The sequence below is a fragment of the Giraffa tippelskirchi genome, chromosome 1 (genome assembly GCF_054371585.1).
Source record: "Giraffa tippelskirchi isolate mGirTip1 chromosome 1, T2T-mGirTip1v1.2.pri, whole genome shotgun sequence".
Lineage (NCBI taxonomy): Eukaryota > Metazoa > Chordata > Mammalia > Artiodactyla > Giraffidae > Giraffa > Giraffa tippelskirchi.
In genome coordinates, this window is record NC_137275.1 from 40,104,275 (window position 1) to 40,392,632 (window position 288,358).

The following is a 288,358-nucleotide window of genomic DNA, read 5'->3' on the forward strand; positions in this document are numbered from 1 at the left end:
TGGGATTTTCCAGGCAAGAGTACTTGGAGTGGGGTGCCATTGCCTTCTCCGGTATGGATGTGAGAACTGGACTATAAAGAAAGCTGAGACTCTTGAGAGTCCCTTGAACAGCAAAGAGATCAAACCAGTCCATCCTAAATGAAATCAACCCTGAATATTCAATGGCAGGACTGATGTTGAAACTGAAGCTCCAATACCCTGGCCATCTAATGCAAAGAGTCGATTCATTAAAAAAAAAAACCTGATGCTGGAAAGATTGAAGGCAGGAGGAGAAACAGATAACAGAGGATGAGATGCTTGGATGGCATCACCAACTCAATGGACATGAGTTTGAGAAAGCTCTGGGAGATGGTCAAGGACAGGGAAGCCTGATGTGCTGCAGTCCATGGGGTTGTAAAGAATCAGACACAACGGAGCAAATGAGCAACACAAGATAGTTTAGACAGCGAGATATAAAAGTATGTTAACTTTAATCTATCCTAAAGGGTGATCAACTTGCACTAATTTAGAATGCAGATTCCAAGCATAATTAGCTAGATTTTTATTTCAAAGGACTAACTCCAAGTCAATTGATGATAGCATTCCAACTATCTTTGGAATAGTTAGAAATCAACGCTGGAATATTTATTAACTAGCATGAGCAAATAATAAAATTGGATTTTAAAGTTAAATTATTGGCTGTTAATAAATATAATGGATATTAGAGATGGGTTTTCATTAGTGAATTTGTAGTTTTTAAGATGCAGGAATTTCAGTAAAAGTACTTTAGAGATGTCCCTGCCTTTGAATAAATAAGTCATAAAAATCAAGGAAGCAGAGAAATATTGTGCTTAGAAATTCTACTCTCAGCTTGATTCATAAATGGCCCTATGTATACCTACTTTAGAGAATTTTTGCTTCCCAACTCCCAACAGTAATGAGAGCTGAATCTTTCCAACAGATGATTATCACAGCTGAAGCATCAAAAATAAAACTGGGGCTTTAATGAAGCCATAATGCACTTTGTCTGAGGACTTGGTGTCTTCTTATACTTATGTCATTATTATATTCTAGACTTGTTTTTGTATGAACTTGTTGTGAAGTGAACCCTCAAACATCATCTGCCTCTAACTATTGGAGGCTACTTATTGTTGTTCGGTTACTAAGTCATGTCTGACTCTTTGCAACCCCATGGACTGAAGCACACCAGACTTCACTGTCCTTCAATACCTCGTGCAGTTTTTTTCAGATTCATGTCCACTGAGTCAGTGATGCTATCTAACAATCTCACCCACTACTGCTCTCTTCTCTTTTTGCCTTCCATATTTCCCAGCATCAGGGTCTTTTTCAGTGAATCTACTCTTCCCATCAGGTAGCCAAAGGATTGGAGCTTCAGTTCAGCATCAATTCATCATTCAATATCCAATGAATATTAAGGACAGATTTCCTTTAGGATTGACTGGTTTGATCTCCTTGTGGTCCAAGGGACTCTCAAGAGTCTTCTCCAACACCACAGTTTGAAAGCATCAATTCTTCAGTACTCAGCTTTCTTTATGGTCCAACTCTCACATCCACACATGACTACTTGAAAAACCATATCTTTGACTAGACGGACCTTTGTCTGCAAAGTAATGTGTCTGCTTTTTAATATGTTGTGTTTGTCATAATTTTTCTTCTAAGGAGCAAGTATCTTTTAATTTCATGGCTGCAGTCATCATCCACAGTGATTTTGGAGACCAAGAAACCAATGTTTACCAAAAAGAATCTAATCGTTGCACATGACAAATTGGTTTAGTTCAGTTTGCAACATCATTCTTCTTGGCACAGTGATAGTGAAAATGTAATCTAAATTAGGGTGGTAAGATGGAACTATGGGAGTTTTGAAGAAATGATTTAAAAAGTGCTGCTTTTCAAAGACACTAGAAATACACTAGAAGTGCCAAGTTGATTGAACAGAATCTTGAAGTTGCTTAGGACCATATTGGCAATTGCATGGAAATAGACTACATTAAAATGAATCCAAAGCTAAGAAAAACAAGATTTAGAGGCAGACAGGTTCTTGATGTTTGAACATCTGGATCCAGAAATCAGTTCAATTCAGTCACTCAGTCATGTCTGACTCTTTGCGACCCCATGGACCGCAGCATGCCAGGCCTCCCTTTCCATCACCAACTCCTGGAGTTTACCCAACCTCATGTCCAATGAGGTTGGTGATACCATCCAACCATCTCATCCTCTGTAGTCCCCTTCTCCTCCTGCCTACAATCATTCCCAGCATCAGGGTCTTTTCAAATGTGTCAGCTCTTTGCATCAGGTGGCCAAAGTATTGGAGTTTCAGTTTCAACATCAGTCCTTCCAATGAACACCCAGGACTGATCTCCTTTAGGATGGACTGGTTGGATCTCCTTGCAGTCCAAAGGACTCTCAAGAGCCTTCTCCCACACCACAGTTCAAAAGCATCAATTCTTTGGTGCTCAGCTTTCTTTATAGTCCAACTCTCACATCCATACATGACTACTGGATAAACCATAGCCTTGACTAGATGGACCTTTGTTGACAAAGTAATGTCTCTACTTTTTAATATGCTGTCTAAATATCAGAATTTAACTCTAACCGCAAAATTTTCAATTATACGAACGTCAAAATCATCCTCAACAATTAGGATTACATTTTTATCATTGCAAGTAGTACAGATGTTTATAAAACAAAAGGTATATATATATATATATATATATATTTGAGAGTAATAGATTATTAAAAAGGATATCTAGTGTTTGGGTTTTTTTTTCACACATATTGGCTGTTTTCTTTTCTCAGTTGTCTCTGGGTTGAATGAAGCTCAAGAAGTTTTGTTCAAAGTTTATGTTAGATGTAGGCTCCCAGCATATCCTCAGCAACACTAACATGGATTGATTGATCAGTGTAAGTGATAGGTAACAGATAAATGAAGCTTTTGAATTGTGGTGCCGGAGAAGACTCTTGAGAGTCCCTTGGACAGCAAGGAGATCACAAAAGTCAATCCCAAAGGAAATCAACTCTGAATACTCTTTGGAAAGACTGATGCTGAAGCTGTAGCTCTGATCCTTTGGCTACGTGATGCAAAGAGCCGTCTCCTTGGAAAAGAACCTGATGCTGGGAAAGCCTGAATGCAGGAGGAGAAGGCGGGTAGACAGTGGATGAGATGGTTGGATGGCATCACCGACACACTGGACATGAGTTTGAGCAAACTTCAGGAGACAGTGAAGGAGAGGGAAGCCTGGTGTGCTGCAGTCCATGGGTCCCAAAGAGTCTGACACAACTTAGCTACTGAACAACAACAGATATATAACAAGAGCTTTACTTATTCACAGAATCTATTTGAAATAACTTGATCAATAAAGTTTCTTTATTTTACTTGTTTGATATCTGGACTATCTTTTCTGACTTGGTAATTTGTTTCGACTAACATTGTCCATGTACTAGTAGGACAGTGAAGGAAGATAGTTTAAGATAACAGCAGAAGAGTGTTAAAAGTGTTAGAATACTATAGCTAAGCTGAAATGGGAAGAAAGTTACTGAAGAGATAGCTGTTAGAATGAAGATAGATACAGGAACCAATGGACTGCTTTTGTAATGTCAAAGAACGATTGTCTCAGTCACTGCTGACTGAGAGGGTAGGAAGTACAGGAGTCTACCAGAGTAAATACAGAACAAACTTTTTTGTGGGGAGGGGCTATTTTATTTATTTATTTATTTTTGGCCAAGCTGTGTGGCATGCCGGAAATCAGTTTGGCCAAGCTGTGTGGCATGCTGGAAATCAGTTCCCCATCTAAGGGTCAAATCCATGCCCCTTGCATTGGGAGCTCAGAGTCTTGACCACTGCATTGCCAGGGAAGTCCTCTGGACAACTTTTATGTGTAGCTTCTGTTATCACTCTGAAGTCTGACTGATAACAATACATTCATGATTTTTTTCTACCATCACAATAAAAAAATAAAAAATAATTCACTTATTTAGATTTTCCAGACTTCCAACAAGATTTGTATTATTCTGTATTATAATTCTAAAATGCAACCTATACCTTTCATATAAAATTGAGATAAATCTAGCCACACTGACATTTCATACATACTTTATTCCCTTCTATGACTTTATTTTGTTGTGGAAAAGAAAAAAAAAAACTGTAAAAAGATATAATCATGAAGAAAGTCGCAAATCATAATCAAAAAGATCATTGAACTTTTCAATACCCAGTTAACTCTAAGAATAGCTAGAAGGACAAGGGCCTTAAATCAAGTGTTTCATTCAAACTCCATTCATGTGGCCTCCTTTTGTATAACTGATATATCTATTAAGAATAAGAAAATTAGCAGGCTGTACCTGAATTTTTATTCTATATACAAAAGGTGTATAATGTATCTGATGAGCCTTATCTTTGATAAATAATAAAGGTGTGCTTTCCTCTCCAAAGGCTAGTCATTAGGTCATTTATTTCATTGTTTGATAAGAATCCTTAAGAAGTCAGTAAACAAAACGTTAGGAACATTAGGGTGTGGATAAATTAGTCAACTCAAATAAAAATTTATTAATTTGTTTGCTTCTAATGAATAGTAGGATCAGTTTATAGCCTATCAATATCCTTTACCTACTGACAACTATCTACAAAGAGACTGAGAGCGTCAATGACTCTGAGTGGATTGCCATCAGTAGGTGCAATTTATTCATTCCCTAAACAGTTTATCATGCCTCTAGATTTAAGCTAAGTATATGGAAAACTGATACATGGACATTGGATTAATACTAGACTTTTGAATATACTTTAACGTGATTCCATTAGAATATGTTTGGACTTAATTCCAAAACATTCTGAAAATTCGTTGATGTGTACATTATTCAGTCTGTTACATATGATACATACTTAATTATGAGAACCCTCAAAAGAAATCCATATCTGATTTTAGGATTTATTGTAGTTGTACCTTTCCTAAGATATTGACTAGCTCCTAAATTTGTGCAGAGAGTGAATTATGTGACTTACTAGATATCCTTCTTTATATTGTCTAGAAGAACCAGATTTGCCACCTAGAGCTATCAAGAGCCTAGATATTTATGAAATATTTTTCATAACCTTATTTGGTTAAGTTTATTTGCTTTTAAATTGTTTGACACAATTACTTCTCATTTATATTTTAGCTTTTTATATCTGTTCAGATCCAATGGATACTTCATTTTTGTTTTGAAAGGAGATACTCAAATAATTGATCAAGCAATTAATTATAAAAGTATTCACATAAACATCATTCCCATCATTCTTCGTTAATTGTTTCTATCAATACCTCATACTCTTTGACCAAACTTAAATCAGATTAGCTAGAAATTCCAAGTGATTTATACAAATTTGCATTGTCCAATTTTTGCTATTTTAAATACTGGGAATCCTGGATTTCTCTTTAGCAGCAGTTGTTTCATTTTTGTAGTAATTTTCTGTTCAAGACAATTAGGAGTGATGGGGCTTTATTAGCTAATTAGAAAGGCCTGAGGAACACTGTTCCACCAGTTTAATTAAATCCCTTTAAAAATACACAATATAAACTATAGTTGGCTATTAATGATCAATACATCTTGTCTATTGGTTCTAGTTTTTCCCTTAAATCTTTTCTTTTAAACTTTTGTTCTTCTAGCTATTTCCTCAAAACAAAGTGAAACAGCTGCTAAGGTAGAGTAACTCAAACATCCAAAAAACATTCAATACCTCATATTTCCTATTGTTTATATTGTTATTAGGACATTCATTTTGGAAGATTTTTTTTTATTCTTACCATTTTTCCAAGTAAAATTTTACCCTAAAATAATGAGTAATTCAGGAAATGGGGCAATCTTTTATTTCCTTCTTTTAAAAGAATGGATAAATTAGTTAATTATATTGATTACAATCCTAAAGGAAATCAGTCCTGAATATTCATCGGAAGGACTGGTGCTGAAGCTGAAACCCCAATACTTTCGCCACCTGATGGGAAGAACTGACTCATTGGAAAAGACTCTGATGCTGGGAAAGACTGACAGCAGGAGGAGGAGTTGACAGAGGATAAGATGGTTGGATGGCATCACCTACTTGATGGACATGACTTTGAGCAAGCTCCAGGAGTTGGTGATGGGCAGGGAAGCCTGGTGTGCTGCAGTCCATGGGGTCACAAAGAGTTGGACACGACTGAGCGACTGAACTCAACTGATATTGATTACAAAGTATTTTTCTGATTCATAATTATTTGGTCAATTAAATACAAACCTTTCCTATGCTTTGGCTATTAATTTAAATTTAACTTAGACTTTTTCATTTGTATTTATCATTTTGTATTGGTTTCTTTTTCTTTTACTTGTGTTTCTCCTATACACACAAGGTGCCTTTTATGTGAGTTGTGAGCTAGCGGCTAAGCGGTAAAGAATTCACCTGCCAGTGCAGGAGACATGGGTTTGATCCATCCATCATTTCAGGAAGATCCCCTGGAGAATGAAATGGTAACTCTCTCCAGTATTCTTGCCTGGGCAATGCAATGGACAGAAGAGCCTGGTGGGCTACAGTCCTTAGGGATCACAAAGAGTCAGACATGACTTAGCAGTTGAGCCCTCCTCTTATGTACCCACCCTCACATTTTGGTTTGTCTTTGATTCTTGCCTGGAGAATCTTGCCTGGACAGAGGAGCCTGGTGGGATATAGCCCATAGGGTCACAAAGCATCGGACACAACTGAAGTAACTGAGCACATGCAGAAATAAACATAACACCCTTGAACCAAAAAGAGAGTTGTGAACAAAAGAGAATGGCCATGTTCCTGTTTATAAAACTATAATGAGCTTGAAGGTAAGTGAAAGAGGATTTAGAGAGGAGTAAATAGAGAAAAAAGGATAGGCATCCCCACTATGGAATCCTTTGATAGAGGGCAAAATCATTTAACAACCAGATAGTACTAAATAATCACTCCAGTTGTCCTGTGTCTTATAGTACTGATGAGGAGTGTCAAAGACAGGTAATTGCTCACTAAATAGCCATTGTACATATTTTCCCACAATATAATCTTAAATACATATTACTACACTACCAATGTGTACAACTGAAAACTCCATTCCTTAGCCTGGCTTTCAGGTGGAAGTGGCCATGTGATTAAGCACTGGCCAGTAAGCTATTAGAAAAAGGTTTAAAAATGACTTCCAGCAAAATCCCTTTGAAAGGCAGAGATTGGGAAATATCTCTTACATTTTCCCTTTCTTTTGCCTAAAGGTAGATGTGATGGCTAGAGATTTAGCAGCTTTTTTGTGACCAAGTAATACATTTGTTCTCTGCCACATTCTGTTCTAGAACAGTGGCTAATATGGGATTCAGAAATATTTGTCAAATGAATGAATCAATCAGAAAGTCAATACATGAAGCAGAAAGATATCTCTTCCTCAGCAGCTGCCTTGTTTTCACCTCTTACTGAGATTTCTTCTGTTAGACTTGAAGACTGACATTTTTAAGACCAAGTTTTTTAATTGTTGTCTACATTTATTAGCTACATGCCCTTTAGCAAGTCATTTACTCTTCATAAACTTTGATTTTATCAAATGTAAGCTGAGATAATATCTACTCACATGGTTGTTATAAGAACCAAAGATAGCTTATTAAATCCTTGTTTCCTGCATACTATAGGTTCTAAGTAACTTGCCCACAAATGTCATCATTTATATTTCTCTAATGGTCATGTATGGATGTGAGAGTTGGATGGTGAAGAAAGCTGAGTGCCACAGAATTGATGCTTTTGAACTGTGGTGTTGGAGAATACTCTTGAGAGTCCCTTGGACTGCAAGGAGATCCAATCAATCCATCCTAAAGGAGATCAATCCTGGGTGTTCATAGGAAGGACTGTTGTTGAAGCTGAAACTCCAATACTTTGGCCACCTCATGCGAAGAGTTGACTCATTGGAAAAGACCCTAATGCTGGGTAGGATTGGGGGCAGGAGGAGAAGGGGACGACAGAGGATGAGATGGTTGGATGTCATCACCGACTCAATGGACATGGGTTTGGGTAGACTCCGGGAGTTGGTGATGGACAGAGAGGCCTGGCGTGCTGCAATTCATGGGGTCGCAAAGAGTCGGACACGACTGAGCGACTGAACTGAACTGAATAAATTCTCTAGTGAATGTAATTCATTTATTTATAATTTATTTATAATTATATAAATATAATGAGGGATGACTAAACTTTTATTGAATTCATACTGAACAACATTTTATGTTAGACACACAGAATATCCTAACTACCTACCCTGTTCATTTAAGCTACTTATTTCAACATTATTTTATAAACACTCATTTCAAAATGTCATTACATAGTTTTTCAAAATACAGCATAAAAAATATAAAATAAAAAATCTTCATTCTTTACTCTTACATTGTTTTCTATTGACAAGATAGAAATTCTTACTAGATTACTAAAACATAGTTTCATGTTAAGGATGGGACATTCAAGGAGATTTTCTATAATAGAGAAGAAAAGCAAAATATACATAAATATGAATTCCATCAGAGAGAGAATAAAAACACATGAGGAATCCAAGGGAGGGAGAGATTTCTTTGGCTGAGCACACCAGAAAAGTTTTCAGAAAAGTGGCATAACAGTAGCCAGATTCTGACAGATGGAATAAGATGGGGAAAAGGGCGTAGTAACTGATAAAACGGCATGAGAAAAGACATAGAAACAGAAAACTTGTTCAAATAGCAATCAATGAGTTGGTTTGGCTGGAAGGTAAGAAATGCAAAAAGAATTTTTAGAATATAAAGCTTGAAAGATACCAAGATGCAAGCTTAGTTGGGTGAATAATAATTGACCATTTCTGAAAAGAAAGGCACGTACAACTATGTTCACAATCTTCACTTAGTAGGAAGATGAGTTTCTGGAAATGAGAGGGAACACTGAATCATGACTATTACAAGGCATTATGATGCTATCTCTGTGGTGATGCAATCTTAGTGTCTTTCATTGACACATGTTCATCCTTTTCTTCAATCACCTGAATTCATGACAGACTCCAACTACTTATTTGATATCTGGTCAAGCAGCCCAGGATGCAGAGATATTTCTGATGCCTTTTGTAATGTTTCTAGAAATCCCTGCTCTCTTTACTTCTTATCTACTTCTGGACAAATGTGCCTCCAACCATGATTAAAGGGCTATTTAACATCCCACTTGATATACTTATTTTGATTCTTTTTAACAGCCTAATCCTATCATTTAAACATTTTATGGCAGATATTATGGGTCAAACAGTTCACCAGGCCATGTCAGATTTAATAACAGATACTACAGAATGCATGCAACAGGCAGCTGAGACAGCATTAGTGGAGGCAAACAAACAAAAACAAACATAAAAGAAAACCTGATTTCAAGATACTACTTTTTTTTATCTATCTATCTATCTATATATATATATATATATACTTTTTTTCCTTTCCAAACATTTTTTTGTGAAATCTTGCCTTATCCAAGAAAATTTGGATTTGATTGTGACTTTTAATTATTCTTAAAGGGGAAAAAAGGAAAGAAAAGAAAGGCATGACATAAGCTTGTGGCCACACAGCTCCTTCAATTCTCTTTTGGTAATGCATCTGACAACTAGAATAATGCATGTGGAAATACTATTCCAACACTCAAGTCTGCTTCTTTGTCAACTTCAATAGCAAGGTTCACTGAATGGTCTCATTGTCTACAAGCAACTCCGAGCTCCTTTCAACTCGACAGTCAGGCTGGGAGAATCAGTAGACATTTGGCTTTTTATCACAGGATAGATTCATGGACTGACATACAAATTAAACTGGGTAGAGTTGGAGGAATGGCGTGACTTGAACAAATCTCATCAGTTAATGACACTCCAGCCTTCAGTTGATCCACAGTTTCTGAAATGTCAAAGACTGAGAAATCCTTTTTGAATATCTCCTTTATTGGTAGCATCAGGTAGTCTCAAACATGATGCAAATTACTCCTGGGATGTGGCTTGGAGAAGTCTGCCCCCTGCTATCCATACACTTTGTGGGACTAGTTGATCAAACCACCAGACTCTGTACATAGGAGACAGTCAATTCTTCAGGGAAGATTTGAAAAGTAAAAATTAGAAACAATTATGGATAAAAATGCAGTGGAATTTTAAATCTGCCTCAGATACAAGCAGCAACATCGAAGGATAATCTTCCACACGCCTGAGTCAGTTGTGAGGATCCAAAGTCTGAGAGATTCAGATTATTTGTAACTAAAAGATTGGTTGATAGATTGGTGAATACTGAAGATTAGCAAAGCTCTAATTAAAAGTGTTTTGTTGGTGTGATGAGCAGTGCTTTTCTTCATGAAACAGACATAGAATAGTCTGAAATATTTTCTCTGCCTCTGCCTTTTTTTTTTTCCCCCTACTTTATCACCCTCTTTTCTCCTTGGGTGCTACTATAAATGCATAATCTCTCTTGTGCTAATATATTGCCCTCCTACCAGGACTTTTTCTGTGAAAAACCTCTTTTAAATTACCGAGGTTAGATTTCTAAGTTCTCAATTAGCAAACATATTAAATGTTGTTAGTTGAATCTGTAGCTAAATCTACCTTCTCTGTTTTCTAATATCAACAAATAACTGAATTTACCTACATACACACTTCCCTGGTGGCTCAGACAGTAAAAGCATCTGCCTACAATGCGGGAGACCTGGGTTCGATCCCTGGGTTGGGAAGATCTTCTGGAGGAGGAAACGGCAACCCACTCCAGTATTCTTGCCTGGAAAATCCCATGGACGGAGGAGCCTGGTAGGCTACAGTCCGTGGGGTCGCAAACAGTCAGACACGACTGACTGACTTCACTTCTAACTTCTTCTTCTACCTACTTACCTATGGGCTTTTTCTTTGTTTGTTTGGTGGCATTACTTTCACCAGAAATATAGACAAGGGATGTTTGTCTTCAAGGAAAGCAGTATCTCTTTCTGGAAGTATTTGATTCCTTTTTTTTTTTTTTTTGGTCTTAATTTTAATGGTTGATGGAAAAGATATTCTAAATAGCAAAATAAACAGAAGAATGTAGTCATTAGCTACAAAAATGTTGATGTCATCCAAACATGGGTTTAAACCCTGGTTTCACCGTGTACTACTTGTAGAATTTTGGGTGAGTTACTTATCTTCCTTGGGTCTTAGCTTCCTCATCTGTGACTTCCCTGATGGCTCAGCAGGTAAAGGATTCACTTGCAATGCAGGAGACACAGGAGACATGGGTTTGATCTCTGGGTAGGGAAGATCCCCTGGAGGAGGGAAATGGCAGCTCACTCCAGTATTCTTGCCTGAAAAATCCTATAGACAGAAAAACCTGGCAGGCTACAGCTCATGGGGTCACAAAGAGTCAGACACAACTGAGCAACTAAGCACAAGACATGACATCCCTCATCTCCAAAAAGGTATTATCTGCATTATAGAATTGTAAGGAGAAATTGAAAAAATAGTATATTTAATGGTTTTCATGCCATGACATATACACAGTAGGTACTCAACAACAGATAGAACACACTAAATAAATTATTGCCAGTCCTCTTTCTGTCTAGAGAGTTATAAAAACATTAGATGCTCACAATCAAATTCTGACACTGTAGACTTTTCAAATCAACAGAAACCATCCCCATTCAATCAATTGTTCATGACAAAGTTTCTCCTGCATTGAGTCACACAAAGAAAGTCCCAAGACATGCTCGTGTCCCAAAAGCTCAGACTTTGACCTGATAGATCCAAAGAGAATCTAATGATACTGAGTTTCTAAAACTGGTGAATGTGGAGTTGAACAGAACAGCAGCTTAAATGTTTGGCAAGAAAGTACCATGACAAACACTGCCTTCCCATACACTGACCCCTTTCACTTTAAATATGACCTCTATTTTATGAATTAGGCATGCTGAAGATGAGGGAAGAAATGTGAAAAGCCATCTAAAGAAGACAGTACTAGACAATAAAGACAACCTATTTTTTTTGTTACTTTCAATTGAATGCTGCCAAATGAAAGTTATGAGATTCCATTAATGAATTTTGGAAACCTATGCCTGCAGTACAGTAGAGGAAGACACTGGTATGTTCTAGTGCTGTTCTTCTTTGATTTGATACTAAAATCAATGATTCCTCCCTTTTAGATCCTACAGAGGTTTCCTTTTTCCAATATCCCACCTCAATTACTTTATCCAGTGTATGTTTTTTTTTTTTCCTTCTGGTTACATTGAGATAGAAATGACATATAGCACAAGTTTAAGGTGTACAGCACAATTATTTGACTTTGTCAATAAATGATGATCACAATAAGTTTAGTAAACATCCATCATCTCATATAGATACAGAATTAAACAAACACACACACATACACACACACACACACACACACACACACACACATATATATATATATGCCACATCATCTTTAACCATTCATCTATTGATGGACACTTGGGTTGCTTTCATATCTTGTCTATTGCAAATAATGCTGAAATAAACATAGGGGTACATATATATTTTCAAATTAGTGTTTTTTTTCCTTTGGATTTAAGTTGCTGGATCATATGACAGTTCTATTTTTAGTTTTTTGAGGAATCTTCATCCTGTTTTCCATGGTGGCTGCACCAATTTACATTCCCACCAATAGTGTATACACAGTGGTTCCTTTTCTCCATATCCTCACTAATACTTGTGATTTATTGTATTTCAGATAATAGTCATTCTAACAGATGTGAGGTGATATCTTATTGTGGTTTTTATTTGCATTTCCCTTATGATTAATGATCTTGACTATTAGTGATGTCACATACCTTTTCACATGTCTGTTGGCCATCTGTTGGCAGCTGTTTTTCAATTTACATATTTGTATCTTTTACTAACAAAACTTAGCACACAAATGGCACTAGCTCTTTACAGTTTATGACAGTGTCATCACACACAAAGTTGTTTCTAACTTTCAGAATAGCCTATTGAGGAAGGCTTACTTTTCTCCCTTTTACCTCTGAAATACTGGTTGAAAACACTTGGACAGTAGTTATAGTAGTAGTAGTAGTTGTTGTTGTATATTAATCTGGAACTTCTGACTCCAAAAACCAAAATCATATGCTCTCTTCCTATGATAAATCACAATACCGAGGTTAACATCCTACTTAATGTTCTCTCAGAAACTTTACAAAAGACTATGTCTCCTAAAACATTTCTATACTAATGCTTTTCAGTGGAACCTAAACTCTCCACATCACTAATTTCCTTGCATAAAACCATAGAAGGACCTATGGATGTAAAAGTACCAGAAAAAGTTGTAAGATATCAACATAGTTTCAGATCATCTTCAGTTATTAGCAACCAAGTTTGACTGAATTTGGCATAAGTTTGGCAGATTATCAATGTGAAAAAGAAAGTTTTCAGGAAAAAATGTTGCAGGTCGAGCTCCTTGAGGAAAGGATAATGAATGACGAAGTCCCTGAATGATGAGATGCTAGTGTCAAGTAGCAGGAATGGGATTTGTACCAGAATGACGGTGAGGCTTGCTTGGATGTCACTCCTGACCCCATGTTTTGAGTCAGACTCCATGATCTTCCCAGATACACTAAGATAATTTCATAAATTCCCTTCCTATTTAAGCCAATTGTAACAGACACTACTAGATGCTTACTGAACATTCAATTATTCTCTTTCCTTAATAGAAAAATATAGTAGGGTTTTTTGAGTGGCAAGGTGTCAGTTTAAGAAGAAACAGCCCACATGTCCCACCCTTTCTCACATCCACAGGTTGCCAATGAGGTTCAAGCAGAAGTCTCCTAGAGACTTCTGGTACTGTCCTTCCTCCTCATCCCATACTTAGTCTTCCTGTCTAAAAATTGGATGGAAATATGTAAACTGGGTAAATTCTTTGAAACTATGAGAAAATCAAGAGACTTAAACTACAGGCTGTGTACAAGGGGGCAGAAAGCCAGTAGGAGACTGAAATATTGATGTTTTAAAGCTACTGTATCATCTCTATATCACTTAAGTTTTTATTTAAGAAAAATAACTTTTATTTGGTTAAACCACTATAGTCAAACTTTTGATCACTGCATGAGATTTGTTGTTGCTGTTGTCCAGTCACTAAGTCATGTCTGGCTCTTTGTGAACACACAGACTGCAGCATGCCAGGCTACCCTGTCCTTCACTATCTCCCAGAGTTTGCTCAAACTCATGCCCTTTGAGTGGGTGATGCCATCCAACCATCTTATCTTTTGTCTTACCCTTCTCCTCCTGCCTTCATTCTTTCCCAACATCAGGTTCTTTTCCAAGGAGTCGACTCTTCACATCAGGTGGCCAAGGATTGGAGCTTCAGCTTCAGCATCAGTCCTTCCAATGAAAAGTCAGAGTTGGTTTCCTTTAGGACTGACTGGTTTTATCTCCTTGATGTCCAAGGGACTCTCAAGAATCTTTTCCAGCATCACAGTTCAAAAGCATCAATTCTTCAGTGCACAGCCTTCTTTATGGTTCAACTCTCACATCCATACATGACTACTAGAAAAACCATACAAACCTTTGTCAGTACAGTGATGTCTTTGCTTAATATGCTGTCTAGGTTTGTCATAGCTTTCATTCAGATGTCACATGCATGCTTAGCTGTGTCCGACTCTTTGCAACCCCATTGACTGTATCCCACCAGGCTCTTCTGTCCATGGAATTTTCTCCAAGAATACTGGAGTGGGTTGCCATTTCCTACTCCAGAGCATCTTCCCATCCGAGAAACTGAACCTATGCCTCCTGCTCCAAGGAGCAAACAACTTTTAATTTCATGGCTGTAGTCATCCTCTGCAGAGATTTTGGAGCCCAAGAAAATAAAATCAGCCATTGCTTTCACTGTTTTCCCTTCTATTTGCCATAAAGTGATGGGACCTTATGCCATGATCTTAGTTTTTAATGTTGAGTTTCTAGCCAGCACTATCTAAAAAGTTGTTTTTTTTTTTCCTAAATAGGAAATCTTTATAATCCATATATAAAGATTTAAAATATAAATGTATAGGAGTTATTGATTCAAATCTGTGTTCCGCCACTCTTTGACCTAGGATAAATAATTTTAATTGTCAGGATCTTAGCAGCCAAAAAAGTATAGTAGTTGACTTCAGCAAAATTTAATTGAAGCTTTTCCACTTAAAGTTCTAGAATTCCCTGAAATGTCCAAATATACTTGAAAAACAAGTATTCCTTTACTACTAACTACTCTGTAAATTGAATCAATTACAGCTGAGTGAAAAGACAGAAAATATTTTACAGAGATTACCAAGGATTTGACCTTGTATAAAATGGATGTATTTGGGATGAGAACTCATACACTCAACATCTGGAGACCAAGGGGAATGTATATCTGATTACAGATAATATACAAAAATATTACTTTTAAATGTGTTTAAGATAAAAAATTAGGACAGAGTTCTGAAAGATAATAAGAGTTGTGACAGGTTTACCATACAAAGGAAAGAAACAGGACTTCAGAAAAATTTCTTTCATGTGAAACTGAAGTCACTAGGTACCACCCTGTCACATTGCAGTAGAGGATACTAATTCCTACTTCAAATATCTCTCATTGGGGAAATGTTTACTGAAAATGCATTACATGCAAATCACTGTGGAAAATATAATCCCATGTAGAGAGAAATAGCATCGCATTAAGGAAGCTTTCAGCTGACCAAAACCAGATAAGGAATCATCATAAATAATCATAAATTAGCATAAAATGGTGTAAGAGGCATAAAAGCAGAGTAACCATGCATTTGCTTTCCCTAGGACAATCCTAGATCAATTCAGTTGCCCTGGCCTAATTATTGACATTGTTCCATTTCATACTCAAAAGCACCACACAATGGTTACACAGGTTTGAAATTAAAATGTTATGTATTTATCAACCTGAAGTGTTGACTTTTATCTTCATTGATTTTTGTAATAATGTAAACAATTTAAGTCTCCAAATTTACCCTTATGCTCGTTAATTTATTAATACCACTAACTTGCTTCCTTTTCATTCCACCTAATCATGAGCAACACAAGGAATCTAAACAAAATCTGAAACAGCAGTATATTCAAAGATAATGACATAAATGGTCTGTTATAGCACCTTTAGAAAATATGCTGAACAAGACTAAATTAAAAAATTGAAGAGTAAATTCAAAGGACAAAATGGAACTGTAGGGCATACATGAGAATTATTAATAGATTGTATATTAAGAGCCTTCTTTTTGCCTAAGGAAAGATGCTGTTAATGCAGTTTCTGATGGTAAAAGATAAAACTTTGCTCCCATTTATAAGTGCCACTTACCGAATGATATTGTAACACTCTATTTTACATTATTAGTTGTGGTAATAGTTCTTTCCAGCCAAAGATGATGTCCAGAAGACTTTAACCAGAGATGCTGATGAAGATATAGCTGTATTAAAGGTATATATGATGGTACTGAAAGAGTAGCACACAGTGGGAGGTAAGCAACTGATCTGTGGGTCTGGGACTTATGCTTCTACACAGGAAACTGTGCTTAGGTCATCTTTGGACTTTCATTATTGGTTTTAGCATTCTCCTTTTCTGCTTCTGTTAAAGAAAGAATGAAAGCGTTTTTCATTTCCTTGGCACCCACTAGAGAAATAATCTTCTTCTCAAATAATAATGGGAAGTGTTGTAACTAGAAGCACAGAGATTTTATTTCTTCCCAGTAATTTGACTTAGTATAAATCCACAATAGTAAAACCATTTATCTATAGTTTCTCAAGCCATAATTATAAACAAACTTTAAAATGCAGTTTTGGTTAATAATGCAGCACTGTAAATTGAGCAGGATTAATCCCTTCCATTATTCTGCACGACAAAATAAAGGCGGAGGGACAAGACAACAAAGAAAAGCGATTTCCCAGTTTTCCACTGAAGTAAGCCATCTTGCTTTAATCACTGTTACCCAAGGTGAACTAAAGAGACTTAAAAATCACTTATTAGTGCTGAAAAGAAAAAGAAGAAAGGTTTCCAGGTTTAGAAAAAACTTATTAAAAGATAACCAAAAATGTGTAATTCTACGGTTTAATGAAAGATTAAATGGGAGCAGAAATTTGACTGAAAGTAAAGGTTGGTTAAAAACAAACCATAAACAAAACTCTTCTTCATCTATTCCAGAGGTTCTTGACTCTAGATACTTGGAGAAGATTTCAAATTTCCAAAGGTAGCATCTAAAAGTGGCAGAGTGAGAATGTGTATCCTTATCTTAATGATGAGATTCATCCTCTTCTTTGCCAACCCTTCCATTTTAGGACTATTTCAATTTTCACATGGTTAGATGGCTAACTTAATCAATGTCTTAATATCACTGTTCATTGAGCTATGGAATCCTTTATTATAAGGAAGGATTTTTAGGACATCATATTAGGATTCTCTGTCTCTTGGAAGTTCTTCATCTTTGGAATCTCGACCTTCCAATTACCACTTTCTGGCTATATCCTTCTCTTCTTTTACATCCTCTATGGCTATCACCAAATGCACTAATTATTCAATAACATTTAATTACCCTTTCTCTTTATACTAGTCTGTCCTATTCTTTAAAATCCCTGTCTATGTTTTATCTGCTCTCTTCATTCTATCTAGAACCACTGGTTAATGGTTTCAGACAAATCATAATTCTTTGTTATTGCTATTCAGTCACTCAATCATGTCCCACTCTTTGCGACCCCATGGACACCAGCATGCCAGGCTTCCCTGTCCTTTACCATGCCCCAAAGCTTGCTCAAACTCATGTCCATTGAATTGGCGATGCTATCCAACCATCTCATCCTCTGTCATCCCCTTCTCCTCCTACCTTCAATTTTTCCCAGCATCAGGGTCTTTTCTAATGAGTTGGCCCTTTGTATCAGGTGGCCAAAGTATTGGAGCTTCAACTTCAGCATCAGTCCTTCTGATGAATGTTCAAGATTGATTTAGGATTGACTGGTTTGATCTCCTTGCAGTCCAAGGGACTCTCAAGAATCTTCTTCAACATCACAGTTCAAAATCATCAATTCTTTGGTGTTCAGCCTTTTGTATGGTCCAACTCTCACATTCATACATGATTACTGCAAAATCCATACTTTTGATTAGACAGAACTTTGTCAGCAAAGTAATGTCTGCTTTTTACTACGTTGTCTAGGTTTGTCAAAGCTTTTCTTCCAAGAAGCAAGTGCCTTTTAGTTTCATGGTTGCAGTCACCATCTGTAGTAATTTTGGAGCCCAAGAAAATAAAGTCTGTCACTATTTCCATTGTTTCCCTATCTATTTTCTGTGAAGTGGTGGGACCAGGTGTCATGATCTTTGTTTTCTGAATGTTGCATTTTAAGCCAGCTTTTTCACTCCTGTTTCAGCTTCATCAAGAGATTATTTAGTTCCTCTTCACTTTCTGCCATAAGGGTGGTGTTATTTGCAATATCTGAGATGATTGATATTTCTCCTGGCAATTTTTATTCAAGCTTGTGCTCATCCAGCCCAGCATTTCACATGATGTATTTTACATATAAGTTAAATAAGTGGGGTGACAATATATAGCCTTGACGTACTCCTTTCCCAATTTTGAATCAGTCTATTGTTCCACGTCCAATTCTAACTGTTGCTTCTTGACCTGCATACAGATTTCTCAGGAGGAAGGTCAGGTGGTCTGGTATTCTCATCTCTTGAAGAATTTCCCACAGTTTGTTGTGATCCACACAGTCAAAGGCTTTGACATAGTCATTAAAGAAGTAGATGCTTTTCTGGAATTTTCTTGCTATTTCTATGATCCAACCAATGTTGGCAATTTGATTTCTGGTTCCTCGGCCTTTTAAAATCCAGCTTGAGCATCTGGGAGTTCTCAGTTTACATACTCTTGAAGCCTGGCTTAGAGAATTTTGAGCATTACTGAGCTAACATGTAAAATGAGTGCAATTGTGCAGTAGTTTGAACATTCTTTGACATTGCCCTTCTTTGGGACTGGAATGAAAACTGTCTTTTTCCAGTCCTGTGGTCAATGCTGAGATTTCCATATTTTCAGCCATATTGAATGCAGCAGTTTCACAGCATCATCTTACAGGATTTGAAACAGGTCAGTTGGAATTTCATCACCTCCACTCTCTTTGCTCATAGTGATGCTTTCTAAGGCCCACTTGACTTTGCATTCCAAGATTTCTGGCTCTAAGTGAGTGATCACACCATCATGGTTATCTGGGCCATTAAGTTCTTTTTTTTATAGTTCTTCTGTGTGTTGTTGCCACCTCTTCTTAATGTCTTCTGCTTCTGTTAGGTCCATACCATTTCTGTCCTTTATTGTGCCCGTATTTGCTTGAAATGTTCCCTTGCTATCTCTAATTTTCTTGATGAGATCTCTAATCTTCCCCATTCTATTGTTTTCCTCTATTTCTTTGCACTGACCACTTAGAAAGGCTTTCATCTCTCTCCTTGCTATTCTTTGGAACTCTGCATTCAAATGGGTATATATTTCCTTTTCTCCTCTGCCTTTCACTTCTCTTCTCAGCTATTTGTAGGGCCTCCTCAGACACCCATTTTGCCTTTATGTATTTCTTTTTCTTGGGGATGGTTTTGATCACTGCCTCCTATACAGTTTCATGAACCTCCTTCCATAGTTCTGCAGGCACTCTATCAGAGCTAATCCCTTGAATCTATTCTTACCTAGCATAATTTGGTTGAAAGTGTAAGGCGAGTGCAGAGAAAAAGAGAGTGAGCTGGACAGTCAGACAAGAAAAGGAAATTTATTAGGGGGAAAAGAGAAGGTGACTGGCTCTTAAGGAGAACTAGCACTCTCCCTTTCTGACAGAGTCCTTCTTATATCCCACCAATGAAAAATTCTCTGAAGGGATGGTCACGTAGCCAGAGGTCTGGAATCTGGTGGTCTCGCAGCTTTAAGACGATAGACGCCAGTGAGATAACAGGATGCCATTTGGGCAATTTGGTCAGTCTCACAGATCACTGTGATTTATTCTTTGTTTTCGAGGTCAACATAACGAGCCATCTTATCAATGAGACCCCATGTGGGTCCTATCAGAAAGGACACTGATTATAAAATAAGACATATACAGGTTAAAATCCTGTTTCTGATTTTGGAGCTTGTGACCTCCTCTGATGCATTATTTGTCTACTTTAGATTCTTCTTCTGTAAAAGGGAAATAATATATACTTCTGAGCATTTTGTGATGATTAAAGGAGACAAAGTGTATAAAATTGACTAATACATATAGAGGCTAACTAAAGATTAATTCCCCCCTTCTTTTCTTTGCTTTCTTTGTCCTTATGAAGAATTCATACCACTTGTTCCTATCACAAGACCTCACCAACTAAAAGCTATGCTTCTGCAAATATGTTATTAAACTTGTTGTGATAAAAACATATTTGGCCTCAGCCAAACAGTTCCAGTAAAGCTTGAAATTCCCTTTACTGCTTTCTAGGCTGCTCCCTTTAGTGTCCCTTCTTTTAGTTATTCTAAGTCCTTATTATATTTTTACAACCCTATCTCAGTCTGCTACTCTCAGTCCCAGCCTCATACATTATCTTGCCTCATACTCCTCTGAGAGTCTAATAGGCTATGAAACAAACTCTATCAATTTCCCTCGTACCAGAATTCAAACTCATCTATCTACTATCTACCAACCTACTATCTCTCTCCACACCTTTTTTTTTTTTTTTATTCTTTCCACTATGCCTCAAAATAGGAGTCCTACCTCACCTCCAAGACAGACAGCTCTATCTATGTTAATAACCTCATTCCTTACTGGGACCCTGCTTGACTGATGTTACTCCCTTTCTGTTGGACTTTGCACTTTTCTTCTAAGCATAGGGAACATGTTTATTCTTTTCCATTTAAAGATACTTTTTCAGTTGTATATTCCACAGTATAATCCTTGCTCTATGATTCACCTTACTGTCCAACTCCTTAAAAGAACAGATGACATTCATTTTCTTCACTTTCTCACTTACCATTCCCATCTTACTCCAGAGATCACTTCTGCTTTTATTATTTAATAAAATTATTTTATTATTATAGCTCAATAATATTTAAATTCAAAAGCTGGTGGGCATTTTAAATTTACTATTTTGCTTGATCTCTCAGAGATATTTGACACCGTTATCTGATTAAGAATTTTTTCTCCCCTCTTTAGCTCAGAATATCATTCTCTTCTTAACTCTATTACCAACTCTCTCTTTTTCCTTCATTTTACCCTACCTCTTTACTCACTCTTAAAATATTTTGTTTCCTAATTTCTATCTTTGACTTTCTCTTATTCTATACATTTTCCTCTCAAGGTCAAATATATCCTCACACATTCAATGGCCAAACAAAACTTGAGAATACTCATACTTGCATTTTTCTCTTTCCTAATTCCTGAGCTACCAGGTAAAAATGTAATTGGTACTAGACATCTACAAGTAGATATTCTCTTATAAATTAAAGTATCTCCATTAATCCACTGATCCAGTATAATTACTGCCATAACTCTCTTCAAGTAGGTAGGTATGTAAATATCCATGGTAGAGTTTGAATCCAAGAAGCTAGACAACGATGGTCCTATCTTGATAGTCTAGAGGAAAAACGTGGTGAGCCTAGGGCCAAATGAATATCATAAGTCAAAGCAAAGAAAATAAAATAGAATAAAATAAAACCCTTGTGGCAAATATACCTAGAAAGTTCCTGGGTGATAACTGATAATAGTATGAAAATGTTCGTGGCTTGTGTTTGATACTAAACTGTTCACAGGTAAAACATGTTGACCTAAAAGTAGACTCTTAACAGTGGTCCATGATTCCTCTCTTCCTAATATCTTTATATAAAACCAATCCAATTACCAAATCCATTTATCCCTACAACCTAACCATATCTCAGACCAGTTCTCCTCTCTCTATCCCATTATCACTGCTTCAGTTCAGGCCACCATCATTTGTTAGATTCACTATGGCAACAGTCAGCTAATCAGTCTCTCTTGGTCTTTTGCTACTAATCTGTCTCAAGTCTAATAAATCCACCACTCTACCTTCAGAGTAATAATACAAACCTGGTCAAGTCCCTCCACTGCTGAAAAGTCCTCTGCTGAAAAGTTAAAGCCTACATACCTTAGCCTGCCAAATAATATTCACAAACTACCTCCTGTCTATTTTTCTAGGCTTAGTTCCAATTGTTTTTGTCAAGTGTTCCTTTTGTCTAATTGTGACATTCATTCACACCTCTGTATTCCCAGTTGCTCCTAACTATTATGTCCTAAAATCCTGCTTTAATCCAGTGAAATGGCAGTAATTCTTTAAATTTTAACTGAAATGTAATGTCATTGTCATGGTTATATGCAATGTGTTACAAGTGACATGAATTAATATTGCCATAATTAATTATCATATCCCTAAGATTCTATGATCTACTTGAAGTCATTTACATTTGCATGCCCCATATTTAGCACTCAGATGTTCAATCATGTCCAGCTCTTTGTGACTCCATGGACTATAGCCCTCCAGACTCCTCTGTCCATGGAATTCTCCCAGCAAGAATACTAGAGAGGGGTTCCCATTTCCTCCTCCAGGGGATCTTTCTGACCCAGATCAAACTGAGTCTCTTACATCTCCCACATTGGCAGGCAGATTCTTTACCACTGCGCCACCTGGGAAGCCTTATTTAGATGTGTATGTGTATGTGTGTGCTCATCCATGTCCGACTTTCTGCTACCCATGGACTGTAGCCTGCCAGGCTCCTCTGTCCATGGAATTTTACGGGCAAGAATACTGGAGTGGGTTGCCATTTCCTTCTCCAAGGGATCTTCCTGACCCAGGGATCAAACCCACATCTCTTCCATCTCCAGTACTGGCAGTCAGATTCTTCACCACTGTGCCACCTCAGAAGTCCCCATACGGATGTGTGCCTAATACCAAAAATGCTCAAAAAATGTTGGTAGATGGGCTGTTTGAATGGATGGCTGGGTTGATGGATGGATGAATGGATAGCGGACAGATGAGTGACAGGTTATTGTAAAAATTACCATGTCCCATATAAATTCTAAGCTGTTTTGAGTATATTCTACTACGGGAAAAATATTCTTAGTAGTTTTGAAAGAACATACACAATTAATCAAACAGAGAGAAAAGGACAGCCAGCCCCAAAGGAAAAGCCTTTCAGATACCAGATGACAAGATCAATGATTGCTTCTTACAGTTGCTATTTAAAAAAAATTAAATGATATTTAAAAATTACTACTTCTCCCAGTAATTACAGCTTTGGAATTGATTTAATACAGACTCAGGGATAAATTAGTATCTGGCATTTAATCAGTAATTATGAAAGGAGTGAAACTCTGATCAGTGATCACCCCTACTCTTCTTTGTCCTCAATCATTATTGATGCCTTTCCTCTGCCAGCCTCAGCACCACTTACTGCTCAAGGAAGTTCATGCGTGCTGTGTTCAGGCTCAGAAGTTATCATCTGGCACAATCTAGAAGTGACAGGGAAGCTCTCATCCTACTTTACTGGTTCATTCTATGTCACTAGTCAGGTTTCAGTTTCTTGCCCAACCCTCCCCCAGCCCTGTATCCAGGTTTGCTCAGTGAGGCCCTGAGACCTCACCTGTCTTTGACCAACTTTCTTTCACTTGGGCCTCATGGATGGATCTCTCAAATTAAATCACTCTTGCCTTCTTCAATGGCTCCAATACTACTTGCCACCTGAATCGTCTCACTGTTTTATTACAATGTTTCCTTAAAACAAGTTTGTGTTTGCATCTTGTCTTTGGACATTCTATGTTTGAAGCTGGATACTCCACTAAACTGCCAGTTCTAGAATCTAGATTGTTTTAAATTCCCTGTTGACCTTAAATCAGTTTACAGTGTTTTGTTTTGTTTCGTTTTGAATATTATTTATCTATTTAGCTGCACCAGGTCTTAGTTGCAGCAGGCAAGACCTTCAATCTTCACTGAGGCATGTGGGTTCTTTAGTTGTGGCATGAGGGATCTAGTTCCCTGACCAGGCATTGTACCCAGGCACCCTGAATTGGAAGCACAGAATTTTAGCCACTGGACCACCAGTGGAGTTTCTACAGTGTTTCTTGAGGAAGGGACAGTGGGTGTATTGTCTCCATGGGACATCTGACAATATCCAGAGATATTTTTTGGTGGTCATATTGGGGGATGCTACCAGCATCTAGCGGGACCAAAGACGCTGTTAAACATCCTATAATGCATAGGACAGCCTCCAGCCCAACCATCCTCCAAAGAATTATCCAGCCCACAGTGCCAATAGTGCTGAGATTGAGAAATTTTGCATCTACAATTTCCTCTTCCTTGTACACCATGGGTGTTTAAAGTGCCAGTATGCCACATGGATGTACTGACCTCAGTTATAAAACCAAGACAGAAAGCATAAAAGTTTGCCAGATTTCGATTCTATAATCTAGTCACTTGTACTCCTTTTTGCCCAAGTTTCCCATCTTGATGAAATAACAGCTGACCATTCCTCTTCTGCAGAGGGCCCTGGTGGTTTAATAAATCCATTTTAATGAGGAACTTTGCCATCCTCAGGTGAAAAATGCTTTCACAGGTTTTATTTTCATCACAAGAAAGAGCAAGGATTGCTTTGCAGATTGGCACATGAAGTTCATTCCTGCAATGCACTTCCATCCCATAGCTCCAAAAAGTACAAAATTTGCTCATAAAAAATAGATACAGGCTGACAATTTCAGCATTTTTTTTTTACCTCTTTCAGTAGAAGTGGAGTCACTGAAGAATCAGCTGTCAGGTGGCCACATCTCTAAATTATCCAGTGCATCAGCTACCACTGTTATTAAATTCTTTGCTTGGTTTATAGAATCCCCTAATGCATAAAGCATGCAGTAGATGGAGATTACATTGATCTCACAAAAAGAGGGATTAAAAAGTCTTTAATGTACCCACCAAAAGTATCAGTCTGGTAAATGTGGCAAATGTAAACCTATAAGGAAATCGGAAAGGAAAAGATTAAGGACTTTGGTGTCCTTTGGGTTCAGAAAAAGACAGCTTCCCCCATCTGAAATGATTTAAAGGTTTTTCTGTCCCTGGGAAGCTGCCTATATATGGTAGTCTTGATGGATTTAGTTAACTTTCTCTTCCAAACGAACCTATGAGTAAATGAGGTTTTAAGAAGCTAAATTTATTTTTTTATCATTTTTTATTTTAACTAGAACAACATTACTAATTTCCCTTTTATACATTACTTAAATTTTAAAATATGTTCTAACATGATTGAAATCATGGTGAATTTTAGTTTTATATTAATTGCCTTAATTATCATTTTAGCAAGTTAAAGTATTCATTTCATTCATCTGTTTATTCATTCATTGTTCCTTTCAAGTATACATTTATGTATGCATTTTCTAAGCTAGAATTACATTGAATTAGCTTCCCAGGTGGTGCTAGTAGTAAAGAACCTGCCTGCCAATGCAAGAGACTTAAGAAACATGGGTTCGATCCCTGGATCGGGAAGATACCTTGGAGAAGGGCATGGCAACCCACTCCAGTATTCTTGCCTGGAGAATCCCATGGAGAGAGGAGCCTGATGAACTACAGTCCATGGGGTTGCAAAGAGTCAGACACAATTTAGTGACTAAAACACATACAGACATCATCATCATCATCATCATCATCATCTTGGAAAAGCTGATATGGAAGCTGAAACTCCAATACTGTGGCCATCTGAGGCAAAGAGCTGACTCACTAAAAAGACCCTGATGCCAGGAAAGGCAAAAGGAAAATAAGGTGCCAAAGGATGTGATGGTAAGATGGCATTACTGACTCAATGGACATAAATTTGAACAAATTCTAGGAGACAGTGAAGGACAAGGAAGTCTGTCATGATAAAGTCCATAAGGTTACAAGGAGTCAGACACTACTTAGAGACTGAACAACAAGAACAACCATCTCCATTAATACCAACCATCTACATTAATACCACTGTGCCCAAACCACTAATTCTCTTTCTTGGACTGCTTTGAGAATCCTTTATTTTCAGTTTAGAGAATGAGTCTGCATGTTGGAAAATAAGAGTGACTTAGGTAAAACAGAAAATGATTTTTCTTATATGAAGCTAGAAGTTATAATGTTGTAGTCCAGGTCTTATTCAACAGTCCTCAGTCCTGACCCATACTGTCTCTCAGACATCCTTGATTACAGAGTCCACCTTCCAGATCTCCTTAAAGTTGCAATTTGGTCCCTGTATCTCCACCATTTACCTCCATGTCCTGGGGAAGAAGAAGCGGCAGAAGGAAAAGCAGTTGTTGGCAGAGTTAGCTCCATGTATAAAGCTCTTTCTCAAAGTCCCACCAAAAGATTTTGGCTGATCTCTTATTGGTCATGGCAATTACACAACCATTCACATTGCCAGCATGTCCATGCCCAGTCACCCAGTCGTGTCCAACTCTCTATAACCCCATGGACTGTAGCCTGCCAGGCTCCTCAGTCCATGGGATTTCTCAGGCAAGAATACTAGAATGGGTTGCCCTTTCCTTCTCCAGGGTATCTTCTTGACTCAGGGATAGAACCTGTGACTTCTGCATTGGCAGGTGAATTCTTTACCATTGTGCCACCTGGGGAGGTTGAGAAATAGAACTTTTACCCATATGTATGGCAACCTGAAGAAAATTGGGGTTATGCCAGTAGAGAAAAACAGGGAAGGGATATTGTGTAGGCAATTAACTGTCTCTTCTATATCTTTGTTTCACGCTTGTTCTAAAGTCCCTTTTCCAGAAAGAGTCAGAGAAGACTTTTTACAACATAAAGTCAAGTCATTTCCTGATTTAAACATGACATGTAGAATAAAAATCTAAGTTCTTTTCCATGGCCTTACCTGCCACAATATAATTTCACATCATTTCCTACTATTTTCCCTCTTTTTTCCTGCTACAACTACACTATCTACTCTTCAAGCAGCTCTAGATCATTTCAGCCCCCGATCCTGTATATAGATCCTCTACCCAGTACCTTCTTCCACAGGAGCTTTTATGCCTTGATCCTTATTATGACTGAGTAACCATGCTTAGTGAAATTGTCAGTTATCACTCAGCAGAGAGATGAATTCTGAGTTTGTACTTCTTAGACACAGATCTTGGTTCCTACATAAGTTACCTGTGTGGATTAGGCAGTTACTCATCTCTTCTTTGTCTCCTGTTCCTCATCAGTAAAATGGGTTTATTTTCACACAGAGTGGTTACTAGAATTCAGTGAGCTAATAGGTTTAAATTGTAAAGAACATTGTCTAGCAAATTACAGTTGTTTGATAAATATTGGCAATTTTTATAAATGCTACTTCCCCATTTTCCAAGTTTTGAACCAGTCCTTGGAACAATGACTGGTTCAAAATTGGGAAAGGTGTATGTCAAGGCTATATATTGTCATCTGCTTATTTAATTTATATGCAGAGTACATCATGTGAAATGCTGGGCTGGATGAAGCACAAGCTGGAATCAAGATTTCTGGGAGAAATACCAATAACCTCAGATATGCAGACAACTACACCCTTCTGGCAGAAAGCAAAGAGGAACTAAAGAGCCCCTTGATGAATGTGAAAGAGGAGAGTGAAAAAGCTGGCTTAAAACTCAACATTCAAAAAACGAAGACAATGGCATTTGGTTCCATCACTTCATGGCAAATAGATGGGGAAACAATGGAAACAGTGAGAGACTTTATTTTCTTAGACTCCAAACTCACTGCAGATGGTGACTGCAGTCATGAAATTAAAAGACACTTTTTCCCTGGAAGAAAATCTATGATAAACCTAGACAGCATATTAAAAAGCAGAGACAATACTTTGCCGACAAAGGTCTAAATAGTCAAAGCTATAGTCTTTCCAATAGTCATATATGGATGTGAGAGTTGAACCACTAAGAAGGCTGAGTGCTGAAGAATTGATGCCTTTGAACTGTGGTGTTGGAAAAGACTCTTGAGAGTCCCTTGGACTGCAAGGAGATCAAACCAGTCAATCGTAAAGGAAATCAGTCCTGAATATTCATTGGAGGGACTGATGCTGAAGCTGAAGCTCCAATCCTTTGGTCACCTGTTGCAAAGGGTTGACTCATTAGAAAAGACCTTGATACTAGGAAAGATTGAAGGCAAGAAGAGAAGGGGAAGACAGAGGATGAGATGGTTGGATGGCATCACCAACTCAAGGGACATGAGTTTGAGCAAGCTCCAGAAGATGGTAAAGGACAGGGAAGCCTGGAATGCTGGAGTCCATAGGGTTGCAAGGAGTTGCATATGACTCAGCGACTGAACCACAACAACTGATATGATAAGTTAGCAGAGGAAATCAGAGAACTGCATGATCCACAGATGGATTACAGATATTGAAAATTATTTTCTTGAGTTTTCTAAGTAGGAGTGGAATTAGTATGAAAGTGAAAGTGAAGTTGCTCACTTGTGTCCAGGCTCCTCCATCCATGGGATTCTCCAGGCAATAATTATGAGTATATGCCTAAAATTATATTATATATAAGACATTATTTTATATTTGAATCTTTAAATGGTTAGCCAATAATATATTATAAGTCACTTCACCTTCTTGGCCCTGTTATTGTTGCTTAGTTGCTCAGTCATGTCTGACTCTTTTGCAACCCCATGGACTGTGGCTCACCAGGCTCCTCTGTCCATGGGATTCCCCAGGCAAGAATACTGGAGTGGGTTGCCATTTCCTTCTCCAAGGGATCTTCCTGACTCAGGGATCAAACCCGTGTCTCCTGCATTACAGGCATTTTCTTTACTGCTGAGTCACCCAGGAAGCCCTTTTGGCCCTTAGTTTACTGTTTTGTTTTGTTTTTTTAATTAAGGAGAGGAAATGGATAGCCTTTGATATATTTTTGGACACTAAACATCTATGATTTTATGAAACATCTATGAACTTTTTTTTCTAACTCAAATTGTTTTATCTTCCTAAAGACAAGTTCTGAAATCTATTAAACATCATAATTAATGAACTGAATGAAAAAAATATTTATTGAGTGTCTATGTGTCAGATACCATAATTTCTAACATGAATGCAAAGTCCAACCAGACAAGGGCTCTACAAAATCCCAGGGAGTATTTCAGAAAGCTTAGTTTTGCAGGTTACCTTTGTAATACATCATGACATCAACAAACTACAGGAATACTATCAAGCAGCAATTTGGGTAAAAGTAATTATTTTTGTATCATATATCAAAATTAATGGCCAAGCTAACCGAATGATTCCTAACATACTTGAAATGTTATAATGGGAGGAAATGTTAAATTTTGAAAGTTTATTGCAAAAATGCATATTCATAAATTGATTCAGAATTTTTTCACATTTCCTTCAATTTAAGAAATAAAATTGTCATTTGTTCTCAAGACGAAGACTTAAAACATATAATACAGCCCAGTGTTGCCTTGTTTTCAAAGGGTGAAAAGTGACATTACAACCACACAAAAGCTGTAAAAAATCATCCTGATTTCATGGACATTTAACACATGCGCCTGCCGTTCTGTTGAACTGGCAGGTGGCTAACAATTTTTTACCACCGTGAACCTTTTAACTTAATGCCTGCTTGTGGTTTCATGTCATTTTCTGTCCTGAGGAGAAGAATGTGCCTGCTGTTTAATCTGCCTAACTATCCTGCCTGATGAGTTTGTCATTTTAGCTACAGTTTCATGAAACAGTCTAGATTTTTCCCTGTTTCCAAAACTGTCTCTTCTTAAGGCCATAATGTGATTCCACAGTGCAATTCAAATGAGAAGATTAGCATGAATATCAGCAGGTCCTTAGAGAGAAGGAAGTCACACCTTCACATGGTCACCACTTTCCAAGGGTGACCTTTCCTTTAGCTTTGCTAGTCCAGAAACCTAATTTTATCATGTCATCAAGAACTGATCTGGCTATGGGGAATCCAGTGAATATGTAAGTAACCAAACAGAGAAGAGAGTGATGATTCATGAATAGAGTTCTGGGGTTTCATAAACCTCTCTACACTGGTGCTGTGCTGTGCTCAGTCACTCAGTTGTGTCTGACTCTGCAACACCATGGACTATAGCCCACCAGGCTCCTCTGCCCATGGGATTCTCCAGGCAAGACTACTGGGGTGGGTTGCCATGCTCTCCTCCAGGGGATATTCCCATCCCAGGGATTGAACCCAGGTCTCCTACATTGCAGGCAAATTCTTTACCATCTGAGCCACCAGGAAAACTCATGAATACTGGAGTTGGTAGCCTATCCCTTCTCCAGGGGATCTTCCTGACCCAGGAATGGAACCAGGGTCTCCTACATTGCAGGCAGATTCTTTACCAGCTGAGCTACCAGGGAAGCTACACTGATGTCTCCATCCATAACACACATTATCAGAATCAATATCTAGAAGGCAGAATTCATTATTTAAGTGTAACTTGATGGGGGTTGAACCAGTATAAAGTTGGACATTTTTGAAAGGGGTTTTATCTGTTAGAAAAATTCGAGGAAATAACACCTTTTCTAACAGTGGAATATACTTCTCTTGGAAAAAAAATATATTCATATTTATTAAGGTTTACTCTGTGTTAGTTATAATTTTATGCATGTATATAATTTTACTTATTTGCACAACAGCATTTGCATCCAAAGTTGGTGAGGTTGTTATTTTCACTTACTAGGAACACATTTGAAGTCCAGAGAACCTCTCACTGCTTTAGAGAGTGGAATCAGGATGCATATTCAGGTTGTTTGACATCAAGGCCCAACCTAGAAACTTCCTATTCCCTGCTCTACTCTTAACCTCTCCACTTCAATTGCAATGCCTCTCCTGAATGCAGGATGCCAAGTAAAAGCCGACCAAGAACTTTTGTTTTTATCTTTCCTTTCCTAAACTCAATATAAACCTCACTCTCCTCTGGTTGACAGTTTTATTCCCTTAGACACACATACAAACTACAAGTTTCTTTATCTTCATTCTTATCCTGAGGCTTCTTTGTTCATCTTGATTGGACTTGGGTATTTCCAACCCTCTATAAACACTTTCATAAAGTGAAATGATATTACTGGGATATAACTAGTCCTTGGTGAATGCTTGTTGCCTTCTAGTGCTCATTATTTTCATTCAAGTAAACTGGATTTTTTTTAAAGAAAGCTCAACTTGGTGGTATAAAAACAAAGAGCAGTTTATTTTTCTTTAATCACCACCTTCCAAAATGTTCTGTTGGATTTCTGTCCCCATTGGGAAGCAGATTCTTTCATGACCATCTTAGGAAATTTCCAGACATCGGACATTGGAATGTATAGTTAGCCCAACTCAGTTTAAAAATTTCACATTAGATAATCTATTTAAAGCTTTCCTCGTCCCCATTGTTGGATACAATTATGGCTTTAGGAATATTAATTGGAAAGGAGTCATGTCTACTTTTTTAGTCTTTCCTTTCTTTTCCACTTCTAGGAAGTAGCTACTCTAATAGTGACATAAGAAGAATGTGAAATAGTGAACATCAGCGTACTTAACTGGCACAGCTAAAATTCTCTCTGTAGTGGTTATTGCTGCTTTTCTGACCAACAGGGATAGATGGTCTCTGCTTGTTAAGTGTGCCTCTCCCATGAGGCGCTCCTGCCTCGGAGTATACCAACCCTCCACAGGTTTTTCTACTTCACAGTTCCTGGGTATGGTAGTTCAAACTCACCCTCTTCACCACAATCCTCCCAGCTTCCTTCTGTAGTTGTTTGCTTTATTTAAAGACATCTTTCTCAGCCATCAGCTCTCCTGGGCTGGTTCTCCAAGGGTGGCTAAAAATCAGTTATTTTTCCCACTGTACACCAGACACAGAGGAAATTCACACATCCATAGCATACCAGTGAGCATGCAGATCGCTATACACCCACCTCAGTCTGCCCTGCTGCCCTCTCTAGTTCTTTTCCTCTGCTCAGAAAGACAGAAGGACAGTCAGATATCCACTGCCTAAGTGTATATTCCGCATCATGGACCCCATGGGAAGTGAACTGTGGCTGGTAAGAAGCTGTATATTCAACTGAGGGAGAGAACACCAGTCTCTTTCATTGTAGGGCAAATAGATGAGTGATTTTCTTAGAGTGGCCCCATTGTTTGAATTGATGGCAGAATGCTTAACTTTCTTTCTCATGGTGGAAACGCTTCTCACCAGCAGAGTTCACTCCAACGAGGCCGATGATGCTGACAATACTCCCTTTGTCTTTTCTCTATTCTTCTTAAACATATTGGGCAGAAAGTAAGGTTGAGGTTGTCAGTGATAAAGACTGATTCCAATGGCACTTAGTAAGGGCTGGCAAGAAAAACATAGCACCAACTTTTGTTAGCTATGTTTAGAATGGAACGTGTTTAGTGACTTTTTCTTTGGCTTTGGCCTAACATGAATTGTTAAGGACTAGGAAACAGAAAAAAATCCTATCTTTTTCTTACTACACATTAATTTTTTAATATATTAGTCAAAAAAAAAAAAAAAAAAACCACTACTGAATGCCTTCCATATGACAGCCATTGCAGCGAATGCTGATATAGAAGATGGATAAAATATAATTACTTCTCTCACAGTTACAGTCAGGTGCACACGTTCACTCCCTGTCTTTGGTCACAATACTCACAGCTGCCCACTAACTTTAACTTGAACCCTTTCTCACTGTAATGATAGTATTTATTGTGTGATGGGAGCACCTACAGGGGTGAAAATGGTTCTTCATGGGAGGTGAGAAGTCAGGGAAGGCTTCACAGCTGAAAAAATTTTCCTACTTTCTCTTAAAGAACAAGTAGGAATTAGCCAGCTAAAAAGACAAAAATGGGCATTCAAGAAAGAAGAAATAGCTTGTGCAAAAGCATGAAGACATAAAAGAAACAGAAAATTGTAAGTAATCAAGCATGGCTTGAACAGAGTCCATCATAATAGCAGAAGGATAAGCAAGGCTATCTTATTTAATGACTTTTATTGCATTTTTTAATCTCTATACTATTGATTCCTAAACTTTGTCATAAGAATTTCACAGAGTTCTTGCTCAAATGCAAATCCCTATCAGAGATTTCACACCCCACTAGAAATTCCTAATGAGTATGTGTGAGGTATGGCCCAGTATTCTGCACTTTTAAAGACATAGCAGGGGAGTCTGAACATGTAACTTATGTAGCTCACTATCATAGACTCCGGAAAGTTTTTAAAAGGTTTTTAGAAGGGGAGTAATGTGCTTAGATTTGTGTTTTAGGCACACACCTCTGAATGCCCTATGGCTGAATGGCTAGAATAAGGCAAGACCAGAGGTAGGAGACAAATCAGATGGCTATTACAGTGGTCCAAGTAAGACATGATGGTGAACAAAACTATTAGATTATAGGATGGACCAATCAAGCAAATGCTTGAGGTACCAACATCAAAATGTGCTAAAATAATCACTGGATAAAACTGAAAATATGATACAAGTTAAATAGGAAATATATATTAATAAAACCATTCATAAAATGGCAAAATACATATTGATCATGCTTCTTCTGAATTAGAGAGAAGCAATTTTCAATGGCTCCTATCTCTGTACAGTGTTTGTTTTTAGGTCAGATGTTCAAGTTGGAAGGGTACAACTATAGGTCAAACCACCAGCCCTGGAACCTTGAGTCAGAAATTGCAGTCAACAGAAATTATAGGTTGCAAAGTACAAATTGAAAGATTTATTTTATTATCTAAATTAAGCCCTTTGACTCACCTTCCAAAGAAATTGTGTATATAAGGAAATTACCAAAGAACATGGAAGAGAAACCAAAACCTACAGTATTTGGTCTTTATTTCATTATGAGCAAGTTTTTGTTGCCCTGCTTTTCTGTAGGTTTTGGTTTTAAGGCCTCTAAGGCCAGGTAACTCGCTTTGTAGAGAGCTTTAGAGGGTGAACATTCTAGGACAGCAACTAGCCACTAGTAAAATAGAAGAACTCCTCTTTGGTTTACCTGTGGAATAGAAAAACACTGCATAACCAGTTATACACAAGGGTCATGGGAGCACAACTAACGACAAGGAAGTTAAGGGTCTTAGAGATGGTCTCAGGAATCCAGAGATGGATCAGGAGTTGCTGCTGCTGCTGCTGCTAAGTCGCTTCAGTCGTGTCCAACTCCGTGCGACCCCATAGACGGCAGCCCACCAGGCTCCACCATCCCTAGGATTCTCCAGGCAAGAATACTGGAGTGGGTTGACATTTCATTCTCCAGTGCATGAAAGGGAAAAGTGAAAGTGAAGTCGCTCAGTCGTGTCCAACTCTTAGCGACCCCATGGACTGAAGCCTGCCAGGCTCCTCCGTCCATGGGATTTCCCAGGCAAGAGTACTGGAGTGGGGTGCCATTGCCTTCTCTGGGATCAAAAGTGGAGCCTGTCTATTCCATAATGGCTTAGTGTCTTTCCACTCCAGTTTCTCTGCTCATGCAAGACATGGGCCAGGAAGGAAAAGAGATAAGAATGCCCACTCATGATGGAAATGTGGAGGTATAAGGACTTGGTCACTTGATTGAGTGCTCCCCTCTTTTTCCAGGATTCTTTATAGGCAAATTTAAACAGAGTTGATGAGGCCTAGGGCGATATCTCAGACTAAGAAGTTCAGAGAGTTGGTGGAATATGAAAAGAAAAGATAAGGGTAGGGTTTCAGGTGAGTGATAATGCCTTTGTCTGCTTAACACCTAAAATTTCTACAAGGTTCACTTAAAACCACAGATAGTTGTTTATCTTCAAGGGGAATTCTGCTTGCCTGTGACTGGCTCTCTGAAGAAGGATAACAGAAGAGGCCCAAGGCTGGGAGGAGAGAGGACAGAGGATCTTATGGGAGATCTTATGATCTGCTGAGGAACCTACCCAACCCTACTGGACTTCCAAAACCTGGCAGTTACTTTCTAGGACAAGAAGTCATATCTGATCTTCTTGGACAGCTCTGAGAAAAAAAACAATCTACATGAAAAAACTTGATGACTATATAACAACTTACTGAAAGAGAATGTATTTGAGATAATATTCTAAGATATAATCTATGGACACTTTGTATATTCTAAGTCACTTCAGTTGTGTCCAACTCTTCGCGACCCTATGGACTGTAGCCCACCAGGCTCTTTTGTCCATAAGATTCTCCAGGCAAGAATACTGAATGGGTTGTCATGCCCTCCTCAAGGGGATCTTCCTGACCCAGGGACTGAACACACATCTCCTGTAGCTCCTGCATTACAGGTGGATTCTTTACCACTGAGCCTCCGGGGAAGCCTCACAGACACTTTGCTCCTACATTTTTTCCTATTCATTTTATTGAAACTCAGTTTATAGCAGTATCTGAGAACTTAATATACTCTATCCCTCTTTTGTCACTATGACATGACCCTGGGATGGCAGGAACTCATGGAAGGCCCCCAGTTTTTTGTCAGTCAAGCACTATACAAGGATTCAAAAGCAAAAATTAAATGAAAGACTTGAAAACATTAAATCTCACATTTGAGACTCTTAATCAAGATTCACTCATCCTGGCATGTAATTTTCTTATTTTGAAATGCAAAAAGATTTATATCTTTAGTTAATAGAAAATTTATTATTCTTATCTAGTCAAGTAAATCTTAAACAAAAGATTATCAGTTCAAAGTTGGCTGTCCAGGTGGCTACACACTCCAGCCTCAGGCCTACATCTGAACTTGGGAAAGCAAAGAAAAATTTAAGAGATTCTTAGAAGAAAAATCAACTTCTGTCCTTTGATTTAATGTTTCCTTTTAATGGTTATTATGTGATTTTCCCTCCTCCATATCTTATATTACAATGAATTATGTATATGAAGTTCCTTGAAGACAGAAAATATGACATTATCATGTATACACTCCTTCATAGTGCAGTTCATATAGTAGGCACAAAAGAAATATTTGCTGAATGATTGGATGAGATGAAATTTAAAAGTGCCATATAAATACAAGATATTGTTTTGTTCTAAGCTAAAAATTGCAAACATACCACATCTGAGAAGTAATCTGCCTCCTTTGATTGAACAATGAAACAACACAAAGGGCTTAGACATGTAATTTCAGATTTCTATTGTATCTGTGACCTTGGTTATAACTTTGGGTAACTGGCTTAACCACAGTTTCCATCTATTTCCATATCCTTCAGTTCCTCTATTCATAGAATATCAGCGACAAAGATAATTCTTACTGACCTCATAAAATGGTGGTAAGAAATAAACAATCAAAGTTATGGTTAAGTACTTTATGACTGAAACATAAGTGCCTTTCTAAACGTTTGTGGAGACAGCTAAGCTGACCTTTCAACAGACAATTAATTATTCAGATTCCACTGTCATTCTAGAGCAGTCCAGATAGTAATAATATTCCTTTGACATTGATATAAGCACAGTACATGTGATTGCACAAATGAAATAATTTCATATAATATTTATCATATTCCAATTATGAAAAAGCTCTACAAAACAACCCCAAAGATAACATTAATATAGTAAAACTGTAATCTATTCTCAATAGGTTAATTGGAATGTGAACAGTGGTAGAAAATATCAGTTTTCAAGCTAGATTTCTGGTAGCTACTGTACTTGGCTATTCACAACAAGGTTTAAAGATGTAGTTGAAAAATGACAATTTAGATAAACATCTAACCTAGTTCCTAAATTCAAAGCTTCATTTCCAGGCAGAGGGCCATCCAGAATACACGTAGGAACATGCTTCTGGGAGATAGTTTAATTTAGAAGTATAATTAAGATTGTTTCATTCAGGATCTTAATTGTATTACTCCTTTTTGCCTCCATCCCAAACACTCAATATAAGAAATAAGAGAGAGAAGTAGTAATCCCTTTCATGCTTTTCATAAAATGAAAAATATTGTGATTATCTAAAAAACCAGCAGGAAATTCTTCCAGAGCTTAATGATGGTAACATTAGCCTTGCTCTGCTGAAAGGATGATCAAGGGTGGAATGAAAGACAACATAGCCTTACATTAGTCAGGTTATAAAAGGGATCCCATCAAGAGATGAAATCTCTAAAGTGTAAAATTGAAATGTTATAACTTGCGGAGGATTCTGTGTCATTTTTTCCTGCAAAAGTATTAAAATGTCACAACATCATAGGAAAGGAGAGTTTATTATTACTAAGATGTAATAATGTTTTGTGGGTATAGGTACATGTTATATATATATATATATATATATATATATATATATATATATAAAGTTGTATATAGATATATATACTCATGTAAGTGCTTTAAACCACTATTTTTTCTGTTGAACTAAAAACACTGAGAATGCCTGGAAATCACAGTTATCTGTAATTTGTGAGTCTGAATTCACATGAGACAAATTCACCACATTTGTGAGCCACTTGGCACTATTTTCTGATTCTTTCGAGGGCTGAAGTGAACTTGATTCTCCTTGAATTGCAAGAAAATTCAATCAGATCAGCCCAGCACTTTTATTTACTGAAGCAAGAAATTAAGATTCTTACCAACTCTAGTAATTCACAAAAGCAGTAGTAAAGGCCTCCCGTAGAATGTTTCAGTTGATCGAGAGGATATACAGAATTGAAGGAGAGGCTATACGAAATTCCTACCATACAACAAAAACAGCAGAATAGAAGACTCCTAATATTGCTTCAGACTATCTGCCATCTCTAAGGCCCACGCTGTTTAGACAAAGCAAAATAAATCTAGCTTAAGGAGCATGCATCAAACAATATGAGCAGAGCACTGTGATTGGTGCTAAAAGGGAAACAAATGACATATATGTGTGTGTATGTGCATTTGTATAGGAAGTTCAAAACTCTAAAACAAAAAGTTTAAAACCTAAAAGTTTGTAGATTTGCTTCATATTCAAAAATCAAAAATCTCCTTAGGAAATGAATGTACATCTCTAAATTAGTCCAGCACTTCAAGAGAAGGAATTACCTGGTAGGAAGTATCTCCTCACCACTGGAATAGTATTTGGGAACATTCTTACGATATGAAAAATATGCTACATCCTTCCAAAGTAGGACTATATCAGTCCATAACTCAGCAAGATACTGCCACCAAAAGCCCATGGGAGCTGAGCTGAGGCCCATATGGAGAACTTAAAATCTATGACTTTCAACTCATGCTTTCTTTGAAAAGGATGGCAGCAGGAGATAGATACAACAGTACTTTTGAAATTCTGAGCAAATATATTGATGACTAACTTAAAAGAATCTGCAACAAAACTACACTATGTTTGTAATAAAACCAAAGCAGAAATCCAAACCAATTTCCCTTAGATTTTGCAGAAATGAGCCTCCTGTGTACAGGTAATAAGGAGGCATTTCAGGTAAGCTTTGACTGTTTAGGAGAACAACGATATGTTAAGAAGTGAATTAGAAAGAAAAAGATTCCCAAAGATAGAGACATGTCAAAGGGCAAGTCTTAGAAATGAGAAAGATACTGAATTCAGTGAGTTCTACTTTGCACTAAACCACACATATCTGAAGGAACTTGAATTCCATGCTAAAGAGTTTGAATTTATTCTGCAATTAGTAGAAGACTGGAAGATTTTTGAAATGAGGAAATGTCATTATCAACCAACCTGTGATTTAGAAAGAAAATGTTAGTTATAGAATGGCTGGTGAAATTGATGGCAAAAAATTAAAAGTAAGAAGTAAAGTGCAGGCCTAAAGGAATAAAAGTATGAAGGGAAAAGATGAGGAAAGATACAAAAGGTATTTCTGAGGTAAAATCACGATTTAGAGACTAATCAGATAAAGGAGAAAGAGAAAAAGATATTGCATCCTAGGCACCTGGAAGATTGATGTCACTACTAATAAAAATAATGACAATAAAAAAGAGTAAATTATACCATCAGGGATGAGAATGAAAGTGGGTAGAGAAAATTAACCTCATTTCAAATGTATAATGTTTAAGGGGAACCCAGGTATATGCAAGCAAAGGTATTCGTTAGGCTCTTACCAATTCATTGTCAACAAGGAGAATGCTTAGGACTGAAGATGATTTGAGAGCTACCTGAATGTGATGATCACTGAAGCAGTAAATTCCAACGGAAGAGAAAGATGTAGCCAGAGTATGTGAGGGGAGAATGGTTTATACAACCCACTTAACTCATAAAATGGTCAATATATCATATGACTCAGCATTTGAAATCTAAGGATAATGTGAATAAAAGGAAGATATTACTGATGCTAGAAGGAAGGTGGCTAACCATGTTATTTTCAAATGCCTTCCTAAATAATGCAAAGTATTTCCTGTATAATTAAAGCTTTGAGGAAGCAAAGTATGTGGGTCTCAAGGAAATGCTTCCAGAAAACAAAGGGGTAGAAGGCCAACATGAAGCTATTTTCAAAATGGGATGCAAAAGGCCTTACAAATATATATCTCTCAAGAAAATGTATTTCATAAACATTTTATTTTTATAAACACTGCCATCTAAGAATTTAACAGCTCAATAGAGCATTAAAGGAATTGTTTTAAAGTAGAATATATAGCATGTTTGTATTAAAAGTACAGAAATCATTGGAGTCTTTGTGGGAATTTTTGTCATAAAATCAGATACAATCAAAGAAACTGACTAATAATATGCAAATGAAGAGTAACCTAACCTAAATACAAGTTTCCTTCAGGAAACCTTGACTTATATGGTCTTATTCAAAACCTTTATAAAGAAGTACAAAATAAAAAGTATCTAATAAAGTTGCTTTTAAACACAGGATTTCTTCATTATTTATCTTAACAATCTTCCTTTAACAACAATAATATAGCTGCTAATATCTCTTAAGAAACTGAAATTCCTAATCTGCAACAAAAGAGATTAATCTTATATATAAATGTATATCTTGTCTTCAGTCCTTTTCCTCTAAAATGATTTTATATCTTACAATGAGTATAGAAGAAAAGATGCTAAATTCTAAGTGTCGATACCTGACAGACCATAGCCTCTGACCCTTTCTATTTCTCTTGCCTACCAACCTCCCAAGACATTTAGCAGGCTGCAAAAGAAGACTTTCTCTTTGGCTCCTTGGTCTTTTCTGCTGCATTATCATGCAAAGGCATGCTTTGTTCCTGAGATGTTTTATAGGATTGGGAAAATCAGGAAAGGGAGACCTCTAGGAAAGAGGAGGCCAGTATTCAAACACCTGTTCAGAAGCCAAAAAACACTGTTTTGCCTCCACTCCAGTTGGATGGTATATGTCTTATAAAGGTAGTTAAATACATTAAATATCAACCCCAAGAGAAACTAGAACAAGGTTTCTCAAACTCTGAAGGACCAGTTTTTTCTCCAATTTATCACACGCATGCTAAGTCACTTCAGTCGCATCCAACTCTTTATGACACTATTGACTGTAGCCTGCCAGATTCCTCTGTCCATGGGATTTTTTCCCAGGCTAGAATACTGGAGTGGGCTGACATTCCCTCCTCCAGGGGATCTTCCCAACCCAGGAATTGAACCAGGTCTCCAATTTATCATAGGCCGATATAATAGATGGGGAAACAATGGAAACAGTGACTGATTTTATTTTCTTGGGCTCCAAAATCACGGCAGACGGTAATTGCAGTCACGAAATTAAAAGACACTTGCTCCTTGGAAGAAAAACTATGACAAATCTAGATGGCATATTAAAAACTAAAGACATTACTTGGCTGACAAAAGTCTATATAGTCAAAACTATGGTTCTTCCAGTAGTGTATGTGTAGATGTGAGAGTTGAACCATAAAGAAGGCTGAGTGCTGAAGAATTAATGTTTTTGAACTGCAGTGTTGGAGAAGACTCTTAAAGAGTACCTTGGACTGCAAGATCAAACCAGTCAATCGTAAAGGAAAGCAATTCTGAATATTCATTGGAAGGGCTGATGCTGAAGCTGAAGCTCTAATACTTTGGCCACCTGATTGAAGAGCTAACTTACTAGAAAAGACCCTGATGGTAGGAAAGATTGAAGGCAGGAGGAGAAGGGGACTACAAAGGATGAGATGGTTGGATGGCATCACCCTCTCAAAGGACATGAGTTTGAGCAAGCTCCAGGAGTTGGTGAAGGACGGGAAAGCCAGGCATGCTGCAGTCTACGGGATTGCAAAGAGTCAGACATGACTGAGCGATTGAACAACAACAATAAATATAATACAATAAAAATATTTATTTATTGTATTTTTAAAAACAAGAAAAATAAAGTAGTATAAAATGAAATTAAGAAGTACAAAAATCAAGCCCATGTTTTGTTACTGGATGCATCACACAAAACAACTCTATCAAAGTGCTTCCTCTGAGATTCAGTGCTTTTCTCATTGTTGCAACATAATTATTTAGAATCAGCATGAATCTGTACACTGCTCTGAGAATTGCTCTGCATAGGAAGTTACTATATTGAAGAAGGAAGAAAAAAAAAACATAGATCCAAGTAAGTGACAGGAGGGGTGAAAGAGTCAAGAGTATGTCAGCCTCAATGTGGGGATGTGTGTTTGGTGAGAAAGGAAAAATAAGGCTTGGAGAGAAGTTTCAAGGGCATCTACTATGGAAAACAATTTTAAGAACTATTGCTTTGTTTAAAAATTAGGATTGGCATTCTTTGAGAAATATTGAGTAAAGAATGGATATTCTTTTAATAGTTTTGGTTGCTGATCTCTTTATTGAATTTAATACTAGAAGAAACATATGCAAATGCAGTTTGGTTTAGTAGAGGAAAGACTCAGCTCTATTTAATCAAAGAAGAAGAATGCTTCTCCTGAATTTGGGATAAGGGAGGGTTTTCCAGAAGGAGAACCCTATGCTCTGAGACTTGAAAGATAAATAAATGTCACTGAAGAGAAAATGGTGGGGAGAAATGGGTTCTATGCTAAATAAATGAATTAATTTTAAATAAATAAATGAACGAATGGATGAATGCTTGGTCATCAACTAGAAAGTAAGAAAGAACACTTTGTAGTCAAGAGAGTTTAATGTGGCTAAAAGATAACAAAGAAAGTAAACGATAGCACTATTTTTAAAAGCAACCAATTAACTACATACTGGGTATGTTTTTAGTTTCAAATATTCTGAAATATAGGCTGACAATTTTCCACCCAGGATCTTGCTCTAGTTTTAGTGTCTTAAAATGTATTTATTTTTAATTTTTTATGTTTGTTTCTTCTTTTTCCAGTGCACATTTCTCTTCTGTAATTTTATTAACATTAACTAAAAATTTTAAAGTAAATGAGAAAGGCAATACTGCTAACTATCTGCTAAAAATGGTTCATGCCTTCTTGAGCCCACAGCTAGGCAACATATAGCAGCCTCCCTTGCAGTGAGTGGGCTTCTCTTCTGGCTTGGATAGAAAAGAACCTGCCTGCAATTCAGGAAATCCAGGTTCGATCTCTGGGTCAAGAAGATCCCCTGGAAAAGGGAATGGTGACCCACTTCAGTATTCTTACCTGGAGAATTTCATGGACAGAGGTGCCAGCCAAGCTAGGGTCCATGGGGTCACAACGAGTGGGACACGACTGAGCGACTAACACTTTCACATTCACTATCAGTGAGTAAATTCTATTCATGGAATGTCATGGAAATGGTATATGCCACTTCCAGATCCCATCCATAAATTCTTGCCTCACAGGCTCCTTCATGGTCTCTCTACTTTCTGTACCTTTCTCTTGAAAGTCAAGTACGGAATACCACAGAGCCTCCATCAGGATGCAAATAAATAACTAGAAGGAGGAGAGCTCACCTGCACACCTTACTATCTACTCAAAACTGTTGAGCAAGAAACACAATTACAGAGTTAGTGGCTATTTGGTCTTGTCCAAAACATCCACAGGACATTTGGTTCATGCCAAAAGATCCTTAAAATGTGGTCCTATCCAAAATATCTATAAGCATACTTGGTCCACACCAATGGTTTTGGAAAGGGGCAAGTATAAACCAAATGTCTTATGGACCTTTTGAACAGGACCAGATGTCCTGCAAGGACTTACAGGGTTAGGTCTCAAGAAATGTTGAGATGTATTTGTTACTAGTGTGTTAGTCGCTCAGTCGTGTCCAACTCTTTGTGACCTCATGGACTAGGGTTACATCAGGCTCCTCTGCCCATGGAATTCTCCAGTCAAGAATACTGGAGTGGGTTGCCATTCCCTTCTCCAGGGTATCTTATAGAGCTTCACCTATATTACCCTAATTCACCAGCAATATATTCTGGTTAAGGCCATCTCTGTGAGAGTCAGCTTCCAATTTGGAGAAGAAGGAACATAATCATATCTACCTCACAGAAGGATTATGAGAATTAAATGACATAACAAGAAAATTAAGAGATTATTTCTCTCAAAAAGGGAGAGAGATTATTTCTCTCAAAAAGTCATAGTAAGGACTTTACTCATATTTTAGCTGCCCTCATTTAACTATAGATTTTTCTAATATTTATATAAAATTTTCACAGCTTTTGTATCTTTTTTTATATCATGTGGTCAATTATAACTTACTATCTTCAATATGCCTGTCTATAGCATTTTCCCTGTAACAAATATCCTGGATTTTATCTACTTAAAGCTAAAAACTCAAAAAAGTAAAATTTAATGGAATTGCTTAGAAAATTACAGTATCATATTGACTGTGGATCAAGATCTAAAGTTTTGTTTCACATGAGTGAAACATATGAGCTTGTAAAGTTGGATGTTTGGATATTTCTTTTATCTATTTGGAAATGTATCTCTTAAAACGTGATCTGTGTAAAAATTCTCTTAGTTGCAAACAATAGAAATACAACTCAGTTTTTTTTTTAACTCAAATTTGATTAGGTCAAAGAGAATTTATTGACTCACACTATAGAGAATATTAGAAATACTCTGAGCTTAAATAAAGATTGCAAAAATACTGCCAGGCTTCCTGTCTTTCCTCCCTTCTTCCCTTCGTTTCTCCCTTATTTCCTTCCTTTCTTTTATTTTCTTCTTTTCTCTCTCTTTCACCCATCATTTTTCTCCACTTCTCAGTTTTGATTGCTTGTTTGCTTTCACATTCAAATAGACTTTCTCCACATTTGTAAAAGTAATCACCACCAGCTTAACTGCTGCTGCTGCTGTGTCACTTCAGTCGTGTCCGACTCTGTGCGACCCCATAGACGGAAGCCCACAAGACTGCCCCATCTCTGGGATTCTCCAGGCAAGAACACTGGAGTGGGTCGCCATTTCCTTCTCCAATGCATGAAAGTGAAAAGTTAAAGTGAAGCCGCTCAGTCATGTCCAACTCTTAGCGACCCCATGGACTGCAACCTACCAGGCTCCCTCGTCCATGGGATTTTCCAGGCAAGAGTACTGGAGGGGGGTGCCACTGCCTTCTCTGACCAGCTTAACTAACAGCACTTAAAAAAGAGTGCTCTTATGCTGCAAAAGTTTTGAGGTGGGAACATCTTGGCCTGGTTTGGTTGTATACCTACCCTTGAACTAACCTCCATGTTACTCTGATAGTCAGCTCTGTGCCTCCTGCTTTTCCCTGAACTCGTAGGGTGAGTCAGTCTCCCTTGAGCTACATAGTTTAAAAATGGAGGAATCATGGCTTCACAAAGTTATTGTGGTTATTGTGTCCACTACATTTCAAACCTTAACTATGATACATGCAAACTTCTCACACATTTTAAAGTTCTACTTTCAATATAACTCTACTATTGCAACTTCAATTAAAAGTAAAAACACTACACATACACAGATAAATAACCCAAGGTTTTCTCTAACTATCGCCTCTAGCTCTAAGACTAACACTTGTGAGTGATGTCTATTTCACAAAGACACATTTACAGGAAGCCATTCACAGTATGGCAATTTTAGGGACCTAAAATAAAGACCTTGAAAGACATTTTATCTAAAACAGGTAGCAGTTTGATAACGACTCCAACTATGTATATAAAATATGTCAACACTGCAGCCTTGGGAGAAGAATCTCCATTGCAAATCTTTCTCTATTCAGCACATACCACATTTTAGGGCCTGGAAAACTCAGCAGTGGCCACAGGACTGGAAAAGGTCAGTTTTCGTTACAATCCCAAAGAAAGGCAATGCCAAAGAATGCTCAAACTACCGCACAATTGCATTCATCTCACATGCTAGTAAAGTAATGCTCAAAATTCTCCAAGCCAGGCTTCAGCAATACGTGAACCGTGAACTTCCAGATGTTCAAGCTGGTTTTAGAAAAGGCAGAGGAACCAGAGATCAAATTGCCAATATCTGCTGGATCATCGAAAAAGCTAGAGAGTTCCAGAAAAACATCTATTTCTGCTTTATTGACTATGTCAAAGCCTTTGACTGTGTGGATCACAATAAACTGTGGAAAATTCTGAAAGAGATGGGAATACCAGACCATCTGATTTGCCTCTTGAGAAACCTGTATGCAGGTCAGGAAGCAACAGTTAGAACTGGACATGGAATAACAGACTGGTTCCAAATAGGAAAAGGAGTACGTCAAGGCTGTATATTGTCATCCTGCTTATTTAACTTATATGCAGAGTACATCATAAGAAACGCTGGGCTGGAAGAAACACAAGCTGGAATCAAGATTGCTGGAAGAAATATCAATAACCTCAGATATGCAGATGACACCACCTTTATGGCAGAAAGCGAAGAAGAACTAAAGAGCCTCTTGATGAAAGTGAAAGAGGGGAGTGAAAAAGTTGGCTTAAAGCTCAACTTTCAGAAAACTAAGATCATGGCATCTGGTCCCATCACTTCATGGGAAATAGATGGGGAAACAGTGGAAACAGTGTCAGACTTTATTTTTTTGGGCTCCAAAATCACTGCAGATTGTGATTGCAGCCATGAAATTAAAAGACACTTACTCCTTGGAAGGAAGGTTATGGCCAACCTAGATAGCATATTGAAAAGCAGAGACATTACTTTGCCAACAAAAGTCCATCTAGTCAAGGCTATGGTTTTCCCAGTGGTCATGTACGGATGTGAGAGCTGGACAGTGAAGAAAACTGAGCATCGCAGAATTGATGCTTTTGAACTGTGGTGTTGGAGAAGACTCTTGAGAGTCCCTTGGACTGCAAGGAGATCCAATCAATCCATCCTAAAAGAAATCAATCCTGGGTGTTCATTGGAAGGACTGATGTTGAAGCTGAAACTCCAATACTTTGGCCACCTCATGCAAAGAGTTGACTCATTGGAAAAGTCCCTGATGCTGGGTAGGATTGGGGGCAGGAGGAAAAGGGGACGACAGAGGATGAGATGGTTGGATGACATCACCAACTCGATGGACATGGGTTTGGGTAGACTCCGGGAGTTTGGTGATGGACAGAGAGGCCTGGCGTGCTGCAATTCATGGGGTTGCAAAGAGTCAGACACGACTGAGTGACTAAACTGAACTGAACTGAACTGAACTTTTAAACTACAAGCCCATTTCCTGTTTCTACCATTGGTCCTGTTTCCTATGTTTGTAAACATTATTAAACCTAAAGTTTAGGGTACTACTGGCTAGAGGGGTTGCTGAACTCAGTGGGCAATCTAAACAAGTCACCTGAGCATCTCTTTCCATCATTCTATTTTTCCCATGTTGTCTTATTTATGGGCTAAATTATTTCTATGAGATGGGCAAGATGGTCCCTGGGAACTCTAGGATTAAATTTGGGGAGAAGTAATATTCATAATTCCAGGAAATAAAGGGCTATTATTTTATAAAATTTCTAACAAAATCCTCTACATGGGAATCTTAGCAACTTTGCTTGAGTCGTGTGCTCCTGAGTCGTGTGCTCAGATCTCTGATCTGCTATGACTGCACAGAACTTGCATGGGATATTTTCATACCAAGACCTAGGAGATGACATCAATCCCACATTATACACATAGACTAACAGCAAAGTGGAGACTTTTCCCTAAAGAGATGCTTGATAGAAAAGTGTATATCCAAGGCATCTGGAGTCTATATACCAATATGTAACATTGCCAGAGAGGAGACTTACTAATAAGTGAGGTTCTTGGTGCTACATGTAATAAGCTCTGATTTCTTTCAATGGTCTTTTGCACACAAAGCATCAATGGAAAGTACCATAAATTGACTTTGGTCAATTTTTCTCAAATTTCACCAATTTTTCTCTGTTCTCCCCTACATTATGCAATTTTATTCCACAGTCATACACCAAATATCTGTCCTTTGCTTTTGAATAAATACAAATATTCCCTTTAATTAGTGGTAGTCTAGTAGAAGAGAAGATAATATAAAATGGCTAACTCTGCTATATGACAGAAATGAATAAATACTACAGTAGAATTTAACTGGATTGATTTACTGGATTAGGATTGTAACACTCTTTTTCAAATTACACGTCCCATGTCTGTGAATGAGTTTTTACTCCCAGGAATATAATAATGTTCTTCAGTAGTAATGGAAGATTTCTGTTTACCCATATTTTACTGGCCTCTTAAAATAGATGTTATGTATCAATATGCTAATCTCAAGCCAACTGCACAATTTAGATATGCTATAAATATTATTTTTAGATGAGCTACCTGGAGTTGCACCTCACCACTCACATTGATGTATATTATTCAGATATATCAAAAATGGTTTCTTATGTAATGGAGTCAAAATATGTAAGCCTTCCTAGGAGATAAGGACTAGGAAATGTGACTTCTAAAAGTATATAGCATCTTATAAATTTAAAGATACTAATATAGTGCTGACACTGATTCATACATAGGAGTCATGGCAATTAACAGTTATAGGAGTTTAAATTTCACAAGGAATACAAATTTATCACTTGAGTAAATTATTGGAATATTTTCCTTTATAAATATTTTTTGACATAAACTGGACTTTCCAAGATTGTCATTTTGACATAAATTCTCTCAGATTACATTTGGGATAACTAAGCAGATGAGATTTATGTTTTTTGTAGGGAAAAGCAGATGTTGATTTCTTTACCTCATTGTTAATGATATGGGTTATAAGGCAAGGCACAAGTAACTCAAATGATGAAACAAGGTGTTAGGTTTTATGGTATTCTAATACAGATACTGTAACTTACAGATTCGGTTTCAGAACTGCAATTTACCAGCAAAAACTGTATATCTAAGAAACAAGTTTAACTTGATAATGTTTCAGCCATGCATGGTTGCCTATATAACTAAAAATTATCAATATATACTCAGAAAGGAGCTCTAAGACGGGGACCATCCTTCAGGATAAACGGAGCCAGTTTCATTTCCTACTTATTTGTATGAGAATGAGCCTACAATTTTCCAAACATTTAACACAAACATGTTGCCATATAACTTAAGAAATGGAGAATTAAGAAACAGAAGTGTCAGAACAGATTTCTTGACTTATGTTTCCTTATAGTCTCTGAATTGAGAACCCTTTAACAAGATGATTGGATGGAGAAATCAGAAATATAATATGATGATGCATTATCATTTTTATTATCATTATATAATTGCATTGCAAAAGGATACCCAGTAGAAGCTACAACCATCAATTAGCAAAATAGCATTTGGCTTTCAACATTTCTCCCTCAGATGTCACATAGAAACAGGGATAACAGAGGAGATGGAAGGAAAGAAAAAGAGGCAGCATGGTAGAAAGGGTATTTGGAAATTTTATATTTAAAAAAAACTAAGTTGAAACTTTTATTCATAGCTTGCATATCTCCAGTGTTGCTGTTGTTGTTGTTTAGTTGCTAAATCGTGTCCAACTCTTTTGCGATCCTCTGGACTGTAGCCCATTAGGCTCTTCTGTCCACGGGATTTCCCAAGCAAGAACAGTGAAGGTGGGTTGTCATTTCCTTCTCCAGAGGATCTTCCAGACCCAGGGATCAAACCCATGTCTCATGCATTGGCAGGAAGATCCTTTACCATTGAGCCATCAGAGAAGCCCATATTTCCAATAATTAACATTTAAAAATAAATAAAAGCTGATGTTAGGATTTAAGAACAAAGAAGGACCTATAATTCTTTAATTTCCTGGACTTTAATTGAGGGGGGAAATAATACTTTTCTCCTCAACACACTTCAATAATAACATGAAAATGCATGTTGTTGTATTTACATACATAATTTCCGAGCTCTTGGAGAAGATAGGTAAATGGGAAGCTCCATCATTAATACCTTCTACAGTAGGGTATAGAGATTGTAAACAACATTTGGTTGGAAAACTGTTGATAATCAAAAGTTAATCTCCATGATGCCATCTCAATAAGACTAGCAGAGGGACAGACCCATTTAAGTCAGTTGAAAGTGAAAATGAAAGTAGCTCAGTCATGTCCACTCTGCAATTCTCCAGGCCAGAATACTGGAGTGCATAGCCTTTCCCTTCTCCAGGGGATCTTCCCAACCCAGGGATTGAACCCAGGTCTCCCACATTGCAGTCAGATTCTTTACCAGTTGAGCCACCAGGGAAGCCCATACATTCAAACATAGCCCATATTTAAGTCAGTTAAATATAGCTATGTCTGTCCTTTGCTTCAAGGTTAGGATTATGAGGATGAAATTAGACTACAGAGTCTGCAATAATGTTTAAAGTATGCAGGATTTCCAACCTAAAACTCTTTCCCTCACTGACTGCAGAATTCCACTTACCATGTAATGTAACATGGTCACAGGTTCTGGACTTCTGATTTGACATCGTTACAGAGCCATTTTATTCTGCTACTACAATCCCCTTTTAAAGTATTAATTCTCAAATAAAGAAATAATACTTTCAATCAATCTATCTAAACTGAACACAGCAAAGAATGCTTCACACACAGATTCTATAATTTGAATTTTTGTATCTAGTCTACAAAGTATATTTATTGACTAAAAATTTACTGTGCTTTTATCAGTCAAAGTACTTTACTACTAACAATTAGACTCTTTGATTACCAGGAGGTAGCCACTGTTATTAAAATGAGTTGATGCCAAGAAGAAACAATATATTTGCCTTCATCTACTTATCTTTATTTCAAGTTGCTCAGATTAGACTTTTTGGAACACACTGGATTTTCTGGATTCACGCTAAAATGTTCTTGAATACATCTAAATTTTATTAATGTATTCAATTATGAATTTGAATCACAAAATATCCTGATGATAAAGAAATGAGGCATTTTTACTCCTATGTATCTTTTATTAGCAAAATCATCCTAATTGCTCTCCAGCAGACTTCCTCTCAGGTCCCATTGGACAGGTTTAATTTTCAGCCTCTGTTGTGGCAGATCAGTTCTATCAACAAAGAGGAAGAAAGGAAGTGGTTGTTGGGCAACAGCTAGCACCACAGTAGCGGCATTTTAGCTTAATAACAAAGTCTGTAATTTTTACTGGCTAAACAAATAGTTGCGCTCTACTTTTGATGTTTGGTTGCTGATAGATTTTTAAGCCCCATCTCTCTGCTGTACATGTGGATAAGCTGATAGAAAATAATCCCAGGCACTCCCACATTTGGCACCATGGGACCCTCACTCTGGCTCCATTCCATAACTGCCATTAAAACTTCAAACTAGTCTCCCTCCCGTTTCCCTTTCCTGCTTTCTCAAGCCATTTTTTAACCACCTTGGGAGTCTGTTTTGCTCAGCCCAGAATATCTCCTTTAAGTGAATCATAAATCTTTTTTATACCCTCTTGGTGTGTACGTAGCAGTATCAGTCTTGACATCCAAACCAAATCTTGATGAGGGTTCCTCCTTTTTCTGAGGGAATGACTTAAACAAATTCTTAACTTTTATAAAATGTTTTTTAAACGTATCAACTCTTTTGATTTTTACAATAATTCTTTCAGGTGGTTTTAATTATATACGTGGTTGCAGATCTGCAGACTGGGATTCTAGGAAATGAGTGACTTCCTCAAAGACAGATGGTAAATGAAAAAGCCATGTCTCAAAAACTCTACCAGCATTATTACTTCTGTGCTATAGTACCTGTGATACATTTTCCAAATATGGTTTGGTAAAACATCATTATATCAAGAGTAACTTAAAATTAATGTTAGAGTACATGAAACTTGCTAAAATTTCTGCACTACCAAAACAGCCACAGAAACAAAAAACACTTATAAGTAAAATAGTTATGTGATAAAGATTATAAATATTGGCATTTAAGTTTTTTAAAATGCACTGTTTCAAGACCACTGGAAGTTTCCATGACATATAATCAAAAGTTAATCTGTATAGGTTAGGACTGTATATATGTATGTCATGTCTAATTATGTATGTGTGTATTTGTGTGCATTTTATGCAAGTTTTGAGACCTTGCTATGAGTGCTCAATACTTTACATATTCCATCCTATTTGATGCTCACATAGGACATTGATATTTTTCCTGTTTCCCAAATGAAAAACCAGAGGCTTAGAAAATTCTTATAATTTGTTCAAGATTATAGACCTGGAATGTAGGAAACTTGGGATTTGAAAATAGACTACCAGAATCCAAATTAAAAAGTCTGTAATCTTAATAAGCATGTCACACTATCTTCCAGCAATTATTCTTCTAGAAATGATAGTGTTTTGGGAGACTATTAATCAGCATATTTGAAACATTTTAAAAATGTATTTATTGTTAAAAATTCAATATCTAAACATATCACTAATGCAGACTCACCAATAACTTTAAGGTAATGGTTACCAAATATTATTTTCCATAGCCTAGGAAATAGCCAGAGTTTTCAAACCATATTACATCTTTAGAAATTATTTAAAATATGAAAATATATTCATAATTAACTTTATATGTCCATTATTCATTTTATCCTTGCATTTCTACAGTTTTTTTTACCGTTCTAAAGTGCTTTCACATTCTTATTACTACTCATAAGCAACCCATCAAGGTAAGAAGAGAGAGCATTATTATTTCTATTTTATAGCCAGAGCTACCACAGAGAAAGTTTATATATAATGTTTCAGAGTCTGATGTAATGTTTTTGATTTGAGAATGAACAAAGGTGTTAAAAATACAATAGTTTCTCAAAAAACTTTTATTTTTTAAAAAAGCCATTTAATATATCATTGTGTGCTCAACTGTAAGAGATTATTTAAAAAGATTCTTCTAGTTGAAAAATTTTTGGAGTTCTAAAAATTTCTTAAAACCTTATCCATATTAAACATGTAGTATATTCAGGGGGCTATGGAACTTGGAAAGTATCAAATGAGCAACAAGAGACAAAAGAAGGCTTTTAAATATTATTTTAATTTACTTTAATCACTTTTAATGTTACTTTTTCAATAAGATGACACATTTAAAATTAAGATCCTAAAGAATAAACTTTATTTGCTCATTTGCTCATTCATTCAACAACTTACTGAGCACTGACCTAGATGGCTTCAATGTTCTCCTCAACTAGCCTCGACACAAGCGTCTTATTGTCTCTACACCCTTGAATTCCCTTTACTTAGAAAATGTACTTTAGAAAACTTTCAATTATAGATTTATCTAACCCTTTGATTTGTAATTTGCTTAAAAACTCTTTCTAATTTTACAACCCAAGAATACTTTTCTCAAGGACCTTATAAGCCATCCTTTTGACATGTAATCATCAAACAACATAGAATCCCTATTTCTCAGGTTCTGTGGGAAGGTAGAAGCCTAACATATTCCAAGCTGTAAAACTACCCTCTGTCATGAAGACAGAAAAAAGTTTACCTACAATATTTCCACCCAGTTTTCCAACCTTAAAAACTCGCCCACCTGAGTTGACCTCAGACTGAGTTTTGGCCTCTCTCCTCTATTGCAGTTGCTTCAAATAAAGTCTTGCTTGCCCATCTGGGTGCAATTTTTGCTTTGGCATCATTAATTATTTGTTAAGCAATTTGAGGATAACCATAGATGAGTAGCATGGTTACCACACTCTCAAGGAGTTTGGATCAGAGTCAGGAGCAGAGGAAGTAGGAGCATGCAGATAAAGAGGTCATTACAATCTGTCACAAGAGTATTATGAAATTGGTACACAGGATGATAAATAATTTTAAAAACAAGCAAACAAGGTAGTTAAACACATAAGTCAAGCAATACTTTTCAGAATAAAATTTGAGATAAATCTTAAAGATAAGGGACTAGTAAATTTTAACGTTACCATAACAAGCAAGGGCTTGTTACTAGTAAGAGTTACAAATTAAACTAGCACAATTCTGGCTGCCCTAAGAACAATTGTATTAATAATCACCATATATTTATCCTGCCCTGACCATATTATTTGTGCAATACTTTTGAAAGTTACCATGCAAGGCTCAGAGGAGCTCACACTCTGTATTAATCCTCAAAATGTAACTAACAGTTTGAACTTGACAAGATAGCAAAGTAGTGTAATCTGTCATTGGCTCCACTTTCCCCTATCACTACACACTTCTGGGCATCCAAGATACAATAAAGCCCCAGAGTCATCCTGGCCTCCAGCTACTCAAAACATACAGTGTATTAATCTGTCTGGCTGTCTTTCTGTGCTTTCTCCTGCTAATTAAGTATAATGTCCATAATATATATGTGATTGTCTCAGAGACCAATCACTACCCACCCATTTTACCAGTAACAAATTTTGTCAATAAATTGATTCTAATGAAGTAAAAGTTGATAAATTCAAGTCCTTACTACTGGCAATGTTAAAAGGTAAACTAAGTTATATTAAATTTTTTAAGACTTTTTTTGTTGAGCAAGAATCAATTCCAAGCAGGTAGTACCAAACTTAGAGCAGCACTCCACTGATAGAAAATAGGAGGGACACTTTTACAGAGTAAAGGAAGAAGTAAACCAAGGAAATTATTTGATTGGCTATCTCTTAAGCTTTTGCTTTATTTGGAAAAGTTTAACTGGTTGTGATTGGTTGTCCTTATGCTTTGATCTCTTAACTGTGAGGCATTTACAGGTTTAGGTTTTGTTATTGTTATAAAGGCCACTAAGGGTATTAGAGTCACCTCATCTAATGGCCTTCTTATTTAACTAATAACAGCATTTATTAGGAAGTGTGTGATGAAGGAACCTTATAAATCATCTAGGTCAACCACCTTCTGAAACTTGAAACAGGCTCAGGAGACTGATATACCATAATCAAAATCCTGCCTCCTCCACTCATTTTTGGGGGACTTGGGCAAGTGTCTTTCCCCTTCCGGCTTTCACTTCTCTGAGCTGCCAAATGAAAAACTATCTGCTCCTTCCTATATAGTTTTGTAAAATTAGTTGTCACTGACCAATAATGAGAGTTCCACAGATGTCATAAGTAACTTCTTTCTATTCAATCATTCCATAAGTATTCGTTTGTGGCTAATGTGTGCCACACATTGTTTTGGGAACAGGTGGCAAAACAATGAACAATATTAAATACATTCTCCCAGCTGGTCATTAAGCTTCTGTTTGAAGACCTCTAATGAAAGAAAACCTACTAACTCCTGAAGCAGCTCATTCAGGCAATTGCAACCATGAGAAATACTGTCTTAAATTAAGTAAGAAATAAGCTGCTTTACAATTTCTATCCTTTAACACTATTTTCACAGGACCAGAGCTCCTACTGAGTAGGATGGGTTGACTTTTCAACACAGAAGCTTTTAAATATAGAAAGTAGTCTGAAAAAAGCCTGACTCCTTAAGGACCTGCAAAGCTCTCTGTCTCTGGACTGGTCATTTTCTCCAAATTGACCCTTTGTTCATTTTACTGTGTCTCTTTGAAAGAATCATGTGCAGAATTAGCCATGGCACTTCCTTTTTTGAGACAGCGTGCCTATTTGTAATAAAGTCCAAGCTCAAAGTAGGTTTACCAACAGCAACACGACAATAACAATTCCTATTGAGCTTCGGGTCATCTGAAAGCTCACAGGTCTAAGTCTCATATTCTCTCATTTTATACTTGTGAAGTTCTGTGTTTTCTTTAAAAAAAACTTCAGAATGGTCTATATTCTATCTTTTTATATTTAATTTATCACAGCAACACATTGGTGTCAATTTGCCTCTAGTTTTCCTAACCATGCAATATTTTACTGTCCCTCACAATTTTGTGTCATTTGCAACTTTGAACATGTCCCATGTCTCTCCATATAGGCCCCTGCTATAAAATGTAGGCCACTGTCTACATTTGAAGAGGCAAACTCATTGTTTCTGCATTAAAATTCTCCCTCCAGTTTAGTATCAAGCTATTCATCATGACTATTAGGATACCATCAATCCTTTATATATCTGTCTGATAATGCTATTTTCTCTAGACCCATATTCCTATGGTGAAAATTCAAGTTATAATTTCCAATATCCTCTTCCAGCATTTATCTTATTCTTTATAATTCTTTTTTTTTTTTTTTTTGGCTGCACATGAAGCTTATGGGATCTTAGTTCCCCTGTCAGGAACCAGGGATCAACTTGGCTATGAAAGCACTGAGTTCTAACCACTGAACTGCCAGAGAATTCCAAGTCTTCAAAATTCTTAAAAGCTACTCTCTAATATTCCTTCTACAAGTTCTTTCATAGAATAGAATCTAATCCTAGAATTAAAGAAATATAAAAACTTACTTTTAGAAGCCAGTCATTCCTTTACCATCTCTTCATCCTTTGAGGGTGTTTTCTCCTCTTTATTCCTTTCTAGACATTTGCCTTGAGGGGGAGGACAACAATTTGAGCAGTTATACTCTTCATATCTTTCTCAGGTAGACTTATACCTCTAAACCCAAGGAGTGGGCTCCATTCCTTCTTCCCCTCTTGCCTTCCTCTCTCCCTCCCTCTCTTCTTCCCCTCCAGCCTCTGCCTGGGCTTACTTCTCCTTTTACCACCTCCACCCCCCTCACTGTTACCTGCTTTTCTTTCTCTGGAAATAATTCTAAAATTAACTTTTGTTATCAAGAAGCAATATAAAATTTAAAGAGCATAAATTTTTGGTGGAACAAATAATTCTCTATAATTTGGGCATGTGCTTAATCTCTTTAAACCTACTCCATAAGTTTTCATGAGCAATAATTGAACAGATGTAAAAGAGCATCCTTAAAGCATAATATGCGTTAAATAAGTGCCAACGTAGCATGAGTTTAAAGTTACACTCTACAATGTAGATGGCTAAAATATGTAATTTGTGCTTTTTACTGGAAAGAGATCCAATCTTGACTACAGATTCACTATTCTCACTCAATAGTGGGTAAAATGGTAGCAGTGTGACAAGACCTTCAACTTGGCACTAAAGCCATTTTAGTCTAACTCAGTTTTAAAACAGTGGTTTGTGGATGTTTGTTGTTGTTTGGGCAATACACAGTAAACTAAAAAATCTAAATATCCTATCCATGCAGATTTTCCTGCTTCTTCAAGAAAACGGCTCTCTTTATTTCCATAGTGCTCTTGGGCAAAATTCCCATCACAGTCACTCTTCGTCTGACCCCATATACAAATCACAGCACTTTCTCCTTCACCTCTTTATCTGGTGGAAACTTTGCTTTCATCATATCTTAAATCTTAATAAGACTTAAAATAAAACCCTATGATTTGACTCCCTCAGACAGACTTTTGAAATGTAAAAGGGAATATTTGGAACACATTGTCTTTAGTCAAATTAGAAAAGAATCATACCATCCTCAAGTTGAAAGAAGTGAAAGGAATTTTTTCATTTTTAATAATAACAGTGATAAGAAAACATAAAGTCATTCAGCACAACTTCTACAAATCAAAATCTGAAAATAATAATACAATCTGAATTTTTAATTGCAATTATTTAAAAGTTAAGTTCACTAGGATAAAATAATTTGTTGTTAAAAGAGTTATCTACCTTGGTTTCATGAAAATGAAAATTTTTATTACAGTTTCCAGGCATGCTTGCTCCAATATTTGTTTTATATTAAAAAATAAACTTGATTCCTGGGACAGTGTGGATCAAGTCATTTTTAATATCTTTAATGAGGAACTTCTTCCTTTGCTGACAAAGTTATTATAGAACAAGGGCTTTAAAAATATTTTAAAAGATGTCCAGCAAACTTGCATCCAAATATATAGCAAGACTATAAAGAAAATTGTACTAGGTTTTATAAAGTTTAAGAATTTTAGTTCTTTAAGAATAGAGGTCTCATCTATAGCACATTTCTTACTATGGTCATCAGTCAATTTCATTGGTAAATATATAATGCTACTTTAAACATACAAAATCTAATTCTTTCAACAGAGTAAGCCTTCCATAAGAGAGAAATTGCATATGACATGAAAAATTGATTTTCAGATTATATCACAGATGTGCTGATTGTGAGGCTGATATACAAAATGAGTCTTCTTTATACTTTTTCTACAGTGTTTTGAATTGGAGAAAATGGTGTCAGTAATGGTAGTGAATAATTTATTTGGCATTATTAATAGTTTAATAAATATCAACAATTTGTTTTCTTCAAAGAATTTCATAATCTCTTCAGTAACTTCAGAAACTCTTATACACTGATTTTTGTTCATGCATCATTTGCCTATAAAATTAATTTCACTTGAAATATTGTTAGTGCAAACCAATCAAATGTTTAAAGCAAATTTTTAAAGCATATCTGCTTTTCTTTACAGAATCTAGATCTTTATAAATACATCAACAATTTCTAAAACCATTAGAAGAGTATCCTCTAATGAGTATTCTGTGGCACAAAGGCATCAAGTCAACTTTCTCATTGTTGTTTTGATAATGGCTGCAAACTTATGCAGACAAATATATATTTTTAGGATACTTTAATATATGTTCACCCTAAAAAGTGTTTTAAATGTGTCAGAATCAATATAGATTTTCACCTTACCAAATTTAGACAATGCACAGAACAAGAAGTGTAAAATATATTTAAATATTTTGTGTGTCTCCTATATGTTCTCTTTTCCAAGTGTATGTGCAGTGTTATTGTATCTCTTACACCTCAATTTTTTATGTCTAGATTTAGTTTGTTCTTTTTTTCCTTTAAGAACTCTTTCCAAAATATGTATGATTGTTCTTTGACTATGTCTTTTGCTAGATTAAAAAATCAAACAAAACAAAAAAACCTCAAAACATTCATTTTGATATACTTTCTGCAATAGCAAATATCCCATGATAGATCATAGAGTTTCTTGGATTATCCTCTGAGCACTAGCTCTTGCCTTGGCAAAATTTAATATAATTCACTCAACAAAATCTTGCCAATATTTTCGTATGTTCATTTTTAATCTCTGTTTAGAAAGCTTCAATAGTTTATCAAATTTCAATTTTGAACACAACTCTATTCACACTTTCATTTTTTGTCAAGAGTATTTGATAAATGTTGTCTATATTGTCCCCCTTCTCATTTTTCAGTTGAACATTTTACACCCCTACCTAATTTGGAAGATAGAAAAAAAAAAATAGAATCCTTTGGTTTTTAATGAAGTAATAAGTATCGAGTATAATTTTAGCAGTTTGGAAGAACTCAATGCTTCTGAGCTCTGTTCTGTCATTTGGTATTCTTCAAATATTCCATTGTTTAATATTCAAATTACATCATCAAGTGTCCAGATCTCCAGAAAACATATTTTGTTTAATGAATCTTCATATACATTTTATCCCAGTTTTTCTTGAAATTTATCAATTCTGGTTGACATGGAGGTAGAAGCTAAATTCATATGCTTATTCATTAATGACATATTAGTACTATACTATACTAAGACTGATAGCTCTGAAGTCTTCTCCTTTTTATAGCATTACATATATTTTCTCTAAAAATGTATCTAAATAATGCAAAACACTTTCTTTTATTTATGTCTCTGATGGCTTTCCATTTTGTTTTCTAAAACCTACCTTTTTATCCTGATATGTGGGAGAAATAATAGCAAAAAAACTTAGAAATTATTTTTAAATGTGTAACAGTTTGAAATAATATGAACATGATAAACCCATAAAATTTTAACAGCAGATAATTTTTACACTGAAAAAATTTTCATGACAGTACATTTGCTCAAAAATAATTGGCCAATTAGCTGATAATTTATAAGTACTTATCATTTGTATGTATGCAATGTTTATTTTGTGATTTAAGTATATTAGTCGGGGTTCTCCAAAGAAATGGAAGCAAAGAATATACACAAAAAGACTTATTATAACATATTGGTTCATGTAATGATGGAGTCTGAGGAGTCCTGTGATGTGCAGTCTCCAAGCTGGAGACCCAGGAAGGTCAATGACATACTTAGTAGGCCTGAGAGCTGGAGAGCCAATGGTGTAGATTTCAGTCCAAGTCTGAAGGCCTGAGAACAAGAAATGCCAAGAGCAGGATACAATCAATGCCCAAGCTCAGCAGTCAGGTAGAGAATGAGAGAAAGGAAGAGAGAGCCAGAGAGAGAAAGATACCTTTCCTCTATCTTCCTGTTCTCTTCAGGCCCTCAACCCACTGGATGAAGCCTAGGTTTTTTCCCCTCACTCAGTCCACTGATCCAAATGCTTAACCTCTTCTGGAAACACCCACACAGACACACCCAGAAGTAATGTTTAAATATATATCTGACATCCCATGATCCAGTCAAACTGACACATAAAATTAACTATCACAATAAGTGATAATTATTTATTACAGAGTGGTTCATGTAATAATGAAGATACTTGTACATTTATATTGTGAATTCAGCTATATCATCTTCTACAAATATATGGCAGATGATATAAAGGAAAATACTATGTATCAGCTTAACTTAACCGCTTACAATGCAGAATCTTTTTTCTTTTAATTTCAAAAAATAAAAAATAAGATCGCCACGTAGAAACAAAGTTAATTTTAAATTCTGCTGGATCAACAAGCTCTTTTATTAATCAAACTCATTCCTCTTTCATAAATCAAAAGAGAATGATATGTTAATACACAAATTCTTCAAAAATTAAACACTTTTCTTCCATCTTTGGGAAAGTTACTGTAAAATAATGAACAGTTGACTGCCAGAGATGTTATTAGAAGTGCCTGTTTAAATCAGCACAACTAGAGTTTGCCTATCTCTTTACTTTTCACAGATTGAATGCCTGTATCTACTGCTGCTTTTCTGTCCAGATTATTGCCCATATATTTACAATTCTCCTCAAATGATTGCCCAGAAGCTCTTGATATATCCATACACTATAGGGGCCACAGTGTAAACCTGTTAACTGCTAATTGTTTACCCTATCAGGATACACATAAGACCCCTCACCAAGTGAAACTCTCACAGTTGTTGCCCATAGTGCTTTCTTTTCTGTTGTCATCTCTGATGACAACTTGGCTTAGGATAAACAATTGGATTCATCCTCACTTTAACTAAGGTGCACCTTCTGTAGCTTTGTGATGAATGTCTATTTCCTAAGGTATGGAAAAATCCACTAGATCTCTCATAAATCTTTTGTTCCTTCCTAAAAATGCTTCTTTAGAGGCATGAGATCCACCCAACAAGCTATATTAATTCTGATTATGGCAGTTGGCTATTCAATTCAGACCCTAATACTACATAAGTTTTCTCTCCACAAACTTCTCAGGTATCAGTCTGTGAATCCCTAATGGGTCCTTAAAATACAGGTTTAATTCAATCTTTGCATTTTACCCTGTAGAAACAGATCTCAATGGAATTCAATAAATGTATCCAATTTACAAAGGCATTTAGTAGTTAAACTGTTCTAGAGTATTTAATGTGGCCTCACACTTCTTGTTATGGTGAAATTATGAACTTGTAACTCATAATTATCAGCATTATCGATATTTGTAAAGAAGTCCATTTTGTTTGAACCAGACTACTACATATCTGAATAATGAGTTAATTTACAACTTATCCAATTCTCCCCAGAATCCCAAAATGTCTTCTCTAAAATTCTAGACCTTCACCTCAATATTATTCCTAATGGTCTGTTACATTTTTAAAAGTAAGCCAGTGGCCTTAACACATTACTACTGGGTCATCCAAGCTCCCTTCCTAGAAATAGGTTTGACTATATAAAATCTTCTGGATAAAAAATAAAATATTCTTATTTTAAAAATGCTAGCAGCATAAAAAATTATGTCATAAATGAAAGAAATATAGTATTTAATGCAAGATAATGAATTAAGACAATTTTACCATGTGGCATAAATTCTACTGCTGAGTTCTAATTTCCTATTTTGCTTTCACATTATGTTCTGAGTAAGATGCATCAGATTGCATTTTTCAAAATCCTCCATTGTAATAAAATATATTAAAAAGCCCCAATACTTTCAGGCTTGTTAGCACATTTTTGAAGATAACACTAGATGTACAGCCCCAAGTGGGAATATTAAAACAACATACATATCAAGCTATTGGACTTGGGAGGAAAATAAGTTTGTGGTACGTTTTTATTTGTCCTGATTTACAGTTAGAACATAACTTTCAGTCATGCATTATTAACTGGAGACAGGAGAGGAAAAGGGTTTTATTGTCCCAAGATTAATTAATGGTCCTTCTTCAGTAAACATTTGCCTCCGAGGCAGAGTTAGCTAAAATAATTTCCTCTCCTATTTGGGGGAGCTTGCTACTCAATACCTGAAAACTCGACTTCATAGAATTCTAATACCCTAAGGAAAAGGAAAAAATACCCACGAAAAAGCTGAAACTACCACAGAACACAAGGCAGAATTTAACTCAAAGGAGCAGTCTGTTTGCTGTTCTTTGGTCTGATGGAAAAGCCTCTCACAGTTCAGGCTCCTTTTGAATCTTAAAAGTGCAGATAGACACTTCCTCACTCTGTCCCCAAATAACTAGTTACATGGGGCAGACTTGTCTATGACTTCTTCTTCAAAAGCATTTGCCTGAATTTTGGTAGTAAGAGACAGTAATTTTGGTAGACAGAGACTCATAAATTAACATACATGTATTAAGGACACACTCTATGTCAGGCACTGTTTAAGTGCTGGGGGAAAATAGGAATAGAAGTGAACAAAATGCTAATCCTGGTGAGCTTACCTTATCTCAGCATCTCCTCACAACCTTGAGAAAAGAAAGAAATAACAGGTCCCTGCCTGTGTTATAGAATAAGAAGAGCATCTGGAAGATCGTTTTTATTAGAAATACTTCCTGGATCCAGGTTGCACCTTATTAGTAGAGATCAGTCACTTGAGTTAATCCTTTCTCTTTTAAATATATTCAATATTTTATTAAATTAAGGGGATTCTCTGGTGGCTGAGATGGTAGAGAATCTATCTACAATGCAGGAGACCCAGGTTCAATCCCTGGGTCGGGAAGATCTCCTGGAGAAGGGAATGCCAACCCAACCTAGGATTCTTGCCTGGAGAATTCCATGGATAGAGGAGCCTAGTGGGCTCTGAATGACATATTAAGTCACAAAAGCTTTCCAGCGAATCTACCTGGCAGATGCCTTTCCTTGAGTTTGAAGAGTAGTGATATTTAGAGGACAAAAGAGTGCTTAAGGACACAAAAAGCTACACAGATAGAGGACAAAAGAAAGAAGCATTCCCCACTTCAAAATTTCACTTCAGGCATCGACACATGTCATGATAAGTATGCATTTAGATGTACAAAACGTTATGGAAAAACCTTATCAAAAGTTACACTTTCACCCAAGTATATTTAGATGATGAGCTCATTTTCCAACCATTACACTACAGAGCTTCCTTGGCTTAGGGTGGGGTTATGTCCAAATAAGCCCATTATAAGTTGAAAACATCATTGTCAAAAATGCATTTAATACACCTAACCTACTGAACATCATAGTTGAGCATAGCCTACTGTGAACGTGCTCGGAACACTTACATTAGCTCTACATTAGCCTATAATTGGGCAAAATCACCTAACACAAAGCCTATCCTCTAATAAAGTGCTGAATGCCTCATCTAATTTATGGAATACAGTACTGATAGTTTGACACAGAATGGTTGTGTGAGTACAGAATGCTTTAAGCATGCCAGTTGTTTACCCTCATGATCCTATAGCTGACTGGGAGCTGAAGTTTGCTGTCATGGCCCACTTCATGAGAGAATGTCACACTGTACATGCCCTGCTCCCAGAAAAGAGAAAATTTCAAAATTCTTAGTACGGTTTCTACTGAACTGTATCACTTTCACACTACTGTAAAGTAGTAAATCAAACTATCACAAGTAGGGGACCGTTCTACGTCAAATAAAATATTGACTCTCTAACTTCATGTGATGCAGGTCAATTCTATATGTCCCTGATACCACCTACTGTATGATCGATCAACCTCACATTACCCTTTCTCAACATTTGAAACAAATACTCTTGAATCTTAGTTCAAGGAAATGTTTCTCCCCTCCCCCATCCCTGCCTTGGAATTGCTGGAATTGTTAAATCCAGTAGGTAAAGAGATTATACATGTAAATAATGGGATGTGATATGGGAGATTTCAAATCTGGGGCTTCCCAGGTGGGTGCTAGTAGAAAAGATACCATCTGCTAATGCAGGAGATGACTCAAAAGACAGGGGTACGAGGGTTCCATCCCTGGGTTGGGAAGATCCCCCAAAGCAGGAAATGGCAACCCACTCTAGTATTCTTGCCTGGAGAATTTCATGGACACAGCAGCCTGGTGGGCTACAGTCCCTGTGGTCACAAAGAGTAGGACACGACTGAGTGACTGAGCACCATTCAGTTTGTTTTTTCCCTCCTGTTTCTGTCAGAGGAAATGGTATGAAAAAACTGTATTGTCTCCCATCAGCAGTCAGAGCCCTAGGCTAGGACTTTTATTCAAATTTAAAGAGCCCACAAAGCTATTCAAAGCTGTTCTCAGAAACTGAATTTTCATATAAAAATTTCAAAATGGTATTTATATAAGGTGAGCTTGTATTCTTAATTATTAAATCTCTTATCTCCCTAATGGGAAAATATAATAACCATTATTTCTTTGAATTTGCAGAATTTTACATACTTATGTATTTATCATCTCTCCCATTCATTATGATAAAAATTAGTGAATACTGTAAATACTGAAAATTAATCATTTCTATCTGAACTGGTTAAACAATATCTGAACTTCTGTTAGCTATATATGTATAGAGATTAATAGAAATTTTAGCCTCTAAGGCTTAAATCTTATTTACACCATGGCCTTCATTTTACAGAAGAGAAAACTGAAAGCTACAAAGGTTATGGAAATCCGCTGCTAACACAGAAAAGCAACTCAAGTGTACTGTCTCTTGAAGATGGGTCAGCATTGTCAGCCCTATAGAGATAGCTACTAAGCACAATGCTTTTAAATTAAAGAGTTGGATTGCATTTTAACTTCAGATCTAAATGGAATGAGTGGGTTTTGAATTAGTTCTAAAGATAGATATCAAGTAAAAATAAACAAGGGTCAAAATCTATTTTTTGACATACTGGTTAAAATTTCCACTGAGTATAGTTAATTACACTTATCATGTAGGGGCAGTAGCCCAACCAAGCCATTACTAAGGGAAGTAAATAGTTTATTTGTTAAGTAAAGGAAGCAAATATTTTTATTCTGTTTTGAAAATGGGTTTGCTGCTGCTGCTGCTGCTAAGTCGCTTCAGTCGTGTCCGACTCTGTGCGACCCCACAGACGGCAGCCCACCAGGCTCCGCCGTCCCTGGGATTCTCCAGGCAAGAATAGTGGAGTGGGCTGCCATTTCCTTCTCCAATGCATGAAAGGGAAAAGTGAAAGTGAAGTCGCTCAGTCGTGTCCGATGCTTCGCGACCCCATGGACTGCAGCCTACCAGGCTCCTCCGTCCATAGGATTTTCCAGCCAAGAGTACTGGAGTGGGGTGCCATTGCCTTCTCCGAAAATGGGTTTACTTCTGTTCAATTAGTTATCCTGAAGGAGGGTGAAAACTAATTCAGGGCTTGTTTATCTATTCAGAGGGATACATTCTCATTCTGCCTGCACTGCAGAAATTTGAAGAAACTCGGGTCCAAGTCATTAGTGCTGAAACTTTAAATCTGTTCATCGACTCCTTACAGGATTAACTTTCTAAGTATGCTTAAGTTCTGAGGCATTTGTTTGCCATGGAAGTAAGACTCCTTAAGCCTAATCAGGAGCTGTTGCTGCAGTTTATTTATAGTTCAGAAGGTCAAACTGATTCATTTAATTGGAAAACACTGCTTCCTAGCCTATGTGCCTATTGATGTACTGTACATTTGAAGCGATTACTTACCAGGGTGAGATTCTAATATGACCTTTGTTAATAAGGTGCATTCTCCATAATGGGCTGTTTGCAGTTTCTAAGAGCAGTTTACATGATGTGCTTGGTAATCAGTTATACAGTGCAACTCTCATGGTAGAGAAAAGATCCACTTTAATTGGAATAGTGCAGAAGATTCAAATCTGAGAAAATTTTCGTAAGCTGAGATTGATTTCTTACAGAGTTCCACATATGCTTTTAAAATGGAAAAGGCATGCTTCTACAGCTAGCCTGACATCATGCACTTTCCATTTCGAAAGTTGCAATAAAGGATATGAAAACAACATGAGGGAAAGAGTACATGGTGACAGAATGGAAAATCATTTGCCCATTTAGACAAATACTGCTCATAGCATAACCATCCCTCATTCACTCTGCAGCACAGAACATGTGTGTGTGTGCATGCACACGCACACACACACACACAATAGTTGTACTTTACGAGTTTGTTCTTAGAATTTCTATTTAAAAGAGAACTACCATCAAATAATCTGACTAAATCGATTTTAAAGAATACCATTTGTGGATTTTTTCATGGGGAATAGAAGACAAGAGTGTCCATTTTAAGGAAAAACAACCAAGTACACTCTTCCAAGTGAGTAGTATATTACAGAGTTCCTTGGAATTGAAGCCAGGCAGCCTGAAATCTGTGTTGAATTTACCACCTATCTGCTGTGTGACTTTGGTCAAGTTAATTAACCTCTTTTAGGTTCTGTTCATTTATCTATGAAATGAGAAACAAATGGGTCTCTCATAGGTGTATGAGTATTAAATAAACTAGTACACCGCCTTCTCTGCTAGAGCATGTTTCTCAGAGAACTCAAATCAAAATACTCATATAATAGCTTTATTATGTTTATTTTCTAATAAAACTAGTTTAAAAAGAAAGAGTTAAGGACAAGGGAAATTTGGACCAGAAAAAATGCTATTTTTACAGCAATAGTTAAAATATAAAAATGCTTTTATGACCACAAAAGCTGTAAACACTAAACATCAGATCTGAAAGCTAAACATCCCTATATCACCCAAATGTAAACGTTTCTTTCATTTGCTCAAGAGCAATAGCTGCTCTTTTCTCACTACCAGAGTGCTTCTTTAGTTCAGTTCAGTCGCTCAGTCATGTCTGACTCTTTGCGACCCCATGGACTGCAGCATGACAGGCTTCCCTGTACATCGTCAACTCCCAGAGCCTACTCAAACTCAAGTCCATTGCATCGGTGATGCCATCCAGTCATCTCATCCTCTGTCATCCCCTTCTCCTCCCGCCTTCAATCATTACCAGCATCAGAGTCTTTTCCAGTGAGTCAGTTCTTTGCATCAGGTAGCCAAAGTACTGGAGTTTCAGCTTCAGCAACAGTACTTCCAATGAATATTCAAGACTGATTTCCTTTAAGATTGACTGGTTGGATCTCCTTGCAGTCCAAGGGACTCTCAAGAGTCTTCTCCAAAACCACAATTCAAAGGCATCAATTCTTTGGCACTCAGCTTTCTTTATAGTCCAACACTCACATCCATACATGACTACTGGAAAAACCATAGCCTTGACTAGATGAACCTTTGTTGCTAAAGTAATGCCTCTGCTTTTTAATATGCTCTCTAGGTTGATCATAACCCCCAGTCATATTCCAATAAACACAAAGTCATTAAAATAAAATATCTCTGCTGCAAAACACTACCATATTTTTTCATAATCCAGTTACTAATAAAAGTGGCCTGTTTAGTGCACATGTTCCCACATTTGCATGATTACAAGAATCACTTGGTAAGATTCTTAAGAATTTAGATTTCAGAACCCTAAGAGACTTCCTGCATCAGCTCCTCTTTTATGGGGCTAAAGAATCTGCATTTCAATATGTATTTCTTTGTTTAACCCAAAAGAAAAGCCTCCAGCAACAATAATACTTAAGAAGCAAATCTGAATCATGTTGACATTGCCTATGAATTTTAAGCTTTATCTTGAGAACTGGGGTTTCCCAGGTGGTGCAGTAGTAAAGAATCTGCCTGCCAATTCAGAAGACGTGAAAGACATGGGTTCAAATCCCTGGTTTGGGAAGATCCCCTGGAGAAGGAAATGGCAGCCCACTCCAGTATTCTGGAAAATTCCATGCCTAGAAAATTCCATGGACAGAGAAGTCTGGTGAGCTACAGTGCATGGAGTTGCACAGAGTTGGACAGGATTGAGCCACAGAATAATCACACAAATCCTGAAAATTAATGATGGCATAAGAGTTGGAAAAGATTTTAGAATTTTAGAATTTTTAAAACAAAACTGTAAGAGGAAATATCAGTTACTTGGGCATAACTAATAATTCATCTTAGTAATGGTGTGGCAAAAATATACAATGAAATAGGTGGAAGTCTCACAAGTCCTCTGTGCTATTACCTGTAGATACAGAGCTTGATGTGATTTCTAGGCTCTTTTTATTTTCCAGGATTTCACACTCATCTCACAAAACTTTTTTTTTAAGATGTTGTATTTGTCACTTTATTTGATAGACTAACAGATGATTCATGTCTCATGTTTCCTCACCCTCTGTGCTAAGTGTATATTGCTTCTACCTCTATTTTTTTTTATCATGTATAATACTGAAACATTTCTTCTTGTGGAAAACTAAATTATAAGCCAACTTTGGTAAAAATTGTTTGGCTTTGTTTTTTTCACAGAATCTGTAAAGCAAGACGCCTTTACATTTTTCTTAAATTGAACATTCACATGTTTTCAGAATGGAGCAAACAGATTTCAAGATTTGAGAGCAGAGCCACACTGACATATATTAATAGTTGGCCAAGTACCAGAAGGCTTCTGTATGAGTGACGGCATCAGCCACTGCACATACACTGGAGCTGGCTCTATTCCTCTGGTAGCACAGTAAGAGAAAGGATGGATATGTCTTGGTGTCCAAATAGAGATGGAGAGTTTTGGTAATCAACCTTCTGTGATATTTCTGTAACTTCCTTGTGAAAGATCTCTACAATTAACATATTAGGATGAGACACTGAAGTTATGAAAGTGGATATAATAATGTGGTAGGATTGCAGAAAGAAGACAGTCTTTAAACTCAGGGTACCTGATTAAGTTTCATCCATGTTACTTATAAAATGGTGACCATAAGTAGTAACATGCTTTCTCTGGATCTTTGTGTTCTTAGCTTTAAATCGAAAACCATAGCAGAGTTAACCATACTGGGTGCGAGGAATGTGCAAGATAAAGTATGTGAGAAAAAATCAATAAGTAGCCCTAGTTTCCAGTAAAAAAAGGCCCAGAAATAAACACTTGTGTATATGATCAATTAATTTACCACAAAGGAGTCAAGAATATACAATGGAGAAAAGACAGTTTCTTCAGTAAGAGGTGGTGGGAAAATTGGACAGGTAGAAAGTTCACAGGCAAAAGAATGAAACTGGACTGTTCACCTACACCACACACAAAAATTAATTCAAACTGGATTAATAATTTGAATGTAAGATCTGATACCATAAAACTCTTAAAAGAAAATATAGGCAGGAAGCTCCTGAACATAGGTCTTAGCAGTATTTTTTTTTTAATCTGACAGTATATGCAAAAGAAACAAAAGCAAAAATAAAATGTGGAACCATATCACGCTTAAAAGCTTCTGCACAGCAAAGGAAACTGTCAATAAAATGAAAAGGCAACTTACTGAATGGGAGAAAATATTTGTAAATTATATATCTAAAAATGGGATAATATTCAAAATATATTTAAAAACTCATAGAATTCAATAGTAAGAAAACAAACAACCTGGTTAAAAATGGACAGAATATCTGAACAGACATATTCCTAAAAAAGATATATATTTCGTTAGCAGGTACATGAAAAGATGCTCAACATCACTCATCATCAGAGAAATGCAAATAAAAACCAGAATGGGGTATCACCTCCCACCTGTAAGAATGTCTATTATAAAGAAGAATTTGTTGGTGTAGATATAGAGAAAAGGGAACCCAGAAACACTGTTGGTGGGAATATAAATTAATACAGCCACTCTGGAAAATTGTACAATAAGTCCCCTGCCTATGAACCTTCAAGTTTCAAACTTTCAAAGATGCGAATGTGCATTCCATCAATGTCAAGCACGAGTGAAATTGCAGCTTGCCCTCCTTCTATTGCTGATGATCCTTCAGCTCTACAATCTCCCACCTCCTCTCCCTCCTCCAGTCAGTAACTCTTCTTACCTGCTCATTCGATGCCAGCCTCTGTAAGCCAGCTGTTGTACTGTACTACCGTACATTTTTTTTTATTTGATCTTAATTTCATCAAAGCAGCTTTAAATTCTTTCTCTACTCACAAAGACTTACTATAAAAGGTTTCATTCTTCTTATATAAAGACCTGGCAATTCATATAATGGTCCGCTGTTGATTTGGAAGCAAAGACAGCTTTACCCTATAGACTGTTCATCAGATAGTATATGTTTTAACAGAAAGGAAGTGCATTACTTTTCTTATTGGAATTATTTTTCCTGTTTGAGGGGTTTTGTCCACTTTTTTTCAGACTCTGAATTTCTTCTAAATCTACACTGAACCAATCACATGTTTGGGTACATTTCTTCTGAGGTCCATTCTCTGATGAGAAAGTTCAGTTCCAACTGGAGAAAGTTACTTGAGTCCAAGACTTTTCAGCCAAACATTACACCTGTTGCCTAGAAAAACAAACCAAATACCCAAGAACCCATCTTTGGTCAAAGGAAAAAAGTTATTTATGCTTTTACAAAAAAGAGAGTTATAAGAAAGTGAAACACCATAAACTCAGATGGAGCTGCATAAAGCACTTTCACTTCTTTTCCCTAGGAGAAAGGAGCAATATGGAAACTTTCCTCTTTTTTCTCTCCTCTCCTCTATGTTCATAGCTGAGGCAGGTCATTATGTAAGGTCCATCACATCCTCTAAACAGAAAATCCACTTAAGCCACTTTTCTTCCAGCCTTAGCAGCATGTAAAACCAAGTCTTAAGTGCTATATAAGACTCACTCCACAAAAAAGAATGAAGAAATTTGTAATACAGTAGGTCTCTCATGCTACACAGTTGAAGAGGGTTCCATCACTGGAGTCAAAACTGCTGTTTCCTTTTACCAATAGTTCACTAAGCCCAAGCATGCATTCATAGGTTAGCATCTGCACAATGTGGTCATTCCTTAGATGAATGAAAAAACATGATAACCCTATATGCGAGACAGAATAAGAGACACAGATGCATGGAACAATTTTATGGACTCTGAGGGAGAAGGTGAGGGTGAGACGTTCTGGGAGAATAGCATTGAAACATGTATATTATCATATGTGAAACAGAATACCATTCCATGTTCGATGCATGAGACAAGGGCTCAGGGCCGGGGCAATGGAATGATCCAGAAGGATGGGATGGGGAGGGAGGTGGGTGGGGGGTCCAGGAGGGGGAACACATGTAAACCCATGGCTGATTCATGTCAATGTATGGCAAAAACTATTGCAGTGTTGTGAAGTGATTGGCCCCCAACTAAAATAAATAAATTTATAAAAAAAAAAAAAAAAAAAAGAAAAAACATTTAAAAATACCAAATATCCAAAGATTTCTGAGAATGAAGTCAACCACAGCTTTCTTCTTCAGGAGAAAAATTCCTCTTATCATCACAAACTGTGGACTTACCTATGTAAAAATAGGTATTTATATGTTTGTGATGGTTTATTCACATATGAAAGTAACATTGTGATATCTTGTCTTTTTGCTTCTTTATCACATCAAAGGTTTTATTGCAAAATGAGACCTTTGTTCTTATCTAGTAAATCCATGTCAAATGATGAGCCAGGATTTAGATACATATGTAACTTTTAAAGCATCTCTTTCACTTCAAATTAGAACGTATATCTGGAATTTACTGCTGCAAGTCTCAACTGTGCTTATCATGATAGTGGTTAAAACTGGAAGATGTTAAAAAAAAAAACCCAAAACCCTGATGTCATACCGATATCTGCTATTTATATTTAGTCTTCTTCTTTGGAAAAAAAGATAAAGAATTCACAAATATCACTATCAAAGCGTCTGTTTCAAATCAGACATAAGCCTTCAGCTTTTGAAATAATTTCTTTGTGATTAAGCAAATAGCAGTTGAAGATACATGTCAGTTGTTCTTTCTTCCAAGGAAAGTTGGCAGGATGACTGCACCCCAGGAGCTTCTCTGTGTTGAATCTGAGTGGTGGAAAAAAAAGAAAAGCAGCCTTTTCCAATCCAAATCATGGAAGTAAAGTGTCCAGAAGAGATATCCACATTTCAAGAATAGGTAAGGTGACCAGATAGAAGAAGTAGGACTACCCCACTCCAAGAGACAACATAGAAATACTTGCCAAATCCCAAGTTCAGCATTTTGTTTTCTTTTAGAGATGAATATAAAAGCACCTAAATGGCAAGGAAACTGTTCTTCCTTGAAAAACGGGCCAGTAGAAGCACTTCAGCCCCCGGGGGCCGGCCTGTCCCCTGGCCCAAAGGCCAGATAGCCTCAACGTGCCTCGCTCTGCCATCTTTGCTCCTTGTACTACTGTACTTTTCAAGGTATTGTATTGTAAGATTAAAAATGTCTTCTTTATGTTTTGTGTTCATTTTTTGATGTATTATTTGTGTGAAAAGTATTATAAACCTATTACAGTAAAGTATTATATAGGAGAATGTGTTAGTTGAGTTCCTAGGCTAATTTTGTTGTATGTATGAACAAAGTGGACTTATGAATGCATTCTCAGAATGAAACTCATTTGTATGTAAGGAACTTACTGTATGGCATTTCCTCAAAAAATTAGAAATGGAACCTCTATATTACCCAGCAATTCCACTTCTAGGTATTTATCCAAAGAAAATGAAAATGCTAACTTGAAAAGATATATCTACCCCCATGCTCACTGCAGCATTATTTGCAATAGCCAAGAGAAGGAAACAACTAATGTCCATGGAGATGGATTAATAGATTAATGGATAAAGAAAATGCGTATGTGTGTGTGTGTGTGTGTGTGTGTGTGTGTGTGTGTGTGTATAAAATTTGGATAAATCTTAAGGACAAAAAAAGATATTCACGACCCAGATAATCACGATGGTGTGATCACTCACCTAGAGTCAGACATCCTGGAATGTGAAGTCAAGTGGGCGTTAGAAAGCATCACTATGAACAAAGCTAGTGGAAGTGATGGAATTCCAGTTGAGCTATTTCAAATCCTGAAAGTTGATGCTGTGAAACTGCTGCACTCGGTATGCCAGCAAATTTGGAAAACTCAGCAGTGGCCACAGGACTGGAAAAGGTCAGTTTTCGTTACAATCCCAAAGAAAGGCAATGCCAAAGAATGCTCAAACTACCGCACAATTGCATTCATCTCACATGCTAGTAAAGTAATGCTCAAAATTCACCAAGGCAGGCTTCAGCAATATGTGAACCGTGAACTTCCAGATGTTCAAGCTGGTTTTAGAAAAGGCAGAGAAACCAGAGATCAAACTGCCAATATCCGCTGGATTATCAAAAAAGACAGAGAGTTCCAGAAAAACATCTATTTCTGCTTTATTGACTATACCAAAGCCTTTGACTGTGTGGATCACAATAAACTGTGGAAAAGTCTTCAAGAGATGGGAATACCAGACCATCTGACCTGTCTCTTGAGAAACCTGTATGCAGGTCAGGAAGCAACAGTTAGAACTGGACATGGAACAACAGACTGGTTCCGAATAGGAAAAGGAATACGTCAAGGCTGTATATTGTCATCCTGCTTATTTAACTTATATGCAGAGTACATCATGAGAAATGCTGGGCTGGAAGAAACACAAGCTGGAATCAAGATAGCTGGGAGAAATATCAATAACCTCAGATATGCAGATGACACCACCCTTATGGCAGAAAGTGAAGAAGAACTAAAGAGCCTCTTGATGAAAGTGAAAGAGGAGAGTGAAAAAGTTGGCTTAAAGCTCAACTTTCAGAAAACTAAGATCATGGCATCTGGTCCCATCACTTCATGGGAAATAGATGGGGAAACAATGGAAACAGTGTCAGACTTTATTTTTTGGGGCTCCAAAATCACTGCTGATGGTGATTGCAGCCACGAAATTAAAAGACGCTTACTCCTTGGAAGGAAGGTTATGGCCAACCTAGATAGCATATTGAAAAGCAGAGACATTACTTTGCCAACAAAAGTCCGTCTAGTCAAGGCTATGGTTTTTCCAGTGGTCATGTATGGATGTGAGAGTTGGACGGTGAAGAAAGCTGAGCGCCGCAAATTGATGCTTTTGAACTGTGGTGTTGGAGAAAACTCTTGAGAGTCGCTTGGACTGCAAGAAGATCCAATCAATCCATCCTAAAAGAGATCAGTCCTGGGTGTTCATTGGAAGGACTGATGTTGAAGCTGAAACTCCAATACTTTGGCCACCTCATGCGAAGAGCTGACTCATTGGAAAAGACCCTAATGCTGGGTAGGATTGGGGGCGGGAGGAGAAGGGGACGACAGAGGATGAGATGGTTGGATGGCATCAGTGACTCGATGGACATGGGTTTGGGTAGACTCTGGGAGTTGGTGTTGGACAGGGAAGCCTGGCGTGCTGCAATTCATGGGGTCGCAAAGAGTCAGACATGACTGAGCAACTGAATTGAACTGAACTAAGGGCATTATGCTCAGTGAAATAAATCAGACAGAGAAAGATGAATACTAGATAATCTCTCTTAATATATGAAATCTAAAAGCAAAACATCACAAAACAAAAGTCTTCTCATAGATTCAGAGAACAGATTGGTAGTCTCAAGAAAAAAGGGGCAGGGGTGGGAGAAATCAGTGAACTGCTTTTGTAGCTTTTTGTTTTTGTTTAGAGAAATTAAAAATTTTAAAAATGAGAGTAATAAAAGACAAAATAAAATTATTTGAAATCTTTGACTATCTGTATAATATACTGCCCTCCAAATTATATTCATTCTATAGTTCTTTCTGGGAACACACATTTTTGTTTGTCAACTTATTCAAGATAAATATTTTTAATGATTTGGCACCTCTATGCAACTAATTTTTCAGGTTATATTTTTTGTCATAGAAATTGTTAAGAGTTTTTGCTAATAGACATTTTCTGCTGCTTCTTACTTGGTAGTTTTTTGAGGTTGCATAGTGACCAGCACTAAGAGATAATCATAATTGATTCAAGCCAGTCATGATAACCCTGTCCTCTTTTTATAGATACTAATTCTTCCAGCTTCTTATTCACAACAAGAAATGACCCGATCCTTGTTTTGGCTGATTAAATAAAAGTCATTATTCAGTGGTGTGGCTTCCCAGGTGGTGCAGTGGTAAAGCAATCACCTGCCAGTGCAGGAGACACAAGAGACACGGGTTTAATCCCTGGGTCTGGAAGATCCCCTGGAAAAGGAAGTGGCAACCTACTCCATTCTCACCTGGATAATCGCATGGACAGAGGATCCTGGCAGGTTACAGTATGCAGGGTCACAAAGAGTCAGATACGACTGAGCTCATAAGCACATGCTGTGGTGCAGGAAAATGCTGGTCCCTTCCTACAAATAACAGATTGAAATAACAGATACATAAGGAGAGTTTATTCAAATCACCCCTGCTCCTGCTTCCTACCTTGATAATGTTGTGAGAATATGATGCTTGGAGGTGAGAAGCCACCTTGTGACCATGAAAAGAAAGCCCAAGTGAAACGAAAACTAACACCAACAACAAACAGCCTATTTTTGCTTTCATACATGGTAAGAAATGGATATCCTGCATTTAATCTACTATTAACAGAGTCAAAATTGACCCTATACATTTATTCTGGATCTAAGAAAATATAGATAAAAATCTGTATATTATAGGAATCCTAGAGGAGCTATTGGAGTAGGCAATGGCAGCCCACTCCAGTGTTCTTGCCTGGAGAATCCCAGGGATGGCAGAGCCTGGTGGGCTGCCCTCTATGGGGTCGCACAGAGTTGGACACGACTGAAGTGCCTTAGCAGCAGAGGAGCTATGAATGTGTGTCTGGACTATTTATCTTTTCTTTCTGCCAGGTATTACGACCATCTCAATTCCCATTACCACATATGTCTAAATTTGCACTGTATTCTATGTACTGTTATCATTTTTGATTGATGGTTCAGTTGTTTTCCATGAAAGTAGAGTCCTGCCTAATATAACAAGACCTTTGGCCAACATTAGCAGTTCCCTTTCGCCAATGACAATTTCCAGTTTCATTTTGTTTTGAACTTTTCAGACTTTATTGATTTATATTGATTTATATTCTTCAAATCCAAGTCTCATTTTTAAAGTAAACTTTTTGGATAGGTAAATTGAGATTTTATCCAACAATATCTTCATTCATCCACATTAATAAGATTCATTATACACGAAAAACTGATGTTTGTGTATACTCATACACACATTTTGAAAACAGATTTAATGAATTATAGCGATCATTATTCCAACACTGGCAATGTTACTCATCAGGTCTTTGACCATTGAGGTCTCATGGTACTTGTTCTTTCTGAAAGTATGTATCTATGTCTACTTCCACAGTTGCCCCATTCTGCTGCACATGAGGAACAGCTGTAAAACTGCTCTAAAAATTACCCTGCTATAAGAAATTGTCAATTAAAACATAATAAAGAAAGAATAAAGAAACTTCAACTTGTTAAAAAGAAGTGGATGAGAGACTTTGGAGGTTATTTATATGTAACAATTTCAATAGACATGTCAGACCCAAAACCCAGTATCTAATTTGTCTTAAATTACAAAGCTTAATGCCTTGACAGCAAAATTAATCTTTAAACCAAGCATTCAACAACACAGGAATTGTGATGTGATTGTGCATATGCTTGTTTAAACAGAATAATTATTTCCCTTATTCTAAATGTCAATTCTTCTCCATTTGTACCATTTTAATCAAAACTCCTGTCAAATAAGATAGTGCTACATAAATATATACTATATATGGAAATATACTGTCCACATAATTGCAAGATATTTTTAAAGACTATTTGCAGTTTCACCTAAAGGAACCTAATATCTTTAAGGTTGGGACTTCTCTAAACCAATTGTGGAGGAAGTGCATTCTGACATGCAGCAGTGTGGGAAATTTTCCCAGAAAGAAAGCAGCAGTAAAATAATTAGTGATATAAAATACAGGGCACATTTTTGGATTGTACAGTTAAGCTAAAGCATCAGGGCCACGGACTGGAGTAACAAAAGACAAACTGCAAAGAGAGATAGATCCCAAACCATGTAAGGTCTTGAATGACATTAGAAATTCAGCACTGATAGCCAATATGGATGCTGTTGAAGTTTTTTTTTGTTTTTAAGCTTCATCTGTTTCTTATGCTTGACATAAGAAATAAATCAGCTTACCTATATCATTCTCTTGGATACCTCATGCATTTGAGAATCTGTTTGCATCCAGTGGTCAGTCTCCAAATACTGGCCCACTATACATCATGTTTTAAGTCGCTTCCTCACTACCAAGACTTTTACAAGTGGGTTCTTCAGGAGATGGTATAAGAAAAGGACTTTTCTTAACCCACTTCACTTCAACTAAAAAATTCTGCTTTCTGATGTGTATGTTTCAGTTTCATTGTTTGCAACAGTGCATTCCAAAGTGCAGGGAGGTAATTAATCTTAGGAAGGAGTAAGGGCTTCATCATCCCCATCATGTGCAGGGTCAAGAAATAAGATAAAATGATTACTGGTAACTTCTTATCTGCCAGAGAAAGATATAATTTTTGTACCATCATAAAAATATTACCATACACAAGTCATACCAGTAAATGCATACTGATCAATGCATAAAGAATGAGTGATCTTATTATTTTGTAACACCCCTTCATAGATGAGACCTAATAAAAGCTACTGAGGATATATACTCACAGCAATATTGCCATACAATTTCAGTTTTTCTCTTGTAATCTATTTTATGTCATTTTGTTGTATGCTGCAAGACTAAGTTTTGGCATTATATATGAAAGATTAGGACGACGACTGAACATAATTTGTAAATCTAGGTCTTTCACCTAGAATAACATGTGTGAGAAGTAGACACTCAAATTTATAATTTATGGGATTTATTAATCTATATTACAAAATTGATCCTTCAAAAAAACATTAGCAGTGGCAAAATTCAGTGGTGCCTATCACTGGATTCATATATGATGCTAATAACTGTTTTCTATGTTAATACAAAGTGTTTCAAAGTACCTATTCTGTCCTCAAAATCATTCAAGTTCTTAGCAATCCATTAACTTAATGGAAGAAGGTATGATGAATCATAAGGGGTCTAGTTTCATTTGCAGAAAATCTGCCTATCTATGGCTACCAATATGCTTCTGTAACAGTTTATACAGAAAATATACTCCAGCCATGCCATTTCTTGGTTTCTTGGTTCCCAAAGGAAATTAATGTAAATTTTCAGACATACTTAAAGCAGAGTTTAAAGCAATGATATTTCTAATAAATGTGATTTCCAAACTTATTAGGTAAATAAAAGATGTGCTTTATAATCCTTTAAAATAAGTCAGCAAGAATATACCTATTTATGTAGACCTAACCACAATAGGCTATTATAGTTATTAGAGTAATGATTCTATATAAAAAATATAGGTTTTAATTTTATCCTAGACAGTAAAGATGAGGATGTATACAATAGGTAAAGAAAGGAGAAAAACAGACCAGAACAAGACAAAAATTGCAAACTACCTGCTGCAGCTATAACATAATAGGGATCCTGGAAATTAAAATTTGCAAGGTTTCATAATAATACTGACAAAAGGATTTGTTTGTATGTGTCAATAATGCTGAGGAAATGTTCCTTAAGATACACTTTTCAAAGAAATACAAAGCAGTTCATCTTGTAGAAATACACAACATGTGTTTGGAAACAGCTGGAAAAGATCGTGAAAACAAAAAATAATGGAATTCTTATGGTTTCAAGATGGTGTCAGTGTGTGAAAATAAAATATGCACATGTATTTTGTGTCCCAAAATACACTTTCTCGAAGTTAATTTTGAAAAGAGTAAGCCAAAGTCAAGAGAGCAGTTAATGAGAAACCTTGACATTTTTCATAATCAAAAAATTAATAAAAATATATTATTTTCATAAGCACTGTTGAGAATATAAACTACTGAATTACTCACTACCTTTGTTTGTAAAATAAAGGTGTTATTAGAAGGGTTATGTACATACCAGTTACCATAAAAACACAATGAATAAAGAGCATTCAGCTTATGAGGTTAAGGTCCCTTTTACACAAATACCCTATCTCATCATAATGAAATAGAATTTGGGCTATTTTATTTGCTGAAAGAAAAAAGCTCTCCTGTAGTATCCTATTTTCGTTACTTCTGCTTTATTATTTTTTATTTCCTACAGTTTTTATTTTTACTACAGTTTTTCCTACAAGTTCTTTAATGGAAAATTTTATTTACTTACTACATTTTTAATATAAAATTCAATTTGTTAGAAACATTAATAGGAAATGACATATACATACCTAAATTTTTTATATACATACCAACAATATGCTAATTAACTCACTATCTGTTCTCTACCTAAATTTAGTCTGTAATTCCACTGTTTGGTAGTCAAAAAGTCTTAAGATCTTTTGAGTTTGTTTTCTTGTTTGAGTCTTGCTTATGAAAAAGAACTGTTATACTAACAAATTCTTTTCAGACAAAAATACAGAACTCATTTCTTCTACCATACTGTTAAAAATCCAAGTTTAGATTCAGGATCAAGGATATGAGTCCTATATATCAAAACAGTGGCAGTTGTTTGAATGCCTAATATCTAAAGAAAGAATCTAGAGGATAGATAATAAAGAAGAAAGACAGGGATGAAACCATGTTAAGATTTAATCACCCATTTTAAATGCTGTGGATAAAAAGCTGGGTGGAGACAAGAGATGGAAAACGAGAACATTCAATCTGGTAACAAAACTTTTCTTTACTCCTCTTTCAGATTTCGAGGAAGTTTGCTTTTCTCTTTTAGAAGATGATTATTTCATACCTTAATTTATCTCCATAAATTTCCCCAAACCCATGAGTTCAGTGCACTGATTGTCTCATACTAAGAGAAATCATTAGGCAAGAACATCATTTTCTTCCAACTACAAATCTACACAATAATTTGCATCTACCACCATATTTTGGGCTTCCCTCATAGCTCAGTTGGTAAAGAATCTGCCTGCAATGCAGGAGACACGGCTTCAATCCCTGTCGGGAAGATACCCTGGAGAAGGAAATGGCAACCCGCTCCAGTATTCTTGCCTGGAGAATCCCATGGGCAGAGTAGCCTGGCAGGCTACAGTCCGCAGGGTCGCAAGAGTCTGACAGGATTTAGCAACTAAACCACCACCACCGCTGCCGCCATATTTTTCTTTCCTCCTATTGCAACTGACCTAATCTTTATTGGAGAGAGTCCAATTTTTGTACAAGTGTTTTGGACTCTGTCCCTCATCAGCTTTTGAAGGAACACTGTTTATTTATTCAGTCAAAATATCTTTACTGAGCCTTATTCTTTGTTACACACCATGGAAGATCCTGGAAATAAAATAGTGGCCACAGAGAGACATAATCTCTCTACTCATACAGCTTCCAGTATGCTGGGAGACCAAGACATTAATCAAATAATCACAGAAACAAACATCAACTTATAAATGTGCTGTTATAAAATAACCAAATAATGCAATAAAAGTTCTTCAGAGAAATCAGGGGAGAAGATCCTGAAGAAGTAGGATTTTGGTTGACATATGGATAATCTGTACATATTAACTGGACCAAGAGAGAAGAGAAGTAAGGTCTAGAAAGGAAAACAGAAAAATTATTCTAAGGTGCTGAAAATGACCAGTGTTACTAGAGCAAACATAATAAGAGGGAAAACAAAATAAATTAGTTTAAGAAGTAAGAAGATACCCGATAACACAGAATTTTGTGAGACATGTTTAGGAAATTTGTATATATCCTAAAGTAAATGAGAAATTATTGGAGGGTTTTAAATAGGAGATGGCAACCCACTCCAGTACTCTTGCCTGGAAAATCCCATGGACAGAGGAGCCTGGTAGGCTACAGTCCATGGGATTGCAGAGTTGGACATGACTGAGAGACTTCACTTTCACTATCACTTTTAAACAGGTAGGTGGCAAAATCACTCCATCAGCAATGTGAGTTCATAATCCAGGGAGAATAATAGATTATGTGGAGATCATTAACAAATAACTTCTGCAGTATTCTAGACAAAACATTCCTTTCATGAATCACAGCCTTGTCATGGTGAAGGAGCTTGCATAACTCAATGAAGCTATGAGCTATGCTATGCAGAGCCTCCCAAGACGGATGAGTCAGAGTGAAGAGTTCTGACAAAATGTGGCCTGATGTTGTAAAGAATAATATTGCATAGGAACCTGGAATGTTAGGCCCATGAATCAACTGGACATGGTCAAGCAGGAGATGGCAAAAGTGAACATCAACACCTTAGGAATCAGTGAACTAAAATGGATGGAAATGGGTGAATTTAATTCAGAAGACCATTATATCTACTACTGAAGAGGAAAAGTTAAAATTTTACATAACATTCTGCTTCTTCTACCTCTGTAACTCAGCTTGCTCCTTGCAAAGTCTGGATCATGTAGGTCAGATGGTCTCAGAAACAGTCTTATGGACTCTGAGGGAGAAGGTGAGGGTGGGACGTTCTGGGACAATAGCAATGAAACATGTATATTATCATATGTGAAACAGAACACCATTCCATGTTCGATGCATGAGACAAATGCTCAGGGCTGGGGCAATGGGATGACACAGAGGGATGGGATGGGGAGGGAGGTGGGAGGGGGGTCCAGGAAGGGGAACACATGTAAACCCATGGCTGATTCATGTCAATGTATGGCAAAAACTACTACAATATTGTAAAGTAATTATTCCCCAACTAAAATAAATAAATTTATTTAAAAAAAAAAGAAAGTGGAGACTCACAATATTAGGAACTGGAGCTTATCTCACTCACCCTTGTCCTGCTCTTTGCAATCACCCAGCCCCTGCAAACCTGCTTAATCATGCCTGTCCATGTATAAAAACTCTGTAACCCCTTTGCTCAGGGCTCAGAGGTTGGAGCATTAATATCTCTGGGCCCACTGGTGTAATAAACCTGAGTTCTCCAACTTTCCAAGTGTGGTGCTTGTTTTCATGAAAACTGGTTTCTGCAACACTACTGTGTGCAAGAATCCCTTAGAAGGAATGGAGTAGCCCTCATAGTCAACAAAAGTGTCAGAAATGCAGTACTTGGGTGCAATCTCAAAAATGACAGAATGATCTTGATTTGTTTCCAAGGCAAACCATTCCATATCACAGTAATTCAAATCTATATCCCAAGCACTAAGCCCAAAGAAGCTGAAGTTGACTGGTTCCATGAGGACCTGCAAGACCTAGAACCAACACCAAAAAAAATAAAAACCTGTCCTTTTCATCATAGGGGATTGAAATACAAAAGTAGGAAGTTAAGAGATACTTGGAGTAACAGGCAAGTTTGTCCTTGGAGTACAAAATGAAACAGGGGAAAGACTAACAAAGTTTTGTCAAGAGAACACTCTGGTCATAGCAAATAGCCTTTTGCAACAACACAAGTGATGTCTCTACAAGCGGTCAATACCAAAATCGGATTGATAATATTCTTTGCAGCCAAAGATGGAAAAGCTCTATATAATCAGCAAAAACAAAACCTGGAGCTGACTGTGGTTCAGATAATGAAGAAGGCTGAGCACTGGAGAACTAATACTTTTGAACTGTGGTGCTGGATAAGGCTCTTGAGAGTCCCTTGGACTATAAAGAGATCAAATCAGTCAATCCTAAAGGAAATCAACTCTAAATATTCATTGGAAGGACTGATGCTGAAGCTGAAGCTCCAATACTTTGGCCACCTAATCAAAGAGTCGACTCATTGGAAAAGACACTGATGCTGGGAAAGATTAAAGATGAAAGGAGAAGAGGGTAACCAAGGATGAGATGGTTAGATAGCATCACCCACTCAATGGACATAAATTTGAGCAAATTCTGGGAAATAGTGGAGGACAGAGAAGCCTGGTGTGCTGCAGTCTGTGGGGTCACAAAGAGTTGGACACAACTTAATGAATGAACAACAACAATAGGCAAAACATTGTAAGAGTTTGATACAGGTTTGGGGGAAAGATTAAGAATTTTGTTCATTTATCTCATCACTCTGTTTATATATTGTTCTAATTTGACTCCAAACGATATTCAGGGTTGATTTCCTTTAGTATTGACTGATTTGATCTCCTTGCAGTCCAAGGGACTCTCAAGACATCTAGGTACATCTCATAAAAAGCATTCCATAAATAGGTGACATTCATTCTAGCAAAGATCATTTGGTTTATTTGACAGTTTGTCATCAGTTTGTATACAAGGTGATCAGACCCAAACTCTTGCCTTCTCCCCTTCTCCAACTCAGAAGTGTACTGACTGCCTCCCAAGCCACTTGCCACAGTTAGTGAATCGATCACATCATGTTGTTTAACCATTTTATGTCTCAATATTAAGGGAGTTGGGGATAGGCATGGCTTCACTTAAATATTACCCTATAAAGTGAATTTTAAAAATCATACTTCTGATTATTTTTATACATTTTTCTTTTCCATCATCTAAAGATAAAATAGAAACTCCAGAATGTAATGTTAATGGCCCTCTAGAACCTGTTGATAACCATTCTGTGGTGTGTGTAGCTGCTCAGTTGTGTCCGATGTTTGTGACCCCAAGAACTATAGCCTACCAGGCTCCTCTGTCCATGGAAATTCTCCTGGCAAGAATACTGGAGTGGGTCTGCCATGCCCTCCTCCAAACCACTCTATACAGCCTCAATTTCTGCTTCTTTCAAGCACATTATGATTTTGCTATTCTGAACTCCTACTCCAAGCCCAGCAAGTCCTTTCATGTAGTTCCTCTTGTTTTCTGTCTTGTCCTGACACACAGTAGGCCCTCAGTAATGGCTGACCACCTTGAGTTTGGCTGCTTATCTATAAAAGGTGAGCTTCCCTCGTGGCTCAAATGGTAAAGAATCTGCCAGCAATGCAGGAAACCCAGGTTCAATCCTTGGGCTGGGAAGATCCCCTGGAGAAGGGAATGGCTACCCACTCTAGTATTCTTGCCTGGAGAATTCCACCAATAGAGCTTGGTGGGCTACAGTCCATGGGGTCACAAAGAGTCTGACACGACTGAGCGACTAACACTTTAACTACAATAAGGCAAGAACTATATTCACATTTAGTAAACCAGAGAAATAAAACTATATCTTAAAGAGTTACAGGGAACAAGAATACACTGTAAACAAGCCTGAAATATTATCAAATTTACCTTGCTACTAACTGGAAGAAAAGTGAATTAAGCTGATCACTTTAATTGAAAATGAAACCAGACCAAACCTAATTATATTGTGTTACAACACAGACCCTCTACACAATGAAAGCATTTGTCCTACTGTTGCAGACCTTGTAAACACAGCCAGTACACTGGTAATGCCTCATTTCCCTCAGGCTTTTCCAAATACGGCACAATTTATCGATGCATACAGTGAGGTCAGGTAATGAATTTTCAAGGTCATTTTGCAAATAGGAGTAAACAGTTGCTTTGGAGTCCTCCTAGATGTCGCTGCATAATGGGTTGCTTCTACTGAATTCATTAATTTTCTTACTATGCTGTAAACCAACTAATTTTTCTGCCTACCCTTATTATAATCTACATTTACATAACCCATATTCAGTGTTCAAAACACTCTTAAGGATATTGCCTCACTAATCCACAAAACAACTTTTTGAAGAAAATAGAGCTGTCACATTTCCCTGTTTATCCTTGAGGATGAAGAGGTGTGGATAAGTTTGCTTCAGTTCTATAAAATGAATCAAGGACCCAAGTTCCTGAAATAGAGTTTGCTATTCCTTTACTGGGGTCTAGAATTTTACATAAACACTTACAAAATATTTTCCCTTTCCCTTACCATGGGAGCTGCTAGCTTAAAAGACAAAAATAAAAGAATAACCACATTGTATGCACAATATGTAAACCCATCAGAATGACATTGTGAAGACAAGTGTTGCCTTTGATATCCAATCTTTCCCGGCAAGTTTGCAGAGAGAGATTGTAGCAGATCCTAAGGGTCTGCATTCTAGTGCAGAGTCCAAAATTTATTTGAGGAACATTAACAAGTCTTTGCAGAGTTTAGAAAATAAATTACATAATTACAATTTGGTGGTGATGTGAAGGCATGGCTGAAAGAATGGAAGAAACTGAAAATCAAAGAGTTCAGAGACAATGTTACTAAAATGGCCTCAGTGAGAAACAAGAGAAGGCTCAGTGATATATAATAACGTTAAAAGCATAGTCTGAGACACAGTTCATAGGGAAGGCTAGCTATCATCTTCCTCATCTTGGTGCGGTCTCCATTGCCTTCCTCCAAAACCAAAGGAAAATATTATTATGGACAAGTTACTGTGTGATCTCACTTCTTTTTCCAATTTTCTTCAGAAAATATTTCATAATAACCAAAATCAGACAGAATAAAATTTGGGTAAGATATTCCCCATAATACTTCAGAAAATCTTCATAAAGCAAAACATAATTTTAAAACTTTTTACAGGAAGAAATGTTAAAACAACCATAGACATAGACCTCTCAAAAGTGTTTGCACTGTATACCCATCATTCTCAGGTTTTATAGTTGAGATATCCTCCCTTCTTTTTTCCTTCAAGCCTGTTTCAAGTTTCAAAATATTATAACTATAAATAACCCAAATACTTGTTTACAACCCTAAGCAATCCTCGACTTTAAAACACTGATATTAATTAGAAGTGACCATTATTAGCAACGGAACGCTCTGAATGTACATTAAAATTCCAGAATCAATACCCAAGAGCTAAAAATAAATCTTTATATAATAGTGACTGTAAAACATTGATGTTATTCAAAGTATTGACTATGCTGTGTAAAGTGCATTCTTGTTTGATTTTATATCAACCACATCCAGAAAATTACACAGATTAAGAATGCCATTCTTAGCCTCAAAGAGAATAGACTTGGCCTAAATGTAAGCTCTGGCTTACCTTGCCTCATCAAAAAGATTGGAGCTTAAAGGTTTTGCTCAATTAGCAGCCTTTTTGTCTATTTAAAATACAGTATCTAGAATCTGAGCTTCAGGTTACCAAATAACCACGTATTAAAATACTGTCAGCACAAAAATGTTAAAGATTCCGGTTTCACTTACAAAGTTCCTAGAAATTAACTGTCTTCTGATGATTGTGACTATATTTGAGTTTGGTTCATTAACATTTCTTTGAAAAGTCAACAAAAATCATTCAGTTCAGTTTAGTTCAGTCATTCAGTCATGTCTGATTCTTTGCGATCCCATGGACTGCAGCATGCCAGGCCTCCCTGTCCATCACCAGCTCCTGGAGTTTACCCAAACTCAGACCCATTGAATTGGTGATGCCATCCAACCATCTCATCTTCTGTCATCCCCTTCTCCTCCTGCCCTCAATCTTTCCCAGGATTAGGGTCTTCTCAAATGAGTCAGCTCTTTGCTTCAGGTGGCCAAAGTATTGGAGTTTCAGCTTCAACATCGTCCTTCCAAGGAACACCCAGGACTGATCTCCTTTAGGATGGACTGGTTGGATCTCCTCGCAGTCCAAGGGACTCTCAAGAGTCTTCTCTGAAACCACAGTTCAAAAGCATCAGTCTTTCAGCGCTCAGCTTTCTTTATAGTCCAATGCTCACATCCATACATGGCTACTGGAAAAACCATAGCCTTGACTAGACGGACCTGTGTTGGAAAAGTAATGTCTCTGCTTTTTAATATGCTGTCTAGGTTGGTCATAACCTTCCTTCCAAGGAGTAAGCGTCTTTTAATTTCATGGCTGCAATCACCATCTGCAGTGATTTTGGAGCCCAAAAAAATAAAGTCTAACACTGTTTCCACTGTTTCCCCATCTATTTCCCATGAAGTGATGGGACCGGATGCCATGATCTTAGTTTTCTGAACGTTGAGCTTTAAGCCAACTTTTTCACTCTCCTCTTTCACTTTCATCAAGAGGCTCTTTAGTTCTTCTTCATTTTCTGTCATAAGGGTGGTGTCATCTGCATATCTGAGGTTATTGATATTTCTCCCAGCTATCTTGATTCCAGCTTGTGTTTCTTCCAGCCCAGCGTTTCTCATGATGTACTCTGCATATAAGTTAAATAAGCAGGGTGACGATATACAGCCTTGATGTACTCCTTTTCCTATTTGGAACCGGTCTGTTGTTCCATGTCCAGTTCTAACTGTTGCTTCCTGACCTGCATACAGGTTTCTCAAGAGGCAGGTCAGGTGGTCTGGTATTCCCATCTCCTTCAGAATTTTCCATAGTTTATTGTGATCCACACATTCAAAGGCTTTGGCATAGTCAATAAAGCAGAAATAGATGTTTTTCTGGAACTCTCTTGCTTTTTCGATGATCCAGCGGATGTTGGCAATTTGATCTCTGATTCCTCAGCCTTTTCTAAATCCAACTTGAAACATCTGGAAGTTCATGGTTCATGTATTATTGAAGACTGGCTTGGAGAATTTTGAGCATTACTTTGCTAGTGTGTGAGATGAGTGCCATTGTGTGGTAGTTTGAGCATTCTTTGGCATTGCCCTTCTTAGGGACTGGAATGAAAACTGACCTTTTCCAGTCCTGTTGCCACTGCTGAGTTTTCCAAATTTGCTAGCATATTGAGTGCAGCACTTTCACAGTATCATCTTTTAGGATTTGAAAGAGCTCAACTGGAATTCCATCACCTCCACTAGCTTTGTTCATAGTGATGCTTCCTAACGCCCACTTGACTTCACATTCCAGGATGTCTGGCTCTAGGTGAGTGATCACACCATCATGATTGTCTGGGTCATGAAGATCTGTTTTGTATAGTTCTTCTGTGTATTCTTGCCACCTCTTCTTAGTAAATTCTGCTTCTGTTAGGCCCATACCATTTCTGCCCTTTATTGAGCCCATCTTTGCATGAAATGTTCACTTGGTATCTCTAATTTTCTTGAAGAGATCTCTAGTCTTTCCCATTCTATTGCTTTTCTCTATTTCTTTGCACTGATATTTGTTTTTTGGGGCATTGACAAAAATCTAAATGTTAAATAATTAAAAATGCTACATGAAACTTTCAGCATCTTTATTTATCATAGGTTTTAATTACAATTCAAGAAACATTGTAAGATTGATGAAAAGGGGTAAATGGCTGAATGGTGCATTAAATGTCATTGAGTTTATCCCATCTGGGGGTTTTAAGGTAATTAATCTTACATGGTTAACATCCACAGAGGAGTTGGATTGGTGACTTTAGAGCTAGATGGGTAATAGAAGATGCAAAGATTTGGGAATCCAAAGGATAATTTGTTATGAAAATAACAATTTATCAAAAGTATTTGATTTGTTCCTAAAGCAACAAAGCCCAGTGGAATTCTTTGTTATAGATGATTTCTTTTTTTCTCCTCTTTTCATTCTTTGAATTTCTGGTGTTAGCCCATAATTAAATGTGCCTAAAATAATCATAAAGGAAAACACGACAGCATAACACAATAAGAAATGCCTGTGAGAGCAATTCAAGAAATAACAGAGTTGATAATTTCTGTCCTAGGAACAGGAGTGGTAGGAATATGCTCTGTACTACACATAGAGTCATCATAAGCCACCAGAGTATACCAATCTCTCCCTCTGCTTATTGCTCTCCTAATTACTAGGTAATCTCCTAATTATGAGGTAATCTAATTACCTAGTTACTTCTTAATTTATTGATGCCTTTGGCACTTACTCTATGATTTCCACTTCTTTTACCCACACTTATAGTACTTTTTTTTCCAACAATATAGATACATCCCTGCCCTCTCAATTTCTTAATATCCATGCCATCATCCCTGGTACTCACTTCCTTTGAAAAAACCATACTCTTGCCACCACCACCAACTTCACCATTTCTGAAATCTCTATTCCAAGATTTTCTTCCTGCTTATTAACTGTATAAGTCTGACTACACACACACACACACACACACACAAAACTAGCCTTATTAGACTCTGCAACCCATTGATTCCATCAATTTTTTTTACCAATAAGAAGAATTTTAAATGTCAGAAGTTGACAGAGTAATAAAGTTCAGGCTAATGGACTCATAAGTTATAAATTCTGGAAAATAAGAAGTTAAATGACAAAAGAGTAGAGAAGGAGGGAGAATATTAAAAAATACATGCTTCTTAATTGCCTTCGAGGGAACAGCAATCCCTAACTGGTACTTCTGAAAACATCTGAACAACATCAAAGAAAGTCTGATCATATAAACCTCATTTTAAATAGAGAAAATTACTTTCAAACACAATCTTGGAAGATGTAAAGGGAAAATATAGTGCAGATATGATTTTATGAATAAAAAATAAAATAAGAATTAATGAAATATGCAGAGCTTACTTCAAGTTCAGTGTCATACTAAGATACAGGGGCAGTTTAGCTATCAATATTATCCTACTACAATCTGTTCTGATTAGAGGAAGAATAATTTTTGCAATCATGGCCACTTGTATCTACTTTTTAAATTATCACCCAACTGTAAGATTCACAATCCTCTGAATCTCTGTCAGACAAAATTAACAGCTCTTTTGTTCAATCCACATTGTTAAATAGTTTGAAACTATTCTCATCATTTGGGGTGGAACAGCAGTTAATTGTGCTAATGGGAAGCAAGAAGTGATGAATAATATAAGAAGTCATTGGTCATCCTAAGTGCTAATTCCAAGGGATGTAAATCTAGGTTCATTACAAATATTTTAGACAGATTAAGGCACTTTGATTAGCATTTAGTGGTATCAAGTCACAGAATGCAATGCCTGGGAACCTCTGTATTCAAATTATGAAGCTGTGCCATGAGACAAGCATTAAATCTAATGAAGCGCTATCTAATGAGGCTCTAGTTTGGATAGTCTTATACTTTATAGTTGACTGACTTGGCTCTGGGATTCCTTGCCATAGTGACTGGGTCACATTAACGGCAGCTAACATCAATGACGGGACAAAAGCTATTATTATCACTCTTCAAGAGAAAATGTTATTGAACTTGAAGAGAAATCAGTGTACTGAAGAACTAATATCAAGTTGAAGGGAATTTAAACCACCTTTTTAATAAAATCAGTTGGTCTCTATTTTTAGAGTTTTGCCTTTTGTGCAAATTAAAAGCTGAAATTCATTTGGCAGATCAAGAATTATTAAAAAAGCAAATGTAGGCACGTTAATGATTTTCTAGCCTCTATCACAGAGAATTTAGACTAAGCACACATAGAAATGTTTCTGTCTTGACCCTAGAATATAGATTAGTTAATAAAAATTTCTGCACATTAGTAACCTAAGGGCTGGTCAATAGTTCATTGAGAATCTCCAAGTCATAATCTTGAAAGTGTAGTCATGTTGCAATAGAACAATTCCCTAGGGCTTTCTGACCTATAAATACATGTTGTTCAATTGAATTTAAGCAGATCCAGCACTGCATCTGTAGGAAGTGGCAAAAGCATTAGAAATACATTACATATTTTGTCCTCTATGAATTCATGCCACCAAAAAGAAAAGGATAAAATAAAAATAGGTAACAGATTTAGACAGAAAAATTTTGATATTTATTTTGAACAATAAAACCATATACTTTTTAAAGAAACAAAATACTGTTCCTTTACTGCATCTACTTCAACATTTACCAAATGTGGATTCATTTTAAATTTCTTCTTTCTACTTGTAAGAAATTCAAGAATCTTAAACAAGTGTGGTAGAAAGCTTCTAACATGGCTTCATTTTAAATTTCTTCTTTCTGTATGTAAGAAATTCAAGAGTCTTAATCGAGTGTGATAGAAAGCTTCTAACATGGCCTCTTAGGATCCCCACCTCCTTGTATTCACAGATTTGTGTAACCCTTTCCTGTTGAATATAAGCAAGACTTAGTAATTCTCCTCCTTATTTTTAAAATTAATTAGTTATTTATTTGACCATGTCAAGTCTCAGTTGTGTCATGAGGGATCATCCATTGAGGTACACAGACTCTCTTGTTATGTCACACAGGCTTAGTTGCCCCTTGGCATCTGGGATCTTAGTTCTCAGACCAAGAATGGGACCTACATTGCAAGGTAAATTCTTAACCACTGGACCACCAGGGAGGTCCAAGTAATTCTCTTCTAATGAATAAGATATAGCAAACTGATGCGATGTCACTTCCAAGGAGAGGTTATAAAATGATAGTGGCTTCCATTTTGCATTCTTCTCTTATTTTCTTGTTTATTTGCTTTGATGGAGGTTACCTGTCGTATTATAAGCTCACCTATAGGGAGATCCATGTAGCAAGGGCCTTTGAAAGTCCTCCAGCCAACAGCAAGCAGGATTAGAGGCCCTCGGCCAAATGATCCTATATGAGGAACTAAATCCTGCCAACTACCACATGAAGGAGCTTAAAAATAGATTCTATCTCAGCCAGTCATTCAGATGAGAGCACAGCTCTGGTCAACAACTGAATTATGGGTCTCTGAACCAGAAGTACTCAGCTAAGCTGTACTCAGATTCCTAATGCACAGAAACTATGAAATAATAATTTGTTGTTTTGGGCCTTTAAATTTGGAGTAATTTGCTATATGACAACAAATGACTGACAGAACAAACAAACAAAAATATACTTGAAAGAGATTGTCATTTGTCCCAAGATTTAAAATTTGATTTCAGCTGCATGTTAAAGTAAATTAAAATGTTTAAAATAAAATGGGATATGTTTTCCAAATTCCTTGAAAATAACATTAGAAAATGAGTACCCATTAAAAACTCATCTTCAGTTAAACAGAATAATTCATAAAGGATTTATAACAATATAAGAAATCATATCCTTATAGCATTAAATGATATCTCTCACATCTTTAATCAGATTTGATAGGATTTCTTGAAGCTCAAGGATGTCTCTGAAAAGCAAGCAAAGATGCTTTCAAATTTCTTTGAAATATTACTTTGATTTTAATTTGTAAATGTGTTGAACTTACTATTTTTATTACTGTGATATAGTGCTCTGTAATACTTTTGCAAATACATTGTTATCATTTATGTAGCCCAACAAAGGTCCGTCTAGTCAAAGCTATGGTTTTTCCAGTAGCCATATATGGATGTGACAGTTGGACCATAAAGAAAGCTGAGCACTGAAGAATTGATGCTTTTGAACTGTTGTGTTGGAGAAGACTCTTGAGAGTCCCTTGGACTGCAAGGACATCCAATCAGTCCATCCTAAAGGAGATCAGTCCTGAGTGTTCAGTGGAAGGACTAATGCTGAAGCTGAAACTCCAATACTTTGGCCACCTGATGTGAAGAACTGACTCATTGGAAAAGACCCTGATGCTGAGAAAGATTGAAGGCAGGAGGAGAAGGGGACGGCAGAGGATGAGATGGTTAGATGGCATCACCGACTCAACAGACATGAGTTTGGGTAAACTCTGGGAGTTGGTGATGGACAGGGAGGCCTGGCGTGCTGCAGTCCATGGTGTCACAAAGAGTCAGACATGACTGAATGACTGAACTGAACTGAACTGAGCCATCTATTTCATAAACATGAAAATTATGTCAAATATATATTTAAGCTCTTTATAACAGATTTTTTAGAGGTTAAAAAGTAATGATTCTGAGATTAATGCCTTACTTTACAGTTCACATCTATTACCCAGTGCTAGAACTTTGACATTTACAAACAAAGATTCAGTAGATTGTAATTATAATATTTTAACATGTTATTTTTTGAAATTACATACTATATATTTTTATGTAAAAATCTAATTCATATCAACATTTCTGGAAACCTTAAAACTATAAACCATTTAAATTTACAGAATCATATTAAAACCGGCAATTTCTTGAAAGCAAAAAGAAAAATGTTTCCATCAAATAATGATGAGGCACAAAGATATTTTATAACTTTTTCCCTAATGATGAAGAACTGATAATAAAGAACACCAAAAAGAATATAGGTAACAGAAGATGACATGTTTTAGAAACAAAAATCCGAGAATCAAAAAACATTTTTAGAAAATCTTTAGATAAAATTTGTCCTAACAGTCTTTCATATTTCAAGTATTTCAAAGTATATTACCATTGCTATATGCAGGAAATGTAATTGGTAAGAGTTGTGCCCCATATCTGCATAGTAGAAGATATATTTCACATCTTCTTTATTTCCATTTGAAAGTGTACAGTTTGTGAGCAACTGAGAGATAGACTGATTTAAGGTGATCATCTAGAGCCTTTACATGGTTGACAGGATCTGTCTCTCCTTCACATGAGTGAATCCAACTGCTATGTGACATTTCATAATGGAGTGAAATGATTCAACTCATTCAAGGGATAAACTGAGTTACCCAAAGTAAAATTAAAAGGTCCAGTAACTGGACTACATCCTATGTTGATATCTCTTATGACTTATAAGATAAAAGAATATATAATAATGCTATGCGTGTATGACAAATGGGTCACAGTGCTAAATAGTAATAAAATCACTAGTTCTTTAAAAATATTTCTCAGAATGATATAGGTGTCCATCTCCTTTATTAGCACATTTTGATTTAGTCTTCCAAAGGCAAACTATCATGGTTTCTAACAAAAACATCTTTTTCATCTGCTGCCAAAAGTAGAGTACTAAGTTAGAAAGACGTCTTCAAGTTCAGATGAAAAGTGAAACTGAAGTCGCTCAGCCATGTCCGACTCTTTTCCACCCCATGGTGTGTAGCCTACCAGGCTCCTCCATCCATGGGATTTTCAGGTAGGAATACTGGAGTGGGTTGCCATTTCCTTCTCCAGGTGATCTTCCTGACCCAGGTATTGAACCCAGGTCTCCCGCATTGCGGGCAGACTCTTGACTGTCTGAGCCACCAGGGAATTGCTAAATTTAGATAAGTAAACACTGAAAATTATAAGAAAAAATAATGTAGCTTATATAAATCCTAATAGATTATATCAGCCAGTCTCAAAGTGTGATTCTGGAGTTCCCAGAGCACCCCAAGACAACTTTAGAGAATTTATAAGGTTAATAGTTCTAAAGGTAAATATAAAAATGCATATTTCTTATTTTTAGTCACTCTAAAGTATAGTGGATTGTTTATGTAAACAAATAGTAACAATATACTGAGTATTTTAAGAATGTATACAACTAAAATGTATGAATAAAATGTGTTTTTGGTTTCCTATTATGCACATAATTTTTAAGAAATAAATATTATTTTAAAAACCTTAAAAAAATCTCACAAAAAGTGACAGGAAGGAATAGAGAGCAAATGGTTGTAAGGTGCTTAGACTACATGTGAAGCTGTATTATCATTTGAAGATAGATTACAATTGGTTACATTTCTATTGTACACTTTAGAGCAACCACTAAAAATGAAAACACAACTTTTTAAAAGAAGTACAAATAAAAAAAATATAGTAGACCTAAACTGGAATCATAAGGAATACTTAAATAATCCAACAGCAAGCAAGAAAAAAATTAAGATGAGAGGAACAAATAACAAACAAAACAAATAGCAACTAGAAAAAAGAATGTAGACTTTAATCCAACTATATCAATATTTACATTAAATATAAATAATCGGAACATGTCAATTAAAGACAGACTGGATAAAAAGTAGGACAAGTATCTGTGATCTATTAAGAATCTCATTTTAAATAGAAAGCAATAAATACATTAAAAGGATGAAAAGAAATATATCATGAAAACAGTAATCAAAAGAAAACCTAGGTGGTTATATTAACATCAAAGTAAACTTCAAGAAGGATGGCATCACTGAGTCAACGGACATGAACTTGGGCGAACTCTGGGAGATGGTGAGAGACAGGGAGGCCAGGCGTGCTGCAGTCCATAGGTTTAGAAAGAGTCGGATACAACTTAGCGATTGAACAACAACAAATTTCAAAAAAAAAGAGTATTATTGGAAATAAAAGGAGACATTTTATAACGGTAAGTGGTAATACACCAAACAGCCATAATAATCCTAAATGTATATGTATAAAACAATAGAAATTCAAAATACATAAAACAAAAACTAACAGAACTAAAAATAGAAATGGACAAGTCTACAATTACGGTTGGAAATTTTAACACGTCTTTCTCAGTAATAGATAAAACAAATAGAAAAGCAATATAACATAGAGGGCCAGGCTAACATTATCAAGCTATTTTTCTAACTGATACTGATTGACATGTATAGAATAATTCACATAACAACAATAGAATATATAATCTTTTCAGGTTCACATGGAATATTCACAAAGATAAACTGTAATCTGTACTATAAATCAATCTACGTTAAAAAATAAGTCAGTATATTTTTCCATGTAACAGACTAAAGAAGAAAATCATATAAAAATGACTTAAAGCAAAAGTTTAACTAAATTCAACTTACAAGCAGGATAACAATTCTCAGAAAAATCAGGATTGGAAAAGAATTTTCTTAACTGTGAAAAGGCATCTACAAAAAGATCCTACAGTAACATTGTACATGGTAAGAGAATGAAAGCTCTCTCTTTAAGTTCAGGAATAAAGCCAGAAAGTTCACTCTCACTACTCCTATTGAACAAAGACTGGAGGCCTTAGCCAGTACAAGACAATAAAACTTTTAAAAGATATGTCAGGTTAGGGGGGATGGAGGTGGATAAAATTGTGTCTGTTTGCAAGATAATTATCCATGTAGAAAAAACTTTAGATGTAAGAAGGAACTGTGAGTAAAAACATATACATAAAATGGAAATAAATCTAAAAATAGTTATTTATAAAAAAAATAGTAATCAAATGTAATATGTAATTCCGGTTATTTAGCCACATTATCCTCTGCGTTCACGTCACTCTTAGTGAAGTCTTTTAATGAAAATTCTATCACATTCTTTTTAGTTGAGTGTAAAACTTCTTGATGGCATGAATTGCATGCTTTTCATCTCTTATCCCTAATGCTTAGTACACTGCATGATAAAAGATATAATAAATTCTATGACACAGAAAATGAGAAATTAGTAGAATGGACAATTAGCTGGATTCAAAGGTTGTAAACAACCCTAAAGTGTGAGGCTGAAAAATAGAGATAAAACACTAAAAGAATAATAATTGTAAAGCCTAATGAGAGTTTATAAGAGTTAAAAGTAATATTAGGATTTTCACTCCACTTTGTGGTAAGAGGAAACAATTGATTAACTTTTGTTGCTGTTGTTCAGTTGCTAAGTCGTGTGCAACTCTTTGTGACCCCATGGACTACAGCATTGCAGGCTCCTCTGTCCTCCTCTGTCTCCCGGAGTTTGAGACTTTGAAATTATATATTTATGGTAAAATTTCAAGAGTAGTAATAAAGATTATGATAAGAGGGTACATAAATTTTAATCTAGTTGAGGGAAACATAAAAGAATAAAAATAATCTATCCTATAAGAAGAGGGAAGAAAACAAACATAGATAAATGATATACATAGAGAGCATGAAACAATATGGTAAAAATTTATAGATAGGTAAAATTCACCAGTTAAAATGCAAAGATTTCCAGATAGAATATTCGTGTGTTGCAGGCATGCATGCTAAGGCACGTCAGTCGTGTCTGACTCTTTGTGAACCTATGGACTTTTACCTGCCAGGCTCCTCTGTCCATGGGATTCTCCAGGCAAGAATACTGGAATGGGTTTCCACACTCTCCTCCAGGGGATCATCCCAACCCAGGTCTCTTACATTGCAAGAATATTCTTTACCAACTGGGCCACCAAGGAAATATTTATACCTAGCTATGGCTTTCAAGAGACAAGTGAAAAGTAAGAAACTAAAACAGTTGAAACCAAAAGACTAGAAAAAGCAAGCTAACTGAACAACCAAGAGATATGTCAATATTTTGAGAGAGCAGTTTGCTACTACAAACATTTTAACAAATGTAGTTGTTGATAGAAACAAACCTTTAAAAAAAAATTTGATTTCAACTTTACAAAGCAACATTTTTTGAAATCATTATACATGCTCAATTTAACAGAAAAAATAATCTTTATCCTTTTGAGCATAGAGCTTTACACAGATTGAACTTTATGCTAAGAAGTAGAATAAAGATTTGACTTACATTTTGTAATCACAACTATGTAAAAATATTTGCCTATTTAACAAGATGAAAATTTCCCCACCATTTGGCTTTTGAAAACACCTGTGTTAACAGATTCCCTTTCTAGCAAGGCTCTTTTTCAGTTGTGACTGACACCTGTGTTTACTTCTGCTCCATTTTCTGTTTAAGGCTAAACTGAAACATTTGTTTTAGCCTCCCCACCCCACACTGGTCATCTTGCCAAAATAAATTATTTTCAAAGTGTATCTTTGGGTAATTAAACAGGTTACAATTCTTTATGGAATTATGGGATATGCTATAATCAAATTCAGTGTGATGTCAACTACAAATAATTATTTTGTTGATTTATACAAGTGATTGATTTTTATCAATAATTTTTCATATTCTTGCCTGGGGAACCCCATGGACAGAGGAACAATTTAATAAATCCTTCAATAAAGTCATGCTTAGCTCACAATTTAAAAATTCATGGGCCATGTATGCAGATCATACAGTTGAACCAAAATTACTTCAAAATATTTACATAAAAGACAAAAGGAAGAGAGATCCAAACACAGCTGTATTTTATTACACTCTTTGAAATTATTTGCTTTATCAGGAAAACATTCTAACTTACCCTTATTTTCATAAGTCTAGTAAGACACAATTCTACATAGCTATCAGTCACCAAGGGCCTAGTCTATGATACCGATATGTAGGCCAAACTGATTCTTATTTAAAGTCAGAGTCTGAGCCTAAGAAAGCCATGTTCTATACATCATGTTTAAAAGTGTGAGCATGAACATGGTCAAGAGAGGAATCGCACTGGCTGAAATCTATTTCCATTATGCAAAATATTCTGTGTGAAGATATTATTTTATAGTTTTACAAATAGAGTATAAGACCACTAGTAAAAATAAGCATTTATTAGTTATAGGGGAAATAGAAGCAAACTTCCCTTACCACTGTCATCTGTAAAAGTCAAGGACTTTAAATTTGGTGGGAATGTTTATAAATCCAAAAAATTAGAATCAAAGAGAAACAAGCAGCAAAGTCTTTTGAATAAGACAGTAATTATTTACATAATTATTTGAGTATTGACCATGGCCTATGCCAGGTCCTTCATGAGCATTTTTGAAATCTTCACTACAAACTAGTGAGGTGGGAATTGTTATCCTCGTGCTGCTGATGAAGATTGTGCCTCCAAAAGTTTAAGTATCTTACCAAAAATTCACCTGGTTTATAGAGCCAAAATTCAAGCATGCCAGATGTTAAAACCAGTATTAGCTCCTCTAAACTACACTCTCTCTACACCTACCACTACTATGGATGACGATGGTAACAACCACCACCACCACAATAATAACCAATCTTCAAAGGCCACTTGTTATTAACTACTGTCCTGAATTTTTAAATGTACAATTCCAGTAATTCCTAACAATTTTATTGGCCCCTAAAAAATGCCAAACAGATCACTTCAGTTCAAAACAGTTCAAAGACTCTAATTCCTAGAGTAGTCATCTCCAAACATTTTGGTTGCACAACCATCCCATCTTCAAACAACTTTTAAGCATGCTCCCAACATGGTAAATTTGTTTACATATAAGTCAGACATATATATAATGAAGCATACTTTAAAATAAAAATTAAAGGGTGATAAGATGTTATACAGCAGTTCTAATATAGTACAAATTATGATGGAATATATTAAGCAACCACCTGCGTTCCCACACATGTGAGTATTAGCAACTCAGTCGTGTCCAGCTCTTTGTGACCCCATTCTCTGGGCAAGAATATTGGAGCGGGTTGCCATTTCCTTCTCCAATTCCCACACATAAGAGACTTCTATTTTAGATGATCAAATCCAAACTCCTCCACGTGGGAGGTACTCTGTACATTCCACTTGAACTGAATTATTGTAGTTTACCAAGTACATTCAGCAGCTTCACACATAAGTTTACTGCTCACATATGTTGTTGTACCCAGAATGGCTTTCCTGCACATGACAAAAGTCCACTCATCTTTCAGCCCCTTACAGTATTACTACATTTACACTTATTTATGTGTCTGCCTCCTCCTACTTCACTGAGAGCTCTCTGGTGGGGTGAATTGAAAACAGGTCTATTTGGGTCTCTAATATCCAGTGCAGTGCTTAGCATGTCATAAGCAATCACTTGGGAATGAATGAGTGAATAAAATCCATTTATTCTTTCACTGTGTGAACTCTGATTTTTTGATCATGCTATATGTTCTTGAAAAAGTAGTAGACCAGGAAAAAATTAAAATGGAATCTAAAATTACCTCTCCCTCCATGGGCTGGGAATATATAAATACAGCTGATTTGTGCAGAACAGAAATAGAATCACAGGATCAAAAAATTTTACTCCTAAAAGGGGCTTCATCCAATTTAGAGCTGAGGTCAAAAACAGGTCAAGGAAGATAATGGAGTTAGACAGACCAAGAACAGAGAAACCACTACACTGAACAAGAGAAGCAACTGAAAAGTATTTCGAGGCAGGTGTGTGTGTGTGTGTGTGTGTGTGTGTGTGTGTGTGTGTGTGTGTGTGTGTGTGTGAGAGAGAGAGAGAGAGAGAATGGTTTTCTTAAACCAAAAACAGAAAACTTAATTATGTCACCCACGAAAATCATCAAAGCTATTCACTACTACTTAGTATTATTGGATAGTATTTGCATATTCTGTTTTTTCCTCTTGTATATCTGAAAGAGTATAAATGATTTTCCTCTATCATTCATTACACTTTCCCCATTGTTATTTTTAACACAGTCTTCTCAGTATCACTGCAGTTGCTTGGAATGTTAAATGGGATATGCAAATAAAGGTCATGTGATTTATGAAGTACCTTTCAAAGGCTGTCTCAAGGAAACATTCAGTGTTTTTATAATTGATTATAAAACATATTTTTAAAGGACCTCTTTGTGAAGTTATTTGTCCTTCTAGAAAAAGAACTGAATAAAAAAGTATCTAGGGCTGATATCTAGAAACTGCTTTGAAATAACCTTTCCCCTTGAAATTAAAAAGTAAATTCTATCCAGTGTATCTCATCCCTCAAAGTAATTGCATTTCTTATATATGTACAAGTAGATGTATTTAAAGAAATCCTAATCATGGTACTTTGCAAATGGCAAAAAATATTCTTTGCAATTGCAAAGTGGTATTAAAAGATTATTTATTTATTGACTCTAAACTTTCTCCTAATAAATAATTTAAGATTTTCATTGATTGAGTCAATATTTTTAATAGTGTGTACTAAATATAGGCTTCTCATTGCCTATGTGAAAGTAAATAATCAAACAAAAAAATAAGGATTCAAAGCAATTTCACTGTCAATTTTACATATTATCTAACATAAATGATGCTTATAAAAGTTGAAACTGAATACATTTCCTCACTTTGCTATTCTTCCTACCACTAAGATAGTGTTATGTCATTATGTGAGACAGAATCTCAATGAAATCCTTCCTTATCTCTGCCTATGATATAATCCCTACTGCAGAGTCTAAGACACACCAGTTTATATAACTTTTAAAATTTTAATTGCTTTATATGTTTAATTAAAGTTCCAGTGAATTTTACATACACAAAAAGTATATAAACCAAATCCCCATGTAAACATCAGGCCATAAAATGAGAAACAGAAGAATGTATTACATGGAATGCACCAGCTGCATCCAGGATGAAGGACAGTAGGACAGAGGAAAGATTTTAGGGATGATACTGATAAACAGGATCAACAGTTTCTTATTAGTCTGTGATATATAAAGAAAAATCATTCCCCTTGGTACAGGTATGGTTACGTTCATAGGAAGCATGCAAATTTAGAACAGGAAAATGGGCCAGAGTTTTAGAAAACTCTTGATCTGAAAAATAAACTAATTACTCTTCAGTCTTACAAGGTACATCAGGCAGGCACCAAAGGTGTTTCATCTAAAGCTGAGTTACACCAAACTCCATAGGAAGATACACATTTTCTCACAGCATGTTTCCCAAGCAAGTACATAAACCATGATATGAATTCATCTTTCATTTAAGCTAAAAACCAATTAACAGTAACTAATATTTAGTCATTTGGTACTCTTTCAGGCATTCTCATTAATCACCACTGCAATCTTACCAGGTAGGTACTATTTTCATTTTCATTTTACAACTGAGTTAATACAGACATGGAGGACATATAAATTGACCAAATTTATATTACCAGCAATTAAAGGAGCCAAGCTTTGACCAGTAGATACAAATGTTCTTAAAAAAAGAAATCAAAATTGTATTCTAATGATTTACCAAAGTTATTAGATAAATCAAAGACTTAGGCCATTCTTAGTCTTGTCCTTTAAATAATTAAAGGAAGCTATTTTCTATACCAATTCATGCAAATATACTTGTCCTAAATCCCACACATTCTTAATTGCTATAGTCCCCTTAAGAAGAGCATTTTAAACACAACGAGAAAAGACTTGACTTGATCGTATTTTATATTATCTGATATTTCTATCTAAAATTTAAAGTTCAATTACATCATATTTGAAAATATGTGTGCTAAGTTTTAAGTTATACTATATTCTTCTGGAGTGATTCCTTATGAAAATAGTCATTTTAATAATAATTAAAAGGATAATTTATCATATACATATCTATCCTACAGTATTAAATAGCATTTAACTCAACAAATATAAATTCACACATACACACAATCACATACACATCCTGTTTTTTCATTTTATATGATCAATGAATCCTAAACTAATAATAGTTAATATAATACATTTTTAAAAAATTCTGCCTACTATTAGCAACCAGCCAAGTATATAGATAAAAAAACAATTACTTCCTTTTTTTTTCTCTCAAATTTTTTACTCCTTTAATTTGAGCAACAGCTTCTCTTTGGTTCCAAAACTCTAGAAAGTTGACGTAAGTGGGACTTGGAGAGAAAAAAAAAAATCACAAAGTCACTTCAAAGGTATCAACAGACTCCAGAAAGCAAGTAAATTTTATTTAATATGACTCAAAGTATATTTCTACACAGAAGTCATTGAATTTAAGAGAGCTTGCAAAGACTTTTTACCACTCAATGTTTTATCATGTGACATCTTGTGTTCCCAAAGAAAGCATTGCTAATATCTTTACCACCCCATGAAGACACTCCAGAAAGACAAAATATTGGAAGGTTTTCTTTACATTCTTCTAAGCTTCTGCATATGCCATTATCAAGAGTTTCTCTAAATTAATGTCAAGATGGCCCTGATGTACTAATCAGAGAAAAAGTCCCTATTCCTACATGAACTAAGTCAAATGAACTATCTCAAATTACCATTTCTTAGCAACTTCTTGATATACATACCTTTAGGACTTCAAAGGATGATAGTTTATTTTGTTCCTCTCATCTGTATTTCATTGTATATGCTCTTTTGTTCCCTGTCTCTATTTGCTTTGTTCCTTGCCCTTTAATCTTTGTTTTTTCTTTGGCTTGTATGTGTTTTATTCTTTGCTCCTTCTTTCTCATGTCAAATTTATGTCATCTTGCAATATAATATGTTTAGGAATAAGAATGAAAATAAATAATAAATGAATAAACAAGCAAAAAAGTCACTGAGGTAACCAACCATGAAGCAAAGTGGAGAAACTTCACGCCTTTCCTTTCAGATCCACTGGAAATTTATTAAGAACCTGAAGGCCTGAGTCTGTGTAATACTTTCATCTGTGGTAGTGCATTTCTATCTTTGGCTTGGAAATAATCATAGTTAGAAAGACGGTTCTCAGAACATCTACAAAGATGACTAGAAGCATATGCTTTATCTTATTTTGAAATATTCACTGGAACATTTTTACACTGGCAATTCTTTGGCCCAATGATTGGAAAATAATTCAGTAGTGTTTAATTGCTCTTACTCAAACCTAAAAAACTAATATATTTAACACACAACCATTAAGAAAGTGTTTAGGGGAAATATTTTTAATCTTCCCTTTTCCAGAAGTCCTGCTCATGAAAAAATCGAAGGCCCACATTGGTAAAATACAGTCTAAAAAAGATGGTAGTCAATATTTATCATTCACCAGAGGAGAAAATTCAAATGTGCCATGAATATAGCAATGTCTATTTTTGTGGGTATATGTTGTCTGTATTTTTTAAATATTATAAATATTTCTAAATGTACATCTTAAATAAGGCCCAAGATAGTATTTATGTATCTGCTAACTTAACATGGCTGAGGGGAATTAGAAAGAAAAACTATCCAATATTTGGGTCTGGTAAAGGGCAAGAAAGAGAGCCGAGATACTTTGTTTCACCAGAATCATTAACAAGTCTCTGGATATGAAAACATAGTCCCAAAGACAAGTTAGGGGAATTGAGCTAAGCAGGAGCTAAGCTAGGCTGAAGGAGAGAAGCCTGGTTTTAAGCAATCTTGCCAAAGGTAACACCAAAAACTAGAAAGAGGTGAAAGGGGGAACAGTCAGGAATGCAGCATGGTGCAGGGTTGCTTAACAATAATCTACCAGGAAAACACAGCCAGTGAAAAACTCCCAGTAGCAAACAGACAAAGGCTGTTTAGAATAAGATAATTTGCAGAGATGCAACATAAAATCCCATCTCACTGTTGTTCAGTTGCTCAGTCATGTCTGACTCTGCGTCCCCATGGATTGCAGCATGCCAGACTTCCCTGTCCTTAACCATCTCTCAGAGTTTGCTCAAACTCATGTCCATTAAGTCGGGGATGCCATCTAACCATTTCACCCTCAGGAAGAATCTGACTTCGAAGGTCAGGGGGATTTGATTACAGAATTTCCACAGGACTGGGGAAACAAAGACTCTCGGAGGGCACAAACAAAACCTTGTGCACAACAGGACTCAGGAGAACGGAGCAGTGACCCCATCAGAGACTGAGCTAGACTTGCCTGTGAGTGTTTGGGAGTCTAAGGTGGAGGTGCGATTCAACAGTGGCCTGCTGCGGGGTCAGGGGCACTGGCAGGAGTATTCCTGGGAGGTGCAGCATATTGACATAAGTCCTCTTGGAGGAGGTCATCATTAGGCCTAACACAGAAGCTACAGCCCTTGCATAGAGAATACAAGACTCCAGGACTGGGCTGCCTCAGGCCAAACTACAGAGAGGGAGCACAGCTCCACCCATCAGCAGAAAATTGGATTAACGATTTACTGAGCATGGCCCTGCCCACCGAGCAAGACCCAGCTTTCCCCACAGCCAGTCCCTCCCATCAGAAAGCTTGCACAAACCTCTTTTCCTCCTCCACCAGAGGGCAGACAGAAAGACAACCACAATCAGAAAACTAACCAAAATGAGCACACGGATCACAGCCTGTATGAGCCATGCCAGGTAGGGCCACCCAACATGGACGAGTCATGGCGGATGTATCTGGTGGTGAAAGTGAAGTCTGATGCTGTAAAATCCTTTCTATTGCCCTAAAATCTCAGTAAAGCCTATTATATGTAGAAACATTTATCTGGGTGGTTTGTGGAAAAGTAAGGGTAAGAAATTACCTTAGGTATGGGGACAGTTTAGTGTTATATAATCAAAGGAACAGAAATGAAAATAAGAGGTCAGTATACGCAGGAACTCAGAGCCAGAAGGAACCACAGGCTGTGATCCCCCAGAAACCCACAGAAACTTAGGGAAAGTCTGTGTTGTATGCAGCCTGGACATTCCTGGTTTTCTGCTTAAATCTCAACCAACTGAGTGAATTCATCTAACATCCAGTTGAAAAAAAAAACTAAAAAAAACTAAAGAATTATCTTTTAAACAAAGGGGACGTAAAGTTTAAAAGAAACCATGGAGATATAGTTTGAATGTCCATATGTTTTTAAAAGTCATTGTTCCCTGAAGGGACAGAGTTAACTGGAAACCACTTGCTATCCTTTCCTAACCTCAAGCTCCAATGAGAAAATTCAGCTGTTTCCAACTTGTATCAGAAAGGTTTTATTACGAATATCATTTGAAATATTTTCACAGGTCCTACAGCACTTAAACTTTTCATAAAAGCGGGAAATGTGAGCTCTGAGGATTGGAGTCGGAGTGCCTGATTTCCAAGGCAATGCAATGCCTCAGGTTTGAGAGCCTGCTAGTTGTCAGGAACCTAGTGCTAACACATCACAGGTAATAAAGTAAATATTACATGTTGCCACAGAAAACTGATATGGGTCCCCACAAAACATAAAGGTGTCCAAAGCATGACTTTTGCTGTAGCTGTCATTGCTACTTTACTTTATTAGGACTCCAAAGAGCCAGGTCAATATTAGAAGATTGGATATCAGCCCAATCATTACATTTTGTTGACAGCTTAGCTGTGCCAGAACTTGAATCTCAGTTCTTCACATTTAGCAGACAGAATGGATTTCTGTTTCCAATAAGCTCTTGACAAAAAGAATCTATGAAGTTTATGGAAGTCTCTGCAGTGTGAGGAGAAAAATATGAGAGTATCTGACAAACTGCAGACCCTCTGAACGTGTTCTACCTGCTGGATTTCATTAAGCTTTCTGAATAAAGCAAGAATATGAAAGGTACACAATTTAGGAATACTGATGAAGAGTTATTCTTGCTGCAAATTTTAATTTTTAGATAGCGTTTATATTTCCAACTTAATACTTTTCTTTAAGAACTATATAAGCTCTCAACCAAAGCATGTATTATCAGTGAATGTATTGATCTTATGGCAGAGATGCACTAAAATTACTATAACTGCACACTGACCATATCTCAATGTATGGCTTTATGAGACTAAATGAGAGGCATCACACAGCTGTATATCTTTAGAAGCATTTTTATGTTTTACAACTGAGGATAAATGAATTATGTGCTAACAAATTCTGATTTAATGTTGCATCCTGAAAATAGTTTATTCACTATTCTCTCCTGTTTATTTTGCTTAAGCTTTTAACTTCCAGACTTCTATACTCACAGAGACATCTTATGTCTCAAAACATTACCCTTTAGATGTGAGAAGTGACAGAAATGTCTTCTGAATTGCACTATGTCTGCTTATCATCATTAAACTGATTTACCCTAGCAAGTTTCACTTGGGATAGGAAATAAAATATGGGTTCCATTTTGAATGACAGTCATCAGAGGCACTGACTCCTTCATTTTATTCCCTTTTGGAGAGTGAAACAGGATCACATTCATACTTTAAAAGACTATTTATAAAATCTTTTCCCCATTGACTTGTTATCAAAATTTAATGTTTTCTAAAATAAGAGAGTGACATTCAAAGTGATATTGTTCTCCAAATGGTTTGGGCTTCTTAGAATGTATGATCATAAATCTGAAGTTTTATAAGACTGTGTTATTTGAAAGAAATTCAGAGATTCTTAGAAATGGGATACAGACATAGCAAACTCTAAAGGATATGAAACATACAGTACCAATCTTAAACTGAGATTCTTCCTACTTAGTTTCTACTAAAGGCCTCAAAGGGCAAGTACAAAATAATAGGCAATAGTTTAAACTAGATTTGAGACACCATCTAAGCAAGACTTGAAAAGGAGACATATTTTTCTTGGGCCACCATAACAAAGTGCCACAAACTGGGAGGTTTAAACAATAAATAGAAACTTATTTTTTCATAATTCTGGAAGCAAGTTTCCAAGAACAAGGTGCTGGCAGGATTGGTTTCTTCTGAAGTCATTCTCATCAACCTGTAACTGGTATATACTAAGAACTCTTAAACTTTAATAATAAAAAGACAAACAATGCATTTAGAAAAATAAACATGTAAAGTCACTTTAGAAAAGACAAAAGTACATATATATATACATATATATACCAAAAATATTAATACATGAGAGGATGTTCAACATTATTGGTTATCAGAGAAAAATGCAAATTAAAACCACAGTATAATACTAATGGTTAAAATTAATTCTTAAAAATTAAAACTACTCTCCACCTGATCCAGACATTACAATCCTAGCTATTTAAACAAAAATTACAAAACATATGTCCACACAACAATTGCACAAAGTGTTTACAGCAATTTAGTTGTAACAACCAAAAAGTTGAAATCCATGAACAGACGATTGGGTATACCCAGTTCTATGAAACATTACTCGGCAATGGAAAACAACAACATGGAAAAAACTCAAAGACATTATGCTGAGTAAAAGAGTCAGATTTTTTTTTTGAGTGTGTTACATTTATGTAAAATTATAAAACTAAAGTATAGATTCAAAAAAACCAGTTTGGTGATTGTCTAGAGCACATGGTATAGGACTGGATGGATTGCAAAGGAGCACAAGTATACCTTAGATTGTAATGAAAATGCTCCTCACCTTGAGGATATGATATGAGTATGTACATGAACTGATCAATTCGTATACTTTAAATATAAGATCAATTCTTGCTATTCATGATAGCTGTGGTCTGTAATGTTGTTATAAACACTGAGAGAATATGCAACTGTTGCTCCTAGGGAAATGCACAGTTAGGTTCCTATGAGCCTCTCTGTTTAACAACATTTTCATCAACCAAAATGCCACTTGCATTATACAAGTTAACTTGCCAACATTCTTGTAAAATTAGCCTGTCTCATTAGCACTGAAAACCTGTTCTCTCACATAACATGCTTCCTGTGTAAAACTTAGTGGGTACTTTTAAAAATTCTTCTGCAGTCTCTTGATCTGCAGAACTTACACACAAATTTAACATTTTTCACATGTGTTAAATATCTAGCCCCAAGATGGAGACACTCCTTCTGTGGGTACCACATCAGCAAATTGAAACTTCAATTTCATTTCCCTGCTACTGCTCCTTCTTTAGGCCAGAAACTTAGTATCACCAGTCAGTCAGTCGGCAAACAACCAAGCCTACTTGAGGTTCTATACTTACTTTCTTGTTCCTTAATCTAGGCAAATAAGGTTAGATATGAAACCCAGATGAATTCATTGAACCCCAGTATTTTCTGATTTCTGCTTGTGTAACCGCAGAACCAGTCCAAATCTGATCCTATCCTGTTTATAACAAGATACCAATTGTTTTATAGAGACTACAGAACAAAAGTGCAAATCGTGTAGCCCAAGCATGCACAGAGGAGAAAACCTTGACTTCTAATATCCTGAACCTAGGTTTCTTCCCTGCCACGGAACCAACAGACTGGAAGGTGACCTGAACGTGACCAGAACCTAAACACCGGAACTCTTTCCTAAAGCGAAGGGTCCATTGTCCAGGAAGATCAGGTGCTGAAGCCCTTTTACCACAGCTTACCATAGATGGGGGCTTCCCTGGTGGCTCAGACAGTAAAGAATCTGCCTGCAATGCAGGAGACCCAGGTTGGATCCCTGGGTCTGGTGGATGCCCTGGAGAAGGGCATGGCAACCCACTCCCGTATTCTTGCCTGGAGAATCTATGGACAGAGAAGCCTGGCAGGCTACAATGTATGGGGTCGCAAAGAGTCAAAACAACTGAAAGACTAACACTTTCTTCTCTTCTCGCTAACCAGCTTCGCAAGAGAAAAAGCTCTTTTCGCAAAAGCCAGTGCCATAGTCCTGGCTTCTATGCACATCCTCCCATGAGGGACATAACACTTGCCTCTCTCTAGAAAAGCTTGCAGCCCTTTCCCCTTACTGTGCAGTTCTCTGAACTTTTCAGAGTGGAAACTGCTGCTTCATGAAGTGTTAAGCTGTGTATCACCTAAGTTGTTTTCTTTAATCATTTAAACACATGATACCACCTTTTAAACACGGGAGTCAGCCAGAACTAGTTAAAGAGGGTTTAACATTTCCTGACCTTTCGGTAATATAAACATACATTTCTTTGGCTTTCAGCTGCACCGTAATTCTCTCCACTATGTTTTTTTAAAAATCAGTCATCATCTCATGAACCCACAAGTTTAGCCACTTTTCCATGTTTTCCATAGTTTCATCTATAAATGTTACTTTAGGACTTACCAGGGCAGCCTTACTCCCAGATTGGCAATTTTCTCTTCCTTTTCTGAATGTACCATATTGTTGATTCATTAACGTTGAAATCAGAGCTAGAAGCACTAAAACTCAAGCCTGAATGAAGTTTATCTAAACCCTATCTCTTATTCATTAGGTATATCACAGTCTTTTTATACTTAAGAATACCAGATAGCACTTCAGCACTAGGCTGAGGAGACCATTTTAAACAGCAAAAGTAAACTGTCAGTCACTTCAGTCATGTCCAGCTCTTTGCAACCCATGGACTGTAGCTCATCAGGCTCTTCTGCCCATGGGATTCTCCAGGCAAGGATACTGCAGTGGGTTCCCATTCCCTCCTCTGGGGGACCTTCCTGACTCAGGGATCGAACCCAGGTCTCTTGTATCGCAGGCAGATTCTTTACTGTCGGACCCACCAGGAAGCCAAATCACCAACGAAAAGCACAGAAAGAATATGAACAATGTGCCACTGTCTGCATCACCAAAAGAGCACTTGTTTACAATCTGAGAAGTGAAATGGGAAGGCAGGGCAAATTTTTAATGTTTTGCTGTTCTGCCCATGTAAAGAATCTGCCTGCAATACAAGAGACTGGGGTTCGATCCCTGGGTTGGGAATATCCCCTGGAGAAGGAAATGGCAACCCGCTCCAGTATTCTTGCCTGGAAAATCTCATGGACAGAGGAGCCTCTCAGCCTATAGCCCATGGGGCTGCAAAGAGTCGCACATGACTGAACAACTAAGCACGCACACGTCTGTGAAGGACTGAAAAAGCACCATGAGTATTGATTTCAGGGTTACAAATAAATTTCAGCAAGCAAGCTTACGCACAAATATGAGATGTGCACATTAGAATCAACTGTGTACAATTTGCCGGACTTCAATTATAGTTCAAAAATCTGTGATGAGGAGTGTTGGTGCATGTTCAACTAAATGAATGAGGGAATTTGAGTAACTTTGCAGAACAAAGCCTTCAGTTATGCAGGTGTACAACAGCTAGTCTGAGGCTCTTGGGAAATATGTTGTCCTCTCTGTCGATTTCTTTTATACCATTCCCGGGACAAAACCGGAAGCACATGAAACTGATTGTAGTACACACTGCCAGCTTTGTGACATTGATACTTTACTGTAGTCACATTCACACTTCAGGAACAAAGCATATGGAAAAAATAGAGATGCTCTCATGTGGTTCTCCATCCAGCACAGTTTCTATAGGTGTTCCCTAGTTCTGAAGTGAGAACCAGAACGTTTTCTCCATAGATGTTTTTACAGGTCTACTCATTCCCAAGTTTCTAACTGCCACTGTGAACTGAAAGAAGTCTGCACATTTTTCTTCTGGTTTAAATAAGCACATTAGGGTCTCACTGGAAAGACTTTGGGGCAGGGAATTTAGAGACTAGAGCTCAGCCATTTCTGTCCTTGAGATTTCCCAGGCAAGAATACTGGAGTGGGTTGCCATTTCCTTCTCCAGGGCATCTTCCCCACTCAGGGATTGACGAGGAAGAATTGAAGGATTGAACCCATGTCTCCAGCATTTATGACAGACTCTTTACCATCTGAGCCACCACACACCAACCAGAAACTTAAAAAAAAAACTAGGGTCTCCAAACAAACAACCAATATTGTCATTCTTTCTTGCGTGTGTCACTGGCCTTTTACTGTTGCTAAGCTACTCATGTTAACATTCTTTCTCCACATTTCATTTTAAATTATTCATCACTTTTATTCATAGATCATATTTTTCTAAATATAAAATCATTTATCTGTGATCAGTTGTTTCAACCTAACAGTTGTTTCAGTTGCTTAGCTGTTTTAATGTATTTAAAATACTTCAGCTTTTACTCCTGATAATTTTCAATTCAGAAAAAAATAACTGTACACTTCACAAATAGGCAGGAGATTGAATATACATTTTTATAACCTTGAATGTCTTAGCTTCTATGCTATCTTTTTGACATTATTTTCTCTGTTGCCTCTCCGAGCATATGTATTTCAGCCCATCATCCTCCATTCCTATCATTCTCATTTTCTTCTCTGATTACTGTCTCTGTGTCATTCTTCACCTTTGCAAGTCTTTTTCTTAAGCTGTCTTTCAGTTCTTGTCATTTCCTATAGTTGATTCTTTTCCTTCCATTTTCTCTTTTTCATTCTGCTGTCGTGGAGGACAACATAGTGCAGAGCTTAAGAGTTTGGCTTCTAGACCCAGACTTCTGAGGTTTCAGTGCTGACTTTGCTACTTATTAGCTATAACAGGTAAATAACCTAAAGTTTCTGGGATTCAGTTTTCTCATCTGTGAAATGGAGATAATAATAGCATCCTCACACAGTTTCTATTAGTTTTATTAGACCCTGTTATCCTGGAAAATCATTTTTGAAAATACTATAGCACAGTATTCACTACCTCTATTTGGTAAATAAATTAAATAGTAAGTGTAATTTATTACCAAAAAAATTACCCTGACATGGAGACAGTGATACTGAATTAAGCGGGAACAATGACACAAACAGGCTATATGGGTGAGAGGTGGTGAAAAGGAAAGATTTGGGGCAGGGCAATGTCAGTGACTAGGGATGAAAACATCTTTACATAGAACTGGGGACTTTATGGTCTTTCTGTTATGAATTTAGATGAGGAACAGCCTATACTCTTACAAGAAATGGTAAGAAACCAGGAAACTTTTGAGAAGACTTAGAGGTGCATGACTGAGGGAATATGGAAAAGGAGGATGCTAGGGGTGAAAATAGGAAAGAGTGGCTTTAACAACTCAGATAATGGAAGATAAAAGTTGTTAGAATAGGAAGAAAGGAAAGATAAAGTCAGCCTTGGTTCCATCAGGCTCAGCATGAGGGTCTATGGGATAATATTTTGAATAAGGCAGAGGCAGTGCCAAGCTCACTTTGACTATACCTCTGGGGTCTTCTCACTGATATCAGTATTAGTATCAGTATTTAGTCTATTGATCTGAGTGATAACTTCCATTACCACTCACACTAACTGGGGGCTAGGATTTCAACATATCATTTTTGGGAGACACTATTCAACCCATGCATACTTGCATGCTAAGTCACTTCATTCATGTCCAACTCTTTGTGATGCTATGGACTGTAGTCCCCCAGGTTCTCTGTCCCTGGGATTATCAAGGCAAGAATACTGGCGTGGACTGCCATGCCTGCCTCCAGGGGATCTTCCCAACCCAGGAATCGAACCTGTGTCTCTTAGGTCTCCTGCATTGGCAGGCAGGTTCTTTACCATGAGTTTCACCTGGAGAGCCCATATTTGACTCTAAATATGATTCTTCTCCCACTATGTCATAACACCAGTCAAATGGTGATGAGGGACAGAGCATTACATGCAAAGAGAACAGCAAGTACAAATCACTTGAACTTGGAAAGAAAACATGAAAACATGCTTTCTGTGACCAGAGAAGAGAGATTGAAAACAGCAGTACTGTGTGAGATTGCCCAGGGCAGAGGACATAGGGCAGTGAGAGTCAGAGTAAGTAGTTTGCAATGGGAAGTCACCCACCTGTTTCAAGAAGGAAAAAGAAATTATTTTATTTGTGTTTTTAAAAGATCACTCCAAGTGTTAGGTCTTGAATGGGCTGCAATAGTGGGGCATAAAAATTTATATAAAGAAAAAACTTATAAAACAAAAGACACTATAAATAGTCAAAAGAAGACAAGGTAAATAAACTTAAAATTTAAGCAGAAGATTAGGAAAAATATTGACAGCATATATAATACACAGAGTTAGTATTACTGTATGTATGCAAGTCATAAAATCAATATGAACAAGATGAACAGTCTAATGGAAATAATCAAGGACTGAAAATGAGCAATTCACAGATAAAATATACTTACTGTCAATTATGTACAGAAACAGGTTTACGTTTACTAGAATTTGAGAAAACAGAAGCAATGCATTGAAAAATTTCATAAAATATTTTTAAAAATTTTATAATTATATAATTATATGTTTACTTGTATTAATAAGGGTAAAATGAAATAGATATTACCAAGCACTACTATTGGGAATGTGACTAGATATAAGCACTTCAAAATTGAAAATTCACTTGTTCTGTGCCTACCCTACAGAATATATTCCCAAAGGGGCATGTACGTTGATGTTTCTTATATTGTTATTATTATATATAGTATATATGTTACATACATTAAAATGTATTCAAACGATAGTGTGTACTTTCTATGGGTCGATAGACATAGAAATACATAGAAAAATATATGAAAATAAAAAAACTAAATTGATTATAATAGTTATCTCTAGTTGAGTGGCTGAACTTTGAAAATTGGTATATCAAAGGAGAATTTGACCATATTTTATTGTTTCAATTTTTTTAGAACAAGAAAATGCATTCCTCATAGACACAGTACAATACAGTAGTTAGAAGTACAGACTCTGGAGCCAGACTGCCTGCTTTAAATTCCAACTCCATTATTTACATATGTGTGCTCTTGGGTGAGTTACTTAACCATTTTGCTCCTTCGCTTTTCATTTGTAAAATGGATATAAAGATTCAGCCTACTTATACCTCATTTTGGATATATTTGATGATTGAGTTAAAATGTCATGTGTATATATACATATATATATACACACACATATGTGTGTGTGTGTGTGGTTATATGTGTATGTATATATGCAGAGTACATCAAGAGAAACGCTGGGCTGGAAGAAACACAAGCTGGAATCAAGATCACCGGGAGAAATATCAGTAACCTCAGATATGCAGATGACACCAGCCTTATGGCAGAAAGTGAAGAAGAACTAAAGAGCCTGTTGATGAAAGTGAAAGAGGAGAGTGAAAAAGTTGGCTTAAAGCTCAACGTTCAGAAAACTAAGATCATGGCATCTGGTCCCATCACTTCATGGGAAATAGATGGGGAAACAGTGGAAACAGTGTCAGACTTTATTTTTTTGGGCTCCAGGATCACTGCTGATGGTGATTGCAGCCCTGAAATTAAAAGACGCTTACTCCTTGGAAGGAAGGTTATGACCAACCTAGATAGCATATTGAAAAGCAGAGACATTACTTTGCCAACAAAAGTCCATCTAGTCAAGGCTATGGTTTTTCTAGTGGTCATGTATGGATGTGAGAGTTGGACGGTGAAGAAAGATGAGTGCTGCAGAATTGATGATTTTGAACTGTGGTGTTGGAGAAGACTCTTGAGAGTCCCTTGGACTACAAGGAGATCCAATCAATCCACCCTAAAATAGATCAATCCTGGGTGTTCATTGGAAGGACTGATGTTGAAGCTGAAGCTCCAATACTTTGGGCACCTCATGGGAAGGGTTGACTCATTGGAAAAGACCCTAATGCTGGGTAGGATTGGGAGCGGGAGGAGAAGGAGACGACAGAGTATGAGATGGTTGGATGGCATCACCAACTCGATGGACATGGGTTTGGGTAGACTCCAGGAGTTGGTGATGGACAGAGAGGCCTGGCGTGCTGCAATTCATGGGGTCGCAAAGAGTCGGACATGACTGAGCAATTGAACTGAACTGATACATATGTATGTGTGTCTGTGTATAAGGAGTTCAGTACCAGCCTTAATACATATTAATGTAATTCCTATAACTTGTGTAATTTTAAATAGTTTAAAAGTTCATATGAACCCAAGAAAAGATTACTGCTAATTGTGGGAAATACATGCAGAACAAAAAGTACAAATCTATATTTTTTTTATATATTTCAGAAGAGTTACCTTCTATTGTTTGAATGATAAGAGAAACTTTAACAGATGGGAGACTTTAAACCTCAGATTTAGATAAGTGTATGTGAGAAAACATGCATCAGTGAAGAAAATATCTCTGGTTGGATTAAGGAGTTCACCTAAGGTTGCTGTGAGGAAAGAGCATGAAGCATGAAAGGCTTTGAGTTTGGTGCTCAGAGGTTTGAACTTTATCTCTGTAGCAAAGAAGAGTCCCTGATGCTTTTTGAGCAGGGTAATGATATGGTATGTTAGCAGTTTTAGGTGGACTTTTCTATTCTTAGTACATAGGATTGACCAAAGCAAGCATTGCCTGTCATGGCTATAGCAACAGTTTGTACGGTAATGGGGACATAAACTAAAATGATTAGAAAAGGAAAGAAAAGTAAGAAAGTAAGATTCTTAACAATACTGAAAATCCCTTGCTTTCCAGCAATATGTCACCTTACACCCAATTAGAGTTGCCAGATTTATAAAATAAAAACTTAGGAAACACAGTTAAATTTGAACTTCAGATAAATAGCAAATAATTATTTAATGTAAGTATCTCCTTAATATTCCCTTTATTGTGGCCCTGAAATTCAAATTTAACTGGATAACCTACACTTTTATCTAGCACTCCTAACCCCAATAAGCATATTTTATCTTTATAGTCATTGTAGACATTAGTTTAACTCCTTTGGCTTTTCATTCAATGACATGAAAAGACAAAAGTATTTACATGGCAATCACAACTTCTCTTTAAATGGGACTGTGGATATGTTTTCTAGTGGAAACCCTCCGTGTTTAAGGCAGCAGAGCCCAAAGTCATGAGAACTGAACACAAAAAGCATGTGAGTAGGTTATTAATGATAGGAGATGGCCCCATTTCCACACCACACCAGTCACTGGATCTGAGCATATGGTTCTTCTTTTCAACTGTATCCCAATTTTGCACTTTGTTATCACCCAGCTAGGACTGTTACTGGTGTATTTAATAGGTTATTCTTCCCCGTTAAATCATTCATCTTTTACAATGGCTGATTTGGTACATAATAAAACCACATAAAACCAGTAAATTGTTTATGTTAAGCCCATCTATCATTACTTTTGGGCTTCCCTAGTGGCTCAGATGGTAAAGAGTCTGCCTGCAATGTGGGACCTGAATAATGTGAGCCTCCATTGAGTAGATGTTCTCTGGAGAGCATCTCTATGCAATAACACTATCTTTACACTCTGAGTGTTTCATCCATGTATCTCTTCTCCATACTTGTTTTGGCAAAAATTCTCTGGCCAGTCAGCCAAATTAACCCTTACCCAAAAACAAGTATAAACCCATACTTCCGGTCATTGTTCCTTCAACACAAACTGAACATACAGATAGATATTCAGTCCATAGGAGTATTTCCATTCTTCCTATACTCAAGTATTTCATGGCTATCTGAGTGGGATAATAACCAACAGAGTTCTGATAATATGTATTATCATGCATTACAGGTTTCATTCAATCAACCAAAAAGACAATAAGATTCACTACTAGTTCTTTCACCTAAAACCTTTCATCAAAGTCAGTAATACTCAAAACTGCCAAAAAAATTCTATGAAGAGTGAACTTATATAATTAAGCTCAGCCCAATCCAAAATTATGCTCTTTTCTGTTTGGTTAAATAACTGTACTATCCTTCCTCTACATATACTCTGGAATTCACTGATATAAACATAAAATTCTACAACTATTTAGGTTTGAAAATTATCTTCCCCTGTGTGTTCTCAGTCATGTCCAGCTCTTTGCCAACCCCTGAAGGAGCCAGGCTCCTCTGTCCATGGAATTTTCCAGGCAAGAATACTGGGATGGGTTGTCATGTCCTACTCCAGGGGATCTCTCTGACCCAGTGATTGCACCTGTGACTCTTGCGTCTCCTGCATTAGCAGGCAGATTCTTAACCACTGCTCCACCAGGGAAGGGCTTATCTTCCCCTGGATCATTTATTAGGCTAGTCTCCCACTAGGTGTACTCAGACCCTTTTTTATAGATTTGGAAGCCAAGAGGATTGGTGGAGTGTCTTAAAGAGACACTTGAAAGTTGCTTGCCTTAGGTAAAATTATTACAGGCTTTTTCTGGTGAAAAGAGAGGTTCAATGAAATTTGAACAGTCAAGGATATTAGAATATATACATCATTCCTATCTTAATACTTAAGAGTTCCACTCTTTTTCAACCATTTCCCTAACATAGGAGATTTGGCTAGCCAGGTGAATTTAATTATGTTGTGATTCTGTTTCTCACCAGGTAAATTTGAGTCAGATTATAAATGCCATTAGCCCTATCATTATAAAAGAGAAGAAATTATTTTAGAATACTCATAAAGAATTTCTGGTTCTCTAACTGTGCCATGAGTTGACAATCTAAAGTTTTAAATTTCCTTTTCCTTTTCTGTAGTTTCTCTAGTTTAGTAAAAATCTGCTGTCCCTCCCCACTTCCTATAATGATTATGTATTTCCAAGTGTAACTCTAGTTGTTATAATAGAAATACTCCCATATTCTCAGTGACTTAAAATGATAAAAGGTGTGTGTGTGTTCACATCTAACTCCTGCAAATGTTTATAGTTATAGAGTATTCCATGTAGTCATTCAATTGACTCAGGCCCTTCTCTTATATCCCTTGGAACTCTCTAACAATTCTAATAATGTACCCAATAGACTGAGAAAGAAAAGGCAAGATTTATGCAAGAGATCTCTATGGGATTTCTGCAAGAGATTTCTGTTCCAGGAAATATCTTACACCTACTCCATGAACCAGAATTTCACCATATGGTCACAGCTAACTGCAAGGAAGATTGAAGAACTTAGTATAGCTGTGTATCCAGGAGAAAGTTGTTCTGATAATATAAACCTGCTAATACTCTCTATCCTCTTATTCTTATTAATATGTAAGCATCAGATAAATATTTCTTTATAAATAATACTCTTATTCTCACACACAGAATTCATTCATCCTTTCCCAATATCTCAACTGAATTCAATTGAATGTCCAAAAACTGCAAAATAATGCGCATTTTTTTATCATCAGGTTCAGAAGCATCTTCCCACGCTCCAGCAATCTAGGAACCACACTATCATGTGTGGAGTGGTGGAGCAGGAAAAGAAGACTCTAATAAAATCTCCTCTTTGGAATACAAGGGAATGGATGATAAGCAGTCACTCGTCCATAAAAAGTATGAAATTCTGCTTAGCAGTCATTGTGAAGGCCCCTTTCTTGGGGTAGGGAATAATATTCTTATTCATATTCTAAATCTTTCTGGGGAAAATTGTTCTCTGAGAACTCTATTTTTGCCCTCTTTCAAGTACTTCCTTGTTGAATATCCATTATTACCTAGCTAAATATGAGAAATATCTGCCTTCTTTGGGAGCTGGACAGATTTTGCATTGACTTTTGGTTCCAGGGCTTTGGGGTTTTGATTTTTTAAAGATTACCAAATATCAGATTGACCAATAAGTTCACTCGGGTTTTTCCATAAGATGCAACAGAAAAATCTAAATGAACATTTGGCCAACCCAATATTAACAAACTCTTATTTGTTTCTAGTTAGTTACTCTATTTGTTTCTAATTAGTTTCTTCTTCCCAGCAACCATACACAAAGTTATTTCATAGACTATGTCTTAAAGTTTGCCTATTTCATTCCTTCTCAAAGTACTGGTGATATTATTGGGCCACCTGAAATACTAGAGTTTGGTAAGGAAAAAAAAATATTTTTAATTTGATAGCTACCACACAAGTGAAATTCACATTCTTAATACACCCCACAGAGTGGGAGAAAATATTTGCAGATAATGTGACCGGCAAGGGATTAGTCTCCAAAATTTACACACAGTTCATGATACTTAACAGCATCAAAACAAACACCCCAGTTAACAAATGGGCTAGAGGACCTAAATAGACATTTCTCCAAAGAAGACATATGGATGGCCAACAAACACATGAAAAGAGGCTCAACATCACTCATTATTAGAGAAATGCAAATCAAAACTACAGTGAGATTTCACCTGACACCAGCCAGAAAGGTTGTCATCAAAAAAGTCCAACAATAAATGCTGGAGAGGGTGTAGAGAGACATGAACCCTCCTACACTGTTGGTGGGAATGTAAACTGGCACAGCCACTTTGGAGAACAGTATAGAGGTTTCTTAAAAAATTAAAAACAGAGCTACCATATGACCCTGCAATCCCACTCCTGGGCATATATCCAGAGAAAAACATGATCCAAAAGAATACATGCACCCCAAAGTTCACTGCAGCACTGTTTACAATAGCAAAGACATGGTAGAAACCTAAATGTCTATTGACAGAGGAATAAATAAAGAAGTGGTATATATATATAAAATAGAATATTATTCAGCCGTTCAAATAATGAAATAATGCTATTTGCAGCAACATGGACCTAGAGATTTTCATACTGTGAAGTAAGTCAGAGAAGGAGAAATATCATGTGACATCTTTAATACATGGAATCTAAAAAAGAAATGATGCAGATGAATGACTTCTGTTACAAAACAGAAAGAGACTCACAGATTTAGACAACAAACTTATTGTCAGTGCGAGGGATTAGGGGGAAAGTATGGTTAGGGAGTTTGGGATGGACATATACATTCTGCTATATTTAAAATGGATTTGTGACTCCATGGACTATACAGTCCATGGAATTCTCCAGGTCTCACCTGTGGGAGACCATGGGGTTGTGTAGTCCATGGGGTTGCAAAGAGTCGGACACGACTGAACAACTTTCACTTTTCACTTTCAACCAACAGGGACCTACTGTATAGCACATGGAACTCTGCTCAATGTTATGTGGCAGCCTGAATGGGAGGGGAATTTGGGAGAGAATGGATACATGTATATTTATGGCTGAGTCCCTTCACTGTTTACCTGAAACTAATACAACTGTTAATTGGCTATAGGCCAATACAAAATAAAAAGCTTTAAAAATAGTCTTAACTATCTCTGTCTCTTGGTTACTATACTTTTTATAACTTTACAATCAAATATTTTTAGTATTTAATTTTGAGAAGCAGTTAACTTTTCCAATCTTACAAGGCATTAGAGCTCTGAACTTGCCCTATTACCTTCGATCTCGTCTTTGATCTCTACCAGTTAATTCTTGCTTGAGTTAATCTGTTTCTTGTAACACCTGGCAAAATGTCACCAGTAGTAGCCAGTACACACTGTCACTCACTCTCAGATACCCCCTAAAAGGACTTTGAGTTATGACAAGTGGCAATTTTATAAAATGTCTTGCCATAGCATGAAGGCTGTATAGTCCTCTGGCTACTATAGATATTTCATTGCTGCTTACCACATTTTTGCTAAATAAACTTCACTTATTTTAGTTCTATGGAGAAGGAAATGGCAGCCCACTCCAGCGTTCTTGCCTGGAGAATCCCAGGGACGGAGGAACCTGGTGGTCGGCCGTCTATGGGGTCGCACAGAGTCGGACACTACTGAAGCGACTTAGCAGCATTTTAGTTCTATTGTTATGGCAGCACCCAAATTATGGCACAAATTTCTGAATTTACTCAGGGTTTAGTCAGAAAAATTAATTACTTCAGACATTTCAAGCAGGAAGGAAATTAACAGAGATGTGACAGTATTAAAAATGACCACAACTTCTTTGACATTCTTCCCACTGAGAGAGGGGTCCACTGTCCTTTCACGTGAACCTGAATCAGCTTGTATCTCCCTCAACTATAGAGAACATAACACGTGGCCTCCATATAACCTCCAAGTCAAGGTCGTAATAATCTGTAAAGTTGATGCCCAGTTCACTTGGGATGGTCCCTGTGAGGGAAGCCAGATGCCAGGTAAGAAAACTAACTGTACCAAGAGTACTGTGTTGGACAGGCCAGTTGACAAGCCATCAAATCAACTGCAGGCCATCAAATCATCCTCATCAGAATCTAATTTATTTGAATTTCCTCAGCAAACTGCAACCATATGAGTCTCCAAGCAAAAACTTTCCAGACATATGCCCCCAAATATGTGATATACAAAACTATGAGAAAAGTAAAATGTTTTCTAAAAGCTGCCATGCTTAGGGATAATTTTTACACAGAAGTAGTAACCAGAAAAGTTAGAATTAGGAATGTATGAAATTTCTGGAAAGGATTTCTAATTCTACATCTGAAAAATTAACTCCCACAGAGATTTCTCTCCCACCACTAGGAAACTACAAGACCTGATAAAATACATGAAACTTCTGTTTGCAGGCATTGGAAAATAGGCAACAAAGGACTCTAATCCCTGTGAAAAGAGTAACTTATGAGGTGGGCTCTATGGCTGCCCAAGATTACCACATGGTAACAGTTTTCAGGCTATAACTTGGCTTGTGGCATTTTATGCCTCCCCTGGCAACCTGTAAAAGTTATACTTGTTCCTCAATATTACTTAAGCATAATATTGCCAATCTTTTCTCATTTTAGTTATTGTTGTGGTTATGCAGTGTTATCTCAGTGTAGCTTTAAATTTCTTTCTCCCAAAGATCATTTTGAGCATTTCAAAATATTCAATGAAATATTAAGCAACCATTAAAATATTTAAAACAATAAATAATACCTCCCCCTTTTCAGCATAAAAGAGTCTGAATTCTAACTCAAGGAAGGTGGTTCTTTGGAACAACTCTAGTCCACCATCTTCTTGATCTGCTGGCTTTCCAAATAAAGTCAATATTCCTTGTCCCAGCAAGTCGTCTCTCACTATATGGGCCTGTCATGTGGCAAGCAATATGAGCTTGGACTCAGTAACGCTTTGTCTAGAATGCAGATTCAAAACTCAGTTTTCTTCTCTGTGCCATGTAATTTACTCCTATGGATTGATGTTTTTCATAACAACTTCTTTATTTTTTTCACTTTTTGTGATTTTGGCATAGACAAAAATTCTTACCTTCTATTCTTTCCCAGCTAGAGTAACGTAGATGTATATTTCAATACATAGTTTCTCATCTTTCAAAGTTACCCACACAAGCCTCAGAAATTCTTAAAAAAATTTAAAACCTGTGTGTCTGTGCATGTTTAATAGCCATAGCTTCCAATCAAACCTCTTTAGGTATAAGTTTTTACTCATTGAGAGTAGAAGAGAAAATTGCCTGAGGAATTCAGTCCTATGAAGCATTCTATTACAATTTACTATTTTAATAGTGGCACATGCAGAAAATTGAGGATAATGCAAACTAAATTATTCCCCACTTTTAAATATGAATTGAAAGTATGACAAAGTTCAATGACAGCTTTCATGAAAAGAAATAATAAATTTCATCATATTACAGTAGAGACTCCTACCTTAGACATTTTACATTCAAGAGATGATAAATCTTGATACCTTCACAAATGTGGAAATGTGACTACAGGCTGCCAGCTTTTGCTCAAACTGTATTTCCAAGAAAAATTATATTTATATATCTATATATCCATTTCAACTTAGCTACCATTTTAACCTATACAAAACTTGTTTTGAGCCACTTTTTCATGAAGTATAAAGTTCTTGGTACCTGAAGTCACTTATTTCAGGGGTGACAATGAGTTGAAGCCCCAAAATGACCCTAGACCCAATTGACTAAGATTCTCCCTCATGATAGGCTCCAGTATATCAGTACATAGAGTTCAAGAGTGTTTTTTCCAAATAATAAGTTTTTATATTACACAAACATTTATGGTTATAGAATAATTACTGAAATCTCACATGTTAAATCCACAAATGGCAAAGGGCTATTTGAAAGAGTGATTCAAGCTTCTATAATGTATGTGATTTGTGCTATAATTATGTGATTATAAATAATCACAAAAAAGAAATCACAAATAAATAAATCAAATTGCTGAAACAATATTTAGGAACTAAGAAGTAAATTCTTATTCCAACCGAAAAGAATTGGAAAATATTAGGAAAGAGGAAAATCTATATTTTATCTTCTTTCTTGGTTTCCAAGACCATCAAGAATTATGTCCTACTGTATAAAACTTGAAAAACTTCAAGGAACAAAACTGAATATTTTAAAATGCTTTAAGGAACAAACCTGAATACCTTCTCCAACTTCTGAACTAATCTATTGATTTGAGATTTTTAGGAAAGAGAATTAAGACATGAACTTTTCAGAAATTAACCCAATTTGACACACAAAGATGAGCCATCAGATTTTGTGATTTTTGTTCAACAAAGAAGAATCATCTGTCCTCAAGCCAGCTATAAGATGTGATCTGCATGTAGCTTCAGCCAGATTGACTCTGATAGTAATGACACTCTCTCATGGTAAACGCCATTCTAAGCTGCCTCATCAGTCACTGTTAACACTTCCATCAGACACTTTGTCATAAAAAAAAACACTTATTGAGCTTCTAGCTCACACAAATACTGTCGGGACCTAGAAAATGGCTTCACAGTTAAATATAGCATTTCAAAGGGAAAAAGACATTCGTAAGAAATAAAAACTCTTTCCCATCCCACCTCCATCTCTTTGTGCATCAATTCTGTGAAGTTTGGCTAAGGTAGTCCTGGTATTCTTGCCTAATGGCTCTAAGTCAAGTTCTCCTATACTTTCGTCCAAAACTTGGCTTCTTAAATGAAGCATTATATAATACAGGAGTAATGGAGGCTTTTGAAAGCAATTTGGGATTTAGGTTAAGAAAGAGCAAAATAAAGATTTGAAAATTGCATACTCCTCATATATATTTTAGCTTCAATTTTCTGGTCATGAATCTTTATTTTGTTTTTAAAAGAAAAGCACATGTTGAGGATATATATGTATATATATATATATATATATATATATATATATATATATATATATAGAGAGAGAGAGAGAGAGAGAGAGAGAGAGAAGTGAGTTTTATGTGGCCTCCTACTACAGTTTGAAATATAGTCTTTAGTGCAGAATTCAGTGCATAAAATAATTGCACTCGAGACATTATATTAATTTCATCCCCAAGATTACGGCCTATCCTTACATCTCATTTTATTTAAATAAAGGATAAATGAAAATTCCTGACCTCTATATTTCAGTTGGAAAAAGAATGGTGAGTGACTGCTGTATGAAATAATTCAACTCAAGTTACAAACGTATCATAAAGTAGTGGTTTATGTATGAAACAGTCAATTTCGCTATCCTGTTACTGAAAAGTTTGGCTATTCCCAACCCCACGTGAAAATTCAAATCACTGAAAAAGTCCTCAAAATTGTAGATTTCATGGCTCAAACTCAAACATCTTAAGAATATCCCAGAATGAGGTATTATCATTTGTGTTACCCTATAATGCTCCCCAAAGTGTTTCTGATGTTCAGAACCGCTTCATGGAAGTTATTAGACATCAGTTTAAAGAACTAATACCTATGGGTTTTCCATAATAATAAGCATCAATTGTTGATATATTATTTTATGATTAATCACCTTACTATGAAAAAATAATTCAATATGCTTAAATAAAAACCATTTAATTTCTTATTTATGATTCATGCTTGCATAAAAATCTTATTAAGGTGAATTTTAAATAGATTTAACTTTATAAGTAAGCTATAGTCTCTAAAACTGGAGATGGAAAGCACAGGTTCAATGTTTATAAGAACATATTCTATGAATGATAAGAAATCTATTTAAAATTGAAAATATTACTCCAAGCTAGTGTCTTTTGGAGCACTAATTCTCATTTTAATCAAATGCATTAATGTTTATAGATTTGCAGAAAAGGACATTCTGTGTTATATATGTGTATGTGTTTTTGTAGCATTTCATGGAGTCTAAATGACCTCAAAACAGGCATTGTGCTATCATCTCCTTATAAATTTTCAGAATATTTAAGAAGAAAGAGGTGTTTCTTTTATAAATCTTAAGCTGCAGGACTGTATCTTTGCATTTTAGGCCCTGTGCAAGACAAACATGTTGTTATTCATCTGTGTATCTAGGAACATGTATAGAGCACAATCAAGAACTGTACTTTGTGCTAGAGATATGGTGATAAACAAGTCAGAGCCAGTCCCTGTCCTAACAGAGTTTACCGTCTTATAAAGAAGACAGACATTAAACAAGGAACTATTAGTGAAATAAATTCCACCAAGTAAAAAAGCCAAGCGTGAGCAAGAAAGCTGTCTCTGCATGGTTGATGTCAGTGCAGAAACTGAAAAGGTGGGTAAGAGTTATCTAGTTCACTAGGCAAAGAGAATTCAAGGCCAAAAAAGAAAAGAAGCAGATGTGGTTAGAGAATTGTCTAGCTTGCTATTTTGTTGAACTGTTCTTAAACATTAGGTGATGATGTAAGTGATGATGCCCTCAGAAGGCAGACAACTATAGTTTGAAATCTCACTACTATCAAGCATGTAGTCAAAGATTCCGCCACCATATCTTTGAGCAGGTTAATTAATCTCTAAAAATTTCTTCATGTATTAAATGAAGTTTATAATCGAGTTGTAGTGAAGATGAAAGGACCAAATAACAGTTAAGTAATTGTAGAAAAAATAATACTTGCTTAACATAGCAAGTATTAAATATAACCTTGTCTCATTTAATACGTAAATTCCTAACTAAAGAATCAGGTTCCAACTCCAGGGGTCTGTTACACAGCACAGCATTGTAAGGTACTATGGATGGGCTCCTGAAGAAAAGCTTTATAAACACATGATTGCTATTCAGGATTTGGCACAGGAGAAAATTAGATGGGGAAATTGAAAATATCAGAATATTTATTTCCATGTTCAAAAATCTTGGAGAGCATTTATTGGAAAAGGAAAAGCCTCCTGTGAATTTTAGATGTTGGAAAAGGAAAAGCTGCCTGTGTATTTCAGAAAGTAAAGATGGATTTAAATGTAGGAGGTAGCCAGACAGGCAGCAGGACAGCAAATGAAATTAACTTGGATAAATGACTGAGAGAGTGCCAGCAAAAATTATCTTAACTGTTCTTATGCACAGGTTATCACTGGGATACATATTGAAATTAGATTTGAAAGTGATTGAATTATTTTATAAGCTTCAAAGGTACTTGCAGGTAACTAGCTCAAGCAATAATTTTTTAATCAAGCCTTATGATGCAGTAAGTAAACTGAAATTCAGAGGTCAGAATGACATTTATGGTCTTGAGAGATTTCTGTCTCTGAAACTGGCTAAATGGACACTGCCAGAGGTAGAACTCGAGTAGAAGGGTACCAATATCCAATATATTACACAGTTCTTATATCTCTAGCTAATCATTAGGGGCAAATAGACAATCCTGATATAAGCTCTAGGTTCTTAAATTAATAGTTTTCAGGATAATCAGATGTAGATTAATAAATAAGGCATAAGATTTAACACACCCAAAATTTTAAAAACGGATAAATAGGTTCTCATCTATTCTTCCACACAGTTCAGTTCAGTTCAGTCGCTCAGTCATGTCTGACTCTTTGCGACCCCATGAATTGTAGCACGCCAGGCCTCTCTGTCCATCACCAACTCCCGGAGTCTACCCAAACCCATGTCCATCGAGTCGGTGATGCCATCCAACAATCTCATCCTCTGTCATCCCCTTCTCCTCCTGCCCCCAATCCTACCCAGCATTAGGGTCTTTTCCAATGAGTCAACTCTTCACATGAGGTGGCCAAATATTGGAGTTTCAGCTTCGACATCAGTCCTTCCAATGAACACCCAGGATTGATCTCCTTTAGGATGGATTGATTGGATCTCCTTGCAGTCCAAGGGACTCTCAAGAGTTTTCTCCAACACCACAGTTCAAAAGCATCAATTCTGTGGCACTCAGCTTTCTTCACCGTCCAACTCTCACATCCATACATGACCACTGGAAAAACCATAGCCTTGACTAGACTGACTTTTGTTGGCAGAGTAATGTCTCTGCTTTTAAATATGCTATCTACTACCCATACATTTATTCAGAGATATGTATTTATTGGGTATCTACTCTGGGTCATAACACAGTATTAAATACTAGCATTTGTTATGGGTCAAATTGTGCCCCCATCCCAAACTTCATAGTTGAAGTCTTAATCCACAATATACCTCAGAATGTGACTTTACTTGGAAATAGAAACAGTGAAAACAGTGGCTGACTTTATTTTTGGGGGCTCCAAAATCACTACAGATGGTGATTGCAGCAATGAAATTAAAAGATGCTTACTCCTTGGAAGGAAAGTTACGACCAACCTAGATAGCATATTAAAAAGCAGAGATTACTTTGCCAACAAAGGTCCGTCTAGTCAAGGCTATGGTTTTGCCAGTGGTCATGTATGGATGTGAGAGTTGGACCATAAAGAAAGCTGAGCACTGAAGAATTGATGCTTTTGAACTGTGGTGTTGGAGAAGACTCTTGAGAGTCCCTTGGACTGCAAGGAGATCCAACCAGTCCATCCTAAAGGAGATCAGTCCTGGGTGTTCATTGGAAGGACTGCTGTTGAAGTTGAAACTCCAATACTTTGGCCACCTGATGCAAAGAGCTGACTCATTTGAAAAGACTGTGATGCTGGGAAAGATTGAGGGCAGGAGAAGGGGACGACAGAGGATGAGATGGTTGGATGGTATCACCGACTCAATGGACATGGGTTTGGGTGGACTCCGGGAGTTGGTGATGGACAGGGAGGCCTGGCGTGCTGCAGTTCATCGGGTCTCAAAGAGTCAGACACGACTGAATGACTGAACTGAACTGAACTGAGTTATTATGAAAGTGAAAGCGTTAGTTGTTCAGTCATGTCCAGATCTTTGTGAACCCATGGACTGTAGCCCTCCAGGCTCCTCTGTCCATGGAATTCTCCAGGCGAGAATACTGGAGCAGGTTGCCATTTCCATCTCCAGGGAATCTTCCTGACCTAGAGATCAAACCCCAGTCCTGTATTGCAGGAAGATTCTTTACCATCTGAGCCACCAAGGAAGCCCAATAGTTATTATAGATGTAGTGAATGATGATGGAGTCATTCTGGAGTAGGGTAGGCCCCTAATCTAATATAACTAGTATCCTTATAAAGAGGAGAAATTTAGACACAGACACATAGACACACACACAAACTGAGAACACTTTGTGAAGATGAAGGCAGAGGCTGGGGTGATGCTTCTTTATGCCAAGGAACACCAAAGAGTTCCAGTTAACCACCAAGGAAGAGGAGGGGCATGGAGTAGATCCTTCCTCACAGCCCTCGGAAAGTACCCACCCTGTTAGCACCTTGATCTTGGATTTGCGGTCTCCAGAACTGTGATACAACTCATTTCTGTTATTTAAGCCAGCCAGTTTGTAGTACTTGGTTACAGCAGCCCTATCAAACTAACACAGGATTGAAGCAGAGAATCTCCCACTCTCATGATGCCTATATTGCAGTGACTGACGGTAAATCAGAAAACTTTTCTGTGTCTCAACCTCAAAGGAAGTTGCATCAACATAATTATAGATTTATGACTAAAACAATAGACAAAAATATGCCAATCCAAAAGAATCTGTTTATTAGTCAAAAATGTAATTCATCTGTGCTTGGTCCTGGGTTGTCTCCACTTTATCTTCCAGAGGAATGAATGCCCCACCCTTCTCCATGTCTTGCTTGCTGAACTTTAGACACTGCATCAGCAGGAGAGTTTTTGCCTTTTTCCAGGTGCATTCAAACCAGCATGAGGCATCAGAGTGAGAGAAGGGATCAGGAAGGTGCCCATTAGCTTCTTACCATTGGCCTGCCATGTTAACAATGGCCAGAGTCCTCTCCACCTGGTCATCAGTCAGCCAAGTGTCTCCTCTCAGTGAGTTCCAAAAACACTGCTTCCTATTTTCCCCTTAAAACTAGGCTTGGTAACAGCTGGTCCTGGTGACTGTTGCATACTAACTGTTGATAATACCTTGAGATTTTATCCTTTCTTATTGTTACCTTTAACCTTGCCCTCACTTTGTTAATAACTCCATCTTTATACTCTCTTAATTATATCCTTCAATATGTCCATGACTCTTTTTGCCAGAACCATTTTCCCAGGAATATTCCCAGGAAATAACCTCTAAAATTTGAATTTTAAGGTCACTGTCCCACCTGTTTAATGAGCAGACAGATCATCTCTTTGCTAGGGGGCAACAAGACAATGGTACTTCATGGTTGCAGTGGCACGATGGTTATTCAAATTGTCATTGTAAGATGGAGTGCAGTGCAAAGAGACTTTGGAAGATCAATTTTCAGTGGTATTTTGTTGCTATGTTGATATTGTTGACGTAAAAATTTTAAATATGCTTGTTTCTTCTAACTGACACACAAACACACACAAAAATTAACTCAAAGCTTAGAATTACTTTTCAAAGTACAGAAAGCTGTTCTGAAGCTTTTCTCTTGTAGCTGAAGTACAGACATGATTATGGATCAGATACAAAGCCTGATTATAAATGCTACAGTGATGCAATGCCAGCTAAATGCATAATCACTTCAGACCTCTCATGCTAACATTAAAGACACCAGTTAGAAAGAAGTAAAACCTTGAAAACTGGGGTGGGGAAGTTTGGTCAGTATGTCTGCTTGTCTACTTACTGTGGAGAACTGGAAGGTGAGATGGATGACCTGATGTAAAATCTACATTAATTCATAGTCAATAGATAAAAGGTTAGTCGTTGAGCATGTATTGGAAAAAACAAGAAATAGGTGACAAGTGAATCTGGAAGGGAGGATTGTGAATAAACATTTCAGAATGAGCACAGAGTGTGAAAATATTCATGGACCACATAAATTCTCTCCAGTGAAGTGAAGGCATTCACCGATCAAGTGAAAAAAAAATTACCTGTTGTGTGGATATAAGTCAGCTTCTATCCTTGGCCGCTAAATTGCTTGTTTAATGGGCCCATTTACAAACTGGCCATAGCGCCAGGGCTGGAGGCTATGCATGGGTTCAATAACATGGACAACATAGACTTCCCATCACTAAGACTGATCTGATCACAACAGCTGCTGAGTATCTGTCATGTCAACAGCAGAAGTAAATGCCAGGTCCCTGCTCTGACCATTTCCTAGGGAGTTATCCATTCACCAACTGAAAGATGATTACTTTGGAGCCTTTTTATCACAAAGTCTGTTCTCATGGGAATATAATCATATTCCAAAAACAGATTTTCTTTTGTGTCTGCAAAATTCCACCCAGTATTGCTATGCAGGGACTAACAAAATGCCTCATTCATCATCTTACATGCTAAGTATCTTAAAAAAAAAATCAGTTTTGCTGAGGGGACACATTTTACAGTGAAAGAAATATAGCAAAGTGCTCCTCTCAATGTGTTCTCTGGTCTAATCATACTCCCCAGAGACCAGATGGTTGATAAAGTGGTGGATAAGCCGCAGCGGTGGCTTAATGCACAAGAATGGCACTTGGTAAGTCAAGATCACATGCAAATTTGTAGTGCTATTTATAGGATGTGGAATATGTTTCAAGCCAGTAGACAATAAATAGTGTTATCTCTTCTATAGATAGAATGCAGGGTCTGTGGAACCAGGAGTGGATCTGAGAATAGCCCTTCCTACTATTACACCTAACTGTGTGCTAGAAGTGAGCTCAGTATGATTGGAAGGCTGATGCTTCCAAACACTAGGAGCGAACACAGTTCAGATTCCACTGAAGCAGAAACCGAGACTGACCTCAGGCTATCTTGCGCTTCTCATTTTGAGGAACCAACCAGCAAAGAATGGGGTCAGAGTACTGATTTGAATAATTAATTCAATTTCCAAGGAGAAATTTGATTGCTTCCAACTAGTGGGACAAAGAGAGTTTTGAAAACCAGGCAACTCACAGTGGCACCTGTTAGCACAGCCATTCTTTCATTAATTGCCAATGGGAAATTGGGACACCACCAGCTAGTCAGGGCCACTAGAGACTTGGGTTCTATAGGAGTGAAGATTTGGGTCACCCCATCAAGAGAAAGAGCCTCACTAATTGATGTTGGCAGGGAATAAAGGGAACATGAAACTGGAAAACAAAGAATGAAGTTATAATTCCAACAAGCCTTGTAACCTAAACATTATAATCAGTTATAGAAGTGGCATTATGATCAGCTATGTTTTATATTAATCATTTTTCCCCTTTCCATCCATCCCTGATATTGGTATTTACTTTCTATGAAGGACACTGATGCTCAATAACATTACAATTAAAATTCCTGATGAAATTCTAGCTACAATAACATCTCCCCAAGGTGATAATGTAGTTAGTAAGATTTTATGTTTTTTCTATATTTGAGGATTTTTTTATTCCTTGTATTTCAGATTTGTGTATCTAAATGAAGAATAGGAATGAATGCTAATTGGAAAATCAGGGTGGGCTCTATTGAACATTCTGCATTTATTTTTACCTTTTCTGGATCTATTCTTCACCTTGATCTTTGCCCCAGAACTATATCACTTTGTTTCTCTTGCTCTCTGGCACCTTATTGGTTTCAACCAATAGGAGGCTCTACCAGGAGAAAAGAAGGCAAAATTATCAGGTACAGCTTTCTGCCACATGTCAATTCCCTCCCTCCCAACCCATCATTTTGATAGTGACTGTTCCCCTATGTGTGTCCACTACTATTGGGCAGGCCATCTCCCAAGCCTCATCGATCACTAGGTTCTGGTGGGTAGTCTCTCTATCATTACCCCCAGTGGGTACTGGAGTAGTCATGGCTTTCCATTGTGGTGGGTCCCTGAACGCTTAACCGTTCCTTTTTGCTTCTCTTAATTCTGCCTACATTTTCATAATTAGTTCCCCTTCTTTTGATTCATATCAGTTAACACTTTGAGTGTGCCTTCTGTCTTTTACTAGCACACTGACTAACTAAATTTAAGACTAATAAATGTCTTTTTCTTGCCTGGAAAATCCCATGAACGGAGGAGCCTGGGGGGCTGCAGTCCATGGGGTCACTGAGTCGGACACGACTGAGCGACTCCACTTTCACTTTCACTTTCATGCCCTGGAGAAGGAAATGGCAACCCACTCCAGTACTCTTGCCTGGAGAATCCCAGGGACGGGGGAGCCTGGTGGGCTGCCGTCTATGGGGTTGCACAGAGTCGGACACGACTGACGCGACTTAGCAGCAGCAGCACAGATTACTTGTCCAGGAATAGAAATTATCTTTAAAAAAAAATCAAGATTCCATCAGACAGTACTGTGAAATATGTTTGTTTGACCAGCAGTGTTGATAGCAGAACTAAAAGTTTCTGAAGGAGTAGGCATTAATATATTCCCTGAAAGCAGGTGCTTTAAGGATAGTGATATTCTCAGTAGTATGTTCTATAATTAAGAAACTAAATATTTAGAAAGCTGCTATATTCATATCAAACCAGTTACATTAAAATCTATCTTCAGTATGTTAAAGTAGGGTGACTTGGTGAAAGTAACAATTACAAAGGAAACAAAATGCAGTATATTGAAATAAATAACAAGGAATCTTCCCATTTATGGCCTTAAAAACCTATTAGACTTTTTAAACCAAGATAACAGCTGTTAGTTACTTGGCCAACTGATACATTTTTGTTGTTGCTGTTGTTTGTGGCTATGCTACTTTAGAAAAATGATAATGATCTATTTTATGATGTCTGAACTATTCTGTTGAATTTTGTGCTTTAAGAGCCCACACGACTTATTCAAAAAACTAAGTGAAATTGGGCTGGGTTTTATTTCTTTTTTTGGACACAAGAATGTGAAAAAGAAAGCCTCAGAATATTATACAGAACCAATGACCACCACATATCAACTCTTATTGGCTGTTGCCTTTACCACCTACCCAATCTTTTTATTGATAAACAGAGTTTTATGATTCACATTTAACCTCCCAGTTTTGCTCTTTGGAGGCTAAACACAACACTGTTGAAACATACTCTTTGAATTTAATAAGAAAATGATCGATTTTAACACTATCTCAGGAGAAAGACATATAATGTTCAACATACCCTATGGTAAAAAGCAGGAGGCAGGCTTTTGTAGCTATTCATTGCAATTGAGAAACCCTCCTATTTCTTTCCATATTCCAGACTAAGTCAATGTAGCAAACGTCTACTTTAGACAACTTGTGGTTTTATGTTTCAGCAAAGATGGGCTTCAAAGAAATTTCTCTTTGAAATCTGTGATAAAAGACTGCTCAAAGAAAACTGAATCCATTATCAAATGACTTGTATTTTCTTTTTTAAAAAAATGGGTAAAGAAAATAGAGCTCTTACTTGCAATACATTTTTAATAATATTTTGAGTAGCTTCACTATTTTTTTCTGTGGGAATACATCAGATTCAGACATACTCTAAAAGAAAATTCTTCTATCTAAATAATAGGTGGTTAATATAATAATTGAATTTAACTGGAATAGCATGAGAACATTAAAATCAGTGACAATTTTTCAAGGGATCTTTCTTAGAAAAAAAATTTCCAAGAATCAAAATTCCAAAGCTATTATTTTCAGCATTATTACATCAAGAATTACTCAAAATGAAAAATTTAGTTTCTATTGTGAACCTTAGATGCTATCTCCCAAATTCATTCCCCAGTCCTTACTCTAATCCATTCCTACCTTTACCTTTATGGTCCACACTTCTTAGGTCCAAATCAACAGCATGTGCAAATACATGTCAGATGTCAGTAGATAAATTGACATGTGAGTTGCACTGACACTAGTGCTCAGAACAATGCATCATTTCCTCAGTGAGCACATGAATGGATAAACAAATAACCCAAACTTGAAATTCAAACCCTACAAAGAATACTGATAAATCAATGCTTGAAACCAACATAGAAAATTCCCTTTTGATTCTGAATTTGCAATTATTTATAGAAAATTAAGTAGGATTTGACAGCACACAACTCATGTATTTCAGAGAAAGAATAATTTTATAATCCAGTGGTTCCAAAATTATAAATGTTTGTCTTATTTTATTGAAGAATGCAAAATCACATATTTGACAATGGATGTCAAATGTAAACACAATTATAATAAAGTATTCACAAAGAAACTAATGAAACAGATTATAAAATCTAGAAATTGACTCACACATATATGGTTACCTGACTTACAACAAAGTACCACTTCAATTCAGACTGAAAGGACAGTCTTTTCAATAAATAGTGCTGGTCCACTAGGTACCTATAAAATAAAAAAATAAAACCTACCCTTACCTCAAATAATATATAAAAGTAATTTGAGGTATATCATAATCCTAAATGTGAAAAAAAAAAGGTTCTAGAAGAAAACATAAAGGGATATCTTTTTAACCTTAAATAGGCATCGTTTCTTAAATAGGACACAAAACCACAAACTATACAAGAAAAAATGTTGAATTAAAAAGTTCTGTAATCAAAAACACAAGAGAATGAAAGGGCAAGCTACAGACTGAGAAAATATATTCCCTATACATAGGTACAGCAAAGGACTTGAACTCAGAATCCTACAATTTAACTTTTTAAGTGAACAAAACTTAAAAGGGAACATCACTGGAAATGAAAATGAAAAATAAGCATATTAAAAGATAGTCACTGTCATTAGTCATCATAGAAATGTAAACTGAAATCACAATAAGACATTACATCCCCACACAAATGGTTAAAATTATACATCTGTTGTAGTTTAGTTGCTAAGTCATGTCTGACTCTTTCGCAACCCCACGAATTGTAGCCCACCAGTCTCCTCTGTCCATGGTATTTCTCAGGCAAGAATACTGGGAAGACCCTCCTGTTCTGTTACCTTGGTCAAATTAGAGCTACTCCAAATTTTTTTAAATCAAAAATTGGGAATATCTCCTTCACATTTAGTGTAGCACAATTACAAACTGAACTCACACAACTCAGATTCATAGAGAAAATGCAACTTCTTTAGTTTTGGCTACCAACAACGTAGTCTTCCTCCTAAACTTGAATTCACTGTAATGTGGAAGATGAGCAATCTTTGAAGATTCCCTTTGGATTAATTAGGATTCTTAGGAAAACATGCTATGTCTCTCAAATGCCTCAGTCTTACTTCTCCTTTCTCAATTCCTTTTCATGGGAGCTTCTGGGTATATGGAAGGAGAGATTTGACTTAAACAACCTCAGGTTAAAACATTGACTCAGGATTCTTAGGCTTCCCTGGTCTCTAAGACCACAGTTCTAATCCACCTGATGGCATCCAATACTGATATAGCTCATAATCTGACTTTGAACTGGTAGAACTCGGTGCTACATCCTGGCTAATTAAGCCTCAACTTGACCCTTCTAGGGCCTTCAGTGGCGCAATGGTAAAGAATCTGCCTGCCAGTGCAAGAGATCCAAGAGACATAGGTTTGATCCCTGGGTTAGAAAGATCCTCCAAAGTAGGAAATGCCAACCTGCTCCAGTATTCCTGCCTGGAAAATTCCATGGACAGAGGAGCCTGGCAGGCTACAGTCCCATGGGTAGCAGAGTTGGACACTACTGAGTGTGCACACACACACAGAGACACCTTTCTAGTACTTTCAACACCTCTGGGATCTCCCTATGACTCATATGAATACGGTTCTCTAGTGAGTAAAACTTAAAAAAGAGTCACTTTGCCCCTGCTATGATATTCCCTCTGGAAACACATCTTGTTTCGTCTATGTCATTTGAGAACCTAGGGCAGCACAGATGACTATGCCGCAGCTTAGTACACGATGGTTTGCAAGGAATGCTCTTCCCTGAGATTTTAATGAGGACCTTTGGTGAAAGCACCACTGGCTCCCATTCAGTGCTATTTTACTTACTAGAACACCCTGCCTTCCCCTTCCTCTTTCTTCTTCCAAATGCCCACTGAGTCAGCATGAAAAATTTATTTTTCTTCCTCCATAGCTAATGTCTCTTCTTCAACAGAGGTAAGTCTTATAGTTTGGTTACTCTGGGAAAAAGAGCACCTTCACTACATTATGGAAGAAACTTGATGGTTTTAAGTCCTTTTTAGTTCTTGAGATGTTAAATGCATAATAAATGAATTTGGAAATTCCTTTTGTATTCAAACAATGCCTTTGCTGCAAAATCTTTTGTTGCACACTCAAACTTGAAACTTGCCTCAATTCTGCACTTTATATTCCATGATAACAAGTGTCACTATCAATCCAGGCATCTGAAAGTCAGAACCAAGGTCATGTACTTAAAAAAAATAAAGAAAACAGAACATTCAGAATTTCCCAAATGCACCTTATTTCTATCTTCCAAAACTTATCATCAAGATTCTCCTAGTTTATATTCCAAAGTCCTTTTGGAAGTTTAGCTCTTTCATGATCCCTATAAGCAGAGGTAACCTCTATCATATTTTTTGTTTTGCTTTTATGGTATTTATCACTGTGTCTCTTAAATTATTGTAATGCTTATATCTGCATTTACTTCTCTTATTAGATCCTATGTTCCCTGTAGGCATAAGTTATACAGTCTGATGTAATTGGAAGACATGTTCTATTCCTTTATGATATCAGGCTAGTTACTTAAATTGTCTAAACACAAGGCCATTTTACCCATAAAGTAATAATAATAATAATATTGTAAACTTGTACAATTGATGTAAAAAATACCACACTGTATGTGAAAAGACCCTGCATAGTGTCAATTAACCATTAGCACTCCATAAACAATAATAAAATCAATAATTTGAATGCAGCATTCTTAGGATAGGCCAGTCCACAGAGCGATATCAAATTTTTGTCCTATTAATATCCAGAAATTATTCTAAACTATGAAACAAAGCTTCTACTATTGAGAATGGAGTAAAAGAAATTATTATAAGTGATAAAATTATTATTTATATTAAAAACAAGATAAAGAATCTAAAGAACAGCACCTAAAAATATATACTTTTATATGGGACGTCATAAGGTATTCAGTTTATTTTTTGTTTCAGAAGTCCAATTATTATTTCAAGAGTCATGACAAAAATAAACCTTAGCCTTCATACTACTTTCCACAGAGCTTTTTTTTTGTACAAATATCTTGCTTTTCGCTTTTTGCAGTAATTGTTAGGACAAGTAGGTTAGATCAAAAAATCTGAAATTCAGAGAAATTGAGGCACTTGCTCAGGTCAATTACTGACTAGCTAGTGATGTGAACTCTTCCTACAGGAGACCCAGGTTTGATTCCTGGGTTGGGAAGATCCCCTGGAGAAGGAAATAGCAACCCACTCCAGTATTCTTGCCCGGAAAATCCCATGGACAGAGGAGCCTAGCAGGCTACAGTCCATGGGGCTGCAAGAGTCCGACACAGCTTTTGCAAGAGTCAGACACGACTTAACGACTAAACCACCAGTGATTTGAACAAGAGTCAGCTCCCCCCAGTTTCTTGCCTCAGTTCTTCCCCCATCCGACAGGAACAGCAAACCTGCAAAGTTAACATTTCACTAGTGAGAATGTCATTCTGCTTTAGTTAGACTACTTGAAAGTATGTTTTTCTATTTCTGTCACATATTAGCAATAATGATACTAGCAACACTGCCTATTTACTATGCAGAACTTGCCAGAAGTAAATTTCCTTTTGTTCTGAAAATCTGGATATATGCCCACACCATTAATAACTGCTGATCCACCATTCCATTTGTTACCCTCACAAAAGAGATTAAGCTCTTGTCATCTGAAAACAGATCTTGACATCACCATGCTTTAGTCACTAAAATCACTAAGGCCATTCACTCTTCACTTTCACAGGCCCAGGCCAGTAATCTACTTCTCTTCTGCCACCCAAATATTTACTTCTGCAACATTACACAAGATTAAAAGTTGCATCCTGTCTCCCCAAACCCTCAAACACTTGAAATACCATTCAGAGGTGATTAAATGTCTTGCTGTAGATGGTGTTTTCTGTTTCTCTTTTCTCCTTTTTCTTTCTCTGGTTCCCTTCCTCTCTCCTTCCCTCCTTTCTTTCTTCTTGTCCTTCCTTCTTCTTTCTCTTCACAAAATGTGCAGCATTGTAAGCAAACACCAACCATTATATCAACAGAGTTAGAACAACCACAGGGCTTCACTATAAGACTTTTCAATTATTTTACATTTAGACTTTTTATTTTTAAGCTTACAAAGATTCTTTTCTCTTCTCTTTTCCTTTCCTTTTCCTTCATTCTTTCTTTCTTTCCTTTTTTTTTCTATTTCAAATTAAATGTGGGAAGTATAAAAGATTTGAAAAACAATACCCTAAACCCTAAACCTACAACTTCTTAAAACATAAGATTGTGCCCACTTAGAGTTAAGGACTGCCTTCCAAACAAACTTGAACAAACAGAACCAGCTAGAGTTCAACCCACCAAAAGTAAATTCTATCCCTATATGTGCCATATGGGAATAGTCTCTCACAAAAGAGTGTTTGATATATTCTACTTAAATTGTAAAGTTCTACCTGCTGTGACATAAGCTTTCCAGAGGAAAAATATCTTACTCTAAAATGCAATAATAACAAAACAGAGATTTATAAGAGTGATTACAATATATCAATCAATCTTTGATACACTTTTTCCCCTGGTCATTTAAAATACAGCTTTGATGACACTGAGTGAATTTGCTGCAGGTCAGAACAGCTTCTCCAAGGGTTGTCTTTCTTCTCCAGAGAAAATCACTGACTCATGTTGTGAAATAAAAGTAATCAGTCTAAACTCAATGCATTTTGCAAAAGAGAACTCAAACTTTTGAAATGTCTCTACAGTCATCCAGAGTCAGGGTTTACATGACATTCTACCACAATAGACTCTTTAATAAAATTTTGAGACCTCTATGCTAATATTCATTAGCATCTGAATATACCCATTCAGTGAATACAATTGACCCTTGAACAAAGTGAGGATTAGGGACACCAACACCCTCATGCTGTAAAAAAATTGAAGTATAAATTTTGACTCCCTGAAATCTTAATTACTAATGGCCTAATATTCACCAGAAGCCTCACCAATAACATAAACAGTCGATACACTATCATATGTAAAATAGCTTGCAAGTTAGTGGAAATTGCTGTATAGCACAGGGAGCTCAGCTTCCTACTCTGTGATGACCTTGAGAGGTGGAATGGGAGAGTAGAAGGGAGGCTTAAGAGGAAAGGGATATATGTATATATATATATGGCTGATTCACGATGTTGTACAGCAGAAACTTTTAACAACCCAACATTGCAAAGCAATTATATTCCAATAAAAAGAAAATAAATGGAAAAAAGATATTTTATATGCATTATGTAGTATACTATTACAATGAAACAAGCTAGAGAAGAGAAAATATCATTATGAAAATCATAAGAGAAAATTCATTTATAAAAGTGTACTGCATTTATCAATTCCATAAGTTTATAAGTTTATATCCTCTAAGAGATCGACTGTCTGTCAATACCTTAATGAATACTGTCTTATATGATAAAAAACACTATACATATTTTATGTATTACTAACACTAGTCATCAAAAAGAAAGGATAATGTGAAAAAGAAATATATATTTATTTACAGGTATAATGAAATTAAAAGACGCTTACTCCTTGGAAGGAAAGTTATGACCAACCTAGACAGCATATTAAAAAGCAAAGACATTACTTTGCCAACAAAGGTCCATCTAGTCAAAGCTATGGTTTTTCCAGTAGTCATGTATGGATGTGAGAGTTGGACTATAAAGAAAGCTGAGCACTGAAGAATTGATGCTTTTGAACAGTGGCGTTGGAGAAGACTCTTGAGAGTCCCTTGGACTGCAAGGAGATCCAACCAGTCCATCCTAAAGGAGATCAGTCCTGAGTGTTCTTCGGAAGGACTGATGTTGAAACTGAAACTCCAATACTTTGGCCACCTGATGCAAAGAGCTGACTCAGTTGAAAAGACCCTGATGCTTGGAAAGATTGAGGGCGGGAAGAGAAGGGGATGACAGAGGATGAGATGGTTGGATGGCATCACTGACTCAGTGGACATGAGTTTGAGTAAACTCCGGGAGTTGGTGATGGACAGGGAAGCCTTGTGTGCTTCAGTCCATGGGATCGCAAAGAACCAGACATGACTGAGCGACTGAACTGAACTGAACTGAACTGATAATGATTTATACATCGACAACAAACAAGCAGCAATATGATTGCTCTGTGGTAGCCTAGTGAAATCGATACAAAGGCTTTGTGGTAGCCTAACCTATACACTAATGAACAAATTGTTATAAAATTGTTATGGCATATAGTGTCAGTCATAGTAACAATATTATATTGGAAACATTTTTACATTCTTTAATAACCACTTATGTATGACAATAAAACAGTAAAAAAGCTAATGTATTATTAATTTTATAATAAATATCATTTCAGTTCAGTTCAGTTTAGTCGCTCAGTTGTGTCCAACCCTTTGCGACCCCATTAACCGCAGCACGCCAGGCCTCCCTGTCCATCATCAATTCCCAGAGTTTACCCAAACTCATGTCCACTGAGTCAGTAATGCTATCCAACCATCTCATCCTCTGTCGTCCCCTTCTCCTCCTGCCCTCAATCTTGCCCAGAATCATTTACCTTACGCCTATGTAAAGATAGACTAGAGTCTAGATATATTTTATGCATTCATGACATACTTAACTTAATCTTAATTATTTTTGGTATTTCTAGGCTACATGTTTCATCTGCAAGTTTTTTCAAATTGTCACTAATCTCCAAAAACTTTCCAATATAATCATCACAAATAATCAACATATAACTGATCCTCATGGTTCAAACGCATTTTATTTAAGGGTCAACTGTAGTTGTAGTTGTATTCCAGGCATTATACTGATTGCTTATCAAAATAGATAAGATCTTTATCTATTTCACACATAAACAAGTGTGCACACACACCCCTATCTATATATACACAAAAACTCCTCTGAATCTAGTTTTATTATTCCTTGTTTAGGAGTTTCCCAGATAGTGCAGTGGTAACGAATCTTCCTGCCAATGTAGGAAACACAGGTTTGATCCCTGGGTCAGGAAGATCCCCTGCAGTAGGAAATGGCAGCCCACTCCAGTATTCTTTCCTAGAAAATTCCATGGACAGAGAAGTCTTATGAGCTACAGTCCATGTGGTCCCAAAGAGTTGGACACCATTGAGCAACTGAGAACACACACACATACCTTCTTTAAGTTATCTATGGGCACTATAATACTGTGTAACAAAATAAAGAAGACTCAGTGGTTTAAGATAGCAACTATTTATTATTGTTCATGAGTCTTTGGGTTAACTTGGTAATTCTGAGAGCTCAAATAGGTTTACTCATGCATCTGCATTCAAGTGAGTGCCAGCTGTTCTTGACTGAGTTAACTCATATATGGGGGTCAGCTGATTGAAGTCTAGCCTGGCACAGGGGGGATAATAAGTGGTGCAGCTCCATTCCATAGATCTCATCCTCCAGAATGATAGCTGGAGGATTTGATGGAGGTAGCAAGCCTCAACATGCAAATGCTTTTCATGCCTTTGTATGTCCAATTGTTTACAACAAAAGTCCATAATGATTCCACCTCTCCCTTTATACAGGCATTTTTGCAATGTGTCTGTTTACTCAACTCTTGAATATAGCCTTGTGACTTTCTTTGAGTGGCAAATGTGTTGACATGACATTGCTCAACTTCTGGGCCTACACTTCAAGAGACTTTGTATCTTCTGCTTTCAAGTTCTTGGAAAGTCATGTTACAATGTGGAAAAACTCTATATGTGCTGGAGGATGACAATAACACATGGAACAGAAACCAATCATAGCAAGTGAAAAATCATAGGCAAGCCAACCCCTTCATCAAGCCCCCAAATGAATGCATCCAAACAAGCTATCCTAGAAAAGACAGCAGAAAACCAACCAGCTGAGCCAAGCCCATACTGTTGACACACAAAAATAAAATGAATTTCGCTTCAAGTCACTATGTTTGGGAATGATTTTATATACAGCAACAGATGACTAAGACACTCTACTTGGATCATGTTTATCATATAATAACATCCCATTGGTCAAATCAAATCACATGACTATTTCCAGAGTCAAGAAGTAGGGCAGAATGTCTTCCCCAAAATAGCAAGAGTGAGAAATTAAGACCTTCAGTGCAATTGATAAGCCCTATATATATTCAAATATAAGAACAATAATAATGAGGAATTTAAATGATTCACTCATCATTTAACAACAGAGAGGGTTAACCCTAGCTCATTCAACTATAAAGTCTGTGCTCACTCTTTTCTACCACCGAAGCAGATAAAGTATAGCTTCTTGAGGCTGAAACTCTGGCTTCTCTAAGACCTATGATGAAACTTGATTTTGTATTTTTTCCTCTTTTCCATAGCTGAGAATAAATAGCTACTGGAAGGCTAACAGCATTCAGATTCCAAGACCAAATATAAATTAAAGTGGGTGCTCTCTAAGGATCTTCATATCAATAGCATTTTTAACTAAGCATCAGGTTTCCATTATTATTAATGAGACCCCCCAACAAAGTGCTGCATTTCTGCTGACCTTATTCCAAATGTCTGATTTCTTACATCAGGTGCTTCAATTCTTCTAGAGTTCTCTTCTGAAATTCCACTTCTAGTAATTGGTCTATATCTTCATTGTTCTCTTTGCTTTCTTCAGTCCCAGTCAGAGACTGGACATATTTTCTTTGTTCAAATAACTAGCCCTATTGCCATTTTCAGAACTTTTGGAGCTGCCTGCCTAGACTTCTAAGGATCACACAAGCTTCCACCACCTCATTCTTCTGAATAAGATGCCCTGTTGCTAATTGACTTTTTGCATTTCTGCTAAATCCTAAAACAGAATATTTTATTCTTCTTCATGTTTTCCTGTAGGACTTTGCAGTATCTTAAATCTTGCCAGTGTTTTGTTAAGGCATGTTGAATAAATGCTTTAAGTAAATACAACTTATTATTTGGAGAAACAGCTACACAATATTACTTATTAGAGGAATAACTTCTGCCATTATCTCCTCTCTGATACTATTTTTTCACTGATAGGTTAGAAAGGAAATTAACAACTGGTGACTCTAACAACATAGAAACAGCTTCCATTACCTCCCAATGTGTCTACAGTTATCTATGGACTGTCTGAAGTTACTGGGTACCAGGTGATCTGTATTTCTGAGGAGGCTAAGTGAAGAAATGGATATCTGATTCAGTAGTGTCAGGAAAATGAAATTGGATAAAAAGCAGTCATACTACATTGTACACAGAACACTGATTTCTCTCTCAGTAACTTTCAAAACAAAACACAGTTCTTTTTGGCCTTTGGTGCACATAAAACTGGTGGAAAAATATCAGAAAGACAGATGTCTGGAGTCCTTTAATAAAAGGAAGTCACTGTAGTTTTGATTCTTTTTTATCTTTTTTTAATGCTTTTCATATTTCATTTGCAGCAAAAAATACACTCAGTGACCACTGCAGAATAAATCTGATAGTTAATATTATTTTACTTATTTTTTGGCCATGCCTTGCAGCATGGAAGATCTTAGTTCCCTGGTTGAACGCACGTCCCCTGCAGTGGAAGTGTGAAACCTTAACTACTGGACCACCAGGGAAGTCCCTGTGGTAGTTACTTTTACATGTGTCCACTTCATTGATACATGTGGTGCCCAGGTATTTGGCTATACATTATTCTGGGTGTGTCTGTGAAGGTGTTTTTGGCTGAGATTAGCATTTAAACCTATAGGCAGATTGCCCTCATCAATATGGATAGGTATAATTCAATCTACTGAAGGCCTGAATAGAATAAAAGACTTAGTAAGAAAGAATTTTTTTCTCTCTGCCTCACTGTCTTCTAGTTGGAACACCAGCAGGAAAAATTTCTGCCTTCAAGTCTGGACTTAAGCTAGACCTTACACTATCCTTGTTCTCAGGCTTTAAAACTCTGATTGGAACTATACTAACAGTTCTCTTGGGCCTAGACTTCTCAATTTCCATAACGTGTGAGTCAATTCTTTACAGTAAATATTGGCTCAATTTCTCTGAAAATCTCTGCCTAACATGAAATCCTTCCTCCGAGGAATGTAAACAGAGCCATAAAATAAGCTATGCACTCGGTGATGATTTCTAATCCCAGCAAGTTAAAAATAATAATCCTTTATTATCATCATTTAACCCTCAATCATTCTGCAGCATCTGTCTTCTGAAAACATAAACTGTTCAGTAAATGTATAGAAAAACAAGGTTGTTAGCACAAGGAAAGGTGAAATCCACATTTTCTTATGTATGTTAGCAAGTTTTGAACAAATAACTAAAATGAATAACATGTATCCTTAAAGGTCTGATGGTTGCCATGGTACTAAGCAAAGACATAATTATCATTTTCCAGTGCTGATGCAGCATTAGTAAAAAAGGGATACCACGACTCCTGATGCTGTGCCAGAGCAACTTTTTGTTTTTATATTTACTATCAAAAGATGTAATTGGGACTAGAAAAGATGGAGAACTAGCATCCTCCTTCCTCTACCCTCCTTTTCCGCTTAAGTTATTTGACAATCTTTCATGTAATTTTGCACGTGTATATACTTTTAGTTTAAAAAATTCATTTATATATATATATATATATATATATGAATGTTCCAAAATCACACACTTGGATGATGGAAAGAATAAAAAAGTTCAATGGTAGGGAATTTTATGAGAACAGATTTTCATGGATAGATTTGAATTTTTTTTTGTTTTACTACTGCAAGTACAAGAAAGTGGTTCATGCAATGACTGTCATGATCATCACAGATCTAACAAACAAATGTCACATTACTGAGAAAACAGAATTGTTGAAAACTTAAAATAGGATAGAATATATATTTGTGACCTTTGAGATTAGCTTTTTTCATTTAGCATAAAACTTTTGAGATGCATCTTAGTTGTCCCTTTTTTATTGCTGAATAGTAAATTGTCCATGGTATGTATGTATTACAGTTTATCTATTCACCTACTATAGGACATTTGGGTTGTTTCCAGTTTTTAGCAATTACAAATAAAACTTTTCTGAACATTCTTATATAGTTTTTGGTGCAAGTATGAGTTTTTAAATTTCTGAGATGAATGTCCAGGAGTACGACTGTTGAGTTATATGATTACTATACATGTAGTTTTTTAAGAAATTGCCAACCTATTTCCCAGAGTGACATTATCACTTTAAATTCCCAACAACAGTGTGAGAGGTCCTGTTTTTTTGTAAACTCTTCAGCATTTGGCACTGTCACTATTTTTTGACAGACTTTATTTTTTAGAGCAGTTTTAGGTTTATAGAAAAATTGATCAGAAAGTACAAAACTCCCATATATCCCTTGACTCCGTATACAAAGAGCTTCCCCACACACTAAAGCCTTCCCCACTATCTACATCCCATACAACATAGGACATTTATTACAATCAATGAATCTACACTGATACATTCAAAGTCTGTATCTTGCATTAGGATTTGCTCTTGTAATTGAATGTTATGAATTTTGACAAATGCATAATGACATGTATCCACCATTATAGTGTCAGAGAATAGTTTTACTACCCTAAAAATCCTCTGTGCTCCACCAATTAATTCCTTCCTGCCCACAACCCCTGGCAACCTCTCATCTTTTTATTGTCTCCATAGCTTCTCCTTCTCCAGAGTACTAAATCTTACAGTATATAGCCTTTTTACATTGTAAATTGTATTTATTAATATGTATTTAAGTTCCCTCCATGTCTTTTCATGTTTTGATGACTTGTTTCTTTTTAGGACTGAATAGTGAGAAGGAAATGGCAACCTACTCCAGTGTTCTTGCCTGGAGAATCCCAGGGACGGCGGAGCCTGGTGAGCTGCCGTCTATGGGGTCGCACAGAGTCGGACACGACTGACGCGACTTAGCAGCAGCAGCAGCAGTATTCCATTTGATGGATGTGCCACAGTTTATCTATTCCCATACTATTGTAAGTTAACTTGTGTCTTCCCCTGAATATTCATATGTTGAAATATTAACCCCTAGTAACTCATAAGTTGACTGTACTTAGAGCCTTTAAAGAGGTTATTTAAGATAAAAATGAAGTCATTAGACTGAGCCCTAATCTGATATGATTGGTGTCCTTTTAAGAAAATATTAAGGTCCAAATATGCACAAAGTTGGGGTGAGGAGGCTTCCCAGGTGACACTAGTGGTAAAGAACCTGCCTGCCAATTCAGGAGACATAAGAGAGGCAGGTTTGATCCCTGGGCCGGGAAGATCCCCTGGAGAAGGAAACGGGAACCACTCTAGTATTCTTGCCTGAGAAGTCCCATGGACAGAGGAGCCTGATTGGCTATGGTCCATAGGGTTGCACAAGGATGGACATGACTGAGGTGACTTAGCACGCACTCATGCACAGGCACAAAGGGAAGACAATGTAAAGCTACATGAAGAAGATGACCATCTGCAAGCAGAGCAAGTCCTTTAGAAGAAACTAACCTTGCCAATTACTTGATCTTAGACTTTTAGGATCCAGAAAAAAAGAGGAAATAAATTTCTATTGTTTAAGTGACTTAGTTTGTGGTATTTTGTTATGGCAATCCAAGCAAACTAATACACTTATTGAAGAACATCTTTTATTTTCAAGTTTTGGCAGTTATGGATAAAGCTGCTATGAACATCTGTGTCAAGGTTTTGTATGGAAGGTTTCAACTCACTAAAGTAAATATGAAGGAATTTGATTGCAAGATAATATGGTAAGAATATGTTGTAAGTTAGCTTTGTAAGAAATTGTCAAACTATATTCTAGAGTGGGAGCACTGTTTTACATTCCTTTCAGCACTGCATGAATGATTCAATTTTGCCACATTTACACCAACACTTGTTATTGTCTATCTTTTTTTTATCATAGTTATTCTAGTGGTTATGAAGTGGTATCTCACTGTGATTTTGATTTGCATTTCATAAATGACTAATAATATTGATGCCTTTTTCTGCGCCTATTTGTCATTTGTATATTCTCTTAGGTGAAATGGCACTTCATGTTTTTTACCTGTTTTCTAATAGGAATTTTTATTGTTCAGTTTGAGAGTTCTTTATATATTTGAGATTAGAGTTTCAATCATATATATAATTTGCAAATATACTCTTCTAGTCTATACCTTGAGTTTTTTTCTTTAACAGGGACTTTTGAAGAGCAAAGGTTTTTAATTTCACTGAAATACAATTTGTTTTATTTTATGTATCATACCTTTAGTGTCACATCTAACTTTTCACCAAAGCTTAGGTTCTGAAGATTTTCCTCCTATATCTACTTTTTAAAATTTTACAGTTTTATAATTATTATATAAGTCCATGTTCCACTTTGAGTTAATTTTTACATAAGATATTAGATGTAGATTGAAGTTCAAATTTCTGTTTTGCCTAAGACTGTCCAGTTGTTTTAGCACCATTTGTTGAAAATACAATCCTTCCTCCAATAGATTTTTTTTTTTTTGCATCTTTGTCAAATGTCAGTCATCTACGCTTGTGTAGGGTGTTTCTTGCTTCTCTATATTGTTCCATTGAGCTATGTGACACTCATTCCACCAATAACAGTCTTGATTACTGCAACTATGTAATAAAATGTGATATTGGGTAGAGCAATTTCTCCCACTTTACTATTCTTTGATGAAGTGTCTTAGTTATCTATTTGCTTTACATTTCCACATAAAAATTAAGTTTTAATATCTATCCATTTCACTCTACCTACACAAAGAGTATAGTAGTAAATGTTAGGACACACATAAAATATTTCAAATTTCAGATTTCAAAAGATAAAGAAGTTGTGTGTGTGTGTGTGTATGTGTGTGTGTGTGTGTGTGGTGATGGTAAGGTTATGGTAAGAGAGTGCAAATGTTTCTTTTTATAATATATATTGATTTTCTGTTTCTAATTAGTGTACATAAATTAGATTTCTCTACTTCTTTAACCAAAGTCACTGTAAAATGTCAACTGTAATTTATTTTCCCAGTTCATTGATTGGCACCTGGTAGGCATTTAATAAATGTGAATAAATGATCTCTCAATAAAAACATTATAATCAGATAGTAAGCAACATATTCATTAACACAAGGATAGCATCAGCTTTACCATATATTAATAAATTGACTGACTAGACTACATCATATGTATCTCAAATGACCCACTGCTTAAATGATCTAAGTATTGGGTGCATGTGACAGATTTTATTTTCTTGGGCTCCAAAATCACTGCAGATGGTGACAGCAGTCATGAAATTAAAAGATGCTTACTCCTTAGGAGGAAAGCTATGACAAACCTAGACAGCATATTAAAAAGCAAACATATCACTTTGCCAACAAAATTTTATATAGTCAAAGCTGTGTTTATCTCAGTAGGCATGTATGGATGTGAGAACTGGACCATAAAGAAGACTGAGCACCGAAGAATTTATGCTTCTGAATTGTGGTGGTGGAGAAGACTCTTGAGAGTCCCTTGGACGGCAAGGAGATCAAACCAGTCAATCCTAAAGTAAATCAACACTGAATATTCCTTGGAAGGACTCACACTGAAGCTGAAGTTTCAATACTTTGGCCATCTGATGAGAAGAGCTGACTCATTGCAAAAGACTTTGACGTTGAGATAGATTGAGGGCAGAAGGAGAAGGGGGCTACAGAGGATAAGATGGTTAGATAGCATCATTGACTCAATGGGCATGAATTTGATCGAACTTGGGAGAGAGTGGAGTGCAGAGGAGCCCTGCATGCTGCAGTCCATGGGCTCACAAAGAGCTGGACACAACCTAGCAACCAAACAACAAAAACAAATTGCGCACTTGTATAATCATGGTTTTAGTCCAAATAGTGTAACCTCCTGAGTATGTCTTTGTATCAGTAAGGAGGAAGGCTATTACTAAACACAGACTTTGAGTTTAGGATATAGGACAAAAGAGTTTTTCAGTTTTACCCTGCAGTGGCAAATCAGTTCATAATAAGTCACTATGTGTTAATCATGAGGACTCTGTCCTCTTTTCCTTTTTCTTCTCTTCTCATTTTTGTTTTCTAAGTCTCTAATCTTACTTACATTCTGGAGTCCAAGTTAGACTCCTCTGGGTCCAAGACCCAGATAAAAATCATTTCATTATGTAGAATTTTTCCTCCATCATGGGAATTAGAGACAAGATGGTTAAAGATTCAGAATTTCTGGCTCCAAAGTAACAGAAACTTTCCAGCACATTCTTTTGTGTACTAGCATAATACCAAAAATATGCATCAATTAGTAACACTAAGAAATAAAACTACACAGTATAAAAATTTTGAAATAAAAAAATATTTTGAACAGTGAATACAGTTAAAATTCAGGCTTGAAATCATTGGCTTGTACATTATGTTTTCAGATTATTTAATACTCTAAAAGCTTAATTTCTCTTAATTTCTTTGGATGAATATCACATGAGACATTTCTCATACTTCAAAGAAAAAATAGTTCTTGAAAATACAAGAAAAATAGGAGAGGTTAACAGAGAGAGAGAGAGGAAGAAAGGAAGGAAGGAAGGAAAGAAAGAAAGAAGGAAAGACATTAGGCAAATACATTGCCTATTGTTAGTATAAATTTGTTTAAAGTATCAGAAGTTTTAATGATTAAGTTGTTTCATCCAGAGAAAAGCTATTGATTAAACTAAACGTTTATTGCTACAGGATGGTTAAGAAGGGGACTGAAGTCAGATACAAAGGATTGTTTTATAACCACTGGGACTCCAGTTTGTGCCTTATCTCTTAGACTTAATGTACAGCCTGCTACAAGCTCTCATAGGAATCAGACAACACAGATCCAGCAAGACTTACCATCTTGATATACAGTGTTAAACTAATATAAATTGATTATACACTAGCTCATTGCTACAGAGAAAAATCTATAGCTACTAATGGGTTTTGCTCTTAGGGTTGAAAGTCACAAAAATATTACATCCCCTGTCCTCACATATTAGTTAATTTTCCTTTAGTGACTACTTTGGGAAATAAAGGACCACAGAAGGCTAAAAGGTTTCCATAAAATTCAACTGCAGTATGTTTAAAGAAAATTAAGTGGACTGTTATGTCAGGGGTGTGGTTTCTTCTATGACAGCTTCGGTAACAACTGCTGATTATCATTCTGGTCATCTGTAATTCCGATAATGGTTCCCCATGACAAAATAGTTTATTCTGTAAAAAAAAATCCTGAAGGATCAAAGCATATACAATCATGCATTATATAAGTGGAAATATATTTAATCCTGTATATGGTGTGGAAAAATGTAGTCTGAGTCTGCCCTCTGTAGGAGAATCTCATTTAAAAACTCGATGTATGAAAAAATAAAATATATCTGCAAACAAATAGAGGACAAGTCCCCTTAAACTAAATAAACTTTGCTGCTACTTACTATGATTTAGTTGTAGAACTAAATGTTCTAATTGACAAATATAACCAATCTGAAAACCATTAACTATTTCTCCCTGAAGGAAAGGAAATTTAGTAAGTGTCTTAAACCCTCTACTGAGGTTTCCTCATCTGTTAACGAAGAAAATAAAAGGTACTTTCCCAAAAAGGAAAATTTTGCTTTAATTAGTATTTTTAAATGTACAAAATGAGTTATAAGCACTGTGAAATCTGTAGTAAAATATTTACACAATTCTAATAAAGCATAAACTGACAATGTTCAATGCTTATTGGTCTTATATAAAAAAATTGGAAATTTGAAGTCAAAATATTTAGAATTGATAGATTGCATTTGTTGTTGTTCAGTTGCTAAGTCACATCTGACTCTTTGTGACCCTGTGGACTGCAGCACACCAGGTTTCCCCATCCATCACTATCTCCCGGAGTTTGCTCAAACTCATGTCCATTGAGTCAGTGATGCCATTCAACCATCTCATTCTCTGTTGCCCTCCCTTCTCCTCCTGCCTTCAATCTTTCGCAGCATGAGAGTCTTTTCTAATGAGTCAGCACTTTGCATCAAATAGCCAAATTGGAGCTTCACCTTCAGTATCAGTCCTTCCAAGGAACATTCAATGTTGACTTTCTTTAGGATTGACTGGTTTGATCTGCTTGCTGTCCAAGCGACACTCAAGAGTCTTCTCTAGCACCACAGTTTGAAACCATCAATCATCAATGCTTCACCACTCAGCCTTTTTAAAAAATTAATTAATTTATTTTAATTGGAAGATAATTACAATATTGTGATGGTTTTTGCCATACATTAGTATGAATCGACCATAGGTATACATGGTCCCCTCCATTCTGAACACCACCTCCCACCTCCCTCCCCACCCTGTCCCTCCAGATTGTCACAGAGCACCGGCTTTGCATACCCTGTGCCATACACCAAACTCAGCCTTCCTTATGGTCCAACTCTCTCATCTGTATATGACTACTTGAAAAACCATGGCTTTGACTATACAACCCTTTATCAGCAAAGTGATTTCTCTACTTTTTAATACACTGTCTAGGTTGGTCCAAGTTTTCCTTTCAAGGAGCAGTTCAGTTCAGTTCAGTTCAGTCTCTCAGTCGTGTCTGACTCTCTGCGACCCCATGAATTGCAGCACGCCAGGCCTCTCTGTCCATCACCAACTCCCGGAGTCTACCCAAACCCATGTTCATCGAGTCGGTGATGCCATCCAACCATCTCATCCTCTGTCGTCCCCTTCTCCTCTCGCCCCCAATCCTACCCAGCATTGGGGTCTTTTCCAAGGAGCAAGCGTCCTTTAATTTCATGGCTGCAGTCACCACTTGCAGTGATCTGGGAGCTCAAGAAAGTAAAATCTGCCATTGTTTCCACTCTTTCCCCATCTATTTGCTATGAAGTGATGAGACCAGATGCCATGATCTTAGCTTTTTGAATACTGAGTTTTAAGCCAGCTTTTTTACTGTCCACTTCAACCCTCATCAAGAGACTCTTGATTGCAGAGATGGTCCCAATTCTTTGCCCCTCTTTGTATTCCTTGCTATATAACTTTGCAATCTCCTCCAAATAACACAAGAGTAGACACAATCTCCACGCCTAGATTCAGCCGTGTACTGTTTTGGTTAATGATATATTAACAAATTAGATGCAAAGAAAATATTTAAATGGACTTGCACAATTGGGTTCATTTTTATACTTGCCCTCTATTACTACCATGAAAGGACATACTTAGGTTAGCCTGATAAAGGATAGGATACATAAGGAGCAGAGCTAAGTTTCCCTAGTTATCCCAGATAAGACCATGCTAAACCATCTGATAATAAGGCAACACCCAGGCACAATCAGCAGAGCTGCTGTGAGCAGTATTCTATTTGTGCAATCAGAAATTGTAAAGGTTGTCACAATTTTGTGGTTGCTTGTCACACATCTTTATTAAGGCTAGAGATGTTGCTGTCGTTGCTTAGTTAACAAGTCGTGTCCAACTCTTTTGCAACCTCACGGACTATAACCTTCCAGGGTCCTCTGTCCTTGGGACTTTCCAGGTAAGAATACTGGAGTGGGTTGCCATTTCCTTCTCCAGGGGATCTTCCTGACCCAGCAATCAAACCCTTGTCTTCTGCATTGCAGACAGATTCTTTGCCGCTGAACCACCTGGGAAATGAAGGGTATATATAGCTGATGAGAAAATATATATATACTGAAAATGAAGTGTTGCTGCAACAAAAATGTGATCCATTGATTTAGGGACCAGGAGTTAGGTAGTAAGCATACAGTTAGAGGAGGCTAGAAAGACTGGAAGACAACTGTGACATGAAAAGTGAAGTGACTAGTGTTATGAAATTCTCTCACATTTAGTAGAACAGTCTCATGTAACCTGAAAGTTAAAAAATACATCTAATGAACTTTGGGGTTTGACTTAAGAGATGTCCAAGGAAATGGCTGGAAATATCTGGTTGCTTTTTGCTTTTCATGGTAAGGTTCTACTAGAAAAATGTAGACTAAAGAACTGTCCAGTTTCCAAGCAATATGCAGTGTGAATTAGGAATTTTGGAAAATGTTAGTTTGGAAATTAAAACCATTCACATTCCCAGGCTCTCAAACAAGTAAAAGATTCTGTTATTAATATTAAATATCTTGCTTCAGGATCAAGGATGTAGGAGATCTTTTGTTAAGTTCTCTTTTTTTTCAATTGAAGTATAGTTGATTTACAATATTGTGTTAGTTTCAGGTATACATCAAAGTGATACAGTTATATATTTTTTCAGATTATTTTCCATTACAGGTAATTGCAAGATATTGGATATATTTTCCCATGCAATATAATAAATCCTTGTTGCTTATTTATTTTTTGTATAGCAGTTTTATCTGTTAATCTCATAATCCAAATTTATCCCTCCTTCTTCCCTTTCCTCCTTGGAAACCACAAGTTTGTTTTTATGTGTTAAGACCTCTTAAAGGACAGATTTGTTATCCAGTAGATCTTCTCAGTTAAATAAATGGACTCCTGTAAATATTAATGTTGCTGTCTAACAGCAACTTGGCACATCAAAAATGCCAATAATTAAGTATAGAGAAATGAGCAGGTCTCAAAAACAATTGGGATGCAGCTTGTAGAGCATATGGTGAATTCAAATCTGATACATAGAAAACACACAGTATTTTCAAGAAAGTCGTACCTGCAAAAGCACAGTCAGCTTATTTTAAAGGGCTTAGTTGTTCCAAGATTACAGAACCATGGCTTAATCAATGCACACACTCCATTCCAGGATATGGGAATTATAAGCAAAATGTTAGAAAAATTTCAGAGTTGATATGGACTGGTTAGTGCTATAGTGTCTCCTTGTTATTCAAAGGAGAGGGGGTTTTTTGTTTGTTTTTTTCATAATTTTTCTCTTCCTGAGTGGCACAGAACCAACCTGTATTATGTCAGTGGATATTGTAATTCAGAAATTTGGACAAGAAATAGTGGAGATAGCTTCTCTCTACTCAATAATTTCTAGAACCTCAGTTAGAGGGCTTTAAGGCCAGAGGCTATGATTATATGAAGATTTGTTCACTAATATGTTAGACAATAGATGCTGGACAGGACCTTAGCTGGATTTACCAAGTGTAATATCTTCTCATGGTCTTCCCAAGACGGGACTTGTCTGATATAAGTATTGCTACCCCAGCTTTCTGTTGACTTTCATTTGCATGTAATAACTTTTCCATACCTTATCCTGCAGTCTGTGTGTCTTTAGATCTGAAATGAGTCTCTGGTAGGGAGCATATGTACAGGTCTTGTTTTATATCCATCCAGCCACTCGTTGTCTTTTAGTTAGAGCATTTAGTTCATTTACATTTAAAGTAATTATTGACTTGTGATTGCCAAGATGGGACAGAGGGAGAAGGATGGACTATGAATTTAGAGTTGGTAGATGCAAACTAGTACATTTAGAGTGGATAAACAACAAGGTCCTAATGTATAGCACAAAAAATTACATTCAATATCCTGGGATATTCTATAATGGAAAAGAACATAAAAAAGAATATATCTAGTGTATAACTGAGTCACTTTGCCATACAGCAAAGCCTGGCACAATATTAGTTGTCAAGTATACTTCAATAAAAATATAAAATAAAAAAATAAGCATTTTATCAATCCTGCATCTGTACTCTCCTCTCCTCATGATTACAATTTTTGACATTCAATGAACATATTTTAAATGGACAAGGAAGCCTGGTGTGCTACAGTCCATGGGGTCACAAAGAGTCGGACACAACTGAACTGAACTGAACATATTTTAAGTGGCAACCTGAGAAGCAATAATCTTCTATTTTGGCCACGTGGCATGTGGGTCTTAGTTCCCTAGCCAGGGATTGAACCCTGCAGTGGGAGCATGGAGTCTTAACCACTGGACCACTGGCGAAGTCTTGAGAAACAATAATCTATACATTCTGTTAGATATATTCTAAAGCAATATAGATGGTTTTTAGATGGTATTCTTTAGTTTATTCCCCTTCTTAATTAATAAATTTAACATATGATTCTCTATAAGTTTAAGGTATACAGAATGTTACTTTAATATATTTACATACTATAATATACTTGTTGATGCGGTGATGTTTATCACATTACCTAATTATAGTACAACATTATTGCCTGTATTAATTATACTGTGCTCTAAATCTCTATTGTTGACTTACTAATTGTCACAAGCTTTTCCCCTTAAACACGGGTGCCTCTGTGGCCACATTTGCACACTAAATGCTGCTGACTACATACATTTTAAGCATGACATAGTCAGTTAAATACTATATTTAGATGCAATATTTCGCAAATTGTCCATTTAGAGAGACCACGTTCAATATAAGTAGATGAATATTCTAAGTGTTGTCAAGTCACTTTGTGTGGAAGTTTAAGTCCTCTATACAGCAGTGACTAATGCCAGGATCTATTATAAACCCAGGGTACTTTTTATGCCCATAGATAATAGAAATATCTTTTTATATCCTTTCACAAGTTTTCTATCCAAAGGCTACCCAGACAGGTGTCAAATGATACCCTTGTTCCCAAATCTATTACAAAACTTTCACTAAATATAATTTTATTCATATATATTTATGACATTTCCATAGGGTTCTCTACATGTATTTTGTCTTCATCTGAAAGGGACTTTTATTTTTCTTCCTCCTCTTTTCAGTAAAAGCACATGGTTGATGTTATTTAAGACCTTATGTTCCACAGTGGAGTATTATATGAGGTCATAAATGGCTCTAGCAGTTATCAAAAGCCTCGGCTTCAACCTCAGCATTTAATCATCTGTAAAAGCCAGTTATGGGCTCATATAGTTCCTCACTGTGAACATTATTCCTCTTATATGGTAAGGTAAAAAATACTTTAAAAAATAGATTAGGGAAACCACATCATCCAAAAATTAATAATTAAGTATTGTTGCTCATCTCATAAGAATTTGGAAGTTCTATACTTTTGTTGACTTCTTTCAATGTGCATCAATTATTTAACATTTGTTCAGTACCTTGAAAATTTAATGCACTATATCAATGCTAAGTATTATTAATGAAGTTATTATATGAGGGTAGTTTAAAGAGGAAGGATTAGATGAAGAATAGCACAAAGGAATGTACTATGGAGAAAAGAAATGAGATTTCTGATTAGACACTTTTTATCTCACAGAAGATTTTGTTCTCTTCTGAGAAGGGGTCTATTTATACTTTCTGAACTTTGGTCAAAATGCTTCCTTTCTTATATTTGGAAAAAAATACATTATATAGATGCTGGAAATCTGCACAAAAAAGAGTGCTGTGTTTTATACACAGGAGGAAGAGATTACTTACCCACTACTGAGGAAAGAAAAACACTTCAAATCATTTTTTAAAAAAGGAATTATAGGTTTATACTCATGCAGAATTTTCAACTACTTCTCATTTCAAATAAGGATACCCTATATATAGATCACACATATGGATATGCCCATACACACACACACACACACACACACTCCCCAGAGTCTGTCCTGTAGTCGGTATGCCCTGGGGTAAAGCTTTCTGGACTCCATATGGTTTGAAACTATATGTTTTATCTATATTTTGTTTATATCATAGTTAATTATTTACTGGCTTCCCCAGTGGCTCAGTAGTAAAGAATTCACCTGCAAGGGAGGAGATCCTCCAGAGGAATGCCTGGCAATCCACTCCAGTATTCTTGTCTGGAGAATTCCATGGACAGAGGAGCCTGGTGTGTACAGGGCATAGAGTCACAAAGAGTCAGACATGACTGAAACAACTGACCACACATAGTACAAGTCTTCCTTCAATGAATAAAATAAAAATTGTTTAAATCTTATGTTCAACTGTACTGCAATAATGAATTCTACTTTTGTCAGTATTTTGCAATTGAACTTTTCATCTAGTTCAACATAAATATAATAAATGTAATTTTCAAGTTCTAGAGCACTCTATAAGCACTGTTTAATTTCCACAATTTAGCATGAAGATAAACTATTTTATGGCTGTATTAAGGCAGTGAATCCCTGGACCAAAAATGGAAATATACAATTTACAATGATTTTGATAAGAGATTCATTTGTGCAGCCAATTTGGTCAAGGTATTTTCTGTTTTTTATATTCAAGTCAACTATACACTTTCTCCCTTCCCTTCTAATTATACTCTGTTGTTTTTCTTGGGGAGTGAACTATGAGGAGCACTTTTGTTTGTTGACAGAAATGGAACTGAAGAATATTTTCATGGAAGATTTATGATACATAGCCAATTACATCTGGATTGCAGATAGCAAATTAGTTTTGGATTTGTCTCATTCAAAAATCATTGACAAGTGTGATTCATCATAATAATTTTTCGGAGGAATCATAGCAGATCATAGCCTGCACCACAAATGATGCAGCCATCACAATCTATCATGATTAAATAGTGATCTAGAGTTACATGAATGAGAACTTGGAATATTATATAAGCATTGATAATTAGATGCTGATTTGAAGTAGGGGACATGGAGATTTGTATGTACTGTTACCTTTAATCTGAGCATATTAAGAATTGTCTGTGTTTGCTACTTTTGAATTAAATTAGAATCCTCATGAAAACTCAGCCTGAAACTTAAAACCAAAACTCTATTAGCCTCCTATTTAAATATTGTTAGAACAGTCCCTATTGAAAGAATTTCATGGGATGTTATCCATTCTTAAGATGATTTTCTTTTATTTCAGAGGTTTAAAAAGTTTCAAACTTATTAAAATTTGCCCCTCAAATGATAAATCCTCCTCTAGTCCTGATTTATTTCCAATGATTTAGAAAAGCAATGCCAACACTCAGTTTACCATTTGCAAAAAGCTCTTCATATCCAAACTGCAAAAAAATTTCATATTTTCCTACCTAGAAACTTGCATGATGATTCTGAAGTCTCCCTGGCTAGTATTGTATGTGCTCACTCAACAAATATTTAGTTAATAGTCTACTATGTGCTACGTACTGTTCTAAATATTTGAAATACAACATTAAGAAAACAGGCAACATGTCTGCCTCCTATGACCTTACACTAAAGTGGGAGGAATCAAAAATAAACAGAATATATCTGTTGATGATACGCTGTTACTGATTAAAAGAAATCACAAAATATGTTTAAGAAATGTGAAATGGAAAAAGAATCCGGAAATTTTGTAATGTGATACTATAGTTACATGCAGATGCAACTGAAAAATTGTCCTTTCTTCATTGCATGCTGTAAAAAGAGTAATTGAGTTAACCATGCACAAAGCCTTTAAGTGCTACCTGCCCACTGGACAGTCTAGCTGTCAAAAAGACAGCTCAGAAAGAACCATATTTTATTGAATTGCTGTTTATAATGTGGCAAGGATTATAATTAGAGAGATAGACTATCTAGATTATATATAGATAGACAGACTGTCTTTAACTTTGGGAAGAGCCTTAAAAATATTTAGTCCCATCCCCTCATTATATCTTTATTTTCTTGGGCTCAAAATCACTGCAGAAAGTGACTGCAGCCATGAAATTAAAGATGTTTGCTCTTTGGAAGCAAAGCTATAACAAACACGGACAGCATATTAAAAAGCAGCAGGGACATCACTTTGCCACAAAGATCCGTACAGTTAGAGCTGTGGTTTTTCCAGTAGTCATATATGGATGTGAGAGTTGGACCATAAAGAAGGCTGAGTGCTGAAAAATTGATGCTGTTGAAATGTGTTGTTGGAGAAGACTCTTGAGAGTCCCTTGGACAGTAGGGAGATCAAACTAGTCAATCCTAAAGGAAATCAACCCTGAATATTCATTAGAAGTACTGAGGCTGAAGCTCCAATCCTTTGGCCACCTGATGCAAAGAGCTGACTCACTGGAAAAGACCCTGATGCTGGGAAAGATTGAAGGCAGGAGGAGAAGGGGAGACAGAAGATGAGATGGTTTGAATACATCACTGACTCAATGGGCATGACTTTGAGCAAACTCAAAGAGAAGTTTCTTGTTTATAATTCCATGACTAGTGAAGTCAGCACCAAGACCTGAAAAATGTTATAGCTCTAGATCCAAAATCCCCTGCTGTCATTCTGCCTATTATGCTGTCTCCCTCTGCTTAGTGGTCTGGATGCCTTATTGTAGCCCTCCATCACACAGCTGGTTAACACTGCCTCCTCATAAATATCCAGCCCACATAGTTTAAAGATTAGAGTGCATTTCTTCAAAAGCATAAGCTTGTTTTCTTCATTGATACCATACAAAGTAAAATATAAACAAAATATTTTCTGTGCTATTTTCTTGGCTAGAAATAAGAAGCAGCTCATCAGGTCACAACTGAGCACTCTGCTTCTTAGAGTGTCTGATTGGGGGCACTAGTGAACTTCTGTGGAGCATCAGGACAAAACTGTTGTTAGTAAATTAAACCCTTAAACTAGCTCTACTGGATCAGAATTCCAATCTCAGCAACATAATTTTGAAGAACTCGGTGATCTTGCTCAAGAAAATTGACCAAATGTCTCATCAGTAAAAATTAGTCATAATATACTTACTCCTTTTAGGATTATTGAGAGGAATAAATAAGGTAACACATGTGAGTGTGTTATCACTAAATAGTTTAATATAAGTTTGGACAATTCAAATTAGGATCTCCACACAGCCCCTGTTGTATATGGCTAACCATGTTTTGCAAGAGTTAAATTCACTGAGGTTTGATCAAGATTCTCTCCAGAGGCAGCAAGCACTGATGGACCAAAATAATTACCTTAATCATTCTCCTGCTAAAGTCTTTCAAAGATCTCATCATCTGCAGGATAAAATCTGAACTGAAATACGGCATGAAACCAATTCGTTGTCTACCTTCTGGGAATTTTTCCAACATCACTTGCATCTCTCTTCCATACCTACATTATAGCCCATCCACACTCAGGGTATTTGCACATGCTATTCCTTCTTCTAGAATGCCCTCTGCTCTTTGTTCCTTAAGACTGCTGAAAGGTTACCAGCCTTGTGTCACTGTCTCTGTTACTACATGTGCAGATAGGATAGGATTCTGTGCTATTCAATCATTATTTTCCAAATATAAGACATTCATTTTCCTGTGTACTGAAGCTTTTAGATTGGGCCTAATTTGACCGGTCCGAATATGATTTTAAAATACAGTTGAATTAAGGCAGGGCAGAATCCTTTAAAACCTGCGACCTACAAAAGTGATTGTATCCTAATAGCTCAAGATAATACTGTAATTGGCTGCCATATTTGGACAAGTATTCTTTTATGATTCTCTGGGAATTTTACAGTGGCGTTGTATGATTCCTACAGTTCAGTATGGGAAGCTCATCATTACTTGGTGTTGAAGAAAACCCACTGTGAATTGTATTTGGTCTTAAGTGCCGTTAACGGTACCTACCAGATGAGATCTGCAAAAATCTACAAGAAATCTATTTTCAGTGCTCCCAGTTGCCTATAAAGGTACTGTCCTGATTTGGTGAACTTATTAATCGCTTTCTTTGTACAGAGATATATGCCTGGGAAATAAACTTGGCTGACCAGCCAATGAACCCAAATCATCTATTTTTGTATTGATTTAGCACTGACTCGCTTAGCCTATTAAACCACCTTATTTTGCCGGGCTATATAGCAGGGTAAAATTTCTCTTATATTTATTGCACCTCCCAATAGCTCTGTGAAGTTAAGTGATCATAAATGACAGTTGCAGAACTTGTAGGCCAAACTTCTCTTTTGCAGTCATTATACAAACTTCTCTGTCACTAGTTAATCAAGCACTCTGGTTAATTAAGCATATACTGATAATTACATTAGTCTAGGCTTTGTTTTGTCATTTTGTCCTTTATATTGTGCACTGTATTTCAACAAAATGTTTTTATGATCGTCCTAAAATTATATTTTATCATATATGTGCACCTCATATACAACATTAGGATTATTTTTTCTACATTCCAGTCTCAGGTCCACAACACAATTTGATGCTCCCTTCTATACAAATGTATTTCCAGAAATGATACTAAGAAAAATGCACTTCCCTGAAAAAACACCATTAAGAAAGGTCATTCTATTTGTTTTGTGACTAACATTGCCCGTTTAGCAGGCAATTTTGTTGAGCTCTGTGTTTATATGGATATGTGCATCTTTTTTTTGGAAGTTCATTGTATTGTGACTCTAACATCACTGTCCACTAAAGACCACAAGGAGAAATTGTGAAGTTTATAAACTATAGAGCTATTAGAGCTAATTCTCATCCATACTCCCATTGCATCACCAAGCTGGTTGTTCCTATTTATTATTCTATATGAAAGCTTTTAATTATTTCTGTTGGCAGAAAATCTTATGCCTGCATTACCTAGCTGTTTATAAAATTTATATCTGCTAGTGCTTTAGAAAGTATTTATGAAATTTCCTACATTGAGAGCTTTCAACATGGTAATAAGTTGTCAAGACTCTCTAGCTTGACTTGAGCAACTTTCACAATCTAGGTCCAGTGTTCACTCCTTCATGGATCTTACTCAAACTCATTCTTCCAAATTCAGATTACAGCCTTCCTCCTTCAAGATGTGTTTGATTTACAAGCTGATTTTGATGCCGCTTTCTCTGCTCTCTTATCATCCAGTACACACTTCTATGATAGGAGTTACCATGCGATACTTTAAAGGTTGATTGCTGTGCTCTCTTCCCAAGCAGAAAGTAAATTAATTAAGAGCAGATATTCTATCTGGGATTGTGGCCTGAGCAGTGACTACAGTAGGCACTTAATAAGTGGTTAATGAATAAAGGCAAATGAAGCTTGTTATTTTCTCCTCCTCCACTTTCAGAGAGGTTCATTACTCAAGGTATATAAACTTGTTTAAAAAATGTTTTGGACTCAAATGAAATCCTGCACAATATCTAAGCATGTATTAGGGAATCCATAGATACTTGCGGGGAAAAAAAATGAGTGAATAAACAAATGAAATATAAACCCCCTAAGTATTGTTTTTGCTCTTAAGCTCTATATAGTCTTAAGAGTAGGAGTAAGGGTGTGGTCTAACCGCAAAATAAAATTGATGTATTCCTGATGATCTTTTTAAGTAATAGAGTACAGGTGCAAAACCCAAAAGGAAAAAAAAAAAAAAAAACCTAAAGAAATTTACTTTACAATTACACCTGTTCTAAGATCCCTATAACTTTCAGCCAAATTATGTTCATTGTGCACAGAACCTACAAATGATTGCACAGCAGACTTATATTTTACAACTTGGTTATTATGGAGAAAATAGTCTATCAAAGATTAACAAAGCATCTTTAAAAATAATTTTTTTAAGAACCTCAGAGATGTGAACAATTGCTTTATCAAAATGAAATACCCACAGTTGTCAATTAGTACAGTGTTAATGAAAGCCAAGCATTAAGGATCTTAAGGGTGCTTCTTTATTACATCTGCCTACACATAATCCTTATTCTGCCTTTCCATCTGGCTATGGAGATTAGTCCAGTAAAAACTTGCTGCAGATGAATTGCTCAGAGGATGTCAGAAGGGAATGTTTCCGAGCACATCCTAACACTATTCTGCAATTGTTATTTTTCATGGGTGTCCACATCCTAGTAATATATCCCTAGATTTGACTGTAATCTTGCCACTGAGCTCGCCTGCAGGTCTCATAAACTTGTTTTAGTGTAGCCCTAAGTCACACATTCTGTGAAACCAGACAGATAGTACTGCCCCATAACATCCATTAGAGATCACATCTGCACTTACATCTCCTACTAATAAATGTTTCCACAGGGGAACCATATCTTGTCGCATGAACACATACAACATCACAAAGCCACTACCTCTGTAATTGGATTAGCCATCCTAATACACACTAGGTTTTGCATCCCCTGGATTCATAGATCATGGCCTGTTGAACTATAAAAACAAAGGTTGCCATACTCTGAATGATTTAGGAGGATTGGGCACTAAATATTAGGTAATTGCTTTTGGAGGGCTCTCTGGCTTAAAATCTAGAATATGAAATTTAACCAAGATCTATATTCTGACTGTTCTCAAATGATACATGTTGCGGGCAGTGTAGTGGGTTGAATGGTAGCCCCTTAAAAGATATGTCTATGTTTTAACTCAAAACCCCATGAATAAAATCTTATTTGGAAAAAGAATCTTTGTAGGTGTGATGAAGTTAAGACCTTTGAGATGATATCATCCTGGATTATCCAGATGGGCCCTAAATCCAACAACAAGTGTCCTTAGAAGAGACAGAAGAGAAGGACAGACAGAGAAAGGAGGCCATGTGAAAACAGAAGCAGAGATTGGAGTTATGCAGACATAAGCCACAGGAATGCCCGGAGCCACCAGAAGCTGGAAGAGACCAGGGAAGATTCTCTCCTAGAGCCTTCCAGGGAGAGCAAGGCACTGCTAACATCTTGATTTCAGACTTCCGGCCTAAAAGAAGAGACAGAATAAATATCTACTGCTTTAAGCCACCAAGTTGGTGGAGATTTGTTACAATAGCCCTAGGACATGACCACAGGCAGTTTGTAATGAAGATGCAGCACCTGAAAGGCAAGCATGAGCTCCATAGTAAGGGATTCAGAAGGGCAGACGAAAGAGAACCCAAAGACACTTCAGCTTCAGGACCCTCACTTACAGGAGCCCTTTCCAAGAACTGGGAACCAGTCATGTCTCAGTATAATTAAATTGTTTTGTATATTTCGGTATGTAAGATATTTTAATCACTATTGCTTAAGACTGCATTCTGTTTCCACCCCAACTTCTCTTCCACATTCATTTCCTCTTGTTTTGATGGACTGAAGTTCCCGAGATGATTTAGGGATCCAACTAATGGGAATTATAGACCAGAATACACCTTGTTTGGGTTTATTGGATTATATTTATATGGTTCTTATTGATTTGCACATTGAAGCTATTGCTAAGTGTCATGCTATAGGAATGGTTTCCAAGAATTCCCTCTACCGACAACTGTGCCAACTGACCTGAGTTAACCCCAAAATGCAGGACCCACACAGCAACATGACAAGGCCATTTCCTGAGACGTCTGACATCAGAAATACATTGATAGAAGAGGGGGAAAAAGACCTGAAATGTACAAAGCCAGAAACTAGTCTGAAAATAAAATTGTAAACACTAATTCTCCTCGATGCCTAGTCAAAATGTAATTTTCTCTTCTGTCAAGAAAATACACGGTATTGCAACAAATATGACTACAAATACACTCTACACTATTTTTAATGGAAAATTACAAGGACTAGAAGATATTAGCTCCCCTGTGTTGTAGGGGACTAAGCCATAGAAATCCTGTAAATAGCAAGAACTTCTTTGTATGAGGTCACATGTCTTCCACAACCCAACTCTCAGTAATAAAAGAGAAATTGCAATCGATCACGTTACAGAAAAGTCTCTATACAGATGATGTTATCTTTGTAGAAACTGATAATATAAAATAATTGACATAAAAAAAGTGATCAAAAAACATGCAGCCAGAAAGTGTAGCTAATAAATATGATTAGAGAGTTATGCCAGGTAATAAGTTTTTGAACACACACACTTTTTGAATTTTATAATGTTCCTGGTATGTTTTATCTTTAGAAAAAATTTTATTTCATTGTGATTTCTCATTCTAAATGAATACTTTTGTGTCAAATCTTGTATTCTTTTCCTAAAAAGTGCCCTTCAAATTGTATACGTTTCAATCCTAACAAAACATGAATTGACCCTCGCTATCAGGATATTAAGTTAGGTTTTAAAAATAAACTAGGAACTTGTAGGAAGAAATTCAAGGAAATGTGCCCTTGGATGCATAGAAAAAGGAATTCTCTATGTTGGCATATTTTCATTTATATTAAATGCCTTGCATGATGCTATGAATTGTTTTATTTCTTAAAGTTCAGTGTCTTCACATGATCCAACTTTCTCTCCAGAGGTCTTAAGTCATCCAACACAGGTATTAGTGCCAATTTTTAGGTGTGAATATAATGTGAGGGTTATGTGGCCTGTGCAAGTTCACATATTTTGAAGCAGAATCAGGATTTGAATTTAGCATTTTCCCTCTTAATAATCCAGTCCTCCATGTGATGGCTACATGCCAGCTTCTTAGGAGAGAAATTCCAAAGGAAATGCTTCTCAGATTATATTTCTGAATGCATAAATTTATGTTAAAATAACTAATGAAGTGATAAACAATTCTTCAGGCAATCATTTCAGCTTTGCATGCCTTCTGCTAGTTTAGAGAGGCTAACTGGACCTGATGGTATACAGGGACCTGTGTTTTTCACGCTGAGAGGAATATTCAAGAGGTTTTGTTGTTGCTGGTAGTAGTTTGCTTTGCCTGATTCTTCTACCAAAAATCACATTTGGCATCTCTTGATAAGGGAGATATGTTCTGATTCCTAAATCTAGCCTTGCGACCCCATGGGCTATAGCCTTCCAGGCTCCTCTGTGAGAGTCTCCAGGCAAGAATACTGGAGTAGGTTGCCATGCCCTCCCAGAGGATTGAAAGGGGATCTTCCCAACCCAGGGATTGAACCTGCATTTCTTATGTCTCCTACATTGGCAGGTAGACTCTTTTCCACTAGTGCCACCTGGGAAGCCCAAATCTAGCTTTACAGAGGTCTGTCTATTCCAGCGGCCTTCCCTCCCACCACTGTATCTCCAGTCTGCAGAGAACATGTTCATGAGCAGAGCTAATGTACTTCCAATAGGACTGGGTGAGAAGAAGCAAAATGCTATGGACATCACCTTTGTCACAAAGGCGGAACAGGAAAAAAGAGAAGAATGGTCACTAAAGGCCATCCAAAAACTTTTATCCAAGAACATAGAGTAAGTAAAGTTATGGCTCTACTTAGGTGAGATTGTATACACAACACTGGAAAACTTGGATTGTATACATAACACAGAAAACTCAGATTCCAACCCAAACTCTGCAGCTAAAGAGGCCATGTGACTTGAGCCACATCCCTTGCTCTCAGAGCCTTGTTCTTTCAACTGTAAAATGAGGCACCTGTATTACATGGTCTCTAATTTTCCTGCCATCTCTAAAGGGCCATGGTCCTATTTCACACATTGGATCACACATATGTCCAAAAGAAGCATCGTCTCAGAGGATGTTAGAAATCACTTACGGGGAGAAAGAAAGCAAGTGGAAGGCTGAAGGGGTGACTTTCTCACGCTAGGAAAGAGACATTGCTGAACACTCAGGTGAAGAGGCTACCCTAGTAAAAGACTCTGTGCACAGAATTGCAGTTTCCTGAGAAACAACTAAAGAAATTCACAGCTTGCCAGTGCTGTGGCCAGACAGCAAAGAAGAAGAGCCAATATCATGGCAGGAAATGCAAGGAAGGATTAAACTCAACACTTGTTGCCTTGTCATTTATAGGAAAAAATACCCAAAGTATCTGTTGTATTAGCATCATACGTACTCATTATTTTCTAAGACATTGTTGAACGTCTAGCAAAATCCTATTTGTTCAGAGTGGGCCAAGTCTAGGGTTATTAAAAAAAAAAAAAAAAAAGTGGATTTTCTGAAATAAGGGAAATTGGCAAGGTATTCTCATGTGTCAGGACTAATCTTGAGGCTCCTTACATTTTGGCAGTGGCTCAAATCTTGCCTGCCAAGAGAGTCAGGAGAGCACCTGTCACTGTGGAAGGAACTGAAAGGTAGGCAGGAGAGAGGTTTCCCAGAATCCTGCTTTCTTGTTGCCTGTGAAATGTGTCACTCCTTTCATTTTGAAGACTCAGGAATATGGCATTAAATTGGTAAGAATTGTGATATAGTAGAAAGTCATACAGTGCGAAATGAATGCTATTTCTTAATGTCTGTTTAACCTCTGGAATACTAGTGAAGCGCTGAGAGGTGCTGCCACCACAGGACACCCATCACAAAGGTGGAAAATTGCTGTGCTCTATGACTATGTTCTCAGGAGAAGAAACACACAGCACCTTCATTAACATAATAGTCTTCAAAAATATAATTTTGCTAAATGTCATGTAAAAGCTATTTATACCTAGATAAATATATACTCTAGATAAATATATATTCTAGATAAACATATACTCTAGATAATATATTTAGATAAATATATACTCTAGATAAATACATATTCCAAACTCTGCACTGAATGAAATTCTTTGAGATTAAGAACCAAGTGATTGATTGAAGATGAATAACTGACATAATTAACTGAAAAAAAATATTCCTATTATCTTTAGTAATAATATTTCTAAAATTTTCTACTCAGCATCCTTCTCTTGTAAGTAGAATACATGGGATGAATTTCATCACTTTGATAACTGAAACCTTGAAATGTTTTAGATTCATCATTAGGAAGATTTTTTTCTTTCTCTATCATGTCACAAGGATGGAAAAACAAGCTAGATTTGAAATTATTTGTGGCTACAGACTTGTTAGCATTTTAAATCAAATAGGTGCTGATTGATTGTGTTAGTCCTCCTAAAATCTACTATTTTTTCCTTCACACATAAAAAAGGAGTCTAGTTAATTGCAGGGGTAAATAATTGGTTTCTAGATCATCAAATTTTACTCTAGTGGCATATTCTTAGCTATATCTGGAGCTTTTATTCCCTTTCTATTCTCATTATGTTATCTTGATTATTTCCAAACTATCAAAACTATCAAACTATTCAACTATCAACTATCAAACTATTCAACTATCAAAAATGTAGCCTGATGCCCAAATCTGTATTTCCTTGCCACATCTCACTTCTGAGTTTTAGACCCACACTTCTCCTTGCGTGATGGCAATCTCCACCTTGATAAACCAAAAGTTTCTCTTACAATATATACAAAGCTAAACAACTGAGCGACTGAACTGAACTGAACTGAAGCCAGACATAGCCTTTCCTAAACCTCTCTACCTATATTCTCTACATCTAATTGTAATACACACCAGAAATTTAAGAATGACCGTAGATTCTGCTTTTCACCATCTCTTTCTATATTTAATCAGTCATTTAATTGGCTATTCAACCAGGTGTATTTCTTATGCAATAATAAAATCAAACCCTTCTTCTCATCTCCCCTGGTACATGGCTAGATCAGGATTTATCATCTCTCCCTTGAACTTGCTTCCTTACAACCCATCTTCCACACTATGACTAGAGTGTTATTTGCAAAATCAAATAAAATATATCACTCTACAGCTTAAAACTCTTCATGATATACAGAATAAAATGCAAGCTCATTAAACACATTGCACATGAGGTTTATCATAATCAGGCTTCTACCCAGATCTTCAGCCTTTCCCCCTTCCAGTTCTCAATATTCCACACTGTCTCATATCCCCATATAATAGCAGACAGCAGAATTGTCTCCCTGAGAAATCCTTCCTTATCATTCAAAGTACAGATCAACTATACCCCTCTGCTAGCAGGCCTTCCCTGACCCTCAGGCAGGTTTATCACTCCCCTTGGTGATGTTTCTATATTTGGTAGAAGGAAATGGCAACCCACTCCGGTACTCATGCCTGGAAAATTTCGTGGATGGAGGAGCCTGGCAGGCTACAGTAGATGGGGTTGCAAAGAGTCAGACATGACTGAGCGACTTCCCTTTCTTTCTTTCTATAGTTTCTTTTGGAGAAAGAAATGGCAACCCACTCCAGTGTTCTTGCCTGGAGAATCCCATGGACAGAGGGGCCTGGTGGGCTGTGGTCTATGGGGTTGCAAAGAGTCGGACACGACTAAGCAACTAACACACACTACTATTACACATTCAATCTGTGTCATTATTTATAATTGTTTGATCCTACCCCCTTCAACCCTCCAAATGCATTGCTCCAACAATTTTCTCCCTTTTCCTTGTCACCTATTGCTTTTCCCTCCTTAGTGAATTATCCCTTCAGCATCCACTTTGTAAAATCTCCTCTTAAATAAATGCCTCATAATCTCATACACTCCTGCAGCTACTGCCCTATTTTTCTACCCTCCTTTGCAGCCAAACTTCTTGAATTATGCATGCTCGTTGTCTTGATTTCTTCTCCTCTCATTCATCATAAAAATTTTCCAACTTCACTGAAACTGTTCTTGTCAATTTCACAGTGACCTCCACATTACTAAGCCAAAGGACAATTCTCCGCCCTCATTTTATTGGTTTTATCAGCAGCATTTGACAGTCGATTCCATTCTCCTTTTTCAAACACTTTTTCACCTGACTTCTGAGAAAATAGCAACTTCTACCACACTGGCTTCTATTTCTAAGCTACTGTGATGATTAATATTATATGTCAACTTGACTAGACTAAGGAATGCCCAGATAGCTGGTTAAACATTATTTCTGGGTATGTCTGTAAAGGTGTTTGTAGATAAAATTAGCATATGAATTGGGGGACTGAGTAAAGGAGATGGCCCTACCCAGTATGGATGGGTATTACCTAATTTGTTGAGAATCTGAAGAGAATAAGAAGGAGAAGGAAGAGAATGAAGAGACTCCACTCCCTCCTGACTCCTCCAACTGGAACAAGTATTTTATTTTTGCCTGCAGTGCTCAGGGCTCTCAGGACTTTAGTACTGAACCGAAATTGACACTGTTAGCTGTCTGGCCCTCATGCCTTTGAATTACCCTGCCCACTTCCTGCTTGCAGACAGCAGATCATGGGATTTCTCATTCTGCAAATCACATCAGCACATAAACATTACACCTTATTGGTTTTGTTCTCTGGAGGACCTTGACTAATGTAGCCACCTTTGCCAGCTCCTCTTACTTTCCTGATCTTTTAATGTGGGAGTGTACCAGGGCAGAGATGGACCCCTGCTCTTCTCTATCTATGCCTGTTCCCTTGGCAAGTTCATCTAACCTCATGCTTAATGTACTATCTTTACACTGAAAACTCCCAAACTTTTATTTCCTCAGTCAAAAATCTCTTCCCTGGACTTTAGACTCATATGCACCAGGAACTATCTCTTGATTATCTCAAACTTTACATTTTCAAAACTGAAATTCTTACATCCACATCTTGCCAAGTTCCAAATCTCAGTTTATGTTAACACTATCCATCCTATTGTTCAATATTTAAAGCCAGCCTTGCCTCTTCTCTTTTTCTCATACACTATTGTCAACTCATCCAACCCTACAAGTTATACCTTCAAGATATACTTCAAACCTGACCACTTCTTACCACCTTTACTCCCTGACGCCCCCTCCAAGATACATAGGAATTACTGCAAAAGTCTTCCAATTTTTCACCCTATTTCTACGGTTTAGTATCAAAACAGCCAAACTGGTACTGCTCAAACATAAGTCAGAATATGTCATTGCTACTTTCAATGGCTTCCCAACCCTCTCAGATTAAAAGGCAAAGTCACAGTAAAGCCTAAAATGGCCTAAAAACCATTCTGCCCCCCATTACCTCTTGGATCTTATCTCTTATCATTGTCTCCTCTTTCAGTCACATTAGCCTCTCTTGTTCCATGAACAAATCAAGATAATCAGTGTCTTTTGCATTTGCTCTTCTTTGTGCACACAACACACTTCTCCCAGATGCAAGGAATGATTTCGTATGAAACAACTGTATCAAAAAACAATAATAAATCACTGATTTTCTGTAAACACAGTGTATAACCTAATAAAGTGGAGGCATATGGGAAAATGGAGTGGAAAATGGCAACCTACTCCAGTATTCTTGGCTGGAAAAGTCCGTGGGCAGAGGAACCAGGAAAGCTATAGTCTATGGGGGTCATAAGTAGCAGGACACAACTGAATGACTGAGCACATATGGGAGAAACTGAAAAACAAACAAACAAACAATGTGTGGGATAGAGTGGAGAATATACTTTTAGTGCTCAGCAGGCTGGGTGGGAAAGCCTTAGTTATGTAATAATTGGAGGCAGAGTGATTTAGAGGGATGCATAACCCCCTGAAGTAACATGCAAAGTGATGAAAGAGGACATGAAGGCAAAGAAGAGGAAAAACTACAAGAGCAAGTGATTAGAACAGCATGGCTAAGACATGGAACTAGTTAGTCTTAACTGGGTAATTAAAAAATATTTAATTGGAAATATTTGCAATTAATTAATTTGAAATATTACCAACTCCCTGTGAAAGATAGGTCAAAATTAAAAGCACACTAGTAAAATGCTTCTAAATATCTGTTACATTTAACAGTTTTAAAAGACTTTAAATATGAAGCTGACCGTAGTGTGCATGTTAATTAACAAAGCTTCACTATAACCCCAAATTGGAAATGTCTAATGAAGATTTTTTTTCCATATATTACGTTCATCATAGTCCAGTGAAAGTTACTAAGGGTCACTTATTCATATAGTCATTTAGGGATCCAAGATCCTCCATCCAGCGATCTTCCGTAATCTGCTAGGTTCTTGGAGGTCCCCACTAGATCATTTCTATCTAGCCAGAAGACAAAGAAGACAGAATATATGGAGTAGTGTATGGGCCAGTTAGAGGAAGGTACATATGCCAACAATTCATTGGCCAGAACTCCATCACGTGGCCTCACAAAACTAAAAAAACAGGCTGTGAAATACAGCATAACTAAATGCCCAGAGAGGTCCAGCAAACCACCTGTCAAAATTGTGAAGTGTCAGACTGAAATTTTAAATCATTTTTCAGATGAATAAGTTAGTCCAATACAGTTTCATGTATGCGGCTGGTAAAGGACATAAGATTCCTGGTTCAGAGATGAATAATGCATTATGCAGAGTAACAGCACTAGCCAGCGTATTGGTTTCTTTGTTTCGTTTTTGCCATACCCCAGAGTTCAGTCCCACAAAGTAATGGGAAAAGGTTCAGAAGATGCCTGCAATAGGTTGTGTTACAGAAGAGGAAGCATAAGCTTAAAGAACATTAATTTTTTAGGGTGGGTAGGAATCATGTCTAATCTTCACTTTAGGGAGACATGCTATCCCTGTCTTCCATTGCTGAATGCTATACAAACATATTTGAAAAGATGGTTCAGAACAAATAGTAGTTAATGCATCACATGCAACGTACAGAGAAGCAAGGGGAATTATGAAGAATTTTGTCCCCAAACAGCCACATGTAAATAAATAGTTCTCAATTACTTAGGAAAATAGAGCAAACCATTTCTAGTAAGTTATTAACATCTTGAAATATCTAGAACTGTGTCCTAAAATTCTTAATAGTATATTGTTATCCAGATTAATTCAGTTACAAAGGAACTATGTCCCACCTGTCTCCATGAACGTGAAGAAAAGTAGAAGTAGTTGCAAAACTGAGGTATTCAGAAGTATTTACTTAGCGGAAAACAGATTTTCAAAGAAGAAAAATCTGATTTTTTGCTTTTTGTATTACTATTCTGTGTTGTATGGCTGAACATAATTATTCATAAATTAACTTTGCACTGAAAATTTCATATTACTGCCTTAAAATGATAAAGCAAACAAATCTTTGAAGCAAGCTTAGGCATAACATGTAGCATCTAGGAAAAACATATTGTCCTGCAATGACATGCTAAAGTGACTAAAGGATATCTGGATATACTTAAAGACACATGCTAATTTTTTTTTAAATAAAATCTCTTAGGTACCTTAGCCTACCAGGAAAAGTACTGAGTTTAGAAGAAAAAAAAATAAGCTTATTCCAGAGCTACCTATTGTTTTTCTTGTTTTTTCAAATTTGCTCTATTCAATCATTTATAGAGCATAAAATTTACACAGCTGTTAGGTTAAGCACTGAAGCTAAAACAGTAATCCACCATTACAGGCTTCAGAGATCCCAGTTGGAAAGACATAAATTATTACAATGTACTGTAACAGTGACATGGGCAGAGTGATACAGTGAATGCTATAATAGAGATATAGACAGAGAACTATTAAACATAATGGAAAGAAAAACTAACTCTTTATATGTGAATTTCTTCCCTAGCTCATGGGAGTCTTCACAGAAGTAACATTGGATTTAAGTCATTAAAGATAAATTGGATATGCCCCAAAGGACAGTATGGGAAATAAATTACAAAGAGATTGAACTGTAACAATGAAGACAAGAAAACATGAAAGGTCATGCTGTGAAAGGATAGAAATCAGTTCCTGATGATCGAAGCTTCTGAGGGTTAGGGAAAACATCTTATGAGATGGAACTATGATTGGGAGCAGATTCTGAGGAGCTTTGACTACAAAAGAAAAGGGTCTGGATTTGTACTGATAGCAATAGGAAGCTGGACATATTTTGTTCCTGGTCCCACAGAATGCAAGTACAGGTTCACACCAATTACATTCATAAGTTTGAAGATCAATTCGCTATTGCCATTTGCACCACAATTTTCAATCTTTTGCTTATTTATATTTCATCTGTTGAAGCCTACTACATGCCAAATGCTGTGCTAGGTACTAAGGAATCCACAGTGACTAAGATATGATTTCCACTTTTAAGAAGTTCACAACCTAATAGAGGGAACATAGTTCAACATAATAAAGGCTGTATATGACAAATGCACAGCTAACATGATGCTCAATGGTAAAAAGGTGAAAGCATTTTCTCTAAGATCAGGAACAAGAAAAGGATGCCCATTCTTAACACTTATTCAACATAACATTGGAAGTCCTAGCCACAGCAATCAGATGAGAAAAAGAAATAAAAGGAATCCAAATTGAAAAGGAAGAAGTAAACCTGTCATCTGTTTGCAGATGACATGATACTATAAACAGAAAACACTAAAGACATTACCAGAAAATTTCTAGAGTTCATCAATAAATTCAGTGAAGCTGCAAGATACAAAATTAATATAAGAACCCTGTTGCATTTCTATACAATAACAATGAACTATCAGAAAACATTTTTTTTAAAAATCTCATTTACAATTATATCAAAAAGAATAAAATACCTAGGAATAAACCTAGCTAAGGAGGCAAAAGACCTGCACTCAGAAGACTGTAAGACACTTATGAAAGAAATTAATGGCAACACAAATAGCTGGAAAGATAAGTCATGCTATGCTATGCTATACTATGCTAAGTCGCTTCAGTCGTGTCCGACTCTGTGCGACCCCATAGACGGCAGCTCACCAGGCTCTGCCGTCCCTAGGATTCTCCAGGCAAGAATACTGGAGTGGGTTGCCATTTCTTTCTCCAGTGCATGAAAGGGAAAAGTGAAAGTGAAGTCGCTCAGTCGTGTCCGACTCTTAGCGACCCCATGGACTGTAGCCTACCAGGCTCCTCCATCCATGGGATTTTCCAGGCAAGAGTACTGGAGTGGGGTGCCATTGCCTTCTCCGAAGATAAGTCATACCCATGGATTAAAAGAATCAATATTGGTAAGATTATCCAAAGCAATCTACAGATTCAATGCAATTCCCATCCAAATACCAATTGCTTTTTTTCTAGAACTAAAACAGTTTTAAATTTTGTATGGAAACACAAAGGATCCCAAATAACCAAAAATATCTTGAGAAAGAAGAGCAGAGCTGGAAGACTCACAGTTTCTGACTTTGGAATATACTGCAAAGCTACAGTAATCAAAAAGTGTTGTATTGGTACAAAAACAAACACATAGATCAATGAAACACAATAGAAAGCCCAGAAATAAATCCATGAGCTTATGGTCAATTAATCTATAACAAAGGATGCAAGAATACACAACGGAGAAAAGTCTGTTTCTTCAATAAGTTATGCAGGGAAAATTGAACAACTGCATGTAAAAGAATCAGGTACGAACATTTCTTCTCACCAAATACAAAAATAAACTCAAAATGGATTAAATATCTAAATAAAAAACCTGAAACCATAAGACTCCTGGAAGAAAACATAGGTGGAACATTCTAACATAAATTGTACAAACTTTTTTCTGGACCTGTCTTCTAAGGCAATGGAAATCAAAGGAAAAATTAACAAACAGGACCTAATTACCCTTAAAAGTTTTTGCATAGCAAAGGAAACCACTGGCAAAATGAAAGACAACCCATCAAATGGGAGAAAATGTTTGCAAATGATATGAGCAACAAGGGGTTAATATCTAAACTATACAAACAGCTAATACAACTCAATGTCAAAAAAAACAATCAACCCATTTAAAATATGGGCAGAAGACCTCATAGACATTTTTCCCAAAGAAGACATGCAGGTGGCCAAAAGGCATATGAGAAGATGCTCAACATGGCTAATAATCAGGGAAACACAAATCAAAACCACAAGGATATATCACCTCCTACTACAATGGTTTTCTAGTAGAAAAACCTACTAGAATGTTTTCATCAAAAAGAAAACAAATATTGGTGAGTATGAGAAAAGGGAATCCTCCCACATAGTGGGAATGTAAATCGGTGCAACCACTCTGGAAAACAGTGTGGAGGTTCTTCAAAAAACTAAAATTATAACTACCATATAACCAAGCAGTTCCACTCCTGGGTATATATCCAAAGAAAACAAGAAATTAATTTGAAAAGATATACGTACCCCAATGTTCATAAAAGCATTATTTATAATTGCCAAAATATGGAAGCAATCTAAAGTGCTAAATCAATAAATAAGATGATATATATATGTGTGTGTGTGTATATTTATATATATATATATATATATATATATATATATATGCTGCTGCTGCCAAGTCGCTTCAGTCGTGTCCGACTCTGTGCGACCCCATAGACGGCAGCCCAGCAGGCTCCGCCGTCCCTGGGATTCTCCAGGCAAGACCACTGGAGTGGGTTGCCATTTCCTTCTCCAATGCATGAAAGTGAAAAGTGAAAGTGAAGTCGCTCAGTCGTGTCTGATTCTTCGCGACCCCATTGACTGCAGCCTACCAGGCTCCTCCGTCCATGGGATTTTCCAGGCAAGAGTACTGGAGTGGGTTGCCATTGCCTTCTCCATATATATATATGTATATATATATATATATATATATATATACATACATATATATATACATGGCTTTCCTGGTAGCTCAGCTGGTAAAGAATCCACCTGCAAGGCAGGAGACCCCAGTTCAATTCCTTGGTTGGGAAGATCCCCTGGAGAAGGGATCGGCTACCCACTCTGGTATTCTTGGGCTTTTCTGGTGGCTCAGATGGTAAATAATCCACCTTCAATGCAGGAGACCTGTGTTCAATCCCTGAGTTGGGAAGATCCCCTGGAGAAGGGCATTGCAGCCCACTCCAGTATTCTTGCCTGCAGAATTCCTTGAACAGAGCCCGGCAGCTACAGTCTACGAGGTCGCAAAGAGTTAGACACGACCGAGCAACTAAGCACAGCATAGAATATATATATACATACATGCATACACATGTGTGTGTTAGTTGCTCAGTCATGTCCATCTCTTTGTAACCTCATGGTATGGACTGTAGTTGCCAGGCTCTATCCACAGAATTCTCCGGACAAGAATACTGGGATGGATCTTCCCAACCCAGGGATTGAACCCAGGTCTCCTGCATTGTAGGTGGATTCTTTACCATCTGAGCCACCAGGGAGGCCCACATATATGTGCATATATATATACACACACACACACATACACTTACACACACACATACAATGGAATACTACTCAGCATAAAAAAGAATAACATTTTGCCATTTACAACAACATGGATGGAATTGAAGGGTACTATGCTAAGTGAAATAAGACAGAAAAGACAAATATTGTAAATTTCACTTATATGCAAAATCCTAAAACAAAAACTAGTGAATATTAAAATAAAGATACAGACTCACACATATAAAGAAACTAGTGTTAACCAGTGGAGAGAGGGGAAAAGGGAGGGGACATACGGAAGTAGGGAATTAAAAGAGGTACAAATTTACAAACTATTATGTATAAATAAACTACAAGAATATATTATACAAGGAATATAGCCAATATTTTATAAGTGGAGTATAACCTTTAAAAATTGTGAATCACTGTGCTACATACCTGAAACTTATATAATATTATAAATCAAATATACTTCAATATGAGTTCACAACTGAATTTCTATAATAAATCAAAAATACATTAAAAAGAAAATAAAGGAAGGGATAAATGAATAACACAGCAATTCAGCACTATGATGCAATGAGATTGTATGTACACAGTAGTGTATAATTGGGGGCCTTCAGGAATTAGCAACAGATTTCTAGGGGAAATAACCCAACATCAGAGACTGACAAGGGAACGCCATGTAGAGAGGACAAAAGCATGTTCCAAGCAATGCAATGGGATCTCCCTAGTGGAGGAGCAATAATGAGATCAAGAGGGCAATAATGACAGACAAGTAAAACTGGAACTGCCTTGGTCAAATTCCTGGCCCATGCCTTTTACTTGAACTCTTTGCCTTCTGTTGTCTCCCTTACTCACTGTGCTCCATCCAGACCAACTTTATTCTGTTATTAGATACATTTCTCATTCCTGCCTTAGCTGCCTTAGTAAGTTAGCTTTGCACTTACAGTTTCTTATATTTAAATGTTTGCTCCCTCATCTTTAAGCAGGGCTTGTTCCTGTGGATGGCAATGCTGTCTCATCAGAGAGGCTTCTCCTGTCCAATTTATCTAATAAAGGCTATTTTATCATGGCAATTCTCTCTGTCATATTACCTCATTCTAGTTTTTTTATCCCATGGACGGAGGAACCTGGTGGGCTGCAGTCCATGCGGTCGCTAAGAGTCGGAGACGACTGAGCGACTTCACTTTCACTTTTCCCTTTCATGCACTGGAGAAGGAAATGGCAACCCTCTCCAGTATTGTTGCCTGGAGAATCCCAGGGATGGAGGAGCCTGGTAGGCTACAGTCCATGGGGTTGCTAAGAGTCGGACACGACTGAGCGACTTCACTTTCACTTTTCCCTTTCATGCACTGGAGAAGGAAATGGCAACCCACTCCAGTGTCCTTGCCTGGAGAATCCCAGGGATGGAGGAGCCTGGTGGGCTGCCGTCTACGGGGTCGCACAGAGTCAGACACGACTGAAGCGACTTAGCAGCAGCAGCAGTTTTTTTATATAGCATTGATCAGTATCTGATAAAGCATATTTATTTACTTTGATGTGTATTTATTGTTTATAATCCCTCAAGGAAAGAGTCTGAGAATATGAAGCAACTCAAATTTTGTTCACAATTCTGTTTCCAGCACACAGAATAGTACTTAATAGATTTATGAATGAATGAAACAGAAAGTGAATGAAAGGTATGTCATAAACATATTTATAGTTTGGAAAGGTACCCAAGTTGTAATGAAGGAGGACTATTTTAAGAAAATCAATAATAGAGGAAAATAATTTGGGAAAGAAATGATGAGGCTCTGAATTAAGATACTGTTGATAGAAAGGCAAAGGAGAGTTTAGATATGAAAGAAGAAAGAAAGAGACAAGTGAACAGACAAGCGTATTTAGATGCTGAGACATAGATCCAAAGAGAAAGTTGAAAAGATGGATCCAGTTTTGGACAAAGTACAGAAATATGAAGTGAGGATTTGGATAGCTATAGTGGAAACCTCCTTGGACTCCATCTTGTGACTAGTCCCGTTGAGAATATACCAACCGCATTAAATGCTGCTTGTACCCGTAAAATGTGTTCATTAATCTCTACTTCTACACAGTCTCTACTTCTACCTGTGGAGGACTTTTCTTTATGGGGTTATTTGAATTCAATCTCTACTTCAGAAAATTGAAATCGTTATTATTATAGTTTTACTATTACTACCTGTAGCTAGTACAAGTCCCTTTTGGAATAAATATAATTCACAAAAATGCAGCATAATGCAAAGTTCTCTCTTTTTGCCCTTTCCCAGATAGGTGTTCAAAATATAAATACTATGGAGATGAATTCAGCATTTTCAAACCATAATCAAGTTTCTTATTTAATCGCTTGGCAAAATATCCCTACTGGTATTCATTTCTTCTAATTCAGCTCATCTTTCCTACACAGAGAATTGTCTCCATGAACAACAAAATATGCATTTGTAACAATTATTGTCAGTGGAATTATTTTATTTGTGTGCAAGTGCAAACAGATAAGCAGGGTCTACAGCAATTGATAGTCAATAGATCAAAATTTATAAATTAGAAGCTCTTGAAAAGTTTGTGCTTATGTTTAAGGCCTTAATTTAAATTTTGATGTTCAAGGGATTTAATATATATCAAAGTGCTTTGACAATATGTAAAATGCTATTATCTATAATTCTGACATAACTGTGCCACCTCTAAAACTGTTAAAGCATAGTATAGTTAGGGAACATTTCCAAGGGTAAAGAAATAGTTATTTAAAAAAATTTCTTTCTTCTCTTTGAAGATATGTTAATCTTAAAACAAAACAAGATGTAGACAAGAACTTTTTAAAATAGTTACCAAAAATAAGGTGAATTTCTTTCATTTCTTGCCTTAAGCTATGACTATAAACTTGCTAATAAATACATATTATTCACTATATATCTAAACAACTTCCAGGAAAAGTAAAAATTGACTACCTGTTATCTGTTACTTTAATATAAGTAACGCAGCCCTAGAGAGTAAGTTCTATAGTGAGCTTTTAAGACTCGAGTACAGAAAGAAGAAAGGATGAATAATCTGCCTAATTCTTGTAATCTGTCTAAGGCCATATACTTAAAAGCATCCGGTCTCATCTGATTCTTGCATTCTATTTGACAACCCTAAACTGCACCTTAATACAGTTTGTCTTCTGTATTTTTTTTTTCTTTTTTGCATTTCCTTTCATTTTCCTTTGTATTTTGTATTTTGGTCATTATATCCAAAGAGTGTGACGTCACTTTACAGACAATAGGAAAGTTGTCTAAAAGACAGAAAAAAATAGTCTTATAAATGACTAAATGCTAACTCTTCATAATTTAAAAAGAAGGAAGCTTTCATTCCAGTTAAACCAGTAAGAAAAAGGCCAAGGATTCACTGTACAGAGTAGTCCAGTCTTTTCCTGGACAGCTCTGGAAGGCTTTCACGACAGAGTAGCCTGGGGCTCAGAGAAAGCAGCAGACCTGTTCTGTGTACTAAGTAGTTTCAGTCACGTTCAACTCTGTGTGAGCCCAAGGACTGTAGCATGCCAGGCTCCTCTGTCCATGGAATTCTCCAGGCCAGAGTACTGGAGTGGGTAGACATTCCCTTCTCCAGGGGATCTTCCCGACCCAGGGATCAAACCTAGGTCTCCCACACTGCAGGTGGATTCTTTACCTTCTGAGCCAGATTATCCCTTATGCCTGTTCTGACAATTCCTAAATGGCTTACAGATCCAGAGCAGAGCATCTAAATATCTATCCCTGGGAGGTCTTATTAATTTAATGAGAGATGTTTAGGGTTATTTGATCAGAGATTCACAATGCTTAATAAACCTTCATTTATACTCTAGTTAAATTTTCAGGTGTTACCCACTTCCCTGAAGACTAGTGATTGAGCTTGTTAAAGGTGAAATTACTCATATAACCCTAGCTAGCTTGGGTTAAAAATGCAAAGGACTTGCTTGTTAATAGAAAAAGAGTCAGAGTGAAGGAATTAGAGATGATCAGCCAGAGGCCTATATTATTTTATTATTTCTCTCAACTAAGAAGTTGTTTAGATTTCAGATCATCTGGAGAACTGTCTTGTTTGCAATTCAAAAGGGAAAGGGTGAGGGATGGATTGGCTACAAAGAGGAAACACCAAGGAATCCTGGAGTAATAGGACTGTTCTGATTGTTGATTATCCCACTACTCTATATACATTTGTTAATGCTAATGAAAGTCCTGAAAATGAGAAAATTTAGTGTACATAAACTAAAATGATAAAGGGGAAGTGGAATGCCTAAAGAAATTTTCGTCTGGGGACCAAGTTCCAGCTATGCACTGTGGGATCTGAGGACTTCTCTGATTCATCAGTGGTTAGAGTTAGATGTAGAGTTACTAGAGTTAGTAGTTAGATGTAGAGTTAGTGCAGTGATGGGGCATACTATTGGCAAATTATATTCTTTAATTGGCCAGATTAGTCTTGACAATATAAGAGAAGTCTTACAGAACCCAAATTATTCTTATCCTGCCTTGCATCTTCTTAATTTCAGAAATTCAGTTCCTTACAAATTGTTCCCCATTCACCTCACTAAGACACACACACACACACGCACACACACACACACACAACCCCCACATCCCAAGAGGACTTCTTACAATAAGCCTCTATTTGGCATCTGCTGTGACAAACTGACTTGCATGATCATTGGCTATAAGGCCTCAACTCCACTCTCATTCCCTGACCAGGTATTTCCTCTGGTATATGCCAACACAATGCCAGATGGCTCTCAATGCCAAAAATTCTACATTGCTTTTAGTAATCACTGTACTGAACTCAGACAGTGTTACATGCATAAAATTGAGAATAATGTCTCCCTTTCTTGTAGCAATCAGTCCTAGACTGAGGCCAAACTGAGAACCAGATATTGAACCAGTGGACTCTCTCACCAGATGCTGCACACACCTCCTCTCTCTCCTTTCATCCTTAAGTTAAGCACACAAAAGCCATCAGACAGATCTACTCACACAACTCAATGTCTGTGGGTCTTCCACTGATACCCAAGAGCCCTGGGGTTTTCCTGTTGACTCCACTACCCTACCTGACTCCTGTTGCATTCCTACATGGTTGGGAGTTAATCAACCAAAGCTTTTAAGAAGAAATGGATTTTGTGCTAAATCCCAGAAGACCAGAAAATAATGAATAGGGAAAGGGAGGAACCCAATTGCTCTAGACCTTAGGAACATATCCCATATAAGACATTCTCTCCTGAAAGCTTTTGACAGATAAAAAGTACATTTAGCTCAACTGAATGGCTGATATTTGAACCGATTCTCTTGTATGCATTTCTAAAGTATATATATTTTCTGCCAATCCAAAAGAATGTTCTTAAAAGGGTTTTAGAACAGGGTCACAGAAAGCAGTGGCCCATAGAAATAAGTTCATATTTGCTCACATATATGGCTAAGGAAATGCATCACAGATCAATTGTGAATCTCATTATTAAGAAATTTTAGGCTGTCAAAACCTTAAAAGCTATATTTTCCCTATAACACACAGATGCATTTCCATTCACCTTTCCTTTAAAGGTCTCCATTAGAATAAAAATATATTGAACGGCAATCCTAAAGAGAACTAGTCAACACTTCTCTTTTTCCATATGAGTTATCTTAAAGCTTCTATTATACATTCCATTAAAACTACTATGTAAGTTATAGCTACAGGCCAGATAAACATGTAAGCTAGCTTTCTTTGGAAAATGAACACTTCAAAGAGAAAAAAACTTCCCTTTTACTGCTTTTATTGTCAAAGTCTCCCAGGTAAATTGTATTTATCGTAGTAGGTTGCTCATTCTAAGCAACTGTGTTAGGAAGTTGGGCCCCCACCTAATGGAGCGGTGCACTCTCTGAAGCAGCTGAAGTTATTTGAGCTGATTATATTAATATTATTATCACTGTTTAACCATAGGGCAAAGCTTTAAAGGGATTTTCAATCCATGTTCACTACACAAGATATATGGCTAAGATTCAAAATGTAAACGCCTACAGGATCAAGAATCTTGGCAGCACATATAGGAGGATGGAGATGGTGGGGTGTAAGAACAAAGCAATGTGGTGACTGTGGAGGAGTAAGGACATATCCCATCATAAGGAGACAGATTCTCCTGACTTCGAGACATTTGTCACTGTGAGGCAAAGAGGACTTAGTGAAGATAGGTGTAATGATGTTTAAAAGAAGCTGGAAATGTGGATATGTTTTGTCTGTCTGTGGAATTTCCCAGTTTAAAATGTTGACCAAAACACTTTTGAAACCCTGAACTGAACACAATCACACTTTCAGGACAAATTCAGTCACAGGGCTGCCAGTTAGGTACAGTTTTCCGTGTTGACAGGCCATATAACGAAGAGCTATGTTAATGCTCTGTGTCAACTTGGGTAGGTCACAGTACCCAGATTTGGTGAAACATATCTGGATGTTGCTTAGAAGGTATTTTTTTAGATGAAACTAACATTTGAATTTGCAGATTTTGAGTAAATGAAATTGCTCTTAATAATGTTGGGAGGCCTTATTTAATCAGTTGAAGGTGTTGATAGAGAAAGACTGCCCTCCTCAAAAGACAAAATTCTGCCTGCAGACTGCCTTTGAATTTGAACACTGATTCGTCGTTGAGTCTCCAGTGTTTGTGGCTACCCTGCAGATTTTAGATTTGCCAGCATCCACAACCGTGTGAGCCATTTCCTTAAAATGCATCTCTATCTCTCTCTATATATGTATGGATACATACAAATATATACCGTTAAAATGTAATACAAAACAGAGACTGAACTTGAAAATTTCCTGAGCAGACAAAACCATTTAGCCATATAAGCAATACTTAAATTAGCTTATTCTGCAAAACAAGTTAAACTTAATTGTAGTTACTTGTAAATGCCTCTGATAATAATAAAAGAAACTTAAGTCATCTTCCTTAAAAGATGGTATAAGATTATCACTTTTAACCAGTACTCTACCTTCTGCAAAGCCCTATTATAATAGCTAATTACTATAAACAAATCCCTCATTTTCACTTTACAAGCCATCCTGTAACACCATGCCCCTTAGCTGCAAATCAGCTTTTGATTTGAAAGTTCTCAGTTCTCAAACTGCTCTTAAATGCACAATAAACTCTTACTAAACACTATTCAGTGACTTGATGGTTTAATTTTGCTATTTATAAATTTTTTAAAATATACACATATATGTGTATATTCAAATAAGACATATTTTGAATGGCTAGTTTTGAGGGAAGAGACAGGACGAGAGAGATGATGGAATAAGGGTGCTATTTCTGAAGTTTCAGTGGCTCGGATAGTAAAGCATCTGCCTGCAATGCAGAACACCCAGATTCGAGCCCTGGGTGAGGAAGATCTGGAGAAGGGACTGGCAACCCACTCCAATATGTATATGTGTATGTGTGTGTATGTATATATTTGTGTCTGTATGTGTATATATATATATATATTTGTATATAAATATATATGCATATAGTTGTTTTTGTTTCTCTGGAGAATCCTGACAAATTCACCAGTTTTGTTTGCTTGCTTGGGATAATTTAATGTCTATTTTCCCAGGATAATTAAGTAGTAAGATTTTTTCTCTCAAAAGTTATCATTTGGGATAATAAGTTATTTGGCCACCCTATTTATACAGCTTTAACTCTGTCACCCAAGATGACCACATGCTGAATTCTACGCATGAAACCTCACAAGTCACTCTGATCTAGTCCATTTGACCCCTGGCACCTTCCTTCCTAACAGATGATGAAAGTGAAAGTGTTAGTCACTCAGTTGTGTCCAACTCTTTGAGAATCCATGCACTGTAGCCTGCCAAGCTCCTCTGTCCGTGGAATTCTCCAGGCAAGAATATTGGGTTGTCATTCCTGTCTCCAGGAGATCTTCTTGACCCAGAGATCAAACCTGGGTCTCCTGCATAGGAGGCACATTCTTTACCATCTGAACCACTGAAACTTTAGAAATAGCACCCTTATTCCATCATCTCTCTCATCCTCTGTCTCTTCCTTCAAAATTAAGCATTCAAAATATATCTTATTTGAATTATTTCCTTTCTTTTTCACTCCTAATTTATTCATGTTTTTGTTTTAAGTTGAAGTGTAGTTGACATAAATATATTAGTTTCAGGTGTATAACACAGTGATTCAATATTTTTCATAGATTATACTCCGTAAAAGTTATTAAAAACTACGATTTGCTACTTCCCTATGCTATATATTATATCCTTGTATCTTACTTTACACCTAGTAGTTTATAGCCCTTAATACTCTTGCCATTTGAGACAACATGGATGGACCTAGAGGATTTTATACTGCATGATTTATATGTGTGTTTAAGTGCAAGCTACTTCAAATCATGCTTCTTTTATTCAGCTCTTGATCTCACATTACAGGACCCTCGGCTCTTACTTTATAAACTGCTCTTACTCATGACTTTCTCCTCTTTTCCCTCTCTTTACTTTACTTCTCATTTAAATCACTGTCTAAAAAGATTTATGGGAGTGATGGGAACTTTGTTCCACATAATCATTCAAGGACTCAACTACTTCTATCTACCTATTCCACAGGGTTTCCATGGAATCCTCTACATCTGGCTGGCAGATAAGGGGAGAGAAAGGGCCTGAAATCTGGACTAAGCATGATCACTTCTGCCTGCATTCTATTGGCCAGAGCCCAAATGACCCACCTAACTGAAAGGAAGCTTGGGAAAAATAATCCTGCAGTGTTCAAGGAAGAAAAGGAAGTAGAACCTGATACACACACACTGGGCCATAGCTTCAGTGCTTCCCTAAAGGCCAGTGGTACAATGATAAAATACAACTTGGTAAATACCACACTATGATGGGCTAAGATTACAAAGTACATGAATACATCTCCTCACGTGCCAGCTTGACAAGAATATTTAGAATCTCAAGACGAGTAGGTGAATTACATGTCCTTCACTGGATTTTCCACCAACTGCTGCTGCTGCTGCTAAGTCACTTCAATCGTGTCTGACTCTGTGTGACCTCATAGACGGCCTCCCACCAGACTCCCCAGTCCATGGAATTTTCCAGGCAAGAGTACTGGAGTGGGTTGCCATTGCCTTCTCCATTTCCACCAACAGAATCCAGATTTGAAATTTCCAGGAGAAAAGAGGCATTATAGTTGAAGAATAAGCACAAAATGAATAGGACTGCCATTTTGATGCAATAGAGAATTGGAGCATTTTGGAATTTCAGTACATTCCAAAAAAAGAACATACCTAAAGTGTTAAGTAAAGCTGTATGCTACGATAAGAGACCACCAGTCAGAACAGTGGGACAGTAAAAACTTGTCTTAAGCTAATTCATTATGAGTAAATTTAGCTTCATTTTCTCTGAAAAGTTAGAAAACGAAGAGTAACTGATTTTAGCCTAAAATGAACATAGCGTCAATAAAGTCACAAACAATTTCTTAGGGTTATTAACTGAAGAAAAAGAAGTCTTTCCAATATTAGTAGGAAACTAAGCTTTTCCCTATTCTCTTAATGAAATCATGTCATCGGGAATTATCTCCTAAAATTTGTCCTAAAGGACAGATTAGTCCTAAAGGTCAAATCCTGAGGTTCCTACAAGATGCTTCAATTCTGAGGAATTTGTTTTAAGAGTTAAATTCAGTAATTTTACCCAAGATAAAAATAAAACAAATTTTATGCTTCCTTATTCAATATAACTCAAAACTTACACAAGATTTTTTTAATTCACTTTTTGTTTTTCTGATTGTTTGATTAACTTTATTTGTATCAATTCATTTTTGTTATTCCTAGAGTCTCTGTTATTCAATGAGACTGGCAGGACACAGATTTCTTCTACCTTTTATGTGTTGATAGAAAAAGGCAGTAACCATTTCTAGAAAGATAATCAAAAAGAGATTTTTAACAGAAACTAAGCACTTTTTTCTCCAATTCATCTTTTCTGTCTGTTAAATTTGCTCATTCTGATTACAGAGCAAAGGGGATGAGATAAGCAATGCTTCCAGTTCTCTTTGCTAACTCCCACCTCAAATTTGCTCACACAGAAAGGGAGAGATTTGAGAGATGTGTAATATTTACTGATATTTTATTAGATCACAACTGCAAGGGGCTGGGTGGGGGGATTTTGATGGCACCAAGTGAAAGTCAGATTCTATGTGACAGGCATTCTCTTTGGATGTTCTTCCTTCCACTGGGCTACAGAAAGAAGACAGTTTAGGGCCTGGTCTTCAGTGAAGAATGTTCACCATGTCCATCTTCATCTAGTATTAACGTTCTTGAACTCCTCTGTTTGCTGGCTGTCACATCCAAACTTAATTTTTCATCACCATTAGAATGTTAAATCATGGGCTTAGGCATTATATTGGGAGAAAAAATAGAATAAATCTTTCCCTGTGTTGGTTAAATTGAGCCCTCCCAATGGTCTTGCCTAAGATTGAGTCTGAAGTTTACAGTAATAAAGTGTGTGATTTAGCCTATTTTTGTCCATCAAGAATCATGAACCTGATGAGTGACAGTCACAGAATAAAATCAGTTGTTTCTAGAATTCTGAGTTCTTGATATCACATAATATTATATTTATAAATATATCTTAACAAAAACTTCAAGGACTACTTTTCCAAGCATTGTGCTAAAAGGAAGAAAATCTGCCCTAAAGATGATGGTAAGCAGAAAAATACTATAGCACAGGCTTATAACATGAACCTCTAGAGCAGATATATGTGTAAATTTCACAAATATCCCCACTTATGCAAAATTACATTTACAAATTAATTTGGCTATAATTTCTACCTCTAAATTTACAAAGTCCTTTCCAATATTAATCTGTCACAGACTTAAGGTGTACTCTACACCACAAGTACCTGAAAGTCCCTGGGAAAGTAGCTGTCACATTGCTTCAAAATGAAATTGATGGGGCAGCGGGGTATTTTTGCTCACCTTTGCCTCCTTCCCAATGTCACATCAATTCCCAAGTGATGAATGTGGACTGATTTTAATCACTAGAGTCAAATGGGTACATATTTCAAGAAACTTCAAGGAACTTATTATCTGAAACCATAAAATCAAAAAGCTAGAATCTTCCACAGACATCATTTGTCTACTCAGCTCTTCTACTGGAGACTATATAAATTTTTAACCTTCAAAATTTGAGGCTGGAGGTTTCTTTTTACCATTTTTGCAGTTATGAATATATTAAAAACCCCAGAAAATGAAGAATTTGAGTACTGAAAGAGACAGAGACAAAAACATAGGAAGTCTGAGAAATAATTGATATTAAATAATGATGTATGATATCTACAACATTCTTTATGAGTTTGACCATGAAAAGAAAACTAGCGGCAACAGTAGGTAAAGATTGTGGGATGCTTCAGAAAAGAGTGAAGAAGATAATAGATAAAAGTGATATATAATGTCTTAGGGTAAAAGCTGGTAGAACCTAGGCATCTGAAGAAGAAATTTAACTATAGTTTTATACAAATGAATAAAATTTTAGCAAAAAGAAACACCAAAAATATGTTACTTTGGAATTAGGGTGTTATATCTGCCAAATGGTTCTTGCTGGAAAATTCTGCTAATAATTTAAAATTATCAAATCTCCCATGCCCATTCAGAGTCCGAGACATGAGATAAAATTTTAGGCAAAATCCTCTCTCTACAATTTAAGATTCTGGAGGTGAAAAATCTTCTCTGCTATTTAGGCACAATGGAAAGAAAGCATTGTCCAAACTTAAGCAAACAAGTAAAAGTATAATAATATTCTAATCCTTTGAAAGCTGAGACTGTTCCTACTACTGTTGGAATGGAGGAACACCAGAGGAAAATGGCATCAACCTGTACTTTTTCTTCTTGTCATCTGAGCTGCATCACTGTGCCTCTGCACCAGCAATCACCGGCAGCCAGCAAAGGGCCTTTATGGTTTAATATTTATGCTCATCCAAGATGCTCTGAGTGAAAAAATGCAACCTTTCATCACTTGAAAAATAGTCATTCCCCTTAACTAATATGATCATTATTCCTGAGAACCAGATCACTGAATATAATAAATTTAAAACTGAAGAGAAAAAGGGCATTGCAAAGCCAGCTTACCAGCACACCAATGTTTTCAAATTAATGCAAATGCCATATAATATTGTAGCACACTCAAAGGTAAATAGAGATAAGTGGAATGGACTTGCTAAATAGACTTGCTCCTAAGTATTGCTTACATTGACTCTATCATTTTAGTTCCACTTGCTACTGGTGTTTTGTTCTAATTTCTAACAGTCAAGAATGGTCTCAGCAAAAAAGTATATAAATCTTGTTCTTACTAGTTCGAACTCAGCTCTTGAACTGAGTTAGTAGTTTCACTCATATGAATGTCACCTGTGAGAGAAATGTCTGCACCTTTGTGAGATGCAATCTTTAATGTCAAGTCTGGTAATTAGCTGTGATTCTAAAAAACTGTTGTAGTAAAAATAAATAATAATCACAAACTCAAAAAGACCTACAAACAACTCACAGGGAAATAAAAGAAAAAAGGCAAATTATAGGAAACTTATTTCACAGTACTACAGAGTTTAGATTATTGACCAGTATATTTAAAACAATTTTATATATAAATGAAAATAAAGATGCATTAATACTTATCAACAATGCTCTGTATTTGTTTCTTTTCTTGGCCATGGATTTATAACCTTAGGGATTCACAAATAATTACAATTACCTGGCCCTTTCGCTAGAAGAGTTGAAGAGTTAGGAGGATCAGTTCAGTTCAGTTCAGTCACTCAGTCATGTCCAACTCCTGACTGCAGCACACCAGGCCTCCCTGTCCAACACCAGCTCCTGGATTTTACCCAAACTCATGTCCATTGAGTCGGTGATGCCATCTAACCATCTCATCCTCTGTCATCCCCTTCTCCTCCTGCCCTCAATCTTTCCCAGCATCAGGGTCTTTTCAACTGAGTCAGCTCTTTGCATCAGGTGGCCAAAGTATTGGAGTTTCAGTTTCAACATCAGTCCTTCCGAAGAACACTCAGGACTGATCTCCTTTAGGATGGACTGGTTGGATCTCCTTGCAGTCCAAGGGACTCTCAAGAGTCTTCTCCAATGCCACTGTTCAAAAGCATCAATTCTTCAGTGCTCAGCTTTCTTTATAGTCCAACTCTCACATCCATACATGACTACTGGAAAAACCATAGCCTTAACTAGATGGATCTTTGTTGGCAAAGCAATGTCTCTGCTTTTTAATATGCTGGTAGGTTGGTCATAACTTTCCTTCCAAGGAGTAAGTGTCTTTTAATTTCATGGCTGCAGTCACCATCTGCAGTGATTTTGGAGACCCAAAAAATAAAGTCAGCCACTGTTTCCACTGTTTCCCCATCTATTTGCCATGAAGTGATGGGACCAGATGCCATGATCTTAGTTTTCTGAATGTTGACTTTTAAGCCAACTTTTTCACTCTCCTCTTTCACTTTCATCAAGAGGCCCTTTAGTTCTTCTTTGTTTTCTGCCATAAGGGTGGTATCATCTGCGTATCTAAGGTTACTGATATTTCTCCTGGCAATCTTGATTCCAGCTTGTGCTTCATCCAGCCCAGCTTTTCTCATGATGTACTCTGCATATATGTTGAATAAGCAGGGTGATATATACAGCCTTGACATACTGCTTTTCCTATTTGAAACCAGTCTGTTGTTCCATGCCCAGTTCTAACTGTTGCTTCCTGACCTGCATACAGATTTCTCAAGAGGCAGGTCAGGTATTCCCATCTCTTTCAGAATTTTCCACAGTTTATTGTGATCCACACAATCAAAGGCTTTGGCATATTCAATAAAGCAGAAATAGATGTTTTTCTGGAACTCTCTTGCTTTTTCAATGATCCATCGGATGTTTGCAATTTGATCTCTGGTTCCTCTACCTTTTCTAAAATCAGCTTGAACATGGAAGACATTTATTTACAAATCCATTATCACAGGTACATAAATGTAAGAAATATTAGGTAAATACAATTTAGAACTTTTCTAAACACTCTTTATTCTGGAAAGTTTAAGTGAAAATGTAAAACAGAAGATGAATTCAGGAAACTATTTTGCAAAGTAGATCACACTGAGTATTAATAATTACTATTGGCAGGGACAAGATTGGGCATTCTGAGTCAGTCAAGAGATGTGAAACAGGATCTCTGCTCTACCACATTCTAGCAATGGCTCTGGATTATGTCCAAAGGAAATAAAAATAGAATATTGAGGAGATATACGCATTCCATGTTTATTAAAGTTTTATTCACAATAGCCAAGATAGAGAAATAACCTAAGTGCCTATTGATGGATAAATGGATAAAAAAGATGTGATAAATATACTCTCTCTCTACATATATACATATATATATATATACATACATATATACATGTATATATACATACATATATACACACACACATATATATATATATATATATATATACACACATTATATGCAGGAGACCTAGGTTTGATCCCTGGATCGGGAAGATCCCTCAAGAAAAGAATGGCTATCCTCTGCAGTATTCTTGCTTGGAGAATTCCAAGGACAGAGCAGCCTGTCAGGCTACTGCCATGAAAAAAAAGAAAATCTTGCCACTTGCAAGAGCATGGATGGACCCTAAGAGCATTATCCTAAGTGAAATAAGTCAGCTAGAGAAAGACAAATACTGTAGGATATAACTTCCACATGGAATCCTAAAAAGCTAAACTCATAAAATTAGAGATTATAACAGTGGTTATCAGGGGCTTGGGTTGGCGTATGTAACTGGGGAGATGTATAAAGGTAGAAACTTGTAACCAGTCGATAAATAAGTCCTGGAGATCCAGTGTACACAATAGTGACTATTGACAACAGTACTGTACTATAAACTCCAAAGTTGCTAAGATACTAGATCTCAATTGTTCTCACCACAAAAAGGAAGTGATGATAATGTGACTTGATACAGGTGTTAGCTGTAGTAATCACACTGCAATGTATAGAAGTATCAAATCAACACATTATAAACCTTAAACTTACACAGTGCTTTGTGTCAATTGTATCTTAATAAAAAATAATAAAATAAAAGGCTCATTCCGGCTGCTACATTGTAAACAGATTACTGAGGGCAAAGGTAAAAACAGAGAGATCAGTGAGGTGACCACGGTGATAATTCAGGTGAGTCAGGTCCACCAAGCACTGGTACCTGTGGTAACATGGCTCAGAGAGAGGAGGGAAAAAGCCATTCTCTGCCTTTGCATCATCATACATGTATTTTTTAAAGAGTTTGAAAGTAGTTTAATTTGTGCTCCAAAATTCAGTTTCCCAAAACAGCCCGTTGTGTTTTACTTCTGTTCGCTCCTTTCTCTAGGGTCAAATAATCTCTGGAGACTGAATGAAAAACAGATTTGAGTTAGAGCTTCAAGCTATGCTCAAAATCATAAACATTAGGCCTTATTTTGGGTCAAATCCAGGTGTTCCTTACACAGCTAAACAATATGTCTTGCAAACAAATTTAATTTTACTAGACTTACTCACTAATTATAAATCTCACTATATCCAGGTAAGGCTATAAGGATGGCCAATCAGGTTCTTTCCCAGAAGCATATTCACCTCCTAAATAATGCAATAGACTTACCTTTGGCATGTGCCACCAGTTTTCCAGGCATAGACAAATGTGTTTAAATCTCATCAACTGCTTAATATAAGACTCACAACGTAATTTTCAATTTATTGTCTTAACTCTTTCATCCTCATTTTACAAATGAAACTATGTCAGATCTGAGATTTAAACCCAGGCCTTTTTGACTCCAATACTCATTCATCTAATCACTAAACCAATTAGAAAAGTAAAGATCAAGAAAAATTGGGAATGATGTGGGTAGAAATGGAAGGAAATGAAGTGTATTTGTTTTCTCATCTGGTTAAAGCTTATAGTATTATCCTTGAATTAGACAATTAAAGCTTCAAGTGTGAATATTTGAAAAACATTACAAAAATCATAAAATGTAAATCAAGATAATATTTTCTACTTTACTCAAGAAAAATAAGAAATGTAGTGATTAGGGGCATGTGTGCATAGACAGACACACCTAGGATAGAATTGCAAAGTCTCTTCTCAGTAAGAGTGTGACCTCAGGCACCTCATTCATCTCTTTGAGCCACAAAAAGACAAAGTGTTTCAGCTAACTTACAAAAACAGAACTTTATGTTGCTTATAAGAAATACACCTTTAAAACATAGAGTAAAATCTAAGCAAACACCAAGGAGGAACACTAACCCAACAGTCATCAGGGTTGGCAAGAAAAATAGAATGTGTTAATGTGTAAAGTTAATGTGTAAAAATAGAATGTGTAAAGACTCTGTGTAAAAATAGAATGTGTAATGTGTAAAGACTCTGATGCTGGGAAAGATTGAAGGCAGGAGGAGAAGGGGACGACGGAGGACGAGATGATTGGATGGCATAACTGACGAAGAGTTTGAGCACGCTTCAGGAGATGATGAAAGACAGGGAAGCCTGGTGTGCTGCAGTCCATGGTGTCACAAAGACTTGGACATGACTGAGCCACCAAGCAACAACAAATATGTAGCAAGACTTATCTGGATAACCCCAAACTGACAGGATCCAAAGATACAGCAGAAAGATAACATGAAAACTACATTCTAGAAAGAGCAAGGCAAACAGCAGCAGCCAGACTGTTGTTTCCAGGGCTTATTATGAGAAGGAGTGAAGCGGATTTCCTGCCCTCAATTGTCATCTCATCCAATCTTCTTCTCAGCCCTGTCTGTCTGTATAAACAAAAATCAGAGAAGAAGTAAGGGAAGGAGAAGGAGGGAGAAAAAAGAAAGAAATAGAGACAGACTGAGCAAAAAAGAGAGAAATATCCTCATTTCCTCAAATCAAGTAAGGGATCCTGAGAGAGTCACTCCTAGAAGTAGGAATGTGTAGTTGAACAGGCATCTCATTCTCCAGGTGGATACCTGCCTGTGCAATGGATTGGCTCAAGTATCAGAGCTCCACCTCTACCCCAAATCCTATTGGATTGAAGAAATTTGAAAAGAGCAAAGTAGAGAGATGTAATATAGTAGCCTGCATGTCAACCTTGTGTCAGATGAGAGAATGTGAAAGTTTTCAGCAGGCCCGATGGACATCACAGGAGGTAGCACAGACTTAGCTGTCTTGAAGGTAACCCTGAAGAAGGCCACCTCTGGACCAAGGAGCTCAGAAACAAGGGACAATGGGATGTACTGACAGAACAGGAAGGAGGGAAATTGGGACTAGTTTGAACTAGAACTCCTCTCCCACATCCATAACCTGTGCAATGGGTGGGATTTTAATATTACTGATCAGAAAGGGTCTTTCTGGAACTGCTACAGAATTTGTCTGAGATAAAAATACCATTATGTGTCACCAGGAAAAGGGAAATTCAACACAGGATGGCTGAAGTCAATGGTTAGAGAAAATGAATCTATTTTATTTGTGCTTCACAGAGATAACAGTTCAAACTTTATTCTTTTAACTGTAAACTGGTTTCAAAGGTAATATAGAGAATAAGCCTAAATTGATTAAAGATCTCATGTGTAATGAAGATGGGCAGAGCATGAACCTCTAGGTAATGAATGAAATACTATCAAAGTGCCATAAGCAAAAATTAATTCTGGGGCCAGATTGCCTGGGTTGGTATTTTGATGGGTAGCACTGAACAAGTTGGGGAGGCCAGGTGGTCACACCCTCCTTTTTAGTATAGTTGTCAGTATCTCTGCCTGTCACTTGGGAGACCTTCCCTGATGGGGAAGCAACGCACCTTTTTGGGCTTGCCTGGTGGCTCAGTGGGTAAAGAATCCGCCTGCAAAGTGGGAAACCTGGGTTCAGTCCCTGGGTTGGGAAGATCCCCTGGAGAAGGGAATGGCTACCCACTCTAGTATTCTGGCCTGGAGAATTCCATGGACTGCATAGTCCATGGGGTCGCAAAGAGTAGGACCCACGATGGAGCAAATTTCACTTTCACTGAGAAAGTTATTTCAATTCTATGTGCCTCATTTCCTCATCTAAAAAGTGGACTTAATAATATGACCTTCCTCTTGGGTTTTGTGAGGATCAAGTCAACTTCAAACAGTGCCAAACACACATATAAGCTAGCCATCAGCAGCAGCATTATTATTAATGCTAAGAAAAATAGAAAAACATCTGTAGATGCAACTGAAAAATGATGTAGATGACAAATAATAAACATTTGCATGATTCAAATAATATAATTACCACCCAAGGAAAAACTAGTAATAAAGAATAGAAAAGTAAAAACATGAGTGACAAAATTCTTGAGCCTCCCTACATAAAAAGCACAGTAAATAACAAAAACAGTAAAGCATCAAAAGAAAATAAGAAAATAGTTAATAAAATAAGAAAACACTTTATACATATAGAATTGTCAATATTGACATAGTCAAGAATAAACAAAAATTTAATAAAAAAGGATTTTTAAAAAATAGAACAAATTATTAAAAATGAAAATAGTAAGCACTGTTAGCTCAATCAAAGGGTAAGAGGCACCCTCATATAATGCTGTACAAATTGGTGCAAACTTCTGAAAAACAATTGGTAATATAAGCCAAAGAGACTTCAAAATGTTCTTGCCCTTGGAATTGAAAATTATATTCATCGAAATTATACAAAGGAGGTACAGAAACTGTATTGACAAAGAAAAAATATTAATGCAGCATTATTAAGAAGGTAAAAAATATGTTTTAATGTCCATGAATAAGGAATATTTATGTATTGAAGTATATGAATCTATTAAAATATGGTTTTCTCTTAAATGTGATTGGAAATTTCTATGTTCAATTTAGTTAAAAGAGAAGAATATAAAATTAAATAAAAGTAATATCTCAATTATGCAAATAAAATTCCAGCAAAATTAAAAGACTAATACAAGATAAATGCACAGAAATATTAAGTGATTATTTTAAGTATGTGAATAATTTCTTCCTTAATTCTAATCTTGGCAATTTTAGTTTTCCATAATGGATTATAAGTTACTTACAATCAGAAATATTAATTTGTAATTAAGCTTTCAAATACCTTCAGAATTTGGAAAATAGAAGCAGCTTACAACCAAGCCATCTCAATGCTGGGTATACGTGCCCATACATGCACAGATACATACTATCATTCAATAGGCATTATGCTTGTATTGTGTGAAACATATTCCTTTAGTTAGGTTGGTTTCACTGTGATCTTGCTTTAAAATTTATTCTTTTAACCATTTTATTGCACTTCTTTGTAAGATAAATGTTAACCAGGAAGATTCATTGCTCTCCTAGGTGAGTCTGTTCCAGCGTAGAGAAAATGTATTCTTGAAGGTCAGCGCCGACTTTCCATATTCGCTCCTCTTATTTGCTTGTGGCATGTGGATTGAATGTTTTCATTAGTCTGAGACTTGGATCTTTTGCCTCCTAAACCTTTTTCTTTTTTGTGACTGTTTTGTCACAGTTTATTAAAAGCACATTTTGTTCTGTGGAATTAGATTCCCGTCTCCTTAGCTTGATGGAGTTTTTGTCTATTCACCTGAGAATTGTAGATTACAGGATAATTCAGTAATACTTTAAATCAAGGAATTTAATAAAACTGCTATGTTGAATATAATTTAAAGGTACTCTAAAAGAGATTAGTTTAAAATATATGGACTGCCTTCCAGTTTCTATAACCTTTTACAGACAGACTGTGATCATTTATGTGTGGTAAAACTCCAGATTTAAAGTTTAAATTATATGCATATGTATGTATGTATCTTTTTTTTGCCTTTTACAAGCACACATAGATATCTGCAAAGAGAATTCAAATTGAGTGCCATAGAGAAGAAAGAACAGACAGCACCGATAAATAACAAAAGCCCTTAATCTAGCCTCAATTTTATTTTTGTTCACTGTTCTTCTCACCCACCCTCTACTCTCATTCTAGCCTCCTGTTTCCTCTCCCCTCTACTACTCTCTCCTTCTCTCCCCCAACCCCCGCCTCCCTCTCACTGCTAAGTCGCTTCAGTCGTGTCCGACTCTGTGCAACCTCATAGAGGGCAGCCCACCAGGCTCCCCCATCCCTGGGATTTTCCAGGCAAGAACACTGGAATGGGTTGCCATTTCCTTCTCCAGTGCATGAAAGTGAAAAGTGAAAGTGAAGTCGCTCAGTCGTGTCCGACTCTTAGCGACCCCATGGACTGTAGCCCACCAGGCTCCTCTGTCCATGGGATTTTCCAGGCAAGAGTACTGGAGTGGGGTGCCATTGCCTTCTCTCTCACTATCTGTATGTTAAAGAATTTGGGGGGTATAATTTTCTATCTTTATGTCAAATCTAAAGTAAAATGGTCGAAAATTGTCAATTATACGTATTTGGTCATTGTGAGACATACAAAAAATAAAAATAATCCATTCAACATTCTATTCACTTTTTAAAAATAAATGAAAAAACAGGAAAAACTGCAACTTTAAATATTTGCCACATACTGGTGATCCAAAGAAATACTGTGTTCAAAGGAAACAAACTGAAATAATGTACCAGCTATTTTAAAGCTTCACCCCAAAAGTACTCGGAGTAAATTTTTTAGTCACCTTAACAAGGTACTTCATTTCTTTGATCCTCAATTTATTCCTTTATTTTATAATAATAAATTTTTCCCTAAAAATATAATGCTTATTATAAAAATTTGAAAAAACACAAAGAAGGAGGGAGATTACATGAGCAGAGATTCTCTCTGGAGAATGAATGGTTCGAGCTACATATTGCACACCCCAGTCCTGGGGTCCCCACAGGGAAGACAAATCTCTTTGTCTGGTTAGAGGGTTAGTGGGACTAATAGAAGGGCTGAGAGGAGCCTGGACTTCACTCAGGAGGAGCACGCACACTCTTGCTTATTTCTGAGACAAGGCAAATTGAAACTCCACAGGTCACTCACCAGTTTCCTGTCGTCTCACCATCCTGAACTGAGACACTGCTCTAGCCCTTCTTCCCTCATGACGCAACTCCACATTAGAGAGAGGGGTGCCTTGGGCCAAGGGGAGAACTCAGCTGTGAGACACAAAAACAGCTCAGACCCAGTGAGGCATCTGAGCAGGGTGGGGGCAGACATCACTAGCCCTTACACAAGCGGCACATCAGAAGTAATCTGGGTCTCTGACTGTAGCAGCCCACACCCCAACCCCCACCAAACACCTGCAACAGGGCCTCTTACCCCAGCAAGGGTGCCAGTGCTGGGAGCAGGGGAGAGCACACCTTTTAAGAGAATGGAGCCACCTCAGACACGACCCTCAGAACTTCTGCTCCAACAACAGGGATCCAACACTGCCCCTGATAGAACAGTGATGGCCACTGAAGAGAGAAGTCCCAGCTCTGGCCCTAACTCATCAACTTCAAGTTTCACCTCCTACCAAGGTGATGGTAACTGACAGAACACCCTGGAGAAAGATGTGGTTTCTGTTCACGTCAGATCCAGCTTATCCACCAAAGCCACTGGGAACACATAGACTATATAAGGATGCTGCCACTCACACCCCGTCAACACTGCAATAGGTAACTGCTTCACTTAATTTTATAGGTGAAGAAAAAGTTAAGCAAAATGAGAAGAGGAATTTGTTTCAATCAAAGAACAAGAGAAAACCCCTAAAAAAAAAAAAGACTAATGAAATAAATAAACAGTTTACCAGATTAAAAAGTTCAAAGCTTTAGCAGTAAGAATGCTAAATGGATTAGGGGAAACAATAGAAGAACACAGAATTTTAACAAGGAGATAGAAAAAGAGTATTTTATGCAAATAGAAACAAGAAAGCAGTGGTAGCAATACTCATATCAGAGAAAACAGGCTTTGAAACAAAGTCTGAAAAAAATAACAAACAACAACAAAGTCTATAACAAATGACAAAGAAGGACATTATATAATGATAAAAGGATAAAAATGTTAAAAGGATATAAAATTTATTAAAATACATGCACCTAATAAGGAAGCATCTAAATATATAAAGCAAACTATTATACATCTAGTTAGCTTTTCATCTTTTTATATGATCTGATATTTTATCCTTCAAGGGCTAGTTAAGTGCTTTTTCATAGAATTTCCTTCAGTTATTCCAGTCAGATGTAATTTTTCAATTTTTCTAATTATCTGAACTATTTTGGTTCTTATAACTTTCTACTTTGCACTACCTCCTATTTTAGCGCTCAAGCATTTTAAAACAAATAAAATACACTTTACAATCGTGTAAAATGCCCCATGGTATTATCTATATGCCTTTAGTATAGTAGTATCCAATTGGTGTCCAATAACTATTGATTAAATGCTCAAATTGGCATTTATTAGATTTGTAATATACCCACTGAAACTAACTACAATATCACTGAATGTCTAAATGCTCTCTTACATATTCTTTTCAAAAGCACACTCTATAATTGCTATTCTGGTACTTTCTATATATTATATTAACAAATTTCCTTAATTTACTGAAAACATTAGTAGGATGTTTTTATAAGAAGATGGGAGCCTTTACTAAATATGTATTTACACATATCTGGGGGAAAATATCTACTTGAATACAGAGCATGTTTCATCAAAATTGTTAAATGTTAATTTTCCAGCTATTATTTTTAATAACGAGCAGATATACTAACAGTCAGTTCAAGTGTAGTTGTGATAAGTACTAACCTAAATTAAATGTCTATGTTAGATGCCCAACTTAAACAGGTTATTGATAAGTCTTTAATTACTGTAGTTCTCATGCCTGGCCTTTCAGAAATTCCTAGGGAAACATATACTTAGATGTCTGCTTCAAATTTTGTGTTAATTTTATTTAAATTTTTAATTAAACTTTAATATTGGGATAATTGATGAATATAATTTAATGGGTTCTGTAGAGAGTTGCTCTTGTGACTTGAAGATAACTTTAAATGTATTGCTAAAGAAACAGACATTCTGATACAGCGAAGTGTTGAACCTGGAGTTCGGTGTTTATGTTTTGATAAAAAATCAAATTACCTCCAATATAGCTATGAATCTGGAATTTAGGACTTGTCTTCCAGTGAAAAATAAAATATGTAAGAACTCCTGATTATCACTTCTGGCTGGAGAAGAAATACATAGACATGTCTAATTTTTATAACACTTCCCTAGAACGCATAATTTATCATAAATTAGAATGTTTATATTTTAGCACACTTATCTTTTAAAATTTTTTTCTTAAATTTATCAAAATATTTTTGTGTGTTCATAAAATATTTTAAGTTAATATTGAACAAAATGTACTTTCAAACTTAAAAAAAGGCTTCATTTACATTTCTAATTGGCTTGACCACCACAAAAGTATATCTTTCAAATCATTTTGAATGGAGAAAGTTAATCTCGGTGGACCAAAATTGCAGACCCAATATTCCAGTTTATCACTTACATTTATAGGGCTCCTTTATTTACAAAATAGAATATCCCATTTCATTCTCAACACAACCCACCCAGTAAAGAGTACAGGGCAGTTCTTATCTTCATTTTAACAGGAGGACACTGAAGGTTGTAAACGTAAAAATAAACTGCCCAAAATAATACAGAAAAAAAAAAAAAAAACTCCAGCCAAAGCTAAAAATCAATTCTTAAGACAGCACTTTTCCTATTGCCTCCCTCTGCCTACAAATAGAAGACTCAAGGAACAATCATTGCAGGTAGGGTTTCAATCAATTAAAGTAAAGAGGTACTCACAAAGTATTTCAATAATTCCTCATATATTTATTGATTGCTTACAATGATCATGATACTGTTCATGATGACCTGAGAAATATAGAAATCACATCTTCATGCACTTAGTTATCTATTATTTATTAAGTAAATATTTATTGAACACATACTGTCAGGAACTGAGAAAAATACAGAAATGAATAAAATACCTCATCTACCTTCATGGGGATTACATTAGGGTTGTGATGTCAAATATAAAAAGTAACCATAATGCATGTAATGAGTGTTCTAATAGTCATACTTTCAAAAACTTGCAAAATCATAGTTGGAATAAATACCTCTGCTTTAGAGTTCAGGAAATGCTTCAAAGTAAAAATAGTTTCAGCTGCAATTTTAGAAAAAAATTCACTTAAATCCTTAATTATAAAAATTAAAGCTTATTATAAGGAAAAAATTTAATAAGCCCTAATAATATATAACTTGAAATACAGTAATATTTTTATTACCAATGAGAACTGTTTCCAATAATAAAATGCTATTACAGAAGGTAAAGAATATGTGAGGTGTACAGAAAGTGACAAAAAAGGCAGAAGATGAGAGATTATGAAAATACAATGCAGGCCAACCAAGTTGACTGCTTGCCTTAATAACTTTCTTGATTGTTCTCTGCATAGTCCGCACTCTATGTGAGACCTACTATAAGCCCATGATATTAATACTGTGTGATGAGACATTCTCTGGCTATCAGTCTATTCACCACGGTACTTAAGCCCATAGACTACTGGTATGAAACTTGCTGATGTAATCTGTTGAGAGTAGTTTGACTATCACTGCTAACACTGAAATGTTAAGTGAGTAAATAACTTCCAATCTTATGTTTCAAAATAAATGATGAGCTTTATGAATGCTTGGGGCTTCCCTGTCAGTGCTACTGGTAAAGAACCTGCCTGCCAAAGCAGGAGGTGTTAAGGGATATGGGTTTGATCCCTGGGTCGGGAAGATCCACCAGAGGAGGACATGATAACCCACTCTAGTATTCTTTCTTGGAGACTCTCAGGGACAGAGGAGCCTGACAGACTACAGTCCAAGGGGTCGCAAAGAGTCAGAAACAACTGAAGTGACTTAGCATAAACATTAATACTTGACCATCCTTGATCTGCTTTGGTATGCTCATGACTTTGTTTATGCTAATCTAGCCCTATAAAACTTAGTGCCTGGGACATATTAAGGGAACAGATTATATATCTGTCCTATCACATTTTTGGGACCATCAAAGAAGAGCTGAATCTACCATATTTGGAAAGGAAAAGACCAAATAGTCTGAGAACTCATGGCTATTGAACAATGGTCTGTATCTATAGGAACTCCTCCTTTACTCTCAGTTTAGCATTCTTAGAAAAGTACAAATCCCTCAGTTTGCCTCTCTGACCCACTGATTTCTTCCCCACTGAGTCCTGAAAACTGTATGTAAGCAAACTGCAGTGTAGAACTGTATGCAAGCAAACTGTAATGTTTGCTTAAATATCATGCAAATATTTTAATAATAGTCATCCTAACTGATAAGATGATATTACACTGTGGTTTTGATTTGAATTTCCCTGATGTTTAGTGAAGTTGAGTTCATCTATGTGTTGGCCATTTGAATGTCTGCTTGGGAGATATATGTATATTCATGTTTTTAGCCCATTTTTTAATCAGGTTTTTTGTTTTATTTTGTTTTACTATAAAACTGTAGAAATGTCTTATATATTTTAGAGATTAAAACAAAAGACAATAAGTGTTGGCAAGGATGTAGAGAAATAGGAACACTCGCACACTGTTGGTGGGAATGCAAAATGGTACAGCTGCTGCGGAAAACAGCATGGAGGTTTGTTACAAAATTAAAAATGGGACCACCATATGACTCAGCATTTCCACTTCTATTTATCCAAAAGAATTTAAATCAGGATCTCAAAGAGATATCGGCAATCCTATATTCACTGCAGTGCTAATCACAGTAGCCTAAATGTGGAAACTACCTTAATTTCCATCAACAGAAGAATGGATAAAGAAAATGTGGTATGTACATACAATAGAACAAATTTTGCAATATGTAACAAGATGAATGAACCTTGAGGATTTTATGCTAAGTGAAATAATCCAGTCAGAGAAGAAGAAACATCACATAATTTCACTAATATAAAGTGATGAAAGTGTTAGTCGATCAGTGTGTCCGACTCTTTGTGACCCCATGGACTGTAGCCTGCCAGACTCCTCTGTACATGGAATTCTCCAGACAAGAATACTGGAGTGAGTACTGTTCCCTTCTCCAGGGGATCTTCCCTACCCAGGGATCGAACCCAGGTCTCCCTCACTGCAGGCAGATTATTTACCATCTTGAGCAACCAGGGAAGCCCAAGAAACTTTCTACAATAGTCAAAGTCATAGAATCAAAGAGTAGAATATTGGTTGTCAGGATCTAGGAAACAGTGGGAGAAAATGGGGGGTTATTAATTAATGTCCATAAAGTTTCAGTAAGAAAGATGAACAGGCTCTAGAGATGTGCAGTACAACATTACACTATAGTCAATGATAATATACTGTACACTCAAAAAATTATTGAAAGAGTATATCTCAAGTGTTCTTTTCACAGTAAAATAAAATAAACATATCAAATATATTTTACTCTGTATAGGCAGGTGTCTCTGTGAAAAAGTCCATTCAGTAACAGGTAAAAGAACATGCCCTTCTAAAGCCATTTCTAAAATAGAAAACTTACATCTTGTTCAGATTAATACACTGAAAAATAATTCTTGTTTTAAAACATCACTGCATTACTTCATTGATCTTAACATCCAGTCTGATCTCTTTTAACATTTATATCAGAATAATGTGAAATTCCTAACAATAATACTGTGTGCTAAGTTGCTCCAGTCTTGTCCAATTTTTTGCAACCTTACGGACAGTAGCCTGCCAGACTCCCCTGTCCATGAGATTCTCCAGGAAGGAATACTGTGGTGGGTTGCCATGCCCTCTTTCAGAGGATCTTCCTGACCCAGGGTTTGAACCCTCATCTCTTATGTCTCCTGCATTAGCAGGCAGGTTCTTGACCGCTAGCGCCACCTGGGAAGCCCCAATAATACTGTATTTTTTCCACATATGTATTAAAAGATCATTTATTTATTGCCTTGCATGGCAATCACTGAGCTAGGCATTAGTTGGTAACTGAGACTCTGGAAAGGATGAAACTGTCCAGAGCCAATATAAAGAAAGCAGTGGTTAATAAGCATGTAGGGAGGATGCTTTTGAACTGTGGTGTTGGAGAAGACTCTTGAGAGTCCCTTGGACTGCAAGGAGATCCAACCAATCCATCCTAAAGGAGATCAGTCCTGAGTGTTCATTGGAAGGACTGATGTTGAGGCTGAAACTCCAATACTTTGGCCACCTGATGAGAAGAACTGACTCATTTGAAAAGAACCTGATGTTGGGAAAGATTGAGGGCAGGAGAAGGGGATGACAGAGGATGAGATGGTTGGATGGCATTACCGACTCCATGGACATGAGTTTGAGTAAACTCTGGGAGTCGGTGATGGATAGGGAGGCCTGGTGTGCTGCGGTCCATGGAGTCGCAAAGAGTCAGACACGACTAAGCGACTGAACTGAACTGAACTGAACTGAGGGAGGAGGTTATACTCTGTTTTGAGAAGCCAAAGGAAGTTTGGATTCTCTCTCCATAAAAATGCACCGTAAATATTTCCTAATTAATTTTAAGGAATTCTAAATCATAAAAAGAGAAGACATGAGAACATTACTCAGGAAAAGGAATACACATACCCCAACATAATGCATTATGGCACACAGAATATGTATATGATGAAATATATTTTAAGAAATCAACTTTATAAGTTTACCGCCTTAAAGTATAATTGCATAAATTTGGGCCTCAAAATATCAAGCAAAAATTAAAGCAAGAATAGTAAGTAGATTCTTTTAAATTCTGGTTTCAAGCACAATGTAAATTGGGCAGAAGCACACAGCTTGAATTGTTTTTTAGTGTCTAGTGTAACTCAAGCAGTGAAATAAGCCTTCGGCCAGCTTAGGAAAGGAAGAACACATACCTCTTTTTATTATTAAATTCCTTTCCCCAGATGGCTTGCCCAAGGTAACAAAGAATTAATAGCAAAGATGAGAAATAAGCATAATGTGCTACCTTTCTTATGAAGTTAATGCTCCTGACCATTGGTGAAACACGCACTTTTGAATTATTTCCCGTGAGTGGCAAGAGACTTGTGTTGATCCATCCACAATCCCTGTATGTGGCATCACTGTCTAGAAAAACTACCAATCCACATCTCTCCTCTTCAATTTGGAAATTCTCTGAGGCAACTTTGCAAAACTCATTCAAGGGAAAAAAGTAAATAAAATAAACTCATGTTACCTGAATCCACTGTATACCGATAGCAACTTAACCTGCAGAAAAAAGAAAATTAAATTCTCATGGAAAACTTCATCCCTTATGAAAATGAAACAACACAATGATTTGCCCTTCAGTTTCATCCAACTTGACTGTAATTAATACTTTGAAGTTGTATTTCAAAATCTTGCAAGAAATGAATAGAAACTCAAAACTTTCACCTTTTGTTTGCTTACGGCATTAGCTGTGATTGAGTTTTTGCGCTATAGAGAATCTTCAGGTCTTTAGAAAAAATAACTCTATGGGTTTCTATTCCATAATAAGCAAATAAATATCTACAGAGAAAAGGAAAGGAAGAAGCCATCATCCTTCAGAGGAGATTTATTTTTTTTCAAATTCTACCACAAATCGACAAAATCACTTTAGTGCTGTTCTTAATTTCTAAGACTTCATCAGCTTTCTATCTATTACCTCCAAAAGCAAACAGCCCAACTAAAGGCTCTGTCATTAGGACTTGAGTTCTTATTGGGCTCATCCATGTGACTAATCAGGGGAATTGCAGGACTTCAACTCCAGTCAGCATCTTATGCCTGATTTTATCTAACTAGAGTTCCCTTGGCCTTGGTGCCCCTGAAAAGAGCATTTTTTTTGTCCTTCACTTGAGTGGGCCAAATGTTTTAGATGTCGTCTTCCTGACACTTGGAGGCCTGAGCTAACAGCATTTGATAAAAGATGTCATTGATTTTCATTCTACTAAGTAATTTATTTGGGCTACCTTTCTTCCTACTACTTTCTTCCTACTGACTTCTACCAATTGGGAAGTGAATGTTAGTGGCCCCTCTTGCTCTCCACTTTGTGAAGCATGGCACACATAAATAATTCAACTGCATTTTACAGAGGAGGTCAGTATGCAATGGGAACTTTTGTAGAAACAGCTGCTGGACTTTCCAGAAAGAGCTCAAATATAATAAGAATATCTAGGTATTAGGACAAATGGACTGTGAGAAGAGAGAGAAAGAGAAACACAGCCTGTCAGGAGGAAAACATTTGGTTTATTTCTAGAAAAAATTCATTGACTTTGGCAGCAACTCTGAATATCTTTTGGGATGCTTTAATTCTTAGAAATAGATAAAATGTTAAAATTTATTTCAACAATTAGGTAATATTCAGAATTTTTACCTACCTGTCCTTAAGAGGCACTGATCAATCAGAACAGATATATAATGGCAGCTATATATAACAATATAGCATTTCAAGACTCAGTATTTATTGACCATCCAGTATTTACCCAACTATTCTAACTGCTGTCACATGCCTGAATACAACTAACTCTCACTGCACACTCCCTGAAAAGCATTACTTTATTTTGGTTTTAATAATAATATTAGTCAAAAGGGTAAGATAACATAACCAGCTAAGTGGGAGAGAGATTTTCAAGACAAGGTTGTTAATGTTTAACTTAATGTTTAACTCTCTCTTTTTGCTCATTCCCCTACCCTTCTCTCCCTACCTCTCTCCTTCCCTCTCTGTCTCTGTCTGTCTGTCTGTCTCTCTCATTCTCTCTCTCTCATACAGACACATAGCACACAGGCACACATACATGTGTACACACAGAGAAGCTTCAAAGTCCTTTTCATTTTAGCACCTGCTACTTCCTATGCTGATGCTATTAAATAGCGTCATTTTCTAAAGTTTCTGATGAACTGCTCTGTCTACCAAACTTTTGATACAGATATTAAGACACTGTGTATGGCAACAGTGCCACACAAAGTCAAACAGAAGTTCCATTGTCCTGACTACTTGAGTTCCAGATAAGTACTCAGTAACTGTGATCATTATACTGCACTGCTTATACCTAACTATTTCTGCCACAGCCTAGCTTATTCAGTCTTAGCTCCATTTATTGGTGCTGACCCTAGTGTGTACCTACTAATGGCATCTTATAGAAAAAGCTCTCCCTGTAGATGATAGAATTTGGAATCTCCAAGCAATGCCTCTTCATTTCTTTTGAGAAGCAGAAAGTTTCTGCAATAAGCATCCTAAAAGCATCTTAATTTACTCGGGTTCAGTCCCTGGGTTGGGAAGGTCCCCTGGCGGAGGGCATGGCAACCCACTCCAATATTCTTTCCAGGAAAATCCCATGGACAGAGGAGCCTGCTGGGCTACAGTCCATGGGGTCACAAAGAGTCAGAAATGACTGAAGCAACTGAGAACAGCACACAGCACAACACACATATAAAGGAAATTACAGGAGCATCACTAATACTAATCCAACTACCATTTTGCACAAACTTTGTTGAATGGGCAGTTTCCCTATGTCAATTTAATGAAAACATATCACTTAAAAAAAAATCACTGGTTCTATCTGTAGAACAAATTTTGAGACCATGTTGTATAATTCTGGGGATTAAAATTGGGTGAAACTTTGAAGTTTACAACATAGAAATTTCCTGCCAAATCAGGTATACTCTACCTATAAAGAAAATTCAGTGCACTGGTCAACATAATATGTTCATTCTTCTGCTTTGAAATTTTAGAAAGACAGTTTAAAAAAAAAAAACGTAGAGAATTTAGGTCTATGGATGAAATGTACAAAAAATATCACGTCTTTTCTTAATAAAAAAGACTTAATATTTGGTCATCTCTCATGTTCATTCTGGCATCAAGTACTAGTGTCAAACGTATTATTATTAACTCCAGATTTTTCTCTCTAAACTGATAGACTTACTGATATTCACTACTACACGAATAAGTATAGGAAATTTTCATTCAAGATCATGTCAGTACATCTGAGAGATCCATTATTTGAACAACAGTGTTATACCATCAGTCAGAATCCTTGGAGCAAATTTAGAGACCACTTAACTTAGTTTTCTGACAAGGCCGGAGGCCAGAGCTCTTCAAAAGGGCTTTATATAAAGATGTCAGGGACTACACAATCATCATTCTTTTTAACCACTTATCATCTCAGCATTCTTCCTATGTGAGGCAATTCTACACTTTATAAGTCTTCATAGCAGGAGAAATAGTTTTCCTTTCCAGAAGTGAGAAAATATAAGCATTCACTTTCCAGGTTCCCTTGAAGTTAGGGCATAAATGTGAACCCGAACTCTACCGATCATGTGCATGCATGTTAAACTTCAACTGAGAAGCTAGTCTCTCTACTTGGCAGCATTAGCAGTTGCTATAAGGTTGCTGCTGCTAAGTCGCTTCAGTCATGTCTGATTCTGTGTGACCCCATAGACGGCAGCCCACCAGGCTCCACTGTCCCTGGGATTCTCCAGGCAAGAACACTGGAGTGGGTTGCCATTTCCTTCTCCAATGCATGAAAGTGAAAAGTGAAAGTGAAGTCGCTCAGTCATGTCTGACTCTTCGCGACCTCATGGACTGCAGCCTACCAGGCTCCTCTGTCCATGGGATTTTCCAGGCAAGAGTACTGGAGTGGGTTGCCATTGCCTTTTCCGGCTATAAGGTTGAGAAGTTGGCAAAGTGCAAACTGTTGCAGCTGGCACTCAATGAAGGCAGCAACAGTATTATCATCAGGTCAGGGCTGAAGTGTGGCTCAGTGTAAGTTGTACTTTTAAGCACTTAGTCTGGATCTCCAGTCTCCTAACTATACCAAGAGCTCTCTAACATTTCTCTGATAAATTTTTATGCTTCTAAAATTAGCTGGAGTTTATTTTTTATTGCTTAGTGCTGAAAAACTGTTGATACAAAGCCCTGTCTCTATTTTACAACAGGATCGATAGGAGGCTCTTTGCTAAGGGACAGTAATGGAAAACAATTGTTTTTGAATCTGAAGAGGAATATCAAACTGATCATCTATTGAATGTCTATATCATTTAAATAATGTTAACTCTTGTAATTATCACTATTAGTATAGTGCTGTGCATGCTAAGTCGCTTCAGTCTCCTTCAACTCTTTTCAGCCTTTTAGACTATAGCTCACCAGGCCCTCCCTGTCCATGGGATTCTCCAGGCAGGCATACTGAAGTGGGTTGCCATCCCCTCCTCCAGGGGATCTTCCCAACCCAGGGACTGAACTCTGGTCTCTTATGCCTCCTGGGTTGGCAGGTGGGTTCTTTACTACTAGCACCACCTGGGAACCTCATTAGTATAGTAATCAGAACCTTGAAGCTCTTTTGTCCAGGTCTAGCCCTGGGCATTTCTCTTCCTTTTATCATGAGTTGGATTCAGCCCATCTGCTTCTCCTGTCTAATATTACTCTATTTGATGATAAATTGACTGATATGAAAATGGTTGATTCAATATGCCAAACCCATCAATATGTTGCTTACCAGGGAATATGACTCCTAAGGATCACAGGTGATAAAGAAGATCCAAGGAAATTGGTTAAGCTAATGTTCAGCCCTAAATCTTGCACACTGGCACCGTGAGGATCAGCTACAATTCCCTTTCTGTATTCTAAAGGAGAACGTTTCTGAGTTCATGTTATTGGATTCAGGCAAACTAAGATCTAGCTAATCTTTTTCTCTTTATTATGTATATTAACTACATGTATATTATCTAATAGCTATAGCCAAACGTTCTCCTTCCATACCCCGTCCAGATCTGAGTCAGAATCATTCTTTGATTTTGATGTTAGGGGCATTATGCACAGAAATCTGCTATTATATTAAAGGTCTACCCATATAAATTAGTAATTTTAACCTGAGCAAAATCAGACAAAAAAATGATTTTTGACTAACAACTTTGTAATTAACAACTTTTAGTTCCAACAGATTTTAGGAACTATATAGTGACTATTTCCAGATAAACATCTACCTCTGCTTCATCGGCTTTTCTAAAGCCTTTGACTGTGTGGATCACAAAAAACTATGGAAAATTCTTAAAGAGATGGGAGTACCATACCACCTATACGTATGCAAGTCAAGAAGCAGACACAGGAAAACGGACTGGTTCCAAATTGAGAAAGGAGTATGTCAAGGCTGTACATTGTTAGCCTGCTTATTTAATTTATATGCACAGTACATCATGCGATATGCCAGGCAGGATGAAGCACAAGCTGGAATCAAGATTGCCAGTAGAAATATCAACAACCTCAGATATGCAGATGATACCACCCTTGTGGCAGAAAGCAAAGAACCAAAAATCTTCTTGATGAAAGTGAAAGAAGAGAGTGCAAAGGCTGGCTTAAAACTCAACTTTCAAAAAACTAAGATCATGGTATCCAGTCCCATCACTTCATGACAAATAGATGGGGAAACAATAGAAACAATGAAAGACTTTTTTTGGAGGGGGTGGGGGAGGTGCTTCAAAATCACTGCAGATGGTGGTTGCAGCCATGAAACTAAAAGACACTTGCTCCTTGGAAGAAAAGCTATGACCAATCTAGACAGCATATTATAAAGCAGAGACATTACTTTGTCAGCAAAGGTCCATCTAGTCAAAGCTATGGTTTTTCCAATACTCATGTATGGATGTAAGAGTTGGACCATAAAGAAAGCTGAGTGGTAAAGAACTGATGCTTTTGAACTGTGGTGTTGGAGAAGATTCTTGTGAGTCCCTTGGACTGCAAGGAAATCAAACCATTCAATCCTAAAGGAAATCAGTCCTGAATATTCATTGGAAGGACTCGTGCTGAAGCTGAAGCTCCAATACTTTGGCCACCTGATGCAAAGAACTGACTCATTGGAAAAGACCTTGATGCTGGGAAAGATTGAAGGCGGGAGGAGAAGGGGACGACAGAGGATGAGATGGTTGGATGGCATCACCGACTTGATGGACATGAGTTTGAGTAAGCTCTGGGAGTTGGTAATAGACAGGGAAGCCTGGCGTGCTGCAGTCCACGGGTTCCCAAAGAGTCAGACACAACTGAGCAACTGAGCTGAGTGATTGTTTCAACACTGAGTTACTATCAACGTAAAGGAAAATAAATAAGTAGTCACATTTTGAATTTAGGAACAGTTGTATTTCTATTAATTCTTTTTTAATCTTCAGAAATATGGTGTGTTTTTAAATTAGCTTTCATTGTTTTTAATCATCACAACAGTTTATTGTCAACACTAAGTCAGGTCCTACCATTTTAGTTCAATTCTCAAATATTTCTGCCTGTAAATATTAACATATTAGATAAAGTTGCTTTAAATTATTTTGCCTTTTAAGTTTTACATATAGCTCTTAAATTTAAAGCTTTTCTACAAGTACCCTAGAGAAAGACTTTCTACAACTACCAAAATTAGTTTTTAAACTGTACTTTTAATATACCATTTAAAAGAAACTGGTGAAATGCAAGGGTAGTGTTTAAGATCAAAGACTGTGTCAAATTGTGTGGATTTAAATACACTCCTCACAACTTATTAGATCTTTGATCTTGGGCAGGTAATGCCGTTTCTATGCTCCAGTTTTCCTAAAATGAAAAGTGATATGTCTCACAGGTTAGTATGAGCATTAAAGGCGTTGGTATACATAAAGAAGTTGAAATTGTGCTAGCACAAAGTAAATGTATAAGATGTTAGCTATTATTCCTATCAGCATTGCTCTAGATACAGACAGATACTAAAAAGTAGTAGCGAAATGCAAAGAATAGGTGCCTTCAAGTCAAAACTACATAGGTAACAATGACCCTATATGTAAGACAGCAAAAGAGACACAGATGTAAAGAACAGACTTTTGGACTCTGTGTGAAAAGGCAAGGGTGGGATGATTTGAGAGAATAGCATTGAAACATGTATATTATCATATGTGAAACAGACCACCAGTCCAGGTTCGATGCATGAGACAGGGTGCTCAGGACTGGTGCACTGGGATGATCCTGAGGGATGGGATGGGGAGGGAGGTGGGAAGGAGGGTCAGAATGGGGAGCACATGTACACCCATGGCTGATTCATGTGAACGTATGGCAAAAACCACCACAATATTGTAAAGTAATTAGCCTCCAATTAAAATTAAAAAAACAAACAAAACTACATAGGTTCAAATACTAGAATTCTTAGGAGATGTAAAATCTGTGTGCTTAAATTTGGATCTGAATAATAATATTTATATGCAAGAACTCCCTACTGCCAAAAGCCCACCTGTGCATGGCAGGTGTTGGCAAGGCTGGAAAAAAAAATATACATCTTCTGCTTTAAAAGAGATCTGTTCTTACCATAGTTATTTTAAGAGTTCTATTCCAGCTTTGCACACACAGCTCTTTTGTAAATGTCTACAATGATACTTGCACATATTTGCTTTATATTTTTCTCTTAGAGTAACACTAACTCCCTTTACCCACTCATATTTAAACCCTCATGCCAAAAGTTTCCATTTAAAAGTCATGCTCTTCTTTCAAAAAAAAGGATTCCATATTTCACAAAACAAACATCTTGTGAAATTGAGTTATTTTTCTTACTGTTTACTCTTTCTAAGACAAATGTGCTTTCTATAGCTGAAATCAAGATGAATCTTATGACTTCTGTGCTCAGGCTAAGAACTGTACTATAACAAAATCTTCTGACAGTTCTGCATACTTGGCTCTCTTAGATGTGGTTGTAGATGTAATTTTGTCTTGGTTGGGTGCCCTGATCTGAGACAAGCACTAAGCACAGTGAGGTTATTTGGGAGGGGCAGAAACGCAAGCAGAGGAGTAAAGACGTGATGTGAAGTTGTAGAGGGCAGCAGGGAGAGGCATATTAGTCAGGGTTCTCTACAGAAAGAGAAGATACCCAGAGACAGAGATTGAAGGATTTATTATAGGAATTGGCTCACAGAATTATAGAGATTGAAAAGTCTCACAGTCTGGCATCTGCAAACTGGAGAAGCAGGAAAGCCACTTGTAGAATTCAGCCCACGTTTGCAGGCCTGAGAACCAAGGGAGTGAGTGGTAAAGGTCCCAGTTCAATTCTGAAGACCCTGGAACCTGAGAACCTGAAAACCAGGAACACTGATATCATACAAGTAGTCAGTCACAATGTCATTGAGGAGCCAGCTTTAAATTACACTCAGGCAATTTTATAGTCTTCATCGGTATCCAAAGGGAAAGCAGGGTAGAAAGTCATTGATATGAGGGCAGGAGAAGATGGATGTCTCTGCTCAAAAAGAATTAATTTGCACTTCTTCCATCTTTTTGTTCTCTTTGAGCCCTTAACAGATTAGATGATGCCCACTACACTGGGGAGGACAATCCATCTGACTCAGTCTACCAATTCAAATGTTAATCTCCCCCGGAAACACCCTCACAGGCACACCCAGAAATAAAATCTTAAGCGCTATCCCAGCCTCCCTTAACCCAGTGAAACTGACACATACAATTAACCATTACACGGGAGAAGTAACACACTGTGGTGGAGTGGGTCCACCATGGTGCTAGGGTGACTTTGGGTGTTTCCAGCTAGGCCATACAGTCAAGGCTCAACTTCAGTTTGATCTAAGTCTTACTGGAACATCCTACGATCTGCTCTGGTACATGACGAGATAAGAAGTATTGGGAGAAGATGTCACAAGACCACTTTCATCCATGTCCCTATCTACCTGGAGGGACATACCTTGTACAGGGATATGAAGCAGTTTCTCATCTGTCTCTCTGGTTCTAGCAAAACATGGGGCCAGAATCCCAACATCTTCCATAACTTCTTATGGAAAAACCCAAACGATCTTTTTTGCTCTCAAAGTATTTCCCAATACTTTGCTCTTTCTTGGGGTACAACCGCAGACTCTGCTTGGCTAGAACTTAGAGGTGGTCCCTCAGTGACCCTGCCACTCTGCTCATGTGGGCTGTCATCTGACCCCTCTAGTTCTAAAGCATCCTGTGACACCCTAGCTTCTGGGGAGCTGACACCATGTTGATCTTGCCTTTGTTGTCACATCTGGGAAATAGTGTAAAATGCATGCCTCAGAACTATCTTGATCAAGGGACGAGAGAGATAGAGCATACCCCCTCAACCCATGTTATTGACTAAGGGCTGCCTTGAAGTGACATTAATGGCCAGGTGCTTCTAGCCTGTAGTATGAGCCAACAGTGTGTTCAAGCAGTCCAAAAGTATAGATAGTGGCCATTTTAAATGAAGCTGACATGCACAGAAATGGATCTAAGGGGGTATTGGCAGAGCACTGACCATGTGTACTACTGTCTTGTTAGATCAATGGTCAAGCTAAAAGGATATTGTATTATAGATAGATTCCACTGATGTTTACCTAAGAATGTTAATATTGACCATCTTCTCAAAGAAGACACAACCTTAGTGAAATTGTCCCACCTACCCCATCACTTTCAATCATTTTATTTTCTTTTTTTCCTGTAGTATGAGTTTATATGTTTGTTATCTTTTTCCTTCACATACCAAGGGCTTTGTATAACTTCTTCACCTCTATATCTACAGTGCTTAGGAGACTGCCTATCACATTGTGGGTACAGACAACAATATATGAATGGATGAATGAATGTATTTTTCAATATGTTTCTGACTAAGGTGATCCACATCTTCTGTTAAGACTGTGTAATCAGAAAAGCCATTTATAATTATTAAGAATTTCCTCATTCTAAGCAACTTCTGGGTAATAACTACATTGTATTCATTTTATATCTTTAAGAGACAACAATAATAGAGTCTTGCACATAGTAGATTTTACATATTATTCAATTTATTAAACTGTTACTTATAAAAGTATATTATTCTCTTTAATTTGTATGACTATTGATGTTTTCAAGTACTTTTATATATGTTTCACATCAGCACTCTAAAATATATTGATAGGTATTAAAAGTCTATCTATTTTTGCATATAAGGAAGAATATTATTTTCAAGGAATTTGAATGAGTTTTTCCAGTGATGCAAAAGGTAGGGGGTTAATCCATGTCGATTTCCTAACCATTTCTTCAGCTCATGTATACTTAAATATCTACTCTAATCTCAACACTGTCCTAGGCTCAGGGATTAAAAATATAAAGAACAGTTCCTGAATAAAGAGTAAAGAGTTCACAGTTCAGAAGAGGAGGTATATGTCTACAAAACCATTTCCACTGGGTGACCACATAATACAGGGGTTAAGATCCCAGATTCCAGTTGCAAACCAGTTTGGTTCAAATCCTGATATCACTGTTTTTCCAGCTCTGTTCTTCATGCTGAGCCAATGACTAACCCTATCTGGGCTGCAATTTTCTCAGTCCCTTAGCAAAAGAATACCTTAGTTACAAAGATCAAATGAGGCACATACCTGGCATATAGTAAGTGCTTAAAAATACCAACTGCTACTATAAATACTGAAAGAATGATCTTCTAGGTGAAATGGATAAAGCAATTAACTATAGCTCAGGAAAATGAGAGTAGCATAGACTACCGGAGGAACCCACAGTTGGATAATCATACAAGAAGGAAGACAGAAGACACGAACTTAAGGTATGCCATAAAATTCCATGACTACATCAAGAAACCATAAATAGATGAATGTTTTTATAACACAGCAAAAATTAGTGTGGTGGGAAAAGAATAAGATGCAAAATAGGACTGAAATGGGCTGATAGGAAGATGAATCTGCTATTTTAAGATAACGAATTTTGATTTGACCCTGTCATTAGTAGGAATCCATGGTGAATTAAAGCAAGGTGAGTAATATGGTCAGATATGTAATATGGGCTTCTTTGGTGGCTCAGACAGTACAGAATCTGCCTGCAATGCAGGAGATCTGAGTTCAATCTCTGGGTTGAGTAGATCCCTTGAAGAAGGGAATGGCTACCCATTCCAGTATTTTGGCCTGGAGAATTTCAGGGACAGAGGAGCCTAGTGGGCTATAGTTCATGGGGTCACAAAGAGTTGGACATGACAGCGAGTTTCACTCACATGTAATTCAGAAATAAATTTTGGAGTTGTAACAGTACTAATGAACTTCCTTTTTGTTTTGCAACATGGAATCTAAGTTGGAGGCAAAGTTTGAAGAAGATCAAGAAACTAATCCAGAGAAGAAGAGATGATGGGAAGACCTGAACTAAATAACAATGCACACAATTGAATAAAACAGATCTGGTGATGAACTGCACAGGTAAGAGAGAGAGAGAGAGAAATGAAAGATGATGAGATCTGGGTCTGGGTCAATAATCTAATGAGAAATGTTTGCAAGAATCATAAAAATTTAAGAAAAGGAAGAGGTTTGGAGAGAATGCAGGAGAAGATGAAAATAGGTGCAAAGTATAACTTCAGTTTTAGACATGATTTAGTAGTCTTTCTTTATCAACTGACCCTCCAGGGAAGCCAGTCCTGGAGAGCTGGGTTCAATCCCTGGCTTGGGAAGATCTCTTGGAGAAAAGAATGGCAACCCACTACAGTATTCTTGCCTAGAGAATTCCATGGACAGGGGAGCCTGGTGGGCTACAGTCCATGAGGTTGCAAAGAGTCAAACATGACTGAGCAACCAACACTACACACTACTGGTCTTTCTGCTTCCTGGGTGGCACTAGTGGTAAAGAACCCACCTGTCAATGCAGGAGATATAAGAGATGCAAATTTGATCCCTGAGTCAGGAAGATCTCCAACTCTGCTACTGAAAAAGTATGATTTTACTGGGATTTTATTCTAAATGAAAGGAGACAATATAAGATAAATACAAAGCAGTAAAAGGGTTTGTATATGGCAAAAGTAGAATTCAAGATGAAGAACAAGGATGATTATAAAGCAAAATGAAGAACAAGGTTGCCAGGGTCTGAAGAATCCTTCAGTGTCATCAATCCAGTGCGAAAGCTTGAGTAAGCTTTCACCAAATCTGACCACACACACACACACACACACACACACACACACACACACACACACACACACACATATTCACAAGTTATATGTGAGTGCAGTGCTTTCGGTTTTTAACAACCAGTATTTAAAGTGCTCTGCACCTCTTAATCGCTCAATAAATATTTCATTTGATGTGATTTGATGGTCAGCTGCTCACATGACATTTAATTTCTTTTTCAGAAGGCTCCAAATAGAATTTTATTGTCTTTACTGCAGAGGAATTCAAAACCAGAATTTTTATTTTGTGCTGGTCACATTTAATGATAATAATCACCTTCAATCCATCAGAGTAATTTCATATCTAAGCAAGAGACAGTTCTTGTCTTAAAATTCTAATAAATTTGTTGTGATACAATTGCATTGACTAAGCAATTAACAAGTAACAGGCTCAGACTGCAACCCTGGCATAAACAACAAAGCAATTTAAAGTGACAGAACTGTCAGGTGAGTGAATCTCATTTGACAGTCTTAGCCGGTTTTAATATCTTACTATTTGTGTTCTGGGAATAATGTAAATGAAGCATGAGAATAGGTTTGTTGAAGGCTTTTTTTTCTGCATACTTATTCATGTCATAGCTAGTCATTATGCTGAGGAATTTTAAAACGTTACAATGAAATGATATTTACCTTGGCTTGTACTTGTGAAAATATATGTACATAACATGAAAGCTAAGGTTCAGGTACAGAAAACAAGCTCACCTCCTTCAAAACAAGCTCTTACTCCGTGGATGAATGTCAGGATCTACGCATGATTTATTTAATACCACAGAGCCTATTTTTACAATAAAAAAAGGCTTCAGGTTTGACATTCATTTACTGGAAATATAGAAAAAATCTTAACCATTGTATGGGCTTCACATTGACATGTGTCATGAAACTCATGGGAAAAATGCTTCCTTTTGGGTTGCATTTGCTGGAGAGTTTATTCTAACTGCATTGTAGATCTAGTTTGGTTTTTTTTTCCCCTCTAAGTATACATTCCAAGTTGCACACACACTTTGTCCTCAAGCAGTCATGTTTCCAAACACAATTCTGGCCAAACTGAAAACATCTTTAACTACTCTCCATCCCATTAAAAGTGAAGATAGGGTTATCGTTACCATCTTTCAAATTCCATATATATGCATTAGTATGACCCAAAGGGATGGGATGGGGAGGGAGGTGGAAGGGGGGTCCAGAAAGGGGAAAACATGTAAACCCATGGCTGGTTCATGTCAATGTATGGCAAAAACTACTACAATATTGTAAAGTAATTAGCCCCCAACTAAAATAAATAAATTTATTTAAATAAATAAATAAATAAAGTCAAAAAAAAAAAAAAAGTGAAGATAGGGACTTGTAAGTTAAATGACACCAGTATAAAAGTTTCTGCAGACAAGAAGGTGTAAGTGTGCTGGTTTTTCCTTCTGTTCCTATAAACATAATGGATATCTTCCATTGAGTCATTTCCCAAGGGGGAGGAGCACACCGACTGCAAACATTGATCACATTGGTTCAACTCATATTGGCTCAATAGACAGGAGACAATGATAGGCACATTCCCAAATACAATTATGTTCAACCAAATACCTTCTCCTGAATTCTTGACTTTAAGAAGTAGTTAATAATATTTATTGTGTACCTGGGAAGAAACTGGAAGAAAGTGTAAAAAGAGAGGAACAAAGCCAACAACACGAGCCATCTTTTCTCTCTACCTGGGAAGTTATTTGTCCCCTGAGTGTGTAAGGAAAATCCATCAAAGTTTGAGGTAACATAGCTGATAGAATTTCTTTTAGAAATCACAATGATAGGAGTCACAGTCTAGATGATAGAACTCTGTGAACCACTTCTGTTATCCATCATGAAGGATGCTTTCTTTTGTGAGTTCATATCTACTATTTGGTAAATATCTAGACACATCAGATAATATTAAAATTACAATAGTCTTTACCTTGAAGAATTTTAAAGACTCTCCAAGGCAGAGATAGGCCATGCTTTCTAATACATGTGTCAAAGTATTTGACACATGTATTAGAAAGTATTAGTAATACAAAGTATTTCAAAATACTTTTCCTTTCTGCCAAGAAGAAAAAATTACCCAACAAAAAGAAAATGGGGCTGTAGAAGTTCTTCTTTGTCTGGCTTTATCAGCAAAGTCTGTCTTCTCTGGGATAGCAAGAGTACAGGAAGATGGAATAAGGTAAGTGAAGAAATGTGTGTGTAGCAATCCACAACACAGTAGTCAGAATTTTGAACATTGTAATGTCTTACCCCTCCTCAGAAAGCTGTAGGATATGTTCTCCTTGCCAAAGCAAATTCTGAGACTCCTAAGTTAAACATAACCATGATCCATCAGATTCTTGTGAGTAATTCATAGCTTTTCTTTGAGATATAAATAATGAACAAAAACCGATAGACACTAATGGAATTTCAGAAACAAATAATGAAGAAGTTATAAGTTTCCCTTTCTTCTCATGAGACAAATCTAGGTTGTCAAAGGAAAGAGTTATGATGGTTAATGAAGTTACTGGAATTATGGACATTTTGAGTGCTAGATCATTCATTTACAAAGTTCTCTCACACAAATAAAAGATTTCTAGAAATATGATAGCAAAGACTAATATGGTCCATATCTTCAAGAGGCCACAGAGGTATAGATTACTCTGATTGTGAAATTTTTCTTAATATTATCATAATTCCCTTTTGTTTTGTCAAGGTCTGAGTGAGTGAACATACAAAGGAAAATCCCGTAATATTTAAATATCTGGCAAGGAAATTTACTCTCTTGCCCAGTAAGTAACTTTGACTTTTCTCTCCACAGTATCAATAGAGATGTAATAAGTGAACACTGAATTGAACTGAATATACCATCCCAGGGATGGCTTCAAAGTAACCATCTACTATGGCAAATATCTCAGTTTGTTCCATGTGAAATTTTTCTTGTGAGAAATATTCCTGTGCGCATGCATGCTAAGTCACTTCAGTCATATCTGACTCTTGGTGACCCTATGAACTGAAGCCTGCCAGGCTCTTCTGTCCATGGGATGCTCCAGACAAGAATAGTGGAGTGAGTTGGCATGCCCTCCTCCAGGGGATCTTACCAATCCAGGGATCAAACCCTCCCCTCTTAAGTCTCCTGCATTGGCAGGCAGATTCTTTACCATTAGCACCACCTGGGAAGCCCTATTGCCCTTGATAGTGTTTGGTAATTGTATTGGTTAAGAGAAACATGCCCTCTCTAACGCAGGAATGATTACTGTAACTCTGCTTAAAAGACAAGAATGACAACCTCTAAGTAGAAGACTCAAACTCATTATTTTAGTCACAAAATTATCCATGATTTAGATTTCAGGGCATGCATAAATATATTTTAACAAATGTATTTTAATGAATAATAAGCTGAAATCAATTCAAGTGAGGGCTTGAATAACAGATACCAAAGTCTGTTCTGACGAAAGTATCTTAGCAGCTTATGCTCAAAGACTGTGGCTTGGCTGATAATTCTTGTGACAATTAAATCTGGAGGTTTTAGCACTAGCTTTTCAGAGATTGACAGTTGTGGAAATACAAGATGGAAAATGCAGTCTTCAAATTAACTACTACTTAAGTATTAAATGATGACCATGAGATTAGTAATTGGAGAAGAAAACAAGTTTCTGTGTATCATGATCTGAATATTTGGCTATTTAATGTTTTCTTTGTGTCCCACAGACTGTGCTTGTTTATTTAATAAACAAATCACACTGGTGAGACTGCTTGGAAACTTCAAGCACTCTTGAAACTTCAAGCAGTCTTAAAACTTGAAACTTCAAGTGGCTGGTGAAGTTTGCCTTCTTCACTTTCTCCTCTTTCCATTGTGACATCTAAAACTTCCAAAGGTCCAAGGGCCCCCCAGATATTGACATCTAATTGTGTAGGAAAAAATATCAAATGAATGAGCTCACTCTTGTTAACAATAATGATGAAGGAAATCTTCCTGGGGTACTCAGGAAGATTTTTGTTTTGTTTTTTGTTTTGTTTTTGAAACTCTTCAGGGAAAGGAAAACTGAGCAAAAGAGTGAACTGCAAATGGTGGAATTTTAGTCACTCTTCAGGAAGAAAGTTTGGTAAGTGAGTAATCCAAGGGGTCACTGGATGGGAGAACAGTTTCTGCTGGCTTGTGTAGGATTCAAACTCAAATGCATGTTCCTCTTGGCTTGGAGTAGTATCTGACAGCCCTGCCCCTTGATTATTAATGTGTTAGACAAGAAAGAATTAATAACAACGTGGACAACAGGAAATATTTCATTCACTGAACTTTTTTGCTCTTTCAGGAAATATCTGAGTGTCTGTTATGTTTGATGTTCTAGCCCAGTGGTTCTCAACAGGAGTAATTTTCACCCCCAGGGGACAATGTCTGGACACGCTTTGGGTTATCACAAATGAGAGGGTGCTAATGGAATCTAGTGAGTAGAAACCAAGCTGATATTCTGCTAAACATCCTACAATATCAGAGAAACCTCCCACCACAAAGAATTGTCCAGCTCTAAATGTCAATTGGAGAAGGAAATGGCAACCCACTTCAGTACTCTTGCTTGGAAAATCCCGTAAATGAAGGAGCCTTGTAGGCTACGTCCACAGGGTTGCAAAGAGTCGGACACGACTGAGCGACTTCACTTTCACTTTCTTTCAAATGTCAATAGTACTGCTGTTGGGAAGCCCTCCTCTAGTGGATATAATAAACAGGACAAATAATTGTTCCTATACTTGTTGTCACCTATTATCACTATAATAGTTTAAAAGACTGTCTAGCTGCCATTTTGTCCCTATGGAAATCCAAAATTGGGAGGCATATTAATACTTGACCCAGGTGACAGTTAAAGTAACTGACAGTTATTGACCACTCATTTTGGCCAAATGCTATACAATGTTACATATTATGAGGCATAGTCATATCTCTTTCAGTGTGGTACATGCATTTCTTTCCAACTTGATCAGCACCTTTTGAGGTCATTATGGCAGAGTCCTTAGGGCAGAAGTTACAATCCCAGCATCCTACACCAGCTTTTCCATTTTCTTCTCACTCCTTGGATTCACAGCATGACTCTATCATCTGTTCCAGACACCTTCTACACAATTGTTGGCCAAATTCTTCCAAAATGTAAAGAAGTTTATGATGTCCTTCATATCATCAAAGGACTTCTACCAACCTTAATTGTCTGCAGAGCTTTACCTGGGGACTTGCCAGGTGGCGACAGTGATAAAGAATCTGTCTACCAATGCAGGGGACTTAAGAGATGCAGGTTTGATCACTGTGTAAGGAAGATCCCCTGAAGAAGAACATGGTAACCCACTCCAGTATTCTTGCCTGGTGGGCTACAGTCCATAGGGTTACAAAGAGTCGGACACAACTGAAGCGACTTATACACACGCAAGTTTTACCTTCTGTTTCCAAGATCATTGCCTAAAGGAAACTTGCATGCTGCATGCTAAGTCGCTTCAATCGTGTCCAACTCTGTGCGACCCCATAGAAGGCAGCCCACCAGGCTCCGCTGTCCACAGGATTCTCTAGGCAAGAATACTGGAGTGGGTTGCCATTTCCTTCTCCCACAGTCAAGCTGGCTACCTTGTGGCCTCATGCACGCAAGCCCACACGTGCACACATGCACACACGTGCTCACTCACCGCCTCGGCTGGGGGAGGGCCCCGCAAGGAAATTTGAAGTTCATACAATTTGCCTTTTAATAACCATCTCAATACATGATCTTTGTTTCCTTTTAAGAGATCCAGAGTACCTTCTACCAGTCATCATGGGTCAAAATTCCTCATTAGAATGTGAAATAAAGATGGGGAGGGAAGCCACAGACAACATGTATTTAACTTGAGATACAGTAAAACTCTCATCAGCTGAAGGCTCTCAGAACCTGTGAATAGATATGGATGATACGTAACTTCTAAAAAGATCAATGATCGATGGATAGATAGATTATTTTAATGGATTTTTTTTTTTTGTATTTATGAAAGACATGAACTTGTTGGATACATTGAATGCCTTGAATGGCACAGCCAGAACACAAAAGAATCTTGATAGTCTGAAGGAATTGGAGTAAATCTTACAATATGAAATTTCACAAGGATAATAAAAAGTTTTGTACTCAATTGCAACAGGATTAAGAACATCATAAGACAGTGTTTCAGAGCGCAAACACTAGAGCAGGACTATCGGGGTTCAAATTCTGGTACCATCACTTGTAAATAGCTGTAACTTGTAACTTTTGGCAAGTCATTTGACCTCACTGTGACTTGCTTTCACTATCTATAAAATGGAGTTAATTATAGTTTCCATTTCACAAGATTGTTTAAGAATTAAATAAGTTAATGCATTAGAAAAGTGCCTGACATAAAGTGAGTGCTATGTTAAGTGTAGTGATGGAGGGGGCATGATTTCACTACAGCAAATGTGCAGGTAAACATAATTAGGGAAGAAGAGGCTAGTCAAACTCAATTTGAGTTTTAAAAATGAGATCCGTATTCAAAATTAAAGAAATAAAAAGTATCTGTGCATTTAGGCTGCATCATAGATGAACAGTAATTAAATCAAGAAAAGGCAACAGTCTTTTGCTCTCTGTTATTCAAACCACATCAGGATGATAGGTTAAAGACAAAGTAAAGGACATATGAAGGAGAGAATGAAAGAAAGAGAAGAGACTCGAAGCCACACCCAGTGAGGAATGACTGATTCAAAGGCAATGTGGATGAGACAAGGGCTCAGGGCCGGGGCAATGGGATGACCCAGAGGGATGGGATGGGGAGGGAGGTGGGTGGGGGGTCCAGGAAGGGGAACACATGTAAACCCATGGCTGATTCATGTCAATGTATGGCAAAAACTATTACAATATTGTAAAGTAATTAGCCCCCAACTAAAATAAATAAATTTATAAAAAAAAAAAACAAAAAACAAAGGCAATGTGGAAGTTTAGCCTAAGAAAAAAAAATCTTGCTGGAGAAATGGAGGACATGGTGGCTGTCGTCAATTATCCAAAGAGTTGTCCCATGCAGAGAGGTTAGATTAGATCCATATAACCGCTAATGGCTACAATTAGTAAGGGAAATGACAGAGAAATTAAATTTGGCTCATTATATTTTTTTAAAGTTTCCTTTAAGAATACTTCAGGCCTTCCCAGGTGGTGCTAGTGGTAAAGAACCCACCTGCCCAATGCAGGGGACTTGAGAGACGTGGGTTCGATCCCTGGGTGGGGAATATACCCCGGAGGAGGAAATGACAACCCACTCCAGTATTCTTGCCTGGAGAATCCCATGGACAGAGGAGCCTGGTGGGCTATAGCCTGTGGGGTCACAAAGAGTTGAACTGAAGAAGAGATTTTGCACAAAGAACATTTCAGAGATGAAAAGGCAAGCTTCAAAATCTATAGCATTCCTTTCCTGGAGCTGTTCAAAAATGGAGTTGGTAAAGCAGCAGATATCTTACTCTTGATGATGGGTCAAAGAGCTGATGGAGAGGGGGGAGTTGATAAGGGAGGCATGGCCAGGAGTGATGAAGTTTCTGGATTATAGGGCTCTGGGCTAGAAGAACCTCTATCGAAAGCCACAAGCAAAGCAGCAAAGTTGTGAGAAGGGAGTCACACAGCAATCAAATCCAAAGAAGAGTGAGGCTGACAGTGAACTAACAATCCACGCATTAGGTGGCCAAATTCAAAGGAGAATAATCTCAAAAATATGACTGGCCACCGAGGATTCGCTTCAGATGCTCCTTCCTCAGAGAAGCCATCTTCTAACCACAGTATTGGTCAGTCCCTCACAGACGTTCTCTCTAGCATTACTATGTCCTGTTTTTGTTTCTTTGTTTTCACTTATCTCCCTCTTAAATTGTTTCCCCTTCTATGTAACTTTTCATGAGAGTAGGAACCTGTGTATGTTTTGTTTTCCACTATATGCCCAGCACCTAAAAGAGTGCCCAAAATATAGTATGTACTCAGTAAGCATTTATTCAAAAAGTAAATGAATGAACATCCAGATGGATAGATACCTAAAAAACAAAGGCAGCCAGAGGCAGTAGAGGTCATTGAAAACAAGCTGTTTCTCTTTCCAGAAATAACTCCAGAACTAATGAGTGACCACCTGGTTCACATAGTCAAGCCTAACGGTTTGGGGATAAGTAATGTGTCCTAGACAATTAAGGATACTTGAGGAAATTGAGAGTAAAAAAGTCTATGAAAGTTTCAGACACTGGAAGTGGAGGGGAGATATGGTAGGCCACATCACGTCCCTATATCACAGGTTTTCAAGTCTCATCCCATGCCAGCAGCACCAGAATCACCTAGGAACTTGTTAGAATGCAAATATGTAACCTCCTAATTCAGACCTATTGAACCCAATTCCAGGAATGAAGCCAGCAATCCTTGTTTTAACAGATCTTCCATAGGTTGTTATCATGAATGCCACAGTTTGAAAACCACTGAGCTACAGTAGCTTCTGAGGCCTTTTCAATGCTCCATGATTTTGTAAGAAATAAAGAGGTCATGAATAAGCTCTGAGTGGTGTAAAAAAAAAAAAAAAAAAAAACTCCTAAAGCATTCCTAATCAAAGTGAACATGGAGCAATAGCAACTAGAAGAATTTCTCAGAGTATTAATGGTTGGCTTGTTCGAAGAAAAAAATCTTTCTTTTAGGAAAATGCTAGATTTAACATATTTATTTTCTGCAGGAGTTTTTGGAGCCTTGATACTGATAGAAGTTATGACTCTCTAAGAAAATGTGGCTGTGATACATTTTATCTTCCCCATGTATTTGATCAGTAGTTCCCAATCCCCATTCTAACAGTGTGTATTGTAGGAAAAGCATTTTATAAATAGTACTAAATACTATTTTTTATAAAATATTTAGTATTTAGTATTTTCCTAAATACTATCTAGGAAACACAACTCCAGGATGATACCTTTAAAAAAATTAAGGATGATACCTTTTTTGAGAACCCAGTCCCCAAAAACAGAAGAGTCACTGGCACAATCCAAGGGTCAAGTTTTTGCCCATGACTAACCATGTCTATATGTTCAAATACTCCTTTCTATCAGTGGGAAAAATTTGCTCCAATATCAGATGAGATTGACAGTTATGTTTCTAGAGAAGTGTATGTTCCACTAATGGTAATGTGAACAGGTGTGCCAATAAGTCTAGGGTTGTTTTCTAGATAATGAGTAGCTTGGACATTTCCATACTTTTTGTACTCATATAAGCATACAATGGAAGAGAGTTTTGTTCTTTTCTTCCCTAGTTTAAAGAAGCTAAAAGTGAACTCAGCTGTGATTCATTAAACAGTATTACCTGTGTCAAGTATTAGAACATTGCATTTCAGCTGAGGACATGAAAATATTATATGAGTTACAGTGATGGTAAACAACTTTTCAATTAATTTATTTAAGCATTTACAATTTTCATTTCAAAGCAAATGGAATAATATGGAATGTTGAATGAAAATAATTAATCTGTATATATGACACTCATTAAAATACAAGAAAAATTCAATGCTGTGTCCCCAAAAGTACCTTCAAGCTGTGCTAGGGCAGACACCAGAAGCTTCCCGGGTTCTATAAAGTACACCAAGGGAATTTAATGAACACTAATTGATCAGAGTAATATTTATTTCCATTTCCAATTAACTCCTGCAATGAATGTTTGTAAAAGAGAATATGGATGCCTAAAGACAAGTCTATTATTTATTAGGTGTTATTTATTTATGCTTCCAACTATATCGAAAAATAATTGATTCAAACCACAGTGCAAGTAATCAATACAATAAAACTATTTTCAACAACACAGAAAAAAAGTGAGTCAGGCAGTAATTGGGAAGAAAGAGGGAAAGGAAAGGAATCATAGAATAAAAATCAAGATAAAGGAACCCAGGCAAAAGGCTTACATTTGAACTTTCTGAATAGCATACACACACACACACACACACACACACACACACACACACATATGTATATGATGATGAGTTGCAAATTTTTAATTAACTGCTGAAAAGAAGTTTATCATTGGGACTTGCCTGGTGGTCCAGTGGTTAAGACTTTGAACTTCCTCTGCAGGGGCGATAGATTCAATCCCTGGTTGGGAAACTAAGATCCCAAATGCTGCATGGTGCAGCCAAAAAAATTTTTTTTACAATTAAAAAACTAAACATATCAGTAGACAAAGTTAATTTTAAACCTAAATTCTGAAAAAAAAAAAGTATATGAGGACATGGATCCTCATATAAGAAATATTGAATAAATTTATATATGATATCCTTAATTGCTGTTTTATTAAAAAGTATGGAGATCTATACATGGGACCATTTCCCAGATGACTGCAGTAAAATCCAAGGATAGAGTTTTATAATGTTGTTCTACAGGATATAGGCCAGTATATACAGATCTAATCTGATATAGGCGTAAGGCTTAGAATCAGAATTTATGGATGACATAATTCCTAGAGAAACTCACTCAAATATTAAGGATATTAACTGCATGCTGCAGTCCATGGGGTTGCAAAGAGTCGGACATGACTGAGAAACTGAACTGAACTGAACTGAACTGCACTTTTGGTGGGAGCCAAGACAGATCATTCAAATATGGGGATGCTATCAAGCATTTAAAGTTTGTACATTCTGTATTATCAATTGAGTCTTACACTGTGGATATATGTCCAATGACAGTATTTAGATGAGGTTAAATCTACTACAAAGAAGGAATGGTTTCTGCTACTGGATAAATCAAGTTAAACTTAAAGATGTTGAATAGCCCTTACAAGATGGTAGATCAGGCTTTAAGGGATTTTCTGATTCATTTATGGACCAACTTCTGGCATCATTAAAGCTAAAGTGGCTCACTAAATTTATTTTGCCAGTTGACTAGATTGAATAAAGCTTTCACATTTGGACATGAAGATATTCCCAATTAATTTTTGTTGCCATAGTCCTAGCAATGTATTCCATATAGCAAATACAGTACCCAACAAATATCTTGGAGTAAATAGCTATTATTCAGGTGTTTTGGAAAACAGATTATGTTAGGAGACTTGTTCACTCATTCAATTAATATTTATTATATGACTTCCCTGTTCCAAATACTATACTAGTGATACAATGATGATCTAAGCATATTTAGTCTCTGTTCTTACAAAGATTACCAATAAATAATTGTGCAAATTAAGATTTTTTATTCCAATTGTGATGATTTTACAAAAGAAAAATGGAGGCTGCTAGAAGAGAAAATAGAGCAAAAGAAATATTACAACCACTAGCTTTTGGGGAGTTAAGATTTTATGGATAATATTCTCAAGAATGGTGGGAGTCAGCTCACCTGAGTGCCACAAATATTTTTTAAGTATTTCCCATGTTATGGCCTTGGGTTCATTACTGTGGGGTATAGAGATAATTAACATGCAACCTCTACACTTAATAACCTCAAAAATCCAGTAATAAAGATGTACTCTTGCTATAATCTAAAGAAAAATTTGTTAGCTTCATGCAAAGAGATCATAAATCCACTTGTAAAGGTCAGAGGATGAAAAGTTCCTCATATACAATGGAATCCTACTCATCCATAAAAACGAATGAAATAATGCCATTTTTAATGACGTGGAATGACCTAGAGATTGCTATACTAAATGAAGTAAGTCTGACAGAAAGACAAATATCATGTGACTTTGCTTATATGTGTAATCTTAAAAGAGTGGTATAAATGAGCCAATTTACAAAATAGAAATTGAGTTACAGATATAGAAAACAAACATGGTTATTAAAGGGGAAAGGTGGAGGGAAGGTTAAACTGGGAGACTAGGACTGACATATACACACTACTGTATAAAATATATAAAATAGTAACTGATAAGAAGCTACTGTATAGCACAGGAAACTGTATTCAATACTCTGTAATGACCTGTATGGGAATAGAATCTAAAAAGGAGTGGGTATAGTTTTATGTATAACCGGCTCACTTTGCTCACAGCAGAAATTAACACAGCGTTGTAAATCAACCACGCACATGTGTGCTCAGTCACTCAGTCATATCCGATTCTTTGTGACCCCATGGACAAGCCTTTCAGGCTCCTCTGTCCATGGAATCCTCCAAGCAAGAATGCTAGAGTGGGTTGCCATTTCCTACTTCAAAAAAAAAGTTCCTCATAGCTGAGATGATCAGAGAGTTTTATGAAGTAAGAGACATTTGTAATGGCGTTAAAAAATGCATATGTGAAGCAATCTAAATGTCCACTGATGGATGAAACAGATAAAGAAAATGTGGCTTATAGATACAATGGAATATCATTCAGCCTTTACAAAAAGGAAACTCCATTTGGGACAACATGGATGGACCTGGAGGACAATAAGCTAACTGAAATAAGCCAGTCACAGAAAGGCAAATACTGTGTTATCTCACTTATACATAGAATCTAAATAGCCAAACTCATAGAAAGAGAGTAGAATGGTGGTTTCCAGGGCCTGGAGGAAGGGGGAAATGAGGAGGTAATGGTCAAAGGGCAAAATGTTTCTGCTACACAAGATAAGTAAGTTCTGGAGATCTGTTATATAGCATAGTGCCTTCAGCTAACAATAACATGGGCTTGTGTGTGTGTGTGTATGTGTGCGTGCTCAGTCACTTCAGTCATGACCAGCTGCACAACCCTATGGATTGTCGCCCGCTAGCTTCCTCTGTCCTTAGGATTCTCCAGGCAAGAATATTGGAGTGGGTTGTCATTCCCCCTTCCAGGGGATCTTCCAGGGATCGAACCTGCATCTGTGTCTCCTGCATTGCAGATGGATTCTTTAACCACTGAGCAACCAGAGAAGCCCTAATATGTGCTTAAAATTTGTTAAAAGGTAGATCTTATGTTAAATATTCATATCATATACACACCAAAAAAATGATGATGATGATGATGATGATGATGATAAGGAGGGCATGAAAAAACTGTGGGAGATTATGGATGTCCACAGCCTTGATGGTGGTGATGGTTTCACTGACATGTACATAGCCCCAGACTCATCAAATTGTATGCATTAAATACATACAGCATTTACATGTCAGTCACACCTCAGCAAAGTAGTTCAAAGACAAAAATAAACAGTGCCTATGTAGAATGTTAATGGGAAAGAAAGAAGAAAAAGGATGTTAGCTGACAGAGAAGCAAAAGCAAGGGGATGGCATGAGGAAACCTGGGCTACAGGCAGCTGTTAGTAGGCACAGATGAAGGATACGGGTAAGTTAATCAGGGAAAAAGGCAGGGCAGGTGTGCTACAGCCAGTTCAGGAAACTATTAGATGCCAGGCTACAAAGTCTATTCTTCATTCAGTAGGTGATGGAAACCCACTGGAGACTTTTGATCAGGAGAGTGACATGATAAAAAAGGAGCTTCAAGAAGCTTTAACTCTGTAGGGTGAATTTGAGAAATGTGAGACCAAAGGTAGTCAGACCAGCTGGTAGTCCAGACAAAAGGTAATAGGGCCTGAACTATGACAGCAGGAATGGAAATGAGAAATTAGTAAAGAACGCTGAGCTCCAAACCCATTAGGAACCACCTGCAGTAACTGATCTGATCACAGCAGCAGTGACACCTCCATTAACTCAATTGCTTTGTGTCTCCAACAGCATAAGAACTGATTGGTCCTCGGAGCCTCTCCTGAAGCAAATGCAAGCTTATTCTGCCACCATCTGCATGGATGTATTCAACTACACATGACCACCCATGCTATTTTTGACTTAATTTTTTAATGTTTTTTTAATTTAATTAATTTATTTTAATTGGAAGATAGTTATTTTACAATGTTGTGATAGTTTCTGCCATTCATCAACATAAATCAGCCACAGATATACACGTGCCCCCCAAACCTGGACCCCCAAATCACATACTACATCCACATTGCAACATTTATCCCATTGGGCTCTTTTGCAAGTCCTCAACGTTATGAAAATTTGCTTAATTTTTTCCACTTCTTTCTCTGCTCTATTTCAAAAAGAACTTCACTTTCCTCTTAACAAACATAAACTTCTACTTCCTTACCTGACATCATCCTTTACCTCTCAAAACCTTAGTTACAAATACAAGTTACAGTGGCATATCAAGGAAGAGAACGGAAAGAAATTCCCTATTCAAAGAGTAACTAGTAAGTAGAAAGTTAGAAAGTGTCCAAGAAAGTTGGGGTATCTGTAGCCACAGAGGTGCCTCTATTTCCTAAAGAACAGACCTTCCAATAATATGCTTTGTTACTGGAAACTTTATTACTGATGGTAAAACCAACAACACAGAAGGCAAACAGCTAGTGTTTAGAAACACGGGCTTGGATGTCAGACTACTTTTGTTCCCTGGCTCATTCATTTATAGCTCTGAGATGTGGGAAAAATAATCCAAGTCTTCTCCAGGCCTCAATTTTCTTGTCTAAAAATGGGAATATTATACTAACATTATTGAGGCTTATACAAAATGATCTACATAAAGCGCTTTAGTACAGTAGCAAGCCACTCCAAAACAGTGAGTTATGATTACAAATTTTTACTTTGTATAATATTATCAATCATCACCATGCTAGAATTTTTCTATCTTCTCTTCCCTCTATGGAAAAATGATTTGATATAATCTCAGTCTAGCTTAGGATATCCATATCTTTTTAAGATCATCTACAACCCAGTGACTCAGAGGCCATGTCATTCAACACATAGAATCCTAGAACACAATTGCTTCCCCAAAGTCATTCATCTTCCTGAGTCACTGAAGATTTTCTTAGAGCTAACATGCCCATGATTTCTACTTTCATCCTCCATGTTAAGTAAAAAACATACAAAAGAATTTTATTCAAAGACATTCTGTTAAAACATCAGCTCATAAGCTAACAGAAAACTTTGGGCATAGATTTTGCTTTTAAGTTTATAAATATTTTCCATTCCATTTATTTCACATGAGATTGCTTCACCTTGACAACACATTTTTTCTCATAACCTAACAAAAATTTGACTCTTTTTATATATACCATGATTATGTCCTTGAATGTATAAACAGAAACGCAAACACCCTCTGTAGCAGTTTTTGCCAAAACATGTTCTATAGAATTGTCCCCTGAGGTGTCTTTTCTCAAAGCTAGTCAAACAAACGTGGAAACTACTGTGTTCCCCATGCACCCTCCCTTAGAAATTTACCATAAATACCAACACTTTAAAGGCTCTTAGAAATCTCATCAAAATGAAACATATTAAACTATGTTTCACTCAGAGGGCTTTTTTTAAAGTAACAAATTTTTTCCTATTACAAACAACAATAACTACATTGAAAAAATAATATTTTAGAAATTTTGAATCATCCAAATTTTAATTAAAGCACTGTGATTCCTTGGATTACTTTTCAGATTAAGTAAACTGAGAAACTATGCAAGAGATTGAAGGCAGTCATGTAGATCTTAAACATTGTTCACCATTGATCTTTTTAAGGGATTGCTGTTTCAAAAATTATTGAAACAAATTATCATAGTGATCAGAATTTAATTAAAAAGTTAATAGAGTGAATATTTCATGGTTTTCATGAATATTGCATATTGATATGCAAATTATGGGTAGAAATTATTTTTAGTTGATGTCTTAAAAACTCAGTAGGGCTATCAGAAGGTAACTTTCAATTTTTTTTTATTTTTACTTTTGCTCTGATCGTTGGAAAAGACATTTGGTATAAAATGTAGGTATATACTGTGTGCCTGGGCATTTCACATTTGAAAAGTCGCATAAAAAGATTCTAAGAGCCTTCAATCATCACATAACTGTTTTCTACTAAAAGTTGATCATGAAAAGGAGCTTCGAAATGAACAAAAGGCCTTCCTGAAGTATACTAAATTTTGATCTTCATTTGAACCTGAGGGAGAGACAAACAAAGAACAGTTTCTCTTTCAGGTTCAGCTAAGCACAGTTTCTCAGATAACATGTGCTAAAAGCACACGGTTAATGTTTCTGCAAAAGGGATCCCAAATTCTCCAGGGTCAGCAACTTACAAAAAAAAAAAAAAGTACTATATGTGTTGATTTAATAATATCTATCACGAAGCCCTGCAGCACAACAGTGGGTGAAAGGACTTGAAGTCTTCATCAGGTTCTGAATGAATGAGGTCATGCCTAAAACTGGAACACAAGTACTTAAAGAAAAAGTAAATAAAAAAGAATAAGAGAACTAACTTGGAGTGAAAGGAAAAAACTTAGGATGTGAATGAAAACACTTTAAAACTTACAAATCTGGTGCCTTTTTCAAAGTTTTTCTATTAACAAATGAAAGCCTTTGTAACATAGTATTATATCTGGAAGTCTGATAAAGAATGTTTAATATTCATTCACATTTTTTAAGTGGTACTCTCTCATGGTTTGACTGCACATGGTCAAACACTACAGGTTCAATAAAGAAACAACATAAAATGACATTTTGATGGATTTTCTTTTATTTTATTCACTTTCCTGCTCCGTTTATTCTCCATTTTACCACCTTTGACTTCTCTTGTTAAAAAATAAAGATGGACTAAAAAACTCTAATTTATATTGACAAATTAATCACCAACTTAAAGACTATGTCTAAATAAAAAATAGTTTAATCAACTTCACTGACAAATGCACACACACACACACACAAATGTTATAAGTTCAGATCAAGGACCCTATTTCAGATAGCCCAGTTTGTTTTGTTGTTGTTGTTCAGTCGCTAAGTTGTGTCTGACTCTTTGTGATGCCATAGACTGCAACACACCAAGCTCCCCTGTTTCCCGCTATCTTCAGGAGTTTGTTCAAATTCATGTCCATTGAGTTGGTGATGCTATCTAACCATTTCATCCTCTGTCGCCCCCTTCTCCTTTGGTCTTCAATCTTTCCCAGCATCATAATCTTTTCCAGTGAATAGGCTCAAATTCACTTTTATTTTAAAACAATCTGGATTCAGCTTAATAATCAATGAAATGTAATTATTAATAATTTTACATTCTATTCATTGCTAGAATTTAATAATATATTTTATCAGATTTAGTTGGATATACAGATACTTGACTTTGAATACATTATTTAACTCTTCAGGTTGCAGACCCTTATATGAAGAACCAGGCTTCTAGCCTCACCAGGCAACTTTTCTAAGCCTTCTATTTTGTTTGACCTCCTCCACACCATCCTTACCACATGATGATCTTGGTTGCCATTTCTGTGTAAAAATAAAAACCATGGACACATTTCTTATCCACACACTTAGAAGCAATATTCAGCATACACAGTTGTCCTCTCATCTATCCCTCTAGGCTCAGGGGAATAATTTCTTCCCTCCTTCTCTAAATATAACTCCTCTATTTCACTCCCCCATATCACTTCTCAGTTTCTGTAGGGCATTACAGGTTCCTGATTTTTATGACTTTCTTCTTTGACCCAGATCTTGAAACTTATGTCTGGTCTTTCATTACCTCCAAGCAACTACAATACTATATAATAGTAGTTGGTGGCACAGAAAGCCTCAAAGTAAAAAAAAAAGAAAGAAAGAAAATCATTGCCCACTTTTACCAAGACATGAAAATAGACTAAATGATATTAAGAACATTTTCAACAACATCTGAGATAAAATTAAATTCTAAAAAGAGTTGTGATCACAGGAGGAAATAGTTTACAAAAAGCCAGGAAATGTATAAATCTATTATCCCACCCCTAGAGTAAGCTAATGAGATTAGTGGTAATAACGCTAGAAGTCAGAAAATTGCCTTTCTGTTCATCATATTTTTATCTGAAGTGATTCACCTTTAATGAATCTCAGTCTTCATTTCTATAAAATGAGAGAGTTGCTAGAGTGTTTTAAAACTGCTGGCCACAATCCATTCAGAAAAGGTGAGCAGAGGTGGTTTCATTTGTGTAAAACCTGTGCTGCCTCTCAGGGCTTCACGCTCAGGGGGCCCCAAGATTGGATTAATGATCTGTTAATGCCATCTTGAAATCTTTAAAATTTTAAATAAATTTTTAAATAATATTTTGACCAAGAAGAACCACAGTTGCTTTTGGACCTGCAAAATATATAGCTGGTCCTGGTGGTTAGATCAGTTTGATGGGTTGAGATCAGCTTTCTTTTTCTTAATAAATTAATTGAAAAGCTAAGGTATACCACACAAAGCATAAATATTCTTCCATAATACTCTTTTTCCAATTTTGTTTACATTCATGCATACATCTGTGTGGAGAAGGCAGAGGAGTTTTGGTTGCAATATAAAACATACTTTTAATGTGAGTTGCAGTCAGAGATTAGACAGTTACTAAGATCTCTACCAGTTCTAACATTCTAGGATTCTATGTCTCTCACTATTAATTGAGATTGCATAATTAAAGAGAAGAAAAGCCCATCACCCAGTGGGAAAACCAAATGATTCCTCACAAAAAGATACAAATTCAATCCAACTAGAGCACTTTTCACTTGAAACATTCCTATATACAAAAATAATAATAATAGACATTCTAACTATGGAACTATAACATAAACATACTTTTTCAATGATTCAAGATCAATACCACATGGTATCTAACAACAACAGCAACAACAACAAAAAAAAAACAGGAAAGGTAGAATTATTCTTTATAAGATATCAAGCATGTATTTTCCAAAGATTATAACATGTTTAACTATAAGGGCTCTCTCTCATTATGTTTTATCTTCCAACATCATAATCATAAATGTTAGTATAATTTTTGGAAACCTCAAATATTTAGAACTTATACTTGGTCTTTTTTTTTTAAAGATAACATTTAATATGATTGTACACAACATTCTGATATCTATTTATTGAACGTGTGCACTGAACCAGGGATAAGACACCATATTCATGCAATAATAAGCACTTTCCAGAGATGGGTGTGTTGATATAAAACTGACAAATGTATCTAAGCCATATAATTTTTTTCATATTTAGAAAGCAATGGCATTTTTTTCTCTTAAAGAACCTACTTTTACAACCCACATTTACAAAATGTGAGCTTTCTAGAGATTAAAAGCTTTTTCTAGCCAAGCAGAAATAGGAGGGAGTGAAAACATTTTCCTGACATACTCTAGACACACCAGAGATCAACAGGGAAGCAGGAAGAAAACCCATTCAGCATTAATACTCTCCTGAGAGAAGGTTGAAAAGATAAAATTATGACCCGAAGGTGAACCAAGAGCCAGGGAGACTTCTGCTTATAATTATAGTTCCAAAACCATTTCAATTTAAGTGCATTTCAGATTTTTCTATGTGAATTATTTGTCAAATTGCTACCTTTGCACATGCCATATATATATTTTGGGTGCTCATCATAAGCACCTTGCAGCTAGAATACACTTTGGGTATACAGAATCTGAGTCTGATATATAGCTATCATTTTTCTTCTGTGGTTAAAAAAGTCTTATTCATACGCTACTTGATAACACAACACAAGTGGCATTTCTAATGTGTCCCAGCATTTAGACGAAAGATCAGAGAGGAACAATCGAGCAGTAATAAAGTCAATCAGTGTTATGAGTGTCAAGAAATTAGCTATACATTTACGCAAAAAGAAATCATAGATAAAGCTGACAGTTCGTAAGAAGTTAAAAGACTTGTACTCATCTCTTATTTCAACTCCAGCCACGACTTTGTTTTATCTTGCACTTCACGGACCTTATTAGCAAAGGGAGGCAGTGAATATGTTTCAGACTCATCTTCCAAACTTACTCTTATAATGACTGAGAGACAATATGATATAGAGAAAGATGCCAGTCTCTGAAATCTTCTACTCATGTCTCAACCTGCTGCATGAATGAGGGCCTTCACTCCCAGAGAAGGTCAATTTTTTTTCATATGTAAAATGAAACATCTAATAATACATAGTTTACAGAATTGAAATGCAAATCAAAAAACTTGTATGGTTAAACTGATTTGCAAACAGTAAATTGCTACTATTAATGTTAGATTACCATCTTGAAGTTACATGAGACATACTTCAAAGAGGATTTATTTAGACATCTTGGATCTAAATTCCTAGGAAAATAACTATTAAGTTCAGTTCAGTTCAGTCGCTCAGTCGTGTCCGACTCTTTGCGACCCCACGAACTGCAGCATGCCAGGCCTCTCTGTCCATCACCAACTCCCGAAGTCTACCCAAACCCATGTCCATCGAGTCGGTGATGCCATCCAACCATCTCATCCTCCGTCGTCCCCTTCTCCTCCTGCCCCCAATCCTACCCAGCATCAGGGTCTTTTCCAATGAGTCAACTCTTCGCATGAGGTGGCCAAAGTATTGGAGTTTCAGCTTCAACATCAGTCCTTCCAATGAACACCCAGGACTGATCTCCTTTAGGATGGATTGATTGGGTGTCCTTGCAGTCCAAGGGACTCTCAAGAGTCTTCTCCAACACCACAGTTCAAAAGCATCAATTCTTTGGTGCTCAGCTTTCTTCACTGTCCAACTCTTACATCCATACATGACCACTGGAAAAACCATAGCCTTGACTAGATGGACCTTTGTTGGCAAAGTAATGTCTCTGCTTTTTAATATGCTGTCTAGGTTGGCCATAACCTTCCTTCCAAGGAGTAAGCGTCTTTTAATTTCATGGCTGCAATCACCATCAGCAGTGATTTTGGAGCCCCAAAAATAAAGTCTGACACTGTTTCCACTGTTTCCCCATCTATTTCCCATGAAGTGATGGGACCAGATGCCATGATCTTAGTTTTCTGAACGTTGAGTATTAAGCCAAATTTTTCACTCTCTTCTTTCACTTTCATCAAGAGGCTCTTTAGTTCTTCTTCACTTTCTGCCATAAGGGTGGTGTCATCCGCATATCTGAGGTTATTGACATTTCTTCCGGCAATCTTGATTCCAGCTTGTGTTCCTTCCAGCCCAGCATTTCTCATGATGTACTCTGCATATAAGTTAAATAAACTGGGTGACAATATACAGCCTTGACTTACTCCTTTTCCTATTTGGAACCAGTCTGTTGTCCATGTCCAGTTCTAACTGTTGCTTCCTGACCTGCATACAGGTTTCTCAAGAGACAGGTCAGATGGTCTGGTATTCTCATCTCTTTCAGAATTTTCCACAGTTTATTGTGATCCACACATTCAAAGGCTTTGGCATAGTCAATAAAGCAGAAATAGATGTTTTTCAGGAACTCTCTTGCTTTTTTGATGATCCAGCGGATATTGGCAATTTGATCTCTGGTTCCTCTGCCTTTTCTAAAACCAGCTTGAACATCTGGAAGTTCACGGGAAGACATATAATTCCAATATCGGCAGAATATTGGAAGAATCTACAATGATACAATGGCATACACTACACAGTGAATAGTGTTAGGGCAAAAAAATACACAATTTGATGGTCTATCCATATTTATCCATCTGAAATGAAACAAACCTACAAGCTGAAAATAAGTAGGAAAAAAGTAAGAAGGGCCTTACTTGTTTAGAGCCATGGAACCATCTCACCAACCACGTATTAGGGAGTTTTGGTTACCCCATAAGAACTTCTCTTCCAGCTCATTCATCCCCGTTCCACATCCTACACATAAACATACTGTAGTAACAGCTACTACCACAAATATTTAGGAGAATAAAAGAAAGAGAGACCTGAAGAAGGACCAGTTATGGTCAGGTGGTTAGGATGTTCTTACCAGTCTGGTATGTTTAATGTGCTGGAACTTGAAGTGGACCTAACATAACTCAATCCCATGGGAAAGAAATGAGCAAGTGGTGAGGATTTCAAAATCAAATTAAAGTGCTCTTTCTAGGAGAAGAGTAAATAGATGCCACTTGATCTATAACTAGATAAAACAGCAAAGCATTATAATCACTGATTCTCTATCAGTACGAGATAAGACCACGCTTTTCACTTATAGCACAGAGTTTTTCTAATCTGACCTCTGCCTTCCCCAGTGTCATTTTTGCCATTTTACAATGCATATTACATTTTGGCAATATACAAATGCTTATATTTCTTTATTAACTCAGTGTTATTTCTGTACTTCATAATTTGCCTTAAAGTAAAAACAGTTTTGCTTTTATACACATGCTGCACAAAGCTACTGCCTTCACATCATCAAGCCTCAAGTGACAAGTCTTCCAAATATCTTTCTAACTGTGAGGCTTGACTTCTTAGTCTTCTCCTGTGTTCTCACAAAACTGTATGCACAGACTTGTACTACATTTATCACATCAAAAAAAAATCTATATATTTCTACTGCCCTCACTGCAACAGGTAAACCAGTTTCCTGGTACGGACACTGTGTCCTGGTCTCCATTGTGGTGTTAGCCCCAGACACAGAGCCTGTCTATGTCTTTTCTAGATGCAGCAGTATTTCAGATGGTAATGCAAGTTCTAAAATTCCAGGTACGGTACAGGTGGTCTGGGACAAAACCACAAAAGCCAAAGGTGAGCAAAAGGTACAGCCAAAGGGCAGCATTAGGCATAATCCAAAATTGATCACTTGAGCCGACAGCCCAGCATTAATCCAGTAGAAAGTAAAATCCAAGAGCCCTTAGCTCAGGGGCAGGTGAAAGCCACACATGGATAGGTAAAAAGAGAAGCAAATCAAGGGTATAGCAAGTGGATCATATCAGAGAACTGAAAGCAGAATCTAGAACTGTTTCTCCTCACTAGGATCTGAGTTTCAGGAAACTGATAAGAGCAGTTCTTGTTTCAGGACCAGGGGGTAGGAAGAAGGTTAAAGATATAAAGATGATCAGAAAGCTTGAAAGTAACTTCACATGTAATATCTTATTTGCGCTCCTGCCCCCGAAGTCAGGGGTGACAGCCGAGAGGAGCTACCCTGCATCTGAGGTAAGGGGCAGCGACTACGCTTTGCTGGAGCAGCCATGAAGAGAGACCCCGCGTCCAAGGTAAGAGAAACCCAGGTAAGATGGTAGGCACTGAGAGAGGGGATTAGGGGGCAGACAGACTGAAACTACAGTCACGGACAAGTAACCAATCTGATCACATGGATCACAGACTTGTCTCACTCAATTAAACTAAGCCATGCCATATGGGGCCACCCAACACAGACGGGTCACCGTGGACGTGTCTGACAGAATATGGTCCGCTGGAGAAGTGAATGGCAAACCACTTCAGTATTCTTGCCTTGAAAACCCCATGAACAGTATGGAAAAGGCAAAAAGATAGGACTCTGAAAGATGAACTCCCCAGGTCAGTAGGTGCCCAATATGCTACTGGAGATCAGTGGAGAAATAACTCCAGAAGGAATGAAGGGATGGAGCTAAAGCAAAAACAACACCCAGTTGTGAATGGGACAGGTGATAGAAGCAAGATTTGATGCTGTAAAGAGCAATATCGCATAGGAACCTGGAATGTTAGGTCTATGAATCAGGGAAAATGGAAGTGGTCAAACAGGAGATGACAAGAGGGAACATCGACATTCTAGGAATCAGTGAACTAAGGTGGACTGGAATGGGTGAATTTAACTCAAATGACCATTATATCGACTACTGTGGGCAGGAATCCCTTAGAAGAAACGGAGTAGCCATCATAGTCAACAAAAGAGTCCGAACTGCAGTGCTTGGATGCAATCTCAAAAACGACAGAATGATCTCTGTTCATTTCCAAGGCAAAGCATTCAATATCATGGTAATTCAAGTCTATGCCCTGACCAGTAATGCCGAAGAAGCTGAAGTTGAACAGTTCTATGAAGACCTACAAGACCTTAAAGAACTAACATACAAGAAAGATGTCCTTTTCATTATAGGGGACTGGAATGCAAAAGTAGGAAGTCAAGAAATACCTGGAGTAACAGGCAAATTTGGCCTTGGAATAAAGAATGAAGAGAACAAAGGCTAATAGAATTCTCCCAAGAGATCGCACTGGTCATAGAAACACCCTCTTCCAACAACACAAGAGAAGACTCTACACATGGACATCAGCAGATGGTCAACACCGAAATCAGATTGATTACATTCTTTTCAGCCAAAAATGGAGAAGCTCTATACAGTCAGCAAAAACAAGACCAGGAGCTGACTGTGGCTCACATCATGAACTCCTTATTGCCAAATTCAGACTGAAATTGAAGAAAGTGGGGAGAACCACTAGACAATTCAGGTATGACCTCAATCAAATCCCTTATGACTACACAGTGGAAGTGAGAAACAGATTTAAGGGACTAGATCTTATAGACAGAGTGCCTGATGAACTATGGATGGAGGTTCGTGACATTGTACAGAAGACAGGAATCAAGACCATCCCCAAGAATATGAAATGCAAAAAAGCAAAATGGCTGTCTGAGGAGGCCTTACAAATAGCTGTGAAAAGACAAAAAGTGAAAAGGAAAGGAGAAAAGGAAAGATATACTCATCTGAATGCAGAGTTCCAAAGAATAGCAAGGAGAGATAAGAAAGCCTTCCTCAGCGATCAATGCAAAGAAATAGAAGAAAACAATAGAATGGGAAAGACTAGAGATCTCTTCAAGAAAATTAGAGATACCAAGGGAACATTGCATGCAAAGATGGGCTCAATAAAGGACTGAAATGGTAGGGACCTAACAGAAGCAGAAATTATTAAGAAGAGATGGCAAGAATACACAGAAGAACTGTACAGAAAAGATCTTCACGACCCAGATAATCACGATGGTGTGATCACTCACCTAGAGCCAGACATCCCGGAATGTGAAGTCAAGTGGGCCTTAGAAAGCATCACTACGAACAAAGCTACTGGAGGTGATGGAATTTCAGTTCAGCTATTTCAAAACCTGAAAGATGACGCTGTGAAAATGCTGCACTCAATATGCCAGCAAATTTGGAAAACTCAGCAGTGGCCACAGGACTGGAAAAGGTCAGTTTTCATTCCAATCCCAAAGAAAGGCAATGCCAAAGAATGCTCAAACTACTGCACAATTGCAGTCATCTCACACGCTAGTAAAGTAATGCTCAAAATTCTCCAAGCCACGCTTCAGCAATACGTGAACCGTGAACTTCCAGGTGTTCAGGCTGGTTTTAGAAAAGGCAGAGGAACCAGAGATCAAATTGCCAACATCCACTGGATCAGGGAAAAAGCAAGAGAGTTCCAGAAAAACATCTACCTCTGCTTTATTGACTATGCCAAAGCCTTTGACTGTGTGGATCACAATAAACTGTGGAAAATTCTGAAAGAGATGGGCATACCAGATCACCTGACCTACCTCTTGAGAAACGTGTATGCAGGTCAGGAAGCATTGTTAGAACTGCACATGGAACAACAGGCTGGTTCCAAATAGGATAAGGAGTACGTCAAGGATGTATATTGTCACCCTGCTTATTCAACATATATGCGGCGTACATCATGAGAAACGCCGGACTGGAGGAAGCACAAGCTAGAATCAAGATTGCCAGGAGAAGTATCAGTAACCTCACATATGCAGATGACACCACCCTTATGGCAGAAAGTGAAGAGAACGAAGGAGCCTCTTGATGATAATGAAAGAGGAGAGTGAAAAAGTTGGCTTAAAGCTCAACATTCAGAAAACTAAGACCATGGCATCCGGTCCCATCACTTCATGGCAGATAGATGGGGAAACAGTGGAAACAGTGGCTGACTTTATTTTTCTGGGCTCCAAAATCACTGCAGATGGTGATTGCAGCCATGAAATTAAAAGACACTTACTCCTTGGAAGAAAAGTTATGACCAACCAAGACAGCATATTAAAAAGCAGAGACATTACTGTGCCAACAAAGGTCCGTCTAGTCAAGGCCATGATTTTTTCAGTGGTCATGTATGGATGTGAGAGCTGGACTATAAAGAAAGCTCAGCGCTGAAGAATTGATACTTTTGAACTGTGGTGTATGAGAAGACTCTTGAGAGTCCCTTGGACTGCAAGGAGATCCATCCAGTCCATCCTAAAGGAGATCAGTCCTGGGTGTTCATTGGAAGGATTGATGTTGAAGCTGAAACTCCAATACTTTGGCCACCTGATGCAAAGAGTTGACTCATTGGAAAAGATCCTGATGCTGGGAAAGATTGAGGGCAGGAGGAGAAGGGCATGACAGAGGATGAGATGGTTGGATGGCATCATCAACTTGATGGACATGGGTTTGGGTGGACTCCAGGAGTTGGTGATGGACAGGGAGGCCTTGCGTGCTGCGGTTCATGGGGTTGCAAAGAGTCGGACACAACTGAGTGACTGAACTTACCGACATCTTTACTAAACCTAAGACAAAAAGTAACTTGATGTCACAAATATAAATTAAGAGTGTCCTTTTAAAATCTAAAACCTCAATCTTTTGACTAAATCCATCTAATAGAAGATTGCAATCAACAGCTCCCTAAAAGTATGTTACATTAGCTCCTACAGTATGAGACAGTAAACCATCAAATGAGTTCACAAAATTATTAAGTATATTGGTTACAATATTTTGGGAACTGTTTTCAAATGTGTTACTATATGTAGTTTCAATATTAAGAAATGGCAGGATAACTCAGAAACGTGTTAAACAAAAGATTATACACATATATAATATTTGAAGTAGGTAAAACTGCCTGATTTGTGTTTGCAATAAACATGTGAATCTATTAAAGGGCCAAGAAAAAAAAGTTAACATTGAATATTCAGAACAAGGAATAGTTTTATCCGAGGGAATATTTCATTGGCAGATGGAAGTGAATATGCAAAATTGCTCCAGTTAAGCAAATGTTCCAGATAAATTTTCAAGATAAAGCATATTTGCAGTCCTATGCAATTTGTGCTATTTTAATAGTCTGTTACTGGATGATTTTTTATATGACATTTTTATCATCCTCCTCCTTTGGAGCAACACTGAGTATTAAAAAGTGAAATAAAAGAAACACTCTGGCCAGGCAGTGGATAAGAGTAGAAGTAGAATGATGATGTTTTAACAGAACTATGAAAGGATGACAGATGCACAAGGGAAAGTTCTTAAACATCTTGGAGATGAAGACCGTTAAGTCTCCAAACCTCCTGATATCTGTCTCATCACTCAGTCTGGGATTCGTTATACAAATGGTTCAGTGCTTCACGGATGCATTAGAGTCAGTGCCCCAGTGTAAGGGCCTCATTCCTGGAACCACAGTATTGAATTTATGGATGGAATTCAGAAAAAAAATTGTGACTTCAAGATTAGAAAGAAATACATGCCACAGGGGTTAAGAGACTCTTAAATCATAAACTCTGGATTCAATTCCAGCTCTATTGAGTGTTAACATATGTCAGTCAGTCAGTTCAGTCACTCAGTCATGTCCGACTCTTTGTGACCGCATAGACCAGCACGCCAGGCTTCCCTGTCCATCACCAACTCCCGAAACTTACTCAAACTCATATCCATTGAGTCGGTGATGTCATTCAACCACCTCATCCTCTGTCATCCCCTTGTTCTCCCATCTTTAATCTTTCCCAGCATCAGGGTCTTTTCCAGTGAGTCAGTTTTTCACATCAGGTGGCCAAAGGATTGGAGTTTCAACTTCAGCATCAGCCCTTCCAATGAAATTCAGGACTGATTTCCTTTAGGATGGACTAGTTGGATCTCCTTGCAATCCAAGGGATTCTCAAGAGTCTTCTCCAACACCACAGATCAAAAGCACCATTTCCTCCGCGCTCAGCTTTCTTTATAGTCCAACTCTCATATCCATACACGACTACTAGAAAAACCATAGCTTTGACTAGATGGATCTTTGTTGGGAAAGTAATGTCTCTGCTTTTTAATATGCTGTCTAGGTTGGTCACAGCTTTTCTTCCAAGGAGCAAGCATCTTCCAATTTCATGGTTGCAGTCACCTTCTGCAGTGATTTTGGAGCCCAAAATAATAGTCTGTCACTATTTCCATTGTTTCCCCATCTATTTGCCATATAGTGATGGGACCAGATGCCATGATCTTAGTTTGCTGTATGTTGAGTTTTAAGCCAAGTTTTTCACTCTCCTCTTTCACTTTCATCAAGAGGCTCTTTAGTTCTTCTTCACTTTCTGCCATAAGGGTGGTGTCATCTGCATAACTGAGGTTATTGATTTTTCTCCCAGCAATCTTGATTCCAGCTTGTGCTTCATCCAGTCCAGGGTTTCTCATGAACTCTGTATATAAGTTAAATAAGCAGGGTGACAATATACAGACTTGATGTACTCCTTTCCCGATTTGGAACCAGTCTGTTTTTCTGTGTCTAGTTCTAACTGTTGCTTCTTGACTTGCATACAGATTTCTCAGGTTAAGATATGTGACCTTGGGCAGCTTGGTAACTCTTAATATGCATCTGCTTCCTCACCTGTAAAATGGAAATAATAATGTCACCTACCTCATAGAGCTGCTGTGAGAAATAAATCATGCCATGACTATTAAATTCTGGCACACAATAAATTCATGGATGAGGACAGAAAGAAATGGCTGAAATAATCAAATAGTGCAACATTCCCATGAATGTCTTTCTGTTGCATTGACCTATAAACTCCAAGAGTTTTGTCACCTGTATATGCCATTAGAAATATTACTTGACTAAACTCAAATTCAGCTTGAAAATAAAAGTAAGGGTTTCTGATTTTTAGTTGGAAAAATCTATGCATTTCACACATAATAGTAACAACTTAAATGAACCACAGTCCCGTAATTTAACATTAGCTAGAAATAGCTGGCTTCTAAATCTTAATGGGAATAGAAAGAATATTTGAATAGTTGTGTCACTTTACTTAAACAGACATAAATGCACAACTTATTTCCAAGTTGAATTACTAAGAAGGCTCTCTTTAAGTAGTCATCAAAAAATTTTAACATTCACCACATTTTTCTGAAAATAAATTTACTTTTAAGGTTTGAATAGGTCTTTGATATCAAATCCAGTACTCGCTTTACACAAGAAGAAACTGAGTCTCAAAGATATGTGATTAGCTCAAGGTAATATAGAGTAGTGATCAGAGACTAAGTGCCAGAATCAGGTCCCCAACTACAACAACATCATTCATTTTAAGACATCACAACCAACAGTGAGATGCATTGACTAGTACACAGTTACAAACTAGAGAGGGGCTGTATCCTTTGGTATTTGCTTAACACTTACCAATTCCTATCGAGAGTCAAGTATCCTATGTAAGGTGCTGATTTAAAAGATATTAAGATATTATCCATTTTCCAAAAATAGAAAAGAACTAATTTAATTTGTGAAATAGGACTTAATCAAATATTCCTGGAAGGAAGGGTTGAAAGAGAAGATAAAAGAAAAGATCATTTTCTTCATGATGTGATAAGTCATTACCAAGAGGAAAGTGTTAGTTGCCTTCCAAATTCAGGGCAAAAAAAAAACAAGCAAAATGCCAAGAGATGTAGACCAGTGTGGTAGATCATATTTCCAAAGATAGTCACAGAAAAATCTCCCATTCAACATCTTGCCTTACAGTATGAATTTATTTTCCCATTAGGAAGTGGAGTCTCTCTCTTTGAAAATGGATGGTTCCTATGATCTGTTTTGAACTATAAAATGTTGTTAGAAGTGGTATTGTATAACTTCTCTTGCAAGGTCTTAAAATGTCCACGCATGTTTCAACTCTACTGTCTTATAACACTTCTGTTGAAAACCCAATCACCATGCTGTGAGGAAGCACAAGTAGGTGTGTGGAGAGGACCACATGGAAAACTGAGGCTCTTGGCTGACAGCCCACACACACTGAGCTCCCAGCTGACAGTGAGCACCCATTTCCAGCATGTAAATAAGATCACTTAGACATCCCGTCACCTCATCACTTCATCTGATACCACATGAAGCACAGCTGCTCAGAAGTGCTCTGTTCAAATTCCTGATGCCGAAAATACTGAGCAGATTAAATGCTATTGCTGGTAAGTCAACCAAACATCACCTTCTACTTATTCTTCAGGCGAAATGACCTTTCTTTGTGCTTCTGTAAACACTATTATTGCCCTACCAAAGCACTTATCATGCTTCACCTTAATTACGTGGATCAGCATTGACTCTGACTGAATCTTTGCTAGTTTCTTCCAAATGCTAGTAGCGTTAGTACAATTTTGAAAGTTAACAGAGTTGGACATAAATATTTTTTATCTTATGTATAAATTCAATGAGTAACCCCTTTCCTTCCTTTGGATAATTCTCTCTCTGAATTTCCAGATGGATAACAAGGGATGACATATGTTAATCCAAAGCAAATGTGCTTTCTTCCTCTCTTCTGTTCTGGCACTATTTTCCTTCTCTCTCTCAACACACACACACACAATACAACACAACACAGGCAAAGAAAAATACTGTTAGTCAACAGATGCACTGCTAGAATAGAAGTCAAACTGAGAGCTCATAAAGCAAAGAAAAAAGAAAGAAAAAATGTTCCTGACAGTATATAAAGAAGAAGCTGGCTAATTGCCAATTCAAAAAAAAAGAATTATTTAGGTAATAATTTTCAAATCATATGCCATAATTTTATTACTAGAGCAAGGAAATGAATATATAGAAGCTCAGAGCAAACTGAAGGTTTTCACACCATTTCTGGCTTGTCTCTAAACTTCAGACTCCTCTCTCCTTCACACGTGAGCCAACTGAGCTTGTATATAAACACAAACCAAGTGCCATGAAACAAAGGCCCCTTTTCTTTAAAGTAGTTGAATATATTTTATTAGCTATATTAAAAATAAAGTGGAAACTTATTTGTTGCTTATAAATGTTCAGATTTTAATGAATATTTTGATGCAAACTACAAAATGCAAACTATGCAAACATAACAATCGGCTGAATTGTGTTTCCCTAAAATTCATAAGCTGAAGCTCCAATACTTTGGACACCTGATGAGAAGAGCTGACTCACTGGAAAAGACCCTGATGTTGTAAGGAGGAGGAGGGGGTGACTGAGGATGAGATGGTTGGATGGCATCCCTGACACAAGGGATGTGAGTCTGAGCAAGCTCTGGGACAGGGAGCTTGGCATGCTGCAGTCCATGGGGTCGCAAAGAGTAGGACACAACTGAGCAACTGAACAACAACAAAATTCATATGTTGAAGTCCCCATGCCTCACATCTGAGAATGTGGCTGTATTTGGAAACTGAATCTCTAAAGAAGGAATTACGCTAGAGCGAGGTCATTAGAGCAAGCCCTAATCCAATATGACTGGTGTCCTTGTAAAAAGAGGACTTTAGGACATACGGACACACCGAGGAAGGCCAGGTGAAGACACAGGGAGAAGCTGGCCATACACAAGCCAGGATGGGGAGCTTCAGAAACCCACCCTGCTCATCCTGTGATCTCTAACCTCTAGCCTCCAGGAGTTAAGAAAATAAATTTCTGTTGTTTAAGCCACCCAGTCTGTGGTAATTTGTAATGCCAGCCAGAGCAGACTAATATAACTACTAACTTCCTAAATTCATGGCAATAAGCACTTCCTAAATACAAGTACTGGTATTACTCACAAAGATCAGTTTTCCATAAATATCACCTACAACTAAAGAGAAATATAACTGAGAGAATTTCTTGTAAAATCAATGTGACACATTCTATGGCTGTAGACGTATGTCTTCTTCCTAAGTCTGGCCAAGTATTTCATAACAGCCTCAGGGGGACAGAAATGGTATATTCAGGAACCCCAGGCAGAGTGCTGCAAGTCAGAAAAGTTCAGGACTGGAATATGGAAATAAGAAAAGAACTGGCTGCTTGGATACTTTCCTGGGGTGATGATAAACTTTCTCCAATGGGAGAGAGTCTGCCTCAGATCAAAACAAGTTGTCCCAGGTGAAAGGCACCTTGATTCTTGTTCCTATTCCATGTTCCCCTATAAAACTTCTAGCTGAAGGTTTCTTTCTGTTGTTCTAGTCATTTGTTTGTGTGTCTGCCTCAGTTCACTGGCCCAGAATTTCTGGTAGAGCAAAGACCATGTTTCTGGCACAACACAGGCACATGTGTTTGATAAATGTTGAATGAGTAAATGGATGACTACAAAAAAAAAAGAAAAGAAGCCAAATATTCAGGCCATCTGACAAAACCCCAAACAACAGGCAATCAGCAATGCAGGTAGATTAATGTATTTAATAGTGGATATCAGTATAATGAAGTCATTGAACAATACATATTATCAGCCCCTTGAGGCCATTATGCATCTCACTGTAATTCAGTCTCAAGAAGGCTGTACTCGTTACATTCAGTTTTGGTTATATGTTTATAACATATAAACAACCAAACTCAGTCAGGATCGAATCAATGAACTTCAGCCTTTCCTTCCAAGGAAAAGATTAATCCCAGAGTCTCTTGGGATGAGAAGACCTCTATTTGGAAAGTGATTTAGGAACAGAACACAGTTAAGCTCTTTAGGGACAACTTATATAGCTATACTGAATCTCTAGCCTAATCTCTAACATATTAGGTTCTCAATTTATTTTTTTATTGATTGAATCAAACAATGTTCATTCACTTTCAAAATACATCCAACTTAGCTCAAATGTATAATACTTTGCAAATTAATAAAAACTGTGCTGTGAAACACATTTCAATAATTAACTAATCTACTGATACCAAATATGAATGGGTGGAATTTGGTGAAACCAGCCCTTCCAGCATTGTCCTTCTTTAAGTCACATGGAGCCTGTCAGTTTGCCTCATGCAGCCCCACTCGGTATTTGATCTGCAGCCACTGAGAAAGCACATGGATCAAACTGCTTAATCAAGATGTGTTCTATTGTACTCACCATGCCAGTTATTTTAATGTGAGCTGAGCATCCATCACTTTAATTACATATTCATAGTGCCTTAGCCATCTATGACAACTGAATTATTAACAGTTGTTGACTATATGCCTTTTTGATCCGAGGGAGAAAGCTGTAGGAAAGGAGGGGGTGAAAACGAAGGTGGAGCTGATAAAAAGGGTGAAAGGAGAAATGACTTTAACTAGACACATGCTATGTGTCAGCTGTGGTGATAGGCCTATTTATAACATCTCTCATATTATACAATCCTCATAACAACTGTTTGAGACAGATGTAACCATCTCCATTTTACAGATGGGTTAAGTGAATCTCAGAGGTTTACTAAAAATTTAGTTTAAGACAATAATCATTTATATTTCATGATTCCATAAGTTGATTTTGGAGGCAGGATTCAGCTGAGATATTCTCTCATCTCTGCTGGCCTTTCGCAAACATCTATTGTCACTGTAGCTGAGCTTGGGAGACCTTGGTTCTGGAGGGTGGCCAGTCATTAGCTGGGGACCTCTCTCCTTCATGTAATCTCTCTACATGTGGCAAGAAGTCTGAGCGCCAATGGGCCACACAAACATTCATTCTCTGCCCACTTCATTATGTTGGCCAAAGAAATTAAAAGCCCAAATCAGAGTCAAGGGCTGAGGAAATAGACATCACTGCTTACTGAGAGGAGACACGGAGTCACATGGACAGAGTGGAGAGTAAAGAATTAGAAATACTTTGCAATTAAACTAGCACAGATATCAAGTAGCTTTTCCAAAATCACCCTACTGTTAAGCACTGAGATAGATTTTGAACTCAAGTTTTAAGTCTTAATCTTATTCTTTACTCTTTGTTCATGTTATTATTCTCCTTAAAACAAGCTATAATTATGTAAATGGGGTTGGGGAGAAATGCTAGTTTCCAATTAAACCGAGATAACTCTGTATCTCTCCATACCTTGGAAACCCAGTCCTCACCTATAGATCATTTTCAAGTAAACTAGCTTTCCACGTAGAGGATTCTCCTAGGTTGAAATGCTTTTCAGGATTAGTATCAGGCTATGTTTCTCATGCATCAAATTGAGTAACTGCTTTTGGACCATTACATTGGAAAATCATTATACACAGAACTATACAAAAGTGCATACTAAAAAAAAGTGAACTCAAACTGAGAAGCATAATTTTTCTTTTATAAAAACAGTAGAAATATTCTGTGGAGCTAGTGTTACATAACACAACTCTGTTATCATTATCATTGTAATTTCCTGTAATAAGTCTGCCTCTACATGTAAAAAAAGATATTAGGATTAGAAGAATCTTGCTATCAACCTTACCCCTATGCCCTATGGCCAATTTTTATCTATCCAGATCTTGTTCAGAATTTTTCAGACCTTTTCATATTTTTTTTTCAAGGACTTTCCTTCAAAATGTGTTATTCCAAGTTGAATTATACTCAGTTAAGAGTCCAATTGGTTCATCTTTTGATACACTTAAGAATAACAGCTTTCTACCTAAGCAAAGAGGATTTGGCTCCCAAAATATAAATTGTAGATACAGCAAAAAAATTAATACTAAAATAACGAGCCAAGTTTTGCTGATTCATTAGTATCCTCACAGCCTAAAGAAGGAGTGAAGACAAGTAGAATCCTGCTTGCTCTGTATAACAAACAGAAATAATGGAAAACTAAAGCTCCACATACTGGCTTACTGCCCATACATAATGTTCTCCATCTCCAACTATAGCTTTTTCTCCCATCACTGTAAGTTTTTGGAAACTCAAATTTTATTTTATTCTAGAACAGTTCTCAGCAACTGCCACAATGCTACATAAATAGTGGATGTTCAAAACTGCTTGAACAAAAACAAATTCCATTAACTCTATTGTATGTCTAATTAAGGGCTGTATCCTGGTTGGGCTATTTTTGCTCTTCATCTGATAAACTGCCACAAGATCTGCTGCTGCTTGCTGCTTAGTCGCTTCAGTCAGGTCTGACTCTGTGTGACCCATGGACTGCAGCCCTCCAGGCTTCTCCGTCCACGGGACTCTCCTGGCAAGAATACTGGAGTGGGTTGCCATTTCCCTCAGACCTAGTTTAGTTTAAAATCTCCCCCCAAAAATTCTTTTAAAAAGAGTTAGTACATTGTTTATGATCCTTAATAGCCTTTATTTTCTGGAAAGAATCTGTTAGAAATGCTACATATCAACTGTTTTGTTGGTCTGTTTGTCTTGTCCGATTATTTTTAAATGTTAGGTAATGTAAGGGAGAGATTCCTTAAAAAAAAAAAGCCAGACTCTAAAATGCAGACTCGAATCAAACTAAACAAGTAACAAGAAGCCATACTGCAAATGACAAGTACACAGTGCTCCTCCAGTTTGAGAAAGATTCCAGCAAGGAAGTTTTTCAGAGACTGAGTATTCTCTCGAGGTCATACCCCACAGTGGTTACAACCAAGACAAGTGCACCAGGCAGGGGCACCATCCAGGATTAGGAATGGCTTTCAAAGCAAATCAATTCAAGCAGAACAGTGCTATCAGCATCATCTTGGCCTAACTCCTCACCACAGGAACACCTTACAGGCCCTTGAACTTGACTCTGAAAATGGCACTTCATAAAAAGGGCGGGAAATTTCAGCCACTGAGCTAGGGATAACCGACACAGAGAAAGTGAGGATGGCCCTCTTGGCAGGAAGTAAGAAGTCCCACAATACTCAGGAAATAACAGCAAACAGCCAAGAGAGATAATTTTTTAAGTACTGCAAGGTAAAACTGATTACACAAATAAGGGTAGGAGTTGTGAATAGTAACTAACTTTGACCCCTAGAATGCAACGTATACTACAGTAAATGTTGAATTATTTCATTGAATTTTCACATTGACTCCAGAAGGTAGATTCTGTTTTATTCCTATTGACAGGTAAGAAAACTGGCAAGAGGTTAAACAATAATGCTCTCTAGGTCATATAGCTAGTACAAAACAAGGCTTGGTTTTGAAACCACAGTTCTCTGATCCCAGAGCCCATACCTTCAACCTGTACACTATTGCCTCAAGTGAAGCCTGGAGTTCCATTTAAATGAGGAAAGGATGAGCAAAACCATATTCTCTTTACAAAAGGGGAATTTTCATTGTTGTTATACAACTAAGTATAACTAATCATAGATAGATGATTTTGCATAAAACAATTATTCAACCTATGATGCTACACATAAGTATAAATAACCATTCTCAGAAGAGGATTGAGAAGCCCTTTCTTTTGGTAAGAATAGAATATCAGCTCTCTCACTTTACAAAATAAAGCATCACTCTTCCCATTATCACTCTCTGTCATTCAAAGTATGTAAACATCCTTAAGTCATCAGCTCAAAATTCCAAATCATCAGGTCTAAACTTGAGGGTAAAACCTTGAATGAAGTCAAAATAAATTGTCAAAATTCATTCAAACTCTCACCAAAAGGGTGAATATACTATAATTACAGTCACCATTTCTTGAATACTTATTATGTGTCAGATGCTTTACATGCATTAGCTTCAATTCTCATATAGCAGGGCAATACTTTTTACTGATGTATGTTGTTGGTCATTTGTTTGTTTTAATCCCTTTTACCCATAATTGTCCTCCTCCCATTCAAATAACAGTAATATTTATCTATACATACTGTTCTTAGCTTAGCATTTAATAGAGAGAAAAACGAGTCAAATTCATGCCTTTCAAGCACTTCTACAGATATTTATAAATATTTTATGGAAACATTAATATTGAACTCCACAGTTTCAGTTGCAGGAACTAGATGCTTGAGAAAAAAGTTTCTTTCTCTCCCTCAATTTTCTTTGTTCCTTTCTCTACCTCCATCTCTCTCTTCCCAACCTTCCCTCCCTCCTCTCTTTTTTTAAATTTTAATCATTTGACTTTATTTTTCAAGATCCAAATCCCACAGAATTCACCAATGAGAATTTATTCATTAACCACAGAGTGGTTAAAAAAAAAATAATGTATGAGATTATATAATAGCCTTATTTCATGAGAGTCATATGCCAAGGATTTAGATGAGGTGGGACTGAAATGAGGTGGGAAATCCAGCTACTTGCCCCCTTCACCACCAACTCAGAATTAACATCTGGTGGGAAAAATGGTGAAATGGTAGAAACTGCAAAAGGTTATTAGATATATTTTGAAAAATCACAGAGTATAAAAGATAACAACTTAAAAAATGAAATACAGTACAAACATACAATGAAATATTGTTCAGCCTTAAAAATGAAGAAAATTCTGACAGATGCTACAACATGAGTGAAATTTGAGTATATTATGCTAAGTGAAATAAGTCAGTCAAAAAAAAAAAGATAAATGCTGTGTTATTCACTTATACGAGGTATTGAGAGTAGTCAAATACAGAGACAGAAAGTAAAATATGATTTCCAGGGGCATTTCCAGGAAGGAGAAATAGGGAGTTATTGTTTCATGAGTATAAAGTTTTAATTCAGCAAGATGAAAAGAATTCTGGAGATGTATGGTTGCACAGCAATGTGAATGTACTTTTAACACTACTGAAGTGTACACTTAAAAATACTCATGATACTAATTCTATGCCATGTGTGTTTTACTACAGTTAAAACTTTTTTATTTTAAATAAGTATCTGACTCTCCAGAGTACATACTCAGAGGATATAAGCCTTATAGAGAAGCACCATATCCAGCATAGCAGTAAGAGTAACAGTGGCTCAGAAAGTTGTCTAAGAAGATAGCTATTATCAAAGAAACAAAGATAATAACTGTTGGTGAGGATGGAGAGAAAGGGAACAATTGGATGGTGGGAACGTAAATTAGTACCACAACTATGGAAAACTGTATGGAAGGTCCTCAAAATATTAAAAATAGAAAATCATGTGATCTAACAATCTTATATCTGGGTGTTTATCCAGAGGAATTGAAATCAGGATCTCAAAGAGATACCTGCACTTCCACGATCATTGAAGTATTATTCAAAATAACCAAGACATGAAGGGAACTTAAGTCTCCATCAAAGGATGAATGGATAAAGAAAATGTGGTATAAATATGAATGGAATATTACTCAGCCTTTAAAAAGAAGAAAATCCTGTACACCCTAAATTTCAGTTCAGTTCAGTCACTCAGTCATGTCTGACTCTTTGTGACCCCATGGACTACAGCACACCAGGCTTCCCTGTCCATCACCAACTCCCGGAGTTTACTCAAACTCATGTCCATCAAGTCGGTGATGCAAACCAACTATCTCATCCTCTGTTGTCCCCTTCTTCTCCCGCCTTCAATCTTTCCCAGCATCAGAGTCTTTTTTGATGAGTCAGTTCTTCACATCAGGTGGCCAAAGGATTGGAGCTTCAGCTTCAGCATCAGTCCTTCCAATGAATATTCAGGACTGATTTCCTTTAGGATTGACTGGCTTGATCTCCTTGCAGTCCAAGGAACTCTCAAGAGTCTTCTCCAACACCACAGTTCAAAAGCATCAATTCTTCGGTGTTCAGCTTTCTTTATAGTCCAACTGTCATATCCATACATGACTATTAGAAAAACCATAGCTTTGACTAGACGGACCTTTGTTGGCAAAGTAATGTCTCTGCTTTTTAATATACTCTCTAGGCTTGTCATAGCTTTTCTTCCAAGGAGCAAGCGTCTTTTAATTTCATGGCTGCAGTCACCAATTGCAGTGATTTTGGAGCCCCCCAAAAATAGTCTGTCACTGTTTCCATTGCTTCCCCATCTATTTGCCATATAGTGATGGGACCAGATGCCATGATCTTAGTTTTCTGAATGTTGAATTTTAAGCCAACTTTTTCACTCTCCTCTTTCACTTTCATCTAGAGGCTCTTTAGTTCCTCTTTGCTTTCTGCCACAAGGATGGTGTCATCTGCATATCTGAGGTTATTGATATTTCTCTCAGCAATCTTGAGTTCAGCTTGTGCTTCACCAAGCCTGGCATTTCTCATGATGTACTCTGCATATAAGTTAAATGAGCAAGGTGACAATACACAGCCTTGACATACTTCTTTCCAGATTTGAAACCAGTCTGTTTTTCCACGTTCAAAGTACCGGAGTGGGTTGCCATTTCCTTCTCCAGGGGATCTTCCCGACCCAGGGATCTGTGTTTCTTAAGTTGATGTAATCATTATGTACTTTTTAACAAGAAATATCTTATGAGACGAAGTTTCAAAGTGTATGTTTTGGAAAATGTTATGTTGATGAAAAATTACATTAATAAAGTCAGAGTTTTTGAGTTTTATCTCTGAGTCTTCAATTATCTGTGCCGGAAGCAAAAATGGATGAGTAAGGCATGCTATCTTCTACAGACACCTCTTGTTATGCCTCTCAAACATCATTTCTCCTCCTTCTTGAAATCACTTCTTGATTTTCCTTTTAAGAACTATCCTTGTGGGTGGGTGCATGCTCAGTCGCTTCAGTCATGTCCAACTCTCTGTGACCCTATAGACTGTAGCCTGCCAAGCTCTTCTGTCCACGGAATTCTCCAGGCAAGAATACTGAAGTGGGTTGCCATGTCCTCCTCCAAGGGATTTTCCTGACCCAGGGATTAAACGCGCATCTCCTGTATCTCCTGCAATGTAGGAGGATTCTTTACCCAATAAGCTACCTGGGAAGCCCATCCTCATCCAGTTTGGATATGGTTGATTGATTCTATCCTTAGCTTCAAGGACAGTACCATGAAACACCTCAGCCAATCAATATATTTAAGCCCACCAGACACAGAAATTGGTTCAGAGTGCTCACATGACTGAAGTCAGGCTGACTCTTAAATTATTTTTGTTGGAATTCTTGGGAAAGAAAAACTCTTTTAATCAAGGTTTCTCAAACTATAGGATATAAGTCTGAAGCTGCTTGGGGATACCACCTGGAGATGGCCAGCCTAAAAATGAAGTCTATCCAGGAAAGCTGAGCCAAAAGTTAGAGTGTCTATGGACATAATAGAGTCATTGTGTCCAGCTGAGGGCAGACAGAAGCTAGATTTTTCAGTTATATCAGCTATTTTTTTAATCCATTATTAGTAGGGTTTCAGCAACTTTTGATCCAAAGAATCCTGATTAATGCACTGCTCATTAATTAGTCAGCACTGTACCCCTAGTAATAAATAGCACAGGTAGAGTGCTTAGGAAAAGTTAATTCACAGCACTTAAGAGAAGTTAATTCATTTTCATGAATCTAGCCTTACATCCTTTATCCTAATTCTGGAGCAAAAAAAAAAAAAAAAGTCACAGAATTAATAAGAAGGAAATCTCTTTCTTTTACAATCAAACAAATGAACCCCAACTTCAGGTTTCTGCTTTTTTTCCTTAATTTATTGAGGACTTACAACTCTCAAAATGCTTTAAATTAAGATCCATTTTGTGAGCCTTGTGAATCATAATTAATCTTTGCAAAGCACCTGGAGATTCTTGGGTGAGAGACCAGATAAAAGACAAAGCAACATTATTAAATAATTTAACCGTTATTATTTTTTCAAGGGAAAATACAAGAATGAAAATCTTCAGGGAACATAATAATCAGGAAGACAATAATGAAGAGATGATTAGAAAGAAGCTCCTTGTCCCCACATAAAAGAAAACCTTTCAAGAGCTTTTGGTGGATGCATGGCTTGGGTTTCATATCCCTTTATTCCCCACAGATCACTCCCTCCGCCTCTTTAGCCCAAACAAACACACACACAGACCCAAGAGGAAGGGCCTTTATGCACATTTGAATTAACGGTTCTGAGGAGAACATGTAATAGTTTCTACATAATGATGGAAACATAGTGTCATGAGACACTTCTCCAAAAAACAGAGCTTCCTGGCAGAGATGAACATTTTAAAAACAAACAATCAAACAATAGAGAAATCTCATAAATATCAGTTCTGATTACTCATTAGAAACTAGGAGAAAAGGAAATGACTGATACTAGACAAACTACTTATGGATATACGCAGAAACAGAGCGTGACTTGTAATTTGGTAAGTAAATGGGTGTTTTCCTAAAAACAAATTTGGGTGAAAAAAAAGCTCCCAGCTTGCCAGGTACATCTTTTGCAGCCCCCACAACAGGATTAATTCCTACAGTGCCACATCACTTCATATAAAGGTCAGACTCAAGCAATAATGATGAAAGGACAGGTCATCTCCTAAGAATTAATGACTGGAGGGAAGGAATTGATGGTCTTTGGCTCTACCTTCAGCCATTAACCCCAGCTGGCCATTAATCCTCAGGAAATGCCCTGTGTCGAGGATGTTATTGCTGTTATAAACTCTAAATGAAGGAAACTGCACAGGCTCAAACATTGGCATAAGAAATTGAACTGAATGAATGATGCATTTTGAAAAGCATATTCTAGATCGTCAGAGAAGTAGTTGAGCTACATGTGATTAGGCCAGCTTGCATCCATCGGCTCCTTTTAGTTAGGCTATAAGTAAGATTACAAATGATGCCAAAACTAGGCTCTGAATCTCACCAGTTTTACATGTGAGTGCTGTGATTGATATTCCATTATTGTCAGTGTTCCTGATTAGTGCAATATAATTACAAGGTTTATTGCTTATGTCAGTGAAATTACACAGAGAAGATTAGCAGCTAGCAGAGGGTTTTGCAGACATTTCCAAAGGTCTGTCCACCCACTGACTAGTTGATGGAGTTGATATTTTGCTCCCCACCAAACTATTTGTATAAAGGGAGCTGGACTACTCCATGTGCCTTTCTGACTGACATTTCCAGAACTATCATCCTTATGCCTGAGGTGATAATTTCCTAAATTGGGTTTGTGTGCTGGAAAGAATAAAAAAAAAATAACCCACAGCTGATCCTTACAGGCTGCTTGAAATGCCATCTCTGCAGGGACTCATCTTGAAGCAGTACTTCCAGAGTGACATGAAAGGATTAAGAGGTAAATAAAGGAATTGGGCAAGCTCCAAAGTCAATTCATTCAAACAGCCACTTGTAGGAAAAACAAAAAATAAAAGTAATGCCATGTTGGGATTAACAGTGAGAAGTAAAATTAGTCAAGGCATTGTAAGAGCAGTATTAAACAACACAAAGAAATATCCTGGACCAAAATGTAAGAAGTTAGCTGGAATTGGGAAACAACTCAAAAGTAATTTAGTGATCTCTGCTAAGTGCTAATCTCTGATATGATGCACTTTCAAATCAACAAATCAGACGCGCTCTGCCCTTTCAGAAAAAAAAAAAAAAAAGTGATGAATCTGTACATAGAGGAAGTCTCAAACAGACAAAGTTTAAATATCATATTTTATCTAGTACTTTCTAAATTGCTGTAATTTATAAACTTTAAAGTAAGATGCAAGGTAAGCATTTTTACCCTAACTTTAAAGATGAAGAAGCTGTGAAACAGTTATGGCTCAAAACTCCAGAGAGAGAAAATGAAAATACCATTTGAACTTAGGACTTTCTAACTCCAAAATCCATGTCCTTCCCACTGCCTTTCTTTAGAAATGACACCTATACATGATATTTCTTCTTAGTCTAGCCTATGACTCTTCATAACACTGCTCTAAACTACATCTGCAGTCTCCTTTTCCAGAGTATCCTGAACATGCTCCAGCCACAGTGACTTTGCGCCATTCCCTGCCTGCATCCTTGTGCTTCCTCCCATACCCAGTGTCATTGCTTGTAGAGACCAGTGGCCACATGCCTCCTTCTCCACAAAGCCTTTCCCAATATCCAGGTGAATGTTATCTTTTCACCATCTGACCACTCATGTAGCATTAGGCACTGACCTTTGACAGATTATTTTATATCACACTTATATGTGTATGGAACATATTCACTATTAAATTATAAGCTTTTTTGAAATGAGAATTCATTATATTTTACCTTTGTTCCTCATTATTACCATATCTTACAAAATGAATGAATGATGAACGTGAGTAGCTTCTTTTGAGTTTCTGATTATTTGTAAGCCCAAAGAAAGACTCAACCTGTAAAGCAATCACATACAACCACTCCTATATCATTTTTGAAGAATTTTGATTAGAGCATTTGGCCTGAATCTTCCAAGATCAATCCTGGCACACTGACAGGGCCCTGAGTTTCCTGAGACTTAATAACAATGTAACCACTGGTGTAGTCAGTGATATGTATAAAAACGGTACTACAAGAATGACAAGAGGTAAACTTCTGCCAAGAAAACTTCAGTAGGTGAACAACTGGATGAATCTATACACATCATAACCTAATAGAACTAAGATCAGATTTGAGTCTAACATTGTATCAATCTTTCTTCTTAAAATATTGTCAGAATGAATCTCAATCTCTGAAAACCACACTATCATGCAGATACCACCATCACAACTAATTAGTTCAATTGCAGCTCACAGCATGCCGTATGTGGACATTCTCTAAATCATCCCGTTTGCACTGAGGTTTACTGTGGTGACTAATGAAAGCCACTTAAAGAAGCACCTTGCAAACCTCTCCTGGATGATAGAAGGTTGAAATGATAACATTTTCTTTGAGGAGAGAAGCAGTTGCCTTACAGCACTCCTTCAAAATACAATGGATTCAATAAGAGGCCCTATCTTTTGATTTTATACTGTGAGGTCACAGGCCTTTGGGCCTTTGACACTATAAACATGTACCTCCAAAACCAACTCTTTCAGAAGTTATACAGGAGACAGTCACAAGAAGCATGCATTTATCTCTCAAGGAGAAAGAAAAGGTTTGTGCAGACTTTGTAGTCACTTTTATGCTATCTTACATGCATGCAACTCAGATAATGCTTCCTTTAAAATGAATTGTCTTCTCTCTCTCATCTATAATGTTATGGAGGGGTTTCTTTGCAAGAGTGCTATTTTCACAATAGCATCTACACAAGGAAGACAGATGGATTATAGATGCACTTAACTAAGAGCATAGTAGTTTTGTCATATGCATTTCATTATCAGCAAAAGCACAGTTTCTAAGATATACAATGCTCCCACTGATCTAGACAAGCATCAAAAATTTATGGGAAAAAGCAGAATCAGGAGAGAAGGAAGAGGGAGAAGTGGAGGAGAGAAGGAGGAGAAGCAGAAAGCAGGTGAGAGAGGAAGCAGAAGAGGAACAGATAGAGAAGGAAAGAAGAGAAAGAAAAGGTAAGGCACTAGAAAGAGATCAGTTACTAGCAGCAAGATTGACTTAACAGCATCAAAGAAAGCAACTCCAGTTCCAAGTTATATAGCTCACCCTTATTGGATCATAACAATTGAAACATCAAAAATACATGCAAAGATGTTAAAATTACAAATTAATCAGGTAAGATGGTTGATTATCCTGCATCTATGTATCAGAGGGAACATGTTAATAGCCAGAGGAAGTAATTTGTCTTACGTGTAACAGGTTAGCAAACTTATTTGAAAACTCAAGTAGTTAACGTTAAACAAAGGAAGGATATGAACATTTCTATATATAATCTGGCAAACTATGTATCTCCGTGTTTTTATTAACAAAAAAAACATGGGTTTTACAGGAAGGAGGCTGATAGCAAATTCGAATATTTCTGTGAGGGATTTACTAAAGCCAGGCTGGCTATCTGGCTGGGAAAGGAAAATATTTGCAGAAACATTTACATTTTCTGAGAAAGTGTCTCATGTCATGTTTTCAGAGCTGCTGATCCACTACCCAGGAACTCTGTTAGAACTGGTTTTCTTTTGGTAAAAGAAAGATCTTTCTTCACATCGCATCTCACCCCTCCCTCATATATTGAATCTCCTCCATGAAATATCAGAAGTCAGTCCACTTATTCACAGACTTTCCATGTGGCAGGTAGCATGCTAACCACCAATACTGATGTATGAATTGCAGCATTGATGTCTTTTGGGGGAATAGCAAAAGGGCCTCATATTTCCACCATGAGAATTTCATCTTCCTGCACAAGGAACTCTCGTCTTTAAGTAACAGTGTGTGAGTCAGCACCACCCCGCCCCAGGATAGAGCTCCTGCATTACTTGAAGGCTGATCCCTGGAGAAACAAGCCTAGTTCCTTTTTCATCCTGCTTCATAGCAGGAAGGCACGAGGATGCCTCTACTGAGGCTTTCTTGGCCCTCACTCCTCGCTGGAAACAGCGTTTGTGGCATGGTTCACTGCTTAACAAATACAAACACTGACATTCAGCTCCATTTTCCCATGACTCTGTGTAAATCAAAATTGGGTCATAAACGCTGCCTCCTATAAAAAGCAATAGGTCAAGAAAACCATTTCATAACTTAATGTGAAGAAGTAGTCAGACCCACGTTACCATGGCATTTATGAGAAAGGGAGGCAGAAAAAAAACAGCATAAAAAGTGTAAGGCAAGATTCTTGTTCAGACTGAAGAGATTCTTGTGCCAATATGTTTTTATAGGAAAATATCTGGTATTCAGTTGTGTTTTTGCCTGACAGAAGGAAGCACTGTCGCTTCGCTATATGAATACTCCCCAGAGAGCGGATGTATCTACTTAAGGTTAATCGTAATTTGTAGGGGCAAAGTTCTTACCCTCCAAAAGTTTATCTGGGTGAAATCAGGTTGAAACAAATATCTGAGGGAGCCTTGAAGAGTGAAGTGTGTAGGAAAATACCTTTATATGCAGCTTGCTGAAGCAAAGGTGTACCATGTGATTTGACTAGGTCAAGCTTTGCGAATTGATTAAATGCTTCCAGGGGCCATAAATGAATAATGCAAAGTGGGAAGGGACTTGTAAAGCCCTGGCCTAAAAGGCAGAATGTGTGCCCAAATTCAACTTCATATACCTACATGGATGGTAGATGCTTCACCTAAGGCACTGGTTTAGAATTATTGGAGTACATGATTTTCTGCAGGGGAGGATAAATGGGTTTAAATTTGCAGTCTTTTCTGAACAAGCTGAAAAGAAACCTACTTTTTTTACAGCACACCTTACTGAGTGGATCTCCATAAGCTCTGGTACCTCTAAAATCCTGGGTTCCCATGAACTTTTTGCACCAATTTGCTTTCCACCACAGAGAGAAGGCTTTCTCCTGGCATTGCCCCTGCCATCCTACAAGTGTTACAAATACCCAGATCTTAACTACCACTGGGTACCAATATTCTTCGGCTCAGTCTATAAAGGCTGAGCTCACTGTGCTTACCGCAGTCTCTTCTCAGGGGGCTGTTTAGATGCATTCTCTGCTGTAGGTAAGACTCCTGTGGCCCCAGCCAGCTGGCACATAAACATGTGACTAGTCTCAGAAGGTACAAACAAGAAAGTATCTATGGATCTGAGTGAAGAGTTTTCTTTCAGTCCTCATTCTAGACTTTAGGCTACATTTTGGCCCCCTTACAGCCTCCTTCAAACTCTGCTCTGTTGGGTTCCTTTTGTTTTGTTTCCTAGATATCTTCTTACTTCTTGGTCCTTCTGTGAATCCCTCATGAGATGTTTCTCCTTTAACTGCCTCTTGCACATTCTGGTTCCCTAGGGTTCTGTCCTCAGGCCATCGCTATTGTAAAGACTCTCCCCACAGGAGAGGAGCGAAGGAAATGGTGAGTCTGTATAAGGGGAAAACATTAGTTTCCAGGAAGACAGACAGAGGGCTAACTAGAATCAAAGCTTGTAATAGGAAATCTTCCAAATGGTATGAGAAGGAAAGGCATGAGCTTCCTGGAAGTAGCACAGCAACTAGGGACATTGAAGGCTGTGCATTCCAACATCATTATAAAGTTGTAGTTATAACATCATGAATTGAGTTACTACCCATGACATTCACTTTACATGCATTTACATGCATTATTACATCATGTAATTACCAATTCAGCTCTACCAGATATTATCCCTGCTTCAACTCAACAGAGAAACCTGAGACTCTTGAGAGGTTAAGAAATTTTACTAAGCCCCTTGGGTGCAGAGGTTGAGAGGGACTCATGTCATGGACTGACTACATCCAAAGTTGGTTCTCCACATTACACTATGACAATATACCTCTGATGGTAAGTATTAATTTTTCTGCCTTAGCAGGTGAAATCTCTGGTGAGTGATATCTCTGAGACTCTAGGGAACTTCACCACTTAGATTTGGGGGAACAGCATTAATTGTTGTTAAGGGAGACAATTATTTCCATCTCATACAAATTGCCAGTATCCATTGTATCATCGAAAAAGTAAGAGAGTTCCAGAAAAACATCTACTTCGGCTTTATTGACTACACCAAAGCCTTTGACAGTGTAGGTCACAACAAACTGTGGAAAATTCTTCAAGAGATAGGAATACTAGATCACTTTACCTGCCTCCTGAGAAATCTGTATGCAGGTCAAGAAGCAACAGTTAGAACTGGATGTGGAACAACAAACTGGTTCTAAACCAGGAAAGGAGTACGTCAAGGCTGTATATTGTCACCCTGCTTATTTAACTTATGTGCACAGTACATCATGCGAAATAAATCAAGGATGGATGAAGTACAAACTGGACTCAAGATTGCTGGGAGAAATATCAATAACCTCAGATATGCAAATGATACCACCCTTATGGCAAAAAACGAAGAACTAAAAAGCCTCTTGATGAAAGTGAAAGAGGAGAGTGAAAAAGATGGCTTAAAACTCAACATTCAGAAAACTAAGATCATGGCATCTGGTCCCATCACTTCATGGCAAATAAATGGGGAAATAATGGAAACAATGAGAGACTTTATTTTCTTGGGCTCCAAAATCACTGCAGATGGTGACTGCAGCCATGAAATTAAAAGATACTTGCTCCTTAGAAGAAAAGCTATGACCAACGTAGGCAGCATATTAAAACGCAGAGACATTACTTTGCCGACAAAGGCCCATCTAGTCAAAGCTACGGTTTCTCCAGTAGTCATGTATGGATGGGAAAGCTGGACTATAAAGAAAGCTGAGCGCTGAAGAATTGATGCTCTTTGGTATTGGAGAAGACTCTTGAGATTCCCTTGGACTGCAAAGAGATCCAACCAGTCAGTCCTAAAGGAAATCACTCCTGAATATTCATTGGAAGGACTGACACTGAAGCTGAAATTCCAAAACTTTGGCCACCTGATTCGAAGAACTGACTCATGGAAAAGACCCTGATGCTGGGAAAGATTAAAGGCAGGAGGAGTAGGGGACAATAGAGGATGAGATGGTTGGATGGCATCACTGACTCAATGGACATGAGTCTGAACAAGCTCCAGGAGTTGGTGAAGGACAGGGAAGCCTAATATGCTGCAATCCATGGGGTCACAAAGAGTCAGACATGACTGAGCAACTGAACTGAACTGAACTGAACTGATCCTCTTCTATCTATAGTAAAGCATGCTTACTCTACCCCAGTGAAGGAAGTTGGTAATAGTGTTAGACAAAACATAGAACTTTCACTGGACCAGGTTTTAGAAGTGATCTGGTTAACTCTGCTTTAAAATTTGACAAATTCTGATTACCTTTTTCTTTTGTACTCCTGTTCCCATGTGATAAATGTATCTGAGAATGGTTTACTATTAAGATTTGGGCAAAAGATACAGAAAGTTTAGCCTAAGCAAGCAACATCGGCTGGCCCAAGAGAGAACTTTGTCTAGATTTGGGTATTGTTTCTCACACGTATAGATTTTTGGTGGGAAACTTCCAAGAGAGATGGGAGGTGGTAAAATTTCCAAGGAATGCCTAAGAATGTTAATGCTGTGTTAACTTTTATTTTTAAATGGTGCCATGAGTTTATATACATCAAAAGAAAGAAAGCTAGCCAAAGTTGACAGTGAGGAGCAATTCTAAGCTGTTTCATTATGGATTTTCATAATATAAGCCTGATGCTGAGATCAGGAATAAGCAAGCTGTTTAAGAGCACCTCCCAACACTTCAGTGTAGCCACAGTCCTTCTCCTTTCTATGAGCACTTTCCCCTGTGGTGCCTCTCTTCATAGGAAACTGCTCCTTGCTTCCCCTGTTAACAGGGAAGAAAGAAAGCTTGGCAGGTAGTGGTGGTTTTTACTGTCTTCCTCCAGCTGCCCCAGAGGCAGCAAGGGCCTGCTGAGTTTCCTGCACAATCACCAATTAGTATTACCCAGCCCTGAGGCAGACTGAGATGCAGAGGAACCTGGAGAAGGATGCACAATGTTTTTGCTGCAGCAGCCAGGAGCTGTGTTTCCCTGGGGGAGAGACTCACTGAAGGAACAAGTTTATGGCAAGAGTGCATCCAGCCTGGGACAAGGACAGCACAGATTGCCATGCGCAGTGGGCCGTCTACAGCCAGAGTTCCAACACTGCACTGGTAAGTCCAGACTGTCATCACAAAAGAGCAGCTCTTTTGAAAATTAAAACATGTACAACACCAAGAAAAAGGCTTCTTGAAAACAGAATTATGTAAGAACTCTTGTTACCTGGTTTTAGCTGCTTTAGCACTATAGTTTTGATAGCTAGGTAGGATTCATAATTTCCAGATATCTACATGTAACCCAGGGCTTCCCAGCTACCACAGGAGGAAAGAACCTGCCTGCCAATGCAGGAAACACAAGAGATATGGGTTCAATCCCTGAGTTGGGAAGATACTCTGAAGTAGAAAATGGCAATGTACTCCAGTGTCCTTACCTGGAAAATCCCATGAACAGAGGAGCCTGGTGGGCTACAGCCCATGGGGTTGCAAAGAGTAAGACACGACTGAGCATAGCACCATCACCACTACATGTAACCCATGATGTTAAACTGGCAGTTTTAACTAACCAAGAAATAACTAACAGAAAAACTCAATTTTCAGAGTTGATTAGATAGTCTAGCTCCTAAACCATGGCTGTGTTTTTCATCTTAAACTGATCACAGGATTTTATATTATCTAAGACTATTCAGAATAACACTAGAACTGCCTAAACTCTCATCTAGAAGCCCAGCAAGACTGTCCTCACTGAATACACTGTAGAGAAGCAGAAGAAATTAACACAAACAAACAACTGAGCTTTGACCATCTTCTACAAGTTCTCTTTGGTCTAGGTATTAGCTGCCCTCGTAAAACAACATCTGAAAGTGTTCCTTGATTCAGAACTTTATTTGGGTGACAAATGATATTGATTTTCTATGTGTTGAAAATTACTTAGGAAAAGAAAATGAGAATTAGATTCAGTTTGCTGAACCTCTGAACCAACATATAGATGAGCTGTATGGACTGAATAAAGGATATTCAATGAGATCTGACATCAACCTCCAATTCATTCTCCTAGGGAAAACATGCCTTAATCCATGAGTTGAAAGACTTAAGTTGGCTTCGTCCTGGGTACTCTCCTTCATGTCACAGATTGACACTTATCTAGTAGAAGCACCAGTAATGATCTGTACTGGAAGCTCTGCTTCTTGGTTCTGGTTTCCTATGTCTGCTGCTACTGCTGCTGCTGCTGCTGCGTCGCTTCAGTCGTGTCCGACTCTGTGCGACCCCATAGACGGCAGCCCACCAGGCTCCTCCATCCCTGGGATTCTCCAGGCAAGAATACTGGAGTGGGTTGCCATTTCCTTCTCCAGTGCATGAAAGGGAAAAGTGAAAGTGAAGTCGCTCAGTCGTGTCCGACTCTTAGCGACCCCATGGACCGTAGCCTACCAGGCTCCTCCGTCCATGGGATTTTCCAAGCAAGAGTACTGGAGTGGGGTGCCATTGCCTTCTCCTTCCTATGTCTGGCTTCCCTTATATACTTGACTGTGAAGATTTTAAAACAGTCTTTGTCAAACACTTGTGAAAAAATACATTTTTCCCCTCCAATACTCTGCAAAATGTAAATTGGGGCTGTTGTTCCTATAGCCCTGGGCAACCTGTACTGGGCAGTAGGTTCATTTAGCTGTAGTCACCTTACCAGTGCGCTCTGTCTGTGGGGGTCAGTATGCTTCTCCACATTATGAGAAGGGAAAGCAAGCTTCAAACACATTATTGCAGAAATAATCACTTCTTTGTTTCGAATGAAATATTAAAATACATCTCCCACTATGCTAAAATATGGATACCATGATCATTTCTACCCAATAAGTAAGCCCTTGGCAGCAGTTTAATTCAGAAGAATTTCAAGAGAATGTTCATTCAATAGCTCTCTATACAGTATCATTATTTATATTTATTTAAATAACTGTGAAAACTCAAATGGCAAGCAGCTACATACAAAAAAAAATGTTATCGTTTCACAGACTATGTGATATCAAAGAGTTGTTGGAAGTTCAAAGTTGGGGAATATAGAAAATTTGAAATATAAACACATGGGAAATTTTACATCAGAAGGCCTTTTAAAAATATATTAAAATCTGTCTCTAAATATTAAAACACAGGCTGCTGGTAAGATCGCATTTAATGACATCTGTTAGTCAGTAACATGCTGTACATTGCTATCCAGAAAGAATAGGAAAATTCAACTATTTCCCAACTGATTTACTATAACACAGAAAAGGAGAATAATTTGGTCATTAATCAACAATTAATTTTAAAAATACCACCTGTGCGAATGGAGCCTGACTATCAGAACCTTGTGGTATTTTATATGTACTACTCTGATAAGACTCTCAGTGCCTAAACAAAGTCAATGAGATCAATGAATATCGTCCCCTTTCTACTTCTAAGAATTATACTTGCTAACTTCTAAAGCCTTCCTCTGCATCAGGCACATGCTAAGTGCTTAAAATTGTGGCTTTATTTAATTTTCCCAAACACCCAAGAAAGTAAGGCTCTCAAATTCAACCAACCAGACAAGGACAAAAGCCCTAAAAATTTCCTTTTCCCCTAAATCCTGGTCAAGGGCAGCCCAGTTCATTCCTAAAATTTACTAAACCATTACCTCTTGGGAAAAAAAGAGGCATTCATTTATTTTTAAAGAAAGCAATTATTTCTTCAAAGGAAAATTAATTACCCTCTAAGTACCACCATCTGTTTTAACATTTTCAAGCCTAAACTTTGAGGGGAGACACAGTAACATTAAAATGACCCTAATAGTAGAGCCCAAATGACCTTTGTCATTAAGGAGGCAGAGCAGAATCATCCAGCACCACAAAATTTAATATAAAAATGATGTTGTAAGTGGGGTCAGGATGCTGCTTTCAGAGTCTATGAAAAGATCCCCCAATACACAGCACAGCTGCATTTGTATCTATGGGAGATCAAAATACTACAGAGTTGAAAGGCCTACATATACCAAGATAATACAGAGATGTCCCAATCAGAAGGGAATAGTCATAATGACAAAGATTCCAGAAAAGTAATTTGTCAGAGGTTTTCATTTCATAGGAAAAAAGTTTACTTACAAACTTTCATTACGTGTTTACTATATGTAGTTATGCTAGTTAGAGGAAGACAATGGTAAACAAGGAAGCAATCCTGGCCCTAAGAAGTGTGCTGAAATATACTAAGAAATAATGTATTTAAGAGGATAAGCACAGTAGAACTTTCTGAAGTGACAGAAATGGTCTGTATCTTGATAATGGGTATGTGCACGCATGCAAAGGTTTACTCCTGTAGTGGTCTGGATGAGTAATTAAGAAACTACATTTTGTGCATTCTGTGTGGTGCTAAGTCACTTCAGTCCTGTCCGACTCTTTGCAACCCTATGGACTATAGCCCACCAGGCTTCTCTGTCCTTGGATTTCCCAGGCAAGAATACTGGAGTGGGTTTCCATGCCTTTCTCCAGGGGATCTTCCTGACCCAGGGATCAAACCCATGTCTGTTAAGTCTCCTGCATTTGCAGGTGAGTTCTTTATCACTAGTGCCACCTGGGAAGCCCTCTGTACATTGGAAGCTTGAACAAATGAGTAAGTATATTAAAGAAAATGGAGTCAGGTGACTCACTGTTGGAGAAGGAAGTTATAAATAAAAGGAGGGAAAGAAGAAGAAAATACCTATGAAAGTTTCAAAGTTTAAACAATAAGTGATGTTCAAAAAGTCCTGACCCTCAGGTCAGATTCACCTTCCCTATGTGTTGCTTGAAGCTCACAGCGTTGATATCACAGCATATTTTGTTTGCTTGCTTGCTTTCATTAATTGGCAATGCATTTTAAAGTGGACATTTCATTTGAGCTGAGCCCCAGAGCCTTGGGTTTCCATTTGCAAAGGAAAGCATGGTGCCCCCAGCCTGTGTGCTGCCCTCAGAATTTGCTCAGCACAGGTTCTAACTGTTTGTAGAAGGCCAGGTGTTCTCTACTTGGATCTGTTCTCTACATAACTAAACTCCCTTTTTAATTTGTGTTATTTTCCTGTCTTTAGTAAGTCATTGGAGAAGGCACTGGCGACCCACTCCAGTACTCTTGCCTGGAAAATCCCCTGGATGGAGGAGCCTGGTAGGCTGCAGTCCATGGGATTGCTAAGAGTCAGACACGACTGAGCGACTTCACTTTCACTTCTCACTCTCATGCATTGGAGAAGGAAATGGCAACCCACTCCAGTGTTCTTGCCTGGAGAATCCCAGGGACGGGGGAGCCTGTTGGACTGACGTCTATGGGGTCGCACAGAGTCGGACACGACTGACGCGACTTAGCAGCAGCAGCAGTAGCAGTAAGTCATTTGGTTGGTAACCCCTAGGAAAAGCTTAAAAATTGCTACATAGTTAAAACTTAGTTACATGAGCAAATTTCTCTCAAAATGAGATGATAATGAGATAATAGTTATCAACCAAAGAAGAGAGGGAGTAAACCAACATAAAATATGTCTTTGATGTTGCTATTTAGTCGCTAAATCGAGTCCAACTCTTTTGCTACCTGAGGGACTGTAGCACCGCCAGGCTCCTCTGTCCATGGGATTTCTCAGGCAAGAATACTGGAGTGAGTTGCCATTTCCTCCTCCAGGGTATCTTGGCAACCCAGGGATTGAACCCAAGTCTCTAGTGTCTCCTGCATTGGCAGGCAGATTCTTTACCACTGAGTCACCAGGGAAGTCCATAAGTATTTTTTTTTTTATGTGCTACCCATCCTTATAAAGAAGGTTAATACCATAGGAAAAGAATTTTTCACTCAACTGATTCTAATTTCCTAAGTGAAAGGGATTTATAATATAGTCACATTGCTTCTTCTGCTCTTTAAGGATCAACAGGGATAGAGTCTGTGACATCTCACTTAAAATTCCCCAGAGAAAGGCCTCTTGCTCACTGAGAGAGCTAACTTTTTTTAAAGTTCCCACTTCTCTGCCGACAAACCAGAAAGTCCCTTTCCATACTCACCTTGGAATAAATGTGCTATTAAGAGATAGAAGAAAGGATGATTTTCAACCACAAGGGTTCTAAGAAGGAAGAATCCTAATAAAGAAAAAATTAAATGGCAGGACAGTCTTTGTGTTTCTAAATGAATCCATGTCTTTTTCTTTTGCCTGAATAACTAGATGGGTTTCAGATACACAAAGGAGATTTGGGGAAGGGAGACTGAAGAAAGTTAAGTTGTGCTATATAACTGACTGAGAATTCTGAATTCCCAGCGGCAATTCATAAGAAGAATAATAGAAGTGAGCCCCTCATTAGGCAGTGTGGCCAGTGATACTGACTTGCAGTGAATTAAGAGCAAGGATGACTAACTTCTGGGCTTCCCTGGTGGCTCAGATGGTAAAGAATCTGCCTGCAATGCAGGAGATCCAAGCTTGATCCCTGGGTAGGGAAGATCCCCTGGAGAAGGGAGTGCCCACCCACTTCAGTATTCTGGCCTAGAGAATTCCATAGACAGAGGAGCCTGGCCGGCTACAGTCCATGGGGTCGCAAAGAGTCAGACATGACTGACCGACTAACAACAACGACTGACTAACTTCCAATAATACACTTACAGTAACTTTGTTCTACTGTGTACAAACCTCTGGTATCTGTGGATGCCTTGATAAGGTACCAAGAAGGGGCTTTGTATCAATTAGGATTAGTGGCAACAGCGACAGATCAGAGATAAAGGAACAAGCATAAGACAAGAACTAATGACAAGAAGGCAGGAGAGGCAGGACCCTGGAGTCAGGTGACCAGCAAAGCATAAGCCTTTTGGAACTGACTGAAGTCTTTGGAAAAGCAAAAGACCTTCCATAAGATGAAGAATGAGGAGATGAGCTAGTCTTGCCTAAATCCTTAGGGGCAAAGTGAAACTAGTTCACATCTTAGTTACAAATTTATTACTCACTCTGCAACTGGTAGAACAAATGACTTATGAGCCTTATCAAGACTTGAGATTTCCTTCAATTCTAAGCATCTGCTTTCAAACATCTCTATGTATCCTTCTATTTTTAAGCCTGAGTAGTTTGAAATCAAGCACAATTGTAAATCTCTAATGACCTACCACATTTTATATTATCATCCAGCCCATCCAATCACTTCAATACGAACCCAGAACTAAGCCTCAAGAGGCTCATATTAATGCGATTAAGTAGTTAATTTTTCTAGGATGTGCACAGCTGTGGCCATTAATAATCTAATAGCCCTCATACTGCAGTGCTTGGGAAAAATCAAAGCAGCAATATCTAAAAAAATGTCAGGGAACTAAAAACTGAAAGCACAGAGAAAAATGCCACCAGCTGTAGACAGTAAAATCTATTCTACCTGACTAGCTACATGTCAAAGAATCAATGCCTGTCCCGAGAGATGAACATGAACTAGTGCGTGAAGAGCTGCATGCTCAAGATTATTAAGATTGCTAAGTGATAATTCACAAAACTCTGAACCCAGAGTTACAGTCTTGCTCTCCTCCCAACATTCAGTTCAGGGAAAAGGACTTTGTCCTTGACTTACAAGTTCAAATCTCTACTTCCTCCCTCTGTACTTGCATCCAGCAGCATTTCACTTTACTAACATGTATATCTGTTCAATGATTATTTATAGAATGTCTACCATAAAACAGGTACTATGTTAAGACACAATAGTAATGCAATCGCAGAACATTATCCCTGGCTTCAAGGAGATTACAGACTAGTGGTAAATATTCAATTAATAGTTCAGAGTGCTCTGAAGTGACAAAGGAATGAAGTCATTTCAGAAAGAGGGATTAATATAGAGCACCTATCTGCATTTTAGTGTGATTCTTGTATACTGAACCGTATGACCCATATGAACAAAGGTGATAGCAGGAGACAAAGCTAGAGAGGAAACCATGAACTTGATCATTGAGGGTTCTGAATATGAAGCCAAGAAGAGACTGCTTTAGAGTAAGAATTCATTGGAAGATGGCAGAGTATAGAAGGGATAAAACTAGTTACAAGGTGATCAAATAAAAGAATTGTAAAGGGGACTAATGTGGTAGAATGACAATAGAAATAAATGGACAGATAAATAGCAGGATTTGACTGATTGGATGGAAAGACAAGACATTATAGGAAGAATCAAAGGTAATAAGCAGCTTAGTTGTTTGAAGGATCCCTGGTGGCTCAGAGGTTAAAGCGTCTGCCCCCAATGCGGGAGACCTGAGTTCGATCCCTGGGTGGGGAAGATCCTCTGGAGAAGGAAATGGCAAACCACTCCAGTATTCTTGCCTGGAGAATCCCATGGACGGAGGAGTCTGGTAGGCTACGGTCCACGGGGTCGCAAAGAGTCGGACACGACTGAGCGACTTCCCTTCCCTTTAGTTGTTTGAATAACTAAAGATGCCATTTACTGAGCTATGGAAGGAGAAGCAGACTCAGAAGTCAGAATGTGGTGGGAGATAGAGGTACATGACATTGAACTGGAAATGTCCAGTAGGCAGCAGAATGTCTTATTAACTAGGGCCATTTTCATAAAAGGTGGCAGAAGTGGATCAAGTTAGCTTTAACAAAGAGCAAACTTCACTGTAAATGTACCGAGATGGGATGTAACTGTACCTCAGCAAATAGATGATTCAGAGACCTAATACCTCAGAACACTGAACATTTCTCAGCTTGCCCCTCTCTCTAAAATCTCTCATTTATTTTTTCTAACTTTTAAAAAACTATTTAGTATTGAACTATAACTCATATAAGAATAAATTTCATAATCTCTGACTTACAGACTGGCCGTCTCTACATTTATGTTCTATACGAGAGTATACACAGTTGCCTGCAACTTCCAAACTTTGAACCCTACAATTAGAGGATGTCTAAAATATTTAATAAGTTGGGCCAACCAATAATATAGGGCTCTTATGTGACACTAGATGCATTCGAGACAAGAACCACCCTAACATCAGCCCCGGATCTCAAAGAGAGGCTGTCCTGACTTCCAATCTCAAATCCAAACATCTCAGGACACAAATTTATGGTCCAAGCTTGAGTGAAACACACAACCCTGGAAATACTGGCTGTGGAATCTGGAAAGGTCACACAGTAATACAACTTCAACATACATTTAGAAAGGGAGAGTCATTCCTGGAAACTGGATCCTCTGCAGAAAACCCCTTAGACGTTTACTACAGACATCTAAGTCTGTGCTAAGGAGAAAGGTCACCTTTTGGAGCCATCAGCATATGAATGGAAATGATACCATGGGAGAAGACAGAGATCATTCAGAGAAAATGTGTATAGAAGGACTAGAAGGCCAAAAGAGGTTTAATGGGGAAAGAAAAAGGTGACTTGATGGAAACAAAAAAAGAATAACTATAGGGGTAGGAGGTAGACCAGAAGAATAAGAGCACTTTCATTAAAGAATATGTTGTTAAGCCAGTGGACGAAAGGGATTCAAGGTGGTGAAGCTTTGTGTAAAATGTTGCAGAGAAGTCAAAAGTCTGGGAATGAGCAAGAAGAGATCTTTGCAAGCTAAAACAAGAGCGGTTTCGAAAGCATTGCAGGGACATGAGCAAGATTGTTGAGGGTGGAGGTGTGAGTGGAAAGTGAGAAAGTGATGACAGCATGTCACTGTCATAACTCAGAGGCAACTGGAAGCTCCTAATGCACATAATAGCATTTTTGTGTATGTAGATATATGACTAGTGAAATTTGTCACAGCTCTGTGATTGCTTTTATTTACAGTCTTTGACACCTTAAATCATGAATTCTGGTTCTATATCATGTTTTATGCAAATGAGAACTTCTTGGGCTTATGTTCATCATGAATATAGATTTTTTTTTTGCACCAAAGCAATATAAACTATGGAAAAAGTATATAAGCACCATGTGTAGTAAAATCATAAAATGTCCATTAAAATAATCATACCTTATATTACTACAGTATATTATAATTCTCTACGCATTTTTACTGTTATACCTCATTTTCTAAACTGTTTCTAAGTGGTCAAGAACTCTTCCTTCTAAGCAACCTAAATTAACCTAAATACCATGAGCCATTCCTCCAATAATCAGCCCACCAACAAGATAAGATGCCTAAACACACAACAGTTATTAAGGGCTAGAATTTGATATAAACCATTTATTCAAAGGGAGGATGACATTTTCTCAGGTAACAAACTTCTGTTTCTATGCAACAAGTCAAACAGACCAAAATAATGCTCTGAGGTTTTCAAAATTCAGAATTTAACTTCTCAAAATTGTTTATGGCCTGGTAATTTTAAACTTCATCACCCCTTTTCATTTTCTCAAGACTGCAGGATCAAATTTCTCCAACACTTTTCAGCTAAAATGATACACATATGGAACAAGCAGAAACCAAGTTGAAAAATTAAATATTCCCCAGAGCATCAAGCAAAGTCCAGTTTACCCAAATCCAGAATAGCCAAAACTCCTAATGTAAGCCTTAAAACATTCTGAGACTGGTAGATGAGAAGTTATGAATAACCGGAAAAATGCTTTCTCAAAAGTCACAAGAAATCCTATCAACTCAGTACAATTCATTTATCTATTTACTCCATGCCTAATAAGCAAATGCTCAGATGTTCAATCCTCTACTGCCTCAAAGATGATGGTATCCACAGTAAGAGAAATTTCTGCCTAAAGGAAGTTCTTTCAGTAGCAACTAACTTTTCTGGACCACTAAGTTGTGTTGTTGTTAACCCTAATGTAATAGGTTAGAGACTTTTTGCATGCATGCCTGCTCAGTCGTGATCAGCTCTTTGCAGCCCCATAGACTGTAGCCCACCAGGCTCTTCTATCCATGGAATTTTCTAGGCAAGAATATTGGAGTGGGTTGCCATTTCTTACTTCATTAGCTCTTCCCAACCCAGGGATCAAACCTGCATCTTTTGTGTCTCCTGCATTGGCAGGATTCTTTACCACTGGGTCACCTAGTACTTGACACTAAAAATAGCATTGTCTTATATACAGTCTCATATTAAGCAATAGCTGATTTAAATCAAGATTATTAATTACTCTGAGATCAATTTTGTCTGAGGTATTAGATCTTAGGGAGAATTACAGTCTCAAGCAAGTCAAGTCCCTTGGAGTAGATGTGATTAAAAGTGCATCACTCTGTATTTGTGTGTGTGTGTGTGTGTGTGTGTGTGTGTTAGTTGCTCAGTCATGTCCGACTCATTGTGATCACATGAACTGTAGGCCCCCAGGTCCTCTGTCCATGGAATTCTCCAAGCAAGCATACTGGAGTGGGTAGCCACTCCCTTTTCCAGGAGATCTTCCCAACTTAGGGATCAAGCCCAGTTCTTCTTTATTGCAGGCAGATTCTTTACTGCTTGAGCCACCACGGAAGCCCATTGCATCACTGAGGTAACAGGAAAATATTTCTAATCATCAGGTGCAGAGGTTTAAGTATATACTCAACAGGTAGAATTAGGCCTTGGGCATAAGTAAAACATTGCATAATTAAATATTATTCCCCTTTGAGGAGCCACAGCAAAAAAGATAGTGTAACACAAAGGCTGCTGAACACTTGCAGATTTGGAGTTAATCCAACTTTGAGTCAAGGCCACATGATGTATTGAAGTAAACAGAATCATTTTTATTTTTTTCTGAATGGTATACATACTTTCAATCTCTGGAGATGTCCCGTATTCCTCTGTTCTCCAGACTGTGTCACAGAGGTATAAACAATTCAGATAAATTAGTTCACTGATGTTCAAGATAACAACCACTGTAGATTTATCTTAGCAGAGATGATAATTACATCTCTATGTTAAGGCTAGTATCGCTGAGAACCTGTATGGTTTGCATCATAGGTTTTCCATCTTTGCAGTTTTTGGCATTGCTAATAATGTGAATACCTAACACTTGACACATATCCACAAAGTTCTGAGCAGTGATGAAAAAATATAGTCAATCCTGAAGGGAAGAAATAGTGACATAAGTACAAGGTTAGTTGAGTTTTTCCTAGTGAACACACAGGGGTTTATACACAGGCAGAAGCCCTAACTCCCTACATTAAGAAAAAAAAAAAACGGGCTATGGTGTGACCTTGTAGCTGGGGCTAGAATGGGGGGGAAAGAGAGGAGGAAACAAACAAGGAAGAGAAGTTCTTCCGAAGAGCAGCCTGGAGGAGCTCTGCAAATACATAAATGAGGAGTGTGCACTGGGTTAACTGTCAGGAGGATTCACAGAAGACCTGCATTTGCTTCAGTTGAACCAGGTAAGCAAAGACATGGAGGTAGGGAAACTTCAGAGAAGAACAAGAAGTCTACATAGGTTGCTGTGGAAGGTGATAAAGTATCTTCTTAGTGGATGATCAGCAAATCACCACCAGATTTCAAAGATCCTAAAATGACTGTGACCCATAAGCAATGGGGAGCCAAAGAGTACTTTTAAGCAGAGGATCACAGCTTAGTTCTACCAAGGGAGTTGTGGATGGTAAAAGATCATGGAAGGAGCAGATTTGAAGGTCAAAAGAAGTTCACTTTAGGATATGCTAAATTACAGATGGTTTTTAAGGGCAATTTGACACCCTTATGCCCTTATGAAAAATATTCTGAATTAAGAGCTTCTAAGGCTTTCAGCCATTTGCTTCCACCTAGGGAAAATGTAATCTCTGGTTCTGATCTACTTGAAGCTTAGTTTTTCAGTCTGCTCAAGCAAAAATCAACTCAACTGAAAGAGGAAAAATATGATAAAGTGGCTACTTGGCTGAACTGACCAATCAATTAATTCTAAATCGTCAACCAAGCAGTACCATTCAATCTAGAGCCGTATCTCTTCAAGACTGTAAAGGAAGAAGAGTCAAGACCTGGTCCTCCAAGGTTACTCTTCTAAAGGATGAAATAATGCTTTTATCAAACAATTAGATCTCTCAGCAAAATCAATTACTGATGGTATCCCAGATTCCTGGGAGAACCGCATCATAAAAGGCAGTTCTTTGTAAGTTGTCAAGGGCAAGGACAGAGTGCTTTAAAAATCTTTTGATAATCATAGTGGTCATTAATGCGTGCTTTACAAAACGAAATGCTTTGATCTTCATATTTTCTGAGGAAATGAAAATTTATAGCAAAGAGATTATCTATTTTTTAGGATAAATGCATTCATTTAATGATTCAAGAAGAGATTCCAGTATTGTTTTTCAAAAGGTATGGTAGCATGAGTGATTCTTCAGTCTTGTATTTCCTTTTTCATATAAGAAAAACGTTTGGAGAGAACACATTTCCAAATTCAAAATTCTTATTGTCAGGTTGAGGAGACATGGTTTCCTGTGATTTTAGAAACACTGTGCACTTGTGGGGTACATGAAACTCCAACTTCCTTAATTGGAAGAAAATATTTCTTTCCCATAAATATAAAGCCAGTTTCTGATACAACCTTATGATCTTCCTTATTTTTTGTACAAATCTTAACTTTTAGGTATAATAAATTATCTTCCATTTTCTTTTGTCTTGATAACTGATGGTGGAAAGCATGCTTTAAGTGAATAAGTGATTCTCAGTGGGAAGAAATGCCTTGTTCTGCTGAAACTTGCTGTGGATTTGGTGTTAGATCTTACAGTTCTGAAAAGAAATTGCTCCCCTAATTAATAATTTCCATCTCAAAACTAGAAAATATTGGTAGTTTTTTTAAGTCACATCTAAGCAATTTAAACTAACTTAAAGCTGTTCAAAAACTGATGCTTCAGAAAGAAAATGGAAAGAATTAGGTTTAACAATGTAAGAAGGGTTTCAAATCAAAGTGTTTTGTTTTAGCCAACAGAAGAAAACTTTTTAAAAAAGAATGTTAATATCTTTAAGCAATTGTTAGACTCTATTGTTCACCAAGGTTTCTATAGGCCCCAACATTCCTTATTATGTTATACTCAGCCACTTCATGTATATTTTTATTTAATGCCTATTTCCAAAGGCATTTCTGCTTCTGAAGTGGCTCTCAATATTAAATGTTAGAGCCAATTTAATCCAAATGATCTGCTCTCGAAAAGTTTATTTCACAAGACTGATTATCTGAGTACTAAAAGAGAAGCAGTACAAGAAAAGATTGAGCTGTCTTTTTAAGTTACTTAATTAGGAGCATTTTATTTTCTGTGTGTGTGTGTGTGTGTGAGCTGAGAACATATATTTTTCTTCCTTTGCCTCCTCATTGCTGACAGTTGTTTTGTCAACCTCTAAAAATGTAGGCACAGTTGTCATTGCTTTTGTTTGTTGGTAAAGTTAGTACTGTATATATAGATATATATAGATAGATAGATATGTAAGGTTAGCATATATTTCTTTAAGTCTACATTACTAGGATATCTAGCTTACAAATCCTTAGCACACAGAGTTACATAAAGCCTTTAAAAATTTATTCTAAAAATTATCAAAACATAGATTAATGGAATTAATCTTGAATCATCTGAGTCAGGATAGAAAAGTTCCTTGAGAATAGGGTTACTTCTATAGCTTCAATGTTGAATATTCCTTTCCTGCCCCAAAGTTTTATTCAGAGTGAGTATCCTTGTTATATGGTGGAGTTTTGTCTCTTAATCATGAAATTGTGTGTTGATTTGAAGCAACAGTTAGAACTGGACATGGAAGAACAGACTGGTTCCAAACAGGAAAAGGAGTACGTCAAGGCTGTATATTGTCACCCTGCTTATTTAACTTATATGCAGAGTACATCATGAGAAATGCTGGGCTGGATGAAGCACAAGCTGGAATCAAGATTGCCAAGAGAAATATCAATAACCTCAGATATGCAGATGACACCACCCTTATGGCAGAGAGTGAAGAAGAACTAAAGAGCCTCTTGATGAAAGTGAAAGAGGAGAGTGAAAAAGTTGGCTTAAAGCTCAACATTCAGAAAACTAAGATCATGGCATCTGGTTCCATCACTTCATGGGAAATAGATGGGGAAACAGTGGAAACAGTGTCAGACTTTATTTTTCTGGGCTGCAAAATCACTGCAGATGGTGATTGCAGCAATGAAATTAAAAGACGCTTGCTCCTTGGAAGGAAAGTTATGACCAACCTAGACAGCATATTAAAAAGCAGAGACATTACTTTGCCAACAAAGGTCCGTCTAGTCAAGGCTATGATTTTTCCACTGGTCATGTATGGATGTGAGAGTTGGACTGTAAAGAAAGCTGAGCACCGAAGAATTGATGCTTTTGAACTGTGGTGTTGGAGAAGACTCTTGAGAGTCCCTTGGACTGCAAGGAGATCCAACCAATCCATCCTAAAGGAGATCAGTCCTGGGTGTTCATTGGAAGGACTGATGTTGAAGCTGAAACTCCAATACTTTGGCCAGCTGATACAAAGAGCTGACTCATTGGAAAAGACCCTAATGCTGGGAAAGATTGAGGGCAGGAGGAGAAGTGGACGACAGAGGATGAGATGGCTGGATGGCATCACCGACTCTATGGATATTTGTTTGGGTGGACTCAGGGAGTTGGTGATGGACAGGGAGGACTGGCGTGCTGCGGTTCATGGAGTCGCAAAGAGTCAGACATGACTGAACGACTGAACTGAACTGAATTTATGAATAATTTCTGTGTATGAACCACAAATTACAGAATTTCAAATCTCAGTGTTTAAGTTTGTAAGATAGTTTCATCTTGAAGGCACACAACAAAATTCTTTTGGGTGAAATGAACTATTAGGAAATTATAACTGAATATCAATTTCCACCAATAAAACAATGTATGTTGCATTCCCTTAGCAGAAGAGACCATCAAATAATTACCAATATTTTCCAAATCTGACATCAAAGGATTATGAAAACTGTTCCATACTGTATATTAAAGAAATAAAAAAACTTCTTGTCATCTTTATCCACTTACATATTATGCAAGAGTACTACTAGTATTGCATCTCTTGCTTACTTTATTTCTTAACTATTTAGATTGAACAGAGCAAATAAAATATTTTCCATAAAAAATATATACTTCATTATTTACGCATGTCAATAGAAAATTTCAGAGACAACCATGTACAGTGTCAAAATTTTAAAACTTATTTTTATATTTAGTAAAAAAACACTTCAATTTCCTTATCAGTCACATTAACTGACTTCATGCCTTTCATATGATAAAGTATATGAAAAAGTCTTATATTTAATATCTTAAAACTGATCACATATAGAAAATAGTCACAGTTACAAGGAAAACCTGGAACAGACTTATCCATTCTATCAAATAAGAGTCTCCTTGGTTGATAAAGTATGTTTTACCAAAAAATACTTTATTGACACTGAAATAATTAAATTTCAAAAAAGCCAACAAAATTGCAGCTAAAACACTTAGCGTGAAAAGCCACTAATTACTTATTTTCTTTGTTACAACACATAGAACAATGCTGGAATACACAGAGCAGTTGTGCTGTAGATGTACCCATTGTCTCTGTAATTGAAGTTCCAGGCAGAGCCCTGTCAGGAGCATATTTATGACATAATCCTACTGGTCCACAAACAGAGAGTACAATGAACCTATCGCATACCTTTTTGTTCTTTTTTGGCATTAACTTTGCTCTTATTTCTCAATTGATAAAGGGATTGATGGTTTCCTGGCTAGACATGGTAGATGTCTGAATCCTGTAAGACAACTGGAACCAATTTATCACTGGGCAGAAGCATCTTCCACTAATGGAAATGGCAGATGTCCAGCCTACCCTTCCAGGAATGTAAGTAGCTAACTTTTGTAGGTACAAGGTGTTGAGAATGATAGTAGTGTTTAGATGTGTTTGTTTTAATAGCAGCTCCTTCTCTATTGTGAGACTATACTGCAACAGTTTTTCTGGAAAAAGGTAATTGTGAAAAGTTTATGGTTAAAAAAAAATAAGGATGAGTCTGTCATTGTGAGTAATGCAGTGGGGGAAAATACGTAAATGGAATCCAAATAGAGAGAGGAATTTAGCGAATTTTCAAAAGAAGTAGGAAGGATATTTAAATACCTTCAGCATATAAGAGTGAAAAAATTAATGGGCTCTGCAGTCCAACTGACCAACGTTTGAAATCCCTACCATTTCCTAACTGCATAAACCTGAGCAGGTTATTGAAACCTTCAGTCTTGGGGGAGAGGATTGTTTATTTTGACTTAATAATGTAACTGTAAAAACAAAGCAGACTGTTGTGAGAATTAAATTAAGTAACACATAGCACATTGCCTGACAAATAATTGATACTCAGTGAGCAAGAGAATCCCCTGTAACACTACTTCAAATAGACCTACTGTTTGCCTCAACTTAGGGTATTATTCAATGCTTCCCAGGTTTCATAGGGAGAGAGAAGAAACACTGATCCTGCTTTCCATGTAAGAAAGGCATGCAAATATGCAGCAGTAGGAAATTTCTGAGCCCACACAGATCAACTGGCTTAGCTAACGTTGTGTCCACTGCTGAAAGTCAGGTATGTCTAGTCATGTCTAGTGGACCAGGGGGTGGCCCAACCAAGATAAGTTTATATGGGAGATGTTTCTCATTGCTGAGGCTGTGATGAGTCTGGGGATGAACAAGCATTGACTTGGTAAAGGAGGTCTGTCAGGTCAGCTTGCCTGGGGGCTGGAGAGACCCATGGACGGTCATTTATTCCACAGAGACAAAGAGGAAGGCATAATGAACTGACCTGATGACAAAACCAGGGATGGGAATGTTGATTCACTGTAGCTATCAGTCATACCTACCTGCAGACTGGGCCCATGAATATGCCGGGGTTCTATCTGAGAGAGAGAAAAATCGCTAATTAAAAATTGAGAGGGTTTTCTGATATTGTAAAATGATGATGAACAAGAGCAGTATGGAAATTCTGAAACAGTCTAACAAAGAGGAAAGAGACATTCCCTCCCAATCCATCAATGACCCTGCACAATTGGGTACTTCAAGGCCTGTAATGCATCAAGCACGGTACCTGATCCAACACTGACAATACCCTCTGAAACCCCAGGATCTGGTGGAAAATCAGCAGGCCTGGACAGAAGGACAGTAGTGCCAGGCTGGGGACCTGCCTCCCCCTGGAACTTCTATATTAAAGGTTGGAGCAAGAGATATGAACATTCTGGCTATCATTTTATTATTATAATAGCCTCGTCTCTAAATCCAGGTTGGTAAAGTCTAGGAAAATGGGGATTTTATTTTCCAATATGCTCCAAGTTTGATATTATTATATAGCATTATCCCTTTATTTATTCACTATAATTCTTCTCTCTCAGAAATGGAGCAGAAAGAAAGTGAAATAGCTGAGGGTTTCCATTATAACTTGGGGAGTTTTGTTTATATGGATACTTACATTGCTGGGCTTCTCAGGTGGTACATTGGTAAAGAATCTGCCTGCCAAATGCAAGAGATGCAAGAGATGCAGGTTCTATCCCTGGGTAGGGAAGATCCCCTGGAGAAGGAAATGGAAATCCACTCTAGTATTCTCACCTGGAAAATTCCATGGACAAAGGAGCATGGTGGGCTACAGTCCATGGGTTCACACAAAGTTGGACAAGACTGAGTGACTGAACACACAGTTAAATTGAAAGCCCTTTTAAAAAAAAAAGTATTAAAGTATAGTTGATTTACAATGTTGTGCCAATCTTTGCTGTACAGAAAAGTGGCTCAGTTACATACATGTAGACATTCTTTTTTAAATATTCTTTTCCATTATGGTTTATTGCAGGATAGTGAATATATTTCCCTGTGCTATGTAGTAGGGCTTTATCTGCTTAGTCCTCCATTTAAAGTATCCCAAACACTGTTGTACAATTGTTACTTAACATCATAGAATTTTGTTTTTCTAAAAAGCCAGTAAAAGTAAAATAGACTTTTACTATTGAGGGGGTAAAGTAAAGGTCTATTTTATTCAGCAAAGAATCTGAATTCAAAAAATGCAAAGTGTTTTACTAGTGAGAAGAGCATAACCCACGCTTTTCTGATTGTCATCCAGCAAGCTGTCAACTAAACAGTACAGATTTTCAAATGAATATTTTTAATCAGGAGCTCAAAACTCAGCAATTAGCCCTTTCTGGTGGGATTTTGTTTGTTAATTTTGAGGGTGCAACCCTCAAAGTGAATTTATTAATTTTTACAGCATATTTATTCTATAGTGTCACTCATTCGCTCTAACAAGTCTTGCACGTGAAGGATGCAAGTGCACAGGTACTTCAGGCAGCCTTTGGATTCCTCCTGCCTTATGTTTTATTCAGTCAATCAACTTGGCTGCCATTCTGTATTCCTAAAATAAGAAGATGTACAGAGATCCCATAGGCAGCTGAGAAGGGGCCCCACTCCCTTAATCCCCAGGATGTATCAGCAAAGAATTGACTCAAACCAAGAAGCCTCATATCCTTTAAGCCCTTTAAAGTCATAGGGTGACATTTCTCATAGTTTCAGGAGCCTCTGGAACATGCTGAATTAGCAGTACAACTTAATGAGGATTAGGCTAATTTGACAGAAGATGTAGAACACCTTTTCCATATCTCCTCACTGTAGTTTCAATCTGATATCCAGTGGCTAAAAGTGAAGGAAGGAGTGACCTTTACGAGTAGCTTTGAGTCTCCAAGTTGACAGGGCAGAATTGCTCCTCTTCAGATGTCAGAGTAACCACGATGCATGATGTTGATGAGGGTCAAATTGCTCAAGATATATATTTTCATTCACCTCCTTAGAGACTGAACCTGACAAAACTGTAATAGCTTATTGAGTTCCAAATGACAATGACATACTGGGTATTTTCAAGCACTTTTATTTTTCTTATTTCCTGACTGGTTAGAAAAGAAAGACATTATCCCACAAAATAATAATCTTGTGATGTTTCAAAATAATTTTTTCACACCATGTTATTTATAATACAGTAGTGAGCCTCTCGAAGCATTGTATAGACATAGAATACTATAGCCAACAGATGTATAAAATTTATGGTTGCTTTTCCACAAATTTAACTAGATCTTTCTGGAGCTTCTTCTATATAAACAAGCATCATGAAACTAGATCAAGGGCCAGCAAACTTTCTCTGTAAAGGACCAGAGAACAGATAGTTTCAGCTTTGCAGACTCTAAGGTCTCCCTTATAACTACTTAACTCTGCTGTTGTAGTGCAAAAGCAGCCATGTGTGTGCATGCTAAGCCGTTTCAGTCGGGTCTGACTCTTTGCAACCCCTTGGACTGTAGCCCATCATGTTCCTCTGTCCATGGGATTCTGCAGGCAAGAATACTGGAGTGGGTGTCCATGCCTTCCTCCAGGGGATCTTCCCTACCCAGGGACTGAACCCAAGTCTCATGTGTTGGCAGGTGGGTTCTTTACCATTAGCACCCACCTGGGAAAGCAGACATAGACATTACATAAACAAGTAGGTGTGAATTTGTTCCAATAAAACTTTATGGACACTAAAATTTGATTTTATATAACATTTATATATCATGAAACATTCTTTTGATTTTTTTCAACCATTTAAAAATGTGAATATCATTTGTAGCTCATAAGCCATATAACCAGCCCATGGGATGGGCCTGGCTTGGTCCAAGGGTGATATCTAGATATCAAGTTTTAAAAAGATACTCTGAACCTTACTCTGGTTTCAAATTCTCCAAGCTTTAGATAACATCTAATGATACTGACATTTATAAAATGTATCATACTGAGTATTTATAAAATTTGTTAACCTACTGACACCTAGGGCCTGGAAAAATACTAGGTATGTCTCAAATTTAATGTACATATGAATCACCTGGAGATCTTATTAAAATGCATATTTTGATCCAGTAAGTCTGAGGTGGAACAATTCAGAACCTACATTTCTAACAAATGATGCCCATGCTTTTGGTCTCTGATCCACTCTTTGAATGACACTGCTTAGAAGATATACAATTAAAATTCAACCAAATTGTCGAAGGTAAGGCAATTAAATCAAATAATAAGTATTTACTGAGGATCTACTACATGTCTGCTTCTATACTTGATACCAAGGAAGATTCAGGAAAATACAGAGAATATAACCTTTTCCCACAGGGAGCTTACAATCAAGATATTGTAGTGTAGTATGTTAGTTGCTCAGTCGCATCTGACTCTGCGACCCCATGGACTGTAGCCCGCCAGACTTCTCTGTCCATGGAATTCTCCAGGCAAGAACACCAGAGTAGGTTGCCATCACCTTCTCCAGTGGATCTGCCTGACCCACGAATCAAACCCAGGTCTTCTGCACTGCAGGCAGATTCTTTATCAGCTGAGCCACCAGGGAAGCTCACAACCAAGATTAACATACATGAAACAAACATAAAGAAAAAGAACTAAATTAAAGAGACTTTAAGTGACAAGGCAGTTCAGAACAAAACAGAATGACATATGAAATCCAACAGAGCACAAGCAAATAGATAAGCCTTGACCCGAACCACAAAGAACAAACAGTGAAAAAGGAAGGGAAAGCGTAGCACACCATTACCAAAGTTATGAAAGCGGATATGCTGTGGTCTAGAGTGTCTGACAAAATAGATGTGGGAAGCCATCTGGTTGGAACAGGTGACCTCTGAAGTTATTACTTAGGTTATATGTTTCTTTTAGGTGACTTGGGGAACTGTTAATGAAAATGAGGGAGCTTTGCCAAACCAAGATATCTCTTGATGTCACTCTATACCTTGTAGAAAATCTCCTAAAGGTTTGGCGTCTTTCAAAGAATTTTCCTTTAGGAACACAATTAGTTATCCTTTGAAGTTATGGCTTTAGCTGTTTACTGTGGGAAATGGCATACTTGGAATTTTCAGTGCTAAGTATATTTATCAGGGCTGCCTTTCATAATAAGAAGGGATTTAAGTATTACTCTCTGTCACTTAAGCAAATTTTGCCCGAAATCCCACTTTTAGAAGCTGTTTATATTTAGATTAAGACCACACTTCTCAAACTTGGGCTGCCCAGCAGTATGCAGACAACAGGGAAACTCATGGGGAAAAAATAGTGCATCTTATAGAGGGCCAAGTTCATTGATTTAGTGAAGATGAAAATTAAACAACTTAACCGTAAACAAAAATATTATTTTCGTAGTAAACTAACATGGACATATTATGCTGCTGCTGCTGCTAAGTCGCTTCAGTCATGTCAGACTCTGTGCGACCCCATAGACAGCAGCCCACCAGGCTCCGCCGTCCCTGGGATTCTCCAGGCAAAAACACTGGAGTGGGTCGCCATTTCCTTCTCCAATGCAGGAAAGTGAAAAGTGAAAGTGAAGTTGCTCAGTCTTGTCTGACTCCTAACGACCCCATGGACTGCAACCTACCAGGCTCCTCCGTCCATGGGATTTTCCAGGCAAGAGTACCGGAATGGGGTGCCATTGCCTTCTCCGGGACATACTATGAAATAGACTGAAAAATCGACAATTTCTTTTTATATGATAAATCAAATTGTTTCAAAGAAATATGGAGCTTGAGCCTAGAGCTTTGGGCTCCACTTTGAGAGGCTATAAGTGTATAAGTTCACTTTCCTCAATTTTAAGCAGTTCTTTGGTTAAAAAAAAAAATTTGAAAAGATTTGAATTGATGTCCACTATACAGCAGTTAAAGATGAGCCACCAGATTTGGCTGAATCTTAAAAAATGTCCCATAAGTGAAAAGGCATGAAAACAAATGAGAAATAGTAGATAGTACACTGTTTACATGAATTATTAATAAAATATTTGCAAATAAAACAAAAATACATATCTGACAAAAATATAAACAGAAAGATATGCATTAAATACATAAGAATGGTTACCATTGAAGTATAGGAAATGAAAATAGAAAGCAACTAAACAAATAAGTAAATGAGGGAGACCTTGCATGCATAATAAATTGAATATTATAACTAAATCAAACCTCTGCACTTAAGGCTCAGAACAATTAATGGGTTAAGGCATCATCAACCATAAAGCATTTCTTTTTAAACAAAGATGGCTTTGGATATATGATATTAAATCTTTAACATCTAGGCAAGAATTAATTATCAGAGCAAGATAATAACAAGGAAAAAATAGAGAAAAGAGGAAAAGAGAGAGAAGGCAAAACAATAATTAAAATTTATTTCATACTTGATATTTCCCTAGCATTTGGGCCAAGCCTTTTACATGCATGAGCTGAGGTAAATACTATTATTATCCCCAGTTGATGGATGAGGAAACTGAGGCTTGGAGAGGTCAAGAAAGGCGCTTGGTGATATCACCCAGTTTGTAAGAGGCAGGTAGTTTTCATACTTTAATCTATCTCACCTTTGATAGATGGAGTCAACTCCTAACCATTACTACACACTGCTTAGCATGAAAAATATGAGGGTAGCCTGAGTTCAGGATTCAGTTGGGTGTGGATACTGACCCAGTATGGGGAGAGACTTGCTTAAGAAAGAGGGGAGAGAAGAAAGGTGGGGGAGATATGGGAATGCACTGAAGAAAATGACACCTTTCACAACCTAGTCCTTAGCCACTCTTTAAAGTTTACAGTTGTTTTTCAGATTCACCTACTATTTATCTGCAGTGATTTATGAACAACTAAACATCATTATTTTCCCTTCAGCCATTTAGTTGAGAAAATAGGTTGTTATTTTGTTGTTCTTAAAGCAACATTTTAAGAGAGAGTTCTTGCACCTAACACTAGAAGTGCCACTTGCCTGACCTATAGTTTTACTGTTTGACCCTCAAGAAGCCTTGAAAAATAGCTGAGCACCGAAAAATTGATGCTTTTGAAATGAGGTGTTGGAGAAGACTCCTAAGAGTCCCTTGGACAGCAAGGAGATCAAACTAGTCAATCCCAAAGGAAATCAGTCCTGAATATTCATTGGAAGGACTGATGCTGAAGCTGAAACTCCAATACTTTGGCCACTTGATGCGAAGAACTGACTCATTTGAAAAGACCCTTATGCTGAGAAAGATTGAAGGCAGGAGGAGAAGGGGAGGACAAAGGATGAGATGGTTGGATGGCATCACCAACTCAATGCATATGAGTTTGAGTAAGCTCCAGGAGTTGGTGATGGACAAGGAAGCCTGGCATGCTGCAGTCCATGGGGTTGCAAAGAGTCGGACATGACTGCAAGACTGAACTGAACTGAACCGAACTGATCCATACTTTAGTTCTTTACAATTTTTCAAAAAAGGAAAATTGTAATTATGTTAAGATATGGTAAGGACCAATAAGCTCACATATGTGTGGTGCTTTGAGAAAGGGGAGCTCTGTGTAAGTGTTGGCAGTTCTTGCCAAGCACTCCCCCAGCTTTTTCCTCTCTGCCTCTATGGCAAGCTCAACCAGAATTCCAGTTCCTTAATCATGGTGACAACCATTTCCATAGATACACCTGAAATACCACAAAGAGGTCTCTCTTCAGTTTTTTGAGAGAATTAATAGTGTTTTCAAGGCTTTTATGTAGCTCTAGCCACAAGGCAAGGGCATGCAATTCAACAGAACACTTAACTGGTAAGTGAGGCATGAGTTCCATGAAAAAAAATTCAGTTTGTGGGTTTCTGCTTTGTTTATCTATGTCAATAATCATATAACTTGGCCCTTATAAAGAATCTTCTGTTGAAATCTCCCCAGCATGCTCATCACAGAATTTTGGTATGTATGTGGGCTATTTTTTTCATTTTTGTGTTTTTGTTTTTTCACTTTTAACTAACACCATTTGATGTCCAAAATGCCAGGTGTTTTTTTTTTTTTTTGTACTCCTTTTTAAAAAATGTGTTGCCTAGAATAAATGATATAGAACTGCTTAAGATTCAAAAACTGCTAAAAACTTCTGTTTTAGAAAGTCTAATTCTCTAAACTTGGAGACGAATTATCCCCAGTAATCAACAACAACTAAAGAAGTGTAGCAAAATCTTTTTTTTCAAGTTGTTTAACACAAATTCTATAAAATCGCATTTATTGATATTTCTATGCTAGAAAGAAATACAATAAATATTTAGAATTATTTAATTGATGATAATATTATAATCAAGTGTGTCTGTTATTTACTTAAGGAGAAACTTAAAGATTTATTAAAGACATGGACTTGAATTGAAGGCTTGCATATACTTGAAACAAAATAAATTTTATTTTTTAATAACACTTATGACCCAAAACAATACACTTTATGGATTGAATTGCATAGAATGTTAGCATTCAGAATTTCAGAGGAAAATAAAAGGCAAGTAGATTTTTGAATTGACATTTCTGAAGCATGTGTTACTTCTGTCAAATGTGAAGTAAACAGGGCTAATCATAATTGAAGTTTCACATTTGGCTGATTTGAGAGCATCGTTCTGAAACAACAAATCACTTTAGCTTTCTGTCTCCCTCTTCCCCAACATTTTGTACTCAACATCACAAATGTTCCAAGTTAAACAGAATAGTATGTTATTGACACTGACTGACATTTATGCATTAAACATCTACACACATAAAATAATTCTCCCATTATCTCTTTAGTGACTCAACCTTTCATGTCAATTTGCTTTCCTTAATTGCTTTTTTGTTTAGTTTTCAGGATTTTTCAAAGCTATTCATAGTATGAAGCAATGTTTGAAGATGTTTGTCATCTTAAATAGCTCCTTTTTCATTTGTTTAACACTTAGAAGCAGAAAGAAATTTCAACATATTAACTAAACACTGCGGTTTTAATAGATTTAATTAAAAAGGATATTGCTTGGGGACTTAACCATTCAGTCATCCATTCATCCGTCTATCCATTCAACAACATTTTTTGAATATTTACTATGATATTATACTAAGATAATAAAACATGATTCCTACCCTTAAAAATTCTAAATCTAGTACAAAAATATGTGAACAATAACTACAATGAAATCTGAGAAAAGCTGAAAGAGATTTGTACAAATAGCATTTAAGAAATAGGAATGAAAACCCCACCAGTGTTGAGAGGAATGTTTAATAGGTTTTTAGATATAGTAACTCAGGTTGTGTGTAGTTTTTTTTCCCCCTTAGGACATAAAGATTCTGTGTTTTTCATCCCATCATTTAAGATTCATCTCTGACTTGGAAAATGAGATTCTAGAAGAGACGATTAAAAAGACAGTTGTAGCACTTCACAAAGAACCTTCCCAAGGAGATTATTGAAATTGACCATTACATTGCCTTTTTGACAGCCCAAAATTAATTTTAAGATAAAGAAAGTAGCCCCTATCTTTAAGAATGTCAAAGTTTAGCTGGATAGAGATTCTTATG

At 37.0% G+C, this 288,358-nt stretch overlaps 3 long non-coding RNA genes across 3 annotated transcripts; 1 reads left to right on the top strand and 2 right to left on the bottom strand.

Moving 5' to 3' along the window:
- Window positions 1-53,623: 53,623 nt before the first annotated feature.
- LOC145544844 (uncharacterized) lies at window positions 53,624-183,777 on the bottom strand. Its single transcript, XR_014081668.1, has 3 exons — window positions 183,664-183,777; window positions 74,297-74,413; window positions 53,624-55,406 (listed from the first exon to the last, which is right to left on the bottom strand). It is a non-coding gene; the product is annotated as an uncharacterized LOC145544844 (long non-coding RNA).
- A 50,730-nt stretch (window positions 183,778-234,507) lies between these two features.
- LOC145544914 (uncharacterized) lies at window positions 234,508-238,571 on the bottom strand. The gene is made up of 3 exons (XR_014081719.1): window positions 236,176-238,571; window positions 235,964-236,063; window positions 234,508-235,815 (listed from the first exon to the last, which is right to left on the bottom strand). It is a non-coding gene; the product is annotated as an uncharacterized LOC145544914 (long non-coding RNA).
- A 22,365-nt stretch (window positions 238,572-260,936) lies between these two features.
- On the top strand, window positions 260,937-280,259 carry LOC145538279 (uncharacterized). Its single transcript, XR_014076761.1, has 2 exons — window positions 260,937-261,075; window positions 278,764-280,259. It is a non-coding gene; the product is annotated as an uncharacterized LOC145538279 (long non-coding RNA).
- The last annotated feature ends 8,099 nt before the right edge of the window (window positions 280,260-288,358 follow it).